General features: G+C 54.7%; 4 protein-coding genes across 11 annotated transcripts; 2 read left to right on the top strand and 2 right to left on the bottom strand.

Annotated features, from left to right (window-relative positions):
- Positions 1-7,905: 7,905 nt before the first annotated feature.
- Positions 7,906-31,841, bottom strand: ACBD4 (acyl-CoA binding domain containing 4). 5 transcript variants are annotated; one of them, XM_054014558.1, is made up of 10 exons: positions 31,731-31,841; positions 27,094-27,188; positions 25,356-25,476; positions 25,176-25,260; positions 24,038-24,158; positions 15,684-15,790; positions 14,162-14,348; positions 10,125-10,312; positions 9,500-9,544; positions 7,906-8,503 (listed from the first exon to the last, which is right to left on the bottom strand). In XM_054014558.1, the coding sequence occupies exons 2-10, from the start codon at positions 27,173-27,175 to the stop codon at positions 8,378-8,380; spliced, it is 1,062 nt and encodes a 353-aa protein (XP_053870533.1). In that variant the 5' UTR covers positions 27,176-27,188; positions 31,731-31,841; the 3' UTR covers positions 7,906-8,377. The 5 variants fall into 5 exon arrangements, with proteins under 5 accessions (XP_053870533.1, XP_053870535.1, XP_053870532.1 ...); XM_054014560.1 differs by lacking the exon at positions 31,731-31,841 and adding an exon at positions 27,842-27,851; XM_054014557.1 differs by lacking the exon at positions 31,731-31,841 and adding an exon at positions 27,326-27,660.
- A 109,986-nt stretch (positions 31,842-141,827) lies between these two features.
- Positions 141,828-194,541, top strand: PLCD3 (phospholipase C delta 3). Its single transcript, XM_054014468.1, has 16 exons — positions 141,828-142,051; positions 167,873-168,034; positions 172,174-172,402; positions 173,460-173,589; positions 180,537-180,762; positions 184,206-184,407; positions 185,980-186,124; positions 186,446-186,598; positions 186,857-187,003; positions 189,008-189,043; positions 189,638-189,797; positions 190,613-190,729; positions 191,518-191,693; positions 192,007-192,139; positions 193,438-193,587; positions 194,216-194,541. Exons 1-16 carry the CDS (start codon positions 141,955-141,957, stop codon positions 194,302-194,304), a joined length of 2,352 nt encoding a protein of 783 aa, XP_053870443.1. The 5' UTR covers positions 141,828-141,954; the 3' UTR covers positions 194,305-194,541.
- A 9,542-nt stretch (positions 194,542-204,083) lies between these two features.
- NMT1 (N-myristoyltransferase 1) lies at positions 204,084-238,757 on the bottom strand. 2 transcript variants are annotated; one of them, XM_054014530.1, is made up of 12 exons: positions 238,609-238,757; positions 225,310-225,418; positions 223,319-223,460; positions 218,868-218,986; positions 217,284-217,375; positions 212,667-212,783; positions 211,698-211,868; positions 210,720-210,828; positions 207,898-208,068; positions 207,388-207,555; positions 206,768-206,905; positions 204,084-204,417 (listed from the first exon to the last, which is right to left on the bottom strand). In XM_054014530.1, the coding sequence occupies exons 1-12, from the start codon at positions 238,734-238,736 to the stop codon at positions 204,397-204,399; spliced, it is 1,485 nt and encodes a 494-aa protein (XP_053870505.1). In that variant the 5' UTR covers positions 238,737-238,757; the 3' UTR covers positions 204,084-204,396. The 2 variants fall into 2 exon arrangements, with proteins under 2 accessions (XP_053870505.1, XP_053870506.1); XM_054014531.1 differs by having other exon boundaries at positions 225,310-225,409.
- Positions 238,758-240,833: 2,076 nt separating this feature from the next.
- DCAKD (dephospho-CoA kinase domain containing) lies at positions 240,834-265,880 on the top strand. Of its 3 annotated transcripts, XM_054014573.1 has the most exons (6): positions 240,882-240,918; positions 242,101-242,159; positions 251,286-251,403; positions 254,860-255,063; positions 260,845-260,932; positions 261,840-265,880. In XM_054014573.1, the coding sequence occupies exons 3-6, from the start codon at positions 251,292-251,294 to the stop codon at positions 262,123-262,125; spliced, it is 690 nt and encodes a 229-aa protein (XP_053870548.1). In that variant the 5' UTR covers positions 240,882-240,918; positions 242,101-242,159; positions 251,286-251,291; the 3' UTR covers positions 262,126-265,880. The 3 variants fall into 3 exon arrangements, with proteins under 3 accessions (XP_053870549.1, XP_053870548.1, XP_053870550.1); XM_054014574.1 differs by lacking the exon at positions 242,101-242,159 and having other exon boundaries at positions 240,834-240,918; XM_054014575.1 differs by lacking the exon at positions 242,101-242,159 and having other exon boundaries at positions 240,894-240,918; positions 251,291-251,403.
- Positions 265,881-282,177: the final 16,297 nt, after the last annotated feature.

The raw sequence follows: 282,177 nt of genomic DNA, 5'->3' as shown, positions 1-282,177 counted from the left end.
TAACCCAGACTTGGGGAGATGCAATCACGGCTTCGGCTGTCTGCAGCTGTCAGTCTCCCCAGCAGGACCGCGTGCCACAGCCAGGGGTCATCCTACTGCAACTGCATTGCAGCCAGGCCCCACGGCCAGGGCTGCTGGTCCCGCCGCTCTCCCCTGCCCCCTGCCACACCCTGCTTCCCCCAAAGTGCCCCTAAGATACGAGGCCTCCACTGGGCGCACAGGAGTCTAGGCCAGCCCTGCCCAGAGCTGCTGCAGTCAAGAGCTTTTCTAGCTCCCACTGCCGTTTGCTGGCCAGGGCTTGCGGTGAGTGGCCCCCCTCGCTGCTCTATGGGACGAGGGTTACCACCTGGCCGGGATTTGACCAGCCGGGCTGGTGTTTTTATGGCTTTACCAGCTGTCGGAAAAATAATTTTATCCGCTTATTTTTTTTTTTACGTGGATCTAAAGACTTGCATTATTCTCACACTGCACTGGGCTAGCTAATGGTAAAAGGGCTGTGGCCAGGTAAAGATGCTGCAGTGTTCTTGCTGCCGCAGTTTAAGTAAGAAAATGATGTTATCAAAGGTATCTACGTGTGGCCTCTCGCTAGATACTAGAAGTGGCTGTTGAAGGGGGGGGAGCAGCGTTACTTTGTGGTTGGGGAGTTGGATTTGCGGCGGGAGGGAGGGTTGCATTTCAAAGGTGGTAACCCTGAGTGCGGGGGTTACGATCCCAGCACGCAATGACTAGGCTGCAGGGGGAGGCGCTTGCTACACTTAGGAGCCTGGGGTTTATCGGAGATGTGCACTGGATTCCTAAGGGGAGCTCTCTGCGTCCCAGCCCCTCTCCAGGCACCTGCCGGAGCCTCTCTTGGCCCAGGGCTTCTCTCAGAGCCTCCCGTGTCTTTCCCGGACAAAGCAAGGGCTTGTGGGGACAGTGATTGCCACAGGCTGGCGGCCTGCTTGCTGGGCGAATCAGCCAATCCCAGCTTCCTCTGCAGCCTATATGAGGATACCCTGGTGGGCGGAGCCTCCGTGGAACCAATCAGAACTGCAGCTCTCCCACTTGCCACCTTTGGTGGGCGGAGCCTCCGTGGAACCAATCAGAACTGCGGCTCTCCCAGCTCCCAACTTTGCTCCCGCAGTGTTAATTACTCTCAGTGCATCACATCTGGTGCTGTGTCTTCTTGTTTTTTTCTCCTGTTTCCATGTGGCCTGTCAAGGCCCGTCCCTGCACTCGGCTCAGGCCACAGCTACACTGACACGTTTGCTGGTCCAGTCAGGTCACTTAGGGCTGTGATAATTTTATGACATTTTTATATTGGCAAAAGCCTTAGTGTAGACACAATTTCACTGCAGCAAAAAAGTGCTTTTGCCGGCACAATAACTACCACTCCCAGGCTCCAGTTTAGCTCACCTGGGGAATAAGCTAGGCCAGCAAAGCACTCTTTTTCCACCATAAGCAGCAGCTACAATAAGAGGGTTTGCATGTGGAGCTCTGCTGGCAAACTTCGTCCAGTGCAGACTAGGCCGCAGCACATGGAGCTCCCACTGACGCCCATGACAGCCCACGTCGGGGGCTTGCAGGAGCAGACTCCAAGGGCCAGATTTCCGTGAGCTCCGGCCCCAGTGCACCCGGCAGGCTGAGCTCTCCTGAAAATCTGGCCTTAATGGACTCCTAGACACAGTGGCGCCCAAGCCCCGGGGACAAGCCTCTTTCTGCCACCTGGCTACATTGTGTCTGGGCCCTGTTATACACTGGATTCGGGGGATTGAGAAAGTGTTGCTGGGTTTTCCACAACCAACTTTAATGGGTGTCACTCAGCCAAGGGCCTGGCACATTGCCTGGAAGTATTGGGGGGGGTGGGGTGGGAGTTACTGTTTTTCACTGTACCAGGCAGCCTGTGTCTCCAGCATGTTTGCCGTGCGACCGTGGAAGTCTGCTGCTCCAACAGCACCAACATCTGCTGGCATGGCCTGGACACTGGCACTATGTGGGAGTTGTGCCTGCCAGCCTCCTTGCTCTCTACCATCAGCTGGGGGTTAGACCCAGGCCCTGAAATCAGGGCATTTTGTACAGTTTACCTCCACCCCCCCTTATCCTCCAGAATCTCAGCTTTCATCCCAAAACCAACATTGTGTTCCCAGCTCTTCCTGGTGTAAACCCAGTGCAGCGCTGGCTGGCTGAGCCTGTGGCAAGACAGGCTGAAATAACAACCCTGAGAAATGTCTTCACAACAGGCTGTTCACTCTGAAACATAATGATTACGGTGGTGTAATGGGCAGCACTATTAATTGTTTCATGGTTACCATGTTAGCAAAAAGATTCCAAAAATGTCCTTTCTGGTCTTGGAGTCTATTTGGTACCTCGCTCATCACCCTTGTATCTGCCGTCCAGCGGTGCACTAAGCAATGTGAAGAACATCGGTCACCTGTTTGGTCTTTGCTCTTGCCAAGGAGGGACATCCTGGACAGCATCGTGTTTGGGATTTTTTTTATACTACAGCCGTCACACCCAAATGCTGCTCTGTTAGAGAAGGCAGGTCCGAGACATTTGGCTTGCACAAGGAGCAGAAGGTGGAGAGATTTGGTATGGGCCTTGGTTCTGGGGGCGGGGTGTCCATCCAGTGTCCTAGCCCCCTTTACAAACACGAGTGAAGCTAGCTGGCACCCTGGAAGATGGGCATTGTCCCACTTTACAGCGGGGGCTGGACAGACCAAGGACTCAGGAGGAACCTTTCCTTAGAGGCCGTGTGACTGAATCCAACTTTCCGTCGGGGACGGGGACGGGGGGGGGTTGTCTCAGTTTAACTCCTGATGCACCAGCGTCTCACCACAGCCATCAGCTAGGGCCAGGGCCGGCTCTAGCTTTTTTGCTGCCCCAGGCAGCAAAAAAAAGCGCCGCCCCCCCGAACCGAGCGCTGCGCCGCGGGAACCCCCCGCCGAGCGCCGCAGCCTACCCCCCCGCCGTGCCGAGCGCCGCTGGACCCCCCCCCCCCAGCGCTGAGCCCCGCGCTGCCCCCCCTGCTGAGCGCCGCCGGAACCCCCCCCAGAGCGCCGCCCCCCCGTGGAGCGCTGCGCGCAGGAGCCCGCCCCCCCGCCGTGCCGAGCGCCGCCGGCCCCCCCCCCAGCGCCGAGCCCCGCACTGCCCCCCCCCACCGGAGCCCACCCCCCGCCGAGCGCCGCCGGAAACCCCCCCGCAGAGCGCCGCGCGCCGGAGCCCGCCTCCCTGCTGTGCCAAGCGCCGCCGGACCCCCAGCGCCGAGCCCCGCGTTGCCCCCCCCCGAGCGCCGCCGGAACCCCCCCCAGAGCGCCGCCTGAGCGCCGGAGCGCCCACCCCCGCAGAATGCCGCGCCGCGCTCCCCCCGCTGCCCCTTACCAGGTGCCGCCCCAAGCATGTGCTTGGGTGCCTGGTGCCTGGAGCCGGCCCTGGCTAGGGCTGCAAACTTTCTGATTGCAGAAAACCGAACACCCTTGCCCTGCCCCTTCCCCAAGGCCCCGCCTCTTCCCTGAGGCCCCGCCTGCCCTTCCCCTCCTCCCGTTGCTCGCTCTCCCCCCCCTCGTTCACTTACTCCTTTTTACTGGGCTGGGGCAGGAGGTTGGGGTGTGTGTGGGGGGTGGGCTCTGGGGTAGGGCCAGGGGTTTGGGGTGCAGAGAAGGGGGCTCTGAGCTGAGGGGTTCTGAGTGTGGGAAGGGTTGCAGGGTCTGGGAGGGAGTTTGGGTGCAGGAGGGGGCTGAGGGTTGGGGCAGGGAGTTGGGGTGCAGGAGGGGTACCGGCTCCAGGAGGCGCTCACCTCATACAGCTCCCAGAAGCGGCTGGCATGTATGTCCCTGTGGCCCCTAGGTGCAGGGGTGGCCAGGGAGGGTCCACACGCTCCCTCACGTGCAGGTGCTGCTGCCCCTGCAACTCTCATTGGCCACAGTTCCTGGCCAATGGGATCTGCGGAGCCGGCACTCAGGGCAGGGGCAGCGTATGGAGCCTCCCTGGCCTCCCCTGTACCCCGCAGCCACAGGGACATACCAGCTGCTTCCGGAAGCCGTGCAGAGCCAGGGCAGGCAGGGAGCCTGCCTTAGCCCCGCTGGGCCGCTGGCTGGACTTTCAACGGCTCAGTGAGCGGTGCTGACCGAAGCTGGCAGGGTCCCTGTTCGACCGGGCGTTCCGGTCGAAAACTGGGCACCTGGCAACCCTAGCCACCAGCACCCTGTGCAGGAACTGGCCCTGGAATAGGGAGGAGACTAGGGCACAATCTGTCTCGTGGTGATCCCATGCCAGAGGGCAGAGCAGGCTGTGAGCTGCCGCCCATACTAGCCCCACCGGCCCTGGCCCAGACTTCACGAGACTAGAAGCCACCGCGGGCTCCAGGGCACGGTCTGGCCTGCACTGGGCTGGGAAATGGTATCAATGGGGCCGCAGACTCACTTCACTGTCCCACTGCCTGCCCCCCAGCCTGGGCTCACGCAGGGAGCTGGCATTGCAAATGCAAGCGGCTCTCCCAGGGAGATCCTGCCCACTGGGCTGGCAGGGGGCAAGCAGGTCTGCTGAGGTTTTGGAACAAGATGAGGACTAGCCCCCAATCCTGGGCCTCACCACCTCCTGCAAACCTAGCAGCAGGTGCAGGGAGCAGCCCTGATCCTGTGGCCAGCCGGGGTCACTGAGCCCCTGGCACTCCTGGCAGCCTCTGGGCCCGTCCCCGTCCCCCAGAGTGGAGGGCAGGCGCCAGCAGGGACCGGCCCAGAGGAAGCACTTTGCTGCGGGCAGCGCAGACCTTGCCGCTCCCTGGCCTCGCTGAGTCTTGCAGGGGCTTGTAGGCCGGGAGCAGGGACTCAGCCTTGCCGGAGAGGGAGGGAGACGGCCCCTGACTGACAGGCCCTGGCTGCGGGAGGCTGGGCAAGGCAGAGCCAGGGCCTGTGCCTGCATAGGGAGCAGAACTAGGCAACCCCCACAGCCGTTGGTCGCCCCCACCCGCCGCCTTACTCAAGCCACAGTGCGGGAAGCAGCTGCTGCCAGGTTCCGCTGCTCCTGGACATGGCCCAGAACCCAGTGGGGCTGGGAAACCCTCCTCCCCCGCCAGGAGTGGGGTGGAAAGGGGAAGCTTGTTTGCTTTTTGGAGCTGGCCAGCAGCCGGGGGGTTGGCTGCCCCACAGATCCAAACGGTGTAGGGTCCACCCCATTTTCCAGCGGGGGAAACTGAGGCGGGGGACTGACTCGCGTGTGGCCTTATAAGGATTTGACGGATTTGACACCAGGGGCTGCTCAGAGCACTGGAGTCCCCACAGCAGGTGCTTCCCCACCGTCCCACCTGGTGACTGCCTCCCCCCCCCCCCCGCCCCGCAATCCTCTGCAGCGCTTCCACAGCGAGGGGCCGGGGCTGCAGCGGCAGGCCAGAGCCAAGGGGGCAGGGGGCTCCCCATTGTCCAGGCAGTGGGGCTCTCATGCTACAGTGGTCCATCCTGGTTTCGGGTGGGGCGAGAAGGCGGGTAGGTGTGGGCGGGGACAGCTCTAACTTCTCTAACTTGGGGGAGGCTGAGGACGTAGCTCTTCCCCACGGGACCCCATGCAGACGCTGGGCTCCCTCCCCGCCTCGGCTCTGTCCTCCACTGGAAACGGGGGCTCAACGGCCCAAGCACCAGGCGCAGGTGGCGGCTTGCAGGGAGCCTGCCTGCCCGGCTGGCGCTGCCCCCTGCACTGTGGGGCCGAGGAGGGCACAGCAAGGGCATTGCCATTCCAGCCACCCACTCCCCAGACGGTGCCGCTCGGGTGCCAGGCCGCAGCGCTGCCAGCCATGACAGCTGTTTCCCTCCTCTGCCAGCCACCCCACCCCCTGCATCTGCTCCAGCCCTGGCTCAGGGTGGGGAGGGAGGAGCCTCCATGCCCCTTCCAGCCCTGAGCCTCTGCTGAGGCTGCCAGCCCTGGGCAGCTGTCGAACAGTTCGCCCAGAGGAACTGGGACCGAGCCCCCCCCGCACACTCAACAGTGCTGGACCTTCCCAGGCGGGGCCAGGACCGGGGCCAGCAGCCCAGCCCCCTCCCTGGCCAGCCCCCTGGCAGGGAAAGGCACCCAGGCATGGGCGTCAGGCTCCAGGGAGGGGCCGGGCTGCTCCCAGGAGGATACTGACTGAGCACAGGGAGCTGGGCAGGGCGCATGGTAAATGGCCCCGCACTAAAGGGGAGGAGGCCGAGGGGCCCTGCCCTGGCCCTGGGGGCCCAGAGACCGAGCTGCACTGAATGTGCTGGGGGGACTGGGGGTGTTACCTGTTCTATGGCACAGCTCTTACAATTCCACCCCCTCCTCGGACCATCCATGGCCAGTGTGACAGTGGGCGGGGGCTGTGAGCCAGCATCCAGCGCCCCTCGCAGACCCCAGCATCAAGGGCATATCCTCCCCGAGTCTACGTCCAGCCCTTCCCATGGGACAGCGGGCAGCGCAGCCACGAGCAAGGAGGTACCCCCCACCTCCCCTGCATGCTGTAGCCCTGGGTTCTCCTCAGAGGTCCCCGGGGCATTTCCGAAGGGCTGAGGGCTCTGCAGCCTCCACGGCCTTTTCACGGGGCCTGTGCACAAAACAAACATTTCACTCTCTGGAACCACAGTGACACCTCCCCCCACCACCTGGCCATCAGCGGGACCAGGATCTCACATGCCACGCACAGCCCTCTGCCTCTCCCGTGACCACAGGAACTGGCAGCTGTAGAAGGCTGTTATCTTCATGTGGAGAGACACAGCCAGCGGCTGGTACTCTCCCGTTCCAGGCTCCGGAGGGGAGTGTGTTCTAGGACCTGCAGCCCCCCTGCCCTGCTATCCCAACTTCTGCCACTGGCCCCTCCCCTTCTGTTATCCCCACCAGCTCCTGTCTGTCCCTCCTCCATCCTTCCCGCCAGCTCCTGCCCAGGTCTCCCCAATCCCATCGCAACCCACCCTGGCTCCTGCCCCCCGACTCTTATCCCCCTCCCCTGTCCCCTCTCCCTTTGAGTCAAGCTGCTTCTGCCTTCTCCTCCACGTTGCCTGGGCCCAGCAGGGGAGCTCTGAGCGCACAGGAGGGGCAAGCGCCCTGCTCTCAGGTCTGGGCCACAGCGATCCCCAGCAGCTGGGACCAGCAATTCCCAGGAAAGTCCAGTTCAGCCCCTGCTCAGTGCAGACAGAACCTGCGGAGACTTTAGCTGCCAAACTAACAAGTCTCTACTGAGCATGTGCGAAGTGCAACTTTTCAGAGGCTTCTAACTTGGCCGAACGGGTACATTTTCATGGGAGAAGCCAAGGTGCACATCTGGCACCAGGCGACTCCTGCCAAGTTCCAAGTCCCTGCTCCAAAGCACCGGGGCGCGAGAGCTTCTCAACCACAGCTATAAGAATTTGGTTTTTTAACATGGGCAAAACATATTGTCCCCTAATCTCATCCTCCCAAATGGCTGAACCATTTCAACAGAGACGGAGGCAGCCACAGCCAGGAAGGGAAACGTCGGTCACAGCCTGGCAAAGTGAAAAGCAATTGAGAACGAGGGCTTCTGCGAGAACGCATGAGGCAGCTGACACTGCAAGGGGTGCTTCCCGATGACCTGTGCCCACGGCCCTGAGCCAGATCCCACCACCTTTACATGTCTTTATCCTCACAACACGGCCGGGGGGGGGAGGGCAGTGCCATTACCCCACTGTACAGGGGAGGGAGGGACAGAGAGACCGGCGCTGAGAGGCCGTGCTCCCCCTGAACTCAACGGGAGTTAGGCACCTAAATACCTGTGAGGATCTGGGCCTAGATGACGTACCAGGTCACATGGGGAGTGCAGTGACTCGAACCCAGGTCTCCTAGGCTAGCCCCCGAACCACTGCCCCACCGGCTCTCTCTATGGTGAACAGCCTCTTGCAGGCTGGCTGTTGTGCTTCATGTTCGCTGCACCATCCGCCCTATGACTAACGACATGAGCAGACAGCGGAAAAGCTGTTTTTCTTTAATGGGGCGTTTCATCTGCTGCCACTGTCGTGGTGCAGGTCACCTGAGCGTGCGAGTGGGGAGAGACAGAGGAGCCTGCTGGCAGGTCTCACATGAGAGTCCCCCTGTCCTCCCGCAAGTGAAATGGCGTCTCAGAGGAGAACATGCTTGGGCCAGACCCAGGCTGGGGTCCCCCCGACCGAGCTGACGGCTCCGAGCTTGCTGAGTAAGGGCTGAATCCGATCTCTCCTTGCCACACTTCTGGACTGGTTTGACCTTCAGAGGAGCTGTCCCTGGCACCTGGGGGACAGCCCGTCGCTCCCACAGCGAGCGCTGCCTGGATTGTTCTCCTTCCCAGCTCCTGGGAGGAGAACCACTTTCGTTACCCATTGCGGGTCTGCTGGGTGCTGAGTCCCGATGGCTGAGCTGCAAGCCAGGCAGCGCGTTCCTGGGGTTCCCGCTCAGTGCTTCCTGTTCAGACAGAGAACAATCCCCTTTTCCTGCGCTGGAAACGCCGCAGCAGCCACTGGACGAGGAAGGGCCAGGCGAGGAGGAACAGCAGGGTGCGAGCAGAAACCTCCAGCGGCCAGCGGGACGGCTTCTGCAGAGAGGAACAAGCACAGGGCAGTGGGGAGGGGTTAGCGACCCTGAGGGCTCCTGGGTGCTGGGCCCAGGGGCTCGGAGAGGGGCCCCTGCTGCTGCTGCACTTTGGTTCTCGGCTCTATTAGCGTCTCTAGCCCAGTAGCCCCCAGACCCCCTCCCCAAGAGACAGCGTCACCATCTCCCTTTGGAGACGCAGCGTTAGGGCCCAAGTTTTCGGCGTATTGTTACCGTCGTTACTAGCGAGCGTCTCACACGACTCCCTCTGGAGGGGGGACGCATGGGGGGGAAATCACCCCATCTCACAGAGGCAAACCACGGCAGACACCAAGGGCAGGACTGAAGGCCCCTTGCTCACCCAGGGCTGTCACTCACTAGGAGGAAGGGGCCCACCCAGGGCTTGGACCCCAACAGAGAGTCACCCCAGACCACATGTGGAGCCTGTGGCCAAGCGGGGAAGAGACGCCTGGTTTCCTGAGTCCCGGACCGCTGCTTTGCCGCCCAGCTGGGGACCTGCCTTTAGACACCCGGGCCTGGTTTGCTGAAGTGGGCAGTGCCCTGGGCAGCAGCTGAATGCAGGAGAACCCCACTAGTCTGGGTCTGGGGTCAGAGCAGAGCGTGGCTGGGCTGAACCCGCGGTGGCTTTGGGCGGACGAGGGTCTGGCCCCCAGACTCTGCTCTGCCAGCTGCTGGGGCTGGTCGACTCGCCACTCCAGGCTGCACAAGCCCAGTAGACAGCTGCAGATGGAGGCTAAGCCTAAGTGTCTCTCCCCACTTCTTCCTCCTGGAGTCCTTGTCCTTCTCCCTGTCCAGGGACAGCACCTCCCAGGCCCTTCCTCCCCCGCTGCACCGCTCCCCCGAGCCAGCTGGGGCAGCTCCCCAGGATCCGGCTGTAATCCAGCCGTGGCGTGGGGGGCCCAGCCGCACTGCGCGTGTGACTGGGATCTGCCGGGAAACCGGGGCCTGCAGCGTAACACGTCTTGGAGCACAGCCGTACCTGCGGACCCAGCGGGTGCGGAGGGCCAGACCCAGACTCGTGCCCCTGAAAGACAGAAAGAGGCTCGGCTCAGCGCCACGTGGGCTGGCAGGTAACGGCGCAGGCTCCTTGGTAACGGGGCTGGTGCGAGAGGCTTGGAAGCTGGGCCCAGTGATGGGAGCCCAGCTTCACCCATTTACTGCTATGTAGAAACACCCCTGCCACGTTCACTGCACACACCCTCCATGGGCATAATGGCATCCACCCCCCCAACCCCCCCAGCCTAGGGCAACGTCTCCTTGCTCTGCACCCCGGGGCTCCCACACCAGCACAGCGCCCTTCCGCTGTCCCTTTCCCGACGCCCTGCCCCGTGGGAAGGGACTTGCTGGGGTCACCCTGTGAGTCAGCATCAGAGCGGCGCTAAACCCCCACCGGCAGCGCCACACGCATCCTAGGCTCCATCCAGCCACTGGCCAGAGCAAAGTCCACCTCCACCTGGAGCTCACCTTGGTGCTGTGAGGCCCTGCAGTCTGATAGCGACCATCTGCCCCCAGCCCCTGATTTTAACCAAGGGTGTGTGTGCGCGCATGGGGGTGTCCGGCCTGGAACGCCCCCTTGTGGCCTCGCCATGGTGAGGGGCACGTACCTGCGCGGTGCTCAGTGTTTCCAGGTGGCTCAGCCTCTTCAAGACGCTCCGCATGTTGTCCTGCAGGGCGCGGACGGTGCCAAGCAGCTGCACATCCAGCTCCGGCCGGAGCCCTGCGCTCGCTGCGTCCCCCTGGTCAGCATCAGGACAGCCCCTGGCTCCGCACGCTCCCGGGGCAGCCTGCAGCTCTGTGGGGCAGGAAGGACAGGCAAGGATGCCAGAGGGACAGATCAGGGAGGACGAGACGTCGGCCTAGACGGCTGCCCCAGAGTTTGTAATCGAGGGACGCTGCAGGCCCAGGCCAGTTACAGCCCAGGTGGGTGCGGCTCGGTGGTGCGCGGCTGGGCTAACCCCCTCAGGTACAAGCCTCTTCCCCTGGGGGATTCTGGGGCGGCCGGGCAGTGACCTTCGGCTGGGAGGACGTGCTCTGCTGGAACCCACTCAGATGGGGGACGGTGGCACAGCTCTGTCCAATCCCCAGCCCATCACTTCTCCAAAGCACTCCTGGTTCTGCTATTGGGGCCAGAGCACCCCTGCCCCCGGCAGACTGGCGAGACTCCCGGGCTGAGGGAAGCAGACGTTCCCCCAGGGCAGGAGGAGCCTCAGGAAGGGCTGGGTAAGCACCACCTCAGCGCTAACTCCAGCAGGGGGCAGCACATAGCAGGAGCCATCCGACAGGTTAGCGAGTGTAGCTGGCCGCCGGCCATGAGCAAAGTACGCCAGGGACCCAGCTCGCCCCCGGGCTGTTCCCTGGGGTGGCAGGCGGCTGCATGGGCGGGGATGGCCCTGCCTCTGCGGGGAAACACAGGACATCAGGCCCCCGGAGAGCTGGAAGGCTGGGCCCGCTACAGCCAAGCCCTGGCGCCCGCCAGCCCGTGCTCAGCGCACGAACTCAGGGCCTGTCTGACGGCAAACGCTGCGCACAGGCCACCCCTCCCAAGCTGCGCTAGCCCAGCAATGCAGGCTCAGCGCGGGCTCAGCCAAGCAGGGACCCAGAGCCCCAGGGCTCACGTCTTCAGAAGGGCTCAGCTCCCCTTCAGGCGCCCAAACAAACTGGCCAGGGCGTCAGCAGAGCCCGAGACAATAGAGCATTTCCCGCCCGCCCCGCCCCACCCCGCCCCGGAGAGCAATGGGAGCGGGTCGGTGCTTTGCTGTGTGTGAACAGGTGGGCAATGCTCATCCGGAGTCAGCGACACGTCTCTTGCTGCATGGACTCCAAGCTAAACTGGCGGCCGCCCAGGCCCCTCACCTGCTCCCAGCCGGGCCCAGGCCCAGCGTCTCAGGGCTAGGGGAGAAGAGATCTGGCTCGGCAGCCTGGCCGATGCCTGAACCCACTGCCCTGCAATCCCCGAGGAGAGGCAGCTGCACTGAGCCAACCGCCCCCGTCTGACCGAGCGCCGGCACGGAGCCCCCAGCGCCATGACCTAGTGTCGCTCTCTGGGCCCCAGGGTGTGCTGTGGGTGCACCTCCAATGGACACTGCTAGCTTGAGGCACAGCGTGGCTGCAACGAGGCTCAGAGAGATCACGTGGCTCGCCCGAGGTCACCCGGTGAATCTGAGAACCCAGGAGTCCTGACTCCCAGCCCTGTGGTCTGTCCTGCTCCTCGGGTTACACTGTATCCCCCTGTGCTGCAGGCCCCCCACGCCCGGAGCACTGGGGCGGGATGCAGAGAGGGCTTTGCAAAGAGTGCAGACCAGCGCCCCTGGTTCCGGCTGGCAGCCCCGGGCCCTACCAGCTAACGCAGACTGGAGCCGCACCTCACAGCAGCGCTCGGGAGCAGAGAGCAGCTCCTGCCACGGAGGCACCGGGCTGGGCAAGGAGCAGGCCAAGCCCAGGAGCCGCTCTGCACCCACTCAGGCCCAGGGTGGCCTTATGCCGAGAGCGGTTACAAATTAACCTGTCAAGGCCAAGCAGCCTGGGATGGGGCTGATGGAACGTGAACGGAGGAGATCAGCTGGATTCTGCTTCGAGAGGGCAGGATGCCAGCGCCCGCCTTCCACGTCTGCGGCACGGCGCTGGCAGGGACTCGCCCCCTCTAGAGGCGAGTGGGGCAGACGCGTGACAAAGCAAAGACGGCATCGCACGTGGCCTTGCCGTGGGGCGTCGCCTTCCTCCTCAGTCCGGTGCTGGGCTGCTTTACCCAGCCCTCGCTGGAGGGGGCGGCTCTGGGGGCACATGAGCAGCGAGGGTATGTAGCCATGGGAACAGCGCCCCAAGGGAGGCGGAGGATTCTCCCTGTCACGACTGGATGGGGAACCCCTGGGGAGCCTCAGGCTTGTGCCGTGGGGCACCCTGGAGCCTGGGGGGCTTGTTGAGATAGGACGGATTTGCCCACATGTCCATGGCCAACATTGGCCCAGTCCCACCACTGAGCCCAGGCTGTCCCCTGCCGCCCCGAGGAGCTGCGCCTTGGGGGTGCTTGGGGCGCGTCAGGCTGAGCGGCGAGGGGAGGGGAAGAAAGGTCCTGTGGGAAGGGCACATGGTTGTGTGCCGGCAGCCTGGGCACAAGTTCTCTTCTCTGTGCCTCAGTTTCCCCGGTGTAAGAGGGATGACGACACTGACCCAGCTCACAGAGGCGCTGCCAGCCGTAACCCATTAATGCCCAAGAGTGCTGGGCGAGTGCAGTAATTACGACATGGCATTGCCTGTGTGCAGACAGCCCCGGCCACTTGAGCTGCCCTGAACCAGACACCTCCTGCGGGGCTGGGCAGCCAGAAGACAAAGGCAGCAGCTTCCCACACTCAATGTGCTCAGAAGAGACCTGCCAAGATGCTCCTCAGGAACCGTTCCTCAGCGAGGAGAGTCACAGCCCACGGGCCCAGTCTGAGTCCTGGGCGCAGCTTACACACAGCCGGCCACCTGCCCGACAGGCCTCCTGAGAGCACTTGCAATATGTGCCCGTTGCACATGCTGCCCCACTGCCTGGGGGGTGCAAACCCCGAACTGCGTGTGCGGAGGGCAGAGGCATCAGACCTGCCCAGCTGGCGTTTCCACAGGACTGGGCTGGTCATGTGACAGCGGCCTCCTGAAACGTGACCCACAGAGTGCAGTGGGACTCACGCTCGTGGGCTGAGTCTAGTCAGGGCCTGCCTGAGGGGCAGCCACAAGCCGAATGCCTCGGGAAGAGGCGGTTGGGCACAGCCAGGGCACAGGCACCAGCCCCAGGTCTCAGGGAAGCGGGGGGATACTCAGCGCCTGGTGGGATTGGGCCATTAAAGAGACTGCACGTTGCCAGCATGTGCCTGAGCCCTGCCCTGGCAGGACCTCCCGGGGAGGTGGGGGGCTTCGGTCTCCGTGGCCCATTCGGTCCCTGGTGGCTCTGCCCACACGGCGCTAGTGTGTGCGACACACCCCGTCCCTCAGACCCACCAACTCCTTCAGCAGAGGACACGGCGCAGCCAGGGCTGGGCTGGATTCGACCTGGCGACCTGGGGAGAGGCTCCCTAGCTCCTCTGTTCCCAGGGGGCTGGGACAACATGCACGGCGGGGTGGGGGAGAGAAGGAGATACTGAGAGTCATTGAACCAAACTGCAAACCCTGCATATGGTGGAAACCACGTCAGGCCGGGGGGTGCAGCAGCCCCCCCAGTTCCAGCACCTGTGGCTGTTCCCCTCCTGCAGACCTGGCAGAGTCACCCGGCAGGCGCTCAGCCCAAGGGCTCCCTGGCCCCAGCATCTGCTTCCCTGACTCAGCGTCTTTCCCTTCCCTGCTGCGTATCAGCACTTCCAGAGCTCAGCCCCCCGCCCGCCACTGCGGCATGGAGCTGAACTACCAGCAAACCCAGAGACAGGCCTGCACACCCTGCCCCACCTCCACCCGGCTCCCAGGCCCCACCCAGCACCCCACTACCAGCAAACCCAGAGACAGGCCTGCACGCCCGGCCCCACCTCCACCCGTCTCCCAGGCCCCACCCAGCGCCCCACTACCAGCAAACCCAGAGACAGGCCTGCATGCCCGGCCCCACCTCCACCCAGTTCCCAGGCCCCTGCTCTGCCCCACCCCACCCTACCCAGCACAGGGCCGGTGCCACACCCACCTCTCTCTGTGCCGAGGGGCCTGGGGTCATCGCTGCTCCACTCGACTAGTTCTCCGCCTTTGCCCAGATCTCCCTCCCAGCAGGTTTCCGGCACTCGGGCCGGGGACTCATGTCCGACATCAGCTCGCAGGCTGGCTGTGTGAGGACTGCTTAGGGAAAGGCTCTGCCCGGCCACGCGCTGACCAGCCTGCGTGAGGGGAAAGGGCAGCAAGATTTGCAGTGAAGCCCGTAGGGTGCAGAGAGGACGAGGATACTGGGTGCAGGGAGAGGCCAGCTGGGGAGTCAGGGCTCCCGGGTTCCATGCCGAGCTCTGCCACTGACCCACTGCATAACCTGGGGTGAGCTGCTCCCCTGCTCTGTGCCCCTTCCCCACATCACACACAACAGCCACCTGCAAATAACAATTCACCTTTCCACCACCCTGCAAATGAGGGTCTCCAAGGGCTTTGATTAAACCCGGCAGGAGGCAGGTGTCATCACCCCCATTTCACAGACAAGAGATGTGACTTGACTGCAGCAAAGCTAGGAACAGACCCAGTACTCCCAGGCCAGGCTTCATCCCACCAAACGCAAGACTTTCAGTGGCATTTTATACCCCCCGCCCTGATCCTACACAGAACATCTCACAGCAGCACCTACAAAGCAGGATAGGGTTGGCTATACCTGACAGTCTGTGAGCTCCCTGCCCCAGCCCTGGGGTAACCCCTGAATTATCCTGCTGCCCGAGGACTGGGCTAGAAGCAACAAGCAAAAGCCTGAGCAAACATGGCATGGGGTGCAGTGGGTCCCTTGACCGATCCGCAGCACAGAGAACCACCCATGAACACCTGGGGTGAGAGACACTGAGTTTTGATTTGCATAATTCCCACAGCCACGCCTCCTCCTAATACAACTAACTGAAACCAGCCCAAGCTCCACCCACGGAGCCATTCCCCTCCCCTCTCCATGGAGCCAGCAGTGGCAGCTCTGGGGGTCCGAGAGCGATACCGATGAAGGAGCTTCTACTAGTTGCTGGGGGTGGGAGCACATGGGCTGGGGCTCTCCTCCCACTGCCCCCAAGCACGGTGCAGGGCCCCGAGGGGTCCTTCTCTCCCTGATCCCACACACGCAATGCTCTGCAGCGAGTGAGGCCCCCGCCCAGTGCACAAGGAGGGGGGCACAGCTGCGATCAGGGCTCTGACTGAGCAGTTTGGTGTCTCCTCAGGGTTGGGAGGTTCAGCATTGCGCAGGATTCCCTGGGGACGGCCGGAGAACAGGGTTCCAGTGCAGGTGCCCAGACGGCAGCAAGGGATACTGGGTTCACCAGGCAGGGGTAGGGGCCCGAAGGGAAGTCAGACCTTTGCTGAGCAGAGGCAGGTTAGGACAGGATGCTGCAGACCCAGGCCTGGCACAGGAAATCGGGGCACCGTGCTCAGTGGAGTGGGGGAATGGCTGTGCGGGAGGAGGGATGAGCTCTTGGCACAGGACCACGAAGGTATCTGGACCCAGTCCCCACGTCGGCTCGCTCCATGAGCGGCGTTACCTGACCAGGCTCTATCTGCTCCAGGGTGTCGCTGTAGACTTCGCTTTCCGAGTCACTGGTCACTTGGCTGCTCTCAAGGGCTTCTTCGGCCCAGCCCGGCCCGCCGCCTGGAACGGGAGATGCATGGCTCAGCGGAGTGGGGGAATGCCCGCGGCTCGGGTGGGGGGACACACATGACTCTGGGGGGACGCGGGTGGCTCGGGGGGGGACACATGCGGCTCGGGGGGACGTGGGCAGCTCGGCAGGGGTGGAGGGACACACTCTCTGGCCGGACACCAGGAGAGCAGGGGGTTCATCGCAGCAGTACAGGATGTTGAGCGGAAGGATTTTCAGTTTAATCAGTGTCCTTTGTGACCCAGAGCCACAGGCTGGGGCAGTCACTGGAAGGCCAAAGAGCCGTGCGCAGGAAGCAAAGCCCAGAACGTGCACCTGGGAGGTTTGATCCTTCCCCGAGTGCCGCTCATCTGGGATCTCACCGCCCCTGGCTCACACAAAGCCCTGGAGCTCACCTCATTGCACATCACTCTCACTGTACAGATGGGGAACTGGGAGGAGAAGGGACGTGCCCAAGGCCATGGAGTCAGTAGAAAGCCAGGAGTCCAGGCTCTCAATCATGGCCCTGCTGTTCCCACTACATTACACTCTCCCCAGGACACAGCGCAGGGCCCTGGCCACCTCAGACCCTGATGAGGAGGACAAAAGACAAGACTGCCATGGACCCGACATGGCACTCTGGTGGGGGTGAGCCCTCCTGTGAAGCTTCCTAGATGGGAGAAAGCGCCACTGAATGTGACTCGCAGCCAAGAGAAGCCCCATGTCCCTGGAGTTACAAAAGCCACACACGGTGTTTATCCAGCGCCACACACGGCCCACATGCCCCACCACGGACTAACCACACGCTGGAATCCTGCAGCCAAAATAATCATCCCAGCTGAGAATGCAGCCAGCCACCACTGACCCCTGCCCAATTCCACCCTGCCCTGGGGGTGCAGGCCCTGCGCCTGTGCCAGCCACCACCCGACCCTCCTGCCAACTCCCACCCCGCCCTGGGGTGCAGGCCCTGCGCCCCTGCCAGATAGGACACTGGGTTTGTTTTCCTCACAGTAAGGAGACCTAAGGAGTGATATAACCCATTCCCGCCCCCTTCGCCTTGGGGAGGGGATTGCTAAAGGGGCCCCTCCTGCCTGTGGCTGAGCATGCGCTGGGCCACCCACGTCCACACTGACACGGGAAGCCCTCTGAGCAGCCTCCCTCCATTTCCCTATGGGGGCGCTACTGAGAGCGCTTCCGCCATCCTGACTGCTTCCCACACTGCGCAGCTGGAGCCCGTGAGGGGAAGCGCCCAGCTGGGGGCGCAGGGTCCGGAGGCTGCCCGGCAAACCCGTGAAGCTGGTAGCGCTCGGGCTTCGGGCAGCCCCCGTGCCTCCGGACCCTGCGACCCCAGCCGGGCACTTCCCCTCCCGGGCTCCGGCGGCGCAGGGTCCGGAGGTATGGGGGCTGCCCGAAGCCCGTAGCGCTCGGCTCCTAAACAGAGCCGAAGAGTCAGGGGAGGAGCAGAGCCGCCACGGGAGGGGAAGTGCCCAGCCGGCATTTTCCCGGACATGTTCGGCTTTTTGGCAATTCCCCCCGGATGGGGGTTTGATTGCCGAAAAGCCGGACATGTCCGGGAAAAACCGGACGTATGGTAACCCTACATGAGTCCATCTCTGGGAGGGCTGGAGTGTGACAGGGCCACGCATGGGTGTGTGGGGAGGAGGTGAGTCTCTTTCCTCTGGGATCTCAGACATGGGGCAGATCCCAGCCTGGCATGGATGATTCCAGCTCTATGTGTGTGGCAGACAGGAGGCCTTGGCCAGGGCCGCCCAGAGGATTCAGGGGGCCTGGGGCAAAGCGGAGGAGTGGACATAAAAAAAGGTGCCACCCGGTGCGGCGCTTGTACTGACCGGGCGGCGCTCCGAGTCTGCGGCGGGTCCTTCACTCGCTCCATACCTTCGGTTACACTCAAGGACCTGCCGCCGAAGATCCGGAGCGACTGAAGGGCCCGCCGCCAAAGACCCGGACCGCCGCCGAGTGAGTAGCCAGGGAGGGGATTCTCGGCCAGGGCTCGCGGGGCCCCTGCGGGGCCCGGGGCAAATTGCCCCACTTCTCCCCCCCCGGGCAGCCCTGGCCCTGGCATGAGGGAGCCTGCGGCACTGGGCAAAGTGACCCCACAGTCTGGACTCTGGGCAGGAGCCAAGCAAACACCGGCTGGCTGCCCTGCTGTGCCCTAGATCCCCCACTTCCAGCAAGCCACGTGAGCCACGAGGGGCAGCGCCCGTGAGAGCTGCTTGAGCCAGGATGGCAGCTCTCCCGACAGGAGCGGTGTGCAGCGGGCCTGGCCCAGCAGACACCCTGTCTAGGCTGCCCGTAGTCCTGGAGGAGCTGCTTGGCCATGAGGGCCTTGGTTCCGGCTTTGGCCAGCGATTCGACCCTTCCTTGGTGAACGCCCGTGGTGGGATGCAGCATGCACGGGATTAACACTAGGGCCCTGGGCTCTGTGGAAGTGGCTCACAGAGGCTGCTAGTGGCACCAATGTGCTCACACTAGGAGTGCGGGCCCCGTTCCTCCAAGGGGTCCAGAGCCCCCGGGGCCCAGAAAGCGAGTGGCTTACGGGGCTCCCCTGGATCTGTCCTGCATCCCCTCCAGTTACGGCAAACAGAGCGACAGACCAGGCAGCGAACTCCCCCTGCACGGCTATTCTCTCCCCAGAGGAGCCCTGCTTTGCTCAGGAGGTCACACTGCTGTGCCGGGGGCTAGGAACTGAACACAGCAAACGCCCCCGAGACGTGAGCACAGGCTGGGACTTGCTGCCTAGTGACGGGTAATAACCGTCCTGCCCTCACAGTGCCAGAGCAGACTGCGAGGCGCTCTCCCCTAGCTGTGCCCGCTCCTGCAGGGCTCACCAGAGGGAAGCTTGTCTGTGCCTCCCGTCTGCTGGCACAGGGGTGGGGGCACTGATGCAGGGGGAGAGGCTGGTATCACATAGCTGCTTCCCTGACCAGAAGCTGCACTCTGCTGTCCATAGGGACATCTGTTCACAAAGTGCCTCTCTTCCACTCCTTAACGGGCGGGACGCTGTTGGCTGAAGAGTCCCGTGGTCAGACAGGCGTTGCTCTACTTCCGCTCCGCAGCTCAGGTGATTGACAGGGAGCGAGTCTACAAAGCCAGCTCACCTCACGCTGCATGGCCAAGGGCTTCAAACGGGGTTAGTGCTGGGGGTGGGGGAGGAAGGCCAGTTTGGGACACCAAGGAGAGGTCTGAGTTCAGCCAGCAGGTTCCCAGCACGGTCTGGAATCAGGCCTGTTTAACATGCCTTGAGTAGAGCACCTCACACTGAAACATCCTTGAGTCAGCAGCTGCTTACGACCCTGGAACCAGGCTCTTCCGTTGACTCCTTGCGTGGCTCCGTTTGGCCAAGGGAAATCACGGGAGGCAGTTTCGCCTTGTTTGTCATCAGACTGTGATCCCTCACTCTGACCTCCCATAGAGCACAGGTCAGAGCTCTGCCCCAGAACAAGCCCTGGAGCAGCGCTGTTGGAAAAACAGCCAACCTTGATTTAAAGAGTGCCACTGAGGGACCCGGGGTAAGTTGTACCAGTGCTTCATTGCCCTCACTGGTAAGAATTCACACCCTATTTCCAGATCTGAATTTGTCTGGCTTCCACTTCCAGCCACGGGATCATGTTACACCTGTCTCTGCTAAACTGCAGAGCCCATGATTAAATCATCTGCTCCCCATGTAGGTACTAGACTGCGATCAAGTCACCCCGTAACCTTCTCTTTGTTAAGATCAAGGAGCTTAATGTAGTTGATCACTGTCAGGCAGGTTTTCTAATCCTTTAATCACTCTTGTGGCTCTTCTCTGAACCCTCCTCAATTTGACTATAACATGGTTCAAAAAAGAACTAGATAAATGCATGGAACATCAGAATGGCCAGACTGGGTCAGACCAAAGGTCCATCTAGCCCAGTATCCTGTCTGCCGGCCAATGCCAGGTGCCCCAGAGGGAATGAACAGAAGAGATAATCATCCATTCCCTGTCGCCCCTTCCCAGCTTCTGGCAAACAGAGGCTAGGGACACCATCCCTGCCCACCCTGGCTAATAGCCATTGATGGTTCTGTCCTCCATGAACTTATCTAGTTCTTTCTTGAACCCTGTTATAGTCTTGGCCTTCACAAAATCCGCTGGCAAAGAGTTCCACGGGTTGACTGTGTGTTGTGTGAAGAAACCTGAACCTTTTCCAATTCCAATATATCTTTTTTGAGATGGGGCAACCAGATCTGCACACTGTATTCCAGATGTGGGCATACCATGAATTTATATAGAAGCAACATGATATTTTCTGTGCTATTATCTATCAATTTCTTAATGATTCCCAACATTCAACCTGTGGAACTCTTTTCCAGAGGATGTTGTGAAGGGCAAGACTATAACAGGGTTCAAGAAAGAACTAGATAAGTTCCTGGAGGATAGGTCCATCAATGGCTATTAGCTAGGATGGGCAGGGATGGTGTCTCTAGCTCAGGGGTCTCAAACTCAAATGACCACGAGGACCACATGAGGGCTAGTTCATTGGCCCGAGGGCCGAATCACTGACACACACCCCCTCGCTGCCCCCGGCCCTGCCCCCACTCCACCCCTTCCATGAGGCCCCGCCTCTTCCCACCCCTTCCCTGCCCCCATTCCAACCCCTTCCCTGAAGTCCCCACCCCAGAGGGGGCATGAGGGGTATGGCAGGGGCTCAGGACAGGGAGTTGAGGTGCAGCAGGGGGTTGGGGTGCAGGCAGGGGGCTCAGGGTGCAGAAGGGGTGTGGGATGCAGAAGGGGGCTCAGGGCAGGGAGTTGGGGTGCAACAGTGGGTTGGGGTTCAGGCAGGGGCTCAGAGCAGGGAGTTGGGGTACAGCAGGGGTGTGGGGTACAGCAGGTGGCTCAGGGCAGGGGGTTGGGGTGCAGGAGGGGTGTGGGATGCAGCAGGGGGCTCAGGGCAGGGAGTTGGGGTGCAACAGTGGGTTGGGGTTCAGGCAGGGGCTCAGCAGGGAGTTGGGGTACAGCAGGGGGCTCAGGGCAGGGAGTGCAGGAGGGGTGTGGGATGCAGCAGGGGGCTCAGGGTAGGGAGTTAGGGTGCAACAGTGGGTTGGGGTTCAGGCAGGGGCTCAGCAGGGAGTTGGGGTACAGCAGGGAGTTGGGGTACAGCAGGGGGCTCAGAGCAGGGGGTTGGGGTGCGGGATACAGCAGAGGGCTCAGGGCAGGGGGTTGGGGTTTGGGGTGCAGGCAGGGGGCTCAGGCCAGGGAGTTGGGGTACAGCAGGGGGCTCAGAGCAGGGGGTTGGGGTGCGGGATACAGCAGGGGGCTCAGGGCTGGGGGTTGGGGTGCAGGCAGGGGGCTCAGGGCAGGGGGTTGGGGTGCAGGCAGGTGGCTCAGGGCAGGGGGTTGGGGTGCAGGAGGGATGTGGGATGCAGCAGGGGGCTCAGGGCAGGGGGTTGGGGTGCAGGTAGGGGCTCAGGGCAGGGGGTTGGGGTGCAGGAGGGATGTGGGATACAGCAGAGGGCTCAGGGCAGGGGGTTGGGGTTTGGGGTGCAGGCAGGGGGCTCAGGACAGGGAGTTGGGGTGCAGGTAGGGGCTCAGGGCAGGGGGTTGGGGTGCAGGAGGGATATGGGATACAGCAGGGGGCTCAGAGCAGGGGGTTGGGGTTTGGGGTGCAGGCAGGGGGCTCAGGACAGGGAGTTGGGGTGCAGGCAGGGGGCTCAGGGCAGGGGGTTGGGGTGCAGGAGGGATGTGGGATGCAGCAGGGGGCTCAGAGCAGGGGGTTGGGGTGTGGGATACAGCAGGGGGCTCAGGCCAGGGAGTTGGGGTGCGAAGTGCAGGCAGGGGGCTCAGGCCAGGGAGTTGGGGTACAGCAGGGGGCTCAGGCCAGGGAGTTGGGGTACAGCAGGGGGCTCAGAGCAAGGGGTTGGGGTGCGGGATACAGCAGGGGGCTCAGGCCAGGGAGTTGGGGGGCAGGAGGGCTTCGGGCTCCGGGCTGGCAGCAGCGCACACCAGGGCCAAGGCCCCCGGCCCCGCCCCGCTTTGGGAAGTAGCTGGAACCATGTCCCTGCAGCCCCTGGGGGAGGGGGACGCAGGGCTCCGCATGCTGCTTGCCGCTCCTCCAGGTACCTCCCCTGAAGCTTCCATTGGCTGCAGTTCCCCGTTCCCGGCCAATGGGAGCTGCTGGGGGGGACGTGCCTGGAAGCCAGGGCAACACAGACTGAGCCCTCTGCTCCCCCCCCCCCCCCGCCCCCGCCCCCGGGGACATGATGCCAGCCGGCAGGAGGCTCAAGGGGGCAATCCCGCGGGTGTCGTTTGCCCATTCCTGGCCTGGAGGTAGGCCGGGGTGGGTGCCAGCCGCTCGGCGGGCCGCAGGAAATAGCCCCGCGGGCCGCGTGTTTGAGACCCTTGCTCTAACCTGTTTGCCAGAGGCTGGGAATGGGCGATAGGGGATGGATCACTGGATGATTCCCTGTTCTGTTCATTTCCTCTGGGGCACCTGGCACTGGCCGCTGTCGGCAGACAGGATACTGGGCTAGATGGACCATTAGTCTGACCCAGTCTGGCCGTTCTGATGTTCTTATAGCAGTTCTACAGAATTCAAACAGGAAACCCTACCAGTGGTGGCAACCCTACCAAACACCAGCATTTTGAACTGAGCTCATCCATTTTAAACCTAGAGCTGCAACAAACAAACTTTCAGATTAGTTTTTACAAATCTTCATCCTGATTTAAATCAATGACTAAAAACAAACCAAGTGATTTAAATCAGGAGTTAAGCGGCTGCCTCCTCTCACTCTGTATGAAGCCTGAGTCAACAGCTTCCCCCTAGGTCTCGAATGAACAACGTTGTCCCATCCATAGTCAGAGGCCACGTGTGCAGGTTTCCGGGGGCGGGGCGCGCCATGCTGTCGCGAATGGAGACCCCCCTCCCCCCCGAGATGGGCAATGGCTGGTAGCTTCGGCTCTGCGTTTCCGTTTTGGAGACAACAGAGCACGTTTCTATCACCCACAGGTTCCAACGAGGATCCAGCACGGACATGAAGCCAAGACCACGGAGTTCCCCTAGATACAGGCCCTCCTGCTGCAGGGTCTAAGCCAGTCACGCAATGCCACAGACGCCGACTCCGTGGGTGCTCCAGGACTGTTCTTCAGCGGGAACCCTCCACTGCCCCGCCAAGCCCGGCTCACAGTTCCCAGGCCAGCCCCATAGCAGGACTCATTTTCAACGCTGCTCTCCTGCTGCTCCCTGGGGAACCGACCCCTCACGATTTCACGGCTCAACCAGCAAGGCGAAGCACTGGCGGCAGCCAAACGAACACTTATCAGTGCTTCCAGGGCAGGGACATGCTCCAAGTGCAAGGGCAGATCTCTGCTCAGATACCTGCTCCACCTGCAGCTACGGCCAGAGCCACCATCTGCATGGCAGAGCAGGAGTTTGCCCTCAGACCAAAGCAGCTGGTGGCAGTTCGAGTGACCCTGATCTGAATGCTCCCGGCAAGGAAGCAAGCACAAGCTGCTGTTTTAAAGGTCAGAGGGGATGTCTCCACTAACACTGGGCTCCCAGATTTAACCACACAACCCCAGCTAGGCTGAAGCTCCCCGGCCAGGCCGTCAGTCAAGCTGTGGAGCTGGGCAGTCAGTGTCCTGCCCTGGGGGGCGGGGCATAGGAAGGAGGGCGGAGCCTAGTCAGAACACCATTGCATCCCTGCAGCCCAGCCTGGCCCTCCTCCCACTCTGTAGAGGAGGGTCTGAGGCTCTCACATACAATCACTCATCTCAGGAACACGGAGATAAACTGGGTGCAAGTTCTAGTCAGGAGCAAGCCCAGGGCCAGCCCCTCCAAGTCCCTGTAATCTCATTCCCCACTCCCCCCCTTCACAGCAGAGGGGTGGTGAGGGGCTCGGCCTCTGCCGCACAAACCCATGTCGGGCAATGCCAGCTTGCTGGATGCAGCTGGGCCGAGGCCGCACTGCCCTCGAGGGCATGCCATCTGGGAGTCCAGGTTGACAGGAAGAGGAAGGGCCAGATCAGTGCCTGCGATGGATGGCCACGGAGCCGGAAGGGACGGGTCGTTTCTCTTATGGGCTAGGGCATGTGGGAACCCGCAGAAGGAAGTATAATTTCATGGCTGGGGAAACTGAGGCAGACAGAGGTGAAGCCGCTTGTCCAAGACCTTGCGGCAAGGAATTGGCAGAGCCGAGATTAGAACCCAGGAGTCCTGACTCCCAGCCTGCTGCTCTGCCCATTTCAGCCCAGCCCAGCCCCCCTCCCAATGCCCCAGGCTTACCAGCCTTCTTCTTGAAGAAAGACTCGGGGGGCCGGGGCATGTCATGTATCACCTCATAGAGAGGTTCGAAGAACCCAAACACGTCCTCAGACATCTCGCCCGCCGGGATCGTGTCAATGACCTGGAGAGAACCCCAACAGCTCGTATGTAGCCAAGTCGGAAGATGGAGAATCCTGCGCTGAGGCAATGGTCATTAAAACCCTGGGCCAGAGCACAGTGTCTGGGAGAGGGAGGGACCGACATTGCTGCCTATGGCAAGTTGGCTGTGGCAAGCGGGCTCCGAAAGCTTCCCCGCACAGCTCTGCCAGGGCACCTCTGCTAGGGTTACCATACGTCCGGATTTTCCCGGACATGTCTGGCTTTTTGGGCTCCAAATCCCCGTCCGGGGGGAAAGCCCAAAAAGCCGGACATGTCCGGGAAAATCGGGGGGGGGGGGGGGGGGGGGGCCGGGCCGGGGGCCGGGCCGGCGGTGCGGGGCCTGGCCGGCGGCTCCAGGGCCGGGCCGGCGGGGCCGGGCCGGGGGCTCGGGCGGGGCCGGGCCGGGGGCTCGGGGGCTCCGGCGGGGCCGGCACCGGCGGCTTGGGGGCCGGGGGCTCGGGGGACAGGCCGGCGGTGCCGGGGGCCGGGCTGGGGACTGGCGGTGCGGTGCCGGGGGCCTGGGGGCCAGGCCGGGGACCGCAGTGCTGGGTGGGCCGGGGGTGGTCGGCGGGGGGCCGGGGCCGGCACCCCAGGGCCGCGCCTCCCCCCCCACACACTCCCCCTTACCTGCTTCAGGCTTCCCACGACTCAAATGTTCGCGGACTTTGGGGAGGGGGCGGAGTTGGGGCGGGGCTGGGGGCGGGGCCGTGGAGTGTCCTCCTTTGGGAGGCACAAAATATGGTAACCCTAATCTCTGCTCTTCCCAGCCTGGGGCCCTTCCTCAGCACTGCCAGCGCCCTTCCCTCCCCACCTTCTGACAACTCTGAATCCAGGCCCTCCTCAGCCAGAGCCCCTCAGCTGTGCCAGCGTGTGCCACGTGGCCTGCACTCCACCAGGGACGATGCTGAGGGCACTGCTTCCAGGGTGTCCCAAGGCACACCGGGAGCGAGTGGAGCAGCCCCAGGAGCTGCACGCAGCAGGGAAACAAGGAGCTCTGTACCTTCTGGGCTATCTTCTTCATCTCCGAGATATACGCTGCCATGGCCTCCTCTTTGGACATCTTCCCCAGCCTGTTCCATGCGTCCCTGCCAATCAGAAGGTCTCATGACTGATGCCCCATGAACAAGGCTGCACTGCAGGCCACAGCACTCATGCCAAGCAGTTACTGTTTCAGCCTTACCACTTATACCGGCCGATGGGATCCCAGAATCCCGGCCGGGGGATCTCACAGCTGCCCACCGTCGCCTGCTTGTAGTAGCTGTAGAACCGTAGCATCACCTCGTAGGGGGGCCGGTAGGACCCTAGAACACACGCAAAGCCATCAGAGCAGGAGCAGAGGGACTGCGGCCACTTCCCCACCATGGCCACTCAGGGCCTGTTACATGCATCCTGACGCTGTGAGCCAGTAAGTGGTGCTCTGCCCACTAGACCAGCACTCACCCCATACTGCTGGAGCTCTGCCCTTCAGAGAGGCATGGCGCTGAGGTGACCATTTGGTCATTCAAGGACCCATGAGTCAGGGCGTAAGCCACGATCCTGGCCCAATTCCCATTCAATTATACTCTGCCTCCCGAAAATACCCCTGCACTTTTAGCTGGAAAGTTCAGAGGATGCATAGTGTTGCTGTGCTCTGTTAAAAAGCGGCTGCGTTCCACCCCAGAGGTAGCTGTGTTTCAGTGGTGAGTGAAACTGCGTTTATGTTTTGGGGCGGGAAACCCCATATACCATAAGGTGCTATTAATACAGGGAGAGAAACAACGAGGGCAGATGCCAGGTACGCAAGGCTGCACAAAGCGGATCGGTCACGATGTCTTTCTCATCTCCTTTCTCCTCTTAAGTGTAAGCTGAAATGTCACACGGCCTAAAGCATCAGAGCCAAGATTTTCCAGCATGGCCCAAAGACAAGTACAGAAATGAATGCCTGGTCTTCACTGCTGCTAAGCACATGCAGCTCCTTACTGAAGTTTATGGGAAGTGCAAGTGCTCTGCACCTCTGGAGATCAGGCCCATAGGAACTGCCAGACGAGATTAAAGGCCCATCCACTCCGGTATTCTTTTCCTAGAGCACCCTGCATTGGCTGCTCCTGAAGACAGGAGTCCCTCTGCTCCATGTACGCACCTAATTGTACAATACCCTACAAAGGAGAGATTCCTTCCTGACCGCCCACTGGTGATGAGTGTGTGGCCTGAAGCATGAGAATTAACAACCTTTTGTTCTTATCCTCCCTGGTGTAATTGCCAGTGGAATTCTGATTTGCCAGGACAGGACACCAAAGCACGGCTACAGTCAGAAACCTGACTCTGAAGTGGCACCTTGTCAACGTCACACAGTTTAACTGATAGAAACCCATTTTTTCCACCCTTTTACTAGAGCCAGCGCTGCAGAACCAGGCTATTTGGGAATTAAGCTGTGTTCTCCAAGCGCTAGCTAGCATCCGCCCCAGCACCGCAGGGTCTGAGCACAGAAACGCTACAAGCTGAGCTTGCGTGTGTGCTTACAGCAAGTGGGAAGTGCTGGCTGAGAGTCCTGGGGACTGATACACATCGGGCAGCAGCAGCACAGTGCCCTTCACTCAGCCTGCCTCTGCCCTGCTCTGGGGAGCCAGCTCTAGTGGCACGAGATGGAGAGTTCAGTGGCCTTCCAGTCCTCGGCCTCTCTACTGAGACTGCCAACGAGAGGACCAGTCCATGCCATGGTGAGGGTGTTTTGTGATGTGACACATGGTGGAGGATGAGACAGTCCATTAGTTCCCATCTAGTCTGTCTCCTGGGGGCCGGAACAGGCCTGTCCATACTGGACACTTAGGCTTTGCCCAGTTCCAAGTGACCAAGCTTCAGCCTCACCTACATGGAAACTCATCCCAACATCCAGCCGGCAAAGCCCGCGCTAGGCCGTCTGCAGTGCATGCTGGACTCACCGTTCTTAGGCAGGCCCTGAATGACTCTGACAGCAGCCTGGAATTGTTTCTGGTAGTCCGTCTCCGTGGGCTCCATCCCCATCCACTCATGGGACCTGAGAGAGAAGCACAACCCCACCATGTTAGCTGGGGGGCCTGTCAGAGGCACTCCCAGCTGTGGCAAAGCCACTGGGCTGGATAGGGGCCTTCCCCAGGGCTCTGGGGCTCGGGCACATGGGCCAGGACTTCGTACTGGTCTGTGAGTTTGCCCTGGGGTCACAGCCCTGCCAGGCAGGAACCTCTCGATTCACCAATGCCCCGCCTGCCCTCAGCCCCATCCAGCAGGGACCCTCCGGGCCGACAGGGCAGCTGGGTCTCCTCCGCCCGCAGGAGCTGCTCTGTACCGGGCATACCAGGCTTGGGAGGCGCTGGCCCGGAGCAGGAGCTGCCGGGTGGATCCACAGCCCTGTCCTGAGTGCCCAGCTCCTACTCCGAGCGCTCCCGCACCAGACCGGACCCAGGGCCCAACCACCTCGACACGCAGTGTCCTACTCTAGGGTGCCCTCCCTAGTGCCCCCGGCATGGACCCTGCTGCCCCCTGCCCGGATCCCCCCATAGCCCATGGCCCCCAGCCCAGATTCCCCTCAGCCTAGCCCAGCCCGGGACCCCCTTAGCTCAGACCCCAGATCTCCCCCAGCCCAGCCCGGGACCCCCTTGGCTCGCACCCCGGATCCCCCCCAGCCCAGCCCTGGACCCCCTTAGCTCAGACCCCGGATCCCCCCCAGCCCAGCCCGGGACCCCCTTAGCTCAGACCCCGGATCCCCCCCAGCCCAGCCCGGGACCCCCTTAGCTCAGACCCCGGATCCCCCCCAGCCCAGCCCGGGACCCCCTTAGCTCAGACCCCGGATCCCCCCCAGCCCAGCCCGGGACCCCCTTAGCTCAGACCCCGGATCCCCCCCAGCCCAGCCCGGGACCCCCTTAGCTCGCACCCCGGATCCCCCCCAGCCCAGCCCGGGACCCCCTTAGCTCAGACCCCGGATCCCCCCCAGCCCAGCCCGGGACCCCCTTAGCTCGCACCCCGGATCCCCCCCAGCCCAGCCCGGGACCCCCTTAGCTCGCACCCCGGATCCCCCCCAGCCCAGCCCTGGACCCCCTTAGCTCAGACCCCAGATCTCCCCCAGCCCAGCCCGGGACCCCCTTGGCTCGCACCCCGGATCCCCCCCAGCCCAGCCCTGGACCCCCTTAGCTCAGACCCCGGATCCCCCCCAGCCCAGCCCTGGACCCCCTTAGCTCAGACCCCAGATCCCCCCCAGCCCAGCCCTGGACCCCCTTAGCTCAGACCCCGGATCCCCCCCAGCCCAGCCCGGGACCCCCTTAGCTCGCACCCCGGATCCCCCCCAGCCCGGCTCCCCCGCCGCTCCGAACAGCTGATCCACCCCGACCCCCCTTTCCGGGCCGGGGCCGGGGATGTGCATGGGGAGCGACCGTCCCACCCAATAGCGACATGCCTTTCATTCCCTCGTCACACTTCGCCCAATTAGCATCGAGCTTTAAAAATAATGCAAATAAGCGCCTCCGCGCCGCAGCGTGCTGTTACGCCCGCCACAGGGTTAAGACAGGCCAAATGAAGCCGCCAAGCTGATGTAACAGCGCCCCCTTCAGGGGGAGGGATGACCTGCGGGCGGCTAACCTTGGGCAGTAGTGCCCCCTGCAGGAGCGTGTTGATGGGTGAAGCTGGGAAGCGAGCTCTGGGCTGATTTATTACATGGGGTGGAGAGGAGAGAACTGAACCAAAAGAGTAGCGTCTCCCTGTGTGGCGTGAGTCCGGGCACTGTCTCCTGTGGGTCAGAGGCAGACCGAGCAGCTGGTTTGAAATCCCTTCCTTAGGGAGATAACCCCTTACCCAAGGAGGCCTCCTGTGACCAAGGCCTTAGCTGCATCATCAGAGTGACAATCCAAGAATTCACACCTGGGCAGAACTGTCACTTCCTCTGCCTGCACCACGCCACGGTTTGCATATCCATAGCACCTAGGGCTACCATATGTCCGGATTTCCCCGGACATGTTTGGCTTTTTGGTCTATAAATAGCCGTCCGGGGGGAATTTTAAAAAATCTAAAAATGTCCGGGATTTCCCCCCAGTCGGCTATTTATGGACAGAAAAGCGGTGGCCAAGCGCCGCTCGGCAGCCAAAGCCCCTTCCCGGCTCCCCCATCCCCTGCAGCCTTACCACGCCGTCCGGCCCCACAGCTGTCTTCCCCCTCCTCCCCTCCCCTGAACGCTCCGCCCCCTGCTCCTCCCCCTCCCCTGCTTCCCGCCAATCAGATCTTCACGGGAAGTCTGAAAAAAAGCAGGGGCAGGCGGGAGGCAGCAGCAGCTAAGCTGGGGCAGGGGGGCGCGAGGAGGAGAGCTCTGGGGAGCAGGGCTGGCTCCAGGCACCAGCTTCTCAAGCAGGTGCTTGGGGCGGCCGCTCCGGAGAGGGGCGGCACCAGGGCCGGCTTTAGGAAGGGCGGGGCCCAATTCGAACATTTTTGGCCGGGCCCCGGCAGGGATGACTAACAAAAAAAATAATGGAAAAAAAAGCCTTTAATTTCTTCCATGTATTATTTACTTTCCATAACTATATAAATAATACAATTATATATTATGTACATTGCATCATATATGCTGTTGATCGGTTATTAATGAGCTCCGTTTCACATGTGTGGGTCCCCACCACTCCCTGGGGGTGTGCTAGGGTGACCAGATGTCCTGATTTTATAGGGACAGTCCCGATTTTTGGGTCTTTTTCTTATAGGATCCTATTTATCCCCCACCCCCTGTCCCGATTTTTCACACTTGCTGTCTGGTCACCCTAGTGGTGTGCACATGTGTGGGTCCCAGCTGCTCCCTGCCCCCCTCATTGAAGCAGGTGTGCAGGGTTACTGCCCTGGGAACTGCAGGGCACCAGTGGACATGGGGCTGGCTGGAGGCAGGGCAGGGGGTCACTGGAGGTAGAGTCTGGCTGCAGGCCGGGCAAGGGGTGCAGGGCTGGCTGGAGACAGGGGTGTGTGGGGCTGGCTGGCTTTGGGCAGGGCCACAGGGGGGTGCGGCAGGGGTTGCCTGGAGACAGGGCAAGGGGTGCGGCAGAGGCTGGCTGTGGGCAGGGGGTGCAGGGCTGGCTGCAGGCAGGGCAGGGGGGCGGGGCTGGTGCGGGCAGAACAGGGGGTGCAGGGCTGGCTGGAGACGGGGCTGGCTGTGGGCAGGGCAGGGGGTGTGGGGCTGGTGCGGGGACGGGGTGCAGCAGAGGCAGCTGGAGCCCCGGCCCTTTAAATAGCCCCCAAGTCCCCCGCTATCCCAGGGCTCTGGGGGCTATTTAAAGGGCCCAGGGCTCCCCTGCTTCTACGGCCCCGGCCCTTTAATTAGCCGCGGGAGCCCTGGGGAAGCAGCGGGGCTCCAGTGGCTATTTAAGGGGCCGGGGCGGTAGAGGGAGCGGGAGTCCCGGACTTTTTAAATAGCCCCCAGAGCCCCGCAGCCCTACCCCAGGGCTCCAGCAGTGGGGGTCTGGTAGCAATTTAAAGGGCCTGGGGCTCCGGCCCCTGCTGGGAGCCCTAGGTCCTTTAAATTGCCCCCTGGGGAAGCCGGGCCACCCTGGTACAGCGCACCGGCTCTTGCCGGTACACCGTACCGGGGCTTGGGCCCGGGGCCCGATTCAGGGGAATTGGTTGAATTGGCCTAAAGCCGGCCCTGGTGGGGGTATGGCCACAGAGCCGCAGGGAGGGGAACCCTGAGGTGTGGGGGCTGGGTGGGTACTGGGAGTTCCTCCTGAAGGGACGGGGGTTGGTCAAGGTCACTCAGCCCCGGGGTGTGGGAGGGGGACAGGCTGAGGGCACTCAGAGCCCCAGGAAGTGGGGGGGGCTGAGGGGAGGGACTGGCCAGGGGCACTCAGAGCTCGGGGGGGGGCTGTTCGGGGGGGGACACTCACAGCCCCAGGAGGTGGGTGGGGGAGGGGCACACAGGATTTCAGGAATTCCCTGGCAGTGAAGAGCTGCTGGCGGCAGGGAGGAGCCAGCCGTGACAATCCCCACTTGGGATCCCTGGCTGGGCTAGTGGCTATGGGGGCCCGTGGCCAAGCTGCAGCGGAAGGTGATCTGAAGGAAATGCCTCGGCCTTGGCCTCCGGCTAGGAAGGGCCTGGGCCAGACAATGACCCACCACGCAGTGTCCCAGCTCCCTGCCCCACACCTGCGGGGCACGGCCCCTCCTCTGTAGGGAGGTTGGCATGTACCTTAGTGCTGCTTCCTCCATCCCCAAAGGGCTCTCCCAGCCAGTCTCTGGCAACCCCTGCCGTTCAATACGCACATTACCCTGCTGTGACATACCGTGGGGGGGACCCCTCGGGGATGGGGGGGCTGTCACACAGCTGGGCAATTTAACCCGGCTGGGCCGGGGTGACTGTCTCCCTGGAGCTGGGGTCTCAGCCCAGGTGTCTCTCTGCCCTTCCCCCAAGTCGCCCCCGGGCAAGGTGGGAGTGCCCCACATTGCGTTCCAGCCCCACATTCACACCCACAAGTGCTGGTGGGTTCCAATCCCAGCTGAACACGCCCACCCGGCCCTAGTGCGGAGCAGAAGGGCCCAGCGCTGCCCCACAGACCCTCTGGCTCTCCGAGCCCGCTCTTACCCATCACCGCAGCACGTCTGGCTCAGGCTGAACGCTGCTCCTCTGTGCAGAGAGGCTGGCACTTCTCGCTCCTGCCGTACGAGGGGCAGGTGCTGCTACCGACTGCTCCCCCTAACCCCCGCCCTGCTGCGCTCTGGGGATGCTGCCCTGCTGTGGAGCTCTCAGGTGTCTTGAACTGGAATTTGTTTGGAGAGAAACTGCTAAGGAGCCTTATCAGCCCCGAGCAGAGAGTACCTGGGAGCCTGCCTGGGTCAGGCGGGTCTGGTACAGCCTCTCCCCAGATAAGGCTCTTCCCTGGACCTGCCACTCATTGGAATCTGGAACGATTCCCTCCGAGGTAACACCTGGGGCAGCCAGGGCAGGGCAGGGCACGGCCTGCTCCCCTGGAGCGTTAGGGCTTTCAGGATTCAGAGGTGTCAGCGGAGCAGGTTGAACGTTAAAGGAGCGAAGGCAGTTGGGGGGCAGAGGAATTGGGTGCTTTGCCATTGCACTTGATCAGCTCAATTTGAAAATTCTTTCAAAGGAAATCCAGATGTCTACATCTGACTGGGGTACATGTACACACATACACACGCACACTCACATGTGCACACACTCATGTGCACATACACGTACACACATACATACGCACATGTACACATACATATATATACAGACGTACACATACACGCACACACGCTGTCCCTGGAGCGCCCCAGGATGCGACTGACGGGGAGGCTGGCTATTATGGAGGCACAAAGGGGTTGGGAGAAAATAATCAACAAGAACTTTTGCTGAAAATGCAAACCTAAGCTGGAAATCTGTGCAGGGCTGGGCTCAGCGAGAATGATCTTTTGAGCTGCTCTTATTAACCGTGGTCCTGTACTTCCTGGTTTGCGTCGGACCCAGGCAGGAGACTGGGCTGCTCTCAGCTGTAGAAGCCATTGGAATGAGCCAGGTCGGAATGAGCCAGGCCCTCAGAGCCTTCTGCCACCAATCGCCCCAGCAGTCACTGATCCACATCAAACCACGTCCTTCCAGTCAGGCAGTTTCATATGCACACGTCAAACCCTTGGTTTGCCACTCAGACACCACGGTGATGGGCACAGTAAGGACCGAGAGACGCTAAACAGGCAGACAGACAAGGAAATAGTGGCCCTGCCTACAGGTGTGTGTGTGGTGCAAACGGATGAACACCAGTTGCTGGCTGAAGGCACAACCTTAATTCCCGCATCTCCTGTCTGTCAGCTATCGTTCGCTTGGCAGCCTGAGCTCCGATTTCTAACACAGCATTTTGCTCTGGCCTATTGTGGTTCTCATGTCCGGGGGCGCCTTGGCCCCTGGTATCAGGAGCGGTGCTAAGGAGGCTGCTTTTCAAAGGTCCTTAAGTAGAGTTGTCAACTTTCTACTTGCACAAAACCAAACGCCCTTGACCCAACCCCTTTCATGCCCTTCCCCAAGGCCCCACCCCCACTCACTCCAGCCCAGCCCACCTCCCTCAGTCGCTCGCTCTCACACCCTCACTCACTTTCACTGGGCTGGGGCTGGGGGTTGGAGTGCAGGGAGGGGGTGAGGGCTCCGGTGGGGATGCGGGCTCTGGGATTGGGCTGGAGATTAGGGGTTTGGGGTGCCAGAGGGGGATCTGGGCTGAGGGTTGGGGTGCGGACTCTGGGAGGGAGTTTGGGTGCGGGAGGGGGCTCAGGGCTGGGGTAGGGGATTGGGGTGGGGTCTGGGAGGGATTAGGCTACAGGAGGGGGTTCCGACCTGGGGCAGGGGGTTGGGGTGCCGGGTGTGAGGTCTGGGAGGGAATTTGGGTGTGGGAGGGGGTTCCGACCTGGGTCAGGGTTTCTGGGTGCGAGCTCCGGCCAGGCGGCGCTTACCTCAGCCAGCTCCTGGTCAATGGCACACCGGTGCTAATGCAGGCTCCTGACCCCTGGTCTCCCTCCGCTGGCAGGCTCTGAGCAAGGCCTGCCCAGAGAACATGGATGACGAGCTCTCGATCCTGCTGACAGCACCCCCCAGCACAGACAAACTCCAGCACATCTTGGAGGTGAGCAGAATGGGGAGGGGCAGCAGGGGTTTTACCTTAGCCCTGGGGACTCCTAGAAAGAAGAGACTGAAAAATCCATGTTTCTATTGGATACTTCCGACTATGCATTTGTGATATAAACTCACTGGGTGACCTTGGGGTAACTCACTTCCCCCTTACGGCATCAGTCTTCTCCACTATCAAATCTACACTGGGGAAGAAGGACAGAAGCCCCGACAATCACCTTCACCTCTGGGTGTCTGGTCCTGGGAGCCAAAACCAACTGGACTATCTGCCCCACCTCCTAAACTGCCCTGTCTTTCCCTCCTAGAGCCTTGTCCTTAGTGCTCAGCCTGGCCCCTTCCCAGCTTGTCCCTGACCTTTAAAGGACTCTCCAAGCCCCTCCCATGCCTGCTTCCCTTGGGGTCTCTCTCCTGGCTGAGCACAGGCTGCCCTTCTATCTCTCAGCAGGCCTGGGTCCTAGTCACAGGCTGCGTCTTGTCACGTGACCCCCACACTTATTCCCATCCCCCTAGGGAGCTGCATCACCTGGGCCAGGTGCAGTTGAGCTCCAACCCCTTTCCTGGCCATCTCAACCAGGGACAGGTTGAAACTGGAAACCTGTGGGTAACAGTAACTGGTTGCTCGCAAAGGTGCTGAAGACACAATGGAAGAGGAAATCCTTTGGCCTGGATTGAAATTATTCCGACTGAAAGTGAATGAGAGAAAATAGGTCCAGAGTTCTCTTCCTAGCAGCAGAAAATGTAGCGATTGATAGAGGTTCAGGTCAGAAAGGACCATTATGTGCATCTAGTCGCCCCTCCTGTATAACTCAGGGCTAGAATGTGACCAAGTGGTTCCTTCAGCCAACCATAGCATGGGACTGAGCCAGAGCACGTCTTTTGGAACGACGTCCACATGCAGGAGAGCCAGCTGGCTACCAGAAAATCTCTCTTCTGCAGTGACGTGGGGTTAAGGGACACGGGGGAAAAGACATGGAGGCTATGACTAAACTTAGAGCAGCAAGGCCAGGAAAACCAGGGTTAGGCCTGGCTATCAGATCTGCTGTTTTCTATTCCTGGCTTTGGGACCATGAGCGAGTCTCTGCACCGCTGGGTGCCTCGGTTTCCCCAGCTATCAAATGGAGCTAATCAAGGTTTTGTTTGTTCTCCCCATTTTACAGGGTGGGAAACCGAGACACAGTTGGGACCTGTCTACACTACAGGTCTGTCGTGCGTTTGTAATCTGCTGACCCCCACATGTTGTTCAGAGCTCCTAAAGGTACATTTGTTCTGTGCTTATCCCCTATGTACCAGCAGGGCTGGACAGCATTTCTCACTGTGCTGTGGGGAGCAGGTCCTGGGTACAAAGGGTCTGAAGAAGCTCTCAAGGACTAATTTTTAAAAATAATTGTTATCAATGAATTGGGAGAGAACATACAATCACTGCGGATAAGATTGGGGGGGGTGACAAAATACAGGCAGAGTGGTAATTACTGATGTCGAGAGGGCAGTGATACAGAGCGATCTGGCTCATTCGGCCAGCTGGACCCATTCAAAGAAAACAAGTTTGAGCAGAGCCCAATGCAAGGTCCTATGCGTGGCAACAAGGCACGCCGGCCACACCTCCAGAATGGGGACGTGTATCCAGGAAAGCAGTGACTCTGAAATGGATTTAGGGGCTAGAGTGGAGAAGCCACTCAACATGAGCTCCCAGTGTGATGCTGTGGTGAACAGGGCTAAAGCCATCATTAGACGAAGGAGCAGAGCCATGAGTAGGATAGGGAGGTGACACAGCAGCAGTGAGACTGCTATTGGAATACTGCCTCCAGTGTTGATGTCCTCCTTTGAAAAAGATGGTCCTAGAAATTGGAGCTGGGCAGCAAAGAGCCACCAAATGTTCTGAGGGCTGGAGAAAAATGCCTTCTAGTGAGCTATTGAAAGAGCTCAACCTGTTTAGCTTATCAAAAGAAGATTGAAAGGTGACTTCAGTGTTGAAGTGCCTTATGTTGCGGAGTATTGGGGGACTCAGGGCCCTGCACCCCCGGCTTCCTGCGATTCACCATGACTCTCAGCCAGCCAGTAAAGCAGAAGGTTTATTTGGATGACAGGAATACAGTCCAAGACAGGTCTTGCAGGCACAGACAACAGGGCCCCCCTCAGTTAGGTCCAGCTTGGGGTCCCAGGGCATGCCAGCCCACCCCCCTTTGGGGGGTCAGAGCCATCTCTGCCTCCCAGCCATCTCTCCAGCCTCCTTCTAGCCTGCTTCCAGCACTCTCCTTTTGCGACCCCTCCCACAGCCTTTGTTCAGTTTCCCGGGCTAAGGAGTCACCTCACCTTCAACCCCTTCCTGGGTTCTCATGTTACACACTCAGGTATGCGCCCTCGGGCGCCCTCGGGCAGATCCCATCCTGCAATGCAGACTATCCCAGCACACTCCCCTGTCAGCATTCACAGACCACCGTGAGAACAGGCCCAGTTCGTCACATCTCTCCCCCCTTCGAGACCGAACTGAGCAGGGTCACTTTAGCCAGTGACCCGGGGAAGTTCGAACCTACCCGCGTTCCCATGGATGCCCCCGCATCCCTCCCATTCCTTGGTGAGAATTACACCAGGCCCCTCCAGTTTCACGCTCCCCCTTAGGTTGGGGTTGCTTGATGGCACTCGCAGTTCGCATGTGGGAAGGTTTATGCGGCCTGCGCCCTTTTCCCACCCCCATACCTCTGGGGCTCCAACTGGGCTGTGGTCTTCTCCCAGCGCTCCAGTCTGGAGGTCTGTGCTTTGGGCTCTCTTGGTTTAGAGCCGCCCTTTTTACCTTGGCCACCCTCCGAAAAGGCTCCTCTATGCTGGGCAAGGGTCCTAAAGCTGTTTTCCCCTTGTCCCAGGCCTTCCTCCCCCTCTGACAGGGGTCACAGGATCCGCAGTACTGTCGGACAGTAACAAAGACCCCAGGCCAGTAAAAGCTCCGTAGCAGCCTCTGCTGGGTACGCCAGGTTCCCTGGTGCCCTGAGAGGGGAATGTCATGGGCCCGGCACAGCAGCTGGCGGCGATACTTCTGGGGTACCACCAGCTGCCTCCTGATCCCCCCTGACTCCATTTTCCCTGGGGGAGCCCATTCTCGGTACAGGAACCCCTTCTCCCACAGGAACCTTTTCCGGCCACCTCGTCCCATGGTCTGTACCGCATTGAGGTCGGCCAGGTCCCTTATCTTCCGCAAGGAGGGATCTCTCTGCAACTCGGCCTGGAACTCAGCAGCTGGGACGGGGATGGCCACCTGCTCTTTCTCGCCCGCTGGGTCCGAAGCTGCAGCCTCCCTGAGCCGCGTCCCTGGGCGTTCCCTCCCCACCAGGTTAGAGTCCCGCGCCTCAAGCAAGGCACCCCCCCCAAGGCCAGGGCGCAGTGCCCCTCGCCGGCTCTGACCGCGGGTCACAACTAAGGCGGTCTGGGGGCTGCTGGGCCAGTCCTCTAGGTCCCCCCCCATCAACACCTCAGTGGGCAAATGGTGGTGCACTCTCACGTCCTTGGGGCCCTCCTTGGCCCCCCATTTCAGGTGTACCCTCGCTACGGGAACCTTGAATGGGGTCCCGCCCACCCCGGTCAGGGTCAGGAAGGTGTTGGGCACCACCCGATCTGGGGCCACCACCTCGGGCCGGGCCAGTGTCACCTCTGCGCCCGTGTCCCAGTAACCATAAACTTCCTTCCCATCCACCTCCAGGGGAACAAGGCACTCGCTCCGCAGGGACAGCCCCGCGCCAACCCTGTAAACGGAGAACTTTGAATCCGGAGCATCTGGCCCCCCAGAGAAGCTGGCCTGGGGCTCTCCTCCCTCCTTAGCAGGTGGTACTCTGCCAGCCCCCCTTCCCTGGGAATGCTGCCTCTCGCCGGGCTGGGCCTCTACCCAGTCAACCCTCTGTGGGTTCGGCCTGCTCAGTCTGTCCCTGAGCCTGGGGCACTGGGCCCGTATGTGGCCCTTTTGGCCACAGTGGTAGCAGCCCATGTCCCATGGGTCCCCTTGAGTGGGTCGGATGGTCCTGATGCCGGATGTTCCCCTCTGATGGGGTTTTTCTGTATTTTCCCACGGGGAGGTCCCATGGTGACTCTCTCTCTGCGTTGTGGTGGGATTGCTCCTTTGGGACTCCTCCCTGCCACCCCCTGACCGGCTCTTTACAAACTCATCAGCCAGCTGCCCGGCGTGTCGCGGGTTCTCTGGCTTTCTGTCCACCAACCACAGCCTCAGGTCGGATGGGCACCGCTCATACAGTTGCTCCAGTACCAGCAGTTTAATCAGGTCCTCCTTCGTCTGGGCCCCACCAGCCCACTTGCTGGCGTATCTTTCCATGCGGGCGGCTAGTTGCAGATATGAGATCTCAGGGGTTTTATCTTGACTCCGGAACCTTTCCCGGTACATCTCAGGAGTCAGCCCAAACTCTCGTAGCAGGGCCTTTTTGAATAGTTCGTAGTCCCCTTTCTCTGCCTCTCCCAGTTGGCGGTACAATGCCACGGATTTGGGGTCCAGTAAGGGGGTAAGGACCCGGAGTCTGTCCGCGGGATCCACCCGGTGCAGCTCGCAGGCCGTCTCAAAGGCCTCCAGGAAGTCATCCATGTCCTCCCCCTCCTTGTATGGGGCCATGATGCACTTATCAAAGCTCCGTGCAGTCCTGGGTCCCCCCTCACTCACCGCAGCCGGGGGTTCGCTGCCCTTCAATCTCGCCAGTTCCAGGTCATGCTGACGCTGTCTCTCATTCTCCTGTCTCTGTCTCTCATTCTCCTCCCGTTCCTGCTGACGCTGTCTCTCTTCACGCTGATGCTGTCTCTCTTTCTCCTCCCGTTCACGCTGATGCTGTCTCTCTTTCTCCTCCCGTTCATGCTGACGCTGTCTCTCTTCATGCTGTCTCTGTTGTTCACGATCCTCCAGCTCTCTCAGTTTTAGCTCTTTCTCCCATTCCAGCCAATTCCGCTCCCCGGATGCCGAACGTCGCCGGGAGGATCCTCTGCTGGCCGGCGAGCTTCGCCGGGGGGACCCCCTGCTGGCCGGGGGGGCCACGGCGCCTTCGGTATTTGCTGGGCTCCTCCCCACCCTTCCCCTAGGCATAGGAAGGAGGGGTCTCGGGACGCCCTCAGCAGCCGGCTGACCACTCCCAGCTGGGACAGACACTGGTGCCTGCGCTGCATTTGCCAGGCTGCTTCCCTGAGACACAGGGATCAGTTCATTCGCGCGATCTTCTGCCTCCAGCTGGGCAATGAGCTGTTCTTTGGTGAGCCTCCCAATGCGCAGCCGCCTCTGCTTGCACAGCTCCACCAGGTCGCTCTTAAGCCGCTTGGCATACATCTTCCTGCTGGCCACTCACCGGCCTGTGTGCTCACAGCTCCCCACAGTTCCCAGGGGGCCCCCTAGTGTGCCAGCCCTTCTCGAGGTCACCACCTCTCTGCCAGGGTCGAGCTGCAGACTCCTCCACCCCTGGGACCACTCGCTGCGATCCCCTCGGGGGACCCTGTTACTGCAAAAGTCCTTCTCGCTGGTCACACACTCCCAGGGGTAATAACCGTCTCTCTCTCACTCTTCAGCGCGCCTGGTCCCCGTCAATCCCCCTTCGTTTTACTGCTCCCCAGTCACTTACTGCAGGAAGCGCCGTCCACGGGGTACAGTAGATCCCGCCGCTGCCACCAGTTGTTGCGGAGTATTGGGGGACTCAGGGCCCTGCACCCCCGGCTTCCTGCGATTCACCATGACTCTCAGCCAGCCAGTAAAGCAGAAGGTTTATTTGGATGACAGGAATACAGTCCAAGACAGGTCTTGCAGGCACAGACAACAGGGCCCCCCTCAGTTAGGTCCAGCTTGGGGTCCCAGGGCATGCCAGCCCACCCCCCTTTGGGGGGTCAGAGCCATCTCTGCCTCCCAGCCATCTCTCCAGCCTCCTTCTAGCCTGCTTCCAGCACTCTCCTTTTGCGACCCCTCCCACAGCCTTTGTTCAGTTTCCCGGGCTAAGGAGTCACCTCACCTTCAACCCCTTCCTGGGTTCTCATGTTACACACTCAGGTATGCGCCCTCGGGCGCCCTCGGGCAGATCCCATCCTGCAATGCAGACTATCCCAGCACACTCCCCTGTCAGCATTCACAGACCACCGTGAGAACAGGCCCAGTTCGTCACACCTTAATGGAGAGAAAATATTGGGTATTAAAGGGCTCTTTAATTGAGCAGAGAAAGGCAGGACAAGACCCAATGGCTGGAAGGTGAAAAGAGACAAATTCCTATGACAAATAAGGCACAAATATTCAACAGCGAGGATGATTGAACACAGGAAGAAGCTACCAAGGAAAGTGGTGGATTCTCCATCTCTTGATGTCATTAATAAAGACTAGATGCCTTTCCGGAATGTGTTTGCCCCAAAAGTAGCTATTGTGGTAGACAGGAGGCCTGTGATATGCAGGGGGTCAGATTAGATGCTCTAACTGTCTCTTCTGCCCATAAAGTCTACTCATTTCTGAGAAACCGAGTGTAGCATTGGGAGCAGCTTGTGATGTTTTACTGTCTAGCCGGCTTGCTTCCTAGAATGAACACTCATTGAGCGGGGTGATCCACAGGGAGTAGCTCAAACCTCCAAAGGGTCTGCCCTGTGGCAGGACATTAGCACTGCAGGGGAGGGGTGGGTGTGGCAGTGACATCACAAAGGCCTTTTGCAGGACCTCAGACTATTGGTCAAAGGTGTAGGGGAGGTGGTGACCTCACAGAGGGATGCTGACATCAGCCAGGCAGGACAGGGGCTCAGGGCCAGGGAAACCTCAGAGACCCCTGTGGCTTTGCTTCAGCAAGTCTCCTTCTCGAGGTCTCTCTCTTTGAGGGGTCACGTACGTGAGCACCAGGAGGAACCTCTTTTGAGTTTTCTCCTTTCTTTTTCCTGATTTCACTAGAAAACTGACGTCCCTGTTTAGAAGGTAAGAGCCTCTGAGAGGTTTGGAACCCGTTCAGTCTTATGCATCTGGCGCCATCTGAATTTTAGGCATGGAAAACACTAGCTTAAGGTGGCCAAATTTTATTCCCCACCTGGGATTTTGTCCCTTAGAATCTCTGGGGACATTAAGGTTTGTCCTTTTTCTTTTACCTTTTCCTCCATCCCTCCCTCCTTTCTCTTCATCTCTTACTTCTTTTGTCTGTTCCCCTGTTCCCCTCCCACCACCAGGAGGGGTGTGTGTGTGTCGTGGGGGTTGCTCTACAACTCCCATTGTGGGAGGTCCACCGAAAAATGTGGGGCTGAAATAGTGCTCAGACAGTGATCCCCAGCGGTGACCTGGGCCATCCTTTGGGCTCTCTGGTGAGAACCCTCATCCTCCCGCCCCTCGGTCTCTACCCTGATTGGCTGATTGGCTGAGCAGGGCGTTATTGACAGGGAGGAGACTCAGGTCCCAAGTAAATAGACCAAGTAAATAAGACCAAGTAAATAGTCATAACCAGTCATATGTTCGACAAATTTTCTGCTTCTCTGCAGTTCATTATTTTCTCTACCATTCCAGTTCTCCTAAAATACTTGCTGAATAATTACTATGAACCCTTGCTGGTCTGGAACTCACTTGAGAGCACTTTATTCAGGTCATTCAATGTCTGAAATTCAAGATCCGATGGTTAGTTTGAAAATCAGGGCTCTTGGGTCCTATTCCCAACTCTGCCACGGACTGGCTGTGTGACCTAAGACAAGTCAATTCTCCTTTCTCAGCCTTAGCTTCTCCCTCTTTCAAGTAGGGATAACAATCCGCTCCTACCTACCTCCCGACAGGTGGAGGATGGGGATCTATTGGAGAGTGTCACTAGGAGCAGTGCATAAGATGAGGTGTCCTATCATGTTTACTCAGATCAGATTATGACACAATAGAATGGCTGAAATAGTCTATTTTATTTGTATTTTATTATGTTGCAATTGTTAAGAGCAGCAACTACTTAGCTCAGACTGAAACATCTTGTCTAATTTTTGAGATCTAAGTGTCTCCTCTTTGTGTGCGACGAGACAAACACGTACTCCTGTTCTTTTTGTGACACAGAAGATGCTTTTGTTTTGCAACAAAATATTTTTGCGAAGAATTTTCATGCCACTTGATATGATTTCAAGAAAGAAACTGGTTTAGTTTGAATGGGATTTTTGGACAGAAACGGTTTCAATGAAATTTCCCCACCATCTCGATTCCTGGGCTCTATCCCTGTCTTTGGGGGGTTTGCTGTCTGTTAGAACAGGAGTCTGATTTGGATAGGATAGAGACCTCTTTAATGTTTTTAATGAAGTAAATACTAATGGGAATTGTGTGATCATGGGAGACTTTAACTTCCCAGATATAGACTGGAGGACAAGTGCTAGTAATATAATAGGGCTCAGATTTTCCTAGATGTGATAGCTGATGGATTCCTTCACCAAGTAGTTGAAGAACCAACAAGAGGGGATGCCATTTTAGATTTGGTGTGGGTAGTGAGGATCTCTTAGAAGAAATGGCTGTAGGGGACAGCCTTGGTTTGAGCGATCATGAGCTAATTCAGTTTAAACTAAATGGAAGGGTAAACAAAAATAGATCTGTGACTAGGGTTTTTGATTTCAAAAGGGCTAACTTTAAAAAATTAAGGAAATTAGATAGGGAAGTGGATTGGACTGAAGGACTTTTGGATCTAAAAGCGGAGAAGGCCTGGAATTACTTCAAGTCAAAGTTGCAGAAACTATCAGAAGCCTGCATCCCAAGAAAGGGGGAAAATTCATAGGCAGGAGTTGTAGACCAAGTTGGATGAGTAAGCATTTTGGAGAGATGATTAAGAAAAAGCAGAAAGCCTACAAGGAGTGGAAGATGGGAGTGATCAGCAAGGAAAGCTACCTTACTGAGGTCAGAACATGTAGGGACAAAGTGAGAAAGGCCGAAAGCCATGTAGAGTTGGACCTTGCAAAGGGAATTCAAACCAATAGTAAAAGGTTTTATAGCCATATAAATCAGAAGAAAATAAAGAAAGAAGAAGTGGGACCACTAAACACTGAGGATGGAGTGGAGGTTAAGGATAATCTAGGCATGGCCCAATGTCTAAACAAATACTTTGCCTCAGTCTTTCAGAGGCTAATGAGGAGCTTAGGGATAATGGTAGGATGACAAATGGGAATGAGGATATGGAGGTAGATATTACCACATCTGAGTTAGAAGCCAAACTCGAACAGTTTAATGGGACTAAATCGGGGGGCCCAGATAATCTTCATCCAAGAATATTAAAAGAACTGGCACACGAAATTGCAAACCCATTAGCAAGAATTTTTAATGAATCTGTAAACTCAGGGGTTGTACCGTATGACTGGAGAATTGCTAACATAGTTCCTAGCTTTAAGAAAGAGAAAAAACGTGATCCGGGTAACTACAGGCCTGTTAGTTTGACATCTGTAGTATGCAAGGTCTCAGAAAATGTTTTGAAGGAGAAAGTAGTTAAGGACATTGAGGTCAATGGTAATTGGGACAAAATACAACATGGCTTTACAAAAGGTAGATCGTGCCAAACCAACCTGATCTCCTTCTTTGAGAAGGTAACAGATTTTTTAGACAAAGGAAACGCAGTGGATCTAATTTACCTTGATTTCAGTAAGGCATTTGATACGGTTCCACATGGGGAATTATTAGCTAAATTGGAAAAGATGAGGATCAATATGAAAATTGAAAGGTGGATAAGGAACTGGTTAAAGGGGAGACTACAACGGGTCGTACTGAAAGGTGAACTGTCAGGCTGGAGGGAGGTTACTAGTGGAGTTCTTATATTATGGGAACAAGTAAATAACTTTTCCTTATTCACTTTCTCCACATCACTCATGATTTCATATACCTCTATCATATCCCCCCATAGTCTCCTCTTTTCCAAGCTGAAAAGTCCTAGCCTCTTTAATCTCTCCTCGTATGGGACCCCTTCCAAACCTCTAATCATTTTAATTGCCCTTCTCTGAACCTTTTCTAATGCCAGTATATCTTTTTTGAGATGAGGAGACCACATCTGTACACAGTATTCAAGATGTGGGTGTACCATGGATTTATTTAAGGGCAATAAGATATTCTCCGTCTCATTCTCTATCCCCTTTTTAATGATTCCTAACATCCTGTTTGCTTTTTTGACTGCCGCTGCACACTGCGTGGAAGTCTTCAGAGAACTATCCACGATGACTCCAAGATCTTTTTCCTGATTCGTTGTAGCTAAATTAGCCCCCATCATATTGTATGTATAGTTGGGGTTATTTTTCCCAATGTGCATTACTTTACGTTGTCCACATTAAATTTCATTTGCCATTTTGTTGCCCAATCACTTAGTTTTGTGAGATCTTTTTGAAGTTCTTCACAGTCTGCTTTGGTCTTAACTATCTTGAGCACTTTAGTATCATCTGCAAACTTTGCCACCTCACTTTTTACCCCTTTCTCCAGATCGTTTATGAATAAGTTGAATAGCATTGGTCCTAGGACTGACCCTTGGGGAACACCACTAGTTACCCCTCTCCATTCTGAAAATTTACCATTTATTCCTACCCTTTGTTCCCTGTCTTTTAACCAGTTCTCAATCCATGAAAGGATCTTCCCTCTTATCCCATGACAACTTAATTTACATAAGACCCTTTGGTGAGGGACCTTGTCAAATGCTTTCTGGAAATCTAAGTACACTATGTCCACTGGATCCCCCTTGTCCACATGTTTGTTGACCCCTTCAAAGAACTCTAATAGATTAGTAAGACACGATTTCCCTTTACCTAAACTATGTTGACTTTTGCCCAACAATTTATGTTCTTCTATGTGTCTGACAATTTTATTCTTTACAATTGTTTCAACTAATTTGCCCGGTATTGACATTAGACTTACTGGTCCGTAATTGCCGGGATCACCAATAGTGCCCTTTTTAAATATTGGCGTTACATTAGCTATCTTCCAGTCATGGATATAGAAGCTGATTTAAAGGACAAGTTACAAACCATAATTAATAGTTCCGCAATTTCATATCTGAGTTCTTTCAGAACTCTTGGGTGAATGCCATCTGGTCCCAGTGACTTATCAGTTAATTCCAAAACCTCCTCTAGTAACACCGCAATCTGTGACAATTCATGAGATTTGTCACCTACAAATACTGGCGGAGGTTTGGGAATGGCTGGAAGGTGAAAAGAGACAAATTCCTATGACAAATAAGGCACAAATATTCAACAGCGAGGATGATTGAACACAGGAAGAAGCTACCAAGGAAAGTGGTGGATTCTCCGTCTCTTGATGTCATTTAATAAAGACTAGATGCCTTTCTGGAATGTGTTTACCCCAACAGTAGCTATTGTGGTAGACAGGAGGCCTGTGATATGCAGGGGGTCAGATTAGATGCTCTAACTGTCTCTTCTGCCCATAAAGTCTACTCATTTCTGAGAAACCGAGTGTAGTATTGGGAGCAGCTTGTGATGTTTTACTGTCTAGCCGGCTTGCTTCCTAGAATGAACACTCATTGAGCGGGGTGATCCACAGGGAGTAGCTCAAAGCTCCAAAGGGTCTGGCCTGCGGCAGGACATTAGCACTGCAGGGGAGGGGTGGGTGTGGCAGTGACATCACAAAGGCCTTTTGCAGGACTTCAGCCTATTGGTCAAAGGTGTAGGGGAGGTGGTGACCTCACAGAGGGATGCTGACATCAGCCAGGCAGGACAGGGGCGCAGGGCCAGGGAAACCTCAGAGTCCCCTGTGGCTTTGCTTCAGCAAGTCTCCTTCTCGAGATCTCTGTCTTTGAGGACTGAGAGAGTATTAGGGTTCACGTACGTGAGCGCCAGGAGGAACCTCTTCTGAGTTTTCTCTTTTGTTTTTCCTGATTTTACTAGAAAACAGACGTCCCTGTTTAGAAGGTAAGAGCCTCCGAGAGGTTTGGAACCTGTTCAGTCTTATGCATCTGGCGCCAGCTGAATTCTAGGCATGGAAAACACTAGCTTAAGGTGGTCGAATTTTATTCCCCACCTGGGATTTTGTCCCTTAGAATCACTGGGGACATTAGGGTTTGTCCTTTTTGTTTTACCTTTTCCTCCATCCCTCCCTCCTTTCTCTTCATCTCTTACATCTTCTGTCCTTTCCTCTGTTCCCCTCCCACCACCAGGAGGACTCTGTGTGTGTGTCGTGGGGGGTGCTCTGCAATGGGAACAGGGACAATTCTCCAACTTTGGGCAGTCGATACCCTGGGTGAGATAAGGGGCGTTAAAGCCCTTTGTGAAGGAGAAAGGGGAGTTTCACGGTGTTGAGCACCAAGGAATTCTAAACTTTGCTAAAACATCTAGTCTGCAGAAACCAGAAATGGTCGGGGCCACATTGTAACCATTGTCTTTTTTAAAGCCCATTGAGGGATGTGAGTCCCACCTTTTTAGGTATCTGGGGTGCTGGGAGGAGAGAAGAGGTGCCTGTCTCCATTTTATGGCCTCAACAAACTAAGTGCTGTGCCCCAGTTCTCGTCAGAGATCCCTGAAAAAGAACGCCTTCCCATCCATTAACATACCTGGAAAGATACTGGAACTCCTTATTAAACAATCAGTTTGTCAGCACCTACAGGACAATTTGGTTCTTAGGACTAGTGAGCATGGACTTGTCAAGAACAAATCATTCCAAACCAATCCTAGCTCCTTCTTTGGCAGGGTTACGGGCCTAGTGGAGGTGGGTAAACAGTAGATGTGATCCATCTTGGTGTTAATAAGGACATTCTCACAAACAATCTAGGGAGATGTGGTCTAGATGCAATTAGTATAATATGTGTGCACAGATGGTTGCAAGCCCGTACTCCAACAGCCCAGAACCAAACAGCAGGAAGCAGATCATGCAATGAACTCCTGCCAGTGCGTGTAGATTGCATTACATGCACCCCTGTGCGGGAGGAGGAGCTGCTCTGGGTGGGGCAGGGATGGGGAGGGACCAAACAGGCTGGTTAGTGAGAGGCTGCCTTGACCCCAGACTCACGCCCGCTCCCCGCTCGGTTCCAGGGTGGCCAGGCTCCTGAGGATGTTCAGGAAGAAGGCTCTGCAGGTGGCCCCAGAGCCTGAGGGAAGCAGCTGCCATCTTCCCCAGGAGCAGAGCGGCTCCTCCGTCCCCACTGGCGGGGAAGGAGCTCCCGGCCAGGCCAGGAGGTGGAAGTGCCCAGCCTTCTGGCGGAGAAAACCCGCTCCCAGCGCAGGCGCCGAGGTGGGAGAGGCCAGGTCGAAATGGAGCTGGGCCAGGATGTGGCTGGGCAGGCAGGACCCAGCGCAGGAGGGGAGCCGGGCAGGGTGACTCTGGGGCATGTTGTGTGGGCAGCAGCGGCCCCAGGAGCCCAGTCCTGATTCCCAGCAGGAGGCATCGCCCTGCCCGGTCACTGAGGACCTTCCAGCCTCCCCAGGGCAGGAGGTGGAGGATCCCTGTCCCACCACCAGCAGCTCGGCCCGCTCCCCATGGGACAGCAGCAGTGCCTGGGACTCGGGCAGCAACGAGGCCGATGGACACCGCTGCTTTGTTCCAGGTGAGGAGTCAGGCTGGGCTCAGAGAGAGGTGAGGGCGGGGCTGTGAACACCCTGGGCCCAGGCCCTCGATCAGTGCTATGGGGGCGGGTCCCCAGCCCAGGGGTCTGGCTTGAGCCACATGAACCATCCGAAGAAGTGAGGTTTTTACTCACGAAAGCTTATGCCCAAATAAATCTGTTAGTCTTTAAGGTGCCACCAGACTCTTTGTTGTTTCTGTAGATACAGACTAACACGGCTACCCCCTGATCCATGAACCCCACTGACACTAGATGCTGCCACTTTGGTCCTTGGTGCTCCAGTTGGGGGGAGGCACCTCCCAGGGAGTCCAGGACAGCGTGGGGGGGTCTCTTTGCTATGGGCTCCTGAAGGAGTTGGGGGCTGAAGGCATCACTGAGAGGGGGGAGTGTGGGGCCCGATATGACCTGGGTCCCGGAGGTGGGAAGGGGACACATTGCCCCACCGTGCCCCTGTCCTTCCCCCAAGTGGCAGCAGGCGTCACCCTGTCCCCTTCTCTCCCTGATGCAGGGACTGCCAGGGACTCAGGGGATGAGGAGGAGGAATGGGTGGACATGGCCACAGAGGAGGCTGCTCTCAATAACAGCCGAGAGCAGCTCCAAGACGGAGAAAAGGTACAAACGTACCCCAGCTGTGCTGCAACCGAGACTGTCCTGCCCCTTCCCAGCACCTGACCCCCTGCAGAGGGTCTTGTCCCTGATGATCCACCAGCCCTAATGGGGACCTTTCTCCTCCATGATCTGGGACCCCAGAGGTGGGGGTGTCTGTCACACCCCAGCCGGGTCTCCTCCCCCCACAGGCACTGTCCTAGTTCCTGACCCTGCTTGTGGTGGAGTGGTGGGTGATTTGGACAATGGGCGGGTCCCCACTATCCCCCATTCAGGCCTGAGTCCTGCAGCTGCTGTGTGGGGGCAGGGAGGTCCCTGGCTAACTGGCTCTCTCTCCCCTAACCCCACTCCTGGTGGGTGCAGGAGGAGGCCCAGCAGCTCGTGTTCCTGCACGCCATCCACCCCGCGTCTCGCTGCACAGCAGAGAGGGCAGGACACACTGGAGCCGCACTGCTGCAAGGCGGCTGTGGCGGAGAGGATTGTGGTGAGCGAGACACGGCGCCCAGCAGCTGGAGGAAAGACAGAGACATGGGAGGGGCAGGGGTCTCCCCAGGCCAATGGATGGGGGATGGTTGGTGCTGGAGGGGCAGCAGAGGGCAGGGATTGCTGGGGCTGAAGACTGGGGAGAAGAGACGGGAGAAATTCGGAGAGTGGTCACTATTGGGCAGGAATCGGAGGAGCGGGAGGCAGGTGGGGGATCCTGCTGGCTGTGTGGGGCCCTGGCTGTGTAATCTCCTCACTGAGAAGTGTCAGTGAGGGCCATATCTCACACGCTCCTTTGTCTCCTTTGGGTCTCACAGGAGCTCATTGAGGAGCTGCCTGATAACTCTCCACCCGGCGCCGTCCTCGCTAACTCCCTGATTGCTGTGGGCAACCTCAGGTACCGAGACCCTCCGGCCCGGTTCCCCTAACCCCAGTGCTGCTCAGGCCCAGGGCTGGGAGTCACTGCCCCTCCCACTCCCTGGTCACCGCCCAAGGGTGGCTCCTCTGGCAGAGGTGGGGGGAAGGTTCACTCTCTCCTGGCTGGGCTGTTCTTTTCATTCCAGTAACATTGCAACGGCTTTGGGGAGAGGCTCACACCCAGGATCAGATACAGGAGGGGCAGCAGGGTCCAGGGAACAGGGGCTATTCCTGCCCTGCCACTGTCTGTCTGAGAAACCTTGGCCTTGTCATTCCCTGGCTCGGTGCCTCAGTTTCCATTCTCGCCAGCCTGTGCCTATTTCCCTGCAGTTTCACCTGCATGTTGGTGCCAGTCCCATCCCCGCACTGCACAGTCTAATGCCGGCTCCTCTCTCTTGCCAGCACCATGACACCTGCCCTGGAGCCAGAGCTGGAGACCCACCTCCTCCGAGCTGCCCTGCACGCCGTCTTCACCCTGGGCATGGAGAAGGACACCACCCAAGTGCAGGTAGATCAGCTAAAGTCATGGATTGAAGAGCCAGCTGTCATCCTGCCATGAATCCTTGCTAATTGCCTGCAGTGGGATGTGAATGAGAGAGGCCAGGATATGTGTTTGGGGGTCTCACCAGTGCTTCCCAGAGACCCCATTTCCCATCCTGTGGCAGGTGTAGCCCCAGTTTCCCTAACTCTGACCCATGGCTCTCCCTTGCTTTCAGGATCTGCCTAGGGTCTTGCCAGACCTCCTGGACGCCATGCTGGGGAACCTGCTGGCAGAGTCCCCAGACACCGACAGGCTCCAGTACATCTTGGAGGTGAGCCCGATGAGAGGGGTGGGGGCAATTTTACCTTCACTCTTAGATCCATTTTCCAGTCTGTCCTCCTAGCTGAGCCCCCAGTGGGCATCCTTGGTCAGGGCAGTCAGTGCAATGCAGTGTCAGGCCCTTCCTCCTTAAAGGACAGAGGAAGGAGCTGGGACTTCAAGCCAGAGCTCTGCCTGGTTGTGTTGAGCACTAACCACAGGGCCCCTGGCTGGCTTGGGGAGTGAGAGTCTGAACCCCTCCTGGGAGATCCAGAAGAGGGTCCTCAGAGAAGAGTCACAGGCTCCTTCCTAGAGAAACAGGAGGGCCCCAGAGAATCAGCCCGTCTCTCCGACGGGCCCTGAGATTTCTGAGGGGATTGTTCAGGAATCAGGAGTGCAGGGAGGATGGGACCAGCCCCGACACTGAACATTGTTCCAGTCTAGAGACACAATGACAAGTTGTGACCTGCAGGATTCAAGAATCGTCCTGCGGGCAACAATCCCCTTCCAAAGCTCTGCAATCAATGAATCAGATATTCCACCCTGCGCACAATGTCTCCGCCCCCTGGGGATGGGTGTGTGTCTGTGTCTCATTTCCACAATACGTGCACCTGCCCATTGATCCTGATCTGCCTCCTTTCCCCACAGCACATTAACTACTGGATCGTGTCCAGGGTGCCGCGAGAGAGAGCCAGGGCTGTTAAGAGCAGCACGGCCCTGCTCAGATTCACCATCACCCTCCCTGAGTTTGACATAAGTGACGTCTGACCCCAGCTTCCTGACTCCAGGCGTAGGTGATCTGGCTCCGACGGGCTGTAGGATCTGCTGCTGCGGGGGCTGTGGGTTAGGAGTGTTCCTCTTGGGGAGGCAGAGTCAGAGCAGAGAGTGAGCCTGGCTTGAGTCAAGTTCTTCTTGTCCTAGTTAAGTGGTGACTCTGGGCTTTTAAGGGGACTGTGCTCCAGGTTCATGCCTCCCTGTCATCCTGGAGCAGATGGGGAAGCAAGTCCTCATGGAGGGCCCTGCCCACAGCCCTGTGCTCCAGGCTTCCTTGGGGGCAGAGGAAATTAAGGGTCTGGCTCTAGCATCTCCTGCAGAGGGGCTGAGGGGAAGGAGAGTCCTGGCCCGGGGGGGACTGGGAGCTGACAGGAAAATGCTGATGGAGTCCCCTCTCCCTCTCCCGTCCATTAGAACTCAGCGGAATTCCCCAGGATGGGTCACCACATGGCACAGCTGGCTCTGTCCATCAGTGACCCAGCCAAGGACATCAGCCGGCAGGCCAGGGAGGGGGTTTACCGGCTCTACCAGCTGCTGCTGCACCAGAGGGGCAAGGAACCCAGCTGGGAAATGGCACCCGCTAGAAGAGTGAGACTGGGACCCCAGCCAATTTCTCTCAGACTGACCCCGGCTGGAGGATGAGTCTCTCTATCTCTTTCTGTGTTCCACACCACGCCCTGCAATTCTGTTGGGCCGGGCACGCAGCGAGGACTCTGCCCACTGTGCAGCCACCAATGGGATTGGAAGGACACAAGCCCTGCAACCAGAAGGACAAATGTGTGTGTGTCTCTCTCCCTGTCACCTACTCCCTCCTGGGGGAAACCCAGCAGCTGATGGGGGACAAGATGAGCAGCTGCATTAGACTCAGGAGATTGGGGCGGGGCCCAGGCCTCATTCCCATCCTGTGGCCATTCGCTGGCCTGGCACAAGGAGCCTGGTGGGGAATGAAAGGGAGAGCAGGTGCTCCTGGGAAGGGAGATGAATTCACCTCCATGAGCAGGAGCGAGCCAGCTTGTCCCCGGAGCAGCTCCACCCAGCTCTTTAGCCAGGCTAATTAATGACAAGCTTTGCCTCATCCCAGACTTATGTTCTTAGGACAGGGTGCTATGGCTCTTGGGAAGGGCAGGAGAGTCCCCCAAGTGCCCTCTGCGAGACTCTCCTGTCCCACGGGGCCGCACCCAATTCCTAGTGGTCTGGTGTCTGTGTCACCCGAGCCACCACCCAGAGTTGCTCCCATCACTGGCAGCCTGGGAGGCCAAGGACTGACGGGTGATGGCGTCTGACCAGGCAGGGCTGAGGCACATGGGAAGGGGACGCTTGTCCTGCTGCTGGCAAGGCTGGACCCGTTCTGGAGAGAACAGGAGGATTCAGTCAGCAGTAGGGTTACCATGTCTAATAAATAAAAAAAGAGGACCCTCCACGGGCCCTGGCACCGCCCATTTCCCCTCCCCTAGCCCCGCCCAACTCCACCCCTTCCCCCGCCCTAACTCCGCCCCCTCCTCCCCACTCCCAGCTATGGGGAAAGGGCTGCCCCAGCGGCTACCGGCTTCACGGTTTGCCGGGCAGCCCCCAGACCCTGTGCCCCCGACCGGCGCTTCCCCCGAGCCGCCGGAGCAGAGCAGCTGGAACGGGGAAGGGAAGTTCCTGGCCAGCGGCTTGAGGTCCGGAGGCAGCGGGGGCTGCCCGAAGCCGGTAGCGCTGGCTCGGGCAGCTCGGCTCTTAAAGTCTGAGAGGGAAGGAGCGGAACAGCTCAGCTGGAGCCCGGGAAGGGAAGTGCCTGGCCCGTGGCTCGGGGTCCGGAGGCAGGGGGCCCTGCCCGAAGCCGGTAGCGCTGGCTCGGGCAGCTCGGCTCTTAAAGTCTGAGAGGGGAGGAGCGGAGCAGCTCAGCTGGAGCCCGGGAAGGGAAGTGCCTGGCTGGCGGCTCGGGGTCCGGAGGCAGGGGGGGGCTGCCCGAAGCCGGTAGCGCTGGCTCGGGCAGCTCGGCTCTTAAAGTCTGAGAGGGGAGGAGCGGAGCAGAGCAGCCGCGGGAGGGGAAGTGCCCGGCCGGCATTTTCCCGGACATGTTTGGCTTTTCGGCAATTCCCCCCGGACGGGGGTTTGATTGCCGAAAAGCAGGACATGTCCGGGAAAAACGGGACGTATGGTAACCCTAGTCAGCAGGGGCTGCCGATCTGTCCCATTCACCAGGGCTGCCATCCTGCGGCTTCAGCATTAGTGGCTGGGGTGACTTGGGGAAAGGTCTCAACCTCCCCACATCCCACTTTACTGCTGCCAGAATCCCTCCTGCCCCCCCCGCTACAGTCCCCTCCCTACCCAACCTGGGTGGGGCTGGAGAAGAGGGGTCTGAGAACTTGAGCTGTGGATTGGAGGTGGAACAGCTGTCAGGGGCACTGAGGGGGACGTGGCAGGAGCTCCCCGTACAAGGAGGGGGGTTGCCACTGGAGGTCACTAGGAAGGACAACAAGACTCCATCCAGGGGGTCAGGAGGGGGAATCCATCCCTCAGAGGTGGGCTGGGGCTGGGTGGAAATGCTGCTGGTTCCAGGGGCCGTTAATCCCCCCTGATTCCTCGGAGGCGTCTGAGTCTCAGACAGGTTCTCGTTCCCTTGCAGCAGGAGGACGTCACAGCCAATGTGATGCGCCAGCTCCGTATCATGCGGCACTTGCGCCAGGTGCCCGAGGCGCTGCAGGGCCTGTGCCTCTGAGGCCACCAGCAACTCCCACTCTCTGCTGCAGGTACTGCTCTGGCTCTCTGTAAATGGGGCGCTAGTGGAAGGGGAAATGGAGCCCCCTGGCACTCACAGAAACCCTCTCCCCTCTCTGTGGAGCAGGGTCCTTTCCTCTGCCCCCAAATTCCTTCATCTGGGACAGGAGCTCTTTCCCTCACACCCATTCTCCTCCCCCCTTTCCTTGATCTACCCCCATCCCATTCCCCCTGTGCCCAGGCAGAGCTCTGCCTGCCCCATATGGTGCAGAAAGGCCTGTGATATGCAGGGGGTCAGATTAGATGCTCTAACGGTCTCTTCTGCCCATAAAGTCTACTCATTTCTGAGAAACCGACTGTAGCATTGGGAGCAGCCTCTGATGTTTTACTGTCTATCCGGCTTGCTTCCTAGAATGAACACTCATTGAGCGGGGTGATCCACAGGGAGTAGCTCAAACCTCCAAAGGGTCTGGCCTTCGGCAGGACATTAGCACTGCAGGGGAGGGGTGGGTGTGGCAGTGACATCACAAAGGCCTTTTGCAGGACCTCAGACTATTGGTCAAAGGTGCTGGGGAGGTGGTGACCTCACAGAGGGATGCTGACATCAGCCAGGCAGGACAGGGGTTCAGGGCCAGGGAAACCTCAGAGACCCCTGTAGCTTTGCTTCAGCAAGTCTCCTTCTCGAGGTCTCTCTTTGAGGCCTGAGAGAGTATTAGGGTTCACGTACGTGAGCGCCAGGAGGAACCTCTTTTGAGTTTTCTCCTTTCTTTTTCCTGATTTTACTAGAAAACAGACATCCCTGTTTAGAAGGTAAGAGCCTCCGAGAGGTTTGGAACCTGTTCAGTCTGATCCATCTGTTCCACAAGTCCTTCAGTCCAATCCACTTCCCTAACTAATTTCCTTAATTTTTTAAAGTTAGCCCTTTTGAAAAAAAAACCCCTAGTCACAGATCTATTTTTGTTTACCCTTCCATTTAGTTTAAACTGAATTAGCTCATGATCGCTCAAACCAAGGCTGTCCCCTACAACCATTTCTTCTAAGAGATCCTCACTACTCACCAAAACCAAATCTAAAATGGCATCCCCTCTTGTTGGTTCAGCAACTACTTGGTGAAGGAATCCATCAGCTATCACATCTAGGAAAATCTGAGCCCTATTATATTAATAGCACTTGTCCTCCAGTCTATATCTGTTAAAGTCTCCCATGATAACACAATTCCCATTAGTATTTACTTCATTAAAAACATTGAAGAGGTCTCTATCCCTATCCAAATCAGACTCCTGTTCTAACAGACAGCAACCCGCCCCCCGCCCCTCGCCCCGAAAGGCAGAGATAGAGCCCAGGAATCGAGATGGTGGGGAAATTTCATTGAAACCGTTTCTGACCTAAAATACCATTCAAACTAAACCAGTTTGTTTCTTGAAATCATATCAAGTGGCAATGAAAATTCTTTGTCACAATGTGTTAAATTGTCTCGTCGCACTCAAAGAGGAGACACTTAGATCTCAAAAATTAGATAAGATGCTTCAGTCTGAGCTAAGTAGTTGCTGCTCTTAACAATTGCAAAATAATACAATACAAATAAAATAAACTATTTCAGCCATTCTATTATGTCCTAATCTGATCTGAGTAAACATGATAGGACACCTCATCTTATGCACTGCTCCTAGTGACACTCTCCAATAGATCCAGCAGTCCTTATTTCCAGGCCCTTTCACTAACCACTGCTGCACACTCCCTCCCACAGCTGGCAATTACAACCAGGCCCTCATGTCCGGTCCCCCTGCTTTGAGAGGGAGTGTGCTCCACTGGAGTGATTGGAGCAGGGAACTGGGAGTCAGGACTCCAGGGTTCCATTGCTGGTTTCCTATTGACCTGTGGGACTTGGGGTAAGTTGCTGCCCCCTCTAGGCTCTGTCCCCAGCAGTCAAATGGGGATTTCATACTTTCCCACTATTGGAAAGTGCTGGGAGAATCCCCCAGCAAAAGCTGCTCTGACAGTGCTAAGCAGCATCTGTTTGCTTGTGAGAATGTCCTATGGGACTGTGTCAAAAGCCTTATTAACACCAAGATAGATCACATCTACTGTTTACCCACCTCCACTAGGCCCCTAACCCTGCCAAAGAAGGAGCTAGGATTGGTCTGGAATGATTTGTTCTTGACAAGTCCATGCTCACTAGTCCTAAGAACCAAATTGTCCTGCAGGTGCTGACAAACTGATTGTTTAATAAGCAGAGGCTGCTCCCAATGCTACACTCGGTTGCTCAGAAATGAGTAGACTTTATGGGCAGCAGAGACCGTTAGAGCATCTAATCTGACCCCCTGCATATCACAGGCCTCCTGTCTACCACAATAGCTATTTCTGGGGCAAACACATTCCGGAAAGGCATCTAGTTTTTATTAAATGACATCAAGAGATGGAGAATCCACCACTTTCCATGGTAGCTTCTTCCTGTGGTCAATCATCCTCGCTGTTGAATATTTGTGCCTTATTTGTCATAGGAATTTGTCTCTTTTCACCTTCCAGCCATTGGGTCTTGTTCTGCCTTTCTCTGCTCAATTAAAGAGCCCTTTAATACCCAATATTTTCTCTCCATTAAGGCATTTCAACACTTCAGTGAAGTCACCTTTCAATCTTCTTTTGATAAGCTAAACAGGTTGAGCTCTTTCAATAGCTCACTAGAAGGCATTTTTCTCCAGCCCTCAGAACATTTGGTGGCTCTTTGCTGCCCCAGCTCCAATTTCTAGGACCATCTTTTTCAAAGGAGGACACCAACACTGGAGGCAGTATTCCAATATCAGTCTCACTGCTGCTGTGTCACCTCCCTATCCTACTCATGGCTCTGCTCCTACGTCTAATGATGGCTTTAGCCCTGTTCACCACAGCATCACACTGGGAGCTCATGTTGAGTGGCTTCTCCACTATGGCCCCTAAATCCATTTCAGAGTCACTGCTTTCCTGGATACACGTCCCCATTCTGGAGGTGTGGCCGGCGTGCCTTGTGGCTACGTAATGGACCTTGCATTGGGCTCTGCTCAAACTTGTTTTCTTTGAATGGGTCCAGCTGGCCGAATGAGCCAGATCGCTGTATATCACTGCCCTCTCGCCATCAGGAATTACCACTCTGCCTGTATTTTGTCACCCCCCCAATCTTATCCGCAGTGATTGTATGTTTTCTCCCAATTCATTGATAACAATTATTTTTAAAAATTAGTCCTTGAGACCTTCTTCAGACCCTTAGTACCCAGGACCTGCTCCCCACATCACAGTGAGAAAGGCTGTCCAGCCCTGCTGGTACATAGGGGATAAGCACAGAACAAACACACTTTAGGAGCTGTGTTGTCCATAGGCTCTGAATGACATGTGGGGGTCAGCAGATTACAAACGCACGACAGACCTGTAGTGTAGACAGGTCCCAACTGTGTCTCGGTTTCCCACCCTGCTCTAAGTTTAGTCACAGCCACCATGTCTTTTCCGCCATGTCCCTTAACCCCACGTCACTGCAGAAGAGAGATTTTCTGGTAGCCAGCTGGCTCTCCTGCATGTGGATGTCGTTCCAAAAGACGTGCTCTGGCTCAGTCCCATGCTATGGTTGGCTGAAGGAACCACTTGGTCACATTCTAGCCCTGAGTTATACAGGAGGGGCGACTAGATGCACATAATGGTCCTTTCTGACCTGAACCTCTATCAATCGCTGCATTTTCTGCTGCTAGGAAGAGAACTCTGAACCTATTTTCTCTCATTCACTTTCAGTCGGAATAATTTCAATCCAGGCCAAAGGATTTCCTCTTCCATTGTGTCTTCAGCACCTTTGCGAGCAACCAGTTACTGTTCCCCACAGGTTTCCAGTTTCAACCTGTCCCTGGTTGAGATGGCCAGGAAAGGGGTTGGAGCTCAACTGCACCTGGCCCAGGTGATGCAGCTCCCTAGGGGGATGGGAATAAGTGTGGGGGTCACGTGACAAGACGCAGCCTGTGACTAGGACCCAGGCCTGCTGAGAGATAGAAGGGCAGCCTGTGCTCAGCCAGGAGAGAGACCCCAAGGGAAGTAGGCATGGGAGGGGCTTGGAGAGTCCTTTAAAGGTCAGGGACAAGCTGGGAAGGGGCCAGGCTGAGCACTAAGGACAAGGCCCTAGGAGGGAAAGACAGGGCAGTTTAGGAGATGGGGCAGATAGTCTAGTTGGTTTCGGCGTCCAGGACCAGACACCCAGAGGTGAAGGTGATTGTCGGGGCTTCTGTCCTTCTTCCCCAGTGTTGATTTGATAGTGGAGAAGACTGATGCCGTAAGGGGGAAGTGAGTTACTCCAAGGTCACCCTGTGAGTTTATATCACGAATGCATACTCGGAAGGATCCAATAGAAACATGGATTTTCCAGTCTCTTCTTTCTAGGAGTCCCCAGGGCTAAGGTAAAACCCCTGCGGCCCCTCCCCATTCTGCTCACCTCCAAGATGTGCTGGAGTTTGTCTGTGCTGGGGGGTGCTGTCAGCAGGATCGAGAGCTCGTCATCCATGTTCTCTGGGCAGGCCTTGCTCAGAGCCTGCCAGCGGAGGGAGACCAGGGGTCAGGATTATGGAACCTGTTGTGACACCTGCCAGGATGACAGCAGGCCCTGTAGTCCTTGCCCAGAGCAGCTCTCTGCAGAGGGCCTGGTGCACAGCAGTGTAGGGAACAGCCAAGCTGCTAGGGATGGGAGCTGGGCTTCCTGGCAGAGTCCAGCACCCAAAGCGCAGCATCTGCAAGGAAGGGATTCCCCATAGAGGGGCAACATCATCTCCCACACACAGGGAGTCTCCCCCTGACACTTGATTCATCCTATGGCCTGTTCCCATCTCTGCCCACCACACTCCCAACTCAGCAGCTCCAGCTACCGAAGGGAGCACGAACCAGAGGCCTTCCTGCTCCTGGGACAGAGGAGTAGGTTGATGATCTACCTGGATGTGAGCGTTGGCCTTCCCCATGCCCAGGGTCTAGACTCCATTCAGGGCAGCGCACAGGAACTGCGATTCCTATTCTGGATCTAGTGGCAGCTTCAGTTTGCTGGCAGGAGACTGTACATGAGACCTTGCAGTTGCGGGGGTGACACAGGCACTAACATGTGAGTGGGAGTTTGAGCAACAGGGCAGAGGCCTGTGTGGGGCAAGGAGGGCAGGGATTTGGGAAGCAAGAGCAGAGGATCAAACCCTTTCTTAATGTGGGTCGGGATGATCCCCATTTCAAAGATAGAGAAAGTGAGGCACCAGGTGGGAGAGTGACCTGGCCAGGATCACGTTACCGCTCAGTGGCAGGACTGCAAACAACCCGTTCCCTGATCTCCTCACTGGACGCTGCTGCCCCTCCTGTATGACCCCTCCAGCCATCCTCGCCCACAGGCCATCCACACCACTCTCCAATACCAGGCTGTTTCCACAATGGAAGCAGGCTTGTAACAGAGTTCACTCACCGATAGGTGCCCCTTCCTTCAAGGCCTGGGGTCACAGATTTCTCGGGCTAGCACGCCCGCCAGCAGGTTTTTGGCTGGGAACTCAGCCCTTCGGCCAGGCGACCATCTTTTAGTCCACTCCTTCCTGGGTCGCGCTCATCCCAAACGAAAAGTCAAAAAATGTCTTTAACTGAAACAAGATCCTCTGTCCCTTGGGGGCTTTTCCTCAGCCTGACTTTGGCTCGGCTTGCCCTTGCTGGCCTTGGTAGCCCTTTCTATGGCCCTGTACATCCCCTTCCTTAGAGACCGTGGGAGAACCAGTCCTACCCTGGATTCTAGGTTCTGCCCCAAGGCCCTGTACCGAACAGCTAGGCCTGCTCCTGTATCTTTGTTGCGGTTTCCCCGGTTTCCCCTCAGCTGGAGCTCACTCTGTAATCCATTTGGCCTAGCTCCAGGCTTTATAGCCCACAGGCCAAGCCCCCCGTTATATACCCTCCTCCTTAGAACCTGGCCCACGCGGGGGCAAGTTCTATTCTTCTCCAAGCTTCATCCCTCCTCATCTCATCGCTGTCACCGGCTGCGCGCTTGTACAGCCTGTGCGCAGTGTCTGCAGCTCCACTGCCAGCTCGCTCGGGGCAAACCTTCTCTTCTGCAGTATCCCGACGCTCTTCCTGCAGCCACTCAGTCTCATGAACAGCTGCTTGCAGAGCCTCTTCTGAAGCCTTTAGCGTCTTCTGTTGCCTTTTTGCTACTGCCGCTGCATCTGCCAAAACCTTTTCGGTCAGGGTCTGAGAACCCACCATGGACTGCTCCACCCTTGTGTTTGTCCCTCCTCCAGTCTGCTTCATCTCTGGGCCAATCCTTTCGTCCTTCATCTCCCTGCAGCACCCGACAGGGTGTGTTGGTGGAGGGTCTGCAAGGTCCATGGCCACCCCAGCCACCTCCACCTTGCCTGCCTCATGGGGGTTTGTGTCAGAGGACACCTTCTCCTTTCTTTCTAACTTCTTAGGGCCCTGGCCCCTCGTTCAGCCACTCAGCAATTTCCTAAGCAGGCCGTGTCTTTTGATATGGCCTGCTTCTCTGCCCCCAAAACAAAGAACTCTTGCTCCCATCTTGGCATTAGGCCACGCTTGGACACTTTCTCATGCCCTTCTCCCTGGGCTAACCTTCTCAGCACAGCCCAGGCATGCTCTCCTTCTCTGCTCTTTTTGTCCATGGGCATCGCAGAGCCTGGGTTGATTTCCCTTTGCAGGATCTCTCACAGGTATTGCTGCTGCTGCGTCTGTAGCTCCACCTGCACTTCCTTCTGCGTCTGTTGGTTTTCTAGGAGCTGCTGGAGAAACCCCTAGATCTGCTTTGGCTGCTTAGCCCGTCCCTGGAACTGAAGTGGGAAATCCAGCGACCAGCTTGGTCCCTTGATACACCTGCTTGGGGGAGGGATAGCTCAGTGGTTTGAGCATTGGCCTGCTAAACCCGGGGTTGTGAGCTCAATCCTTGAGGGGGCCATTTAGGGATCAGGGCAAAAAACTGTCTGGGGATTGGTCCTGCTTTGAGCAGGGGGTTGGACTAGATGACCTCCGGAGGTCCCTTCCAACCCTGATATTCTATGATTCCTTCAGCAACCAAGACTTCCCTCACGGATCACAGGGGGAACTCAATCCTGCCAACTATGCCAATCATAAATGAATCTACTCATCGTTAGGTGCCCCCCGGCGGCCAGGCATGGCATCACAGCCCTCTCGCTGGGCTAGCGTCCCCCATCCATGGTCGCTCCAGCACCACGGCAGTTTCTCTGCCTGGTAACTCCGGCCAGGTCACCACCTTTAGTCCACCCTTCTGGGGCCCAGCTTGCCTCACACTAAAAGTCCAAAGAGGTCTTTCCACAGACAGAAGTCCTTCTGCCATCGCTGGGGCACTTGCTCAGCCTGTAGCCCCCTTGCTGGGCTTGGGAACCCTCTCCAGGTGCGTGTACGCCACCTCCTCTGGGGCCGGTAGGGGAACCGAGTCCCACCCTGACATTGAGAGCAGCTCAGGGCCCTGGACCCAACAGCTAGGTCTGCACCTTTCTCTTTGCTGCACTTTTCCAACCTCTCTTCTCAAGTTCCCCTCCAGGCTTTCCTTGCTGCTTCGAACTTCCTACCTCGTTCTCAATCCTGTTGCTACCCCAGCTGGGCTGTATCACCACTGAAGTCTGGCTCTTTAGGGGGGCGGATATGGTGCCTCTCAGTTCAGGCTCATTCTGTAATCAGCTTTCTGTGAGTGCCAGGGGGCTCCATTTCTCCTTCCACTAGCTCCCCATTTACAGAGAGCCAGAGCAGTACCTGCAGCAGGGAGCGGGAGTTGCTGGTGGCCTCAGAGGCACAGGCCCTGCAGCGCCTCGGGCACCTGGCGCAAGTGCCGCATGATACGGAGCTGGCGCATCACATTGGCCGTGACGTCCTCCTGCTGCAAGGGAACGAGAACCTGTCTGAGACTCAGACGCCTCCGAGGAATCACGGGGGATTAACGGCCCCTGGAACCAGCAGCATTTCCACCCAGCCCCTGCCCACCTCTGAGGGATGGATTCCCCCTCCTGACCCCCAGGATGGAGTCTTGTTGTCCTTCCTAGTGACCTCCAGTGGCAACCCCCCTCCTTGTACGGGGAGCTCCTGCCACCTCCCCCTCAGTGCCCCTGACAGCTGTTCCACCTCCAATCCACCGCTCAAATTCTCAGACCCCTCACCTCCAGCCCCACCCAGGTTGGGTAGGGAGGGGACTGTAGCGGGGGGGCAGGAGGGATTCTGGCAGCAGTGAAGTGGGATGTGGGGAGGTTGAGACCTTTCCCCAAGTCACCCCAGCTACTAATGCTGAAGCCGCAGGATGGCAGCCCTGGTGAATGGGACGGATCGGCAGCCCCTGCTGACTGAATCCTCCTGTTCTCTCCAGCAGGGCCGGCTTTAGGAAGGGCGGGGCCCAATTCGAACATTTTTGGCGGGGCCCCGGCAGGGATGACTAACAAAAAAAATAATGGAAAAAAAAGCCTTTAATTTCTTCCATGTATTATTTACTTTCCATAACTATATAAATAATAAAATTATATATTATGTACATTGCATCATATATGCTGTTGATCGGTTATTAATGAGCTCCGTTTCACGTGTGTGGGCCCCGCCACTCCCTGGGGGTGTGCTAGGGTGACCAGATGTCCTGATTTTATAGGGACAGTCCCGATTTTTGGGTCTTTTTCTTATAGGATCCTATTTATCCCCCACCCCCTGTCCCGATTTTTCACACTTGCTGTCTGGTCACCCTAGTGGTGTGCACATGTGTGGGTCCCAGCTGCTCCCTGCCCCCCTCATTGAAGCAGGTGTGCAGGGTTACTGCCCTGGGAACTGCAGGGCACCAGTGGACATGGGGCTGGCTGGAGGCAGGGCAGGGGCTCACTGGAGGTAGGGTCTGGCTGCAGGCCGGGCAAGGGGTGCGGGGCTGGCTGGAGACAGGGGTGTGTGGGGCTGGCTGGCTTTGGGCAGGGCCGCAGGGGGGTGCGGCAGGGGTTGCCTGGAGACAGGGCAGGGGGTGCGGCAGAGGCTGGCTGTGGGCAGGGGGTGCAGGGCTGGCTGCAGGCAGGGCAGGGGGGCGGGGCTGGTGCGGGCAGAACAGGGGGGGCGGGGCTGGAGGTAGGGCAGGGGTGCAGCAGGGGCTGGCTGCGGACAGGGGGTGCAGGGTTGGCTGGAGACGGGGCTGGCTGCGGGCAGGGGGTGTGGGGCTGGTGCGGGGACGGGGTGCAGCAGAGGCAGCTGGAGCCCTGGCCCTTTAAATAGCCCCCGAGTCCCCCGCTATCCCAGGGCTCTGGGGGCTATTTAAAGGGCCCAGGGCTCCCCTGCTTCTACGGCCCTGGCCCTTTAAATAGCCGCGGGAGCTCTGGGGAAGCAGCGGGGCTCCAGCGGCTATTTAAAGGGCCGGGGCGGTAGAGGCAGCGGGAGCCCCGGACTTTTTAAATAGCCCCCAGAGCCCCGCAGCCCTACCCCAGGGCTCCAGCAGTGGGGGTCTGGTAGCAATTTAAAGGGCCTGGGGCTCCGGCCCCTGCTGGGAGCCCTAGGTCCTTTAAATTGCCCCTTGGGGAAGCCGGGCCACCCTAGTACAGCGCACCGGCTCTTGCCGGTACACCGTACCGGGGCTTGGGCCCGGGGCCCGATTCAGGGGAATTGGTTGAATTGGCCTAAAGCCGGCCCTGGTGGGGGTATGGCCACAGAACCGCCGGGAGGGGAACCCTGAGGTGTGGGGGCTGGGTGGGTACTGGGAGTTCCTCCTGAAGGGACGGGGGTTGGCCAAGGTCACTCAGCCCCGGGGTGTGGGAGGGGGACAGGCTGAGGGCACTCAGAGCCCCAGGAAGTGGGGGGGGCTGAGGGGAGGGACTGGCCAGGGGCACTCAGAGCTCGGGGGGGGGCTGTGCAGGGGGGCACTCACAGCTCCAGGAGGTGGGGGGGGAGGGGCACACAGGATTTCAGGAATTCCCTGGCAGTGAAGAGCTGCTGGCGGCAGGGAGGAGCCAGCCGTGACAATCCCCACTTGGGATCCCTGGCTGGACTAGTGGCTATGGGGGCCCGTGGCCAAGCTGCAGCGGAAGGTGACCTGAAGGAAATGCCTCGGCCTCGGCCTCCGGCTAGGAAGGGCCTGGGCCAGACAATGACCCACCGCGCAGTGTCCCAGCTCCCTGCCCCACACCTGTGGGGCACGGCCCCTCCTCTGTAGGGAGGTTGGCATGTACCTTAGTGCTGCTTCCTCCATCCCCAAAGGGCTCTCCCAGCCAGTCTCTGGCAACCCCTGCCGTTCAATACGCACATTACCCTGCTGTGACATACCGTGGGGGGGACCCCTCGGGGATGGGGGGGCTGTCACACAGCTGGGCAATTTAACCCGGCTGGGCCGGGATGACTGTCTCCCTGGAGCTGGGGTCTCAGCCCAGGTGTCTCTCTGCCCTTCCCCCCCAGTCGCCCCCGGGCGAGGTGGCAGCGCCCCACATTGCGTTCCAGCCCCACATTCACACCCACAAGTGCTGGTGGGTTCCAATCCCAGCTGAACACGCCCACCCGGCCCTAGTGCGGAGCAGAAGGGCCCAGCGCTGCCCCACAGACCCTCTGGCTCTCCGAGCCCGCTCTTACCCATCACCGCAGCACGTCTGGCTCAGGCTGAACGCTGCTCCTCTGTGCAGAGAGGCTGGCACTTCTCGCTCCTGCCGTACGAGGGGCAGGTGCTGCTACCGACTGCTCCCCCTAACCCCCGCCCTGCTGCGCTCTGGGGATGCTGCCCTGCTGTGGAGCTCTCAGGTGTCTTGAACTGGAATTTGTTTGGAGAGAAACTGCTAAGGAGCCTTATCAGCCCCGAGCAGAGAGTACCTGGGAGCCTGCCTGGGTCGGGCGGGTCTGGTACAGCCTCCCCCAGATAAGGCTCTTCCCTGGACCTGCCACTCATTGGAATCTGGAACGATTCCCTCCGAGGTAACACCCGGGGCAGCCAGGGCAGGGCAGGGCACGGCCTGCTCCCCTGGAGCGTTAGGGCTTTCAGGATTCAGAGGTGTCAGCGGAGCAGGTTGAACGTTAAAGGAGCGAAGGCAGTTGGGGGGCAGAGGAATTGGGTGCTTTGCCATTGCACTTGATCAGCTCAATTTGAAAATTCTTTCAAAGGAAATCCAGATGTATACATCTGACTGGGGTACATGTACACACGTACACACGCACACTCACATGTGCACACACTCATGTGCACATACATGTACACACATACATACGCACATGTACACATACATATATATACAGACGTACACATACACGCACACACGCTGTCCCTGGAGCGCCCCAGGATGCTGGCTATTATGGAGGCACAAAGGGGTTGGGAGAAAATAATCAACAAGAACTTTTGCTGAAAATGCAAACCTAAGCTGGAAATCTGTGCAGGGCTGGGCTCAGCGAAAATGATCTTTTGAGCTGCTCTTATTAACCGTGGTCCTGTACTTCCTGGTTTGCGTCGGACCCAGGCAGGAGACTGGGCTGCTCTCAGCTGTAGAAGCCATTGGAATGAGCCAGGTCGGAATGACTCATAGACTCAGACTCATAGACTTTAAGGTCAGAAGGGACCATTATGATCATCTGGTCTGACCCCCTGCATGCTGCAGGCCGCAAGACCCTTCCCTGGACTCTGCCGTTGAAGTCCCCAATCCTGTGTTTTAGTGACTTCAATCGGCTGAGACCCTCCTGCTAGTGATCCCTGCCCCATGCTGCGGAGGAAGGCGAAAAACCTCCAGAGGCTCAGCCAATCTACCCTGGAGGAAAATTCCTTCCCGACCCCAAATATGGCGATCAGTAATACCCCGAGCATGTAGGCAAGAGTCTCTAGCCTGACCCTTGTTGGCCATTATGCTATTCATGTACCATTGCTTGGTCTTCCTTGGCTACTATGTTTTACCATTAAAGCATTCCCTCCATAAACTTATCCAACTTAATCTTAAAACCAGACAGGTCCGTCGCCCCCACCGTTTCCCTCGGAAGGCCGTTCCAATATTTCACCCCTCTGACGGTCAGAAACCTTCGTCTAATTTCAAGCCTGAACTTCCCCACGGCCAGTTTATATCCATTCGTTCTCGTGTCCACATTAGTACTAAGCTGGAATAATTCCTCTCCCTCCCTTGTATTAACCCCTCTGATATATTTGAAGATAGCAATCATATCCCCCCTCAGCCTTCGCTTTGTCAGACTAAACAACCCAAGCTCCTCTAGTCTCTTTTCATACGACAGGTTTTCCATTCCTCTGATCATCTTAGTTGCCCTTCTCTGCACCCGTTCCAGTTTGAGTTCATCTTTTTTAAACATGGGAGACCAGAACTGCACACAGTACTCCAAATGAGGTCTCACCAGCGCCTTATACAACGGAAGCAGGACCTCCCTATCCCTACTAGATATACCTCGCCTAATACATCCCAAGACCGCATTGGCTTTTTTCACCGCCACGTCACATTGCCGACTCATAGTCATCCTGCGGTCCACAAGGACCCCTAGGTCCTTCTCCTCTTCCGTTACTTCTAACCAATGCGTCCCCATCTTGTAACTAAAATTGTTATTATTCATCCCCAAGTGCATCACCTTACACTTTTTACTATTAAATTTCATCCTATTTCTGATACTCCAATTCACAAGCTCATTCAAGTCTCCCTGCAGAATATCCCTGTCCTCCTCCGAGTTTGCAACTCCTCCCACCTTCGTATCATCCACAAACTTTATCAGCCCACTCTTGCAATCGGTCCCGAGGTCAGTTATAAATAGATTAAATAAAATGGGTCCCAAAACTGAACCTTGAGGCACTCCACTAGTAACCTCCCTCCAGCCCGACAATTCACCCTTTAATACGACCCGCTGCATTCTCCCCATTAACCAATTCCTTATCCACCTCTGGATTTTCATTTCGATCCCCATGTTTTTCATTTTAACCAATAATTCCTCATGGGGTACTGTATCAAACGCTTTACTGAAATCCAGGTATATTAGGTCCACCGCATTTCCCTTATCTAATAAGTCCGTTACTTTCTCAAAGAAGGAGATCAGATTCGTTTGGCACGATCTGCCCTTCGTAAAACCATGCTGTAATTTATCGCATTTGCCATTAACCTCAAGGTCCTCAACTAGTTTCTCTTTCAGAATCTTCTCCAGCACCTTGCACACTACTGATGTTAAACTAACAGGCCTATAGTTACCCGGGTCACTTTTTTCCCCTTTCTTGAAAATAGGAACCACATTGGCTATTCTCCAGTCTAACGGGACCACCCCCGAGATTACAGATTCATTAAATATAATTGCTAATGGGCCTGCTATTTCCCGCGCCAATTCCTTCAATATTCTCGGATGAAGATCGTCCGGTCCACCCGACTTAGCCCCATTAAGGCGTTCTAGTTTTGTTTCTACCTCGGATGCGGTAATCCCCCATCCTGTATGCCCCTCTGTAACGGTGCTAGTATCCCTAATACCTTCATTGGCCTCATTAAACACCAATGCAAAATATTCATTGAGATATTGCGCCATGCCTAGATTATCTTTAATCTCCTCTCCGGCTATAGTCTTCAGCGGTCCCACTTCTTCTTCCTTTGCTTTCTTCCTATTTATATGGCTGTAAAACCTCTTGCTATTGCTTTTAATTCCCCTTGCTAAGTCCAACTCTACATGGCCTTTGGCCTTTCTCACTCTATCTCTACATTCTCTGACTTCACTAAGGTAAGTTTCCTTACTGATCCCTCCCCTCTTCCACTCTTTGTACGCTTTCTGTTTTTTCCTAATCGCCCCTTTCAGTCGGTCGCTCATCCAGCTCGGTCTAAATCTCTTGCTTAGTAATCTTTTTCCCTTTTTGGGGATACAGGCCTCTGACAGCTCATGCATCTTTAACTTAAAGTAATCCCAGGCTTCTTCTGCCTTTAGATCCCTTAATACGTTTGCCCAATCCACTTCCCTTACCAGTCCCCTTAATTTGTTAAAATTAGCCTTTTTAAAATTATAAACCCTAGTCTTTGACTTAATTCTGGTACTCCTTCCATTTAGTTTAAACCGAATTAGCTCATGATCACTGGAGCCCAAGTTGTCCCCCACTACCACTTCCTCAACAAGGTCCTCACTACTCACCAAAATCAAATCTAAAATGGCCTCCCCCCTCGTCGGCTCAGCTACCACTTGATAAAGGAATTGATCCGCAAGCACATCTAGGAACATCTGAGCCCTATTATTGCTACTAGCGTTTGTTCCCCAATCTATATCCGGGAAGTTAAAGTCCCCCATAATTATACAGTTCCTATTAGTATTTACTTCTCTAAACACATTAAATAGTTCTTTATCCATATCCTGGGTCGATCCCGGCGGTCTATAGCACACCCCAAGCACTATCCCCGGAGAGGCTCTAGTAGTCCTTTTGCCCAGCTTGAGTATCGCCCAGACGGACTCCGTGTTTTCTATTCCATCCACTATTATTTCTTTACAGCTTATCTCACTATTGACATACAATGCCACCCCCCCACCTTTACCTTTGTTCCGGTCTTTCCTAAACAGCGCATACCCCTCCATACCTGCGTTCCAGTCGTGACCGCCATTCCACCATGTTTCAGTTATTCCTACCATATCCGGTTTCAATTCTCGAACGAAGAGCTCCAATTCCTCCATTTTATTACCTAGGCTTCTTGCATTGGTGTACAAACAGCCTAATGTATGTCGTTTAGCCTGTCTCCCATTACTAGCACTGTATGTTGCGGGCCTCTTTGTGTCCGTCCCCCCTGTCCCTCCTATGTCCAATCTCATCTCCCCGGCTATGTCTCCTCTTATTACACTCAGCTTTTCAATACTGGAAACTGGCGTGGAGATTAACTGTGCATCTCCCAACCATGTCCCCAAACTTCCTAGTTTAAAGCTCTTTTGATAAGATGAGCCAGCCTCCCTCCCAGAAGTCTATTCCCTTCCCTACTCAGGTGAAGCCCATCCCGCGAGAACAGGTGTCTGTCCCCGAAAGCCTCCCAGTGGCCATACATCCCAAAGCCCTTCTTATAGCACCACTCCCTTAGCCAACTATTTATCCTCACAATCCTGTCAGCCCTTTGCTGCCCTTCCCTAGGAACAGGCAGAATCCCACTAAAGATAACCTGAGCCTCTATCTCCTTGAGAGTCTTTCCCAGCCTGGCATAATCTCCCTTGATTCTCTCTAACGAGAACCTAGCCGTGTCATTTGTTCCTACATGAAGGATTATCAAGGGGTTCTTACCTGCTCCTTTTAGGATCCTTTTCAACCGCAGGTCCACATCACGTATCTTTGCGCCCGGTAGACAGCACACCCTTCTGTTCTCCGGGTCTGCCCTGGTCACAGGCCTGTCCAATCTCCTCAGTAAAGAGTCTCCAATTACATACACCTGCCGTCGCCCGGCAACAGTGCGATCTAGTAATCTAGTCTCTGATCCCTCTAGTCCTGATCTGTGTCTGTTCCTATCTTCCCTTATGGTCCCCCTTATGCCTTCCTCTATCCTCTGGGGGCCCAGGTTTTGTGCTGTCTCCATCAACACCTCCCCTCTCTCTATTGGACTAGCTGCTCTTCTCTTCTTCCTCACCCTCCCACCTTCAGTCACCACCTGCTGCCCCTCCACCTCGTTATCCAAACACCCAAACCTGTTCCTGAGTTCTATTCCCCCCTCACTGGCCCTCCTTTTCCTTGGCCTGCTTCTCACAGTCACATGCTTCCACTTCCCTTGTTCTCCCCCTTCCATTCCCCTCTCGCTGTCATCTACTAGTGCCTCCTTCTGCACCCTAGAGCCTTCCCCTTCAGCCCCGCCTTGCCCATCCTCCATCAGCTGCTCAAACCCCCGTCTGAACTCCACCAGGGTATCTACCTGCATCTCCAGCCCCTTAATCTTTTCCTCCAGTAACACTATAAGGCGACACTTCATACACACATACCTTTGTTCCAGCTCCCCCGCTAGGACTATATACATACCACAGCTTCCACATGCAGCCATCTGCATTCTGTCTGCTGCTGCTTGGCTCATGGCTGCTGCAGTCTCTGCCCACAGCACCTGGGGACACAGAGCACACACCACACCGCGCCCTCCTGCCTCCCCCTTGCCCTCCCCCTTTACCTCCCTCTCAAACTCCCCTGTTAGCCGCCCTGTTTGCTGCCTCTGTGCCAGGCCCTCAGAGCCTTCTGCCACCAATCACCCCAGCAGTCACTGATCCACACCAAACCACGTCCTTCCAGTCAGGCAGTTTCATATGCACACGTCAAACCCTTGGTTTGACACTCAGACACCACGGTGATGGGCACAGTAAGGACCGAGAGACGCTAAACAGGCAGACAGACAAGGAAATAGTGGCCCTGCCTACAGGTGTGTGTGTGGTGCAAACGGATGAACACCAGTTGCTGGCTGAAGGCACAACCTTAATTCCCGCATCTCCTGTCTGTCAGCTATCGTTCGCTTGGCAGCCTGAGCTCCGATTTCTAACGCAGCGTTTTGCTCTGGCCTATTGTGGTTCTCATGTCCGGGGGCGCCTTGGCCCCTGGTATCAGGAGCGGTGCTAAGGAGGCTGCTTTTCAAAGGTCCTTAAGTAGGGTTGTCAACTTTCTACTTGCACAAAACCAAACGCACTTGAGCCAACCCCTTTCATGCCCTTCCCCAAGGCCCCACCCCCACTCACTCCAGCCCAGCCCACCTCCCTCAGTCGCTCGCTCTCACACCCTCACTCACTTTCACTGGGCTGGGGCTGGGGGTTGGAGTGCAGGGAGGGGTGAGGGCTCCGGTGGGGATGCGGGCTCTGGGATTGGGCTGGAGATTAGGGGTTTGGGGTGCCAGAGGGGGATCTGCGCTGGGGCAGAGGGTTGGGGTGCGGACTCTAGGAGGGAGTTTGGGTGCGGGAGGGGGCTCAGGGCTGGGGTAGGGGATTGGGGTGCGGGTGGGGGTGTGGGATCTGGGAGGGATTAGGGTACAGGAGGGGGTTCCGACCTGGGGCAGAGGGTTGGGGTGCGGACTCTGGGAGGGAGTTTGGGTGCGGGAGGGGGCTCAGGGCTGGGGTAGGGGATTGGGGTGCGGGTGGGGGTGTGGGGTCTGGGAGGGATTAGGGTACAGGAGGGGGTTCCGACCTGGGGCAGGGGGTTGGGGTGCCGGGTGTGAGGTCTGGGAGGGAATTTGGGTGTGGGAGGGGGTTCCGACCTGGGGCAGTGTTTCTGGGTGCGAGCTCCGGCCAGGCGGCGCTTACCTCAGCCAGCTCCTGGTCAATGGCACACCGGTGCTAATGCAGGCTCCTGACCCCTGGTCTCCCTCCGCTGGCAGGCTCTGAGCAAGGTCTGCCCAGAGAACATGGATGACGAGCTCTCGATCCTGCTGACAGCACCCCCCAGCACAGACAAACTCCAGCACATCTTGGAGGTGAGCAGAATGGGGAGGGGCCGCAGGGGTTTTACCTTAGCCCTGGGGTCTCCTAGAAAGAAGAGACTGGAAAATCCATGTTTCTATTGGATCCTTCCGACTATGCATTTGTGATATAAACTCACTGGGTGACCTTGGGGTAACTCACTTCCCCCTTACGGCATCAGTCTTCTCCACTATCAAATCTACACTGGGGAAGAAGGACAGAAGCCCCGACAATCACCTTCACCTCTGGGTGTCTGGTCCTGGGAGCCGAAACCAACTGGACTATCTGCCCCATCTCCTAAACTGCCCTGTCTTTCCCTCCTAGGGCCTTGTCCTTAGTGCTCAGCCTGGCCCCTTCCCAGCTTGTCCCTGACCTTTAAAGGACTCTCCAAGCCCCTCCCATGCCTGCTTCCCTTGGGGTCTCTCTCCTGGCTGAGCACAGGCTGCCCTTCTATCTCTCAGCAGGCCTGGGTCCTAGTCACAGGCTGCGTCTTGTCACGTGACCCCCACACTTAGGGTACATCTACACTACAGGGGGGAGTCGATTTAAGATACGCAAATTCAGCGACGTGAATAGCGTAGCTGAATTCGACGTATTGCAGCCGACTTACCCCGTTGTGAAGATGGCGGCAAAATCGACTTCTGCGGCTTTTTGTCGGCGGCGCTTACTACCACCTCCGCTGGTGGAGTTAGAGCGCCGATTTGGGGATCGATTGTCGCGTCCCAACGGGACGTGATAAATCGATCCCCGAGAGGTCGATTTCTACCCGCCGATTCAGGCGGGTAGTATAGACCAGACCTCATTCCCTTCACCCTAGGGAGCTGCATCACCTGGGCCAGGTGCAGTTGAGCTCCAACCCCTTTCCTGGCCATCTCAACCAGGGACAGGTTGAAACTGGAAACCTGTGGGGAACAGTAACTGGTTGCTCGCAAAGGTGCTGAAGACACAATGGAAGAGGAAATCCTTTGACCTGGATTGAAATTATTCCGACTGAAAGTGAATGAGAGAAAATAGGTTCAGAGTTCTCTTCCTAGCAGCAGAAAATGTAGCGATTGACAGAGGTTCTGGTCAGAAAGGACCATTATGTGCATCTAGTCGCCCCTCCTGTATAACTCAGGGCTAGAATGTGACCAAGTGGTTCCTTCAGCCAACCATAGCATGGGACTGAGCCAGAGCATGTCTTTTGGAACGACGTCCACATGCAGGAGAGCCAGCTGGCTACCAGAAAATCTCTCTTCTGCAGTGACGTGGGGTTAAGGGACACGGGGGAAAAGACATGGAGGCTATGACTAAACTTAGAGCAGCAAGGCCAGGAAAACCAGGGTTAGGTCCCAGGCCTGGCTATCAGATCTGCTGTTTTCTATTCCTGGCTTTGGGACCATGAGCGAGTCTCTGCACCGCTGGGTGCCTCGGTTTCCCCAGCTATCAAATGGAGCTAATCAAGGTTTTGTTTGTTCTCCCCATTTTACAGGGTGGGAAACCGAGACACAGTTGGGACCTGTCTACACTACAGGTCTGTCGTGCGTTTGTAATCTGCTGACCCCCACATGTTGTTCAGAGCCTATGGACAACACAGCTCCTAAAGGTACGTTTGTTCTGTGCTTATCCCCTATGTACCAGCAGGGCTGGACAGCATTTCTCACTGTGATATGGGGAGCAGGTCCTGGGTACAAAGGGTCTGAAGAAGCTCTCAAGGACTAATTTTTAAAAATAATTGTTATCAATGAATTGGGAGAAAACATACAATCACTGCGGATAAGATTGGGGGGGTGACAAAATACAGGCAGAGTGGTAATTACTGATGGGGAGAGGGCAGTGATACAGAGCGATCTGGCTCATTCAGCCAGCTGGACCCATTCAAAGAAAACAAGTTTGAGCAGAGCCCAATGCAAGGTCCTATGCGTGGCAACAAGGCACGCCGGCCACACCTCCAGAATGGGGACGTGTATCCAGGAAAGCAGTGACTCTGAAATGGATTTAGGGGCCAGAGTGGAAAAGCCACTCAACATGAGCTCCCAGTGTGATGCTGTGGTGAACAGGGCTAAAGCCATCATTAGACGAAGGAGCAGAGCCATGAGTAGGATAGGGAGGTGACACAGCAGCAGTGAGACTGCTATTGGAATACTGCCTCCAGTATTGATGTCCTCCTTTGAAAAAGATGGTCCTAGAAATTGGAGCTGGGCAGCAAAGAGACACCAAATGTTCTGAGGGCTGGAGAAAAATGCCTTCTAGTGAGCTATTGAAAGAGCTCAACCTGTTTAGCTTATCAAAAGAAGATTGAAAGGTGACTTCACTGAAGTGTTGAAGTGCCTTAATGGAGAGAAAATATTGGCTATCCCAGCACACTCCCCTGTCAGCATTCACAGACCACCGTGAGAACAGGCCCAGTTCGTCACACCTTAATGGAGAGAAAATATTGGGTATTAAAGGGCTCTTTAATTGAGCAGAGAAAGGCAGGACAAGACCCAATGGCTGGAAGGTGAAAAGAGACAAATTCCTATGACAAATAAGGCACAAATATTCAACAGCGAGGATGATTGAACACAGGAAGAAGCTACCAAGGAAAGTGGTGGATTCTCCATCTCTTGATGTCATTAATAAAGACTAGATGCCTTTCTGGAATGTGTTTGCCCCAAAAGTAGCTATTGTGGTAGACAGGAGGCCTGTGATATGCAGGGGGTCAGATTAGATGCTCTAACTGTCTCTTCTGCCCATAAAGTCTACTCATTTCTGAGAAACCGAGTGTAGCATTGGGAGCAGCTTGTGATGTTTTACTGTCTAGCCGGCTTGCTTCCTAGAATGAACACTCATTGAGCGGGGTGATCCACAGGGAGTAGCTCAAACCTCCAAAGGGTCTGGCCTGCGGCAGAACATTAGCACTGCAGGGGAGGGGTGGGTGTGGCAGTGACATCACAAAGGCCTTTTGCGGGACCTCAGCCTATTGGTCAAAGGTGTAGGGGAGGTGGTGACCTCACAGAGAGATGGTGACATCAGCCAGGCAGGACAGGGGCTCAGGGCCAGGGAAACCTCAGAGACCCCTGTGGCTTTGCTTCAGCAAGTCTCCTTCTCGAGATCTCTCTTTGAGGTCTGAGAGAGTATTAGGGGTCACGTACGTGAGCACCAGGAGGAACCTCTTTTGAGTTTTCTCCTTTCTTTTTCCTGATTTCACTAGAAAACTGACGTCCCTGTTTAGAAGGTAAGAGCCTCTGAGAGGTTTGGTACCTGTTCAGTCTGATGCATCTGGCGCCATCTGAATTTTAGACATGGAAAACACTAGCTTAAGGTGGCCAAATTTTATTCCCCACCTGGGATTTTGTCCCTTAGAATCTCTGGGGACATTAAGGTTTGTCCTTTTTCTTTTACCTTTTCCTCCATCCCTCCCTCCTTTCTCTTCATCTCTTACTTCTTTTGTCTGTTCCCCTGTTCCCCTCCCACCACCAGGAGGGGTGTGTGTGTGTCGTGGGGGTTGCTCTACAACTCCCATTGTGGGAGGTCCACCGAAAAATGTGGGGCTGAAATAGTGCTCAGACAGTGATCCCCAGTGGTGACCTGGGCCATCCTTTGGGCTCTCTGGTGAGAACCCTCATGCTCCCGCCCCTCGGTCTCTACCCTGATTGGCTGAGCAGGGCGTTATTGACAGGGAGGAGACTCAGGTCCCTGTTGTTTTCTTTTAAGACCAAGTAAATAGTCATAACCAGTCATATGTTCGACAAATTTTGCTGCTTCTCTGCAGTTCATTATTTTCTCTACCATTCCAGTTCTCCTAAAATACTTGCTGAATAATTACTATGAACCCTTGCTGGTCTGGAACTCACTTGAGAGCACTTTATTCAGGTCATTCAATGTCTGAAATTCAAGATCCGATGGTTAGTTTGAAAATCAGGGCTCTTGGGTCCTATTCCCAACTCTGCCACGGACTGGCTGTGTGACCTAAGACAAGTCAATTCTCCTTTCTCAGCCTTAGCTTCTCCCTCTTTCAAGTAGGGATAACAATCCGCTCCTACCTACCTCCCGACAGGTGGAGGATGGGGATCTATTGGAGAGTGTCACTAGGAGCAGTGCATAAGATGAGGTGTCCTATCATGTTTACTCAGATCAGATTATGACATAATAGAATGGCTGAAATAGTCTATTTTATTTGTATTTTATTATGTTGCAATTGTTAAGAGCAGCAACTACTTAGCTCAGACTGAAACATCTTATCTAATTTTTGAGATCTAAGTGTCTCCTCTTTGTGTGCGACGAGACAAACACGTACTCCTGTTCTTTTTGTGACACAGAAGATGCTTTTGTTTTGCAACAAAATATTTTTGCGAAGAATTTTCATGCCACTTGATATGATTTCAAGAAAGAAACTGGTTTAGTTTGAATGGGATTTTTGGACAGAAACGGTTTCAATGAAATTTCCCCACCATCTCGATTCCTGGGCTCTATCCCTGTCTTTGGGGGGTTTGCTGTCTGTTAGAACAGGAGTCTGATTTGGATAGGATAGAGACCTCTTTAATGTTTTTAATGAAGTAAATACTAATGGGAATTGTGTGATCATGGGAGACTTTAACTTCCCAGATATAGACTGGAGGACAAGTGCTAGTAATATAATAGGGCTCAGATTTTCCTAGATGTGATAGCTGATGGATTCCTTCACCAAGTAGTTGAAGAACCAACAAGAGGGGATGCCATTTTAGATTTGGTGCGGGTAGTGAGGATCTCTTAGAAGAAATGGTTGTAGGGGACAGCCTTGGTTTGAGCGATCATGAGCTAATTCAGTTTAAACTAAATGGAAGGGTAAACAAAATAGATCTGTGACTAGGGTTTTTGATTTCAAAAAGGGGTAACTTTAAAAAATTAAGGAAATTAGATAGGGAAGTGGATTGGACTGAAGGACTTGTGGATCTAAAGGCGGAGAAGGCCTGGAATTACTTCAAGTCAAAGTTGCAGAAACTATCAGAAGTCTGCATCCCAAGAAAGGGGGAAAATTCATAGGCAGGAGTTGTAGACCAAGTTGGATGAGCAAGCATTTCAGAGAGATGATTAAGAAAAAGCAGAAAGCCTACAAGGAGTGGAAGATGGGAGTGATCAGCAAGGAAAGCTACCTTACTGAGGTCAGAACATGTAGGGATAAAGTGAGAAAGGCTGAAAGCCATGTAGAGTTGGACCTTGCAAAGGGAATTCAAACCAATAGTAAAAGGTTTTATAGCCATATAAATCAGAAGAAAATAAAGAAAGAAGAAGTGGGACCACTAAACACTGAGGATGGAGTGGAGGTTCAGGATAATCTAGGCATGGCCCAATGTCTAAACAAATACTTTGCCTCAGTCTTTCAGAGTACACAGTATTCAAGATGTGGGTGTACCATGCATTTATATAAGGGCAATAAGATATTCTCCGTCTCATTCTCTATCCCCTTTTTAATGATTCCTAACATCCTGTTTGCTTTTTTGACTGCCGCTGCACACTGCGTGGAAGTCTTCAGAGAACTATCCACGATGACTCCAAGATCTTTTTCCTGATTCGTTGTAGCTAAATTAGCCCCCATCATATTGTATGTATAGTTGGGGTTATTTTTCCCAATGTGCATTACTTTACGTTGTCCACATTAAATTTCATTTGCCATTTTGTTGCCCAATCACTTAGTTTTGTGAGATCTTTTTGAAGTTCTTCACAGTCTGCTTTGGTCTTAACTATCTTGAGCACTTTAGTATCATCTGCAAACTTTGCCACCTCACTTTTTACCCCTTTCTCCAGATCATTTATGAATAAGTTGAATAGCATTGGTCCTAGGACTGACCCTTGGGGAACACCACTAGTTACCCCTCTCCATTCTGAAAATTTACCATTTATTCCTACCCTTTGTTCCCTGTCTTTTAACCAGTTCTCAATCCATGAAAGGATCTTCCCTCTTATCCCATGACAACTTAATTTACATAAGACCCTTTGGTGAGGGACCTTGTCAAATGCTTTCTGGAAATCTAAGTACACTATGTCCACTGGATCCCCCTTGTCCACATGTTTGTTGACCCCTTCAAAGAACTCTAATAGATTAGTAAGACACGATTTCCCTTTACCTAAACTATGTTGACTTTTGCCCAACAATTTATGTTCTTCTATGTGTCTGACAATTTTATTCTTTACAATTGTTTCAACTAATTTGCCCGGTACTGACATTAGACTTACTGGTCCGTAATTGCCGGGATCACCAATAGTGCCCTTTTTAAATATTGGCGTTACATTAGCTATCTTCCAGTCATGGATATAGAAGCTGATTTAAAGGACAAGTTACAAACCATAATTAATAGTTCCGCAATTTCACATCTGAGTTCTTTCAGAACTTTTGGGTGAATGCCATCTGGTCCCAGTGACTTATCAGTTAATTCCAAAACCTCCTCTAGTAACACCGCAATCTGTGACAATTCATGAGATTTGTCACCTACAAATACTGGCGGAGGTTTGGGAATGGCTGGAAGGTGAAAAGAGACAAATTCCTATGACAAATAAGGCACAAATATTCAACAGCGAGGATGATTGACCACAGGAAGAAGCTACCAAGGAAAGTGGTGGATTCTCCGTCTCTTGATGTCATTTAATAAAGACTAGATGCCTTTCTGGAATGTGTTTACCCCAACAGTAGCTATTGTGGTAGACAGGAGGCCTGTGCTATGCAGGGGGTCAGATTAGATGCTCTAACTGTCTCTTCTGCCCATAAAGTCTACTCATTTCTGAGAAACCGAGTGTAGTATTGGGAGCAGCTTGTGATGTTTTACTGTCTAGCCGGCTTGCTTCCTAGAATGAACACTCATTGAGTGGGGTGATCCACAGGGAGTAGCTCAAACCTCCAAAGTGTCAGGCCAGCAGCAGGACATTAGCACTGCAGGGGAGGGGTGGGTGTGGCAGTGACATCACAAAGGCCTTTTGCAGGACCTCAGCCTATTGGTCAAAGGTGCTGGGGAGGTGGTGACCTCACAGAGAGATGCTGACATCAGCCAGGCAGGACAGGGGCGCAGGGCCAGGGAAACCTCAGAGTCCCCTGTAGCTTTGCTTCAGCAAGTCTCCTTCTCGAGGTCTCTCTCTTTGAGGACTGAGAGAGTATTTAGGTTCACGTATATGAGCGCCAGGAGGAACCTCTTCTGAGTTTTCTCTTTTGTTTTTCCTGATTTTACTAGAAAACAGACGTCCCTGTTTAGAAGGTAAGAGCCTCCGAGAGGTTTGGAACCTGTTCAGTCTTATGCATCTGGCGCCAGCTGAATTGCAGGCATGGAAAACACTAGCTTAAGGTGGTCGAATTTTATTCCCCACCTGGGATTTTGTCCCTTAGAATCACTGGGGACATTAGGGTTTGTCCTTTTTGTTTTACCTTTTCCTCCATCCCTCCCTCCTTTCTCTTCATCTCTTACATCTTCTGTCCTTTCCTCTGTTCCCCTCCCACCACCAGGAGGACTCTGTGTGTGTGTCGTGGGGGGTGCTCTGCAATGGGAACAGGGACAATTCTCCAACTTTGGGCAGTCGATACCCTGGGTGAGATAAGGGGCGTTAAAGCCCTTTGTGAAGGAGAAAGGGGAGTTTCACGGTGTTGAGCACCAAGGAATTCTAAACTTTGCTAAAACATCTAGTCTGCAGAAACCAGAAATGGTCGGGGCCACATTGTAATCGTTGTCTTTTTTAAAGCCCATTGAGGGATGTGAGTCCCACCTTTTTAGGTATCTGGGGTGCTGGGAGGAGAGAAGAGGTGCCTGTCTCCATTTTATGGCCTCAACAAACTAAGTGCTGTGCCCCAGTTCTCGTCAGAGATCCCTGAAAAAGAACGCCTTCCCATCCATTAACATACCTGGAAAGATACTGGAACTCCTTATTAAACAATCAGTTTGTCAGCACCTACAGGACAATTTGGTTCTTAGGACTAGTGAGCATGGACTTGTCAAGAACAAATCATTCCAAACCAATCCTAGCTCCTTCTTTGGCAGGGTTACGGGCCTAGTGGAGGTGGGTAAACAGTAGATGTGATCCATCTTGGTGTTAATAAGGACATTCTCACAAACAATCTAGGGAGATGTGGTCTAGATGCAATTAGTATAATATGTGTGCACAGATGGTTGCAAGCCCGTACTCCAACAGCCCAGAACCAAACAGCAGGAAGCAGATCATGCAATGAACTCCTGCCAGTGCGTGTAGATTGCATTACATGCACCCCTGTGCAGGAGGAGGAGCTGCTCGGGCTGGGGCAGGGATGGGGAGGGACCAAACAGGCTGGTTAGTGAGAGGCTGCCTTGACCCCAGACTCACGCCCGCTCCCCGCTCGGTTCCAGGGTGGCCAGGCTCCTGAGGAGGTTCAGGAAGAAGGCTCTGCAGGTGGCCCCAGAGCCTGAGGGAAGCAGCTGCCATCTTCCCCAGGAGCAGAGCGGCCCCTCCGTCCCCACTGGCGGGGAAGGAGCTCCCGGCCAGGCCAGGAGGTGGAAGTGCCCAGCCTTCTGGCGGAGAAAACCCGCTCCCAGCGCAGGCGCCGAGGTGGGAGAGGCCAGGTCGAAATGGAGCTGGGCCAGGCTGCGGCTGGGCAGGCAGGACCCAGTGCAGGAGGGGAGCCGGGCAGGGTGACTCTGGGGCATGTTGTGTGGGCAGCAGCGGCCCCAGGAGCCCAGTCCTGATTCCCAGCAGGAGGCATCGCCCTGCCCGGTCAGTGAGGACCTTCCAGCCTCCCCAGGGCAGGAGGTGGAGGATCCCTGTCCCACCACCAGCAGCTCGGCCCGCTCCCCATGGGACAGCAGCACTGCCTGGGACGGGCAGCAGCGAGGCCGATGGGCGCCGCAGCTTTGTTCCAGGTGAGGAGTCAGGCTGGGCTCAGGGAGAGGTGAGGGCGGGGCTGTGAACACCCTGGGCCCAGGCCCTCGATCAGTGCTATGGGGGCGGGTCCCCAGCCCAGGGGTCTGTCTTGAGCCACATGAACCCCACTGACACTAGATGCTGCCACTTTGGTCCTTGGTGCTCCAGTTGGGGGGAGGCACCTCCCAGGGAGTCCAGGACAGCGTGGGGGGGTCTCTTTGCTATGGGCTCCTGAAGGAGTTGGGGGCTGAAGGCATCATTGAGAGGGGGGAGTGTGGGGCCCGATCTGCCCTGGGTCCCGGAGGTGGGAAGGGGACACATTGCCCCACCGTGCCCCTGTCCTTCCCCCAAGTGGCAGCAGGCGTCACCCTGTCCCCTTCTCTCCCTGGTGCAAGGACTGCCAGGGACTCAGGGGATGAGGAGGAGGAATGGGTGGACGTGGCCACAGAGGAGGCTGCTCTCAATAACAGCCGAGAGCAGCTCCAAGGCGGAGAAAAGGTACAAACGTACCCCAGCTGTGCTGCAACCGAGACTGTCCTGCCCCTTCCCAGCACCTGACCCCCTGCAGAGGGTCTTGTCCCTGATGATCCACCAGCCCTAATGGGGACCTTTCTCCTCCATGATCTGGGACCCCAGAGGTGGGGGTGTCTGTCACACACCAGCCGGGTCTCCTCCCCCCACAGGCACTGTCCCAGTTCCTGACCCTGCTTATGGTGGAGTGGTGGGTGATTTGGACAATGGGCGGGTCCCCACTATCCCCCATTCAGGCCTGAGTCCTGCAGCTGCTGTGTGGGGGCAGGGAGGTCCCTGGCTAACTGGCTCTCTCTCCCCTAACCCCACTCCTGGTGGGTGCAGGAGGAGGCCCAGCAGCTCGTGTTCCTGCACGCCATCCACCCCGCGTCTCGCTGCACAGCAGAGAGGGCAGGACACACTGGAGCCGCACTGCTGCAAGGCGGCTGTGGCGGAGAGGATTGTGGTGAGTGAGACACGGTGCCCAGCAGCTGGAGGAAAGACAGAGACATGGGAGGGGCAGGGGTCTCCCCAGGCCAATGGAGGGGGATTGTTGGTGCTGGAGGGGCAGCAGAGGGCAGGGATTGCTGGGGCTGAAGACTGGGGAGAAGAGACGGGAGAAATTCGGAGAGTGGTCACTATTGGGCAGGAATCGGAGGAGCGGGAGGCAGGTGGGGGATCCTGCTGGCTGTGTGGGGCCCTGGCTGTGTAATCTCCTCACTGAGAAGTGTCAGCGTGGCCCGAATCTCACACGCTCCTTTGTCTCCTTTGGGTCTCACAGGAGCTCATTGAGGAGCTGCCTGATAACTCTCCACCCGGCGCCGTCCTCGCTAACTCCCTGATTGCTGTGGGCAACCTCAGGTACCGAGACCCTCCGGCCCGGTTCCCCTAACCCCAGTGCTGCTCAGGCCCAGGGCTGGGAGTCACTGCCCCTCCCACTCCCTGGTCACCGCTCAAGGGTGGCTCCTCTGGCAGAGGTGGGGGGAAGGTTCACTCTCTCCTGGCTGGGCTGTTCTTTTCACTCCAGTAACATTGCAACGGCTTTGGGGAGAGGATCACTCCCAGGATCAGATACAGGAGGGACAGCAGGGTGCAGGGAACAGGGGCTATTCCTGCCCTGCCACTGTCTGTCTGAGAAACCTTGGCCTTGTCATTCCCTGGCTCGGTGCCTCAGTTTCCATTCTCGCCAGCCTGTGCCTATTTCCCTGCAGTTTCACCTGCATGTTGGTGCCAGTCCCATCCCCGCACTGCACAGTCTAATGCCGGCTCCTCTCTCTTGCCAGCACCATGACACCTGCCCTGGAGCCAGAGCTGGAGACCCACCTCCTCCGAGCTGCCCTGCACGCCGTCTTCACCCTGGGCATGGAGAAGGACACCACCCAAGTGCAGGTAGATCAGCTAAAGTCATGGATTGAAGAGCCAGCTGTCATCCTGCCATGAATCCTGGCTAATTGCCTGCAGTGGGATGTGAATGAGAGAGGCCAGGATATGTGTTTGGGGGTCTCACCAGTGCTTCCCAGAGACCCCATTTCCCATCCTGTGGCAGGTGTAGCCCCAGTTTCCCTAACTCTGACCCATGGCTCTCCCTTGCTTTCAGGATCTGCCTAGGGTCTTGCCAGACCTCCTGGATGCCATGCTGGGGAACCTGCTGGCAGAGTCCCCAGACACCGACAGGCTCCAGTACATCTTGGAGGTGAGCCCGATGAGAGGGGTGGGGGCAATTTTACCTTCACTCTTAGATCCATTTTCCAGTCTGTCCTCCTAGCTGAGCCCCCAGTGGGCATCCTTGGTCAGGGCAGTCAGTGCAATGCAGTGTCAGGCCCTTCCTCCTTAAAGGACAGAGGAAGGAGCTGGGACTTCAAGCCAGAGCTCTGCCTGGTTGTGTTGAGCACTAACCACAGGGCCCCTGGCTGGCTTGGGGAGTGAGAGTCTGAACCCCTCCTGGGAGATCCAGAAGAGGGTCCTCAGAGAAGAGTCACAGGCTCCTTCCTATAGAAACAGGAGGGCCCCAGAGAATCAGCCCGTCTCTCCGACGGGCCCTGAGATTTCTGAGGGGATTGTTCAGGAATCAGGAGTGCAGGGAGGATGGGACCAGCCCCGACACTGAACATTGTTCCAGTCTAGAGAGACAATGACAAGTTGTGACCTGCAGGATTCAAGAATCGTCCTGCGGGCAACAATCCCCTTCCAAAGCTCTGCAATCAATGAATCAGATATTCCACCCTGCGCACAATGTCTCCGCCCCCTGGGGATGGGTGTGTGTCTGTGTCTCATTTCCACAATACGTGCACCTGCCCATTGATCCTGATCTGCCGCCTTTCCCCACAGCACATTAACTACTGGATCGTGTCCAGGGTGCCGCGAGAGAGAGCCATGGCCGTTAAGAGCAGCACGGCCCTGCTCAGATTCACCATCACCCTCCCTGAGTTTGACGTAAGTGACCTCTGACCCCAGCTTCCTGACTCCAGGCGTAGGTGATCTGGCTCCGACGGGCTGTAGGATCTGCTGCTGCGGGGGCTGTGGGTTAGGAGTGTTCCTCTTGGGGAGGCAGAGTCAGAGCAGAGAGTGAGCCTGGCTTGAGTCAAGTTCTTCTTGTCCTAGTTAAGTGGTGACTCTGGGCTTTTAAGGGGACTGTGCTCCAGGTTCATGCCTCCCTGTCATCCTGGAGCAGATGGGGAAGCAAGTCCTCATGGAGGGCCCTGCCCACAGCCCTGTGCTCCAGGCTTCCTTGGGGGCAGAGGAAATTAAGGGTCTGGCTCTAGCATCTCCTGCAGAGGGGCTGAGGGGAAGGAGAGTCCTGGCCCGGGGGGGACTGGGAGCTGACAGGAAAATGCTGATGGAGTCCCCTCTCCCTCTCCCGTCCATTAGAACTCAGCGGAATTCCCCAGGATGGGTCACCACATGGCACAGCTGGCTCTGTCCGTCAGTGACCCAGCCAAGGACATCAGCCGGCAGGCCAGGGAGGGGGTTTACCGGCTCTACCAGCTGCTGCTGCACCAGAGGAGTAAGGAACCCAGCTGGGAAATGGCACCCGCTAGAAGAGTGAGACTGGGACCCCAGCCAAGTTCTCTCAGACTGACCCCGGCTGGAGGATGAGTCTCTCTATCTCTTTCTGTGTTCCACACCACGCCCTGCAATTCTGTTGGGCCGGGCACGCAGCGAGGACTCTGCCCACTGTGCAGCCACCAATGGGATTGGAAGGACACAAGCCCTGCAACCAGAAGGACAAATGTGTGTGTGTCTCTCTCCCTGTCACCTACTCCCTCCTGGGGGAAACCCAGCAGCTGATGGGGGACAAGATGAGCAGCTGCATTAGACTCAGGAGATTGGGGCGGGGCCCAGGCCTCATTCCCATCCTGTGGCCATTCGCTGGCCTGGCACAAGGAGCCTGGTGGGGAATGAAAGGGAGAGCAGGTGCTCCTGGGAAGGGAGATGAATTCACCTCCATGAGCAGGAGCGAGCCAGCTTGTCCCCGGAGCAGCTCCACCCAGCTCTTTAGCCAGGCTAATTAATGACAAGCTTTGCCTCATCCCAGACTTATGTTCTTAGGACAGGGTGCTATCGCTCTTGGGAAGGGCAGGAGAGTCCCCCAAGTGCCCTCTGCGAGACTCTCCTGTCCCACAGGGCCGCACCCAATTCCTAGTGGTCTGGTGTCTGTGTCACCCGAGCCACCACCCAGAGTTGCTCCCATCACTGGCAGCCTGGGAGGCCAAGGACTGACGGGTGATGGCGTCTGACCAGGCAGGGCTGAGGCACATGGGAAGGGGACGCTTGTCCTGCTGCTGGCAAGGCTGGACCCGGTCTGGAGAGAACAGGAGGATTCAGTCAGCAGTAGGGTTACCATGTCTAATAAATAAAAAAAGAGGACCCTCCACGGGCCCTGGCACCGCCCATTTCCCCTCCCCTAGCCCCGCCCAACTCCACCCCTTCCCCCGCCCTAACTCCGCCCCCTTCTCCCCACTCCCAGCTATGGGGAAAGGGCTGCCCCAGCGCTACCGGCTTCATGGTTTGCCGGGCAGCCCCCAGACCCTGCGCCCCCGGCCGGCGCTTCCCCAGCGCAGCTGGAGCAGAGCAGCTGGAACCGGGAAGGGAAGTTCCTGGCCAGCGGCTTGAGGTCCGGAGGCAGCGGGGGCTGCCCGAAGCCGGTAGCGCTGGCTCGGGCAGCTCGGCTCTTAAAGTCTGAGAGGGAAGGAGCGGAGCAGCTCAGCTGGAGCCCGGGAAGGGAAGTACCTGGCCCGTGGCTCGGGGTCCGGAGGCAGGGGCGGGCTGCCCGAAGCCGGTAGCGCTGGCTCGGGCAGCTCGGCTCTTAAAGTCTGAGAGGGGAGGAGCGGAGCAGAGCAGCCGCGGGAGGGGAAGTGCCCGGCCGGCATTTTCCCGGACATGTTTGGCTTTTCGGCAATTCACCCCCCCGAGGGGTTTGATTGCCGAAAAGCAGGACATGTCCGGGAAAAACCCGACGTATGGTAACCCTAGTCAGCAGGGGCTGCCGATCCGTCCCATTCACCAGGGCTGCCATCCTGCGGCTTCAGCATTAGTGGCTGGGGTGACTTGGGGAAAGGTCTCAACCTCCCCACATCCCACTTCACTGCTGCCAGAATCCCTCCTGCCCCCCCGCTACAGTCCCCTCCCTACCCAACCTGGGTGGGGCTGGAGAAGAGGGGTCTGAGAACTTGAGCTGTGGATCGGAGGTGGAACACCTGTCAGGGGCACTGAGGGGGACGTGGCAGGAGCTCCCCGTACAAGGAGGGGGCTTGCCACTGGAGGTCACTAGGAAGGACAACAAGATTCCATCCTGGGGGTCAGGAGGGGGAATCCATCCCTCAGAGGTGGGCAGGGGCTGGGTGGAAATGCTGCTGGTTCCAGGGGCCGTTAATCCCCCCTGATTCCTCGGAGGCATCTGAGTCTCAGACAGGTTCTCGTTCCCTTGCAGCAGGAGGACGTCACGGCCAATGTGATGCGTCAGCTCCGTATCATGCGGCACTTGCGCCATGTGCCCGAGGCGCTGCAGGGCCTGTGCCACCTGAGGCCACCAGCAACTCCCGCTCCCTGCTGCAGGTACTGCTCTGGCTCTCTGTAAATGGGGAGCTAGTGGAAGGGGAAATGGAGCCCCCTGGCACTCACAGAAACCCTCTCCCTTCTCTGTGGAGCAGGGTCCTTTCCTCTGCCCCCGAATTCCTTCATCTGGGACAGGAGCTCTTTCCCTCACACCCATTCCCCTCCCCTCTTTCCTTGATCTACCCCCATCCCATTCCCCCTGCGCCCAGGCAGAGCTCTGCCTGCCCCATATGGTGCAGAAAGGCCTGTGATATGCAGGGGGTCAGATTAGATGCTCTAACTGTATCTTCTGCCCATAAAGTCTACTCATTTCTGAGAAACCGAGTGTAGCATTGGGAGCAGCTTGTGATGTTTTACTGTCTAGCCGGCTTGCTTCCTAGAATGAACACTCATTGAGCAGGTGATCCACAGGGAGTAGCTCAAACCTCCAAAGGGTCTGGCCTGCGGCAGGACATTAGCACTGCAGGGGAGGGGTGAGTGTGGCAGTGACATCACAAAGGCCTTTTGCAGGACCTCAGCCTATTGGTCAAAGGTGCTGGGGAGGTGGTGACCTCACAGAGAGATGCTGACATCAGCCAGGCAGGACAGGGGCGCAGGGCCAGGGAAACCTCAGAGTCCCCTGTGGCTTTGCTTCAGCAAGTCTCCTTCTCGAGGTCTCTCTCTTTGAGGACTGAGAGAGTATTAGGGTTCACGTACGTGAGCGCCAGGAGGAACCTCTTTTGAGTTTTCTCCTTTCTTTTTCCTGATTTTACTAGAAAACAGACATCCCTGTTTAGTAGGTAAGAGCCTCCGAGAGGTTTGGAACCTGTTCAGTCTGATCCATCTGTTCCACAAGTCCTTCAGTCCAATCCACTTCCCTAACTAATTTCCTTAATTTTTTAAAGTTAGCCCTTTTGAAAAAAAAACCCTTGTCACAGATCTATTTTTGTTTACCCTTCCATTTAGTTTAAACTGAATTAGCTCATGATCGCTCAAACCAAGGCTGTCCCCTACAACCATTTCTTCTAAGAGATCCTCACTACTCACCAAAACCAAATCTAAAATGGCATCCCCTCTTGTTGGTTCAGCAACTACTTGGTGAAGGAATCCATCAGCTATCACATCTAGGAAAATCTGAGCCCTATTATATTAATAGCACTTGTCCTCCAGTCTATATCTGTTAAAGTCTCCCATGATCACACAATTCCCATTAGTATTTACTTCATTAAAAACATTGAAGAGGTCTCTATCCCTATCCAAATCAGACTCCTGTTCTAACAGACAGCAACCCGCTCCCCCCCCCCCCAAAAGGCAGAGATAGAGCCCAGGAATCGAGATGGTGGGCAAATTTCATTGAAACCGTTTCTGACCTAAAATCCCATTCAAACTAAACCAGTTTGTTTCTTGAAATCATATCAAGTGGCAATGAAAATTCTTTGTCACAATGTGTTAAATTGTCTCGTGGCACTCAAAGAGGAGACACTTAGATCTCAAAAATTAGATAAGATGCTTCAGTCTGAGCTAAGTAGTTGCTGCTCTTAACAATTGCAAAATAATACAATACAAATAAAATAAACTATTTCAGCCATTCTATTATGTCCTAATCTGATCTGAGTAAACATGATAGGACACCTCATCTTATGCACTGCTCCTAGTGACACTCTCCAATAGACCCAGCAGTCCTTATTTCCAGGCCCTTTCACTAACCACTGCCGCACACTCCATCCCACAGCTGGCAATTACAACCAGGCCCTCATGTCCGGTCCCCCTGCTTTGAGAGGGAGTGTGCTCCACTGGAGTGATTGGAGCAGGGAACTGGGAGTCAGGACTCCTGGGTTCCATTGCTGGTTTCCTATTGACCTGTGGGACTTGGGGTAAGTTGCTGCCCCCTCTAGGCTCTGTCCCCAGCAGTCAAATGGGGATTTCATACTTTCCCACTATTGGAAAGTGCTGGGAGAATCCCCCAGCAAAAGCTGCTCTGACAGTGCTAAGCAGCATCTGTTTGCTTGTGAGAATGTCCTATGGGACTGTGTCAAAAGCCTTATTAACACCAAGATAGATCACATCTACTGTTTACCCACCTCCACTAGGCCCCTAACCCTGCCAAAGAAGGAGCTAGGATTGGTCTGGAATGATTTGTTCTTGACAAGTCCATGCTCACTAGTCCTAAGAACCAAATTGTCCTGCAGGTGCTGACAAACTGATTGTTTAATAAGCAGAGGCTGCTCCCAATGCTACACTCGGTTGCTCAGAAATGAGTAGACTTTATGGGCAGCAGAGACCGTTAGAGCATCTAATCTGACCCCCTGCATATCACAGGCCTCCTGTCTACCACAATAGCTATTTCTGGGGCAAACACATTCCGGAAAGGCATCTAGTTTTTATTAAATGACATCAAGAGATGGAGAATCCACCACTTTCCATGGTAGCTTCTTCCTGTGGTCAATCATCCTCGCTGTTGAATATTTGTGCCTTATTTGTCATAGGAATTTGTCTCTTTTCACCTTCCAGCCATTGGGTCTTGTTCTGCCTTTCTCTGCTCAATTAAAGAGCCCTTTAATACCCAATATTTTCTCTCCATTAAGGCATTTCAACACTTCAGTGAAGTCACCTTTCAATCTTCTTTTGATAAGCTAAACAGGTTGAGCTCTTTCAATAGCTCACTAGAAGGCATTTTTCTCCAGCCCTCAGAACATTTGGTGGCTCTTTGCTGCCCCAGCTCCAATTTCTAGGACCATCTTTTTCAAAGGAGGACACCAACACTGGAGGCAGTATTCCAATAGCAGTCTCACTGCTGCTGTGTCACCTCCCTATCCTACTCACGGCTCTGCTCCTTCGTCTAATGATGGCTTTAGCCCTGTTCACCACAGCATCACACTGGGAGCTCATGTTGAGTGGCTTCTCCACTATGGCCCCTAAATCCATTTCAGAGTCACTGCTTTCCTGGATACACATCCCCATTCTGGAGGTGTGGCCGGCGTGCCTTGTGGCTACGTAATGGACCTTGCATTGGGCTCTGCTCAAACTTGTTTTCTTTGAATGGGTCCAGCTGGCCAAATGAGCCAGATCGCTGTATATCACTGCCCTCTCACCATCAGGAATTACCACTCTGCCTGTATTTTGTCACCCCCCAATCTTATCCGCAGTGATTGTATGTTTTCTCCCAATTCATTGATAACAATTATTTTTAAAACTTAGTCCTTGAGAGCTTCTTCAGACCCTTAGTACCAGGACCTGCTCCCCACAGCACAGTGAGAAAGGCTGTCCAGCCCTGCTGGTACATACCGGATAAGCACAGAACAAACACACTTTAGGAGCTGTGTCGTCCATAGGCTCTGAACAACATGTGGGGGTCAGCAGCTTACAAATGCACGACAGACCTGAAGTGTAGACAGGTCCCAACTGTGTCTCGGTTTCCCACCCTGCTCTAAGTTTAGTCACAGCCACCATGTCTTTTCCGCCATGTCCCTTAACCCCACGTCGCTGCAGAAGAGAGATTTTCTGGTAGCCAGCTGGCTCTCCTGCATGTGGATGTCGTTCCAAAAGACGTGCTCTGGCTCAGTCCCATGCTATGGTTGGCTGAAGGAACCACTTGGTCACATTCTAGGCCCTGAGTTATACAGTAGGGGCGACTAGATGCACATAATGGTCCTTTCTGACCGGAACCTCTATCAATCGCTACATTTTCTGCTGCTAGGAAGAGAACTCTGAACCTATTTTCTCTCATTCACTGTCAGTCGGAATAATTTCAATCCAGGCCAAAGGATTTCCTCTTCCATTGTGTCTTCAGCACCTTTGCGAGCAACCAGTTACTGTTACCCACAGGTTTCCAGTTTCAACCTGTCCCAGGGTGAGATAGCCAGGAAAGGGGTTGGAGCTCAACTGCACCTGGCCCAGGTGATGCAGCTCCCTAGGGGGATGGGAATAAGTGTGGGGGTCACATGACAAGACGCAGCCTGTGACTAGGACCCAGGCCTGCTGAGAGATAGAAGGGCAGCCTGTGCTCAGCCAGTAGAGAGACCCCAAGGGAAGCAGGCATGGGAGGGGCTTGGAGAGTCCTTTAAAGGTCAGGGACAAGCTGGGAAGGGGCCAGGCTGAGCACTAAGGACAAGGCCCTAGGAGGGAAAGACAGGGCAGTTTAGGAGATGGGGCAGATAGTCCAGTTGGTTTCGGCTCCCAGGACCAGACACCCAGAGGTGAAGGTGATTGTCGGGGCTTCTGTCCTTCTTCCCCAGTGTAGATTTGATAGTGGAGAAGACTGATGCCGTAAGGGGGAAGTGAGTTACCCCAAGGTCACCCTGTGAGTTTATATCACGAATGCATACTCGGAAGGATCCAATAGAAACATGGATTTTCCAGTCTCTTCTTTCTAGGAGTCCCCAGGGCTAAGGTAAAACCCCTGTGGCCCCTCCCCATTCTGCTCACCTCCAAGATGTGCTGGAGTTTGTCTGTGCTGGGGGGTGCTGTCAGCAGGATCGAGAGCTCGTCATCCATGTTCTCTGGGCAGGCCTTGCTCAGAGCCTGCCAGCGGAGGGAGACCAGGGGTCAGGATTATGGAACCTGTTGTGACACCTGCCAGGATGAAGCAGGCCCTGTAGTCCTTGCCCAAAGCAGCTCTCTGCAGAGGGCCTGGTGCACAGCAGTGTAGGGAACAGCCAAGCTGCTAGGGATGGGAGCTGGGCTTCCTGGCAGAGTCCAGCACCCAAAGCCCAGCATCTGCAAGGAAGGGATTCCCCACAGAGGGGCAACATCATCTCCCACCCACAGGGAGTCTCCCCCTGACACTTGATTCATCCTATGGCCTGTTCCCATCTCTGCCCACCACACTCCCAACTCAGCAGCTCCAGCTACCGAAGGGAGCACGAACCAGAGGCCTTCCTGCTCCTGGGACAGAGGAGTAGGTTGATGATCTACCTGGATGTGAGCGTTGGCCTTCCCCAGGCCCAGGGTCTAGACTCCATTCAGGGCAGCGCACAGGAACTGCGATTCCTATTCTGGATCTAGTGGCAGCTTCAGTTTGCTGGCAGGAGACTGTACATGAGACCTTGCAGTTGCGGGGGTGACACAGGCACTAACATGTGCATGGGAGTTTGAGCAACAGGGCAGAGGCCTGTGTGGGGCAAGGAGGGCAGGGATTTGGGAAGCAAGAGCAGAGGATCAAACCCTTTCTTAATGTGGGTCGGGATGATCCCCATTTCAAAGATAGAGAAAGTGAGGCACCAGGTGGGAGAGTGACCTGGCCAGGGTCACGTTACCGCTCAGTGGCAGGACTGCAGACAACCCGTTCCCTGATCTCCTCACTGGACGCTGCTGCCCCTCCTGTATGACCCCTCCAGCCATCCTCGCCCACAGGCCATCCCCACCACTCTCCAATACCAGGCTGTTTCCACAATGGAAGCAGGCTTGTAACAGAATTCACTCACCGATAGGTGCCCCTTCCTTCAAGGCCTGGGGTGACAGATTTCTCGGGCTAGCATGCCCGCCAGCAGGTTTTTGGCTGGGAACTCAGCCCTTCGGCCAGGCGACCATCTTTTAGTCCCACTCCTTCCTGGGTCGCGCTCATCCCAAACGAAAAGTCAAAAAATGTCTTTAACTGAAACAAGATCCTCTGTCCCTTGGGGGCTTTTCCTCAGCCTGACTTTGGCTCGGCCTGCCCTTGCTGGCCTTGGTAGCCCTTTCTATGGCCCTGTACATCCCCTTCCTTAGAGACCGTGGGAGAACCTGTCCTACCCTGGATTCTAGGTTCTGCCCCAAGGCCCTGTACCGAACAGCTAGGCCTGCTCCTGTACCTTTGTTGCGGTTTCCCCTGGTTTCCCCTCAGCTGGAGCTCACTCTGTAATCCATTTGGCCTAGCTCCAGGCTTTATAGCCCACAGGCCAAGCCCCCCGTTATATACCCTCCTCCTTAGAACCTGGCCCACGCGGGGGCAAGTTCTATTCTTCTCCAAGCTTCATCCCTCCTCATCTCATCGCTGTCACCGGCTGCGCGCTTGTACAGCCTGTGCGCAGTGTCTGCAGCTCCACTGCCAGCTCGCTCGGGCCAAACCTTCTCTTCTGCAGTATCCCGACGCTCTTCCTGCAGCCACTCCGTCTCATGAACAGCTGCTTGCAGAGCCTCTTCTGAAGCCTTTAGCGTCTTCTGTTGCCTTTTTGCTACTGCCGCTGCATCTGCCAAAACCTTTTCGGTCAGGGTCTGAGAATCCACCATGGACTGCTCCACCCTTGTGTTTGTCCCTCCTCCAGTCTGCTTCATCTCTGGGCCAATCATTTCGTCCTTCATCTCCCTGCAGCACCCGACAGGGTGTGTTGGTGGAGGGTCTGCAAGGTCCATGGCCACCCCAGCCACCTCCACCTTGCCTGCCTCATGGGGGTTTGTGTCAGAGGACACCTTCTCCTTTCTTTCTAACTTCTTAGGGCCCTGGTCCCTCGTTCAGCCACTCAGCAATTTCCTAAGCAGGCCGTGTCTTTTGATATGGCCTGCTTCTCTGCCCCCAAAACAAAGAACTCTTGCTCCCATCTTGGCATTAGGCCACGCTTGGACACTTTCTCATGCCCTTCTCCCTGGGCTAACCTTCTCAGCACAGCCCAGGCATGCTCTCCTTCTCTGCTCTTTTTGTCCATGGGCATAGCAGAGCCTGGGTTGATTTCCCTTTGCAGGATCTCTCACAGGTATTGCTGCTGCTGCGTCTGTAGCTCCACCTGCACTTCCTTCTGCATCTGTTGGTTTTCTAGGAGCTGCTGGAGAAACCCCTAGATCTGCTTTGGCTGCTTAGCCAGTCCCTGGAACTGAAGTGGGAAATCCAGCGACCAGCTTGGTCCCTTGATACACCTGCTTGGGGGAGGGATAGCTCAGTGGTTTGAGCATTGGCCTGCTACACCCGGGGTTGTGAGCTCAATCCTTGAGGGGGCCATTTAGGGATCAGGGCAAAAAACTGTCTGGGGATTGGTCCTGCTTTGAGCAGGGGGTTGGACTAGATGACCTCCGGAGGTCCCTTCCAACCCTGATATTCTATGATTCCTTCAGCAACCAAGACTTCCCTCACGGATCACAGGGGGAACTCAATCCTGCCAACTATGCCAATCATAAATGAATCTACTCATTGTTAGGTGCCCCCCGGCGGCCAGGCATGGCATCACAGCCCTCTCGCTGGGCTAGCGTCCCCCATCCATGGTCGCTCCAGCACCACGGCAGTTTCTCTGCCTGGTAACTCCGGCCAGGTCACCACCTTTAGTCCACCCTTCTGGGGCCCAGCTTGCCTCACACTAAAAGTCCAAAGAGGTCTTTCCACAGACAGAAGTCCTTCTGCCATCGCTGGGGCACTTGCTCAGCCTGTAGCCCCCTTGCTGGGCTTGGGAACCCTCTCCAGGTGCGTGTACGCTGCCTCCTCTGGGGCCGGTAGGGGAACCGAGTCCCACCCTGACATTGAGAGCAGCTCAGGGCCCTGGACCCAACAGCTAGGTCTGCACCTTTCTCTTTGCTGCACTTTTCCAACCTCTCTTCTCAAGTTCCCCTCCAGGCTTTCCTTGCTGCTCTGAACTTCCTACCTCGTTCTCAATCCTGTTGCTACCCCAGCTGGGCTGTATCACCACTGAAGTCTGGCTCTTTAGGGGGGCGGATATGGTGCCTCTCAGTTCGGGCTCATTCTGTAATCAGCTTTCTGTGAGTGCCAGGGGGCTCCATTTCCCCTTCCACTAGCTCCCCATTTACAGAGAGCCAGAGCAGTACCTGCAGCAGAGAGCGGGAGTTGCTGGTGGCCTCAGAGGCACAGGCCCTGCAGCGCCTCGGGCACCTGGCGCAAGTGCCGCATGATACGGAGCTGGCGCATCACATTGGCCGTGACGTCCTCCTGCTGCAAGGGAACGAGAACCTGTCTGAGACTCAGACGCCTCCGAGGAATCAGGGGGGATTAACGGCCCCTGGAACCAGCAGCATTTCCACCCAGCCCCTGCCCACCTCTGAGGGATGGATTCCCCCTCCTGACCCCCAGGATGGAGTCTTGTTGTCCTTCCTAGTGACCTCCAGTGGCAACCCCCCTCCTTGTACGGGGAGCTCCTGCCACGTCCCCCTCAGTGCCCCTGACAGCTGTTCCACCTCCAATCCACAGCTCAAGTTCTCAGACCCCTCTCCTCCAGCCCCACCCAGGTTGGGTAGGGAGGGGACTGTAGCGGGGGGGCAGGAGGGATTCTGGCAGCAGTGAAGTGGGATGTGGGGAGGTTGAGACCTTTCCCCAAGTCACCCCAGCCACTAATGCTGAAGCCGCAGGATGGCAGCCCTGGTGAATGGGACAGATCGGCAGCCCCTGCTGACTGAATCCTCCTGTTCTCTCCAGCAGGGCCGGCTTTAGGAAGGGCGGGGCCCAATTCGAACATTTTTGGCCGGGCCCCGGCAGGGATGACTAACAAAAAAAATAATGTAAAAAAAAGCCTTTCATTTCTTCCATGTATTATTTACTTTCCATAACTATATAAATAATAAAATTATATATTATGTACATTGCATCATATATGCTGTTGATCGGTTATTAATGAGCTCCGTTTCACGTGTGTGGGCCCCGCCACTCCCTGGGGGTGTGCTAGGGTGACCAGATGTCCTGATTTTATAGGGACAGTCCCGATTTTTGGGTCTTTTTCTTATAGGATCCTATTTATCCCCCACCCCCTGTCCCGAGTTTTCACACTTGCTGTCTGGTCACCCTAGTGGTGTGCACATGTGTGGGTCCCAGCTGCTCCCTGCCCCCCTCATTGAAGCAGGTGTGCAGGGTTACTGCCCTGGGAACTGCAGGGCACCAGTGGACATGGGGCTGGCTGGAGGCAGGGCAGGGGGTCACTGGAGGTAGGGTCTGGCTGCAGGCAGGGCAAGGGGTGCGGGGCTGGCTGGAGACAGGGGTGTGTGGGGCTGGCTGGCTTTGGGCAGGGCCGCAGGGGGGTGCGGCAGGGGTTGCCTGGAGACAGGGCAGGGGGTGCGGCAGAGGCTGGCTGTGGGCAGGGGGTGCAGGGCTGGCTGCAGGCAGGGCAGGGGGGCGGGGCTGGTGCGGGCAGAACAGGGGAGGCGGGGCTGGAGGTAGGGCAGGGGTGCAGCAGGGGCTGGCTGCGGACAGGGGGTACAGGGCTGGCTGGAGATGGGGCTGGCTGCGGGCAAGAGGTGCGGGGCTGGTGCGGGGACGGGGTGCAGCAGAGGCAGCTGGAGCCCCGGCCCTTTAAATAGCCCCCGAGTCCCCCGCTATCCCAGGGCTCTGGGGGCTATTTAAAGGGCCCAGGGCTCCCCTGTTTCTACCGCCCCGGCCCTTTAATTAGCCGCGGGAGCCCTGGGGAAGCAGCAGGGCTCCAGCGGCTATTTAAAGGGCCGGGGCGGTAGAGGGAGCGGGAGTCCCGGACTTTTTAAATTGCCCCCAGAGCCCCGCAGCCCTACCCCAGGGCTCCAGCAGTGGGGGTCTGGTAGCAATTTAAAGGGCCTGGGGCTCCGGCCCCTGCTGGGAGCCCTAGGTCCTTTAAATTGCCCCCTGGGGAAGCCGGGCCACCCTGGTACAGCGCACCGGCTCTTGCCGGTACACCGTATCAGGGCTCGGCCCGGGGCCCGATTCAGGGGAATTGGTTGAATTGGCCTAAAGCCGGCCCTGGTGGGGGTATGGCCACAGAGCCGCAGGGAGGGGAACCCTGAGGTGTGGGGGCTGGGTGGGTACTGGGAGTTCCTCCTGAAGGGACGGGGGTTGGCCAAGGTCACTCAGCCCCGGGGTGTGGGAGGGGGACTGGCTGAGGGCACTCAGAGCCCCAGGAAGTGGGGGGGGGGCTGAGGGGAGGGACTGGCCAGGGGCACTCAGAGCTCGGGGGGGGGCTGTCCGGGGGGGGCACTCACAGCCCCAGGAGGTGGGTGGGGGAGGGGCACACAGGATTTCAGGAATTCCCTGGCAGTGAAGAGCTGCTGGCGGCAGGGAGGAGCCAGCCGTGACAATCCCCACTTGGGATCCCTGGCTGGACTAGTGGCTATGGGGGCCCGTGGCCAAGCTGCAGCGGAAGGTGACCTGAAGGAAATGCCTCGGCCTCGGCCTCCGGCTAGGAAGGGCCTGGGCCAGACAATGACCCACCGCGCAGTGTCCCAGCTCCCTTCCCCACACGGCACGTCCAGGTATTTGGCGGCAATTTGGCAGACAGTCCCTCACTCCGCCTGGGAGTGAAGGACCTCCTGCCGAATTGCCACCGCAGATCACGATCGCGTTTTTTTTTGTTTTGTTTTTTGTTTTGGCTGTTTGGGGCGGTCAAAACCCTGGAGCCGGCCCTGCTGGGGAGGCGCAGCCCTGGCTGAGCGGCTCCCTCCGGCCCGGGCCGAGCGGTGCCCGGCAACCCCAGTGGCTCCAGCGGCTCTGGCCCGGCTCGGACCCCAGGGCACCGGCCCCGGTTCCGGCCGAGCGCGCCAGCCCGGCCCCGGCCGAGCACCTCCGGCCCAACCCCAAGGCCCGCAATCCCGGCCGGAGCGCAGCCTGATTCCTGGGCTCTTTAAAGCCGGCCCTGGTCAGGGGACAGGGAGGGGGAGTTGGATGGGTCGGGAGTTTGGGGGGGGGGCTGTCAGGGGGGCAGGGGTGTGGAGAGGGGTTGGGACAGTCAGGGACAGGGAGCAGGGGGGGTTAGACAGGTCAGGGGCTCTTGGGGGGCTGTTAGGGGGGCAGGGGTGTGGAGAGGGGTCAAGGCAGGCAGGGAGCAGAGGGGGTTGGATGGGTCGGGAGTTCTGGGGGTCCTGTCAGGGGGCGGGGAGCAGTTGGATAGAGCATGGGAGTCCCGGGGGTCTGTCTGGGGGTGGGGGTGTGAATATGGGGTGGGGGTGTGGATAAGGGTCAGGGCAGTCAGGGGACTGGTAGGGTCCTAGGGGGGCAGTTAGGGTGGGGGGTTCTCAGGAGGGGGCAGTCAGGGGACAAGAAGCAGGGCAGCTTAGATAGAGGGTGGGGTCCTAGGGTGCAGTTAGTGGCAGTCAGGAGGGGGCAGTCAGGGAACAAGGAGTGGGGGGGGTTGGGGGTTCTGAGGGGGGCAGTCAGGGGGTTGGAAGTGGGAGGGAGTGGATGGGGCGGGGCAGGGCAGGGGCGGGGCTCCCGCCCCCTCCCCCCCCCCGTGTCCTCTTTTTTGCTTGTGGAAATATGGTAACCCTTACAGCACCTGCTAAAACAGCATCTAGGTGCATTGTCAGGTCAAATGCTAGCCCATCACAATGCACCATCACCAAACAGGGCCACCATGTCGCCCCTCCAAAAGTCACAGCAGTCCTAGAAATATCAGGATGGGTGGTGCAAACCCTGCACGGGTCTCTTAGGGTGCTGCCTGGGGCCTTCTGCTGCAGCCCAGGGGCGCCTGGGGGTGCTGGATGCTGGCTTTGAGATGAGATGTAACATGCAGATCCCAGGGCCCATTGTGAAGAAGGGGGCAGTGACCCAGGCTTCCGAGCAATTGTCAGAGCATATTAAATGATCTTGCAGTTAAAGCACAGGGCTGGGCACCAGGCCGGACTCTCCATCGTCTTGCGCCTCGCACAGTCATTCACACCAGTGCACAGTGCAGGCAAACTGTTCCCATTTCTGACTCGGGTGGTGGTTGATACCCACTTTACACTGGCATAAATGACTGCAAAAAGTGCAGGGCAGCAATGGATTGGGCTCCTGGACTCCTGGGTTCCATTCCCGGCTCTGTCACAGTCCGGCTGGGTGGCTGAGGGCGAGTGTCTTCCACTCATTGTGCCTCACTTGCCCCTTCTGTGGAATGGGGAGTGATACTGACGTGCCCCAACCCGTGTCCCGAAGGCTAATGGCCTGCGGCATAGGTGCCAACTTTTCCCAGCGCTGGTGGGTGCTCGAGCCCCCCGGCCCCGCCCCGACTCCATCTCTGCCCCGCCCCCTCCTGCCCCATTCCAAGCCCTTCCCCAAAGTCCCGGACCCAACTCTGCCCCCTCCTTACCCCTATTGGACTCCTTCCCCAAATCCCTGTCCCAGCCCCGCCTCTTCCCCAGCTCCTCCCCTGAGTGCGCCGCTTTCCCGCTCCTCCCCTCTCCCTCCCAGCGCTTGCCGCCGTGAAACAGCTGTTTCGCGGCGGCAAGCGCTGGGAGGGAGAGGGGAGAAAGGGATGCGGCGTGCTCAGGGGAGAAGGTGGAGGCGTAGTGGAGGCGGAGGTGAGCTGGGGTGGGGGGGTGGGGCAGGGAGCTGCTGGTGGGTGCAGAGCACCCACCAATTTTTCCCCATGGGTGCTCCAGCCCTGGAGCACCCATGGAGTCGGCGCTTATGCCCTGGGGGAGAGTGCGGCAGGTTACCCACTCCGGGGTCCTACCTGATGTACTGGGGTACCACTGGGCCCACCTGTTCCACCAGCCTGGGCTCCCTTACACTATCTTACTGAGCCAGGCTCTCAAGCCTCCTCCAGCACACACAGGTAGGGAGACACCCAGATGCAGAAAGACACAGACACTGAAATCAGCTCTGCCTGGGAAGACTCAGCTCGGGAATTGCCCAGCACTCAAGTGTTGGGAGTGTAAACCCAACATTGTATCGTCTTGTGCTGCACAGAGAACTGTACAGTGTAAGCTCAGGAAATTCGCCCCCTCCCTCAATGTGGAGAGAGATATCCACACCTTCCCCCCCCCATTATGAATTCCACAAACTGGGTTTAGAGAAAACAAAAACAAGTTTATTAACTACAAAAGATAGATTTGAAGTTATTATAAGGGATGATGATGATGGTGGGCGATCACTCGTTACCGAGTATGATCGTCTTCCATGGGAGTAATGTTATTTTCCCAAAAACTGGAAGATGCCTGTGCAGGACTTCTTTTAAAGTGGGGAGACTGGTGCACAACAGTCACCACACTGTCCTTGACAGATAGAGGACTTGAAACCAGTGACATGGACACCATGACGATTGGAGAACCTCTGTCTGCTGCAGACCTTCATCCACCTTCACAGCCGTTGTAACATTACACAACAGTTTCACCTCCATTGGGCAGTTATCCTCCATCTGCTCTGCTGTTAGGGACTTTTTGGATCACACTTTGTCTGGAACCTCGCCCTTGACCGTTCTGCCATGGGTGGCCCTAAGGGAGTACATGAGCCCAGGCAGCGTCGCTCTCGGGGTCATTGAGACACGCAAGCCTCTCCGCCACTACAAATGCCTAATGTTAGCACTGACCTGCCACTTGGTAAGGCAACGCCCAACTTTTCATGTGCTGTATTTATATACTGCTTACTGTATTTTTCACTCCATGCATCTGATGAAGTGGGTTCTAGCCCATGAAAGCTTATGCCCAAATAAATGTGTTAGTCTCTAAGGTGCCACAAGTACTCCTCGTTGTTTTTGCTGATACAGACTAACACAGCTATCACTCTGAAACCTTTCCAATTATATCTCACAAGACCAATCTTGCATAAAACATGTCTTAGGGCTGGTCCACACTAACCCCCCAGTTTGAATTAAGATACGCAACTTCAGCTATGTGAATAATGTAGCTGAAGTCGAAGTATCTTAGTTCGAGCTACAAGGTACTTACCGCGGGTCCAGACGCGGCAGGCAGGCTCCCCCATCGACTCCACATACTCCTCTCGCAGAGCAGGAGTACCGGTGTCGACGGCGAGCACTTCCGGGATCGATTTATCACATCTAGACAAGACGCGATAAATCGATCCCAGAAGATCGATTGCTTACCGCCGAACCCGGAGGTAAGTATAGACGTACCCTTAGTTATGCCATATTCATATCATAACAACATCTTCATAAAGAATATGGGGTGTAATGTCACAGGTTAATTTCCTTAGCTTACACTGTACAGTTCTCTGTGCAGACAAGACAATACATAAGAACGGCCACACTGGGTCAGACCAAAGGTCCATCCAACCCAATATCCTGTCTACCAACAGTGGCCAATGCCAGGTGCCCCAGAGGGAGTGAACCTAACAGGTAATGATCAAGTGATCTCTCTTCTGCCATCCATCTCCATCCTCTGACAAACAGAGGCTAGGGACACCATTCCTTACCCGTCCTGGCTAATAGCCATTAATGGACTTAACCTCCATGAATTTATCTAGTTCTCTTTTAAATTCTGTTATAGTCCTAGCCTTCACAACCTCCTCAGGCAAGGAGTTCCACAGGTTGACTGTGCACTGTGTGAAGGAGAACTTCCCTTTATTTCATAGAATAGAATATCAGGGTTGGAAGGGATCTCAGGAGGTCATCTAGTCCAACCCCCTGCTCAAAGCAGGACCAATCCCCAGACAGATTTTTGCCCTAGATCCCTAAGTGGTCCCCTCAAGGATTGAACTCACAACCCTGGGTTTAGCAGGCCAATGCTCAAACCACTGAGCTATCCGTCCCCGCCAGGATTGTTTTAAACCTGCTGCCCATTCATTTCATTTGGTGGCCCATAGTTCTTATATTATGTGAACAAGTAAATAACTTTTCCATATTCACTTTCTCCACACCACTCATGATTTTATAGACGTCTATCATATCCCCCCTTAGTCTCCTCTTTTCCAAGCTGAAAAGTCCTAGCCTCTTTAATCTCTCCTCATACGGGACCCGTTCCAAACCCCTAATCATTTTAGTTGCTCTTCTCTGAACCTTTTCTAATGCCAGTATATATCTTTTTTGAGATGAGGAGACCACATCTGTATGCAGTATTCAAGATGTGGGTGTAACATGGATTTATATAAGGGCAGTAAGATATTCTCCATCTCTTTTATAATGATCCCTAACATCCTGTTTGCTTTTTTGACCGCCGCTACACACTGCATGGACTTCTTCAGAGAACTATCCACAATGACTCCAAGATCTCTTTCCTGATTAGTTGTAGCTAAATTAGCCCCCATCATATTGAATGTATAGTTGGGGTTATTTTTTCTACTGTGTATTACTTTACATTTATCCACATTAAATTTAATTTGCCATTTTGTTGCCCAATCACTTAGTTTTGTGAGATCTTTTTGAAGTTCTTCACAGTCTGCTTTGGTCTTAACTATCTTGAGCAGTTTAGTATCATCTGCAAGCTTTGCCACCTCACTGTTTACCCCTTTCTCCAGATCATTTATGAATAAGTTGAATAGGATCGGTCCTAGGACTAACCCTTGGGGAACACCACTAGTTACCCCTCTCCATTCTGAAAATTTACCATTTATTCCTACCCTTTGTTCCCTGTCTTTTAACCAGTTCTCAATCCATGAACGGGTCTTCCTTCTTATCCCATGACAACTTAATTTCCGTAAGAGTCTTTGGTGAGGGACCTTGTCAAAGGCTTTCTGAAAATCTAAGTACACTACGTCCAGTGGATCCCCCTTGTCCACGTTTGTTGACCTCTTCATTGAACTCTAATAGATTAGTAAGACATGATTTCCCTTTACAGAAACCATGTTGACTTTTGCCCAACAATTTATGTTCTTCTAGGTGTCTGACAATTTTATTCTTTACTATTATTTCAACTAATTTGCCCGGTACTGATGTTAGTCTTACTGGTCTGTAATTGCCGGGATCAGCTCTAGAGCCCTTTTTAAATATTGGCGTTACATTAGCTATCTTCCAATCATTGGGTACAGAAGCTGATTTAAAGGACAGGTTACAAACCATAGTTAATAGTTCCGCAATTTCACATTTTAGTTCTTTCAGAACTCTTGGGTTGAATGCCATTTGGTCCCGGTGACACGTTACTGTTAAGTTTATCAATTAATTCCAAAACCTCCTCTAATGACACTTCAATCTGTGACAATTCCTCAGATTTGTCACCTACAAAGGACGGCTGAGGTTTGGGAATCTCCCTAACATCCTCAGCCGTGAAGACTGAAGCAAAGAATTCATTTAGTTTCTCCGCAATGACTTTATTGTCTTTAAGTGCTCCTCAATCGTCAGGGGCCCCACTGGTTGTTTAGCAGGCTTCCTGCTTCTAATATACTTAAACATTTTGTTATTACCTTTTGAGTTTTTGGCTAAATGTTCTTCAAACTCCTTTTTGGCTTTTCTTATTACATTTTTACACTTAATTTGGCAGTGTTTATGCGCCTTTCTATTTACCTCACTAGGATTTGACTTCCACTTTTTAAAAGATGCCTTTTTATCTCTCGCTGCTTCTTTTACATGGTTGTTAAGCCACGGTGGCTCTTTTTTAGTTCTTTTACTGTGTTTTTTAATTTGGGGTATACACTTAAGTTGGGCCTCTATTATGGTGTCTTTGAAAAGGATTTCACTCTAGTCACTGTACCTTTTAATTTCTGTTTAACTAACCTCCTCATTTTTACATAGTTCCCCTTTCTGAAATTACATGCCACAGTGTTGGGCTGTTGAGGTGTTCTTCCCACCACAGGACTGTTAAATGTTATTATATTATGGTCACTATTTCCAAGTTACCTCTTGGACCAGATCCTGCGCTCCACTCAGGACTAAATCGAGAATTGCCTCTCCCCTTGTGGGTTCCCGTACCAGCTGCTCCAAGAAGCAGTCATTTAAAGTATCAAGAAATTTTGTCTCAGCATTTCGTCCTGAGGTGACATGTTCCCAGTCAATATGGGGATAATTGAAATCCCCCACTATTATTGAGTTCTTTATTTATAGCCTCTCTAATCTCCCTTAGCATTTCATCGTCACTATCACTGTCCTGGTCAGGTGGTTGATAATAGATCACTACTGTTATATTCTTATTAGAACATGGAATTACTATCCATGGAGATTCTATGGAACATGTGGATTCATTTAAGATTTTTACTTAATTTGATTCTACATTTTCTTTCACATATAGTGCCACTCCTCCCCCTCCCCCGCTGCACGACCTGTTCTGTCCTTCCGATATATTTTGTACCCTGGAATGATTGTGTCCCATTGATTGTCCCCACTCTACCAGGTTTCTGTGATGCCTATTATATCGATATCCTCCTTTATCACAAGGCACTCTCGTTCACCCATCTTATTATTTAGACTTCTAGCATTTGTGTTCAAGCACTTTAAAAACTTGTCACTGTTTATTTGTCTGCCCTTTTCTGATGTGTCAGATTCTTTTTTATGTGAATGTTTCTCGTCTGATCTGGCCCTTACATTATCCTCTTCCGTCCTCTCCTCCTGACTAGAACCTAGAGAATCTCTATCAATAGACTCCCCTCTAAGAGAAGTCTCTGTCGGATCCACTTTCTCCTCTGCAGCAATTGGCTTTCCCCCATCTCTTAGTTTAAAAACTTCTCTGCAACCTTTTTAATGTTAAGTGCCAGCAGTCTGGTTCCACTTTGGTTTAGGTGGAGCCCATCCTTCCTGTATAGGCTCCCTCCATCCCAAAAGTTTCCCTAGTTTCTAATGAATCTAAACCCCTCCTCTCTACACCATCGTCTCAATCCATGCATTGAGACTCTGAAGCTCTGCCTGCCTACCTGGCCCTACGTGTGGAACTGGGAGTATTTCTGAGAATGCCGCCATAGAGGTCTTAGATTTCAGTCTCTTCCCTAGCAGCCTAAATTTGGCCTCCAGGACATCTCTCCTACCCTTCCCTATGTCATTGGTACCTACACGTACCACAACCACCGGCTCCTCCCCAGCACTACACATAAGTTTGTCTAGATGCCTCGAGAGATCCGCAACCTTTGCACCAGGCAGGCAAGTCACCATATGGTTCTCCTGGTCATCACAAACCCAGTTATCTACGTTTCCAATGATCGAATCTCCCATTACTAACACCTACCTTTTCCTAGTGACTGGAGTTCCCTCCCCCGGAGAGGTAACCTCAGTGCGAGGGGATACCCCAGCACCATCTGGAAGGAGGGTCCCAACTATGGGAAGGTTTCCCTCTGCTCCCGTTGACTGCTCTGCTTCCCTGGGCCTTTCATCCTCCTCAACAGCGCAGGGGCTGTCTGAACAGAGGTGGGACAATTCTACAGTGTACCGGAAAGCCCCATCAACATACCTCTCTGCCTCCCTTAGCTCCTCCAAGGAGCCCAGGCTGGTGGAACAGGTGGGCTCAGTGGTACCCCAGTATCTCAGGTGGCACCCTGGAGTGGGGGGTAACCTATCACAGAGCGGTGCCGGGCAGGGGCAGAGTGTCAGTAGCAATAACGATCATTCGCTGTGTGCTGCGGGGATTGGGTCCCAGGAGATCCACCCAGGTGCCTTCCTCTGAAGCATCAGGAACTGGCCAGAGGCAGGAGGCTGAAGGAGCTGGGCTAGCGCTGTGATCCAGCGCAGCAGGAGGCAGAGAAACCACCCAGCTGGAGCAAGAGCCGGATCTGGCCCGACAGCCCCAGTGCAGTATGGACAACAGAGGGTGCTTCCCTGCGCTGTGATTTGAGACCATTCTCCCCAGCCCGGGGCAGCTAATTCACCCTCTATCCAACTCAGCCTGCCAACAGGAAGTGTGCGGAACTGCCACCAGCAAGAGGACGCCCGCGAAGAGGAGACTGGGGAGTGGGAAGTGGAGTCCAGGCCAGAGGCACGACAGAAAGGCGATGCTGGAGAGTCTAATGGAGCACGCAGGCCCCCAGGGCCAGGCGATTCTTCACCCACAATGTGCCACTGCAGCTCCCCCACTGGTCACACTTTGCAAAATCCAAACGTAGGGCCCAATCTGAGCCACGTTTTCCCGTGCTCAGCACCCACCGTTGGGAAGGAGGGTCCAGACATGGAGGCCTGGTTTAATCCCCTGCTCTGCCATGGACGTGCTGTGTGACTTCCTTGGGGGAGTCACTGAGCCGCTCTCTGCCTCAGTTCCCGTCTGTGCAATGGGGGTAATGCTGCTTCCCTCGCTCCCTCCCCGGGGGAGCTGTGAGGGTAAATACAGCAAAGAGCCTGAGAGCGACGACGCGTCACAAGAACGAAGCTCCTCCAGGCCAGCTGGCAGATGCACCAGAACGGCCCCCACGCTCTAGCCCTTCTCCAAGGCATCTTCCAGGTCTTGTGTGAGGTGCATGAGTTGGTCTTGGGCACCCCGCCCTCATCTGGAGCCAGCCTGGCCACCAGGTCCTTGCAGACTATTCAGGGCGCAGTTTATCGTGAAAAAGATAACAAATCAAAGCTTCACTTGCACGCTGGAGACGTCAGCCGGCTAAAGCATCTCCATCCCAGCCTCCCCCCAGGATCCACCCTCGCTCGCTCCTTTTCAGCAGCGCGTATATGCGGATGATGACGTGGGTAACGATCTAATGATACCAAAGGGGCGCTCAGCCAGAACATGAAAGCTCGGGCTATGTCACTTCATCAGTGGAGACTTACATTCAGTGAGTCTCAGACGCTGGCCACAACCTTCCCTCTGAGCAATTGCCTGGCCAATCAACCCCTTACGGTTTGTGTTATCCCCTTCCAGTCAGCTGTCCCGTCTTTAGGAGTCAGACTGGCCCACGCCTACCATGCTGGACCCATGGAGAACACTTAAAGATCACCTCCTGCACTGCCTGGACCCAACAGGATGCTCCCGGGCAGCAGAGGCAGATGTTCTGTGAGCTCAGTCTCTGTGCTGGTATTTGCACCTGTGGAATATTGTACAGCGGTTTGGGGCAGAAGTTGGCACACACCCCTCCTGGATTGGGAGCTGGACACAGCCGCTCATAGCGTTGTCGGTTGCCTTAGCCACACACTAACATTGAGTTTACCTGTGTTGGTGCATAGAGTTCTCCCAAAACTTCAATGAGATACCCGCACCCCTAAAAGTGCCTGGAGGGCTATGGGGGGTGCACCGGGCTGACAATGGTTCCTATAGGTGCAATGAGCAGAGCACACTTCTTGCGAGATGATCTGACCGTCCCCGGAGGAGAACATCTACACCAGCAGCTCCGGCTGACTTGCCATGGGCTGACTTTTGTGGCAGCTGTCCATGTGCAGTGCTCCCGGCCCAGTGCCAGTCTCGGATGAACTCCAGCGTCTCAGGGCCGACAGCTGTGTCCTCTCTGGGACTGAGAGACAGGCAGGCTGAGACTTTCCGAAGCCCTAACTTACATGCACCTCCTTGCAGCCGGGGATGCAGATCCTGGACTGGGCTTACCAGGCGCCCTCGGGAATGGCCAGAGGGACTGCCACGTGCAGACGTTGGACTTAGCCCAAATCTTCACAGTGCGGCTGCGGGGCGGTGATGCAGCCCGTCAGACGTAGTGGAGGAGGGGAGGGTGGACTGCAACATCTTGCTACCATTGATGATGCAGCTGCTAGGTGGCCGACCAATCTAGATAATGACTTGTTGTGAGCCCCGTGGAAGAAGAACATTTCTTATTATTACGTGCAGCCTTGCAGAGCTGCTGCTGCTGCTCCCCGGGATGTGACCAGCCGTAATCCTGACCCTTTGGCTCTTTGGAAAATCTGGTCCTAACCCCCAATGTCCAACCAATGGTGTTGCCAGCTCTCACAGTTTTAACGCGACTCTCCCAATATTTGGTGTTTGACTTTAAGCCCCAGCTCTGGGAATTTTGTTAGTGAGACTCTCTGCTTTAATTAAAAAAACCCGTGAAATCAGCACGTTTCAAGCCAATGGCTGCAGAGAGAAATTTGAATCTGTGTCCCCAGTGTGACAAAATGTTCAAAAACCAGAAGGCAGATGCAAAACCCCCAGCACTGGTTAATTTTTAAAACTCTGATGACTATTTTGGGGCCTAACTTATGAGTTTTGAATGCTTGGGTCAGTGTCAATGCAGCATTCTCTAGAAATCTGTCCTACAGCGCTTAACTGGAAAATGAGCACAAATTCCAGCCAAATGCCCCACATCTTGATATTCCTCCTGCAAGCATCTGTCCAGCTTCCTCGGAAATGATTCACATCGACACGCGTTGCCATGATCTAACCAGCACGGAATGTGAGCTGCTGTCAATGGACTTATTCCAAACCATGTTGTTTGACTGTGGGAAATAGGAATGGGCCAGGGACTTATTTCATCCAGGATTTTATTTTTGGTGGTATTTGAGGAAGAACTGGTTTTAGGAAGAATATTTGCTGTCTATCCTGATTCTGCCTTTTGGACATTTCTCATCAGTATCCCATTTGTGCTTTTTGTAGCGAAAGACTATCAATGTAGTGAGTGTTTATCTGTAGTCTCCAGCATTCCTCTCACGCAACGAGCAAAGCTCTGTCAGATTTCAATCCACTTCCTTAATTCTTGTTATTAGCAGTGCCCAGGCGCCCAGTCACGCACCGGGACCCCAGTGTGCTAGGCACTGTACAATCGCAGAACACAAAGACAGGCCCTGCCCCAGGAAGTGTGCAGTCTAAGTCTTGTGTGTCCATACACAGTTGTGGCAAAGGGCCAGATCTCCAGAGATCCTGCTGCTGAGCATTGGAAAAGCTGGCCTGAATCGGGCCCTCCATTTTGGCTCTGTAAATCCAAGCCTGCAGAGTAGGAACGAGTATTACATCACTAGCTACAGGAGAGCAGTGTGTGCCCAGGCCCCGCCATCCCTAGCCTGAAATGTAGATGATGGAAGCCCCAGGCTGGGAAGGCTTAAAGGCCTGGGTAGGAGCACTATGTCTCTGCTCTCCACCAGCATAGGACTATGAGGAGACCCCAGGGACACAGCTGGGTTTGCTAACTACATACAGACACACAAGGCCTGGCTACAGAGATGCACTGCTGCTCCTTGGGATCTGGTGGCTTCTGCAAGAGAAGATTATTTAAAGTGATACTACGCTATTCCGATACACTACACCATCTTTCCCCTAAAGGGACACTGTAAGGGGATATGTGTCCCTTTAAGAGTAGAGGGGGCCAGAAGACCCAGTTCCAGGGAGCTGGAGCTCCAGCTAGAAGGCTAGGAGTGTTGCCCCTGGGGAGAAGAGATGCTGGCAAGAGCAGAGCTCCACAAGGGCAGTACAAGGAGCCAGAGATGAGTGTGACACTGCCTGGGGCTGCAATGGTGAATGTCACTTTTGAGCCATTAAGGACTACGTAGAACAGTCTGTGGTCGTTAAACCAGCCTCAAGTGGAGTGTCGAAGCTCCCCGAGCCAGTGGCTCATTGCACGGCCCAGTGAGACACCTCCGGTTCATAGCCAGTGGTGCACCAGGGCCAGCATCACAGCCAACTGCATTTCATAGAATCATAAAATATCAGCGTTGGAAGGGACCTCAGGAGGTATCTAGTCCAACCCCCTTCTCAAAGCAGGACCAATCCGCAACTAAATCATCCCAGACAGGGCTTTGTCAAGCCAGGCCTTAAAAACCTTTAAGGAAGGAGATTCCACCACCTCCCTAGGTAACCCATTCCAGTGCTTCACCACCCACCTAGTGAAAAAGTTTTTCCTAATATCCAACCTAAACCTCCCCCACTGCAGTTGACACCATTGCTCCTTGTTCTGTCATCTGGTACCACTGAGAACAGTCTAGATCCATCCTCTTTGCAACCCCCTTCAGATAGTTGAAAGCAGCTATCAAATCCCCCCTCATTCTAAACAATCCCAGTTCCCTCAGCCTCTCCTCATAAGTCAGGCTTGACAAAGTCCTGGCTGGGATGATTTAGGTGGGGTTGGTCCTGCTTTGAGCGGGGGGTTGGACTAGATGACCTCCTGAGGTGCCTTCCAACCCTGATGTTCTATGATAAGTCATGTGCTCCAGCCCCCTAATCATTTTTGTTGCCCTCCGGTGGACTCTTTCCAATGGAGAATGAGAGGTGCTCACCTAACTCCCAAGGGGTGGCAGGTTGTGCCCCAGGCTGGGTTGTACAGCAATGGCTGTGTGCAGTTTTACTTTTTTATCTGAAATCCATTTTGTTCAGTCATTTTTTGGTTCTGAGTTGAGAAGAGGAAGGAATGAGAAAGTGTCATATAAGTATCCGATGTGTTTATGCCTCAAATTCTTAGGGCTGCAGCTGTATCCAAGCCAGTTCCAGAACAAAGAACAGAAACTGCATTCACAGAGTCTATAAAGTCGACGATTATTGTCATGATTTGCATTATTCACTGGGCACCCTCTGTGTGCTCAGCACTGCTCAGAATATGCAAGAAAATCCAGTCCCTGCGCCAATGCCTCTAAGCTGTGTGACTCTGGGTAAGATGGCTCAGATATTTAAGTATGAAGTGTATAGTTACTGGCCACACATGGTATCACATGGTCACTGTGATGCATAGATTCTAGGGCTGGAAGGGACCTCGAGAGGTCATCGAGTCCAGTCCCCTGCCCGCATGGCAGGACCAAATACTGTCTAGACCATCCCTGATAGACATTTATCTAACCTACTCTTAAATATCTCCAGAGACGGAGATTCCACAACCTCCCTAGGCAGTTTGTTCCAGTGTTTAACCACCCTGACAGTTAGGAACTTTTTCCTAATGTCTAACCTAAACCTCCCTTGCTGCAGTTTAAGCCCATTGCTTCTTGTTCTATCCTTAGAGGCTAAGGTGAACAAGTTTTCTCCCTCCTCCTTATGACACCCTTTTAGATACCTGAAAACTGCTATCATGTCCCCTCTCAGTCTTCTCTTTTCCAAACTAAACAAACCCAATTCTTTCAGCCTTCCTTCATAGGTCATGTTCTCAAGACCTTTAATCATTCTTGTTGCTCTTCTCTGGACCCTCTCCAATTTCTCCACATCTGTCTTGAAATGCGGTGCCCAGAACTGGACACAATACTCCAGTTGAGGCCTAACCAGCGCAGAGTAGAGCGGAAGAATGACTTCTCGTGTCTTGCTCACAACACACCTGTTAATACATCCCAGGATCATGTTTGCTTTTTTTGCAACAGCATCACACTGTTGACTCATATTTAGCTTGTGGTCCACTATAACCCCTAGATCCCTTTCTGCCGTACTCCTTCCTAGACAGTCTCTTCCCATTCTGTATGTGTGAAACTGATTGTTCCTTCCTAAGTGGAGCACTTTGCATTTGTCTTTGTTAAACTTCATCTTGTTTACCTCAGACCATTTCTCCAATTTGTCCAGATCATTTTGAATTATGACCCTATCCTCCAAAACAGTTGCAATCTCTCCCAGTTTGGTATCATCTGCAAACTTAATAAGCGTATTTTCTATGCCAACATCTAAGTCGTTAATGAAGATATTGAACAGAGCCGGTCCCAAAACAGACCCCTGCGGAACCCCAATCATTATACCTTTCCAGCAGGATTGGGAACCATTAATAACTACTCTCTGAGTATGGTTATCCAGCCAGTTATGCACCCACCTTATAGTAGCCCCATCTAAATTGTATTTGCCTAGTTTGTTGATAAGAATATCATGCGAGACCGTATCAAATGCCTTACTAAAGTCTAGGTATACCACATCCACCGCTTCTCCCTTATCCACAAGACTCGTTATCCTATCAAAGAAAGCTATCAGATTGGTTTGACATGATTTGTTCTTCACAAATCCATGCTGGCTATTCCCTATCACCTTACCACCTTCCAAGTGTTTGCAGATGATTTCCTTAATTACTTGTTCCATTATCTTCCCTGGCACAGAAATAAAACCAACTGGTCTGTAGTTTCCTGGGATGTTTTTATTTCCCTTATTAGGGCACTATGTTTGCCCTTTTCCAGTCTTCTGGAATCTCTCCTGTCTCCCATGATTTTCCAAAGATAATAGCTGGAGGCTCAGATACCTCCTCTATTAGCTCCTTGAGTATTCTAGGATGCATTTCATCAGGCCCTGGTGACTTGCAGGCATCTAACTTTTCTAAGTGATTTTTAACTTGTTCTTTTTTTATTTTATCTTCTAAACCTACCATCTTCCCATTAGCATTCACTATGTTAGTGATTCCTTCAGACTTCTCGCTGAAGACCAAAACAAAGAAGTCAATAAGCATCTCTGCCATTTCCAAGTTTCCTGTTACTGTTTCTCCCTCCTCACTGAGCAGTGGGCCTACTCTGTCCTTGGTCTTCCTCTTGCTTCTAATGTATTGATAAAAAGTCTTCTTGTTTCCCTTTATTTCTGTAGCTAGTTTGAGCTCATTTTGTGCCTTTGCCTTTCTAATCTTGCCCCTGCATTCCTGTGTTGTTTGCCTATATTCATCCTTTGTAATCTGTCCTAGTTTCCATTTTTTATATGACTCCTTTTTATTTTTTAGATCATGCAAGATCTCATGGTTAAGCCAAGGTGGTCTTTTGCCACATTTTCTATCTTTCCTACCCAGCAGAATAGCTTGTTTTTTGGGCCCTTAATAATGTCCCTTTGAAAAACTGCCAACTCTCCTCAGTTGCTTTTCCCCTCAGTCTTGATTCCCATGGGACTTTAACTATCAGCTCTCTGAGCTTACCAAAATCTGCCTTCCTGAAATCCATTGTCTCTATTTTGCTGTACTCCCTTCTACCCTTCCTTAGAATTGTGAACTCTATGATTTCATGATCACTTTTACCCAGGCTGCCTTCTACTTTCAAATTCTCAGCGAGTTCCTCCCTATTTGTTAAAATCAAGTCTAGTACAGCTTCCCCCCAGTAGTTTTTTCAACCTTCTGAAATAAAAAGTTGTCTGCAATGCAGTCCAAGAACTTATTGGATAGTCTGTGCCCCGCTGTGTTATTTTCCCAACATATATCCGGATAGCTGAAATCCCCCATCACCACCAAATCTTGGGCTTTGGATGATATTGTTAGTGGTTTAAAAAAAGCCTCATCCACCTCTTCCCCCTGGTTAGGTGGCCTGCAGAAGACGCCTAGCATGACATCTCCCTTGTTTTTTACCCCTTTTAGCCTAACCCAGAGACTCTCAACACTTCCGTCTCCTATGTCCATCTCCACCTCAGTCCAAGTGTGTACATTTTTAATATATAAGGCAACACCTCCTCCTTTTTTCCCTTTCTATCCTTCCTGAGCAAGCTGTACCCATCCACACCAACATTCCAATCATGTGTATTATCCCACCAAGTTTCAGTGATACCAACAATGTCATAGTTGTATTTATTTATTAGCACTTCCAGTTCTTCCTGCTTATTACCCATACTTCTCGCATTTGTATATAGGCATCAAATCCCCCCTCATTCTTCTCTTCTGCAGACCAAACAATCCCAGTTCCCTCAGCCTCTCCTCATAAGTCATGTGCTCCAGCCCCCTAATCATTTTTGTTGCCCTCTGCTGGACTTTCTCCAATTTGTCCACATCCTTCTTGTAGTCTGGGGCCCAAAACTGGACACAGTACTCCAGATGAGGCCTCACCAATGTCAAATAGAGGGGAACGATCACGTCCCTCGATCTGCTGGCAATGCCCCTACTTATACAGCCCAAAATGCCGTTGGCCTTCTTGGCAACAAGGGCACACTGTTGACTCATATCCAGCTTCCCATCCACTGTAACTCCTAGGTCCTTTTCTGCAGAACTGCTGCCTAGCCATTCGGTCCCTAGTCTGTAGCAGTCCATGGGATTCTTCCATCCTAAGTGCAGGACTCTGCACTTGTCCTTGTTGAACCTCATCAGGTTTCTTTTGGCCCAATCCTCTAATTTGTCTAGGTCCCTCTGTATCCTATCCCTACCCTCCAGTGTATCTACCACTCCTCCCAGTTTAGTGTTATCTGCAAACTTGCTGAGGGTGCAATCCACACCATCCTCCAGATCATTAATGAAGATATTGAACAAAACCGGCCCCAGGACAGACCCTTGGGGCACTCCGCTTGATACCGGCTGCCAACTAGACATGGAGCCATTGATCACTACCTGTTGAGACCGACGATCTAGCCAGCTTTCTATACACCTTATAGTCCATTCATCCAGCCCATACTTCTTTAACTTGCTGGCAAGAATACTGTGGGAGACCGTATCAAAAGCTTTGCTTGGTGAATTCATGCTGACTGTTCCTGATCATTTTCCTCTCCTCTAAGTGCTTCAGAATTGATTCCTTGAGGACCTGCTCCATGATTTTTCCAGGGACTGAGGTGAGGCTGACTGGCCTGTAGTTCCCCGGATCCTCCTTCTTCCCTTTTTTAAAGATGGGCACTACATTAGCCTTTCTCCAGTCATCCGGGACCTCCCTCGATTGCCATGAGTTTTCTAAGATAATGGCCAATGGCTCTGCAATCACATCCGCCAACTCCTTTAGCCCCCTCAGATGCAGCGCATCCGGTCCCATGGACTTGTGCTCGTCCAGTTTTTCTAAATAGTCCCGAACCACTTCTTTCTCCACAGAGGGCTGGTCAGCTCCTCCCCAGGCTGTGCTGCCCAGTGCAGCAGTCTGGGAGCTGACCTTGTTCATGAAGACAGAGGCAAAAAAAGCATTGAGTACATCAGCTTTTTCCACATCCTCTGTCACTAGCTTGCCTCCCTGTAGCGGGGTGGTCCCCCGCTCCTGCCGGAAAGGGTTTAAAACAGCCCTGGCAGAGGGCTGGGGCAAAGGGAAAAGCTACTGGGCTGACTGGGGAAGTAACCACAGCTGGGCCATGCCCTAATCAGGCCCCAGCTGGCCTGTATAAGAAGGCTGGGAGCCAGGAGCCCAAATAGTTCTCTCTCTGCTCTTAGAGAGAGAAGGGCCTGGCTGCAGGGAGCTAGACACAGGGTACCTGAGTGGAGCAGGGCTGGGGAAAGGCTGAGGAGCTGGGGAGCTCCAGCCTGGAAAGCCCCAGGCTGCGGCCTAGTAGAAGGCCAAGGGGTACTGGGGGTTGCAGAGGGCAACCCAGGGCTAGGCAAAGGCAGCAGGTCCAAACCCAGCCTTGCCTGTGATGAGTGGCTTATACTGCAGTCTGCCCCAGGGCGCAGGGGCTAGTTGGTGACTGGCAATGGCCTTATTCTGAGGTGAGGTAGGGATAGTGGGTGGGGGTTCCCCGGGGAGGGGAGACCCTAGTACTGAGGGGTTACTGCCAGGGGGCAGCACCCCAGATACAAGGGCACCGGGGTCCGGGAGGGACTCGGAGGCCAGAGGACAGGCGGATCACCGGCCTGCAGGGGGCGCTCCAATGCTGAAATGAGCTAATTCCCAGAGACAACCAGCAGGAGGCGCCGCAGGGGTGAGTCCGCTCCTCTACTCTCCCTCATTCAGTAAGGGGCCCACACTCTCCTTGACCTTCTTCTTGTTGCTAACATACCTGAAGAAACCCTTCTTGTTACTCTTAACATCTCTTGCTAGCTGCAACTCCAAGTGTGATTTGGCCTTCCTGATTTCACTCCTGCATGCTTGAGCAATATTTTTATACTCTTCCCTGCTCATTTGTCCAATCTTCCACTTCTTGTAAGCATCTTTTTTGCATTTAAGATCAGCAAGGATTTCACTGTTAAGCCAGGCTGGTCGCCTGCCATATTTACTATTCTTTCTATACATCGGGATGGTTTGTTCCTGCAACCTCAATAACGATTCTTTAAAATACAGCCAGCTCTCCTGGACTCCTTTCCCCCTCATGTTATTCTCCCCAGGCACGGGGGATCCTGCCCATCAGTTCCCTGAGGGAGTCAAAGTCTGCTTTTCTGAAGTCCAGGATCCATATTCTGCTGCTCTCCCTTCTTCCTTGTGTCGGGATCCTGAACTCACGCCGTTGTGGGGGGGGTAACCTGTGTGCACCTCCCACCTACTTCCCGCAGCCCCTCGTTCCAGGGACCTTCCCATGCTCCGCTGTGCCAGGATTTCCCCTCCCTAGCCCCTCGCTCCAGGGAGCCCCCTTCATCCCACTGTGCCCTGATTTCCCCACCCCAGCGTCTGCTCTGGGGACTGATCCCTGCTGTGCCGCACTGTGCCCCAACTGGGCAGGCTCTGCATCAGCTCCTCCCAGCCCGGCTCTGTGAATCCTGGAAAAGGGGGAGTGAGCAATGGGGGTGGAAGTGGAGAGCGAGTGCCGGGGGTTGGGGGGGACGGGACAGGTGGGGCAGGGAGTGGGGCCTCGGAGGACGAGGCGGAGCAGGGGCAGGGCCTCGGAGGAAGGGGTGGGGTAGGGGGTGTTCAGTTTTCAGGGATTACAAAGTTGGCAACCCACGTCCAATGGCAGACGTTACTAGCAATCAGCATTCGTAGGTCAGCTGGTACTTTCAGTCTCGTGAATGGTCAGCGCACAGGGCATCACCCAGCTCTGAGCCGTGCTGCAGCCATTGCCATTCTTTGGGTTAAAAAGTGAACCTAGCGGTTGAGCTGTGAGCAGATTAAATTATTTCTAGACAAAGACTGGTGAAAATTGAAGTCTGCAGACTAAATGTATAGCTTGTCGATCCATTTGTGCATAGCTCCATCCTGCAGAGCGAGAGATGTTGAAGCAAAGGCAATGGGCCTGTCAGTGTGATCTTCCATCACCTGTGAAATTACTGCCTCTGTTCCACGGGAGGAGGTGCCTCAAGCTAAACCTGCCGGGGAAGATGCACTGTAGTGCATAAAGACTCTCAGTTGCAAAGAGCTTCTTGGTCTCAGCACAAGCCTCGGTGCAGGGTGGGGACTAACCCCATGTTCACTCAGGGGATGACACAGTGTTGCCACGGGAGCTGGGTGAATAACTGCGTTTTCGGCTTGTTGGCAATTCTGAAACATCGGAAACAATTAGTTTCAGGTCGAACAAAACGTTTTGTTTTGATTTTGAGCCTTTTTAATTTTTTGTAGTTAAAATAATTCTGATAGTGGATCACAAGCTAAATATGAGTCAACAGTGTGATGCTGTTGCAAAAAAAGCAAACATCATTCTGGGCTGTATTGGCAGGAATGTTGTAAGCAAGACACAAGAAGTAATTCTTCTGCTCTACTCTGCGCTGATTAGGCCTCAACTGGAATATTGCGTCCAGTTCTGGGCATCACATTTCAGGAAGGATGTGGACAAATTGGAGAGAGTCCAGAGAAGAGCAACAAGAATGATTAAAGGTCTAGAAAGCATGACCTATGAGGGAAGATTGGAAAAATTGGGTTTGTTTAGTCTGGAGAAGAGAAGACTGAGGGGGACATGATAACAATTTTCAAGTACATAAAAGATTGTTACAAGGAGGAGGAAGGAAAACTGTTTTTCTTAACCGCTGAGGATAGGACAAGAAGCAATGGACTTAAATTGCAGCAGGGGTGGTTTAGGTTGGACATTAGGAAAAACTTCCTAACTGTCAGGGTGGTTAAGCACTGGAATAAATTGCCTAGGGAGGTTGTGGAGTCGCCATCATTGGAGATTTTTAAGAGCAGGTTGGACAGACACCTGTCAGGGGTGGTCTAGATCAGTGGTTCTCAAACTTTTTTTTTTTTTTTTTTTTTTGCAGACCACTTGAAACTTGCTGAGGGTCTTGGCGGACCACTTAATAATCTTTCCAAATGTTGTTTGTACCATTAGCTAACTATTGTAAAGTGCTTTGGATAAAAGCGCTCTCTCTCTCTCTCTCTCTCTCTCTCTCTCTCTCTCTCTCTCTCTCTCTCTCTCTCTCTCTATATATATATATATATATATAAACTATTAACGTTTTTTTGTTCTACAAATAAAAGCACACAACTCATATTTTAATATCAGTAGTCTTACCTTTCTAATGTGATGGATGTGCCCTCTCTCCCGCGCTGTGGCAGCCCCCGAGCTGGGGTTGGGAAGGAGGGAGGTCTCTCCCCTGCCACAGTAGCCACTGAGCTGAGGCTAGGAAGGAGGGGGGGTCTCTCCCCGGCAGCTGCAGCCCTGGTGCTGGGGAAAGTCATCTCTTTCTCTGGCCACCACAGCCCTGCACATCCCAAATTCCTCCCACCCCCTTTTCTCACCCCACTACCTCCTACCTCTAACCCTTATTCCCCCCAAGGCCACCACTTCACCTTACATGTGCATCTTCTCCAGGGTCCAGGCACCTAATTAGTGGAGCCAGGTCTGCATGCTCCACTAATTAGGTGGGTGGCCCTTCATTCTCTCATGTGTGTCCGCCCAGGCACTCACCTTAGAGGGAACTATCCACAGACCACCTGAATGGAGCTCACGGACCACTGGTAGTCTGCAGACCACAGTCTGAGATCCTCTGGTCTAGATAATACTTAGTCCTGCCATGAGTGCAGGCGACTGGACTAGGTGACCTCTCGAGGCCCTTCCAGTCCTATGATTCTATGATTCTCTTTGTTAAGCTAAAGAAAGTGAACTTGTTAAGTCTGTCGCTATAAAGCAGGTTTTCTAATCCTTTAATTATTCTCGTAACTCTTCTCTGAACCCTCTCCAATTTATCAACATCCTTCTTGAATTGTGCAGACCAGAATTGGGCACAATATTCCAGCAGTGGTCACACCAGTGTATGAGCCAATACATATACGTTAGGCAGAGTACACACCATATTAGTAGGTATTATGCACATGGTATTAATATAATATATATATGGGTGTTAGGAAGTTATGTTAACTGAGTGTTTTGTTCTTGTCCCACAATTGGGGCATCCCACAGCACTTTGCAGAGCTGATGTTAGCTTTGGCATTAGAAAACAGGAAACTTGTCGAAGCAAAGATGTATGAAGACTTTGTACCAAGTCACTTACAGGAATACTACATGGCTCTTCGGCACTTGGAATGTAATATTCAAAACAAGATGTGGAAAGTACAAGGAGGTACCAAGGACAAAGCTGGCACAAACTGTGGGGTAAAACTTTAAGTGACATGTAAAGAGTTTTGTATCTTGTAAAACCGTCCTATAAATTCCACTAGCTGAAATACAGATTTCTGAAGCACACTGTGACAGGGTTGGGGGAGACCCCGTCCAGTGTGGGGCGAGTGTGCCCCATCTCTTAGGATATAGGGGTTGGGGCATACATAGCCTATGCCTTAAGTCGGCAAGGGGGCTGCCACACACAAAAAAGGAGGGTGGTGGCCCAGGTAGGGGGGTCCGGGCCCTCCCTCTCCACCAGACCCCAACTCAGGGCCCTGGTAGTGACAGGGGCGTGTGCCACTGAGTCAGAAGGGGGTGGGGTCTGACCAAAAGACGCCGACTCAAAATTCTGGTTCACTAACCAGGCCACTATCTAATTCCCCTGGGCTGCTTCCCAGCATAGTTCCCACTGCTGCGGTCTGGGTTTCTCTGCTCTCTCGGGGTTCCCTGGTCTGCACTTCCCCAACAGCTCCAGACTCAGCAGGGTCTCTGTGGGTACCTCGGCATCTGCCTGGGTTATGGAGTCTCCGGCTCCCACAGCCTCAGGCTTTGGGTTTAGGCTGATCCTTGGCTGGAGCCAGCGACGTACATCCTTCCTCCCCAGCGTCAGCCGCAACTGACAAGTATCAACCCTGCATTGCATAAGGGAAAATGAAGATTTCCTGGACAGACGTCAGGATGTGCTTCTACAGGCACAACGTTCTGAAGAATCAGAGCAGGTTCCGCAGCGGGGATAGAAGGACAGTGAAGAAATTTGGCAGCATGTGACCTCCAGAAGAAGAAAGAGGAGTGTCCATGTACCAGCAATGCAGATACAGGTGAACAACCGTTTTCATGTTCTCTCCACAGGTACTAATGCGGAGGGTGGACTAGATCATACATCTGAGGGAAGGGAGCAGAAGGAGACTCCACCAATTGGAAGGCATGAGATGCGCTGTCCTAGGGATGGGGGTTCCACAACCACTGCTCCCAAGAGAAGGAGGTGGATAGTGGTGGTTGGGGACTCCTTCCTCAGGGGGACTGAATCATCTATCTGCCGCCCCGACCAGGAAAACCGAGAGGTCTGCTGCTTGCCAGGAGCTAGGATACACGATGTGACGGAGAGACTGCCGAGACTCATCAAGCCCTCGGATCGCTACCCCTTCCTGCTTCTCCACGTGGGCACCAATGATACTGCCAAGAATGACCTTGAGCAGATCACTGCAGACTACGTGGCTCTGGGAAGAAGGATAAAGGAGTTTGAGGCGCAAGTGGTGTTTTCATCCATCCTCCCTGTGCAAGGAAAAGGCCTGGGTAGAGACCATCGAATCATGGAAGTCAACGAATGGCTACGCAGGTGGTGTCGGAGAGAAGGCTTTGGATTCTTTGACCATGGGATGGTGTTCCAAGAAGGAGGAGTGCTAAGCAGAGACGGGCTCCACCTAACGAAGAGAGGGAAGAGCATCTTCGCAAGCAGGCTGGCTAACCTAGTGAGGAGGGATTTACCCTAGGTTCACCAGGGGAAGGAGACCAAAGCACTGAGGTAAGTGGGGAAATGGGATACCAGGAGGAAGCACGAGCAAGAGAGTGCAAGGGGGAGGACTCCTGCCTCAAACTGAGAAAGCAGGACGATCAGCGAGTTATCATAAGTGCCTATACACAAAGGCAAAAAGCCTGGGAAACAAGCAGGGAGAACTGGAAGTCCTGGCACAGTCAAGGAACTATGATGTGATTGGAATAACAGAGACTTGGTGGGATAACTCACATGACTGGAGTACTGTCATGGATGGATATAAACTGTTCAGGAAGGACAGGCAGGGCAGAAAAGGTGGGGGAGTTGCGTTGTATGTAAGAGAGGAGTATGACTGCTCAGAGCTCCGGTATGAAACTGCAGAAAAACCTGAGAGTCTCTGGATTAAGTTTAGAAGTGTGAGCAACAAGGGTGATGTTGTGGTGGGAGTCTGCTATAGACCACCAGACCAGGGGGATGAGGTGGACGAGGCTTTCTTCTGGCAACTAGCAGATCACAGGCCCTGGTTTTCATGGGAGCCTTTAATCACCCTGATATCTGCTGGGAGAGCAATACAGCGGTGCACAGACAATCCAGGAAGTTTTTGGAAAGTGTAGGAGACAATTTCCTGGTGCAAGTGCTGGAGGAACCAACTAGGGGCAGAGCTTTTCTTGACCTGCTGTTCACAAACTGGGAAGAATTAGTAGGGGAAGCAAAAGTGGATGGGAACCTGGGAGGCAGTGACCATGAGATGGTCGAGTTCAGGATCCTGACACAAGGAAGAAAGGAGAGCAGCAGAATACGGACTCTGGACTTCAGAAAAGCAGACTTTGACTCCCTCAGGGAACTGATGGGCAGGATCCCCTGGGAGAATAACATGAGGGGCAAAGGAGTCCAGGAGAGCTGGCTGTATTTTAAAGAATCCTTATTGAGGTTGCAGGAACAAACCATCCCAATGTGTAGAAAGAATAGTAAATATGGCAGGCGACCAGCTTGGCTAAACAGTGAAATCCTTGCTGATCTTAAACACAAAAAAGAAGCTTACAAGAAGTGGAAGACTGGACAAATAACCAGGGAGGAGTATAAAAATATTGCTCAGGCATGCAGGAGTGAAATCAGGAAGGCCAAATCACACTTGGAGTTGCAGCTAGCAAGAGATGTTAAGAGTAACAAGAAGGGTTTCTTCAGGTATGTTAGCAACAAGAAGAAAGTCAAGGAAAGTGTGGGCCCCTCACTGAATGTGGGAGGCAACCTAGTGACCGAGGATGTGGAAAAAGCTAATGTGCTCAATGCTTTTTTTTTTTTTTTTGCCTCTGTCTTCACGAACAAGGTCAGCTCCCAGACTGCTGCACTGGTCAGCACAGCATGGGGAGGAGGTTACCAGCCCTCTGTGGAGAAAGAAGTGGCTCGGGACTATTTAGAAAAGCTGGACGAGCACAAGTCCATGGTGCCGGATGCGCTGCATCCGAGGGGGCTAAAGGAGTTGGTGGATGTGATTGCAGAGCCATTGGCCATTATCTTTGAAAACTCATGGCGATTGAGGGAGGTCCCGGATGACTGGAAAAAGGCTAATGTAGTGCCCATTTTTAAAAAAGGAAGAAGGAGGATCCGGGGAACTACAGGCCAATCAGCCTCACCTCAGTCCCTGGAAAAATCATGGAGCAGGTCCTCAAGGAATCAATCCTGAAGCACTTGGAGGAGAGGAAAGTGATCAGGAACAGTCAGCATGGATTCACCAAGGGCAAGTCATGCCTGACTAACCTAATTGCTTTCTGTGATGAGATAACTGGCTCTGTGGATGAGGGGAAAGCAGAGGACATGTTATTCCTTGACTTTAAACAAAGCTTTTGATATGGTCTCCCACAGTATTCTTGCCAGCTAGTTAAAGAAGTATGGGCTGGATGAATGAACTACAAGGTGGATAGAAAGCTGGCTAGATTGTCGGGCTCAACGGGTAGTGATCAGTGGCTCCATGTCTAGTTGGCAGCCGGTATCAAGCAGAGTGCCCCAAGGGTCTGTCCTGGGGCTGGTTTTGTTCAATATCTTCATTAATGATCTGGAGGATGGCGTGGACTGCACTCTCAGCAAGTTTGCAGATGACACTAAACTGGGAGGAGTGGTAGATATGCTAGAGGGTAGGGATAGGATACAGAGGGACCTAGACAAATTAGAGGATTGAGCCAAAAGAAATCTGAGGTTCAACAAGGACAAAGTGCAGAGTCCTGCACTTGAGATGGAACAATCCCATGCACTGCTACAGAACGAATGGCCAGGAAGCAGTTCTGCAGAAAAGGACCTAGGGGTTACAGTGGACGAGAAGCTGGATATGAGTCGACAGTGTGCCCTTGTTGCCAAGAAGGCTAACGGCATTTTGGGCTGTATAAGTAGGGGCATTGCCAGCAGATCGAGGGACGTGATCATTCCCCTCTATTCGACATTGGTGAGGCCTCATCTGGAGTACTGTGTCCAGTTTTGGGCCCCAGACTACAAGAAGGATGTAGAAAAATTGGAGAGAGTCCAGCAGAGGGCAACAAAAATGATTAGGGGGCTGGAGCACATGACTTATGAGAGAGGCTGAGGGAACTGGGATTGTTTGTCCTGCGGAAGAGAAGAATGAGGGGGGATTTGACAGCTGCTTTCAACTACCTGAAAGGGGGTTCCAAGGAGGATGGATCTAGACTGTTCTCAGTGGTAGCAGATGACAGAACAAGGAGTAATGGTCTCAAGTTGCAGTGGGGGAGGTTTATGTTGGCTATTAAGAAAAACTTTTTCACTAGGAGGGTGGTGAAGCACTGGAAAGGGTTCCCTAGGGAGGTGGTGGCATCTCCTTCCTTAGAGGTTTTTAAGGTCAGGATGATTTAGTTGGGGTTGTTCCTGCTTTGAGCAGGGGGGTTGGACTAGACGACCTCCTGAGGTCCCTTCCAACCCTGATATTCTATGAACTGCGCTGAGCTGCTCCCTTTTATACTGGTGGACTTGGAGCATGCCCAGTAGAGTGGAAGGGGCGTGGTTTCCTCAGCCCACAATGTAGGGTTAACCCTTCGCCGTCCACTGTGGGGCGAGTGCATCCCGTCACACACGCCTTCTGCGTAAGGAGAACATGCTGCCAGAATTTGCCTCCCAGAAGGATGGTCTGTATCTCTCCTTTTCCTCGTTCACTGTTTGTCTTTAGACAATAAATTTAACTAAGTGCAGTTATTTGCTCTCTTGAACATTTTTAAGAGCAAACCACGAATGTAGTCAAACAATTGGCAACACCTCTTCGTCAACAAGTGCCAAATACAGAGGTAACATCACCTCTCTACTCCTCCTCAAGATTCCCTTGTTTATGGAGCCAAAGATTGTGCTAACACTTTTGGCCACAGCGTCGCACTGTTCAAAATCCCACAATCCCCAAATCTTTTTCAGAGTCACTGCTTCCCAGGGCAGAGGCCCCCGTCCTGTAAGTATGGTCTGCATTCTTTGCTAGACATTTACATAGCCCTATGACCGCATATACTGTTTGCTTGCGCCCAGCTTACCAAGCGATCCAGATCACTGCGTACAAGTGCCCTGTCCTTTTCCTTATTCACCTCTTCCCCAATTCTTGTGTCAGCTGCAAATTTATCAGAGATGATTTTATGTTCTCTTCTAGGTCATTCATTAAAATGCTAAACAGCATAGGGGCAAGACCTGATCCCTGCCAAACCCCCGTAGAAACACGCCCATTTGCTGATGTTACATTTTGAGACCTGTCAGTTAGCTAACTTTTAATCCATTAAATGGGGGCCAGGTTAATTTTATATCATTCTAGTTTTTAATCAAAATGTCATGCAGTACCAAGTCAAATCACTTAGACTTGTGTAAGTATATTACATCAACACTATTACTTCTATCAGCCAAACTGGTAATCTCATCAACCAAAGTATCAGAGGGGGAGCCATGTTAGTCTGAATCTGTAAAAAGCAACAGAGGGTCCTGTGGCACCTTTAAGACTAACAGAATTCTGTTAGTCTTAAAGGTGCCACAGGACCCTCTGTTGCTTTTCATCAAAAAAAGTTAGTTTGGTAGGATCTTTTTTCCATAAACCCATGTTGATTGGCACCAATTACATCACCCTCCTTTAATTCTTTATTAATTGAGTCTCATATCAACTACTCCATTGTCTTTCCTGGGATTGATGTCAGACTAACAGGCCTAGGGCTGTTAATTACCCAGGGCTTCTCATTTACCCTTTTTAAATACTGACACAACATTAGCTTTCTTACCATTTTCTGGAACTTTCCCAGTGTTCAGGATTTATAGAAATGCAACATTAACAATACAGCCAACTTCTCAGCCAGCTCTTTTAAAACTCTTGGATACAAGTTATCTGCGCCTGCTGATTTAAAAATGTTTAACTTTAGTAGCCACTGTTTAACATCCTCCTTAGATACTGATGGAACGGAGAGAGTGTTATCATATGATATAACTACATCATCTGTTTTTTCCAAAATACAGAACACAGAAAATATATATATATATATGCCTTTTCTGCATTATGAGTGCTAATTCTACCCTTTCCATCTAGTAATGGATCGATATCTTTGTCAGGATTCATTTAGTTCTAATATACTTAAAAAACTCCTCATAGTTTCCTTAACTCTGCTGGCCATAGATTTCTCCTTGTGGCCCTGTCAGGGATCAGACCAGTTGCTGGCCTGTTCCCTGACTGACTAAGCTGCAAGGCAACTAAGGAGCCCAGCTGCCCTGCCTTAGCACTCTGAGCGGCCACAGCCCCTGGCAGGCTGCTGGTTCAGCAGTCCTGCTCATAAGCCTGTCCCCCACCGCAGATCCGTGGCTGCTCAAAGCATGCCGTGCCTGCAGCTGCATTTGCCCTTGTTCCAGTCTCTGCTCCAGCCCCCCACTTCCCTCTGGCTCCAGACTTCTGGTTTCACTTCCCAGCTCTGCCTCTGGCTTACGACTCTGGTTGACCCTCCGGTTCTGACATTTGGCGTCAGTCCTGATTCCTGGCTCCACCTCTGGCTTATGACTCTGGTTTACTCACCCCAGCTCTGGTGCTTGGCTTCTGCTCTTCCAGTACTGACCCTTTTCTCATTTCCTGGACTCCACCCATCCTGGACCCAACTCTTACCAGTAGGCCAAACTCTTGCCTTCACCACTAGACCTGACCACCCACAGCCCGGTTGGCAATAGTCCCTTTGCTTCCCTTATCAATTTTCTCCAATTCCTAGCTTCTGAGTTATATTCATTACTGTCAACTTCACTTCACCTTCACTTCCCCTCTAAGCCAGGTTGGTTTTTTAACCCCTACGGCCTTCTTTCTCAATGGTAGGGTTGTGCCTTTTTGGGCATCTAATGTAACCCTTCTGCCTATCTGAGTTGGCAGCAACAAGGGCCGGGTTCAGTATCTAGGGGTTCTGTTTCAATAACGCAATGCAAAACCAGCTTGAGTCCCCACCCAGTGACCTGGGACAATTACAGACCACCCCCTGGGCGCCTCTAAGAGGCAATACTTCCCCTCTCGCAAGCACGGAGTCTGAGGGTACGTCTTCACTTACCGGAGGGTCCGGCGGCAGGCAATCGATGTTCTGGGATCGATCCCGGAAGTGCTCGTCGTCGACACCGGTACTCCAGCTCGCCGAGAGGAGTATGCGGCATCGACGGGGGAGCCTTCCTGCCGCGTCTGGACCCGCGGTAAGTTCGGACTAAGGTACTTCGAATTCAGCTACGTTATTAACGTAGCTGAATTTGCGTACCTTAGTCCGAAGTGGGGGGTTAGTGTGGACCAGGCCTTAGTGTAGCAGAAAATGTTTAATAACATGAGGTAAAGGACATCAGCAGTAAATTGGAAAAATACCACAAACAGGATTCATAACACAAACCCTGAGCAAAAGACCCACCCCAGCAAATTGGGCCGTGTCCTTTCCCTTTGGGTGATTTTTGGGTTGCTGGATTCAAGAACCAAAGTCCCCAAAGTCTCTGCCCCTGGTCAGTGCAGCCCCAGAGTTCAAAAGTTTATCTGCAGGGTTTTACCCCCCCCCTCCCCCAGCCTGGGTGGAAATGGGGGGGGGAGAGAAAGGGGGCACGCAGGGTGTTAAGGGGCACCTTACGTGGTCTGAGGCCAACTGCCCGCCTCTCTGTAGGGTTCTGCTGCAGCCTTCACCACGAGCTGAGCCACTCCACCAGCTGTCCCGTGAGCTGTTCCTGCTGCCCCACGAACTGCTCCGCTCTACCAGCTCCTCCAGCCATCCCCGCAAACTGCTCAGCTCCGCTCCGCTCACCGCTCCACCAGCCGTCCCACAAACTGCTCCACTCTGCCAGCCAGTCCACCAGCTATCCCACAACCTGCTCCACCAGCTGCTTAGCAATATAGCTTCAGGCTCCCCCACTAGTTAACACAGCACTCAGCTCTTAGTAACTTTAGCTCTTTAGTGACTTCAGCTTGTAGTAGGGGAGCCCTAGTGCTGGTGCACCATTGGCCCAAAGTGAAAACTGCATAGTAGCCTGTAACTAGACTCTCAATAGAATCAAAATTCTCTCTGCTATTCAACAGTGGAGAGAGGAATTGGTGTTTCAGGCCCTCAAAGGGTGCCTATACCATTAGGTACAAACCCTGGGTGCCTGGGACCCATGTAACGAACGCGTGCTGAGGACCTGTGGGGTGGGCCGTCATTACGCGCGGCTCATGAGACGCCTAATGGTCTCGGACACTATTCGTTGGTCTCGGGACATCTATACAGAGCACATCACCGGCCACCGCCAATACCGGGAGTGAACTGGGGAGACCTCATGCACCCACAAGGGGGAAGAGACCTATAAACCCCCCCTGCTGGACTTTATCCCCTGAGCCCTGAACCCACCGAACCTAACTGAATCCCACCACGTGAGGGTCACCCCATCCCCATTACCCAGCCCACTTACTTATACCCATGAGTGTCTCTACTTTCTGTATGAGTGATGGACCCTCACCGCTTGTTGGCTGTATCTTGGTCCCGCCCACCATTTACCCCCCCCCATTGGGGACATTGCAGTCTGTATATATTATGTGTACTGCCCAACACCAAAATACTAACATCCCCCTATACGCTGTATGTTACCCCCAATGACCAATAACTGACACTTCAAATTTTCTGTATCATTTATTTTTCAAATATTATCTAATAAACTTTTAAATCTGTCCCCATCCTCTCTCAATTCACTGAGTTTTGGAACCCATGTCCCTTGTCTAGCGAGTGCTACTTAGTTGATGGTGAGACCCTCTGTCATAAAACAGTTTCACTGTCCTTGATTCACATAATCAGGGTAACAACACTTTATTCCTCCTGCCCCGATAACAGAGAAACTGGGGATCACACAGCAGCCAACGTGACCATTTTGGGCTGCCCTGGGCTCATGCTAGGCGGGGTGGGTGTGCCTATGCAAACAAGATCAGCCCCTGAAGTTCTTTTCCACACTCGCCACAATTCACCACCAGATGTCGGGGTAGAACTCATCCTGACTCTGCTTACATAGTAAAGTGTTCTTAAACAGTTCCCAATTGTCATTCACATTTTTCTGATTAAACTCTTCATCCCCAAAATGTCAAAATGAAATGTTTCGATTTATTTGGAATTTTTTGTCTGTTTTTTACTAAATGAACAATGTGGTGAAACCAACACAAATTCGTGAAATGTCACTGTTGCCAAATCTGCATTTTTTGCTGGAAAAGTTGTGTTTGCCATGTTCAATAAAAGCCTGTGACCCTGAGTGAGCAGGAAGGAATGGAATTGGTACACAGCTTGGCCTTGGGGCCTTAAGGACAGCTTCAGCTTTCTCTTGTGATTTATGGAAACTGCCTTTGTCAATGGTCTGGTCACAACACCCGAGTCTCTGAAAAATTCCCCTTTCTCCTTGTTGCTCTGAGCCCACACTCAGCCAGGCTCCCACGTACCTTTAGCAAGTGTTCACGCGCTCTCTCTAGTTCCCATAACTAGTCACTGTCCGGTTAACACGGAGAGCCAGGAATGCCCCGTGATACCCAGTCCATGGCTCATTGCCAAATAGCAGGTGTGGCCCCTGCTCCAAACAATGGCCTGTTATGGTGAAGAAAGTGTGTGTGTGTGTGTGTGTGTCCGTGTCCCATTTGCAGATAGTCCTGGGTGAGGTCAGCCTGGCAGAAGAGCTTCCCACCAGCCAATGAGGCAAATACAGCCTCTATTCTAGGCAAAGGCCACTGATCTGCAGACAACACTGGACCGTTAATGGTAACCTTGGAATCACCTCAGATCCAGCCCCAGCCCCAGCCCCAGCCTCAGCCCCATTCCCTTCCCTGACTGGCCGGCTGCGCTGCGTGCTCGATTCACTCCAGTTAACCTTGGGTTTAATTCCAGTGTTGTCGAAGTGCTGCCCTTCTGCCTCTGCCTTTGGCTGCATCCCAAACGGCACTGGGTGAGGTTTGCAGAATGTGGGACTCGTTCCCCCTTCAGGCACAATTTTGGCTTTCCTTTTTCCTTTCCTTTTGCTTTCAAGTTCCAGTCCCCTGCTGACAGACGCCAGCTGCATTGGCCAAGAGTGCAGGGAATTTCTGTCTTGGGCTGGAGTTCAGATTGTATTTTATGTTTGAAGTCTGCAGGTGTTTTAGGCTTTCCCGGACCAGCTGAATTCTCTCAGGCATCATCTGTACCAAAAAATGCAAGACCCCTCCCCCTTCACATGGGCTATAGTTATATTAACTTTTCTGTAGTAAAGGGAGCCAGGATTTCCCCCGGTGTTTTTTAGAAGCATTGAGGTTTTCTGCAACTTCACCTCTCTATGCCACTGCAGTCTCTGATAATCCTGCTGTGAAATTACAGGCACAGCAGATCCCGAATCAGGCTCGTTTTAAGTCTTGCTCCTTCTACTTGTAAAGAAATAAATATAAAACTTCATTTACTGTCTTCTCGCCTCAACAGATGTCGAGATGCTACCGTCAGGAGAAAGGAAACCACGCTAATTCTGGCAGGCTTAGTTTACAGGAATGACCGCTCTGCCGGAGTGCAGCTCCGCTTGATGTTCGGCTGGAGTCCGTGACGTGCTCTGATGCAGTGCCTGGAAGAGAACGGAGAGACGCTGGGGAAGGTACAGCCTGGCTGTCCTAAGCCATGGACCTCGGATCCAAGCCATGCTCCTCCACCTGGCAGCCTGCTGGCAGTAGCCTACCTGGGACTCTCAAAGCCCAGCCGCAGGTTGAGGCTGTGTTGGCGGATCGGCCCGCTGGCCCTACCGAAGCCAGCAGCAGGGACAGGAAGACTCTCCCCAGCTTGATTTCCTGGCATCCTGACTCGGCTTCACCCCGGCATCTGACTTGTGATTCCCGACGTCCAGTTTGTCTTCTGCCTCTGCAGGTATCCTCACCCAGCTGCCTCTTGACGCCTGTCTTGTGACTGGACTCTGGCTCTGGCTGTGGGGAAAGTGGGTCACCCTGGGCTCTGCTTGGCTAGGGAATTCAGCTGCAACAAGCAGGACTAGTGAGGTCCGTGGAGCACGTGAGGTCTCTGTTTGGGACTCCTGCCTTGCTCTGGGTTTTCCGCCCTGCATGGGGCTGGCACACGCACACACCTGCCTGGCACCTGGCAGTGGCAGTTGCAAGGCTACCTGTGTGATTTGAATGGCTGCGGGTCAGAGCAGCCACAGGTCTGCTTGGCTGAGGAAGCCTCCGTCCTGGGGCGCATTTCAGTCCCACTGAGCCTGAGTGGGTTTGTGGGAGGGGAGTGTAGCCGGTGGATGCAATGACCAGGATCAAGAGGTTGCTACCTCTCTGTCGCTTTCTGGTTTGATCATTTTATTTCCCTTACACCACCGCCCCCCCCGTGCCCTGTAGGGGGAGGCAAGGGGGCCCGTGTGCCTGGGAGGAGGGAAGGAATTCCCTGGACAGTGCGCAGGGGCTTTAGATGTGAAGTTCCTAAAGCCTGGGGGTGGACAAGGGTCTAGGTGCAGGCTAGGAAGGGCCCCTGAGAGACTGAATCTGGCCTGCGTTGCTGCTGCCTGGCCGATAGCTACAGCCGGAAACTAGCACAAAGCAGATTGCTTCAATTTTCACCTCCGAGATGGTGGTGTGAAAAACAACTGCCAGCCAAGCCCCCTGTGCAAAGGGTAAGAAAGGGACTTCGGCAGCGTGGAGACGCGGTAGGTCAGACCGTCCCGAGGGATTCATGGTGATTCGATACAAGTTTAATCCGTTCATCCCGTTGGGCCCATCTTTCTTCCAATAGGTCAGTTCATCAGACACTGGCCCACTCTACTTCCCTTCAGTCTGTTGTTCTGGCTCTTTAAAGGGCAAGTCTTTTTGCAAGCCAAGGGATGAGATACACTTGTTGGGTGCAGCGGTAACTCTGGGGTCTGTCGGCGGGCGGGATCGAATCTGAAGCTCAGTGTATGAGCCTCTGCATGAGCTAAAAGCCGCGTGAGTCTTAGCCAGGCCCATTAATCTGTGGCTGGGCGAGGTGTCACTAGAGGGGGACAGAGCGCCGCACTGAGCAGGCCTGGGTTACACAACCATAAAAGTTCTAACCACATCTATCTATATTGAACTTCAGACCCAGCCGAATGTTCCTAGCCGTGGGGACCTGCGGGAGGTGGGACCTGAGATAACTGGGGCATCCATTGGCTAACTTCAGAGCAGCATTTATACCTGAGCTTTTTAAAGGGAAAAACAAACAAGTTTGTATTGTCAGAACACATACGCTTCTAGTTAATACTTTTCAGTACCCCTTAGAATAATGAAAGGAGAAAACACTGGTGATATAATTACATCAGTTATTAACATTAAAACCCATCCCCTCCTCCCCCCGTGAAAACCTTTGGGCATCTCCCACGCTTTCCGTGATCAACGTCCGTGGACATGGCGTGTCTGGATGAGGAGCTGGTTTTCAGACAGCCTGGTTGGCTTTTGTATTGTCTTGCTGGCTCCCAGTGGAAAGATTTAACACGTTGGGACCAACGTTCCCTATTAGCTGCGTGGCTGTGCAGCCATCCGGTAACCCCCGCACGTCTCACACGGGAGAGTTGCCAGCACCCAGGTCCCACTCTGTGCACCTGAACCCCTGGTAGCTCCTCTGGGTGCTGGGGGCTGAGGTGGACGTGAGGTTTGACGTCAGGGAGGGGTAAAAAGCAGGGTGAGGGTGGCAGGGGCTTCTGGGAGGTGCTAGGGGGCTGAGGTGGGGGGTGGGTCTCCGAGGTGGTGACCGTGGAGGAGGCCTCCCTGTCTCTATGGCCATGAGATCCCCCGTGGGTTAACTGGCACCTTTGGTTCTCCCAGTGCCAGTCTTCATGGGGAGCAGCCCTGGTGGGGGAACAAAGGCACACACTGTGCTGGGCAGGGGAGCCCTGCCCCGCTGAGCTGCCCCTGGGAGCTGGGTCTAGTTACAGCGCTGAGGCGAGGGTATGAAGGGTCTCTCCCACCTGCCTGTCCTAGGACAGAGTCCTTCCGCATGAGCCATGCCTGGGACAACAGTGCATAGGGCCAAGCCGTTAGCCCCTGTGTCCAGGCCACGGTGCACCCAACGTGCTACCAGGTAGTATGGGAATGCTGGGGTCCACGGGGGTAGCTGCACCCTCCTCCACCTGAGCCTTGTCCTCTGTGTCTCCCATCTGTTCTTGGGGGGCACACAGTGACACGGGGCTGCGGTCGCACGTGGGCACGCAGTGACACGGGGCTGCGGTCGCACGTGGGCACGCAGTGACACGGGGCTGCGGTCGCACGTGGGCACGCAGTGACACGGGGCTGCGGTCGCACGTGGGCACGCAGTGACACGGGGCTGCGGTCACACATGGGCACGCAGCAACATGTGACAAAGGCACTGACCGCTAGGGAGCCCATCGCCTACCAGCTGTTCACTCACGCGCGTGCACTCTCCTGCCCCCCCCCACCCCCGATTGGCGGCAGAGCGAGCCGTGGTGGCTCCCAGCAGGACCTGCGCCCCTGCCCGCCCCACGGAGAGGCACTCGGGCTCAGCTGCAGCGCACAGGCCCAGCCCTCACCTCTCGCACTCACAGCAATGCTGCTGTTTCGCAGGTGTCTCCGTTTGTCTCCTCCCAGCAACGCCGTCACCAGCCCCAAGGGTTCAACAGTCACGGGTCAGACCCTAGAAAATCAGGAGATTTTTTTAAAAAGATGCTGTTGTGGTTTTGGTTTGTCTTGATTGTTGGACACGTCCCTCCCCCACACCCACCCGCCCTGCTGGGCACTCCCAGAGCTATACAGCAGGTGCTCTGGGCCCACAGCAGGAGCTCCCTGGCTGCCTGATGGTGCCTTTCTGCTCCCAGGTGCTGCTTCCTGTGACGGCTGTGATTGGCTGCTCTTCCTCAGGAGGGGGGTGCTGAGGAGAAGGCAGCCAATCAGAGGGGGCTCCCCCCACCCTGACAGGGGTGGAATTCCAGAGGGCTGGAGGTTCCCCAGTCCAGCTCCAGTCCTGAGCTCACCGGCTGGGGAGGGGATGGTCACGGTTGGCAGCAGCACTGTTTTATGAGTGACCTTTGACCTCTAGGCTGTCTAAGGGGGGATCAAGTCTGCAGTAATCAGGACCCTCTCCAAATGCCCCTCCAGGTGCTGGCTCTGAACCCCTGCCCCGATGCAGGGTCAGGAACTCCAGCATTCCTCATTTTGGCCCCGGTGTCTGCTAGGGCTGGAAGCAGACGATAATAAGGATTCAGGCAGGCTCAGAGCAGCCAAAGTCCTGCGATCGCGTGGGAGTCTCAAAGGGGTTCAGAGAGTCCCGCAGGCGCAGACCCCAGCAGGCAGATCAGCAGAGCCCCGCAGTGCCTGTGTTTGAATTCTCTGGATTTTTAATCCAGTCTTGTGATGGTGCGGCCTGGCTCCTGCTGTTTGAGCGAGAGGGGTTGGTACCGCAGCAGCTCCACGCAGAGCAGCCGTTGGCTCTGCAGCTGAGCTCCCCTCTGTTTGGGCCGCTAAGCTGCTAGTCACCCCATCTCGAAACAATGAAATTAAAGGGCAGGTGCATTTAAAACGGCGAGGGAGGTGCCAGCAAAGCGGGTGATTGGGGCTGGCCTGTGCCTTGGGAAGGTGGCTCCCTTGTGCTGGTTCCTGTGTGTCGTGGGATTCCCGTGTGCTCCTCAGCCGTTGGCTGTGTTCCTGGACACAAGCCTTCCGCCAGCTGCCCGGGATTGCTCAGCCCGCGCCATTCCCCATGGGGCAGAGTCAGGCCCCCCTGGCATGGATGGGGAAGCTGTGTTAGCTCCAGCCACTGTCCTTGCCAAGGCAGATCTGTTCCACAGTGACCGTCTAGTGATTTGCTCAAATGTCCCAGGAGCTGGGGGTCCTGCCTGCCTCAGCCCCGTGCACCACAGCAGTGTCTGGCAAAGGCCAGGAATTGCAACAGCCAGCCAGGAGCTGGGGAGCAGGAGCCCGTCGGGGCAGAAGGTGCGTGTGTGTGCGGGGGGAGGGGGGGCACAGCACATGCCACTGTGGCCATTCTGGCTCATGCTGCAGGCCGTAGGCAACCCAGGGGAGGCTGCAGTAACTCAGAGCCCCAGGGCTGCTCTGGATTACACATGGGGCAGCTCTGGCCCCTGGAGCAGCCCTTCCCCTGGGCTCCAGGAGGCACCGCACAAGGGTCCAGCCAGGGGTCTAACAGCTTCCCCTGGAAGGCTGCACAATCTAACCCACCTCTGCAGCCTGCATTTCCCATGCCAGGGTGCAGGGGCAGCTCCAGGCACCAGCGCACCAAGCACGTGCCTGGGGCGGCAAGCCGCGGGGGGCGGCCTACCGGTCGCCGTGAGGGCGGCAGTCAGGCAGCCTTCGGCGGCATGCCTGCGGGAGGTCCGCTGGTCCCGCGGTTTCGGCGGCAATTCGGCGGCGGGTACGCCGAAGGCGCGGGACCGGCGGACCTCCCGCAGGCATGCCGCCGAAGGCTGCCTGACTGCTGTGCTTGGGGCAGCAAAATACATAGAGCCGCCCCTGCCAGGGCGCCTTGTTACAGCCCCTCCCCAGTTCCTCTCACTGTAGGGTGTCCTGGGCCTGGTCTAAGGGCTGCTGTTAACGTCACTCAGGCTAACCCTGTCTAGCTGTACGCTAGCATCAGGCCCATCGGGGGTGCAGACACGGAGCTGGCAGCAACCCGCTTTTCAGGTTGCAACACTTTCCATTGCAGTCTTTTATGAAGACACTCTAATGCCTCTGTGGGTTGCAATGGGCGCTTGGCATTGGGCTGGGCGGATGCCTGGGGGGCGAAGTGCCTCCTGCTGGTTCCATGGGGCTGAGGGCTGAACTGTTGAAAATCACCATTTCTCCTGCATTGCTTAGCATCACTCTAGCGCCCATCCGGGGTCCCACTGCGCTGGACGCTGCCCAGACCCAGGGCGGGACAGGCCGGGCTGCCCCACAGGCTCACAGTGTTCATGGCCGAGGCAGGCACCGTGGGGGAAGAGACACAGAGGTGCAGTGACTTGCCCACAGTCACACAGCGGGACAGGAGTAGAACCCACGTCTCTGGAGTCTCGTGCCAGTGCCCTGCTGTGACATTTCTCAGCATTAACTGAGGTGTCTGTGGGGACGCACTCCCACCTGCTCACAGCCAGAGGAGCCTTGCCTGTGCCCACTGGGGGGGGACGGACGTTCTCCCAAAGGCACTGACTGCAGGCCCCACTCGGCCCCTCCACAGGCCAGCAAGGCACACACAGCCCACTTTGTTCCACTGAATGCCCAGGCCCGTCTTCTGGACCCCCGCAGTGCACACCGATCCGTGGAAGCAGGACTCCCCAGGGGCTTGGCTTCCCCTCTCCGTAGCACAAGGTACCTGGACGTCTTGGCGGTAAAACTAAAGTGAAGTTTATTTCACAAAGCTTGAATTGAAGGTTCAGATAAACGCAAGTCAAAGGATTTGGAAACGGGTTATAGGGAAAAGAGGAACATGCGATCTAGAGCCTGTCCTTGGTATTCTAACCCCTGGGCTGTCCCTATGGCACGTGTCCAGGCCAGGCAGCTGGGATTCACCCGGCAGAGTATCTGCCCCTTAATGGAGCCCATCTTGTGCCCCTTTTAATTCTCAGATACGGTCCCAGGCTTGTGCCTCTTTTCCAAGTTAGGGCATTTCATTAACTTCAGCTCCTGCGCAGCGACCTTTCCTTGGAGGTCTCGGTCGGTGCTCGTACCTGTGGCTGGTCCAGGCTGTACACCCATGGCTGGATTGGGGCGGAGGACGCAGATGTCACTTGTTCTCAGTGTGGACTGAGTCAGCTCTGAGACCCACCCCACCGCAGGTGATGTGTTTCACCTCCAATAGTTTTGGACCCGATATTGCATAACTCTAAAAATGCTTCTCATGCAAACATCTCCCAGTTCTCCTGCTAACCGGCTAGTGCTCCGAGACCCCACGCCATCAGACACAGGTGTGACATACCTGCCTGGACATGTCTGGTCACACCTAGCTGCACGGCCAGACGGCCTCCCTTGTGTCCGTGGGCATTCAGCCCTTCCCAGTTACCAGGGCCTCTCCTTGCCTTGCTTTTCACTCCCTGTGCCAACAATTAACAAAGCTATCAGCCCGAGCACTGACTGTATGCTCGCTGGGAACACGGGGATTTCTGGCCCAGATCAGACCGGCATCACACCCAGCTGATCTGGGGCAGGAATCCCTGTGTTCCCAGCCCCACGTGGAAATGAGCAGAGTCAGGGATGTTGTTTCTGAGCCTGGAGCAGAGGCTGTAGCCAAGGAGATTGAGATAAAGGCTTCTTGTAGCAGGCAGGCAAAGATCTGAATACACTGCTCTACAGCCAAAATGCTTCTGAAATAAATGTAGTCAAACTTTACTAATTCTGGGTCACTGAGAACGAAAATGATGCTTAAAATTGTTGATTGGCTCTAGTTTTCAAGATATGCTATTGGATCAGTATATACGACCCTTGACTTAGGAATGGCGGAGGATAAGTGAGTTATAAAGAAGAACAGGAGTACTTGTGGCACCTTAGAGACTAACAAATTTATTAGAGCATAAGCTTTCGTGGACTACAGCCCACTTCTTCGGATGCATATGCATTTGTTAGAGACTAGCATATGCATCCGAAGAAGTGGGCTGTAGTCCACGAAAGCTTATGCTCTAATAAATTTGTTAGTCTCTAAGGTGCCACAAGTACTCCTGTTCTTCTTTTTGCGGATACAGACTAACACGGCTGTTACTCTGAAACTTGAGTTATAAAGGGAAGGGATCTCAATTTAAACCAGAAATGACTAAAATACATCTTTGACTGGATCTATGAATAAATCTATGACTGGGTTTGGACAGTACTTGCTTTTTAGGCAAAACAATGAATGATGCAATCTGAAGCTGGTATTGCATCATACATGATATGAATTGCATCATGTTATTCCTAGAAGTCATGGATGATGCAATCATAACGAAGCTTACATCACTCTGCTGAACAAATTGCCCTATATCAGCTCTAGAAATCATAGAGTGTCGTGCTCTCTTATTTGTCAGTGTTTGATTTTGCAAAGGGACACACTTCTGTTTAGCCAAAGTGAGCAGAGATGCCTCGTACTTGTGTGAACAGTGCAGATAACTTCTGCTATGTTTGTGGTGAAGTGACTTTTGCATCACAAAAGCGCAGTATAACCACCATGGTTAAGAAAGCCTATCACCTTTATTTTGGCTGCAAAATTGGAGATCAGGACAAGAGGTGGGCCCCACACATATGCTGCAACACTTGTGCAACAAATCTTTGCCAGTGGTTGAACAGGAAAAGGAAATCTATGCCTTTTGCAGTGCCAATGATTTGGAGAGAGCCAACAGATCATACCAGCATGGTGCCTCCAGTTGGGAAAGGTGTGTCAAAGAAGAAAAAGTGGACTGTGCATTATCCAAACATTCCATCAGCTATACGCCCAGTACCCCACGGAGAAGGACTGCTGGTTCCTGATGCACAAGAATCATTCTTACTTGAGTCAGACGAGGAAGAGGAAGAGGATGAAACTTCTGGTCCTGAACCATCAATGTCACAGGACCCACATTTTCTCCCATCCTCCTCCTCTGAACCACACCTCATAACACAAGGTGAACTGAATGACCTTGTCAGGGATTTGGAACTACCCAAGAGTAAGGCAGAGCTGTTGGGCTCCAGACTACAGCAGTGGAATCTCCTGGCAGGTGGTGATAGGGTTTCCATGTTCCGTGACCGTCAAAAGGATCTTGTCCCATTCTTCTGCATGGAAGGTGATCTTGTAGCCTGCAACAACATCGATGGTGTGATGGCAGCCCTCAACATCGTTCACGATCCAGATGAGTGGAGACTGTTCATTGCTTCATCGAAGACGAGTCTTAAAGCTGTTTTACTGCATAATGGCAATGTTTTGCCATCAATTCCAGTTGGTCATGCAGTCCATATGAAGGAAACCTATGACAACATGAAACAACTTTTGAGGTGCATAAACTATGACCAACATCAGTGGCAGCTTTGTGGCGATTTGAAGGTTGTTGCTCTCTTGCTTGGTCTGCAGACTGGATACACAAAGTACTGCTGTTTTCTCTGCGAATGGGATAGTCGTGCAAGAGATTCCCACTACATCAAGAAAGACTGGCCACTCCGACAGTCATTGGAGCCTGTGAGGAAAAGTGTTCGGCATCCACCACTTGTTGAATCAAGGAAGATTTTGTTACCATCCTTACACATCAAGCTGGGTCTGATGAAGAACTTTGTCAAGGCCATTGACAAAACACAAGCAGCTTTCAAGTACCTCCATGGAAAATTTCCAAGGTTAAGTGAAGCTAAGATAAAGGAAGGTGTCTTTGTTGGTCCTCAGATTCTTGAACTTCTTTGAGATGATGCATTTGACCATGCACTGCGTGGCGAGGAAAAGACGGCATGGAAAGCCTTCCAGTTAGTGGCAATAAATTTTCTCGGAAACAACAAGGCAGACAACTACAGGTTGTTGGTGGAAAATCTTCTCAAGGCATACAAAAGCCTTGGTTGCAACATGTCACTAAAGATACATTTTTTGCACTCTCATCTAGATTTTTTTCCACCGACCTGCGGAGCAGTGAGCGACGAGCACGGCGAGCGATTTCACCAGGACATTGCAACAATGGAGAAACGCTATCCGGGCAAATGGAGCCCATCAATGCTTGCAGACTATTGCTGGACCGTGACAAGAGATGCTCCATTTAATGAATACAAGAGACAAGCCAAGAAGCGCCGAGTAGACACTGAATAGGACTAAACTATGTACATAATAGTTTTTTGCCTTTTGTTTCATAATAAATTTTATTTATATGACCCTTTTGCTGATTTTTAAAGTGTTACATAAACAGGACAGGTGAAATATTATCATGTAAAGCAACCATAAACACATGAAAAGACCTAGGTTTACAATTTATGATTAAAACTCTACCATCTACACAATATACATAGACATAAAATGTAAAAACTTAGATATCTTAGAAACAGTAGCCAATCAGTTGTTTTAATTGTCATATTTGAATTCAGCACATCAAAATACATAATAAATAGCACATTTTATCTCTGAAGCAGACGATTTCTCAAAAATTGTAGACCAGTGATATCTGGGGAATAAATGAGACTAGGTCAGTGAGCAGTAGGGTGACCAGATGTCCCGATTTTATAGGGACAGTCCTGATGTTTGGGTCTTTTTCTTATATAGGCTCCTATTACCCTCCACCCCCCTGTCCTGATTTTTCACACTTGCTGTCTGGTCACTCTAGTGAGCAGCCTCTGGGAGCCAGAGACTTAGAGTCATAGACTCATAGACTCGTAGACTTTAAGGTCAGAAGGGACCATTATGATAATCTAGTCTGACCTCCTGCACAACGCAGGCCACAGAATCTCACCCATCCACTCCTGCAACAAACCCCTAACCTATGTCTGAGCCACTAAAGTCCTCAAATCATGGTTTAAAGACTTCAAGGTGCCGAGAATCCTCCAGCAAGTGACCCGTGCCCAGGGCCGGTGCAAGGAAGTTTTGCACCCTAGGCAAACTTTCACCTTGCGCCCCCCCCCAGCCCTGCGGCACCTCCCCGCCCCCCCACCCTGAGGCGCCCCCCCGCGGCAGCTTTCCCCCCCCCCCAGGGAGCAGTGCGGCAGCTTCCCACCCCAGCTTACCTTTGCTCCGCCTCCTCCCCGAGCACACTGCCCCCGCTCTAATTCTCCTCCCCTCCCAGGCTTGCGGCGCCAAACAGCTGATTGGCGCCGCAAGCCTGGGAGGCGGGAGAAGTGGAGCGGTGACCGTGTGCTCGGGGAGGGGGCATAGCAGAGATGAGCTGGGGTGGGGAGGTGCCGCACGGCTCCCTAGGCCGCGGGGGTGGGGAGCTGCCGCGGGGTGGGGGAGCTGCCGCAGGGCTCCCCACCCCAGCTCACCTCTGCTACGCCCCTTCCCCGAGCACGCAGCCCCCGCCAGCAATGACAATAATTGCATACAGCGGCTGCTGCGCTGGGAGGGGGAGTCTGAGCCGCACGTGTCAGCGCGCCGCTGGCAGCCCAGCCCAGGAACGCTGTAAAAAAAAAATTGGGGGCACTGCTTTTTGGTGCCCCCAAATCTTGGCGCCCTAGGCAACCACCTAGTTTGCCTTAATGGTAGCACCGGCCCTGCCCATGCCCCACGCTGCAGAGGAAGGTGAAAAACCCCCAGGGCCTCTGCCAATCTGCCCTGGAGGAAAATTCCTTCCCGACCCCAAATATGGCAATCAGCTAAACCCTGAGCATTTGGGCAAGACTCACCAGCCAGACACCCAGGAAAGAATTCTCTGTAGTAACTCAGATCCCACTCCATCTAACATCTCATCACAGGCCATTGGGCATATTTACCGCTAATAGTCAAAGATCAATTAATTGCCAAAATTAGGCTATCCCATCATACCATCCCCTCCATAAACTTATCAAGCTCAGTCTTGAAGCCAGATATGTCTTTTGCCCCCACTGCTCCCCTTGGGAGGCTGTTCCAGAACTTCACTCCTCTAATGGTTACAAACCTTCGTCTAATTTCAAGTCTAAACTTCCTGATGGCCAGTTTATATCCATTTGTTCTTGTGTCCACATTGGTACTGAGCTTAAATAATTCCTCTCCCTCCCTGGTATTTATCCCTCTGATATATTTACAGAGAGCGATCAGATCTCTCCTCAGCCTTTGTTTGGTTAGGCTGAACAAGCCAAGCTCTTTGAGTCTCCTTTCATAAGACAGGTTTTCCGTTCCTCGATTCACCCTAGTAGCCCTTCGCTGTACCTGTTCCAGTTTGACTTGTGACTGTGTTTGCACTGAGTTAACGGAATTATACCATGCCGTTAAATCTTTGTTTTGTTCAGTCTTGCAGCACAGTGCTTAGCACAGGGCCTAGGCATCAGGACTCCAGGGTTCAGTTCTGGACACTCCCCCCCCTCGGTGTGATTCCTGGGGAGGTTTAAACGGGGCCCTGTGAACTCTGTGGGCACAGCAGTGGGGTGTGCCCTGGCTTGGTCTTTAAGAACATTCACTTTCTAGCTATCACTGTTCTGATGATCACTTTGAAAATCGGAGCCCAGCGTAAGTGGTGCATGTAGGGTGACCAGACAGCAAGTGTGAAAAATCGGGACGGGGGTGGGGGGTAATTGGCACCTATATAAGAAAAAGCCCCAAATATCAGGACTGTCCCTATAAAATCGGGACATCTGGTCACCCTAGGTGCATGTGAGTGTGCAGCAAGCCGCAGCCACTGGTTTGGCGAAGAGAGAACGGCCCCGTCATCTCCCCCCGAGGCCTGTGCGATTTGGCATTTTTCCAAGTTACCATAGAATTCTGTGGGTTTGTTGCATCCAAATGGAGAGAGTTTTATTTCCTGCCTCCCAGCGCCCCCCCCACCCCCGCCGCCGCCAGGCACTCCTCCTGCTCTCCCCACAAGGTTACGGTGCATGCGCCCTGCGCTGTTCGTCCCGGGCAGCAGGGAGGCAGGGCCGGAGGCTGGGCTCAGTCCAGCTAAGCTGCCTAGAGACTAGAGCAGCCGCCGAAGCCCAGGGAGCTAAGATCAGCCCTTCATCGTTTCAGAGCTTCCAAGGCCAGAAGGGACCATTGCGACTATCTGCTCTGACCCCCTGTAGAGCACGGGCCAGAGACCTGCCCCCAACAACCCCTCGAGCAGAGCGTCTAGAAAAACAGCCAGCCTGGATTCAAAAATTGCCAGTGACGGAGACTCCACCACAACCCTTGGGAAATGGCTCCAGTGGTGAATTACCCTCCCTGTCAAACATTGACTCCTTATTTCCCCTCTGAATTTGGCTAGTTTCCACTTCCGGCCACTGGATCCTGTTATACTTTCTCTGCTAGACTGAAGAGCCCATTATTCAATATTTGTTCCCCTGTAGATACCTCTAGACTGTGACCAAGTCTCCCCTTAACCAGAGTCTGTCACCGTAAGGCATTTTTACTAATCCTTTAATCATTCTCATGGTTCTTCTCTGAGCCCTCTCCAATGTAGCAGCATCCTTCTGGAGTTGTGGGCACCAGAACTGGACACAGGATTCCAGCAGCAGTCGCCCCACTGCCAAATCGAGAGGTCAAATAATTTTTCTCCCCCAACTTGAGATCCCCTGTTTATGCATCCCAGGATCGCATTAGCTCTTTTGGCCACAGCATTGCCCTGGGAGCTCACGTTCAGCTGATTACCCACCACCAACCCCAAATCTTTTTCAGAGTCCCTGCTTCCCAAGATAGAGACGCCCATCCTGTAAGTATGGCCTACAGCAGTGGTTCTCAACCAGGGATACACGTACCCATGGGCAGGGCCGGCACAACCCATTAGGCGACCTAGGCGGTCACCTAGGGCGCTAACATTTAGGGGGCGGCAACCGCAGTGGCCGGATCTTCAGCCGCCCTGGTCATCATCGGTATTTCGGGGGCGGGACCTTCCGCTGCCTCTGTTGGGGGCGGCATTTTGGGGGCGGGACCTAGGGTGCCAAAAAAGCTGGCGGCGCTCCTGCCCATGGGGGTAGCAGAGGTCTGCCAAGGGGTGCATCAACTCATCTAGGTATTTGCCTAATTTAAAAACAGGCTCCATAAAAAGCACTAGCAAAGTCAGTACAGTAAAAGCAAGTGTGAGCCATGCTGCACAGAGGACACTGGCCAATTGAGGCCTGGAGAATACGGGGTGGGGGGAAACCCTAGTCATTGCTGGGAACAATTCCTGTTGCAGTACTTTCAGATCCCAGGCCCTGTGGTGGGTGTGTGTCCAGGGCACATCTCCACTGCAAACCCCCCAGGGCAGTGAGTCTCAGAGCCAGGTCAACTGACTTGGGCTCACCGGGCTAAAAACAGCAGCGGAGATATTCCTGCTTGGACTGGAGCCGGGGCTCTGACACCTGATGAGGGGGGTGGGTCTCCGAGCCTGGCTCCAGCCCCACTGGGAACACTCAGCCTGCCAGCCTGTGCTTGTCCTGGGGTCTGGGGTCCGTGGAAAGTTCCAGCACCTGAAGCAGATTGGCAGGGGAGGGCGCTGGCGCTGGCTCTGGTAGGACAGGGCCAGCCGGAGGGGCAGGCGATCAGAGTGGTTGCCCTGAATGACAACTACTGGGTTGTGGTTTTGTTTTGTGGTGTTGTTTTTGCTCAGCTGTTTGGTGGACACCTAAAATGTCCCCTACCCTGGGCAAGAAAACTCCTCAGGCCCACCCTGGGAGGGGTGGGAGACGCCCCCAGGCCCAGCCTGTTGCTGGGCGTTCCCTGGGAGGGGAGAACGTGGGCACCGCTGCCAGAGGTCCCAGAGGCAGGAGGTGATTGGCCAGTGATCCCTGGGCCCTTCACGCTGATGGGCCAGGCCTAGAATGGGGCTGCTAGGGCCAGGCGCTGACCAGACTGGGCAGGGCCACCTCAGTGCCTCTCATGCTGGACCGCGCCCGTCTCCTGCCCTCGGGCAGTGCCCGTCTCCTGCCACTACAGGCTCACAGAGCCCATCTCCTGCCCTCAGGCAGTGCCCGTCTCCTGCCACTACAGGCTCACAGAGCCCATCTCCTGCCCTGGGGCAGTGCCCGTCTCCTGCCATTACAGGCTCACAGAGCCCATCTCCTGCCCTGGGGCAGTGCCCATCTCCTGCCCTCGGGCAGTGCCCGTCTCCTGCCGCTCCAGGCTCACAGAGCCCATCTCCTGCCCTGGGGCAGTGCCCGTCTCCTGCCACTACAGGCTCACAGAGCCCATCTCCTGCCCTGGGGCAGTGCCCATCTCCTGCCCTGGGGCAGTGCCCGTCTCCTGCCACTACAGGCTCACAGAGCCCATCTCCTGCCCTGGGGCAGTGCCCATCTCCTGCCCTGGGGCAGTGCCCGTCTCCTGCCACTACAGGCTCACAGAGCCCATCTCCTGCCCTGGGGCAGTGCCCGTCTCCTGCCATTACAGGCTCACAGAGCCCATCTCCTGCCCTGGGGCAGTGCCCATCTCCTGCCCTCGGGCAGTGCCCGTCTCCTGCCGCTCCAGGCTCACAGAGCCCATCTCCTGCCCTGGGGCAGTGCCCGTCTCCTGCCACTACAGGCTCACAGAGCCCATCTCCTGCCCTGGGGCAGTGCCCATCTCCTGCCCTGGGGCAGTGCCCATCTCCTGCCACTACAGGCTCACAGAGCCCATCTCCTGCCCTGGGGCAGTGCCCATCTCCTGCCCTGGGGCAGTGCCCGTCTCCTGCCACTACAGGCTCACAGAGCCCATCTCCTGCCCTGGGGCAGTGCCCGTCTCCTGCCATTACAGGCTCACAGAGCCCATCTCCTGCCCTGGGGCAGTGCCCATCTCCTGCCCTCGGGCAGTGCCCGTCTCCTGCCGCTCCAGGCTCACAGAGCCCATCTCCTGCCCTGGGGCAGTGCCCGTCTCCTGCCACTACAGGCTCACAGAGCCCATCTCCTGCCCTGGGGCAGTGCCCATCTCCTGCCACTGCAGGCTCACAGACCCAGTTTGGGAGGTGTTGCCTCAGGGGTGCTGGGCTGCAGGGCCGCCCAGAGGATTCGGGGGCCTGGGGTCTTCGGCGGCGGGTCCCGGGGCGGAAGGACCCCCCCCGCCGCCGAAGACCCGGAGCAAAAGAAGCTCCGGGGGCCCGGTCCCCGCGAGAGTTTTCCGGGGTCCCCGGAGCGAATGAAGGACTCCGCTCCAGGGGCCCCGAAAAACTCTCGTGGGGGCCCCTGCGGGGCCCGGGGCAAATCGCCCCACTTGACCCCCCCCCCCGGGCGGCCCTGCTAGGCTGTGCCCCTCTGCCCCCCCCACCCCCGCGCAGCAAACAGGCGCTGGCCGCTGGTGCGGTGGCCCGGGGCGGCGCAGCCCGTGGGAGGAGCTCTCCAGCCCCACGCGGTTCATAATCGCTCTCCGTGCCCTGAAATGTGACTCCTTCCCTGCGCCTCCCCGGCCGGCTGGGACGGGCGCTGGCTCCGGCGGCTCGGAGACCCGCGCGCAGGCGGCTCGCTCCGCGCAGGGAGCCCGCGGCGGGCGGGGTGGCCCCGGGGCTCGGCCTGGCCCGGACACCATGATCTGCGGCTGGAGGAAGAAATCCCGGCCGGAGCAGCCCCCGCAGGACGGCGGCGGCGGCACCAGGCGCCCGGACAGAGCCTTAAAGAAAATGGGTGAGTGCCCGGGGCCCCCCGCCCCGTCCGCCCGGCCCGGGCCCGATCCTGCCCAGACACCCCGCAGCCCGGCAGCCCCCCGGACCCCGGGCAAGGCGCACGCTTGGGGGCGGGGGTGTCTCGGATACAGCTCGGGCCAGGCTCGCGCCAAGGCATCCGGATCGGAACTTCCCCGAAGTGCGGGACGGGAGTGTTCGGCCCGCGGGCCCGAAGCCGCGAGGATGGGCGCTGGGGCTCGCCCGGGGATGCGCCCCACGCTGTGCCCCCGAGCCGGGCCCGACTCCTGCCCCAGCCGGGCAGGTCACAGCCCCTGGGGTCCGGGGCGGGAGTTCGCTGCTGGGCGCGGCTCCTGCTCGTCTCCCCCCGCCCGGCTGGCTCGGCGAGGGCTGCGCGCTGCTGTTGGGGGTCCGGTTACAGAACTGGCCTCTGGCCCTGTGCTGCTGCCGGGAGCCTTCCCCGGGCCAAGGCACCGACCTGGGGGTGGGGTGGAAGCAGCCCCCAGGGCTCCGGGCCAAGGCGCAGACAGGTGGGGGGCAGCCCCCAGGGCTCCGGGCCAAGGCGCAGACAGGTGGGGGGCAGCCCCCAGGGCTCCGGGCCAAGGCGCAGACAGGTGGGGGGCAGCCCCCAGGGCTCCGGGCCAAGGCGCAGACAGGTGGGGGGCAGCCCCCAGGGCTCCGGGCCAAGGCGCAGACAGGTGGGGGGCAGCCCCCAGGGCTCCGGGCCAAGGCGCAGATAGGTGGGGGGCAGCCCCCAGGGCTCAGGGCCAAGGCGCAGATGGGGGGGGGCAGCCCCCAGGGCTCAGGGCCAAGGCGCAGACGGGGGGGAGCCCCCAGGGCTCCGGGCCAAGGCGCAGACAGGTGGGGGGCAGCCCCCAGGGCTCCGGGCCAAGGCGCAGACAGGTGGGGGGAGCCCCCAGGGCTCCGGGCCAAGGCGCAGACAGGTCGGGGGCAGCCCCCAGGGCTCCAGCAAAGGTGCAGATGAGTGGCTGCCCCCCAGGAACCTGGGCCAAGACACAGAGGGCAGGGCTTCCCTCCAGGGTAGGACTGGGGTGAGGGGTTAATAGCTGCCTGTGGGCTGGACACTTGGCTTTATTGTAATCCCCCCTCCCATGTCTGTGGAACATCCCCCCCATGGCCCTCAGCCGGAGCTGAGCCCCCCTCCAGAACTGGCCAGGAGGGCAGGTTAAGGATGAAACAGACCCTGCTCCCAGCTGGATTCATGGGCTGGGGGGCAAGCTGCAGAGGGGGCAGTGGGTGCTAAGAGCACTTTGGGTGGGCAAGGGCTGCCCCAGGATGGGGGCTCTGGCACGGCTGGAGCTGGGCTCTGGTGGGGGCCTGTGGTGCCTGGCAGATGCAGGCCGGGTCCACACTCCCAGCTGGGCAGCGTTCCCTTCCATAGAGCTGCCCCGTCTTCGCTTCCAACCCGCACTGAGGACCTGACTGTGGGGACCTGCCTGGGCTGTGGCCAGGGGCTCCCTTCCTCCAGGGCAAAAGACCTGCTGGAGTCTCCCATTGCCATCCATGGGTGCTGCTGATTCCCACTGAATCCACTTGACAACAGGCCCCATGTCCAGCCCTGCCCCAGGTCTTGGGTACGTGGCCACTGTTCGTTGGGGATGCCCCAGAAACATGGGGGAGCAAAGAGGCTGTAGCAACTAAGGGGTTAATGCCCATTTTGTTGCAGTAAATTTTTTGTGCAATAAAATCCACAGTTGTTCGCGATCCAAAAGTCAAGTGTCCGGGGGACTGGCTGGCCCAGGGGTGGTGGTGCAATACGAGGCCTCTAGGCTGCTTTCACAACTAACCCAGCATAATAGTGACCACTGCTCAGTGGCCAGTAGACAATGAGTTTGGTGGGTCTCAGTCCTGTTCCCGCGTCGCAGCTGGTCGTGAAGGAGCCCCGTGCCGGCAGCCAGGGCTGAGACACCAAGGCCTGCGTGGGTCCTGCAGCCTCTGTGCTGGATTTCCAAGTACTCAGCAGCCCCCCACGGTGCCTGGTTCTCACAGCTCAGCACCCACAGTGCCCCCAGCATGTAGGGCTGTTTGGAAATCTGCCGTCTCCCTGTTACCCCTGAAGGCATCACTCGAGGTGAGTGTGGCACTCGCCAGGGCGGGCAGCCTGGTCCACCTGGCCCTTCTCACCAGTGCTAAATTAATAACTAAACCCCAAAGCCTGAATGCGGCATTTCTGCTGGGGCAACTTCTTTTAAACTCAAGATTTGACTCTGGGAACAGGAGTTTGGAATGCAAGTGAGATGGCCAGAGACCCCGAGCTGGCGTGAATGTGGCCAGGAACTCGTACTGAACCATACGGCGCAAGCCTTGGAGCAAAGGGGCATATCATAGATTCAGAGAGCTTAAGGCCAGAAGGGGTGATTAGATCACTCAGTCCGACCTCCTGTAGACCACGGGCCAGAGAGTTTCCCCCAGTCACTCTTCCCCCACTGAGCCCAATGTTTGATTAAAACCTCTTCCAGGCAGGCCCCCAGTCTGCAGCTGATTTGTGATGGCATCAGTTGTAGCACAAGGCTCCAGTCGGGCGGCCTAGAGAGGCCATAGGGCCACGTGCTGTACACACGGAGCTGACTGTCCAGTATCATTCCACCCCATCCCCTGGGGATAGCAAGTGCTTTCGTGACGTGAACTGGTGCCGGTATCCGCAGCTCTTTGTTCCGGGGGGTCACTCTATAGCTTTACCTCTGGCCTTGAGGTTGGGTTTTGACTTTGTGATTGATGTGGCTGGGCTAGTGTTAGAGCAGAAGACACTCAGTCCTGGGCTCTGTTCCTGCGCTGACACCTTGGGAAAGTTGCTTCCTCTCCCTGGGACTCCATTTCCTCATCTGAAAAGTGAGGATAGTGATTCTTTCCCTGGATTGTTTGCAGTGTGGGGAGATGTGTAAGAGCTAAGTAGTAGAACTTATTACGCCCAGCTCCTGGGTTCTGGTTACAACCAAGTGTGACCCTGGGCAAGTCACTAACCGCTCTGTGCCTCAGTTTACCCAGCTGTAAAATAATCCTCAGTGCTATGGCTGCCGTAATCTGAGATCTCAAAGCATTTCACAAGCGTGAGTGCGTTAAGCATCACAACCCCCTTGAGAGGCAGGAGAGTACTATTATTCCCATTTTTCAGGTGGGGAAAGTGAGGCACAGAGAGGGGAAATGACTTGCCTAAGGAGCCAGTGGCAGAGCCAGAACTAAAACCCACGTCTCCTGACTCCCAGTCCTGTGCATCAGCCACAAGACTCCTGTAGGTGAGGATAATACCGTACTTACGTGCCTCGAGGGCAAGGGCTTGTCTACATGGGGGCATAACGTTTCACTAACTTTGCCAGTGCCCACTCAAATAACCTGCGTAAACACATCCCAGTTCTTCAGAGCGTATGCGCCGGCTCGATAATATGTACTCTGTAATCCAGTTTGCAAGTGTATTAAAGCTTCTTGAGATAGGTTCTCACACGCTAGCATTGCATTCACCGTGGCTGGCGTGGTGGAACTGCAGCTGACTCAAGTGCAACAGTGAAGGGGTTAAGGTGCTAGTTGCCATGGGGGAAATGTTAGGCAACATGACGCTTTCCTCCAGGGAAAAGCACAACCGCTGACCAAGGCCTGGCACTGCGGGGGGGTGTGTACGCCAGGCAGGACCAGAGCACACAGGGAGTTAGACACCTCAGGGCCCCACTGACATTCTCAAAACTGCCCCTCGGCTGCCAGCGAACCCCACAGGCACCCAAGTATCTGCTGGCCCCACAGCTAATGAGCAGCCCGGGTTCTCAAGCCAGGCGTTGGCCACCGGGCCCGAGCCCATCCGTGCTCTCGGGGCGCCTGACAAAGGACAACGGCGGGCGAGCAGGCTGGGAATTTGTGTGTGTCCTGCTGGCTGGGTGGGACACCCAGATTCAAGTCGTGGCTCTGCCTGATCAGCAGCAGGGATGTGAACCCGGGTCTCCCCCAGCCTAGCGGAGAGCCCCAGCCACCAGGCTGGTCTGGGCGGGGCTGGCTCTCTCCTGTTGGAGCCTTTTCCCTTTGTTCCTGGGCCAGGGAGACTGACTCGGTCAGCTGGGGGTCAGGGCACTGCTCCAAGGACTAGCTGGTCAGTTACAGGCTTGTCTGTGCTGCAGCGACATAGCCGGGCTGACCTAGCAGGGACCTGCCACCTCCGGGTGAGTGCGTTGACCCCTGGGTGACGGGCTCACTTCCCAAGCCAGGCCTGGGCTATCTCAGCTGCTGACCTGGCCCAGAAGAGGGCTCACACTTCAGGCTCCCAAGTGGAGGGATTCCAGCCTGTCAGTCGAGGCCCCCAGACCTTCGGGGAGCTGGGCACTGAGCCCTGCCCCTTTGCTCTGCATTTCACTCCTGCTTTGGAGACAGCGGGCTGGCTCCTGCGGATCCGGGACTCTCCCCATGCATCGAATGGGGAGCCTGGGCACCCAGCTCGGGGCTGGGGACTCCATGAGGCAGGGCACCTATGGTGGCTGTTACAGTGCCCAGCGCTGCAGCGCCCAGGTACCTCGGTGGGTCTGGCCCTCAGATTGAGAGAGCTCAGGGGCCCTTTTCAATTTGATGAGACTCCTGGAAGCCTTCAGGCCCAGACACCTGTAAGTTACACATCCCTGGGCTAGCTTCCTTTCTGGCTGAGTGCCTCTGAGGCCATCAGAGAGCGATTTGTCCTGCTACAGTGCGCTCAGCGCATGTGTGCTGGCCGGGGGCCTGAGCTGGCTTTGGGTCCTGAGCTATCGGTGCTGGGCTGGAGCTGTTCCTGGGGGACAAGGGGATCCCAGTGACCAGTTTGTGGAACCGTGAGTGAGGGAGCCCAGGGGCTCTGTGCTGGAGCCCAGACATTGTTACCCCTGGGGCAGGGAAAGGGTTATCCCTGGGGGGAAGGCAGCATCTGATGGAGTCAGGTCAGGTGAAAACCCTCCTGTCTCCTGGGGAACCGGAGCTTCCGCCAGCCCAGCAAGGAGCATTCAGTTCAGTTTCCCGTGGCATGCAGGGCACACCTCACCTGACAGCAGGAATGGAGCAAGGGTGAGGGGAGGGCCAGAAAGAATCCCCCAGTGGCTCATCTGAATGAGTTTGCTGTGTGTCCCCTGGAGCTGTACAGCAAAAGGGACGTAACCCCCTGCCCCACAAAGGGGCCTGGGCTGGATAAATCTGCCTTTGGATGTGCACGGTTTGCCCGGTTTTTCTCCCACCATCCTCTGCTTTCCCCCAGCCCGGCAGTGGGGCAGGGACTCCACAAGGGCTGCCCTGGGGGTCTTCGAGGGATGGGAAGCAGAAATGCTCTTACACGTGTGTGAGAGAGAATTTCGCTCCGGTGACTGGTGCTGGATTGACACTTCCAGGGGCACAGAGCAGACACAGCCAGGGCGAGCGCCCCTGCCCACTCCAAGCTAAGGGACCCCCTCAGGCATCCGACAGCAAGTGATGTGTGGGGGGAGGTGGAAACAGAGATAGATGGACCGTGGCCCATTCCTGCTCAGGCTGCCCCCAGAACTGTCTCCTTGTTGGGGATTTGCAATGCAGCCACCTAACCACTTGGCATAAAGCTAAGACTTGGCAAATTGCTTCTATTTTCTCTCCTCCCTGCCCCCCCCTTTGCCCCCCCAGCTGCTTGTGTCCCAGCCCCAGAGATCTCAGGCAGGAACCAGTTTGCCATTTTCACCGTTGCCCTCCAAGCTGAGGTTTCATAGAGAAAAGTTCCTTTTTCATGTTCCTTGGATGAGGCCCCTGGTCACGCCCAGGGGGCCCTTGCCAGGTTGCTGTTGGGAGGGGGATGCTGGGTGGGTCTGGGCTGCACAGGCAGGGGTGTGGAAGGCGAAAGGCGGAGGACCCTGCACGTGGGGAAGGGGAGAGGACAGTGCAGATCTAGTGAGCCTGAAACAAGGACACTAACAGTGAGTGAAGGGAGTCCAGGTCTTTAGCTTGCAGGGCCTGCCTGGCCATCGCCCTGCACCTCCTGCAGTCATTCACACTAGTGCAAAGGGTGCAAATCGCTCCCTTTCCTGCTTAGCAGCATTTCACGATTACTTTGCACTGGTGTAAATGGTGACACACGGTGCCGGGCAGTGGAGAACCTGGCCCCAAATCTATGTAATCTCGTGGACTGTCTGGCCTGCACCAGGCCAAGCGGAGCGCTCTGATGTGAAGCAGGAGACTTCTCTGTAGTTCCTGTGGCGTGTGTGTGGCTGTGCCGGGGGCACAGGGAGTGGAGACGGAGCAGGAAGGGGCCATTGCAACAGCGGCTGCTTTCTGGCCACTGGCTGGAGTCTGATGCGCTTTAACTGGGGTCAGTCTGGGGTCACTGCACTTACTCCGAAGTCACTGCAATCTGACTCTGGATCTGCAGTTAAATGCCGTGAGCTGCCACCCTCTGATAGGCCAGGGCTAGTGTGCGCACGTGGCGGCCAGGGCTGCGAGGGGCCGGGTGGGCAGAGGGCTGCGTGGCAGGCGGTAGGCCCAGCACAGCTGTGTGGGTGCGGCGGGGTCGGTAAGGGGCCAGGCATTAGTGTCTGAGCTCCCCTCTTGCCATGAGCTGCTGACCGGGCTGCTCCTGGACTCCGAGTCCCATTGCCTCTGCCTGCGGACCGACGAGCTCATCAGAGCAAGGCTCAACAGATAGGGCTGCTGCATGTCAGCACGTGGGGCCCGACCTGCCAACAGGCTCCCTGCAGCAGCACCCTGCCCTGCCCAGGGAGCCAGACCGAGCCAGGGAGGGCTCCCCGGCCTGCTGCACGGGCCAGGCTCGCTGGGACACATCAGGGCGTCCCAGGGACTCAGTGGAACAGGATTTTGTCTGCAATCCTGGATACAGGGTTCCCCTTCTGCCCATCCCCCATTCCCCTTGGCACCTGGGCTATCGGTGCTAGCAAAGAAGCAGTGATACGGGATGGCCGGTGTGTCTGCGCCCCTGCAAGGTGAGTGCTTGCCTGAACGGGCTGGGTACCAGCTCTCCGTGAGGACAGGGGCTGCTGAGGGCTTTGTGTCCCCTCCGAGCCAGCCGCAATCTGGATTGAGATCACTGCTGGACGTGCCAGTCCTGTATCAGCATCACCCGAAGCAATGCCAGGAGTAGGGCTTGGGGTGGGCTGGAGGTCATCCTCTCAGGGGCTAAGCAGGGTCAGGCTAGTACTTGGGTGGGACAGCTGTGGTGCTGCAGGGTGTGGAGGGGCGAGTGCGTGGGTGGCATTGCCCTAGCTGGCACCATGCCCCCAATCTGTGCTGCACGGCTGGGAGAGCGCTTTGTCAAATGGGACATACCACTGAGCTTGCCCCAACTTACCCTTTGGCTCCGTGTGCCAGTAGCCCCCGCAGGCCCGCCTGCTGCAGTGCGTGTACCTGATCACATCTCCTTCCAGCCAACTGCAAAGCCCATGCATTTTCACTCCCGATTCCCCCAGACGGGCGTCTCTGGGAACCTAATGTCCTAGCCAAATCCCGACCTGGGTAACTGCCTTCACCCTCTTTAAGTTCCCTCTGCAGTCTCAGCTGGGTATTACTTTCTATTTCTTCCTTGCTGCTGCAAACTGTTATGCTGTGCCATTCAACATCTGCTGCTTTCCACCCCAGAGGTGGCTGCATTTTAGTGAAGTGAGAGTGCTTTGCGGTAAATTCTCTGGTATGTATTCAGGCGAGATGCTGATTTCAAAGGGGCCGTGCTTCCTCCCAGTGGTCTCATTCAAAGTCTCCATGGCCCAAGTTTCAGAGTAACAGCCGTGTTAGTCTGTATCCGCAAAAAGAAGAACAGGAGTACTTGTGGCACCTTAGAGACTACCAAATTTATTAGAGCATAAGCTTTCGTGGACTACAGCCCACTTCAAGTGGTGGGCTGTAGTCCACGAAAGCTTATGCTCTAATAAATTTGTTAGTCTCTAAGGTGCCACAAGTACTCCTGTTCTTCTTTTTTCATGGCCCAAGTGCTGCCCTGGAACCAGTGCGTCTGGCTGGCATTCCCGTAGGTACCCAGTTGTATCTAAGGGGTCATGGGATGTCCTTTCTTTTCAAAATGAAATAATCAGTGATCCTTGTGATCAACAACCTCAGATGGAGGCAGGTGGGTCAGGCCAGACTGTGGGTTACTGGTTCTCCAAAGCCAAGATGTGCTTCTAGCTCCTATCCCTGCCGGGGCTGAGAACTGGAGCAGGTTGGGAGATTTTCTAGGATACGTTTATTTGTCGGAAAATGAAACCAAACCTTTTTGCAGAAAGGAGAGAGTGAGCGAAAGCCAGAGCGTGCCCCGGAGCAGCCACTCGCCTGGTGGTTGGGCCCTCCCCTGCGCCGGGGGAGACCGAGTGCGAGTCCTTGCCCTGAACAGGCAGAGCAGAGCGGTGAGGCGTGGCTACGCCGGGGTGGGCTCGCTCGGCTTTCTGCAAGGTCTCGATTTCAGTGCAATGCAGAATGAAAACAAATGTTGGAACCGCAACGGCTTTTGTGAGCTGGGATTCTTGTGCCTCGCCCAGCCCTCGGAGACCCTCTCTCCGAAGTCTGGAGGAGGGGAGGGTGCTGGGAGGCTCTGCAGCATCCCTCTCACAGGATTAGACCCCCACCCCCGCTGCATGTTTGTTCCCCAGAGAAGCCAAAGGCAGCCCTGGCTTGCACCCGGGGTGACCTCTGTGAGGCGTGTCTGGGAACAGCAACGGGGCGTGCGGCAGGCCAGCCTTCGGCTCAGGCCCCGGGAAGTCATTTGGCAAGAGAAATATTGTTCTGGGCAGGATGCAGTCAGCACCCAGCCGCGACTGTTTGGAAGGGTGAATGTTCTGCACATTAGCACACAGGCAGCTCGCATTGGGAATGCTTCGCCCTGGAGCCTGAACTTGTGTTAATGCGCTCACGTGTGTGTATGTGTGAGTCTGTCTGTGCATATAGACGTGCATCTATGAGTCTGTGTGTCCATGAGTCTGTGTATGTTAATATGCATGTGCATATAGACGTGTGTGTGTCCGTACATGTGCGTCCATGAGTCTGTGTGTGTGTGTGTCCACGAGTCTGTGTTTGTGTGCATATATACGTATGTGTGTGTGTGTCCATCTGTGCATGTGTCCATGTGGTCCGTGCATGTGTGTGTCCATGTGTCTGTGCATATATACGTGTGTCCATCAGAGGTGCTGGACCTAGGGGTGCTGGGGGCTGCCGCACCCCCCAGCCTGATTTGGTTTCCATCATATGCAGGGTTTACAGTTTGGTTCAGTGGCTCTCAGCCCCCCGGTGTCCGGGTGTGGGGTGGTGTGCTGCTGTGCTTGCTGGAGCTCTAACATCTGTTGACAGCTGTGAGCAAGTCTCCGTGGGAGGGCTGAAGCAGGCACAGGGGATGCAGCCTGCTGTGTGCTGGAGGAGTGAGGGGCAGACATGGAGGGCGCTTTGGGCTGAAGTCTGTGGTGAGTGCCCAGGGGCTGTGCCAGGGAAGGGTCCAGCCCAGCGCACTACCCCAGGCGTGGATGGAAACACTGAGCGGAGCAGTGCCGTGGTGAGGGAGGAATTCCTCCCCTTGGGAGGGTCAGGGATGGTTGGGGAGGAATGTCACAGCTCCGGGGTTAATCGCAGTCTTTCCTAACCTGCCTAACCCGCCTGGCATGGACTGCCTGGCAGGACGGGCTCTGCCCTGGCATACTAGGGAGTTTGCTTCTGTGCCTGTGTCCACTAACGCAGTGGTTCTCACATGGTGTTAAGTATCAGGGGGTAGCCGTGTTAGTCTGTATCTACAAAAACAACAAGGAGTCTGGTGGCACCTTAAAGACTAACAGATTTATTTGGGCATAAGCTTTCGTGAGTAAAAACCTCACTTCTTTGGATGCATCTGAAGAAGTGAGGTTTTTACCCACAAAAGCTTATGCCCAAATAAATCTGTTAGTCTTTAAGGTGCCACCAGACTCCTTGTTGTTTTAGTGGTTCTCACAGCCGGTCCGCCGCTTGGTCAGGGAAAGCCCCTGGTGGGCCGGGCCGGGCCAGTTTGTTTACCTGCCGCGTCCGCAAGTTCGGCCGATTGTGGCTCCCACTGGCCGCAGTTCGCCGCTCCAGGCCAATGGGGGCTGTAGGAAGTGGCGCGGACCCAGGGATGTGCTGGAGCGGCAAACCAAGGCCAGTGGGAGCCACGATCTGCCGAACCTGTGGACGTGGCAGGTAAACAAACCGGCCCGGCCCGCCAGGGGCTTTCCCTGAACAAGCGGCGGCCCGGCTTTGAGAACCACCGTGCTAACGGATCTGGGCACTGGGCTCATTCAGCTCGAACAGTCGAAACAAGGGCAGATCAAACCAATCCCCATGGCAGCATGGCACGGTCATTGCCCTGACAGGAACCCTCGACCAGCTCCAAGCACCCTTCCTCAGCCGCTCGACCACACCAGCCCTGTGGGGAGCTTGGCTCAGCGTCCCTGGGGGCACCAGAGGGGCTGGGGAGCTGTTCACACGAGAGGGATGCACTAGCTGGAACACTTTGCCTCTTTGTAGCGCTTCTCGGCTGAGAGCCTCGTAGCGTTTTACACCCGTCCGGGCATTCAGCTCCCAGTCCCCAGGGGGATGCAGGGAACACGACCCCTGCTTAGGGATGTGGGCGACAGCCAGGATCAGAACCACTCCTGTGCTAAGCAGCTGCTGCACCTACCAGGGTGCCAGGTCCGAGGGGGCTAAACACTCCCGCTGCTGAGCTCTGTGTAGCTGGTCTGCAGAGATGGGAGACTGGCACATGCTGCCATGGGGTGCCCGCGGAGGAATGCACAACACCAGTCAGGAAGGGGTTAATAGACATTCCCTCCAACAGGAGACACTGGCAAAGCACAGACCAGCCCCCAAATCCTTCCCACCCGGCCTGTGGGGAGGAGAACTCCCCATGGCGTGACGAGCCCGGAGTGCCAGGCCAGCTTGGGCACATACCAACAATGCCGATCATGCCTGAGCTGAGCAGAGATCCTGGTGTCATTACCCCTCGAGGGCCCGGCCTCTCCAGAATGCCCAGGGCCAAAGATGTGCTGTAACACGGGGCTAAAAACAGCCTCTTACGTAACTCGCATACGCCCGGGCAGGGGCATTGGGCACGTGCCCATCACATCACACCCAAAGAGCTAATTGAAAGAGGCACTCTACAGGATGCAGCAGGGTTCATTAAAGCCTAACGAGGCCTATTTATGAGATGATCCTAATGACTGAGTTATTATAATAGAGCCGTCACTTCCCGTTATGTGGAGGAGAATGTGCAGTGTCATGTTAACCCTGAGTCCAGGGGCTGCAGGCTTGGCTGGGGGTAAGGTGACCAGACAGCAAATGTGAAAAATCAGGACAGGGAGTGGGGGGTAATAGGATCCTATATAAGAAAAAGACCCAAAAATCGGGACCGTCCCTATAAAATCGGGACCTCTGGTCACCCTAGCTGGGGGCAGTTCTGAGGAGGGAATTTGAGGGGTGCGCGGCAGTCTGTACATGGGGGGCGGGAGGGGGGCAGGACAGGCCCGTGCTGGGTTGGAGCAGGTGATGCGAACACCCAAAGCTTTGGGCTGTATGGCAAGGGCCAGTGGAGTCTAAGGAGCGCTGTGAAGATTTTTAGGCGCTGCAGGAAGTGACGCCCAGAGGTTCCGATTGGCCCATGCTCAGTATTTAATCCTGGAGGGTGGCCCAGGCTGTTGGCTGATTGCCAGACTTCCACCCAAGCCCGACTTCGAGCCTGAGTCCAACCTGGAGACTACCTCTGATCTCTGCCTCTGCCCCCCGCCTGACCCTGGCTCTTGGTGCTTGCTGACTGTCTTGCCTTGTGGGTGCCAGCCCAGCTGGGACCGCTAGGCCTGACTGCCAAGACACCGTCCCTTACGAGGGGCACTGTCACAATCAGGGCGAGGGTGGGCAGGCCAGTGCCTAGGTCAGGGCTTAGAGCTGGGGCTGGCGTCTCAGAGTGGTAGGTCAGGATCCCAGGACCTATGCCAGGGGGCAGGAATGGAGCTGGGGCTCGGGGCAAAGCCAGTGTCCGTGTCGAGAGTGAGAGTTCACGTGCTGAAGTCCAAGCCAGCTGAGATGCAGGTCCCTCACTGCGGCTGGCTGGGGGCGAGTCCTCGCTGCACCGACACTCCTGGGCTTAACTCGGGCGCCAGGAGCAAGCGGGGCCCGGGGAAGCTGTCAGGCCAGCCTTTGGAAGTGCTCCAGCCTGTGGAGTGCCTCTCCGTGGGTCGAGGTAGCCATGCAGACAGCCCGACCATGGCTGCCGGGTGGTGGCACAGAGCCGGGGTCGAGTCCAACCCCGCAGAGCCTCCTAGGCACTGCCTGCTGAGATGGCTCTGGGGCAGGCTCGCGAGGGGCCCTTGCGCAAGCCACCAAGTCCTGCCCTCTCGTAAGCAGCTGCTGGCTTTTGGTGCCGGTTTGAGCTGCCCAGCATGAGACCCAGAGGGATGGATCCCCCAGAGCGCTCAGCATGGGCCCCTGTGGGAACTGACCCTGACTGTGGGGGCCGAGCCCTTTCTGCCTGGTGGTGCCAGTGCTGCAGAGACACCGAGTGAGAGCCAGGCTGAGGCCCGGACAGACTGAATAGACAAGACAGGCAGAAGGCAACAGGCCACGAGACTCGCCCAGGGGATTCCTGTGATTTATAATTGTTTTTACTTTCCATGGTAAGACATTTTAAAGAAAGAAATCCACCTTTGCCTGCAGGTGTGGTACCTCATGGCCCTCTGAGCCAGTTCGGTATCGCAGGCACCTCTCTGGCCCCATCACTGCACTATCCTAGCACGTCACGGTTTTTAATGTCTTCCCCACAGCCCCCGGGGGGCAGCACAGTGCTCTTATCCCTGTTGTGCAGGAGGGAAACTGAGGCACAGGGAGGTGAGGAGACTTGTCCAAGGTCACACAGGAAGCCTGTGGCAGAGTGGGAAATTGAAGTCTGGTTTCCAACATGCCCCCGAGTGCCATAACCACTTGGCCATGCTTCCGCTGTGCAGCTGAGACTTGCTATCTGTATACTGATCTGGCACTCATCAGCAGCGTGTCTGAGCCTCACGGCTATTTGTGGGGTTAGCCGCACAACCCCTCTATGAGCTAGGGAAATCTTATCCCCATTGTACAGAAGAGGAACTAAGGCACAGGGTAGATTAAGTGACTCAGCCGGGGTGACACAGCACGTCAGTGACTGAGCCAGGTTTCCCGAGGCCCAGGACCATCCATTTTACATGATAAGCAGTAACGGACCATAAACAAAATGGAAATTGACGTTGTGGATTTCCATTGTCTCAGATCAGGGGAGTGCAAGGCGGCAGGGGAGGGGCAAACACACGTCTAAACCAGCAAAAAGTTAACTAGATCTTTTAAAAAAAGATTAATCTCTGATGTTAGGAACAGAATGTCGCAGGAATCTAGTTTCACAGAAAACGCAAGAATGAAGGGTCAATAATCGACTTCGTTTTTGGAGAACAGCTGGAAAAGTCTTCGTGCGGCTGAGCCCAGGGTGTGCTTGCGCTGCGCCTGCCAGCAAGCAGGAGAGTTGTGTGTCTAGAGGGGCCCACGGTGACCAAGGCCCCAGGGTCCCGAGCAAAGACCTGAACTGGCTTTGTGCATTTCACAGTCTTAACCCTGGTGTTACCTTCCGATGCCCTGTGACCTCACGTAACCTCTGCAGAGGTTTCTCTGCTCCCATCTGCCTGGCTTCGTTCCCCTTCCCCACCTGGAATATAGAACAATTTATGGCCAGGGACAGACCAGCCAACACAATTTTTCTGCCTAATCTAAACTGCCATTCTCAGCAAGAGAAACAGTTTGGACAGCAGGCCCAGTGACTCACCTCCATTTCCTGCATTACTCAGAGGCTCCCAGCGATGCCTCCAACTCACACGAGGCCCGGGCCCAGGGAAGAGAAGGAAAGACTGACCTGATGGGCTGGTTGTGGACAATTCCATTTGGGATCTTTTTCCTGGGCAGCTCCTCGTGGCAGAGAGCTTGAAAACGAGGAGTGAGTTTATGGCTTGGGTTGTGATGTGAGATCAGAAGCCACCTGCCTCCCTGCCTGAGCCACTCTGGCCTGACACCGTATTGTTACTGCAGTAACGCCCAGCATGGCCCCGCCAGGCAGCACCCATGCACATCCAGAAAGATGGGCCCTACTCCACTGACAACACAGATAGAGTGGGGGAGAAGGCGAAGTGTCATGACAGAGGTCACACGGCAGGTCAGTGGCAAGGCTGGGAATGGAGCCCAGGTGTCCCAACTTGCAGGCCAGCAGGCTGGTTGCTGGATTGTTTTATGGCTGTGCGAGGCCTTTGAGTAAGGAATTGCTAGCTGAGAATTCTCTGCTTGGCCCTGCCAGGGCAGCACCTCGCCTACAAGGTGCCAGGCCAAGGGGAATGGGCTGCCACCTCTGAGGTACAAAACCCAAGACCTCTGGGATGATCTGGAGCCCATAAAACTGGACAGGTGGCAGCACGCACGGAGCACCCTTCTGGGTTTCCTGGGACAGCTCCCTCAAAAAAGGGACGAGTCTGGGAGAACCCGGAGGGGAACCTGGCCTGTGTGTGAGCTAGTGGGTGACTCTGAGTCTGCGTGTGGTGTAAAACGGGAGGGAGGGATGATGTTAAAAGGAGTCACAGAGTTGAGCAATTCCTCTCTGGTGTGATGCTTGTGCCGCTTTCTTACAGTATCTTAAATCCCTTGTTTACAACTCCCCTGCTGATTAATGGTCATTTCACACCCTCCTTTGTTGTCACTGGGGAACTGACAGTGGAGGACTGTCAAAGTACCACAGATTTCTGTAACAACCATACGGCACAATCTCATAACTTCATACGCACCAAGGATATACATATTTGGACAGAACAATGGGTTTCAACTGATCATGACCTTTCCTAGGATAGCTTACAGGGCATGCTGTGTATGAAATATATCGTAATTATATGACAGGGGTGACTATGGGGGTTCCAGGGTGCCGCTTTGAGTACAGAGTGCTATGGGGAAACCGAGGCACAGAGCAGAGAAATGATTTGCCCAAGGAAAGCTGATGGCAGTCTGAATTAACACTCAGGAGTGCCAGCTCCCAGGCCCATAGTCTACCCACAGCCTCTTCACTGGGCTGGTGTTAGATACTTGCTTTGCACAGTATTACAGTTCAGTCCAGGAGTGAAAGGGTTAACGGTCACACACTGGGCTGCTAAGGGGAGTCCTTGTCAGTTGCTTTCTGATTGGCTAGAAGGGCTTGGGCACAGCCTGTGCTCCACGTTAAGAGCCAGGGTTACACAGGGGCGAGGAACTGCCTGGTGGGGGCTGCAAAAGTTAGTCACCGAACTCGCCTTTAAACCCCCTGTCGGCGCCTCCGTGTGTCTGGGGTGCTCAGTGTTTTGCTGCCCTGGCCCTTGCTGTCTGAAGCCGGCGAGTCCGTCTCTGTCCTAGGGTTTGATGCTCCCACGCAGCTCCACCAGCACCGTGCCAGGCCTGTTACGCAGGGTGCGTCTGTACCTGGCACGCTGCACCGTTACAGCGCTGCCAAGCTCCCCAGCTGCACAACACCTGTTACCAGGCGGCCCGCATCGCTGGCCCCTGTGGGGCTCTCCAGTGCGCCCCTCTGGGTCTCAGGTCCCTGGCCATCGCCTCTGTCTGGGACGGATCCCGTGTTCCTCCTGCTCTCAGGCCAGGTGCTGGCCGCATCCCGTGTGTGATCACCTCAGCGGGTCCGACCCTGCAGCTCCGTTTCCTCCAGGGGAGTGAGGGTGGGAATCCGCAACCAAGCAGCCTGCTCATAGCAAAGTATCTCTTATTTCAGAGAAAACGCCTTAAAAACACTAACCCAGGCTGTGCGCCTGCCTGCTTCCCCTGACACTTACTATTGGCTGGTTCTGGGAAGGCCAGTTCCTTTAGACTCCTCCACAGACCCTGTCTCTCTCTCTGTCCTAGGGTGACCAGACAGCAAGTGGGAAAAATCGGGACGGGGCTGGGGGGTAATAGGAGCCTATATAAGAAAAAGACCTAAAAATCGGGACTGTCCCTATAAAATTGGGACATCTGGTCACCCTACTCAGTCCTCCTGTCTCAAGTGTCCCCAGGTTTGCAGGACGCGTTTGCAGACTCAGCATTGCAAAACAAGGTTGCAGAGACAAGATACAGGGTCACCCTGAAGCTAACAGCTGCTCCATTGTGTTTCAGGGTATACCCAGATGCCCTTATCTGGGGAGCCGTTTATAGCGAGCTGGGACACAGCAGTATTCTCACATAGCAGCTCTGGCAGTGTTCAGAACAGCAGCTCCACTTCTGTCACCACCTGAATCCTGGGGAGCCTGGAGCCAGAGCGGCTGGAGAAATGGGCTGGCTTCCAGTCCCTGTGGCCTGCTGGACCCATCACTAAACTCTCCAAAATGCTCTGTATCTAAGCCCCGCCCGGGGAAATGCTGAGATTTCTTGCAGAGGAAGGAGAGCAGGGCTTGGGGATGGGGCAGTGGATCCCCCCGCATGGTGCAAGTGGGGGAGCAGCAGCGGCAGCCACAGAGGGACGTGGAGCCTTTTCCATTGCACAGGCTGGAGGCAGGAAGCTCTGGGCTGGAATCAGGTGCAGGCACTTGCCGTAGATGTTGCCATCCTTCACTGGGCGCGGGAGGGCCCTGGCCGTGTTGCTATTTGTCCCTCACTGAACTTTTTTGCATCTGTTCCCAAGGGGATAAAACTGCCCTTGAGAATACTGAGCAGGGCTGAGCCAGAGCTGCCAGGAACAATCTGGATCAGAGGGGGGCCCTTACGTAAGCTCCCCCCCCCCCACGCTGACCCAGTAACATCCCCTTGAAGGCAGAGAGCAAACGGGCTGCTGGCGGGGCGGGGGAGAGCAGAGCTGGACGCTGGGAAGGAAGGAGGGAGCCGGAGGAATGTGCAGGATCAACACGGGCCAGTGTTTAGACAGGAGGTGCTGAGTGTTTTTAGCCAGTGAGAGTGACGGTGTCAGGGGAGGAGAGGACAGCGAAAGCAGGGAGCTCAGAGCCCATGTGTCCAGAGGCACAAACCCGGCCAGTCCCCTGCAGCAGGCCTAGCCGCATGGACCGGCCTCCCTGCCCCCTCTGGGGCAGTGCCCTGGGAGAGCCAGTGGCCAAACCCTGCTGCTCTTGGTTTGCCAGGCAGCACGGGCAGGACAGAGCCCGCTCTGTGCGTGAGCGCCAACTGCTCAGCGCGGGAGGAACACGGGGGGGATGGCCTGGACGTGCCATGGGTGGTGAGTCTGTCCCAGAAGCAGGGACAGGGATAGCCATGGGGGCTCTCACAGCACGGGAGTGTCTGAGTGCTGGGCGGGAGCTGGCCTCCTAAATTAACCCTTCAAAGACTGTAGGCCTTGCCCTTGGCTAGCCCCTTTCCACGGAGGGTTTCAGGCACTGCAGACAGGCGAGTCACACAGGAGTGAAGGCTCAGGCGTGGCCGGGAGCTGGAGATTGTTCCTGTTTTGCAGATGGGCAAAGGGGGGCCAAAAGAGTAAAGTGATCTGCCCCATGTCACTGGGTGTGAGGGGCTGTGGCGCTGCCTGGGCCCTGTGGGCATGGCTGGGATGGCGTTTGCAGCCTCTGGCAGTTCTAGACCCGGGATTGCACATTAGTGCCGAATGCGGCAGCCCCTGTCTGTGCTAGCGCCACAAGCCACGCCCACTCGCGGGGGAAGGAGCTGGCATGAAAGTTCTTTCATAAGTGTCCATGAGGTCTGGAGCTTTCCACATTTGCAGCGAAGGGGAGAGAGCGACGTAGTGAAGCACAAGCCTGAATATCGCTCAGGACGCCTGGGTTCTATTCCTGGCTCTGCTCCTGCCTCTCTGCGGGACCTTGTGCAAGTCACTGCACCACTCTTTGCCTCAATTTCCCCATCTAGGAACTGGGGATAATAATGACCTGCCTCCCAGTTAACTTGTGTTTGTAAAGTGCTTTGGAGTCCCTGTGACAGAGCTATCTCCGTGCCGAGTATGGGGGTCAGGCTGGGCCTGGCTGGGAAGCAAAGCTGGGAATTACGCCTGGCCGGTGAGTTTCCAACCTGATTCTTGCAATGGTTTAAAACCTTGTCAAGCTCCTTAGCGTGCTCTGAAAGCACGGGGTGGAGCCCTGCTTCAGTGCACGGCTCTGCAAAGTGCAACCGAGGAGGAGGGCCTGAAGGTAACACGGGAGAGACACAAACAGGAGCTGGTGCTGCGCTGTTGGCCAGATGCGAATCAAGGTGGAACACACAATACTGGCCGGGGACGGAAGGCAGACTCAGCGCTCTAGTCAGCCAGAGGCAAAGAGAGCTCAAACCTCCAGGGCTGAATCTAGGAACTGCGATCACGGAGTAAACTCCAAAAGGTGCTTTCCCTGCTCTGGAAATAGAGAGCGGAGGGGTTTTCGTGGGCTGGGAGGGGAGCAGGGACTGCCCCCCAAAGCCACTGTAAGAGACCAAGGATAGAAGACAGGGGTGTGGGGCATGCGGTGGAGCTCACAGAGCCTGACCCAGTTCCCACTGAAATCAACAGGAGACTTTCCCCTGGCTTCCAGGGGAGCTGGATCAGGCCCTTACGCTCCTGACCTCCGTTCTGCCACCACTGGACGGCACCGGGGGTCTTCAAGCTGCCTCCGGTGGATGTGTCCAGTGGGCTGCTTGAAGCAGGACTCTACGGGGTCAGGAACGGAAGGCGTTTGCGCTGCGTCTTCCCTGTTTCTTCTCTGTTCCTGCCGTCAGTCAGCCCAAGCATTTGCCGAGGCCGGTAATCTGGACTCTGACCTTTCCCCACTGGGAGCCTGAGCCCTTCGAGTGAATGGAAGAGTTTCCACTGGAGTGGGAGCAGGGTCAGAGTGAGTCAGTCTCACTCTTGCTTTCATTCTGGTGTCCAGCAGCGTGGGCCTTGCGGCATGCGCTGGGCGAGGCAGGGAGTCCCGGGGGCGGGGCTGGGGGTAGCCGTGTGCCTGGGCCTTTCTGAGCAGTGCACTCGTTCAGCAAAAGGCTTCGGAACCTTGGCACGGGAAAAGTGCCTCTGTAATCTGGGCCCGAGGGGAGATTTCTTCATGTTTCCATTCCATGAGGGAGAAATCACGTACAAGAGGCGATGGAAAGTGAGTTTACACCCCATTTCTGGCTATTTCCCTGACAAGCCAGTGGATGGATTTTCCATGGCCCTTGAATTTCCACGTCGTTTGAGGAGTTTGAAACACTGGGCCTGGTACTCCTCTCCCTTCCCCCCATTTTACCCCCGGGTAACTCCATTGGCTCAGTGCAGCAACTCCCCCTCTAGGCCTGCGTCAAAAGAGAATCAAACCCACAGGCCAGAGAAAAATCATCTGTTCCAAAGCACTTCCTGGCCCAGTGCTGCTTGCAGCACCAGGCGACCGCAGCTGGGAGGAACTGCAGAACCTGGCTTACTTCTCACCATGAATGTGGCTTGTTCATGTCTTGCCTTTCACCCAGCATAGACAGGGAAACTAGGCTGGCCAGGCTGGCAGTGTTTCTAGTCAGAATCACTTCCTTCTTCCCCTGCTGGCAGAGAGCTGGGTCGCATTCCACGGGGAAGGTTTAAGACTGGGAATCTCATAGGAGCCTGAGGGAGTTTGGTGCCCAAATTCCAGTGAAATTCTCTGCCCAACTTGGATACTTTGCCGATCCCAGACAAAACTCTCCCTCCCCCCAAATAAAATCTTTTAACCCTTTAAAAATGTATCCGAGAATGAAACGTGGGGCTGAAAACTAGCCCCTCTCTAGCTCCATGCCTGTGTGCCTGGAACATTTAGTAGGTCAGAATAAATCCCTGGCTGAGTTTAGGTCCTAAAACAGGCCATTGCCTGGTGATGAGTTTCAGATCAGATTATAGCTGGATGATTTTGCATCCCCTGCTGCTCTGGGGGGCTTCGATACAGCCTGTAATTTGATTTACTTATTGTGATTTCGTGTCATTTACTGTACAACACCCTCCTTTGGAAAATCCACTCAGAGCCAGCGGTTGTCTCGCTTGCTGTGTGCGTGGTAGACAAGAGCAGCCTGGCGCATCAGATACACTCATCTCGGAGTCTTTGGCCTCAATGTCAGTATCGCACAGAGGCTAAGGCCCTGCCCTTTTCCACTGGGCAGGACCTAGGCCTTGTATTGGGATGGAGGATGTTCTGCAAGTTCATAGCAATGACGTGCTCCACAGTGACAGCGCGTTGAACGTCACTGGCATCCTGCAGCAGTGGGTGTCCAAGTGCTTCTCAAACAGCCTTGCCGCCCCCTAGGGAAGCCACGGTCATCTGCCCATAGCATGGATGTCCTGGGGGTAACTGAAAAGCGCTGGGTGAAAATCTGGCCCTCAACTGTGGGTGCGGAGCCCTGGGAGACGTGCCCGAGCGCCCTCGGTGACAGACACAGGAATAGAACCCAGGCGTCCTAGCCCCACTCCCCCAGCCTGCTAACGTACCATGTTGCTTCCGTAGTTCTATGTTATTAGCTCCCATTTGAACCTTCCCTGAGATAGTGCTGAGAACATGTGACCCTTTTATGGAGACCCCTCCCAGGCAGATTGCAGGTTGGCATTGGACTGTCAAGGAGAGGGAAAGGTTCAAGGCAAAGTGCCCAGAAGTGCGCATCCCTCGCTGTGGTTTGCGGGAGGCTGATGGTTTGTTGGCTGTAGTTGAGTAGTGGCTGCTCTCCAGGGAGTGGATTGGTCGTCAGGCAGGATAGATACAGCCGAAGCCCAGCCCGCATTGTATTTACAGCTGTCAGTTCACCCCGTGCTTTGCTTGCAAAATTGATATTTGCACAAGACGGGCTTGAGTTGAATGGCACTGTGATTGTAAACTGCATGATGCCAAGGAGACCGAGGGGTGCGGCATGAGCTCTTACCCTGGGCTCTTTGTGTCCAGAGAGCGCCCAGCACGTAGGAAGGGGGGGTGGGGAACAGAAGTGGTTAAGGCTGCAATTTTCAAAGGTCTCTGCTTTCAAGTGTCTCCGTTTTTGGGATCCCATCTGGGGGGGCTTTACGGTGTCCGACAGGACACGTGGCCTAGGTGATCAGACAAGCCATTGCCAGAGCCGAGAGTGGAACCCGCGTCTCCTGACGGCCAGGTTGGAGCACTGGCCCCTGGGTCATGCAGCCAACGCCCCACCTGTGTTGCCCAGTGACCTGTGTCCTGGGAACTGTCCGAGTCTGGCACGGTGCAGCAAGGTCCATGCAGCAACATTTTTCTTGACTCAGCCCTTTCAGCCTTGGGATGTGGTGGGATCTCAGCCACTTGCAGTCAAGATGGGGCGTCTCTTTCTAAATGATGTGCATCCGCTCCCCCAGAAGTTCTGGGCTGGGGGCAGGAACGCCTGGGGCAGGCAGGAGCTCAGGCGGGAAGATTGCAATGCTCCCTTGTGGCGTTACATCTAGGAATCCCTGAACAGTCGGGCCCAGTGGGGCCGGTCATCGCTTCCACCCTGCACAGGTGTATTTGAAGCCGGGAGAATCTGGGCTGCTGGAGCTGAAGATAGAGGACTCTGGGTGTTTTCCTCACACGGTGCAATGCACATTGGGAATTTCCTCCCGGAGACCTGGGAAGGTCTAAGAGGGGGATGTGGGCTGTAGGCTGCGCAGGAGACAAACTCTCTCAGGGTGTGGCTGTGGCCTGACATCTGCCCACACACAGGGCCAAAACAAATGTACAGGGTTCCCCTCCCCCTCCCAAGCTCTTCCCGCGAGCGCCCGCCCAGACGGCCTCTCAGGCTGCACTTGGCACACCGTGATCTCGGATAATCTCCCCCGGCAATGCAGTGTGGCATGCTCCATGCTGATCGCCAGCTGGGGTCCGAAATCAATCCACCCTCCTCCCATTGGATAGTTGTTTGGATTAGTTGAATTGGCCCCTTTGGTCATTCTTCAGAGGCCTTTACATAACGTCACAACCCAGAGCATCCTGGCCAATGCCCGTGCTTGGCTTAACTGCGGCCTCCCTGCACTCCTGGGCTGCCTGGCAGGGCACAAAGCTCTGTTGGAGACGGGTTCGGACACAATCCAATTAACACTGACTGAGGGACACACTTCCACACCACAGTTCATTAGCCCGTGGAACTCACTGCCACCGAAACCCCTGACGCCAGGAACCTTGCGAGATTCAAAAAAGGGTTGGACATTTCCGTGGATATCAGAAAATCCCGAGTTATCCTAATTCGTGCTAGCAGGAATATTAACCCTCCTGCGTCAGAGTTTAAGCCAGTCTCTATTAGAGACCAGGATGAGACCTACGGGGGGGGGGGGGGGGGGAGGGCAGATTATCCGACAGCTGCTACTATGTGGCTCTTGCACCTTCCTCTGAAGCATCTGGTGCTGGCCACTGGGATCCACTCTGGTGATGCTGCTCTTGGCTGGTTCCGTATAGAAAGGTTCCCCCCTCGGGCTGAAGCCGAGCTGGGCCCATGTCAAAGCTGTGGGGGCTGGAATCCAGCCAGTGCCATGGGTGGCCGGTGAACTGGCCGTTGGGGGGAGGCTAACCCTTGGCCCCTCCCCTTCTTCCCAAGACCCTGCCCCTCCCCCTCCTGTTCTACCACCCCTCCCCCACAGGAGCCCAGAGCACCCTCACCACGGCCCCGGTGTGCCAGGTGGTGTGGCCACAGGGCCGGGTGGGCAGTGCGGCCCGAGCATCACCCACCCTGAGTCCCCACAGAAGGCCAGACAGCCACAGCCCTGCCCGCCTGGACCAAGGCAGAATGCCAGGAGTGGCAGGAGGGACCTGGGGGCAGAGCATGGGCCGGGCCATGCCAGGCACAGCCTCCCTCAGCCTATGATACCCACCACTAGGGTTGCCAGCCCTCTTGGTTTCGCCAAGAGTCTCCCAGAATCGGGTTCTATCTCCCAGAGGCTACTGAAGCCAGTCCGGGAGATTTTAGGCGCTAAAAGTCCGGTGGCACAGCAGGGCTAAGGCAGGCTCCCTGTGCCGCTCTGGGAAGCGGCTGGCACATCCCTGTGGCCCCTGGGGGGGGTAGTTGCGGCCAATGGGAGCTGCAGGGGCAGTGCCTGCAGGCAGGGCCAGTGCGCAGAGTCCCCTGGCCCCTCACCAGGTAAGTGCTGCAACGCTGGAGCCTGCACTCCTCACCCCCCCACACAACCCAACCCCCTGCCCCAGTCCTGAGCCCTCTCCTGGAGCCACCAACCCAAACCCCCTTCCACACCCCAACCCCCTGCCCCAGTCCTGAGCCCCCTCCTGCACCCTAACTCCCTCCCAGAGCCAGCACCCCTCACCCCTTCCCAGACCCCAATCCCCTGCCCCAGCCCGGAGCCTGCACCCCAACACCCTGCCCCAGGCTCAGCCCAGAGCCCCCTCTCACACTCCAAACTCCCCAGCCCGGAGCCCGCACCCCAACACCCTGCCCCAGCCCACTGAAAGTGGGGGGGGGGATGGAGTGAGTGAGGCGGGGCCTCAGGGAAGGGGTGGGGCAGGAGGCATGGCAAGGGTGTTTGGGTTTGTGTGATTAGACAGTTGGCATCCCTGCCCGCCCACTTCCTGGATCCCAACAGGATGACCAGCGCTCCCCGGCCGCAGGCCAGTGGTGCAGAACAACCAGCCTTTTATGGAAGGGCAGGCTGCGAAGTTCCCTGTCACTCATCGGCTCCACCAATGGCTGGTCACCAACCCAGTGTGGGTGGGGCCCAAGATCACCCTCACAAGGCCCTTTGCCATAAAAGCCAGATGAAGGATCCTGTTGTCTGCTGGGAATTGCAGGGGAGGGTGCATGTAACGTCCCCCAGAGCTCTGTGTGATTCCTGGGTGGGCTCCCTGGGGACCCTGCAAAGAAGGAGCCCGCGCTGCAGAGCGGGGCAGGGCTGCTTGCAAGCCAGCGCTGAGGGAATCATGCCTGCCCCACGGCCCAGCAGAGGATTCACCCCGGCCCCCTTCTCTCTAGAGCCAGTGGGGAACTGAAATACTCCTGTAAGGAGCGGGCGGGGGAGGAACATGCCTGGACTAACCTTTGCAGGCAAAGATATTGTAGAGCGGCGGTTCTCAAACTGGGGGTCCTGACTCCGTTTTAATGGGGTCGCCAAGGGCTGGCACTAGCCTTGCTGGGGCCTAGGGCTGAAGCCTGAGCTCCACTGCCCGGGGCCAAAGCTCAAGGGCTTCAGCCCTGAGTGGGGGGGACGGGACTCAAGTTACAGGCCTGGGGATGAAGCCCTTGGGATTCAGCTTTGCCCCCCCCACCCCTTTGAGACTCTGGCTTTGGCCCTGGCCCCCCTGCCTGTGGTGGCAGGGCTCAGGCTTTGGTTCCCCCGTCCTGGGGTTGTGTAGCAATTACTGTTGTCAGAAGGGGGTTGTGGTGCAAAGACGTTTGAGACCCCTGTAGAGAAAGGAAGTGGACCTGGCCACAGGTGTAAGTGGTGAAATTCCACTGATTTCAGTTGCGATGCAGCCCCTTCGGCATTGGCTGCATGGGAAAGTAACAGCAGCTTAGGTGAGAGGAAGGATGGCCCTGTGGCTGGGCCATTAGCCGGGGACTCAATTCCCAGCTCTGCCACAGACTGACTGTGTAACCTTGGGCAAGTTCCTTAACCTCTCTGTGTCTCCCTTCCCCATCTGTGCAATGGGGGTCCTAGCACTGCCTGACCTCACTGGGGTGTGTGAAGATAAATACCTTAAAGCTCTGAGGGGCTCAGACCCTGTGGTGATGGAGGCCAGGCAAGTCCTTCAGTCTAGCAGATAGCTCCTGGGCAGCTCACCTGTGTGTGGACCCGCTTATTTCAGTTTAAGAGACGCTTGTGTCGGTTTAACTTAAACCTCTTCCCAGCTGACTCCCGCTGCACTGGAAGAGGCTCTTTCATACTGAAGTGAGTGTGCACCCTGAGCTCTGCACTGGTTTCAATCCACCCCTGAGGCCCTGCTTCTGCTGCAACACGCTCATGTTCACAAGGCCTCAGTCGTCAGTGAATTTGGCCCAAGGTATTTAAGGGAGGGAGTGTGGTCTAAGGTTAGAGCAGGGTCCTAGGAATCAGGACATCTGGGTTCCATTTCCAGCTCTGGGAGGGGAGTGAGGGTTAGAGCCGAAGGACTGGGGATCTGGACTCCCAGGCTCCATTCTTGGTTCTGGGAGGGGAGCAGGGTCTAGTAGTTGTAGCAATGGGGGCTGGAAGTCAGGATGCCTGGGTTCTGTTTCTGGCTCTGCCACTGACTTGCTGGCTGCCTTGGGTAAGTCACCACCCCTCTAGGCCTCAGTTTCCCCATGGATAACATGGGGACCTACCTCACAGGGGTGGTGTGAGACTAAAATCCTTACTGTTTATGAAGTGCAGCGAGGCCCTGGTCTGAAAGGCGCTATCGAAGGGCAAAGAGCTGTTACAGCCACTTCTCCTTGACTTGCCTGCCACGGCCCAGCCTCCGATTCATGTTTCTCCTGCAAGAATGTTACCAGGACCCTTACAGTGAACAACACGTGGAGCTTCCTGGGCTGGTGCCCGCACACTCAGCGGGTCAGGGAGACACACCAAGGGTTGCTATCTCGGTAGCAAACCCTGCCAGAAACCATTGTGAGACCTTCTAGGCTGTGTGTGTGTGTGTGTGTGTGTGTGTACACACGAGCGAGTGCAGCTGTGAGTGTACAACCTCTACTGCAGTGAGAGGAGAATTTCCAGGAACTCAAGCTGTAGGAACCTGGGTTGGATGGAACGGGAGGCCCCACGTTCTAGAGTGGATGCTGCCCATGCCTTTCAGCTGGTGTTTGTTGTGTTCGTTGGTTTGGGGCAGAGGTTCCCTGCAAGGCAGGACAGAACGCTGACTGTGCAGTGGACAGATGCCCCTCACACTCCTTTCTCGCAGGGCCCGGGTCAGCTGGCAAACCTCAGGCACTGGGCGGGCAGAGTGACGTGGCACTGGCAGCCGAGTTACTAGACTTACTGCAGAAGTGGTGGCTTTGGGGGGCTTGATGGGTTCTTCCCCTTTGCTCCTTGCAGGCCTGACAGATGATGAGGACATCAAGGTGATGCTGAAGGGCTCCTTTCTCTGGAAGATCAAGTCACGCAGACGGAAGAAGGAGCGGTTCTACCGCTTGCAGGAGGACGGCTTGACCATCTTGTCTGAGCGCTGCTTTAAACGGGCTCGCTCCAAGCAGATCTGTAAGTCCCAGTGGCCGAGACTCAAATGCTCCTGGAAACAAGAAACCCAGATCCCAGTTCAGAACCTAGAACCCAACCCATGTCCAACACAGAACCGAGAACCCCTCCCACCCACTGACCTAGAACCCAACCCCCAACCAATGCAAATTCTACAACACAACGCTCTGCCCAATACATAATGTAGAGCACATAACCTAGAACACGAGGCCAGAAACTAGAACATAAACTCCAGCCAACACAGCCTAGAACCCCAGCACAGAACCTGGGATCTAGATTCACCCACCCAAGCACAGAACTCAGCTGGCCCAAGCCTGGAACCCTGTACAATACAGCTGCATGAGCCGAGCAGGTTCTCAGCTCCATGCTCCTGTTTCTGTGCCCGGGCAGGACAGCAGACACAGTTAACAGGTTTGCCAAGGTGCATTTTCATCCTTTACCTCCCAGCCACAAAGTCCCATCGCTTTGCTCAGAAACCCCTCCCGCTCCCCCATCGACAGCATTGGGTTTGATTTCTGGGTGAACAGAGACACCCCGTCCTCGATCCTGGACATGGCAACCCTAGACACTGCTCTGATGCTTCACTACAGCAACTGCTGTCAGTGTCGCCGTTGGAGACAGCAAATCCTACGCTCACATGGGCTCTGTCTGGTCTGGGATTAGAACGACAGAAATTAGAGATTAAAATATACCCCTGTCATAGAATCATAGAAGATCAGGGTTGGAGGAGACCTCAGGAGGTCATCTAGTCCAACCTCCTGCTCAAAGCAGGACCAACACCAGCTAAATCATCCCAGCCAGGGCTTTGTCAAGCCTGACCTTAAAAACCTCTAAGGAAGGAGATTCCACCACCTCCCTAGGTAACCCATTCCAGTGCTTCACCACCCTCCTAGTGAAATAGTGTTTCCTAATATCCAACCCAGAGCCTTCCCACTGCAACTTGAGGCCATTACTCCTCGTTCTGTCGTTTGCCACCAAGAACAGCTGATCTCCAATCTCTTTGAAACCCCCCTTCAGGTAGTTGAAGGCTGCTATCAAATCCCCCCTCACTCTTCTCTTCTGCAGACTAAATAACCCCAGTTCCCTCAGCCTCTCCTCGTAAGTCATGTGCCCCAGCCCCCTAATCATTTTCATTGCCCTCCACTGGACTCTCTCCAATTTGTCTACATCCTTTCTCTGGGGGGGACAAAACTGGATGCAATACTCCAGATGTGGCCTTACCAGTGCCGAATAGAGGGGAATAATCACTTCCCTCGAGCTGCTGGCAATACTCCTACTAATGTAGCCCAATATGCCGTTAGCCTTCTTGGCAACAAGGGCACACTGCTGACTCATATCCAGCTTCTCGTCCACTGTAATCCCCAGGTCCTTTTCTGCAGAACTGCCGCTTAGCCAGTTCCCTGCTCCCAGGGCCAGGCCCGTCCCTGCAGAACTTCCCATGCTGTTTTGTTCACCTGGGGCTCCATTTTCCAAAGAACTCAGTGCGCGGGGGTCGTATTGGGTGCTGAGTCCTTGCAAACCTGACCTTCTAGCTCAGCGTCACAAACAACTGGGCTCCCTCCCTTCCCCAGCCTGCGATCTCACTGCTAGAAGCTGCTTTCTCTGGAGGTGGATTCAATCTCCTCTGCTCACTTGCAGCAGGTGATGGCCACAGGTCTGTTATTCCCAGGGCCACTCTAAATAACCCCTCTCTCCCCCATACCCTTCACATACATGCAGGTGGCTCTGACGCGTCTTTCCATCCTTGCTTGGTCATGCGGGGGGCCCAGTCCTGCAGCATGACTGTGGGTGCTTCACTCACAGCACTGGTCCCAGGGGTCCCGTGGGCCTGTCCCAGGTGCCCAAAGTGAAACGGCCAGAGACGCGTTTGCAGGCTGATTTGGGTCTGTTAAGTGTCTCTCTAGCTCCTCAGATCTTTGTTTTGCGGAATTCCCCCGATGTTACCTACGCCCTTCTGGTATTAAAACAGCCAGAACAAACACAGCCAATAGGCCAGATCCATTACTGATTAAATAAAATGCTAACGAGAGCCAGGAATAGGATCCAGACCTTGGCTCAGCTGCCCATCGCACTCTGCCTGCAGCTGCTCCTCCCATCTCTGCACATGAGCAGTGGGTGAAGTCAGACACTCCTGACCGAGCTCCTGAGGTCAGATTGTCGTGTGTCAGCACCCACTAGCCAGGCCAAAACTTCACAAGAGCTCAGCACCCAGCAGGCCGAGGACTTGTGAAAATCTGGCTGCCTGATCCTGCAAAGTCCTGGGGAGCGGAGGGCGCTCAGCACCTCACAGCATCATCTCTAGAGAGTCCGCCGAGAGCAGGTGGGAGGAGGAGAGTTTGCAAGATCCCCATAAGATGGCATCCCAGCAGATAGGGTTACGTCCTTGGTCTCAGCTGTCTCTGGAGAAGGGCAGCCTGGCGGATGGCTCTTAAGGCCCCTGGTCCTGAAGACGGGCCCTGGCAGAGCAAGGAGGGCTGGGGCCATGTTCTCCAAAGAGCTCCGCTCCCAGCGTGCGCCCTGCTCTCCTGAGAGCCCTGGTCATGGCCCCGAGCCCTTGGGAACGCGCTGCCCGTGGCTCTGAGTTTGCTGCGTAGGTAAAGGTGGGTCTGCCCTGGAGCGTGGGGGGAGTCCCCACGCCAGGAGACAGCGGTGCTAGGTCCGAGCGAGCCAGCACGCTGACCACGCTGTGCAGCGTGGTGATGTAACCGGCAGGAGGGGCTAGTGCCTGGTCCGAGCCTGTACAAGGCCCTAGGGATGTACTCGGGATGGCTAACGCCTCCTGCCGCTCGCGCCACCTCAGTGCCACCGTGTAGCGCTAGCTCAGGGCCAGCCAGCAGGGCTCCGTCCCAGCTCCAGTTCCCAAGTGCCCTGAGAGGGCAGGGGAACACGCCGCTGCAGATGCTGCAGATCAGGGGCAAGACTGGCCGAGCTGGCTGGTGCTGCTGCGGGTGAGTTTCCCCAGGTCTCGGAGCTGACCTGCTGGGGCGTGCTGCGGGTGAGGTTCCCCAGGTCTCGGAGCTGACCTGCTGGGGCGTGCTGCGGGTGAGGTTCCCCAGGTCTCGGAGCTGACCTGCTGGGGCGTGCTGCGGGTGAGGTTCCCCAGGTCTCGGAGCTGACCTGCTGGGGCGTGCTGCGGGTGAGGTTCCCCAGGTCTCGGAGCTGACCTGCTGGGGCGTGCTGCGGGTGAGGTTCCCCAGGTCTCGGAGCTGACCTGCTGGGGCGTGCTGCGGAAGCCCACGTTGGCCCAGGGTTGCCCTTTCCAAGGGCTCGGCATGCTGGGAGCTGCGCTGCTTTGACCGTCTGCCCCTGGGATGGGGGCTGGACCCTTGGAAACCTGAGCTCTGCTGCAATCCTGGCTCTGGTTTTACCAGCCTTTGGGCAGTGCCAGGCTGCGGTTCAGATTTCCCCTGGCTCCAGAGGCAGGCGCCTGCGCAGAGCTGCCCTGAAGGACGAGCTGGAGACACAGATCAGGGTCAGGAGTGTGCTGGCTCTCTGAACTCTCCCGCGCTTGGTGCTGGCAGCCCTACAGGAACAAGTCCCCCTGGCCAGGCCCAGTTGGGGGTAATGAAAACGGTGGAGCCAAGCTTTCCCCAGGGCCTGCAGGGCTGGATGGGGGTTGTTGGTTTGGGCCCAGGAGGCCTAAGCTGGCAGAGATGGAAAATCTCCATCGACGTAGCTGAGCATTTCAGACCCTCAAGCAGGAGTTGGTTTGAGTTCCCTGCTAGGGACCAGGGAACGGGGCAGAGTTGCTGGGCAGGGGAGGAATGGGGGAAGGGACATTCTTGGCTGCGGTTTAGGGAGGGAGCAGAACATATGGGACAAGCCCAAGATAATGGGGCAAGGGATGTCAGGGCAGGCTAGTCATTGGTGCATATGTTGGGGGATCCCTTCCCCTCCCTTCCAGCCCTCTGAGCATAGTCACGGAGTGGGGGCTGGTGGGTTCCCTAGCAGCACATTTCATTGATCGCCTGAAATGTGCTGCTCTCTTGGGCCCGGTCGGTGGCTGGGCCCCGCTGGCCATAGGCCGGCTCTCACAGGCTAGAGGGAGGTGGGGAAGAGAGACCAAAGCCCAGACGCGAGTGGCCCAGGGCACAGCACAGGACTCTGACCGCGTCTCCGTTGCTGTGCCTTGTCTCCTGCAGTCTCCATCACGCACATGGAAGCCGTGCGGGAGGGCTGCCAGTCCGAGGGCCTCCGCAAGCACGGCCGCTGCTTCCCGGAGACGTGGTGCCTCACCATCGTCTTCAAGGGCCGGCGGACGAACCTGGACCTGGCTGCCCAGAGTGAGGAGGAGGCGAAGAGGTGGGCACGGGGGCTGAAAAAGCTGATGGCCAAGGTGGAAGCCATGAGCCAGCGAGAGAAGCTTGATCAATATCCTTTCCCTTGACCGGCAGGGTCTCCGCCCCCCTGTCCCCGCGCATGGGGCTGGGCACAGTCGCGATGGATGATGGGGAGGGGTGGCTGAGGTCTGGGGTTCCAGCCTGCTGTTAGGAGAAGGGTCCGCTGCCCGGGGTCTGTCTCCTTGCACGTACCCCACGCAAACCAGGCCTGACCCAGGCCAGCAGGGTTACACCGCTGTCAATGGCCCTGAGTGCCTGGGCTCCCAGACCGTAACTGACCCTACAATGGGGCCCAGCCCTGCCCTGGCCACATTTCCTGGAGTGCAAACATGGCTGGGCTAAGCACACAGGGCAGGGCGCATGGTGACCCTCCAGCCCTGCCCCACACACCTTGCTGGGCCAAGCACGCAGCGGGACTCTCATTCATCTGCCAGGTGGGCTGGAGAGGCGGCCTGGCAGAGCTGGGACTAGACCTCCTGTCCCCCAGCCTCAGGCTGATGCTTTCTCCCCACATCGCCCTGCCCACCTGGGGCTCTCAAAGCCCTAGTGATGCACCAGGAAGCAGCCGGGTGAGGCAGGGGCTGGAATCTGTTCCTGGCTGTGCCATGCCCTGGTGTAGGGCACATCCCCTCTCTGCCCCTCATGCATCAATGGAGTGAGGACAGGGCCCCTTGTGCAAACCCTGAGGGCTCCTGCCGATAGCCAGGAAAACCCCCCACCGCCTAGCGGCTGTAGGTTTTGTACAAGTTGCACTGGGGCAACAGCTGTGTGTGAAATGACTAGATGATCTAGCACCACCATCAGGCAGCTGCGCGGGGGCTGGGACTGCCCGGGGGCGCTGGGAGTGGGACAGCTGCTGGGGGCACAGCAGGAAGCCAGGTCTCTGCTCAAAGCCCTTGTCATTTTCACTGGCTGCAGGGTCTTTGGGTCAGGCCCTTAGAGCCGACCTCAGCTCCACTGCGTGCAAAGACTGGAGTGAATTCATCACACCTCCCAGTTCATTACAGCCCCAGGCAGGCCTAGCCTAGAGGGGGAGGGGGCACCGGGAGTCTGTCCCCCCCCCCGTTCTTTCCTTACATCTCCTGCATCTGGATCCATGACATCCTGCACCGAGCCGACAAGAACAAGGACAACAAGATGTCCTTCAAGGAGATCAAGGACATGCTGAAGATGATCAATATTGACATGAACGACATCTACGCCTACCAGCTCTTCCAGGTACCACCCCACCCCCCGCCGCTATGCCCCTGGTGCTCTACCCGCTACCGTGCCCCCAGGGAGCCGTGTCTCCGGTGGGAGGGGCAGGGCCGGCCTCAGGGGAAATGGGTCCCTGGCGAACTTGTTATTTGGCATCCTGGCCCCCTACCCTCCCTCCATTGGCCTGGCCCCCTCGTCTCCCCCGGCCCCACCCATCCCTCCATCGCCCCTGGCCCCCACTGCCTCCCCTGCCCCCTCCATCATCCCTGGCCCCCACTGCCTCCCCCGTCCCCACTCATCCCTCCATCGCCCCTGGCCCCCACTGCCTGCCCTGGCCCACCACCCATCATAGAATCATAGAATATCAGGGTTGGAAGGGTCCTCAGGAGGTATCTAGTCCAACCCCCTGCTCAAAGCAGGACCAATTCCCAACTAAATCACCCCAGCCAGGGCTTTGTCAAGCCTGATCTTAAAAACCTCTAAGGATGGAGATTCCACCACCTCCCTAGGTAACCCATTCCAGTGCTTCACCACCCTCCTAGAGAAAAAGCTTTTCCTAATATACAATCTAAACCTCCCCCACTGCAACTTGAGACCATTACTCCTTGTTCTGTCATCTGCCACCACTGAGAACAGTCTAGATCCAGCCTCGTTGGAACCCCCTTCAGGTAGTTGAAGGCTGCTATCAAATCCCCCTTCACTCTTCTCTTCTGCAGACTAAACAATCCCAGTTCCCTCAGCCTCTCCTCATAAGTCATGTGTCCCAGCCCCCTAATCATTTTCTGTGCCCTCTGCTGGACTCTCCAATTTTTCCACATCCCTTCTGTAGTGTGGGGTCCAAAACTGGACGCGATACTCCAGATGTGGCCTCACCAGTGCCGAATAGAGGGGAATGATCACTTGATCTCCTGACAATGCTCCTACTAATGCAGCCCAACATGCCGTTAGCCTTCTTGGCAACAAGGGCACACTGCTGACTCATATCCAGCTTCTCATCCACTGTAATCCCCGGGTCCTTTTCTGCAGAACTGCTGCTTAGCCAGTCGGTCCCCAGCCTGTAACAGTGCATGGGATTCTTCCGTCCTAAGTGCGGGACTCTGCACTTGTCTTTGAACCTCATCAGATTTCTTTTGGCCCAATCCTCCAATTAGTCTAGGTCCCTCTGGACCCTATCCCTACCCTCTAGCATATCTACTTCTCTCCCCAGCTTAGTGTCTGCGAACTTGCTGAGGGTGCAACCCATCCCACCATCCAGATCATTAATGAAAATGTTGAACAAAACCGGCCCCAGGACCGACCCTTGGGGCACTCCGCTTGATACCGGCTGCCAACTAGACATGGAGCCGTTGATCACTACCCGTTGAGCCCAACAATCTAGCCCGCAATCTAGTCCATTCATCCAATCCCTCCATCGCCCTGGCCCCGCCCCCTACCTATCCCTCCACTGTCCCTGGCCCCAGCTGCTTCCTCCAACCCCCATCCCTCCATCACCCCTGGCCTTCACTGCCTCCCCGGGCTCCGCATCTGTCCTCCCTGGTCCCCACTGCCTCTCCCCCCATCACCCCTGGGTCCTGCTGCCTCCCCGCAATTGCCCTGAGTTCCCTTCCATGGCCTCACACCCCAGGCCCACCCTGCTCCTTGCCTCTTGACCACGGTGCCCCCCTGTAAGGTTGGCCCTGGGGAGGGCATCACAGAGGCGATGGCACCAGCCTGTGCCTCTCACCCATAGGACCCTATGTGACAAGGGCTGCATGGGCCGAGGCTGCAGAGTTCTGACCCGGCTGGGGGAGGGGCCGCTGCTGATCTAGTGTCAGTGTCTGGGATCGAGGTCTCTGGGTCGGACACGGGGACGCTTGCCCAGCACCACAGCAAGGTCTGAGTCCAGCCAAGCCAAGTGAGGCAGAGCTTCCAATCCCACTGGCAGAGAACGGTCAGACTTGGTGCACCCACGAGCGTCTTCATCACAGGCTGCAGGGCCAGGGCCCTCCCCTGCTTCCCCCTACCCCAGCCAGCCTGTGGGCCCTACAGGCCTGGATGGAATAGAGCAGCTTGTTCCAACGGTTACATTCCCAGCCCCACCTTCAGCTGCAGCGCCAGGAACAGCTGGGTCCCATTAGGAGCTCAGGAGCAACCAGAAGTCAAGAGAGAGGGATCGGGGCGTGGGCAGGGCAGCGTCCAGGAACGGAGCCTGTTCCTTGGAATCGCAAACAAAGCCAAGGAGGAGGGAGGGGCCTCAAGGCCTAGACCTGCCGCCGGGGCCACCACTCACCCCGACACCCGCTCCTGAGATTCAGGCCGGGAAGCTCCAGCCTGCAGCTGTGTGTGTGTGTGGCCAGGGCTGGGATCTACAGTCCAGTTGGCTGATTATTACCCAGGGGAGGTGGCAGCGCAGTCCATGTACTGACAAACGGGGCCAGGAGCCCTCCTTTTACCTGTCACAAGCTGCACCAGGGCCAGGTTTGATCCTGCAATACATGTGGGAGAGAACTAAGTCCGACCACCACAGTGCAGCCACCTCTGGGGTGGAACATGGCAACAATCTGCATACACGGCCCAAGTTTAGGACAGCAAGTGAAGGAAAATCCTGTCTCCAACAGAGCGTTGGGGGACTTTGGAATTCCCCAGTCTGGCATCTGGCCAGGGCATCAGAGCTGTGAGGTCAGCAGTGGCCACAGATGGCCTACAGTCGCCCCTCGTCGGGTCCCAGAGCCTGGGCTCCAACCCAAGCCCAAATGTCTACACTGTAGTTAAACAGCCCCATAGCTTGAGTCGCGGTGTTTCATTGCAGTGGAGACGTACCCTGGATGAGTCTCGCAGGACGAGGTCACTTAATTTCGTGGCCTGCTGGCTGGGCACTGGTCACACAGTCAGCGAGATGCTGTTTGTGAAGTGAATCACAGCTTGCTCTGCGGAGCTTGTCGCAGCTTGGGAGAAGGTCGGGGGTCTGAATCCAGAGTCACCCCCAGCAGTTCTCAGGCACCCACCCACAGCAGCCACTTGCTTTCATCAGCACTGATCTCCGTTAGAAATAACATTCCCAGCAGTGCTGGAGATCAGCATCACTGGGGGCACAGGCCTAGCGGCACCCCCGCCCTGACCAGCTGGTGCTCCGCAGGGGGCACGCCCCTCTCTATGGCACAGTCAGTCCCTGGCCTCTGCTGAGAGTTTGCCAAGCTGTGATATTCCGCACACTTGTCCACTAGGGACCCACCAACCTCGTCTCTCACAGAGGCCAGAAGACAGCCTGCACATGGGAACCACTGAGCTGATGCAGATTTGAACCCAGGACCTAGATGTGCTGTGGCATTGAAGATCAGGCCTTGTTGTGTCAGGTGCTGCACGGACCCAGAGAGAGACAGACCCTGCTCCAAAGGGGAGCTCACAGTCTGGGGCCTGGTTGGAAAAATCCCCCCCCAGTGACGCAGTTGAACTGAGCTAGGCCCTGGGGTAGAGGCGCTATGTTGCTGGGAGAAGCCTCTCGGGAGACGGGTCCCTCCGCTGACGGGAGAACCCCCCGGTCGGTCCCTGAAGGAGTGTTCAGCATAGACCAGGTGCGGGGAGGAGTCTCCCTCTCCACTGTACGGCTGGGGAAAGGCCCAGGCTGATGGGGGTGGGGGGGGGAGGGCGGCAGAGTTACAAGGGCTCAGAACCTGCCAAGCTCATGGGAAACTTCAGGCCTGTGTGACTTGGCCAAGGTCATGCCACTGAGTCCGTGGCAGAGCCAGGAACTGAGCGCCAGTCTCCTGAGTCCTCGTCCAGCACCGTGGCCACACATCCACCCTTCTCCTCCAGGCCAGAGCCTGCCCTGAGCCCCCAGCCCAGCCCCACCACGTTCCTGCTGGCGAAGGCAGCCTGAGCACAGCGGGGCCTGGACACCAGGGGGGCAATGGCAAGAAGCGTCTTAAGACCTGGGTCAGAGGGCTGGAGCGTGCCCCCCCCATCTCCATGTTCTCGCTCAGCACCCCCCTGCTTCTCATGGAGCCACCTGTTCATCAGCTGAGAGCAGCTGCTTTAGCGCGGCGGGGCCTGTGGAAACAAGTGGCAGGAGCAGGGAATTTCCACCACTGGCCGCAGCACCCTGGGGTGGTCTGTCCTTGGGCCGATGGCCAGGGCCCCTTGCTTTGCACTTGCAGAGCCCCTTCCATCTGGAGCTCTCCGGGGGATTTACCAAGGGAGGGTCAGTATCACGTCCCCACTTTGCAGAGGGTCCCTCCTGGGTCCCCTTGCTGCACCCCCGCACTGTGTTTGGGGCCTGCCGTCCCGCTGGGCGGGCGGGCTGCTGCCGCCTGCAGGGGGGTGTGCATGATGCCAAAGCCTGTCTGGCAGGCCGGCTAAAATTAGCGCCTCACCTGGTGTTGGCCCCGAGCGCAGCAGCCTGGGCTGGGGGTGCAGCTGGCTCTGGGCCGCTCTGCACGGACTAGCAGGGCAGGTTCCCCAGGGTGACTTGTGCAGCCTCCAGGCTTCAGTGCTGCTCTTGGGAGAGGTGCGGCAGCTCCCCTTCCCCGCAGGGCTTGCCTGGGCACAGCATGGTGGGTTAGGCACTAGAGCAGAGAGGAACTTCCACCCATGCACTTGGGTGCCCCGAAATCCGAGCCCGGCTCCAAACGCAGCAGCTGGAGCCCAGCCCCAGTGGGTGAGGGCCAGGAGAGCTGCGAGGACTGAGCGCTCTGCCCAAAGGTCGCCGAGTGCCAGGCTGTAAATCCGCCTGCTTGGTACGAGCGCCAGCACGGACGGAGCCGACTTTGCAGGGCTGGTGGACGGGGTGTACAAGGGGCTCCGTGCAGATACAGCCCTGGGCTCTGTTCCCTGCTCTGCCACTGACTCACTGCATGACCTTGGGTCAGTCACTTCCTCCAAGTTCCCGCAGCTGTAGGACATCGTAATACCCCTGCTTTGAGCATGGAGCTTCTCTCCTCCTGGGCAGGAGGAGAACCCAGGCATCCTGGCTCCCCAGCTCTGACCATCAGATCAGGCTTCTTCCTAGGAAACTCCTGAGGCTGTCCTAGGATGTGGCACCTGGTGTCAGGCCAGTTCCGACAGCCAGCAGGCAGGTTAGACTGGGCCGCGGACTCGCCCGCATTTCTGGGGTGGCGGGAGTTCCTGGTGAGTTCTCATCCACCACCACCTGTGAGGTTATTGATACACCCCCCAGCCCGGCCCTCTGTGCAGCTGCACAGAACTCGCTCCAGAACTGAACACCCAGGCAGAGAAGACCCCGCCTGCCCCCACCCAGCTCCGGCACTCCTAGCTGCTGTGGAAATGCCAGTCCCAGGAGCTAAACAGGGCACGGCTGGCAGGCTGCTCTGTGCTGTGCCCCTCCCCAGATTAGGCCCTTGTGTGGTGTATGTACAGGCAGACGGGTAGCTCTGGTTACAGAGGCGTGGGCAGGGTGTGGGCAACATCCTCATACAGCTCTGCTGCTGCACTTCACTGCAGCCCCCTGGCTCTTCCAGCCCTGAGACCCTGCCCGGCTCTGCCAGTACCCCTCAGCGGGGCCTTGCAGCCCCCCGGCTCTTCCGGCCCTGAGACCCTGCCCGGCTCTGCCAGTGCCCCTCAGCGGGGCCTTGCAGCCCCCCGGCTCTTCCGGCCCTGAGACCCTGCCCGGCTCTGCCAGTGCCCCTCAGCGGGGCCTTGCAGCCCCCCGGCTCTTCCGGCCCTGAGACCCTGCCCGGCTCTGCCAGTGCCCCTCAGCGGGGCCTTGCAGCCCCCCGGCTCTTCCGGCCCTGAGACCCTGCCCGGCTCTGCCAGTGCCCCTCAGCGGGGCCTTGCAGCCCCCCGGCTCTTCCAGGCCTGAGACCCTGCCCGGCTCTGCCAGTGCCCCTCAGCGGGGCCTTGCAGCCCCCCGGCTCTTCCAGGCCTGAGACCCTGCCCGGCTCTGCCAGTGCCCCTCAGCGGGGCCTTGCAGCCCCCCGGCTCTTCCGGCCCTGAGACCCTGCCCGGCTCTGCCAGTGCCCCTCAGCGGGGCCTTGCAGCCCCCCGGCTCTTCCGGCCCTGAGACCCTGCCCGGCTCTGCCAGTGCCCCTCAGCGGGGCCTTGCAGCCCCCCGGCTCTTCCGGCCCTGAGACCCTGCCCGGCTCTCCCAGTGCCCCTCAGACCTGCCTGACCCCAGCATCCTCTGCTGCTCCAGTCCGGGGCTCTGCCGGTGCCGCTCGGTCCTGACCTGCAGCTCCCATGGTCCTAGCAGGGCCTGTTGTGCTGCTACCCTGGGCACGTCGCTGTCAATAGGATCTTGGGCCCCTTCCCTCTCTAGTACCCAGCGGCCTGACAGACCCCCTCCCTGCTGCGGGCGCTGGGCTGCTTCCCTGGGGGGGGGAACTGGGGCTTGGGCCAGTGCCGGCTGAGTCAGTAGAAGAGCTGGGGGGCATCGGATCAGCCCCCGGGGGGGGGGGAAGGGGAAGGTACCTGAGTGGCTGTCCAGGGGCCCGAAGGCCTGTGGATCTGCACAGCAGGGATGCCCTGGCAGCAGGAGGGCAGATGCCCCCACCCCAGCCCTGCTCCAGCCTGTGAGGTGCCCCGAGGGTGGAGGGCAGTTCAGACTCTGGCCCTGGCTGCCTCTCTAGCGATGTGGGCACCTGGCAACCAGGCGGCGGAAGGATGGGCTGGTGATTAGGGCACTGGCCTAGGGCACCTGGGTTCGAGGCCCTGCTCTGCCACAGACTCCCTGTGTGCCTTGCGCAGGCATGTAGCCTCTCGGTGCCTCAGTTCCCCCTCTGAGCCGGGGGGAAGAGGGGGCGCTGCCCTGCCTCCCAGGGCTGCGTGGCTGTAAGGACATCAGGCTGCAAGTGCCCTAGACCCCCCAGGCTCCTCTCCCAGCACCCAGCGGTGTGGTTGTGTCCGGTCCAGCCCCCAGCCCCTTTCCCTCGGGCAGGGCACGTGGGGCTCCAGCGGCCCCGCTCTGAGCCCCGGTCACAGCACAAGGGCTGCAGGGGCTGTTCGCTGCGTCTGAGCCTGGGCTTCCCGTCCCCCAGGAGTGCGACAAGTCCAGCAACGACCGGCTGGAGGAGCACGAGATCGAGGAGTTCTGCACCCTGCTGATGAAGCGGCCCGAGCTGGAGGAGCTGTTCCACCGCTACTCGGGGCAGGACCTCGTGCTGTCGGCCAAGGAGCTGGGGGCCTTCCTGCAGGACCAGGGCGAGGCGGCCGACCTGGCGCACGCCCACCGGATCATCCAGACCTATGAGCTCAGCGAGAAAGGTAGGTCCCCCCGCGAGCCCCAGCGGTCAGAGCTTGGTGCTCTAGCCCCTGTTCCGCTGCAGGGCTCCCTCGGGGGCCGTTGTGCCTCGTCCAACCCTGCAAAGAGCCATCCAGGAAGGAGAGGCGGATACAGTCTCTGTGGCCCTTCAGTCCTTGGGCCTGGTACCACTGCGCCGTGGCGGTTGGTTCTGCACAGCCCAGTAGAAGCTGAGCTGAGAATTGACAAACTCAGCTCACAGAGGGAAGAGCCTTGGCAGGGCGGGTTTGCATGGGGATTCCCAGCTGTGCGACACGGGGACTCCTGATGGCGCACGGTGGAGCCGCTCCCGGGTCTCAGGGCGAGTCCAAACCCCATTGCTGCTCCTGATTAACAAACGTCGGTTTTCTGTGCACACCCGAATGTTAGTGTCTGCAGGTTCTTCTGCCTCCGGGGGCAGCTGCTTAGCTCCGTTCTGCAGCCCCGACAGACGGAGCCGTGGTCTAGTGGTTATAGCAGCGGGCTGGGCATCAGGACACCTGGTTCTTTCCCGTGTCCTGGGGGGAAGCTCTGGTGGTTACAACAGGGGAATGGGCAGTTGGACTTCTGGGTTCTGTCCCTGGCTCTGCCACTGACTCGCTGCAAGACCTTGGACGAGTCAGGGCCTCGCTCTGTGCCTCAGTTTCCCCACCTGTCAGGGGGGTGGTGAGGGTTAATCCCATCAAAGGTGCTATACAACCTGGCTGGCCTGCCCCGTGGGTGTGATGGGCTAACCCGAGCTGGGGCAAGTGGGTGCAGAAATCAGGCCTGGATTGAAGGGGAACGGTGAGGGATGGAGCACCAGGGTCAGAAGCAGAGGCCGGTGCAATGGGCAGAAAGCCAGTGCGATGGCGGGGAGCAGGGCCTGCCCCAGAAGGCAGTTGGCATCCCCAGAGCCCAGCCTGGCAGCCTCTCCCTGAGCTGGCTGGAACTGGCCGGAGATGGTTGTGGGGTCTAACTGGTCTAGCAGATGTGGGGCCGCAGGGGAGCCCCCTCCTAGGTGCAGCGGGTCGTAGGCTGCAGCACCGGCGCCAGGATCACCCAGCAGCATCAGAACACCCCTGGTCCCTGCTTCGCAGCCTCGGGCGTGAGTTCTTCTCTCTCTGGTACTGAGTGGCCCAAAGCAGCCCTGCCTTGGCCCAGGACACCCCGAACCTCAGGGCTGGGTCGGCTCCGCCTGGCCCCTCTGTCTGGAACAGCTGGTTCAGCTAGACAGGGCCAGGCGCCAGCCCCGTGCGAACACCCCTGAACTCCGCCAGGCCTCCTCCTGGGAGCCCGTCTGGGTCCAGTGCGGCTCAGAGAGCCTGGAGGGCTGTGCTGTGCGATCACAGTGAGGAAGTGTAAGTGGGGTCCTGGTGGGGGTTCGCTTGCCCCTGCAGCATGGGGGGGTCACTGGCAGGATTATCCGGGTGTGTCTCACTTCATCATTCCCCTGCCATTGCACCATTGCCTGGTGCCCTCAGCTCCCGGTCTCTGTCTGTGGCACACACTAGTTCATTGACTTTGGTCTCGTTTCAGTGTGTGGGGGCTGGGAGGGCTTGGTGGCCCCTGCCCTGGTGGCCCCTCTGGCTTTACCTCTGTGCCTCTGTGACTGTGAGGAGCTGTCGCGGGCTGGGCGGGCAGGAGCGCCCATGGACGATCCAGACTGCCGGGGCTGAGATCGGGCCCGGAGGCAGCTGGACTTTCCGGGCTGGGAGCCGTTCTATGCTGCCAGGCAGAGGCTGGGAACCCTTGGGGTAACACTGCCCCTTCTCGGCCTTGTCTGCGCGGTCTCAGCCATGCGCATTGCAGCCAGCTTTACCCGACTACTAGCTAACTTGCCCAAACTCTGTGGCTGTGTAAACAGGCTGCAGCAATACACATCCCTGGTCTCCGAGGAGGTTCGGATCCGAACCTCCATATTTTGCATCCCAGCCCCTGCAAAAGCGCTCATAGAACCGGAGAGCCGGAGAAAAGATCTTTGTTGTGGGACAAGCTCCAGCATATCTGAGGCCTTGAGATTCCAGTCCCTCTGCACCAGTGCACACTGCGCCCTAGCCTGCCCTTGCCCTCTCCGCTGTTGGTTTGCCATGGTGCGGCGCTCAGGGACTGACTGCGCTGGGATTTTCTCTGCATTTCCCATGTTATGAGCACGGTTGCACTGGGGCTGTAGACCCACATCTGAACCTCCTCTGAGCCCAGGGGAGTTTAGACCCAGGGTTTTGCTGCAGCCCATGACACAGCTGGGGCCAGTCACGCAATAGGGCTAGAACTGAGGGAGATTCCAGTGGCCCAACTGTGCTGTAGTTTACCGGGGGGGGGGGGGGGGGGGGGGGAGGAGGGGGGCAAATCAGGGGTAATTCCACTGTAGTCAGCGGAGCCACATCCGCGGGTAAGGGAACTCTGCTGAGGTTTTGCATGTGGTTTGGCAGCGCTTCGTTATGCTAATCGTAGCTGAAGCAATCCCAGAAGCCCCACTCCAGCATTCCCTGATTGTGTCTCTCGCATCTTTCCTGTTCCTCTCAGACCGAGTGTGCTCCCCGCTGGCACAGGGTGCCTCACTTCCTGTCCTGACCCCTGAATGCCCCCGGACTCCACCCTCGCCAGCTGGGCTAACTCAGGCTGCGTCTGACCCTGCCCAGGGCGATTGGTAAACAATTGTGTCTAGGACGGCTGATGAGCAATAAGGAAAAGGAAACCAAGTGGCCTGAGGCGGGGGTGGTGAAGGGCCTGGGGGCTGCCTCGGGGAGCTGGCACGACAGCAGCGTTAGACAATCTCAGCCTAGATTTGTAAAACTCTCCAGTGGCTCCATTGCTGCTAACTCGAGATCCAGACACCAGCCATGGCTGGGGCAGAGGACTCTGGGGCTGAGCCTCCTTGGGGGAGATGCTGATCCGGACACTAGAAACGCATAGACAGCTGGACAAATTGAGGCCCCATGACAGAGCTCTCAGCGAATGCACGGCTGACAGAAATCACCCCCCAGCCAGTGCCTGATCTCAACCCCAGCACTTTTCACTGCTTCCTAGTCTACTCCCCATGGGAGGGACATGGTGCCAGACCGTGTGCGAGAGGGGAATGCGATACAGCTGGGCAAACTGAGGCACAGAGTGGGCGAGGGGACATGTCCAAGGCCGCACAGTGAGACTGCAGCAGAGCCAGAGAGAACCCAGGTCCTAGTGCCAAGCTCTGGCTGGTACAGACACACCCCCTCATGGAGCTGGGCACAGGGCCTGGGATTCCTGCCACCCCACCCCCTACTTTAATCCCTGTCCCAGCCAGGGTCGAATCAGGACTCCCAGGCTCTAACCCCTGAGGGTTCCAAATTGGGGTGAGAGGCTTCGACAGCCTGAAATTCCCGGCATGGACACGTTGCCCTGTGCGGACACTAGGCCCAAAATCTGGGGCGGAGCCTTTAAAGAGCCCCTGGAAATGTGGTCCCTGCAGCCAAGCAGCATGACCGCATGATGCTGGATGGGTTCATGATGTACCTGCTGTCTGCGGCTGGTGACATCCTGAACCAGGAGCACACCAACGTCTACCAGGACATGAGCCAGCCCCTCTGCCATTACTTCATCTCCACCTCCCACAACACCTACCTGACCGACAATCAGATCGGGGGGGCCAGCAGCACAGAAGCCTACATCAGGTAAGGGGGCCGGGCAGAACATGGGGAACTGGCAGGGTCGGGGGTATCGAGACCCATCTGGAGGGAGGTGTGCCAGCATGGGGGTCATCTTTGCCATGGCAGAGAGGTGGCCTAGACTAGAGCAAAGGCCTGGTCCTGCTGAAGCAGAGCAGCACTGGTGGCCAACAGCCATGCTGGGCGCTTCCCCAGAAGGGATAAGTCTCTGACTGTCTGACAATATTCATCTGCAGGAATTCCTGCCTGACCCCAGCCAGGGATCAGCCTGTGCCCTGAAGCATGAGGGCTAAGAGGTCTTGTCACTTTTATCCCAGCAAGTGCTGCTTGCTGCAGATTCTTTTTTTCCATTGATTTTGGTGTCTATGGGGCCTGTGTCCTGAATGCAGCATAATAGGAGGCTTGTCAGAGAGCACAGCTCTGTGGGGCTCCCCCTGCAGGTGACTCCGGGGTGGATATCCCCCTGTCAAACCCCCAGTGGAGGGGAGCAGTGCATCAGGGGCAGAGGGAAATGTAACCCTGAGGCTGCAGGAGCAGCTGCTGGTTGATTTTGGGCACAATGGGGAGGGCTCCCTGTGTCCCTCCTGCACCAGCCCTGGTATTGGGAGATGAGGGTTTGGCACAAAGTGATTTACTCCACTAACATCCTGCAGCAGTGAGTTCCACAGGGTAACTGTCTCTCTCTTTCTCTCTCCACCTGCACCTCATAGAATATCAGGGTTGGAAGGGACCTCAGGAGGTCATCTAGTCCAACCCCCTGCTCAAAGCAGGACCAATCCCCAGACAGATTTTTACCCCAGTTCCCTAAGTGGCCCCCTCAAGGATTGAACTCACAACCCTGGGTTTAGCAGGCCAATGCTCAAACCACTGAGCTATCCCATCCCCCTGACATGCTCCAGTGAGACCCCACTCTCACTTTCTGGCAATGGCCAAGCCCCACACTGTGCTACAAGTTCTACCCTCCCCGTGCCAGGGTTTGCCTTTGTTCTTACCCCTAAGACAAATCCCTGAAGCAGGGCTGTGCTCCCTCCTGAGCTAGCTCTTTTTCCTGGCAGGCCCTTCCTCTAGCTGTCCCGTGCTGAACTGGAGCTAAATGAGACCCACCTGATCTGGCAGGCAGGGTGAGTCAGCAGAATAGCTCTGTACCTCCCATAGGCTTCTAAAACTCCTTGCCCAGTTCCATCTCCCCTTAGCCTTAAGCAAGCCAAGCCCACCCTCCCAGTGCTTTGCCTTTCCGCTGCACACTTGGAGCCTGTCATACAGGACCTGTTTGCAAAGCACCTCGCCATATCCAGGCCCTACTCAGACTGCTCCGAGCTGTGTCCTACACCAGGCTCCCGGCAGGGTAAAGCAGGATGTCGATGGAGGATCAGGCCCCTCACTAGCTCAGCGTTAACAGCCAAACTCGGGGGGGAGCCATTCTCCGGGAGAGCATCATGACCACAGGGCAGGGGCCAGGCCAGGGCTGCCTGGGGAGGCTCAGGGCCCAGCTGCGCTGGAGTCTCTGGACTCGTCCTAAGGACACGAGGTGGCAGTTTGCTGTGCCAGCCCCTGGCTGAACTGTGCCATCCCCGTCAGGGCGTTCATGGAGGGCTGCCGCTGCGTGGAGCTGGACTGCTGGGAGGGCTCCAACGGGGAGCCCATCATCTACCATGGCCACACCCTGACCTCCAAGATCCTCTTCAGGGACGTCATCGAGATCATCCGGGACTATGCCTTCAAGGTGAGTACCGTGGCGGGCTGGCGGAGGGCACAGGGCCCAGCTCTGCCACAGCAGGAGGGGACTGGAGTTTGCACCAATGTGCTTCTTGCCCCTCCATCCGCAGCTGCCTGGTTACCACCAGCCGTGGAGCTGAACCCTGCTCCCACCACACGAGTGGGTGTTTTGCCTCTGACATCAGTAGGGCCAGAGCTCGGCCTGTGGGATCCCACGCTCAGCCCATAGCAGGGGGCTGGTGTCAGTCTGTGGACCCTGCCTAGGCTGGTCTGCCTGGAAGGGGGCGGGGCCCAGTCCCTGTCCCTAACCCCCACTCCATCTCCCCAGCACTCCTCGTACCCCGTGATCCTGTCCCTGGAGAATCACTGCGGGCCGGAGCAGCAGGTGACCATGGTTCGGCACATGAAGGCCATCTTGGGGGACATGCTGCTGACCCAGACGCTGGATGGGCAGGTCCCCAAGGAGCTCCCGTCACCAGAGGTAACACCTCTGGTAATTCCCGTGGGAGGGGGAGGGATCCCCGGGCAGCACTCCCATGGACTCCTGCAGGGGGGATGCTCAGAGCAGGGACCCAGAGCCCCAAGCTCCATGCTTTCATTACATGGACATCCCTGGGCGCTGCCTTCCTCCATCCCCTGCCCCCTGGGCTCCTTGGACCGCACGGTGGGGCAGCCAGCCCTTGGAAGGGAAGGCATTGGGCAGGGGGCAGAGCTCTGACATGGGCTGTCTTCTCCTCAGCAACTGAAAGGGAAGATCCTGGTGAAAGGGAAGAAGCTGCCAGACCTGGTGTGTGACCCCGAAAACATGAGCTTCCTCTCCGACAACCCCGAGGAGGAGGAGGAGGAGGAGGAAGAGGAGAGGGTGCTGCGGAGAGAGCGCAGGAGGGTAAGGGGGTAACGTGGACCAGCCCCTCGTGGGACTGCGGGGTCCCAGAACTCGGGGCTGGCCCCCAAGTGTTGCGGATTGTGCTGCTGCACCAGGCAGGCACCCGCCATCCGTCCCTAGGGCACAGAGAGATCGGGTGTGGCACTGAAGCCAAAGCTTTGGTGCGTGACCCCAGCTCAGCTGGAACCTGGGGGGCGACAGCCCCCTGGGACGGGCTGGCAGCACCCTTGAGATCTCAAAGCCACCATGAAAAGGGTACAGGGGGGCTTGCAGCCAGTTCGCTGCCTTCTCCCTGGCCTCAGTGTTGAGACAGACACTACATTCGCTGCCTCTCGGTGGGGATCTCTCTCCCTCTCCCTCACCCACCTACTCCCAAGAAAGCTGCCCTGTGTGTAGCTGCCCCTGCCCCATGGCCGGATTTCCAGAAAATTCCCTTTCAGGAGAACCGCAGGAAGGTTTCAGCTGTGTGCCTGCCTGGCTGGCTCTTGTCAATTGCGCTGGTGCCCTGCTGGCAGAAAGTGAAATTGACAGGAGCTGACCAGGGGCTGCCCCGTTCTCAGACCACATCTCCACTACAGAGTCTGGGCAGGCCTAGCCCCCTCGTGCAGACAGAGGGAGGGAGGAGTTCTGCCCGGGCAGTAACACCACCTCCATGGATGACGCTCGCTGTGCAGACCAGGGCTGCGTCTCCACTGCGGGTTTTGCAGGCATAGCGATGTCAGTTGTGGGGTGGTTTTCTCACACTTCTAGCCGACACAGCTGTGCCAGCATGAGTGAGGAGTGTAATGTAGTGTAGACCAGACCTCGGCTTCCCCACCTTCCCCCCCCCCCGGCTGCTGGACAGGCAGAGAGCTGGGCGCCCAGCCTCTGCCAGCTCGCCTGGATGGCTCTTGGCAATTTCGTTTTCTGCAGGGAGAAGGTGAAATGGAGACGCGCCATGTGGCGGGCAGTGCAGAGCCGCATTGCTATTTTGCTGATGGGGGCGGATTCGGCGGGGGGTGGGCAAAATGGACATTTTTCCTGTGGAAAATTTCCGTTTTGTGGAAAGGGGATTTTCTGTTGGAAATTCATTCTGGTGGAAACTCCCCGACTGGCTCTCCTCAGGACAGACGAGCCGGAGTGGCTGTGAACTGTTCTGAGCCTCGGGGGCTGCCCGGCTGCCCTGTCCCAGATCAGTCCCTTCCGGCCAGCTCTGTGCATGAACAACTGCTCTGGAATAGCCTCCTGTCCCAGTCTTACTCCCCGACCTGTCGCAGGGCGTCAATCACCTGGGCTGGCGCAGGATCCAACTTCCTGGTCTTTGGAAAGCCCTCATAGGCGCGAAGGAATAAGCTCCCGCTCCCTGCAGGGAGAGGCGGCTGCTTTCCCTACTGATTGTAGGATCTGCTGTCTGCAGGAAGCAATGCCGGTTGCTCACCTTTGTTCCTGTGGCTTTGGGCTGAATCTACATTCCCAGGAAGTGGTGGTAGATGGGGCTTTTCCCGCAGAGCCCCCGCTGGCACAATGCCTTGGGCGAGTGCCAGGGGGCGCTGTGCTGCTGTCTTCGGCTCAGACAGAAACCCCAGGTGCTAGCACGTAGGGCCATGAAAGGTGCCATGGGGTTTTCCAGTTCGGGGGGTTAATGGCCTGGCCAGGCCACACCCTCCTGTTGGTTCATCTGGAGTCTGTAGCTCCCTGTCCCACTGCTGGGCCGGGTTGCTGAGCGCTGTGCACCGCAGGGGTGGGTGGCCTGGCTGCTGTCTGGGGAGGGTCTGTAAAGGTGGGGGCTGTGGTGCAGGCTGGCTGGGGAGAAGGGAGCTCATGGAGCCGGGGCAGTTGTTGGCCGGGGGCTGTGGACTCGGCCGGGCCAGGAGCTGGTGGAGGAAATCCCAGGGCCGGCGACCAGTGGCTGTGAGGGCAGCGGCAAAGCGTGCAGTATTCCCATCCCACTGCCTCGGGCAGGGCCTGAGACCGCTGCTTTCTGCTCCCCCCACTCCTGAAACGACACTTTCTGTTCTCTTCCAGTCGTCCCATTCGCTGCAGGAGATCAGGCCGCTCCAGGTGAGTGCTCCCGGCAGGTCTCTGGGTGGGACAGTAGGACTGACCCCGTCCCCTCTTGCACCGCACTGCATGTCTGAACGGGGCTGCCCCCTGGGCCCAGGTTGGGGTGGGGTTGGTGCGTCTTAGGGCCGGTGCTCTGTTGCTGTCCTGGCCGGGTGGCTGGCCCCATGGCCAGGCCTGAGCTGGCGTCTCTCAGGACTGAGGGCTGCCGACTCCTAGCTGAGCCCCTCCTGCCTCCGCCTCCCCCAGGAGACTCACCCCTAGCGGGCCCCAGTCCTCTGCCCGCTGCTGCCATGGGTCCCTGGGCCCCGTCGCCTGGCACGAGGGCCACTCTCGGTGCTCACTGGGGTTTCTCTCGGAGGGCCCTGGCCTGGGAGGTGCTCAGCTCCCTGCGCTCACGTGGACGCCGATGGGAATTGGGTGCCCAGCACCTGCAGCGGGATGTTGGGTGGGGGGCGTAGCACCAGCAGGACACAGTCGGGGGCTCAGCTAAGCCCCCGAGGTGCTGAAAGGTCCCAGCTGAGGGCTGCTGGCGGGACGTCCCGGGGAGAGCGGCTGCAGCAGCGACCCCATCGCTGTGTGTGCTCCCGGCAGGCGAAGGACGCCGCGCAGCTCTCCCAGGAGCTCTCCGACCTGGTGGTGTACTGCCAGGCCGTCCCCTTCCAGAGCCTGGAGCAGGCCCTCAGGAGCCAGCAGCCCGGGCAGATGTCCTCCTTCAGCGAGAGGAAGGCCAGGAAGCTCACCAAGGAGTCAGGTAAGGTTGGGGGAGGGGCAGACAGGCTGGGCTGCACTGGGTCGCACTGGGTTGGCCTGGATCCTCTTGGTGTTCTGCCCTGGGCCAGGCTGGGCTCCGTGGGGCAGGGCTGGCCTGGGTCAGACTGGGCTCCGTGGGGCAGGGCTGCCCTGGGCCAGGCTGGGCTCCGTGGGGCAGGGCTGCCCTGGGTCAGACTGGGATCCAGTGCATTAGATGGGGTGGATTGCACTGAGCTGAAACAGGAGCTCAGACACTAGATCGGAGGGAGCTGGGTTAGACCGGCTCTGGTTGCGGTGAGCTGGGGTCAGGCAGGCCTGGGACCCATGGACCCAGCAGGCTTCCTGCGGTCTGAGCTCGGAGCCGACCTGCTGCAGTAGTGGGGAGCTCTCCTCTTCCCTGGATGCTTTTCATCCCTCTGCTCTGAGCTGTGCTGGGGAACAGGAGGGGACCCTGCAGAGACCCGTCCGGGGCACTGGCCTGGCCCAGCACTGCAGCTAGCAGCCGAGATGTTCCAAAAGGGCCGGAGGGCTCGGGCTCAGCATTTCCTGAAAACTGGCCGCCTGATTGTTAAGGGCATCTGTGTCAGGTGCTGTACAGACACAGGGCCCAGACGATCCCTGCCCCAAGGAGCTCCTGCTCGCAGCTGCACAATCTCAGGTGTCTTCTGTTGGGCTCCCAAGATCACTGGTCTCTTGACCTGGCCAGCAGCCCCAGCTGGGCGATACGGGCTCACTCTGTCTGGCTCTGGTAGTCCAGGGAGGAGCTGACCCGCACTCCCAGCCCCGCTAACAGGCAGCTGCTTTCCCCTGCTGCAGGGAACGGCCTGGTCCGGTACAATGCCCGGCACCTGAGCCGCATCTACCCCTTGGGGCTGAAGATGAACTCTTCAAACTACAACCCCCAGGAGATGTGGAACGCCGGCTGCCAGCTAGGTGAGAAGCCCCCCCCCATGCCTCAGTTTCCCCATCTGTAGCACAGGAATAATGATACTGGCCTCCTTTGTGCTGTGCAGAGAGGGGAGGGGCCCAAAAAGGCCATAGTGAGGGTTACTGGGGAGGGGGCTGAATGGGGCACCAGGCACAGCCCCTCACGGGAAGGAGTTGGGATGGGTGTTAAGGGAAGGGTGCCACCTGCTGGTTCTCATGGATCCTTCCTGGCCAGTGTCCCTGAGGGCCTAGCCAGGGCATGGCCCAGTGACTGTCTGCAATCCAGGACAAGGGCCCTGCTCCATGTCACCCTCCCGTCCTGTGGGCACAGATCCAGCCCTCCAGCCCAGGGGGACTCACGGGAAAGCTGCTAGGCCTGGGGCACCGACATGGGGCCTGCCGTGAGCCGCAGCAGCCGCCCCCCAAAGGCCACGCGGCGACAGGCTGTGCTCGTCCCACGCGGGGAGACTGGAGCTCTCGCACGGGGCGGGTCACACAGCCCCTGTGAGCAGTGATGGGCGGGCAGGGGGCCCCGAGGGAAACCTCTGGGCCCAGAATGGCCTCCTGGCTCCAGGCCAGTATGTCGGCTCCCCTTCCCCTCCCCCTCCCCAGCACCTCCAGCCCCCACCCGTGTACGTGGCTTCCCTGTACCCTGCCCTGGCACCACCAGCCCCCACCCGTGTACGCGGCTCCCCCGGACCCTGCCCTGGCACCACCAGCCCCCTGCCCGTGTTCACGGCTCCCCCGGACCCTGCCTGTATAAACCCGCCTGCTCTCTGTGTTTCCTTTCGAAGTGGCTCTCAACTTCCAGACCCCCGGCTGGGAGATGGATCTGAACCACGGGCGGTTCCTGGTGAACGGGCGCTGCGGCTACGTGCTGAAGCCCACCTTCCTGCGGAGCCGCCAGGCCTCCTTCGACCCCGAGAGTGGGCGAGGGCCCGGCCCCAGAGCCACCCTGCTGCTGGTCAAGGTGCAGGGGTGGGGCATGCGTGGGCGGGCGTCTGCAGGGGCTGTGCCGGGTGCGTGTGCAGCAGGGGTGTGTAAGTACCCGTGTCACATGGCTGGTGGGTGTGCGAGGAGCGTGTGCCGGGGGAGAGGCTGTGGTCCCTGCAGGCTCAGAGCTGCCAGTGTCGGAGGCCCGGGCACTGCTCAGCCTGTTCCCATCCCCCACGCCTAGGCCAGCTTTGCTGTGGCCCCTGTTCCAGCTTCCCCAGGGAGGGTGATGGTGCGTCAAGTGAGGGGCCCATCCCCCCACCCCGCTCTAAACCCACCTCCCCCGGCAGGTGATCACGGCCCAGCAGCTCCCCAAGCTGAACAACAAGAAGAGCTCCATCGTGGACCCCTTCGTGCGCGTGGAGATCCATGGCGTGCGAGCCGACTGCAGCAGTAAACAGACCGAGTACAAGCTCAACAACGGTGAGTGGGCCCCAGCCCGTGGGACCATGTGATCCTGGTGGGGTCCGGCCAAGCTAAGCAGAGGAGACCTGGTCCGCTCCGGCTGGGAGACCTGCAGGGACAGCCGGAGAGCGGCAGGCAGCAGTGCCACTGGCTCAGCAGGGGGCGCTGTTCTCTGCTCGTCAGTACCCCGAGGAGCTGGGCAGGAGGGGAGTCGGGGCCCTTGGCCTCTCCTGGGTCAGCCCAGCTGGCAGAACGACTCCCTGAAGCAGAATGGGTGAGCGCTAGAGCGTGCTAACGACCCCGGGCCCCCCTCCCCTGATAGTGCTGGAGTCCACAGCGCCCCCTGCAGGGTGAGCAAGAGAAAACCCCTCCCCTCCTGCCCTGCCCTGCCCTGCTGGGGAGGAGGCCTGCTAGTCAGCTGCTGTGTTTCTCCCCAGAGGTGGCTGTTTCTTAGTGCTGGGGCCTTCCCCTATTGCCTGGGGGGCATCTCTAGGTCAAGGCAGAGGCAGTGGGTGGGTGAAGCGCTACCTGCCCTGAGGACAGCAAGGATTTCAGGCTGTTAAATCAATGATTGAGCAGGGGGATGGGAGCAGAAATTATTTGGGGCCACAGCTACAGGGCAGGACCCCACACCAGCCACATCACCCTGAGCCCAGCACACACGGGGTTAATGCAGCAATCCCATTGCGATATTTGGTCTGTCCCTGGGAGCCCAGCAATCATTTAAAGCCTGGGCCAGGGGGCCAGCGACCGCCCACTTCCCCGAGGTAGGAACTTGTCCCATTGAAGGGATCCCCCTGTAACAGGCAGGTTAATGAGCTGCAGATCATGCCCCTGAGAAATGACAATCATTCCAGGTTAGCCTGTGGGACTCCCTGCCACAGGACAGGCAGGATTCCAGAGAGGCCTGGACCTTTATCTGAGAAGAGCAGCCAGAAGGGCTGGAAATCCTCCTGCTTTGGGCGTGAATCACCCTCCAAACCCTTCACAGGGTTATTTTATTTATTGTAATTATTAATGGGGGGGGGGGTGTCCCTGCAGCTCTCTCGGAAGCAGCTGGTGGGCAGGGAGACTCCAGGAGCTGGAGCCTGGCCTGGCCGCTCCCCTGGAAGGCGCCTGCAGCGACCGAACCTGAGGCCCCCGGAGCACGAAGTGGGGCCCCGCTGCTGCTGGAGCCCAGGGAGCAGCCTGTTAGCACGGGGCATGTGACCGCGCCACTCGAGGGGCCAGAGAAGCTTGTGTCAGCGTGTGAGCGACACCTGCCTGCCCCATGGGGCAGCTGGCCCCAGTCCGTGACCCCGTCCCTTCCCCTGCAGGCTTCAATCCACGCTGGGAGGAGACTCTGAGCTTCCAGCTGCAGGTGCCGGAGCTGGCCCTGGTGCGCTTCGTGGTGGAAGATTACGACACCACCTCCTGCAATGACTTCGTGGGGCAGTTCACCCTGCCCTTCACCAGCCTGAGGGAAGGTGGGTGCCTGACAGGGGCTGCCCGGCCCCCCGGGGCAGAGAGTGCAGTGGTGCCCGTTCTGCCAACCCAGCGGCAGCACTGGCAAGAGGCCCGTGCACTGGGGTGTGGGAGCTGCAGCGAGGGGCCATGAAAGCAGGTTCAGGGGATGCCTAGAGCAATGGGGGGGACCCCGCAGCTCAGCAGGACTCTCCCTTTGGCATCAGTCCTGCCGACCCAGAGCCTGAGCAACTCCTGCTGCAGGCCTGGCGCCATGGCCCACACAGTCCCCTCTCCAGAGCAGAGGGTGCTGGCTGGCTTCCTGTGGGGCTAGCCACCCTCCTTCAGCCCAAGGAGGGGGACCTGACCTGCCTTTCCCCAGCCCGTGCTGGCTGGCACTCTGCTCTTCTTTGCATCACTGGGAGGGGAGCCCGCCCACACCCCTGCCCTCCACTGCCAGCCTGGGCACCAGCCCTGCTTCACCCCAGAGGTGGCTGCATTTCAGCAGCAGATAACCAGATTCCTTAGCGGACTGCAAAGAGCGTTTGGGGAAAGATGCTGCACAAAGCTTTGCTCCAACTGATGGCTGTGGGTCCAAAGGGCCAGGGGCTGTTTGCTTCCCTGCCTCACCTGCTCCCTCCCTGTTCCCAGGGTATCGTCACATCCACCTGCTCTCCAGGGACGGGGCATCCCTGGCGCCAGCCACTCTCTTCGTGCACATTAAATCCAAGAAGATGTGAGAGTCCGAGGATGAGGATCAGCAAGCGAGCGGGGAGATCAGCACCTGGGCGGCTGTGGCAGAACCCTCGAGGAACCGGTTCAACGTTAACCTCCTCAGCTGGGTGTGTGGAGGCCCGGCCCGGCCTACGCCTGGGGGCTGGGCTGCAGCGGAAGGTGGGGCCTCAGCGGTCCTGCCCAGGGCTTAGCTGCTGCAGAGACTGGTTTGGTTCCCATCCCCCTAGAGTAGGGCTAAATCCCTCCAGCCTCTGCACCCACCTCCTCGCCGGGGCCGCGGGCTGCACCCGTTACCCAGGGCGCTGTCGGAACCAGGCCTGAGGAAGGGACTTGTACTGGCCGGGACCGCGTTAGCGCAGCCCCACGGCCGGGGCAGTTGGAAAGCAGGCGGGTAGGTGCGGGGCATAGCTGTTCTAGCTAGTGCTGGTGTTGAGCTGCACAGGGCCTGCTTCCCCCTGCATCACCCAGGCACACGCCTACCCACACTGATGGGGGGGGGGAAGGTGTCGGGCCAGACACTTTCCAGTTAACCCTTCAGTGGCCTCTCCATGCTGTGAGCTGAGCCGGCTGCGGGGCCTGAGGCGTGAGCACAGCCGCGGGGGGGAGTTTGTAAGGTGGGGCCCAGAGCCAAGGGCCTGTTCCAAGCTGTAGAATATATTGTAAAGCGATTAATAAAGTTTATTTTACCAGACCCCTCCTGTGGCGCCTGCTGTCTCTGCCTCCCTGCCCCCGCCAGCCGCTGAGCCTGTGTTCGGCAAAGCCCCTCCTCCACCTACGGCCGTACCTGAGCAACAGCTACCAGGGGCTGGGAGTCGGAGCCCGACCCGGGGGCTGGAGCTCACAGCGGTTTAGAAAACGGTGGAGCCTGCTCCGTTTAACGGTTAAAACTCATTATACAAGCAAAGGTCACAGCAGCAATTGCGTAGCAGCAAGAGGCTGCCGTCCACTTGCCAGGAGCTGGGAGCACAGTAGGAACAGAGCAACTGGTTTGCAATAGCCAGGGCCTGAGCAGAGCCCCTGACCCGTCCCCTCGTGGGGCTCGTTATGCCTCTGTCCACAGGGTAACAGCTGTCGGGGGGGGGCCATGCAGGGGAGATGATGGGGGGAAATCTGCGAGCTGCACGACCGGGACTGGCCGTCGAGGGTAGAGACGGACACTGAAACTGGCAGGAAGGGGGGTTTTGCCTAAACTCAATTTTTCATGAAAAGTACCTGCCTCTTCCAGCTTCTGTTTAAAAAAAAAAAAAAAAGAAAGAAAAAGAAAAAGTCATTCAACCCCTCGTTCTATTGTTAGGTCTCTACAGTGCCTCGGGGATGGGGTAGTTCAGCTGCCTCGTGCCTCCCGTCTCCTCTATGGGCTTCCTTCACCAGCTGCACTACATCTCCCAGAACGCACCACAGCTCTAGGACACTGGAGCACCCTGGGGGATGTAGTCTGACCAGGGAGCTATCGAGGCACCGAACTACCAGTCCCAGGTGGTGCTGCAGCGGCAGGTCTGAGTCTAAATAGTTCAGATTTTTATTTGTTGCTGAAAAGTCAAATTTTTCTGTGGAAAAATCCTCCATCCTCCCCCCAGCTCTAGGGCTGCCCCGGCCAGAGGGGGCGGGTTTACACTCACCCTTGCCCCCGGGACCCCTCCCCTGTTTGCTGTCAGTAATCGTCCTGGGCTGTAGCTAGGATCTAGACCTCCCTCTTATGCTTGGGAAGTGCTGACAGTTGGGTGACAATAGCACTTTGCGGCCTGCGCGCTGCGTAGCACAGACAGATGGACAATCTGTGCCCTGGAGCTGCAGCTGCTGTAGGTGAATGATGAGGTGCAGCAGGTGGATTACCAGGGCAGGGGAGGTATCCAGACCAGAGCATGCTCAGTACAGACTAGAGTGTGCATGAGCTGGTGTGTCAGCGCCTGCAGAAAGCAATGGTTACCTACCTTCTCATAACTGTCCGAGATGTGTTGCTCACATCCATTCCAATTAGGGGTGTGTGCCATGTGCAGTTGCTGGAAGGTTTTTCCCCTAGCAGCACCCATCGGGGCGGCTATGGAGCCCCCTGTAGTCGTGCCTTCATGGTGCTGTATATAGGGCCCTGCCGACCCGCCGCCTCTCCAGTTCCTTCTTACCGGATTACTCTGATGGAGGGGAAGTGACCGTTTCTTCTTCTTCGAGTGCTTGCTCATGTCTATTCCAATTAGGTGACCTAGCAAGCAGAGTCAGAGTTCATGGACTTGCTGATTGAAGCACAGCTCTGCTGAATGCTGCAGCGTCCTTGGTGTGCTGGGTGATGGAGTAATGGGAAGTGAACGTGTGCACGGAGGACCACGTTGCCACTCCACAGCTCTCCTGAATCGGGACCTGGACCTGAAGGGCTCGTAGAGTGCGCTGTCAGAGCAGGGGCAGGAACCTTGGCAAGGTCATAGCATACCCGGATACAGGATGTGATCCAAGAGGATAGTCTTCTGGGAGGACACCTGTCATCCTGTCCCCCACAAACAGCTGGTTCGACTTGCAGAACTGTTTTGTCCATTCAATATAAAAAGCCAAGGCCTGGCGAACGTCCAGGGAGTGGAGCCTCTGCTCACAGCTGTTGGCATGAAGCTTTGGGAAAAAGACCGGAAGGAACATGTCTTGGTTGGCATGGAAGTTGGAGACCACCTTGGGGAGGAACGCTGGGTGTGGTCGGAGCTGCACCTTGTCCTTGTAAAAGGTGGTATAAGGAGGGTCAGATGTGAGGGCCTTTAGCTCAGACATCCTCCTGATTGAGGTTATTGTGACCAGGAAAGCCACTTTATATGATAGAGTAGGGAGCATGTTGCTAAGGGCTCGAATGGAGGTCCCATCAGCCTTGAGAGCACCAGGTTAAGGTTTCAGGCCAGGGTTGGCCATTGGATCTGTCTAGTCCTTTAAGAAAATGCCGTACCATTGGTTTAGCGAAGATGGAGTGGTCAGCCTCTCCTGGATGAAAAGCCGAGATGAAAGCCAGGTGAACCTTTACAGATGAATGCGAGACCCTGCTGTTTCAGCTTAAGCAGGTATTCCAAGATAAAGGGAATTGAAGACTGAGCCAGAGGGATATGGCTCTGCGAACACCAAAATGAGAATCGCTTCCACTTGGCGAAATAAATAGCCCTGATTGAAGGCTTTTTACTACCAAGAAGGAGTTCTCTAATGGGGTCTGAATATGTGAGTTCTAGAGGATTTAGTCACACAGCTTCCAAGCCATGAGGTGGAGAGATTTGAGATTGGGGTGCTGGAGCCGCCCGTGATGTTGAGTGATGAGATCTGGAACTAACGGAAGGGTGACTGGCATTTCCACTGCAACATGATGTACCAATGTTGGCGGGGCCAAGCTGGCACCACCAGGATAACTGAGGCCCTGTTGCTCCAGATCTTGAGGACCTTGTAGATGAGTGGGGTGGGAGGGAACGAGTAGAAGAGCTGGTCCCTCCATGGAAGAAGAAACATCTGCCAGAGAGCCCGGGCTGTGGCTCAGGAAGGAGCAGAATTGAAGGCACTTCTGGTTGCTCCTTATGGTAAACAAGTCGACTTGGGGAAATCCCCACCATTGGAAGATGTTGTTTATTATGTCCGGGCGAATGGACTATTGGTGGCTGTGAAAAGATGTGCTGAGATGGTCCGCTAGCATGTTCGGATATCTGGGCAGGTAGGAAGCACCCAGAAGGATCGAGTGTGTTATACAGAACTCCCAGAGCTGGAGGGCTTCCTGACATAGGGGAGAGGAGCGCGCTCCACCTTGTTTGTTGATGTAAAACGTTGTCGTCGTGTTGCCAATTAGGACCGATATGCATTTGCCCTCCAGATGAGGCTGAAAAGTCTGACGCCAGATGAACTGCCCTTAGCTCCCTTGACGATGTGCAGCAACAGCTCCCCTGGTGACCAGAGGCCTTGAGTTCTGTGCTCTCCGCGGTGAGCCCCCCACCCCATTTCAATGCGTCGGTGACCAACATAATGAGGGGCGCGCTTTGGAGAATGCGACCCCTATACACACCGTGCGAGGGTCAAACCACCACTGAAGAGACTCAAGAACCCTCAGTGGAAGTATGACTACCTTGTCTAGGCTGTGTTTGCTCGGCTGGTACACAGATCCCAGCCAAGCCTGGAGAGATCTGACTCTGAGCCTCACGTGTTGGGACCACGTACGTGCACAACGCCATGCGTCCGAGGAGTTTCAAGCAACTCCTTACCATCTGTCTGAGGTCATGTATGGACTGAAAGCGGGACTGAGGTAGAAATGCTCTGGCCTGTCTCGTGTCTAGCACCGCCCCCGTGAACTCTATTCTCTGATTAGGGGGGGCTGTTGACTTTTGAGTGTTTAGGAGAAGGCCCGAAGAGTCAAAGGTGGATCTTATCCAGTGACCTGTTGACCCACTTGTGTCCTGAACCAGCCGTTCACTAGCCAGTCGTCGAGGTAAGGGAATACCTGGACATGTCTTTTCCGCAGGAAGGCGGCCACGACTGATATACATTTGTTGAGCACCCGAGGTGCTGATGATAGGCCGAACGGGAGGACTGCAAATTGGTAGTGAGTACCCCCGACTACAAACCTTAAGAAGTGGGCACTGGTGAATGCAGGTCCGTCAGGGTTATAAGGTCCTGGCCCGGCTCGAAAGTCTCTGGGGTAGAAGGAAGGTCCAGGTCCTCCTCCTGTCCCTCTTCCACCGGCGCCAGACTTGACAGGCCCGCTTGTGGGCCCATAGTAGACGGTGCTGCTTGTCGCACCGCTGGAGAGGAGTGACCCGGCACGGGTCGCACTCCTTTAGCTGCCTCACGCTCCGGCGCTCGAGAGGGGGAGCGCCCCCTGTCAGTCTTTCTGTGCTTCTTACTGTGCCTCCCTAATTGAAGCCGCTGAGCTGCAGACTGCCATGGAGGAGCCCGGTGCCGGATCCCCGGGGCTTGACTCTGATTGCGGTCGCAGGGCTGCCTCCATGAACGGGAGCTTTCATCTATGGCCCCTTTCGTACTTAGGGACAAAAACTCCTGCAGATCTTGCACCTGTCTGTTTGGTGGGACTCACCCGGCACTTAAGACAGACTGTGTGTGGGTGGCCTTTGGGCATCCATTTTTGGCAGACCCCCACACATGGCCCGGCCCCAGGGAAGGGAAAGGGAAAAAATGGGGAGAAGCCCAATAACCACTAAAACTTTTCTGTCTAAACTATTTACAAGAAATTTTAAGCGAAAGCTACTAGGGGATCACTCGACAAGCGAGAGAGGAGCGTTCCAACGACCGTCACTGGCGGTAAGAAGGAACTGGAGAGGCAGCAGGTCGGCAGGGCCCTAGATGCGGTGCCATGAAAGCGCGACTCCAGGGGGCTCCACCGCCGACCCGACGGGTACTGCTAGGGAAAAACCTTCCGGCGACTGTGCACACGGCGCGCACACCTCGTGGGAATCGATATGAGCAAGCTCTCGAAGAAGAACACGTGTATGCTGACTGCCTGTGGCTTTGACTGCCCTCTGCTGGAGAGCTGGGTTGTTCCGTGGAGGCAGCTTTGGTTAGGAAATCCCATGACTCGTTCCTACAGCAGTGCTTTTCAGATGTTACGAGGCAGCTGCACCCCCTACTGCAAGCAGCTGGCATTGCATTCTGAGACGGCTGTCCTACGGCCTCCCCAGCAGGTTCTGGTAGCAGAGACTCTGGGCCCACGCCCGAGACCCCCTGTTCTCATTGCAGGAGCAGCAGGGAAACTGCAGAAGCCACAGCCCCTCCCCGGGAAACAGCAGGGCTGGGGGGTGGGGAAGCGCCATGCAATGGGGGGGTGTCACTTCTGTCCATCAAGATGTGCCAGGCAGCTATTATGTCAGGAGCAGAGCCGGGGCAGAGCCTGACGACGCCCTGCCAGAGAGCCAGCCATACAGGGTGCTTTGGAAACGTCTTTGGGGGAGAAGTTTAAATCTCCTTCTGGCCAAGGCAGCCGCAAACCATCTCAGCAGGCAGCAGGAGTGACCAGAACCCACAGGCCCAGGCCACTTGACAGGAGCTGGCCACAGCTGGATTTCAAACCAATGCTGAGGACGTCCTGCACTGGCCCTATCTAAAGGGGTTTTCAACTGTCAGCCACACTGGGGCCCCACCCTCAATGCGAGTGACAACAGTCAAGCCCTGGAGGGGTCAATAAAAGAAGAGTCTAAGGAATTATTAAACCCAGGGCCCAGTGAGAGACATGGTGAGTGGTTCCCTCCCTGCTCCCAGGTCGCAAAGCCAGGCCCCTCCCAGACACACCAGTTTCTCTCTTTGGCTAGATGGGACTTGTCAAGTGATGGGAAGATCCAACCACTGTGTCTCCTGGCTCTTCCCTAGGACGCTCTCAGCGCGGTGCACGCTGCGGGGCCGGCCATGAGATGCCGTTCTAGGAAGTGAGGTTTCCAATGGGACGCAGAAGGCACAGACAAAGCGAGCGGTGGCTGAGACTGAAGGAGTCCTTGGCACGTGCTGGTAATGCTCTAATGCAATTCCCCACGGAAATCCAGCCAGCAAGCCCCACCCGATCTTCCTGCCCTCCAGTGGAGGATCATTTCCTGCTCCAGCCCACCAGCCACGCGCTGGCTGTTTTCCTGCCAGCCGACGTTCGATGCGAAACACCCGTCAGCGTCTCATCGGGCAGCGCTGCGTTGGAGGCTGTTTAGGCAGAACATTGTCCCCAGTGGCAGAGTGTGGCTGGATACTCGTAGTCCAGCCCAATGGGGTTCTAGTGAGCACGAACCGCACTGCCCTCGGCTCTGCACAGCAGGAATCCAGCCGTCTCCACAGAAACCTTCCGGATGGTCTGCACTGGGCTACGCATGATCTTCAACCCCATCCAGTCTGTCCAGTAGCAGACTCGGTGGGATAGCTCAAACTCAGGGTCCTTCTGCATCGGGTGCTCCGGCTCCTAGCTATGCCGACGCGGGGTTAAGATACGTGCATGTAACACAGGACGATCGGCCGTTCTGCTCTGATCAGGTTGGCACAATTCCCGCACTCGCTCCCCGGGATCAGATGCAGAAATATCGCAGACCACAAAGTTCTGGGCGCAGCCATTGGTTGGGTGGAGCTGATGTTGCAGCCCCACGGCCCGGTGACATCCAGGCCAACCAAAGCAAACACTCCCCGCCCTGCCTGGAGCAGGATGCAGGGAGAAGGCTCACTGCCGCTGGGTTTTCCTGCTTGAAATGGGGACATGCCCTTCCGTATCCTGTCGCACCGACTCAGCAGTGCAGGCCTTATGAATAGGAATATGCCCACTACAGAGACCGGAGCAGGACCTTCCCATCAGAGCACATTGCTGGTGGTTCCTCTGGCTTGGTGAGCAGTACGGGGCTCTCTCCCTGCCTTGCAGACTGGCCCGTGGGTGCCTTGGCTTGCGGGTTTTCATGCACGCATTGGCCTGTACATCAGGAACCTGCTGAGGCCTTTGCTCCTGTCAGTTTGTTTCTGTGGTAGTCCCATGGCACCGGCTGGGCATTGTACTGCAACAAGGATGTGAAAAACCAATGGGTCACTAAGCCTCAAGACTTGCCCACTATGGGGTCTCTTCCACCAACTGCTGGACAGTGCGCCAAGCTGGGCCAGAGACTTCCAAGCAGCCTTGGGCTGGTTCCCTGTAGGAAGCGCCCTCCGAGGTCTGTGTAGATTTCCTTGTGGGAGCTTACACACGTCTCTCATTGTACAGGCAGAAACACTTCCCCCACCGAGGCTCGTCACACAATTAGAAACGGCTTTTGCCAACAGCAGCAGAGAAGGGGTGGCCTGGTCTGGGATTATAATTACAAGGCCCTAAGGGACCACTGTGATCATCTAATCTGACCCCTGTATACACCGGCCACAGGACTTCCCTGAACTGGCTGAACTAGAGCAAAACGTCCACTCTCAAGCTTCAAAAAGTCCAGTGACGGCAAATCCCCTCCCCACACCCTTCACAGATTGTTCTCATGGTCCATTCCCCTGCCGGGGCAGTGAGAGTGCCATTAAACGAAGACAAGGCGAGCCTGGTGAAGGAGGGGCTGTGGGGTGGTTTCCCAGGATAAAAATCTACGAGAAGGGATGCTCTTCCACAGACAACGGGGGAAACAGTCATTTGGGATGTTCCGATCATTGCACGGGCCACCTTAGAAACCAGAACATAAGAACGGCCAGACTGGGTCAGACCAAAGCCCATCTAGCCCAGTATCCTGTCTTCCGACAGTGGCCAGTGCCAGGTGCCCCAGAGGGAATGAACAGAACAGGGAATCATCAAGTGATCCATCCCCTGTCGCCCATTCCCAGACTCTGGCAAACAGAGGCTAGGGAACCATCCCTGCCCATCCTGGCTAATAGCCACTGATGGACTTATCCTCCATGAATTTATCTAGTTCTTTTTTGAACCCTGTTATAGTCTTGGCCTTAACAACATCCTCTAGCAAGGAGTTCCACAGTTTGACTGTGTGTTGTGTGAAAAAATACTTCTTTTTGTTTATTTTAAATCTGCTGCCTGTTAATTTCATTTGGTGACCCTGGTTCTTGTGTTATGAGGAGTAAATAACACTTCCTTATTTGCTTTCTCCACACCAATCATGATTTTATAGACCTCTTTCATATCCCCCCTTAGTCGTCTCTTTTCCAAGCTGAAAAGTCCCAGTCTTATTAATCTTTCCTCATACGGAAGCCGTTTCATACCACTAATCATTTTTGTTGCCCTTTTCTGAACCTATTCCAATTTCAATATATCTTTTTTTGAGATGGGGCGAGCACATCTGCACGCAGGATTCAAGATGTGGGTGTACCATGGATTTAGAGAGAGACATGAATCAAAAGGCATGGAGAAAAAGGAGCATGGATGGGACTGTCATGGTTCAGAGGCCCCGAAAGGTGTAACAATGGGTAACCCCAGAACCGCCAAGATAGCCAAGCCAAGGTGCACTAAACCCCTGCTTCCCAGAGCGATGGGGTTGGAGAACGGATTCTGGCCTGGCTGGCGTGGTTACTGCCGCTACGTGGCCATGGACTGCCGGGGACAGAGAGGCGTTTGGGTGACTGCATCCAGTTTACTTAGTGCTATGGTTACGGATTTGTACCAACGCGAGTCCGAAAGCCGGGTTCCCTGGGGCACTTCATGAACAGCTGCTTCTCCAGAGCATAGCGAGGGTCGGTTCAGCTCATTGAACCCAGCAGGGAGGGGCCATGTCTCAAAGGTGCGAGGGAGGCTGAAGCCCAGGTCTGCCTTGATCAGACACAGATAGCCCTTAGCTGTGAATAGCGATTACTTCCTGGCAGGCCGGCAGGGCAATCCAGGCATGGGCTAGGCTGGGAAGAAGCAAGCACCGTTGGGGCTAGCCGGTAAAGCAGTCTCATGGCAGCTCCTCTCAATGGTTGGGCCTTCCAGCAGGAAGTGACTTCTCCAGCCCTTGGCTTTCGCCACCCGCAGGGTCCAGGACGCAGATGGACGCCCATCCTGCCGCATCACATTGTTAATGAATCTGGAGCTCAGGAAAATGAGGGGAGAACCCTGGAGACAGCCAGGCAACTCCTCCATCAAGCCTCAGTCCGGGGCCCTCCAGACATCCCAGAGCAGCGCCCTCCACCCTGCCCCACTGTTCTTGGCCCAGTCTCTAGCATGCATGTGCTGATCAGCAGTTTCCTTGGTGGTGGTGAAGCCACCAAACTCATCCACGCTTGTGACCCATGATGGGATTTGAACCCAGCCCTGCAGAGGCCAGGGCAGCAAGCAGCTTCTTGCTGAGAAAAGGCAACATGCCGAGCTGGGGAAGTGGTCAGCTGGGTCAGGCTGCAAGAGGAAAGCTATTTAAAATGTATATAATATAGACTTTTATTATTCACCCGTTAACTCCAGTATTTGCCAATCACGAGCTAGTTTGCAGCAGTTACATTCCCTTGATCACGTCTGTACGAGGATGCAATTAATTGAAACAAAGGAGACCGATGCCGCTGCCCAGGGTGTAGCAGCTGGCATCCTGTGACACAATCGTTAAAATCAGGGGATGGTTCAGTCCCAGCTCCTCTGCAGGAGGGTCTTGCTTCCACGGAAACCCCAACAGCCAATGGCAACTTTCGGTTCCTGGCCCAACTTCTCAGAGACGTCGCCGCTCCTCTCTGGGGATTGGTTACTGCAACACCAGTCCAACCTGAGAGAGCCAATGGGAAACAGGTTAGGAAGTGTTAACGTGACAGATCTTCTCTGTTTCAGACCCCAGCTCTGGACACCTGGCACATGTTCTCCAGCGCTCCCCAGGGCTGCCGGAACGCAGCAGCAATCTGAGTAATGTCAGAGTCCGGCCGCGGCCTCTAACAGACCAACAACGCGTCACAGCCCCAAGGGAGCCCGTGGCAAAGGCCGGAAGGTGTTGGAGAAAGAGCCCCCTCTGTCCACAGCAGTGGTCCGGGGGTAAGAGTATAGGGATAGGAGTCAAAACCCGTGGGGACTAGCCCCTGCTCTGCCACTTGTTCTTGCGTGTCTTGGGGCAGATACTTACCCCTGTGCCTTGGGAGACTCAGTTGTAAGACGGGGGTGATACGGACTTCCCCAGTGCGCACTGGAGAGGTCCCTGCCAGTGCAGGATTCGGGCATTTGGGGGTGATTTGTATTTATGTTCAGGTTTTCCCCTGGCTAAGTTAGTGCCTTTTAGTTTAGAAGCCAGTTTTGTGCATGGGGATCCCCTTTCGAAGGAGCCAGCCACTCTTGGGGGTTCCCTGGTGCCAGCTGTTGTGTGATGGGTCATTTCTGGTTTGGGAAGTGCTCAGATTCGCTGACGGGAGGTGCTGGGGAAGGGCCAGCGCTGCCCAGGAGCTCAGGCCCCGGGGGTTTGTACTCAGCGCCTTCCTGGGTAATAGCAGCAGCACAGCTCCCCGCAGTGACCGATTAGTGACCGACTGGCTGCTTTGGAACGGCTAATTCTCAGCAAGCGAGAAAAGCCCGATCTGGTTCTGTGTGCCAGGGCGCGGCACCCAGGTAACTGCTGTGGAATTCATGGCTGCAAAGGGCGTCAAGCCGAATACCACGGCCGGATTAGGTTAGAATCCCAACTGCCATAGGCATTCCCCCCCCTGCCACAAGCAGCAATGCAAACCCACAACAGAGACTGGCCACTGCCAAAGACCGGCAGCAGACACTCCAGTGCTTTGGACCAGCCAGCCTGGCTCCCGTATCTCCTGCCCAGCCCAGAGCACACATGCAGCGCTATGTAACAGGAATATTTTATCATTTTAGTGCAACTTGCATCCCAAGGCAATTTACAAGCTAGGTGTATGCACTGAAATGCTGCCACCTCTGGGGTGCGGAAGTGGTGGACAAATGGGCAAGCCAGCACGAAGGGAAGGGAAGCTATGGTCAAGGCCTCCAGGACAAAACACCTGCTCGTACAGAGGCAAAGACTCCCGGGTCCCATTGCCCAAGCTGTAGGGGGCTCGAATACTCCTAGCTGGGAGAGGGGAAGCCCAAGCAGTCCGGGTGATTCGAACCTGCGGGGCAGGCGTGAATCAGCGGCTGGCCTCACTGCAGAAGCTACCGCGGGCACAGTCCTGCGACACAGACACGGACAGGACACGTGCTGGATTCTCTCAAACAAGCGTGTTCCTTACATGGGCCCTGTCCAGTGGACACCACGAGATCAGTCATTTGTCTGTTTCGCCACTTGACTTGTTTTAAAGACCCGAGAAAAGGCTGACATGTGGCACTCACAGGTCCAGTGTGTCTGTGGATCCCGCCCATTCCCACACGCAGCCCTGCACAGGACAAACCTTCTGCCAGACGCTGCCTCGTTCCTAAGGCTCCCGACGGCTAGGCAGGGGCTCAGCCCTCACGCTCATGGAGCGCTCTGCATCTGCAAAGCGCTTTCCAACACCAACTCTCCCCAACCTTGTGTCCTAGCTCCATTTTACAGATGGGCAGGGCACCACTGCCCTGCCTCGGTTTCCCTATAGTGACAGGGGAGTCAGTACCCAAACCATTAAGGCCCAGGGGCTCCTACCTCAGTCTGTGCTCCAAGGGGATAGAAAGGTGGCTTTGCTAAGACACAGGTGTTGTAGCCGGCCGCTGCCAGGGCTTGGTGGAGGCTGCCAGACGGATGGCTTTTAAAGAGCTTTTGGGATAGTGCTTCTAGTTGCCTGGCCCATGGAGCAGGGCAGCGACTCAGCCCAAGGAAACCCTCCCCACACAGGCAAACAGCGAAGCCTGTGGTATGTCCAGGCGCTAATTCCCAGCGGTACAAAGGCTGCAGGAGCCGACCGGGCTGGGCTCAGGAAGGCGTCCCCGGCATTCCCCGTGACAAGCGCATTACCGCTGTTCTGCTGACGCTTCGCACGTTGGCTGTTGCCAGGAGCTCAGTGGCTGGTGATCTGACTCAGTACCGCACTGACCTGTGTCCCGCGAGAGATCTTTGAAGAAACCATTTCAGCGGCCAAACGAGATAACCTACCCGCATAGCCCCTCCGGCCAGCCCCCACCAGGGCGACCCCTGTGCTGAGCGAGGCACTTACCTTCTCTGCCCCCATGCTGGGGCATTTCCAATTGTAAAGATAATACTGCAGATTCCCGTCCCCAATCCCAAACTTCAGCTTCTCCAGGAAGGTTTTGTTTTCCATGAGATCCAGTGCATTGAACACATCAAACCCCTTCTGCACGGGCGACAGGAGAGAGGTCATCAGGGCCAGTCTCTCCAGCTGTGCTGCCCTCCTCCGCCCCCAGGCACTGCCCCCCCGAAAGCCTCCCACAACCTGCCACGTGGCCTTTAGCCGATCGCCCCAGTGGAGAGACCCTGGATTGACTCCCCCCCTCTAGGGGATGGGGGCCATTGAGAGAAACCTGCTCCCCCTGCTATAGCTGTTCTCTGGATAAATACAGGGGTTCGGGCTCCGTGGCTGTCAGGCCAGGGCTGCTCTGGGAGACCAGGATGGGCAAAGCACACGCTCCTCACAGCCATAAAACAACAAGGGTTCATCATTCACGCTTTCTTTTAAAGGTGGGTGGGGCCCACGTCTGGGGCCCCCCAGATCTCAAGGGCCACCATGCAGCTGGTGAGGAGGTGGCTACAGTCACAGTCTCAAGCCTCTGCCGAGCCCTGGTGCTCCCGGGGCAAAGGGGCTCCACGCCTGCTTACCGACTTTGCGAGGATGAGGGCGTCGCTCATGAGGTCGAGGAGGGGAGTCTTGGTATGAACGTTGTAGAAGGAGTACGCGGCTTTCAGGCTCTTGTGAGTGGGGTGGTTCATGATGGTGGAGGGCAGCGTGTAGAAGCTCAGGAAGTCCGTCACCTCGCCGGTGGGGCTCTGAAAGCAAATGGCAGCAGCGTGGGTACGGCCTGAGCCAGGACAGAGCCATAAGCAAGAACCATCTGAGGCCGTTCGGGGCCACACCACAAGCTGGCTGCCTTGCCCGCAGGCTCGGCACAGGGCAAGGGCAGTGCCAAGGCGGCACAGCGACACTTGCAATAACCCAGCCTCTACTGCCCCTTGAGGCCTGTCCCGTGGAGCCCAACGCAGGCACTGGGTCAGCGACCCCCGTCTGAGCCAGGGAGGAGGTGACTGACGCTCAGCAGGCGGAGAACCAGCTGTGCCTTCCAAAGTGACTGGGGCCCAGGGGACATTAGTCTCTCGGCCCTGCCGGCTCACCTCCACCACGAAGGTGTCAATGATATTCTCCTGAGGGAAGAACCAGTGCTCCACCTCCTCACGACTCATGACTGGGGTCAGGTGGAACTGCTTCAGGTACTCGGTCAGAAGCTTGTGCACGACAGCGATGTCTTTGTGCTCCATTGCCCGCAGGCTGGACGTCTTCGGAGTCTGGAGAGAGGGAGAGAAATTGTCCAGGCCGGCTCGAGAGCATCTTGGCTCGAGCAAATTTTTTCAGTACCCAAAGGGCCAGGATTGCTAATGCTTATTAACAGAGGGACCCACCCACAGCAGCTGGCTACAGGGCATCCCCACACTGCTCTTTTCTGCTCAGGCCCCCCACACCTCGGCCCATCCTCAGACCCCTGCCCACCTGACTTCCTTTAACCGATGCCCTGCAGAAAGCTGCCACGACCACCTGCCCAGGGGTCCCAGAATCCCACGCTTTGGGGTCTGTCACATGCAAAGAGGCTTCCAGCCACCTACAATAACGCATGGTGTGGCCAGAGCTCCAGATTCATGCCAGGCTTACAGCCATGGTGCCCCTGCTCTGGTCCTATTCCCGTACACATGCTAAGTGGACCAGGCTGGGCAAGAGACTGCTAAGAAATACGTAGGTGCTGCAGGAAATGGGGCTGGTGACCCAGTAAGTGGCAGCTTCCCTGGCTTGGTACTGAGCCCACACCTACCATGGTGCCAAAGTGTACCAGAGGTGCCAGCTTTTGGATAAGAGGCAAAATCAGGGCCCTGCCCCCGCTCGTCACAGTGGCACAATTGAGCCCAGGGGTCAAGGAGGGAGATGCCAGGCTACAGCTCATTTAGGAGTTCACCAAGTGCTCTGGGATCCCCCCAAGGAAGCAGCAGCTCCTTGCGCTGGCCTGAGTGACTTCCAGAGCACCGTGCTCCGTTTATACGTCCAAAAGGGGGGTTCTCTGAACTGTGGGGGCCACACGCTCAGCCTGCATCCCTTGGGCCTCCCGCCCCTCCAGCGCACAATGGAATTCGCTGCGCCTGGCCTGGCCAGCCCAGAGCAGGGGGCCTGGGTTGTTTCCAGTCTGAGCCGATTCCTGCCCCATGGAGCAGCAGTGTCTAGCCAGACCCAGGGCTGGTTTTCAGTGTCTGTGGCAAATAAGTGATTGGTTGCTATGGTGACCGGCATCCTAAATACTCCTTAAAGAAGGATGAACATTCTTTAGTCAGCAGCTGCTTAGGAGTGCGGCCGGCCGGCTGCTGGCTCCCCCGCGAGCTGGGCTGGCTCTGGAGTAGGAAGCAGCGACTCAGGCCTTGGCTACGCTGGCAATTCACAGCGCTGCACTCAGGGGTGTGAAAAAACACCCCCGAACGCAGCGCTGTAAAGCACCAGTGTCATCAGTGCCTGCAGCGCTGCACACTCGTGTGACGAACTGGGCCTGTTCTCACGGTGGTCTGGGAATGCTGACAGGGGAGTGTGACTAGGCTGGTCTGCATTGGGGGATGGGATCTGCCCGAGGGCGCATACCTGAGCATGTAACACGAGAACCCAGGAGGGGGTTGGAGGCCAGGTGACTCCTTAGCCCAGGAAACTGAACAAAGGCTGTGGGAGGGGTCGCAAAAGCAGAGTGCTGGAAGCAGGCTAGAAGGAGGCTGGAGAGATGGCTGGGAGGCAGAGATGGCTCTGACCCCCCAAAGGGGGGTGGGCTGGCATGCCCTGGGACCCCAAGCTGGACCTAACTGAGGGGGGCCCTGTTGTCTGTGCCTGCAAGACCTGTCTTGGACTGTATTCCTGTCATCCAAATAAACCTTCTGCTTTACTGGCTGGCTGAGAGTCATGGTGAATTGCAGGAGGCCGGGGGTGCAGGGCCCTGAGTCCCCCAATACTCCGTGACAGCTCGCTCGCAGCACTGCACGCTACTCCCCTCGGAGAGGTGCTGTCATCAGCGCCTACAGCACTGCACGCTCGCTCGCAGCACTGCACGCTACTCCCCTCGGAGAGGTGCTGTCATCAGCGCCTACAGCACTGCACGCTCGCTCGCAGCACTGCAAGCTACTCCCCTCGGAGAGGTGCTGTCATCAGTGCCTGCAGCACTGCACACTCGCTCACAGCACTGCACGCTACTCCCCTCGGAGAGGTGCTGTCATCAGCGCCTACAGCACTGCACGCTCGCTCGCAGCACTGCAAGCTACTCCCCTCGGAGAGGTGCTGTAATCAGTGCCTGCAGCACTGCACACTCGCTCACAGCACTGCACGCTACTCCCCTCGGAGAGGTGCTGTCATCAGCGCCTACAGCACTGCACACTCGCTCGCAGCACTGCACGCTACTCCCCTCGGAGAGGTGCTGTAATCAGTGCCTACAGCGCTGCCGCGAGTGTAGCCAAGGCCCCAGACTCGCCGGAGGGAGCAGCAAAGCCAGGCAGGCACTGCCATTTTCCCAGGTGTCACTGCACTCGGGCAGCGGCCACCCCAGCACACTGCAGGGGATTACAACACAGGTTGGCTCGGCCTCTTATTGTTAAACCAAATCCCTCTGCAATTGCTGCCAAGCCCGGGCGCTCAGCTTCCCCGACAGGCAGGGGTCTGCGTTCGCGAGAACTCATGGCCCACAGCTGCACATGTGCAAAGACAAGCGCAGGGACACAGGCAGCATGAGCTCCGTGCTAGGCAGCTAGCGGTGGCTCTCCGGGACCTGGCTGCTACACTGACCACAACAGGGAGGAACTCAGAACCAGCTTGGATGTCTGAGCCTCAGCAATTCACCTCCCTCCACGGCCAGCTCAGGAGCAAGCGGTTTGCGCTCGGCAGGTAACCGAGAGAGGCAGCAGCTACCACAGACACAAGCACACACCTCCGGCAGCCGGTAGAGCTTCATGGTGCGTTGCATTGTCATGTTCCTGCTCAGGTGGGAAAACTTGACTTCAATCAGTTTCCGAGGATTCAGGGACCGATGCCAGTATCTGCAGAAACACAAGTCTAGGTCACAGGTGCAGGACGCTCGCGATGGAGGAGAAGGCTGGAAAGAGCATGCGAGTCTTTTAAGTGCCAGAAGGTGGCACAAGACATCAGGCTAATTAGCAAGGCAGAAACCTCTCCATCACATCAATCAAGCCCTCCGCGTCCCGGCCCCACCCCACCTATTGTCCCATTTGCTGCTGTCAACACTTGCCTCTGATTGGCCCAGCACGTCAGCCTCCATTGCCCGCTTGCTAAATTTTCAAACAAGTCCCTTTGCAATTCTCCCATGCTGCCTGTCATGCTTGGGAGGAGCTCCCTGTAAACATCCCCAAACTAACTTATCATCCACCTTCAAAGCCCTCCTTTGCTGTGATGCCTACAGAAACCTGACTACAGCTAGGGTGCGGAGACCACTGCCCATCACGTGGGCCAATCCTGTCGCATTGTTTCCTTGGGCTCCCCTCTGTCTCTATCCACCTGCTGTCTCCTGTTTTAAACTTGGATTATAAAGTCTTTGGGGGCAGGGACTGTCTGTTGTTGTGCGTCGGTGAAGCGCCTAGACCCTGGAGCCGTGGTCCATGCCTGGGGCTATGGTAAACTCACACCCAACGGCTCCCAGGGAGAAAAGCCAGGGCAACGTGGGGTGCACCTGCTGGAGGAGTCCTCGATACGGTGTTGCTTCATGGCTTCCAAGAGCCAGTAGCTCACCCTGAGGAGACACAGAGCTGTCCAGCCGACTCCCTGAAGGACACTGCTAGGAGGAACCGCTCGGCCCAGTGGGATCGTGGGTAAATCCGAGTGCTCTGCTAACAAGCCATGGGAAGAGAGGTCTGTTAAGGGCCAAGTCTGCACTCCTTGGAGCGTCACTTACCTACAAGTGCCGACGGGTTTCGGCAACACTACCCCTGCAGTGTAAACAGCCTGAAAAATCCCCTCCAGGTGAACCCGCCGGGTGATCTCCCGGATCAGAACTGGGGCCACCCGTTTAGAGCGCAGCTTCTTGTGGACGCACAGGAAGTTTATCTCCACCATCTTCTTCTCTCTTGAGAGGACAGAGAACAAGCCCAGGGGAGAGTCAGAGTTGTCTTGGCAGGGTTACTCCAATTCCCCAGACTCAGAACATGGCCTCACCTGGGGAGGGAGGGGGCAGATGCTCTGCAGAAGGGAGATGGGACATCCCTAGCATAAGAAGCCAGGCCAGGGGAGCGGGAGCTTTCCCCACTTGCCCATTCCAGGTCACTGCCTGTCACCAGTTAATCCCCCAACCCATTCCGTGCCTCACTCATCTATCTACACAGCGAAGCAATTCGACAGCATTGCTGCCTGGCCTCTCGGACGGGAGCCCTCCGCTACCAGTGTTCGGTAAGTCACACCAGTTGGGTGGCCCATCCACATCAGCGTAGGGAAGTCAGAGGGTCTCATTATCCATGGCGCCTGCCCACAGACGGGGACGCAAGATCCCAAGTTGCTTAGGCGCTTTTGAGAACTTTACTCTGAGCACAACAGGGACAACACAACAGTTGTCCAAGGAACAACGCGCTCTGGAGAATTTCCACACGATGTCCCTTTCCTACAGCCAGAGCTGTACGCTGGCCTCATTAAGCACTAACAAAGCTAGTGTCTGAGGTTCTCGTATGCGAGACTTCCTCTTACAAGAGCTGCCCACCTTAACTAACCCCCTTTCCCTGCGAATCACAGGGCACTCCTAGAGCCAGAGTGGTGCACACCAGGCTGGCCCCCGCAAGGATCAATGCAGCCGAGACGCCTCGGACCCAGCCCAGGAGCATCCGACCCCACAGTGGGGAAGAGTTGAGATCGAGCCGAACAGAAAGGCACTTACGAATCGTAGATGTGGATCGTGGCTGGAATCGCACTGATGAATCCAACCAACTTCTTGCTAGAGATGACTCGGACCCCGCAGTGCCACTGGGGCAGCCAGCCGGGGGGACGCAAAGCCCTGGAGAATGGACAAGCCTTGGTTAGTCCTGGCACATTCCTGCACCAGAGGCCCCAAGCACCCGCTTTTCTCTTCAACTGGCCCTGCCTCCCCACAGCGTCCTGGCAGACTCTAGTGCGGGCACCAGGGACCAGTGTGGAGTGTGCAGCCCTGTCCTTGGGCAGCATGGGCCCAAGGGCTGTGCTTCAGCCTTGGCCCAGAGGGAGCCCAGCGAGTTCAGCCTCCGTGGGCCAGGCAATCCTGGGACTTCCCACAGAACCATCCAGCCCTGGGGACAAAGCCCAGGTGCATTTCTGGGACGGGGATACGTTTCACCCAGGGCCCTCATGGAGATGTGGGTTTGCTTCACATGGGCCACCAAAGAGAAGTCTGAGAGGTGGAGAGCAGAGAGCATGACTAGCTGGGCTCCGTTTGAACCAGAGATTCCCTCCGTGCCATGGGCAACCCACGCTCACCCTAGGAGAGCTGAGAGTCAGGGTCTCGCCAGTGCTCAGTGCTGGCCTAGCACCATGCTCACTGAGGGCCTGTTCTCAAGGAGAGCAGCGAGGCCGAACAGGAGCCCAGCAGAGACCCCAGCGCAGAGTTCTCGGCCCGACTCACTTGTGAAGAGAATTCATATTTTACGGCTGTTTGTGCGAAGGGTGAGCCCCCGCCCCCAGACACCCCCACCACAGCACCCAGCAGCACATCAGAGCCCCTGCCATGACACTGAGCCCCTCGGGCTGGGAGAGACAGACACGCTGGGGGGAACCAACTGCCGTCTCACAGCTGACTAGACGTGAACTCGAGGAGAGCAGTGTCCCGATCCAGGGCAGGGAGACAACACAGGCATAGCAGCCAGGAGGCAGAGCTATTACTGTGCACGGCTGTACGGGATATCACACTGTACTGTGCACGGCTGTACGGGATATCACACTGTACTGTGCACATCTGTATGGGATATCGCTGTGCACGGCTGTACGGGATATCACACTGTACTGTGCACAGCTGTATGGGATATCGCTGTGCACGGCTGTAGGATTATCACACTATACCGTGCCCAGCTGCAGGGTTACAGTTGTACGAGTTATCAATCACACTGTACTGTGCACAGCTGTACGGGATATCGCTGTGCACGGCTGTAGGATTATCACACTATACCGTGCCCAGCTGCAGGGTTACAGTTGTACGAGTTATCAATCACACTGTACTGTGCACGGCTGTACGGGATATCACACTGTACTGTGCACATCTGTATGGGATATCGCTGTGCACGGCTGTACGGGATATCACACTGTACTGTGCACATCTGTATGGGATATCGCTGTGCACGGCTGTACGGGATATCACACTGTACTGTGCACAGCTGTACGGGATATCGCTGTGCACGGCTGTAGGATTATCACACTATACCGTGCACAGCTGCAGGGTTACAGTTGTACGAGTTATCAATCACACTGTACTGTGCACAGCTGTACGGGATATCGCTGTGCACGGCTGTAGGATTATCACACTATACCGTGCCCAGCTGCAGGGTTACAGTTGTACGAGTTATCAATCACACTGTACTGTGCACAGCTGTACGGGATATCGCTGTGCACAGCTACTGTGATACACCACTTGTAAAACACTAGGGGTTCTTCACAACCATGGGAATGGTATACAGGTTAATTAGCAATAATTAACTAATTAATCAATTGAACATATAGAGCGCCTTTCACCCCAGGATTTCCAACTACTTCACAACCTGGCAGCCCTCTGATGTGGAGTTCATTAGTGTTATTGCTGCTTTCTGGAGTGGAACAAGAGCTTAGCACAAAGACTCCGGTTTAAAGCCGTATTAGCTATGGCCCAAGAGACCCCACCGTGCCACCAGCCTACAGTAACAAGCAGGCTGTGGGCTGGCTGCAGGAATCCCCGGTGAGGTTCTCTGGCCTGTGCTACACAGGGGGTTAGACTGAACGATCATGACAGTCCCTTATGGCCTTGAAATCTAAGAATCACTAACAAGTGGCTTCCTTCCAGGGCTACTCAGTGAGCAAGAGCTTATGAATGCTGGGTGGCTTCCATGGGTTATTTATATCACACTGACACAGTCCCAGGTGCTTTAACTGCCTCTTAGCAAGAGCTGGTCCCTGGCCTGAGGAGCACAGACACCAGGCAACTGTTCAGGTGAAGGAGGTGTGCCACCTACAAGGAGCAGGAGGCCAAGGCAGGGACATCTGCAGGAGGAGGGGGGCCCATTCCAAGCATTCCCATGAAAAAGGGATACAGATTCTAGAAAGAGTAGCAGAGATACAGGGCTCTGTGCAAGCGGTCTGCAGGACCGGCAAGGGGACATCAACAGTCTGAAGTAGATGCAATAAGTGACTGGAAGAGGGGGAAGGAACTGGGGCCCTGGACGAGGTGGATAACGTGCCTGCAGTGCTGAACAAGGAGATATCACATGGCAAACACCACCACAGCAAACGACAGAGATGGCCAGCCCCAGCCCAGCAGGAAGGGCCTGTGATTTCAGCTGCTGTGGCCAGGGTGGACAATATAGTTCTGTCTAATCACCCTTCGTTAATTCACAGCAAGGCCTTTCCTTCACCTGGCTGTGCCACACAGCATGCAAGCGTTATCGGGTAGGGAATGGGTTAGAATAACCATCATTCACAGGTGACCAAGACGTACAACGCTGAAGGCACCACTGGTATCTTGCCAGGCCAGAACGTGACCGTGCATACCGTTCCCTATCAGAAGAGATTGCACAGAGCCTGAGGATTTGTTGGAACTCCTGAGAAGAGGATCCTGGTGTGGCATGACACTCATATTCTTCATAGAAATATTGTTATGATAGGAATATGGCCTAAGATACATTTTATGCAGATGGGTCTTGTAAGAGATCATTGGAAAGGCTATAATTTACAGAATGTGATTATCTACATTGTATCCAGACATTATTTCTGTATCTGAAGTTAGAAATACTGACTATGTAACAATTAGAACTGTTTACACACTTGGGGAACGCCCAGCGGACAGTAAGCAATCAGCCTGGATAAGCCATTAAGGAGAACACTAGAACTTTGAAAATGCTAATCTCTCCCCTGCCCGAGAAGTTTACTGGAATGCTGCATTGACACTGCAAGGTCAGGTGATATCATCACCTGGTGCAAGATACCACATGGTACTTTCCCACTGGAAACAAAGGCTTCCGGCCTTATGTACATTCTATTTATGGCTGGGAGGCAAGGCCATCAGCACTCTCCCTTCCCACCCAAGAAGTGAGACTGCTAAAAGCACCTTACAAGACAGAAGAACTAAGCTGAGGGAAAGGCAAGGGCTGAGGCCAGACTGAGACAGAGGAGTCTAGTCTGTAAAGAGAAATAACTGGAAATCTAAGCTACAGAAACTCTGCATCCTGCCCAAGTCAACATTTGGGGGAGAATTACATTTTGTAACCCGTTTCTTTAGAGAATCAAACTTAGTTGGCGTGTTTTGTTTTATTTGCTTAGTAATCTGCTTTGTTCTGTTTGCTAACTCTTATAACCACTTCAAATTTACTTTTTATAGTTAATAACTTTTTTCTTGTTAATAACACAACCCAGTTTCTGCAATTTATAACGGGGGGGGAGAGAAGTTGTGTCTCTCTCTTCACACTGAGGGAGACGGCGAATTGTTATGAGCTCACACTGTGCAGATCTTTCTCTACAGCGCAAGACATTAGCAGCTTGGGTGTACTTTCCAGAGGGAAGCTGCACTTGAGCGCTGGGCAATTTCCTGGCTGAGCCTTCCCACAGAGAGCTGTTTGCAGCCTCTGCGTGATTCTACAGCTGGTGCGTCCATACCTGTGGGTGTGCTGCCGGACAGCCTGACTCAGCAAAACAGGAGCTAGTGGAGCAGGCGGGCTGAGTGAAATCCCAATACATCAGGTGGCATCCCAGAACGGGGGTCCAGCAGGGGATCAGGCATGCGACAACCTGCCCTCCTCTGTGACCATGGCTAACATTTACCCATGGCACGGGGATGAGGCTACATTCACTGGCATTGTAAAAGCCCTCTGAAGCCCAAGACAGGAGATGCCATCTACAGAAATGCCATCTTGGCCTTATCAGCCAATTAACAGCAAGTTTATATTGTTGGTACAATCTGGTCATCTGTCTTCATACTGCAGTTCCAGGGCAGCGGGGGACAGGCCCAGTCGGGGAGCTACTGAGGTAATGGTGCTCCAGCCCCCTTCCAAGGGAACAGCACAGTCAGGGTCGGGGACAAGCTCAGAGCTGGGGTGCTCTGCCCTCCCAAGCTCAGAGGAGTTGAGGGCAGGAAGAGCCATGTGTCCGAATCTCTCCTGCAGGATACCTGGGGTTGCACACCAGAGATATCAACCTTCCCCGACCACTGTGCACGTGGAGGGATGGGGATGGCAGTGGGGAAGGAGGCAAGAGAATTGATAGACAGCTGCAGCACCAGCCCAGGAGAGCCAGGTTTGCTGGGCCCCCAGCCCCATGCTCACGAGGTTGGGAAGAGCCTGCTACTCACCACAGAAGGAACTCAGGTGAGTAATCAAACCGGAACATGTTGTCATCGTCTTCCACGTAGTTCTCGTTCAGGAGCGTGTACAGCTCTTTTAGCTAAGAGAGAGATCAGTCGGCTGAGGAGGCAAAGCCAGCTAGTCAGTAACAGCCCCCCTCAGCCGGGCCCCCTGACTGGACAGCAGCAGCGACAAGAGAAATCCCATTTGCTGTGGGGAAAGGACACCTTTAAAAAGGCCAAGCTAATGCTGGTGCTCCGCTGGACCAGCTGCTGCCGGACTACCATGGAGCATGTCCCTCAAACTCCCCCTTTCCTCTGCCTAAGCAGCCATTCCTGCGGATGCGCCAAGAGCAGAAGTTCATAACCTGCCCGCGGAGCCAGGCTAGGACAGAGTGGTGCACACAGGCCTGCTGGGGGTCACAGACTGGGGTTCAGAATGGCTAGTGGGGGGGACTCAGGAGCTAGTAGGGTGACAGCACTGAGCCTGGGGATGGGGGCTGCAGGGACACATGGGGATGAGGGTGCAGGGAAGGGGCGGATGTGCCTGACTGAATGGGAGAGGCTTGGGGCCAGCCAGGGTCTGCATGAGGGAGGCTCCCCAACTCCCTTACAACCCCCCCCCCCCCCCCAGAAAAACACCTGTTCCATACTTCTCCCACCCGATCCCAACAACCCTCCAGATTCACTCTAGGCTTCTTCCCTCTCCCTCAGCTCCTCCGTTACCCCTGACTCCCCCAAGCCTTCGCACTGCTTCTGACAGGTGCAGGAAATACAGTTCTGTGTCGTAATTTAAATGAATTACTCAAAGTTCTGTATTCATATGCCTAGTAAGAAATCTATTTATTAAAAAAATTACCAGCATTTTTTTTGGTCTGTATTATCACAGACATACCTGCTGACAGCTATTTTGAAATAAATTACCAAAATAATTGACACTGGCCTGATTATATTGTGTTATTTTGACAAATAAAATATGCAGAATTTTGCGGAATTTTAAAGTATGGTGTGCAGAATTTTTAATTTTTTTGGTGCAAAATTTTTTATGTTTTGGCGCAGAATTCCCCCAGGAGTAACTCAGTGCAACAGTGACTGGACCAGTCATCGCTGCTGCGGGAACGGTCCTTGGCCACATGTGCCCATTGCTGCCACGTGCCCTCTTCTCGATACAGGAGAAACCTCTTAGCTCAGCTGTGGGTGCAACCTTGGCCCTGGAGTGGGGGGAACAGACACTCCTGCTATGTTCCTCTATCAGGCTCACTCCAGGAGGCAGGGTTAGATTCCTAGGAAGAGGCCTGCTGGGTTGCCCACCCCTGAGCTCCAGAGACGTGTGGGAATTTCCATCTCCCGCCGGGAGCTTGGTCTGGTAGGGGCACTGATGACACTGAAGCTAAAAAAGGGCAGAGGCCTGTCTCACCTTAAGGAGAGAGCAGCCCAATTGCTAGCCCGAGCCGGGGAGCTGGGGAAACGGGACAGAGGACGAATTCTACAGCTCCATGAATAACTCCAGCAGCTCGGTGCTCGGGGCCCACAGCAGGGGCTCTACATTAGAGACCCCTCCCAACCAGTTTGTCCTGCCTTGGCCCTTCTTACCACGCCTCGGTCCCCCAAGTCCAGGGCATCCCAGGTGAAGCCTGGGGGCAAGGTGTAAGGCTCCTGCCGGATATTGTCTTTGTCTGGTTCCACCGGCCCATGAGTGTTCACCACTTCTCCTGGGAAAGAGACAGGAACAATCAAACGGTCCCTCGGCCTCTGGGAGCCACCTGCGTTTTAATAACATGCTCTGACATTCTGAGAGCACCTTGCACCCCAAGGGGTCCCAACACGTTTCACAGCTGTATATACAGGGATCATTCCCCCATTACTGGGGCAGCCAGCTCCCAGGTGGAGCACAACAGCTGTTTAATAGTACACAGCAACACTATGCCATGGATCTGAGGAACTGAATAGCTCATTCCATTGAAACTGCAGGGCAGGTTTGGGGGAGCAGAGTTGGACTCTGACTGGGCCCAGGGCTAAGAAGTGGACAGGCACTGGCTTTACGCCTCACTTAGAAGGTGACACTTCCTCACCAGCCGCCTGCTGGTCTCTGGTACTGGTTTATTTCATACTCTGAGGGAAGGGTGCCTCTATGGAATCATTAACTGCTCCCTGCAGATGCTGGTTCTTCCTCAGTTTCCCATTTCATTACTGACAAAACCCAACCTCCTTAGTGGGTCACATCTCAAAGTCACAGCCCGAGATGGTATTAGCTGGAGGCCACAAACAGCAGATCTTTCTCTTCATGGATTTGCACCATCATAGTCCTTGGCCTACCAGCCAGCCCTTTCCCGAAACTCCCCCGTTGTCTGCAATACCCTCCTGGAAGCTTCCAAAGGAGCGTTTCTCCCTGCCAGCTCCAGCCTTTGCCATTTGGCAAACGTCAGCATTTCCCATCCACTGTGCTTTAAATGCAGTTGAAATTAACAAGGCTACTTTTGTTTAACTACTGTGACTCCTAAAGCACTTTATCAAGCCAAGAGATCTCGATTTGGGCACCAGCCATACTGGGAGGTTAGCAAAGCCCAGGAAGTGCTAATTAAGTGCCACTGAAAAGAAAGTACAACACTTTTTTTTTTTATGGGAGGCATGAAGACAAAGATTAAAACAAATCTAGGCAATGGAGAGGTGAATTTAAGATCCAAACAAGAACACAGAGCATTAATTACCCCAGCACCTGGAGCAACTCCCATCGCTCTCAATGGATGCGGAGCACGAGAAAATCTGGCCCCTCAAACCCAGACTACTTTTGTTTACCAGATTCGAAGCAGCATCGGACAGGTCATGCTGCGTGCTTGATACTGTCCTTTCACCAAACACCAGGGGAGACAGCATGGTGTAGCATTGAGAGCCGGGAGTGGGGGTGTTTCAGTCAGTCCTGAGCTCTGGTGCCAACCCTACCACTGATCTGGTCTCTGGACAAGCCCCTGATCATTCTATGTCTCGTTTCCCATCCGTGAAATGGAGACAACACCTTCTGCTTTACAGGGGTTTGTGATGCTTAACTGACGGTTACAAAGCCCTTTGGGATCCTCACACGCTATAGGTTCTGATTCCCACCCCCATGACACCTACAGCACACTGGTATGTTACAGTAACCATCCAGACAACAGAACAAGGACCGAGTCTGGTGCCAGACTACCTGGGAGCTCATGCCCTTCCACAGAACAGCCCTTCCAGGAAGCCAGATACACTGGTACGGTGCCAGTGCTGACAAATGGATACAGAGCTAGCCAGACAGGACATGGTCGGCAAGGGGAATCAGACAGAGGCTTCTTCAAAGGAGTTGCTGAAAAGAGCCAATTTCCCAGTCACCACAAGGAGGAACAAACCCCGGGTTACTTAAGAAAACGAACAGTTTGGCCATTGTGATTTAAAGCTCTTCTCAGCTCCGTTTGGACTAGGCTGGGAGTTGCCAGACGCAGAAAGAAGAAGCAATGCAATCACACAGACACCAGGGGAGTTTCTGCAGAGATCTGCTCCGATTCCTCTAGGACGCAAAGTCCTTCCAGAGACACGGCGCTCTACATCAAAGAGCTTCTCTTCCTTTCAAAACCATTCATCAGCTGAGCTTTCTGGCCAGGACAGAGGAACGGCTTATTACTGGACAGCATCACTTCAGTGCCCACTCCCCAAGTGTCAGACAGTTATTAGTGCGCAAGTGACCCAGAAATCCCCCTCCGAACAGGGTCAGCACAAGTCTTACCAGGGGAAGCTGATGCTTTTCCAAAGAACAACTCCAGAGATAATGGCAGGCCAGCTTGGCCAGCTGAACTATGAGCAGATCAGACTTCTTGTCACGATCCCGCCCCTGCTGAGGAGATTTACCGCTTTTCCCTTACGTCGAGAGATTGAGAGCAGACTAGTGGGCGTCAGGATTCCTGGATTTGATTACCAGCTCTGCCAGCATTGCTGTGACGCTGGTGCAAAGTCTGGGTCTCAGTGTCCCCGCTGTCGAACAGGGAAGCCGATTAACGAGTACGTACAAAGCGCTTGGAGATCCCGGCACTTTCATAGGCCCAAAGTGCTGCTATATTCGTACATTTCTAGCAAGACTCCTTAACCCGGCCAGCAAAACTTGTAGCGCCTGCAAACACTGCAGCTGGACACCCAGCTAGTCCCAGTGATCAGCACAGAGGCCAGGAAGCACGACTCCGGGAGGTGCAGACACTCGCTCATCCAGAGTACTGGCAGGGGGATGCGGCATGTGGTGACTAGCCCCACTACAGCTCATCTTCTAAACGACAGGGGCCACAGTCCTGGACCTACCCAGGCTCTCCAAGAGCAGCACTGCAGACCTGTCGCTCAGCAGCGTGAGCTGGCTCAGGCTCAGCAGAGCCCCTTTCCGGGCAAGGGATTTACAGACACACACGGGAAGAAGTTGAACAATGTGCCCCGAGTCCTGCTCCCATCACTGACTCCCCCCAGTTGTAATGGCACCATAAGAACGGCCAGACTGGGTCAGACCAATGGTCCTTCTAGCCCAGTGTCCTGTCTGTGACAGTGGCTGGTGCCAGAAGCTTCACGGGAGTGAACAGAACAGGGGAGTTTACTGAGTGATCCATCCCCCGTCGTCCTCTCCCAGCCTCCGGCAGCCAGAGGTCTAGGGACACCCAGAGCAGGGGGTTGTGTCCCTGACCATCTTGGCTAACAGCCAATGATAGGCCTGTCCTCCATGAACTTGTCTAATTCTTTTTTGAACCCAGTTATACTTTTGGCCTTTACAACATCCCCTGGCAATGAGTTCCACAGGTTGACTGTCTGTTATAGGAAAAGATTCTTCCTTTTGTTTGTTTTAAACCTGCTGACTATTAATTTTGTTGGGTGACCCCTGGTTCATTGTGATACGAAGGGGTAAATAATACTTCCTTATTCAAGTACTTGAATAGGAGAAGAGGGGATTTGAAATAAGTTAAATTAAGAGAGACTTGAATATGACCTGTGGAGATCTCAGCAATCTTCCTTGGAACTTGGCAAAACTGCTCAAAGTCAGGGTTGGTTTAACTGCTAAAGGAACTCGGAACCAGCAGTTTCCACTGACAAAACAAATATGAGCAAATGTTATGGCTCTGACTTTAAAAATATTATTTTCAACTGCAAACTTATACCAACTTAAGTGGGGCCTTTGGGATCTTGGCAATTTATGTTTCAAATATTGGATATCCCTGTGGAGATCTCAGCAATCTTCCTTGGAACTTGGCAAAACTGCTCAAAGTCAGGGTTGGTTTAACTGCTAAAGGAACTCGGAACCAGCAGTTTCCACTGACAAAACAAATATGAGCAAATGTTATGGCTCTGACTTTAAAAATATTATTTTCAACTGCAAACTTATACCAACTTAAGTGGGGCCTTTGGGATCTTGGCAATTTATGTTTCAAATATTGGATATCCCCTGTGCTTGGGATGTGCTGGGTGGTGGTATTATTATGGAAGAATAACAAAATGAAGGAAACCCATCTAGGCCAGCCCAAATATTAAGGCGATGGGTCCAAAAAGAGAATCTTGACAGAGAGCCTTACAAGTCAGTTATGATAATGGACTGGCCCTGGCACAAGTCTTAGTCACCTATTTGCACCATGACAATAGTGGAAAAACAATGGAAGGAAACAGTCTAGTGGATCAGGCACTAGAATGGGACTCAGAACACGTGGGTTCAATTCCTGACTCTGCCATGGACTCCCAGTGTGACCTTGGGCCAGTCCTTTAGTCTCCCCGCGTCTCAGTTTCTCCCATCTGTAAGACACGGATAAGGTTTCTCTCTCTCACCTGGGTGCTGGGAGGATGGAATCCATTTATAGTGATGAGGGACAGACGAGTATCAAGATACAAAGAGAATGATAAATATTGACCAACCAAAAACCTGCTTCAGGCAAGGCTGGGCTAGGCAGACTCCGGATGCAGAAGTTTGGGGTTTACCACCACCCAGGACACAGTGACACAGCCACAGTCGGGGTGAAGGGATCCAGGACACACAAGCATAGGAAGGATGCCCATAAGGTACATACCTAGTTTGGGTACTGGCTGTGTGTCCCAGAACTGGTAGCTGCGCTTGCTGGCCTCCTCCATGGTCTTGGCAGGTCCCTGACCTACAGAGAACAATTCAATGGCTTTCTGAATCTCCTGGATCCTCTCGGCTGGCAGTTTCACCTGAGTAGCAGAGAAAGGGACACAAGAAGACAGACCAGTGAGTCACGCTACCAGACTCTGTCAGCTCCTGGAGCTTGAGTCTAAAACAGACAAGGCAGGTCCTGCCACCTGTGCCTGGACTTGCTCCGGGCATTTGAATGAGGGCGGAGCTTGTGGGTGGGGAGGTGCAGGGAGCACAAAGGATATCATTGCCAGTCCTGCTCGTGGCTCTCCCACAATGCTCTGTGGAATGACATCACCATGCACCCCCAGCTCCAGGACGTTAGCGGCGTCCAAGGCACGCCTGTATTAAGAAACTGTAAAGTGCAAGCAGGGGAGCCCAGGGGCCAGCAGGACAAGGGAAGTGAGCCATCCTCCAGGCCTCCCTTTGGGCTAGAAGAGGGGCCAGCAGACACTCACCAACACTCGGCTGCCATGGGGAGAGCCGCTTTGGCCCCATCTTTCACCTCATATTAAGCCAGGGAATCGCAGCCGCCAGCCGAGCTGCTAGGTGATGCAAACAGCAGCAAAACACCCTGGCCATTAGAGCCAAGGGAAATGAGCGCAGCAGCATGGTCCTCTCTCCCCGCATCCTGCCCTGCCCAGCCCCCCACCTCCTCCTCTCTAGTGATGCAGCATTTGTATTCGGATAGTGCCCAGAGGCTCCCACTGCGCTCAGAGCTGGCCACACACCATCCAAAGCCCAAAGGACCCCCAGAGGGGCTGTCAGTGACAGAGCCGGGAACAGAGTCCCCGGCCAGTGCCCTACACACTGGGCCAGTGTCTCTTAGGGCAGTTTCTCCCCCTTCCCCGCCACCTACCCCCCATCCAGTGCTGCTGCTGAGCAGCGCTGCTTAAAGGTGGCGAGGAGTCAGCTGCCTTAAGCACACAGCCCCTGCTGCTTCTCCAGTAGCTGGGGCAGAGCACAGTGCAGACCCAGGGGAGGGAGAGAGCAGCCCAGCCAGCAGTAGCCACTCCTACTGCCCCAGCCAGCAGCACCCTCGTCACCCGCACCCCCCCGCCACACGCCACGCACCCAGGGTTACCCACAGTCCCTGGGGGAGCCCATGGATTAGAATAATAGAATCACAGAACTGGAAGGGACCTCGAGAGGTCTCTAGGCCAGTCCCCTGCACTCAAGGCAGGACTAAGGATTATCTAGACCCTCCCTGACAGGTGTTTGTCCAACCTGCTCTTCAACCTCCCCAAGGATGGAGATTCCACCACCTCCCTAGGCAATTTATTCCAGTGCTTCACCACCCTGACAGTCAGGAACTTTTTCCTAATGTCCAACCTAGACCTCCCTTGCTGCAATTTAATTTGATTGTGGGACTGGAGTTCACTGCTTTGGGGTGCAGACAGTTTGAAGCCCCCAGAATTGAGCAAATCAGGATCAGATGTTCTCCAAAAAGCAGAAAATACTGGCCCTGTCTCCAGTGCAGGCAAGGGAGGGACACTGGCAGGCGGTGGAAGGGTCTAGCTGGCGCAGAGAGCAGCGAGCTTCTCCTGGCCACCTCACAGCAAGGCGGCAGCTGACTTGCCACAAGCGCCAGTCTGGGCATGCTTACTACAGCACCGGCGCTAGTTTGGATTTCCTAGCAAAGGGTCGTGTCCAGGCCTAGATCTGTCCACAAACATCTGCTAGCATCAGTGGGAGTTCTGGCACATGGATCCAGGCTCGGAGAGGGCCCTAAATCTTAGAGCTCTGAGTAACAGAATGCCAAGGGGAAGTCTCAGCATCTGTAGCCTCTTTCCCCACCCATGAGTCACGCTGGCGAGACACACACACGCGGGATATATTCTCTCTCCAAAGGGCAGGCTCTCATCTGGGGGAGCGAGCCACCAGCCCGATGGTCAGGGGACAGTTTACCTTTACGGGCTGATCCTGAGCCGGATCAAGTTGTTCTCCTTTCTCTTTCTTCCGTTTCTGTTTCTTTTTCTTCTTTTTGGCTCCACTGTCATCCACTGGACTTAAGCCACTAGGGAACAAAGGAAACATCATTGGAGCCTTTCCTGAGGACATTTATGCAGTCTGTGCAGCTCTAGAGAGAAAATAAAGGGCTCCCTGTTCTAAGTCAGACCCGAAGATGCATCACACCTGTTCCGGGAGCCTGAATAATCCGCAAACAAGGAATGCAGCCAAGAGAGCATTTCATGGGCTAGTTTCAAGCCCATTTCTTAGAGACAGCACCTCTCGGATAAAGCCTCCAATAAAGGAAGGTTAAAAATATTCATCCTTCTTCAGGCTAGTACCGCTGCCCAGCGCTGCAGGATCTGAGCACCTTCTGCCTAACCCAGACTGGGGGGCCAGAGGCTGGGGCGCCCCTCCCTCTCTGGGAAAGGGAAGTGCTCCGTGGGGTATGGGGGTGGGAATGGCTGACGCTGGGAACATTGTTCCAGTTACGAGGGGAAAGCTTCAGCAAAGAGGACGGTATGACGGCGTTTCCTGAGGACGTTCTGCCCGTGGCTCTGCCATGCTCGCTCCTGGGCCGTACAATCGACGTGAACCCCGAGGAGCACCGCTGTATTGGCGGGGGTTGGGGTTCAGAGCCCGAAACGTACGCTAACTTAGCGGAGACAATCTGTGAACTGCCCCACCACATAGGGAATTTTCTGTTCTTCTTGCTTTAGCTTACCAATTTGGGGAAGTTAATGGACCCGGCTCAAACTCTGTATTGGTACATCCACACCAGCGGCACAGCTTCTGAGGAGGGTTCACAGACATCCCCACCCAGGCACAGAGCAACCAGTAGGTGCTCGGGAGACAAGTGGCACAGGGAATGCTGGTAACTAAGAACCCTGAGACACAAGCCAATCACCACACCCCTCCTTAAACCTCAGAGCTCACCAAGCCAATGGCTCATCGGGCTGATGTGGCTAAAGCACCTCAGTTTCATAGCCAACAGTACCCAAGGGAGTGGCCAGCATCACGTCCGAGGGCCTTTGAGTGCCCTGACCTGAAGGATCAGGTGCCCATTTTACAGCTGGGTAAACTGGAGCTGGCCTTTCAGCGAGATTGCGCGAGACTCGAACCCACGACCTTCAGCAACTGCACCTGAAAATCACATTAACCCTCAGCTGCTCCTCAAAACCACAGGGACTAACCTGCAGGATCTGAACAAAACACAAAGGGCAAAATGTAGACGAGAAGGAAAGACGTCCCGCCCTGTGCAGAGCACGTGTAACACTGACTAGGCAGGGTCGGAGGTAAGGGGCAGTGAATGGAGTAGCCGATTCGAGAGTCAGACCTTTCTGCAGTAACTAGCCCTTCCCCAAAACATCCCAACGCCCCAGGAGCTGAGCAGCGGGCAGGTCAGTCAGGGAGGCCAGACAGGAGGTTAGCACTCCTGGGACGGGAGGACATTCTACCAAAGGGACCTTGAACACGAGGGCTACAGGTGGGCCCTACCAAATTCATGGCCATGAAAAATGTGGCACGAACCATGAAATCTGTTCTTTTGCGTGCTTTTACCCTGTACTATACAGATTTCACAGGGCAGACCAGCGTTTCTCAAAGTGGGGGTCCTGACCCAAAAGGAGGTCACAGGGAGGGTCGCAAGGATATTGTGTGTGTGTGTGTGTGTGGGGGGGGGGGGTATTGCCACCCTTACTTCTGCGCTGCCTTGAGAACTGGGTGGCCAGAGAGCGGCGGCTGCTAACTGGGTGCCCAGTTCTGAAGGCAGTGCCCTGCCAGCAGCAGCGCAGAAATAAGGGTGGCAATACCATCCCATACCACCCTTACTTCTGCGGCTGGTGGCGGCTCTGCCTTCAGAGCTGGGCTCCCGGCCAGCAGCCGCCGCTCGCAGCACAGAAATAAGGGTGGCAATACCATGACCCTCTTACAGTAACCTTGTGACCCCCAACCCCTTTTGGGTCAGGACTCCTACAGTTACAACACTCTCAAAATTCAGATTTAAATATCTGAAATCATGACATTAATGATTTTCAAAATCCGAGGACCGTGAAGTTGATCATAATGACCGTGAATTTGGTAGGGCCCTTCACATCAGGCGAGGGGAGAACAAGAAGTCTTTTGCTCCTCACAAGTCAGGTGACACATGTCGAATGGCTCTTCTTGAAAGGCTTTACTGTCCCTGTGGAACCAGCCGGCCCAGCCCCTGGCAATTGACCTGCCTTTGGAAGCTAAGACACAATATAACCAATCACATAGCACTGCTAGGCGGGCCAGGTGCCAGAATTCGAGCAGCACAGGCCCAGAGCGAGCAGCAGGAGCCCCTGGAGGAAGCCAGAAGGGGGATGTTTTGCAGCAAATGGGGAGAAGAGGCACCTTGGCCGCACACTCAGTCAGCAGCCCTCCACCCTCCAGCCCCAGAACCGCACCCAGACCAGAAAGGCCCCTGCCGAGCTCACTGGCCAGTTGGTTTGCAGACCCCAGACCACAGAGCATTTCTTCGGGTGTCAGACTCACAAACTGGCTATTATCTGCACTGGGCAAGACCTGCACAAAGAGAGATTTTGTTACAAGTCACAGTCCTGTCTGAGGTCCTGAGGGGCCACATCTTCAGGGCCTAGTTCTGTGAACTACGAGCTGCCCTCAGCTCCCCCGTCTGCCACAGGAGCCCCAGACACTCAGCACCTCGCAGAGTCGACACCAGGGTTACGCTGCCCATCACGGGAATGCAGAATTAACAAAGAAAAACCAGCAACATAACATAAGGGCCTGGAAAACGTACCGGCACTTTCTAGCTGAAGAACTAAGCTCACCAGCCAGGATAAAAACTAGAATTTAAACACTTCCCAGCTGCTGTAGCCAAACTCACTGCCCTCACCAGGGCTCCTGGCATCCCTCCACACGCCCCTTGCATGCCACCAGGGACTCCCTGCACCTCCGCCCGACCGCCACAGCAGGGGCTCTGTGTTCCCCCCCATCTCAGAGGCTCCGGGTACCTCCCATCCCTCCTCCCCACCCCATAGCAGGATCCTCTGTTCTCCCCGCATGCCAGGGGCTGTGCGTCACCCGTTTTCCCAATGCCAGGGGGTCTGTGTGCCAGGCCATTCTCCCCTCCCATTCCAGGGGCACTCTGCAGGGTTAAACTAACCAGGTTAGAGTGTCCACCACAGGAAGTTGGTCAGGAATAGCGGTTCCTGAATAACTCCATATGGAGATAAGCCCAGAGTCATTCAGGGTGTCAATATTTTAACTCTACTGGGAGGCAAGGCAGAGCGGAGATGGGGGTGGTGTTACACTGGAAGGTGTTAATGGCTGCCATCAACCAGTCTTTGATTTACAGTTTCAGAGTAACAGCCGTGTTAGTCTGTATCCGCAAAAAGAAGAACAGGAGTACTTGTGGCACCTTAGAGACTAACAATTTTATTAGAGCATAAGCTTTCGTGGACTACAGCCCACTTCTTCGGATGCATTTACAGTGAAGCTGCTTGGTCTACTAATCAGACGCCAGGGGCTTCACGGGTCCCCCATTTTTGGATATGCATCAAAATCAATAGGGTTTTGCCCCCTGGTGCCTAGAACATTCCCGACACTTTGGAATTGATCAGATACAGCGTTCACCATCAGACACCATCGGAGCGTCGCACCTGGCTTTGCTCAGCCGGGAAGCGAAACAGCGGCAGGCGGCGCTGGAGCTAGTCACTGGGCCAGCGGAACGAAAATCGGGAACAGAGGGAAACGATGATCAGCAGAGGCCCCCACCACCCTCCCAGCAATCAGGGGGCTCTGGGGCCAAGGAGTGGGCTCCTTTTCCTGTCCTCCTCTTCCCTGCCTGTAGGGAGAGAGGGCAGGTGGGCTACCAGCCAGCAGCTACCAAGGATGGCACAGCATCCTCACAGCCGCTGGGCTGCCACACGCAGCTATCTAAGATACTTCTCCTGCTCCCACTGCCATAGACTTGGGAGCTAGTGCAGTGCTACTGTCCCTATTGTAAGGCAGAGAGACTGGCTGTCTGCCCAAGGTCACGCAGGGAGTCTGTGGCAGAGCAAAAACTGAACCCAGGTCTTTTGAGACCCAGGCTAGTGCCGAACCACGCAGCCATCCTTCCTTTCAAGAGCCTGGCTTCTGCCCTGAGCTCCCTTCAGGCCTCTGGCTATTAGTTCTGTGCATGGGGCAAAGAGCTGAGTGGTGGCTGGGGTGGGAAAGATGGAGAAACTGACTCCACCATTTGATAGCACCCTTGGGGATGCTCACTGAGTCCCTGAACTTAGACTGATCACTGCTGTCAGGCTAAGACTGTGATTCCGCACCAGACAGATAGACACCTGCCCCCCCACAGGCCCACTGACAACACCAGGGCTGTGCAGGCACGTAGCTCTACCTGTACACAGCTCAGCGCAGGACTAGAGTTAACCGAGGAGCGGAGACAAGTGGACGGAGCAGGGCAGAGCCCGGAGGGAAAGGAACGCAAGACTGGCTGAGACCCACTGGAAGCCATGCAGGAGAAGGGTTAACGAAAGCTGGAGAGATGCAGTAAGTTACATTTTAAAAGAGGAGAGTGGGTTGAAAGTACACAAGTAAATACAGCACCCAGCTGTATTCAGATTCTCTCCCGAGTGAAACTGACCCAACTCTTCTTGGTTTCACTGCTGCCCACAGGGCTTCCAATAGCAGCAGTGAAACCGGACCAGACTAATCAGCTGTCACTACTGCAGCTGGGCAAGTCTCTGGAGTAGCAGCAGCAGCTGCACTGGAGAAGACAGTGCTGCATCAGTGCGCGGCTGGGCCGTGTCTTCACAGCCAAAAAGCAACTCCCTAATAAAAGCCTGGAGTCTGCAGACGTTGGCATTTGCCTGGGAAAGATTCCTACTCAGTTACACTAACTTGGCCTGATGGGCTCTCAAAGCCCAGGCTGGAGGCTCTTTGTAACTTCTTTTCTGAACATCTCGGCAGGTTTGAAAGCAGGTTGCTAGGCCAAGAGTGGTGGTGGTGGGGCGGGGGGGACATCGTTTCCTTTGCAAACGGCACATTTTATGCAGAAATCATTCAGACAAAAAGTGGGTCCCACCCAGACCATTTGTACGGTCACTTCGCAAAGTGGAACCACACTTAACAGCTTAAAACCATCCAGGCAACACGGCAGCATTTAGAGGAGACAGAACGAGAGCACTGTGAGTTTGCCAAGACATAGGGGGAACATGCCCAATTCCTGAAAAATTATTCATTGGTACCTTTAATAACGACCAGTGAGAGGAGCCCAGGTTCAGGGGTGTTTTGAACTGGAGGTTTAAAGAGGGGACTGAAAAGCCGAAGTCCTGAGCTCTGCCAGTGCTTGCTGGGTGACCTTGGGCAAGTCACTTCACCTCCACGTGCCTCCGTTTCGCCATCGGTACAATGGGAATGTAGTTCACCTGCCTCACTGGCGAGACACTTTGGACCTATAAATGCTGTGTAGTATAGGTCTCATCTGCAAGATGGCACCTCCAGAAACACAGGACCCGCACGGCGTTCTGGGGCAGTGCCGCGGTGCTGACTAAGAGGAAAGTAATCAACGCCACTTCCTACAGCAGTTGAAATATTCCTTGGAGTTCTCCTACCCAGTCAGCACATCTCTGCTTACTGTGCAAGCCGAGATCCCAGCCAGAGAGGGGCACGGCTGCAGGTTATGCCCGATGAAAAAAGTTCTTTTAAAATGTACACAGTGAATTTCCCCCCAACCGGCCCACAGAGAATTCAAATGACAGATCTGGTCACAGGCCTCGGTGTATTGCCCCAAAGGACGTTTGAACGCACCTTCTAACAGAGCAGTAAGGAGTCACCTTTCTGCTATATAGTGCAGGACCAGTAAAGTTCACTTGATTCACCCACAGTTACTATGGATGTCTTGGACCGTGTCTGTGCTATGGGGACTCCAGGCGCACGGCTGACGCGCTGTATTACGCAGATGTAACCCCGTACAGCGACAAAGGGCTTTTTTTGTTTGTGTAGGAACATCACCTCCTCAAGTGACAGGGACATTCTTCCATTCACTTCGCTGCGTCTATGCCGGGGGTGAGGCCGGCGTAGCTACTGTGCTCAGGGGTTGGATTCTTCACACCACTGAGGGTCGATACTATGTCGATCCAGCCTTAGAGTGATCTTCTACCCCAGTGCCTCTAAAGCAGCGCCGTGCTCCTGCCCAGCCCTACACGCTCTGCTGGTTTCCCGTCAGCGCCTGCGCGGAAAAGCCGGCTGAGCGCCAATCTGTCTCATGAATCAAACTCCCGGGTGAGTGCGGACGCTGCAGTGCCTATGGCTGGTGGGGGCGTATGAAGCAGAAACAAACCAGATGGATTTTCCGGCTGCCAGGCTGGGTTTTTGAGGGGAAGCAGTTAAAAGAATCTTGTCCTGATCTGCAAATGGAGCAGCTGCGATATGGAAGATACCGAGGGAGACTAACTAGAGACCTGCCATTTCTAGGTGGCTACTTCCTGTGGCCCAGGGAGGCTACCTGCACTACGGAGCAATGCACGCTCCTGGACGACAGAAATGTCTGCACTGGTGTTCAAAGGGGTAATCGCCCTACGTGGCACATGGGACCTTCGAGACCTTCACACTGCAGCCTCGGTAATTAAGGGCAAAACTGACCAAGAGACACAGGGCTCGTAGGCCAAGGAGAAGCAGGACTATCACACAGGAATCCTGATCTGTCTCAGAATTTACTCTCTTTGCCTTGCTATGTAAAACCTCAAGGCTCTTCTTTCTCCACTTGGGTGATGGGGAACAAACTTCGGCCTTGTCTACACGAGCGACATTCAACATCTTCAGACCCATGTGCTCGCCACGCACACGGACAAGGCCCTTCATGCCCACACTCAGACGGGCTCCAGGCAGCAAACTGGTGCCAAAGGCCATTTCAGTGCCAATGCAGCTGGCGGTCGCTGGTGTAACAGCGCAAAGAGTGCCTGCTTTCCTATGGTTCCACAGTACACCTGCAGCTTCTCGAGAGCTCCCTGAACCCACTCCAATGGGCTAGAATAGTGCCGGCTTGGCCACGGCGCAAATCTGCCCTTATCGAGTTTCTGTCTGAAGCAATGGGATCTTCCCAACAGTGCTAACAGGGTTCCATTTCCTCGAATCATCCTTGAAACCCTGAGACTCTGCCAGACGGGGTGGGTGGGAAGCACATTGTTATCATGTTCCTGCAGGACATTTCTCGTAACTTTCCAAATTGCCCAGAGGCTCTAAGCAGAAGCCACCGCTCCTCCCAATGAATTGAATTCACTCCCATCCAGGCTTTTAAGCTCTCTGCCGGGAAATGAATCTGGTTACTGCATGTTGTAGGCAACGGGAAGTGCAGCAAAGGTTGTATGGTGAAAGAGCTGGCTCACCCCTTCCTCCCTCCCGCCGTTTGCGATGGATAGCATCTCGGGCGCATCGCAGGGACGGGGAAAGGAGCTGAAATCTCCACCTTGGAACGGACATTCAAACAAAGCAGGGTAGAATATTTAAGCGAACTATCCAGGCAGGTCCCAGGCTAGATTTTACCTGGATGTGGAGGCATTCACTGCAAAGAGCATAATCAACCTTAACTGAAAACTGACTGAAATGTCAAACGTAGCCAAAAATCTAGAAACACACAAGCACCGAAATCCCTGGTTATACAGTCAGGACAGTAACATCATGAGAGGTTTTTAAGGTCAGGCTTGACAAAGCCCTGGCTGGGACGATTTAGTTGGGAATTGGTCCTGCTTTGAGCAGGGGGTTGGACTAGATACCTCCTGAGGTCCCTTCCAACTCTGATATTCTATGATTCTATTCCCTGTGTGACTTCAGATCTTCGTTTTCAAGAGCGTGTGGTGGGGACAGAATCTTTCAAACTGCCAGCACTGCCAACTCAACCTGGGTTCGCGGAGTCCTGGCTGCCTCAGAGTCAGTCAGAGCTTAGCTGACACTTCTGATGAAGCAAAGCAGACTCCAGCTTGTTCTCCCTTGATTTTATCAGCTCCTACCAGGAGAAACACTTTGCATCAGTTAAGGCATCAGGTGTGACCCAGACACAGATGGAAGAGATACACTGGGTAACAAAGAGCTATTTTTTATAGTCACTTTTCTGACCATAACCTGAAATGCAAACCGAAAGTCGCAGGAGTTTTGTTACTCAAAAAGGGAGAGAGAAAAAATTCAGAGACTAAAGGAAAGAAAATGGCACCAAATCCTTTCAGTTCTCCTCCAACGCCCCCCAGCCCCCCGAAAGCTTGAAATGTAGTTGTAGATGCTCACATACCAGACTGAAGGACCTACATAAACTCCCCCCTGCAGAGCTGAGCTCCCTGGTCAAAAAGATCCCAAACGTCAGTCAGTGAGATCATTTTCTGTCCCATATTTAGATGCCTGAAAATCTTTCTGGCAAACCCACTGCTAATCAGGCCCGATACTTACACAGGTAATCTCATTAGAATCCAGAAGCCTGGGAGAAGGAAGGCTGAATGATATTTTTAAGAGGCTGTCCAGATGGCGAATTACATGTTGTGGGGCAGAAAGCACAAGAACGTAAATACAGCATTAAGTGCTATTGTGCTCTATACCAGGCCGGGCCCTGAGATCTCCCTGACACTGTTTAGGAAGGCAGCAAGCCCGTCTCTGGTATCGAAAAGGTTGAGATACACTGCTCTATACCATTTAGAAACTAAACTCCATGGAGTTCCTCTGATGGGGGATTTACAGAACATGTCCCTTCATGGTGCAGTTGTGGTCCTGCCTGTACAGACAGCACAAGGGAGTAGTGTAAAGCTTCCCCTTCCCCACAGCCAGCACAGCAACGTCCCTGCTTTTCACACCCACAAAGGCGGCCCATTGTGCTGCCGCCTGCAGTGATTCTACATTGTGCACTGATGCCCACTCGGGAGGGCACCATGTGACCCATGTCAAGTGTGAACCCAAGGTCTCTAGAAGGGAACATCACCATTGTGTTTCCTGCTACAATCTCCACTTCTGGACCACGCTACACCCAATGTCCAAATACTTCTTGATCTATACTGATAGAAGACACCACCGAAATGCAGCCATCTCAGGTGTGGAGAGTGGCAGTCAACTGGCACACAGCACAACAGTGGTGGGGGAGGACGCTGTGCCACGGACCAACGCTACAACGGTTTACAGGCTTCCTACAGATGAGAGCACAATCAAGAATAGGACTTGTTTTCTTTCTATGAACACATTTTGTTTTAAAACGAACAGTGATCAGAGGAAAGATTAAATTAGACTCACTCTCTAGAAAAGGAAACTGTTCAACCTTATCACAGACTCTTTGAAACAGGCTCAGTTGATATTTTACAGCACTGATATACCAGCAAATCAGAGATGCCTCAGTTCCTCTCCTTCCTACCCTTAAAAAACCAAACAGTCAGCACTATTGCTAATAATAAAGTTAGACCTGGATTTTTTCAGTCGTGTAACAAAAACACAAAGGCCCTTTGACAGGGAATAGGGCACTGAGGGGAGAGAGAACTCCCCGAATCGTTTTGCAAGTCCATTTAGCAAACAGTTGCGTAACAGGTGGCATATTAAGGCTGAATTTCAAAATGCTTCTCCCCACCCCAATTTGTTGTTTGATCACATGAACTGTGGGCAGCTCGAGTAACTAGATAAATGAATTGTGTGCATGTTAGTCTAATACGAGCATGAGAAATCACCAAAAAGGAAACCGCTCAGATGGGGTTCCAGAATTGTTCATTTTCTTCCTCTTTGGTCTTTTCTCTTTCAGAGTCCTTTGATTGTGGGGGAAAAGTGTTTGGGTGAGTCTTCAAGGCACGTATTCAATATCAGTACATCTATTGTGGAAGCAGAATTAAAGCAGGATAAATGTCTTAGTCAATTTAAGGATTGAATGAAAGGTAGCCCTAACCCTAACAACGCGAGAGTTGTAAAAGATGCTGTTTTTCGCCTCGCTTTTCGTTGATAAGGATGGAATGCTGATTTACGCAGAAACCTTGAGATAAGGTAGTGTCTGGAGGGAGTTTGTGTAACGGGAAGGTATAAATACTTGTCTTATACTGCTTGTAGGGGGAAGATCTGCCTAAGGTCAGGGGGACCCTTTATCTGACTGCAGCCTTCCCTTGCCATTGTTCATAATAAACTGTCTCTGACTTGTTGCTAACAAACGCAGAGTGAGGACTTGTTTTCTTCCACACTATGGACTCCGCTTTCTAACTTCATTGCCACTCAAAAAGGAGTTTTAAACTTTCCAAACACCTTTGCGACATCTAGCCTGGACACCCCGATATCTATTCCACACGGCAAACGTTTGACATTTGTTAGGCTATGCCCACACCACTGCTGTAACGTAGACACGTTTTACATTGATGGATGGGTTTGGCCATCAATATCGTTAATCCACTGCTCCGAGAGCCGATAGCTACATCAACCGAAGAATCCTTCTGTCCACCTAGCGACGTCTACCTCAGGGGTCAGGCTGAGCTAACTATGGAATCGGGGTGCAAAATTTTTCACAGCCCTGAGCGATGTAGCTAGGTTGACTTGAGTTTTTGGTGAAGACCAGGACTTCATCTGTTAATTGTCATGTGCTAATTCTAGCGAAGACAAGGTAATTGTAGCTTCCCCATGTTAGGGTTTAAACTGTAACTTGGCTTGTCCACACTAGGATGCTAAAATAGGTTAAAAATAGACTTTCTTCCTTAATGAATACATGGCCTGGGAGTTTAAAACTCCGTTTGACTGGGCAATATCGTCAGAAAGCACAAAGCTGAGTCAGCAGTCGTGATCAAGCCCTGCTTCTCATCTCTGCTTGGATCTGGTCTTACAAACCAAATCAGGTCAGAGAAGGAAATTACAGCTTCCAAGCCCACAGCAAAGCTAACCCTATTCAATTAAGATGCAGTGCCCCACCCATGAGGCAAATGAAATATTACAGCAAGGCTGTGTTGACACAAGAAAGCTTCTTCGATATTTCCAGTCTGGTCTTTTATTAACTTTGGTTTCTTCACAAGTGATATTGCCTAATAAAAGCTGCTGACAAAGAGAGACTGCTCTTCAGCTGATGGTCTCTAAATCTCAGAGTACACCGACTGGGATCAAGGATATAAAAAACATAGAAAGTCGCTCAACTGAAGCACAGATTTGCACAGCACAAGCCAGGAACCTCTGGAAAAATGTGATCATACATGTGACTATCGGCTCCAGTGTGTAAACGAAAATGCACGCACAGTGGGTTTAATAGGGGTGTGTGTGTGGGGGGGTGTCTCTTCTTTAAGCTACCCACATCACAGAAGTATTACCCATATCCTACTGTAGGCAGCAATAAGAAGATGGTGGAGAACAGAGCCCTAACATGGGTGCCATAAGCAGCCTTATACCTGGGACACTACAATTGCATTTCACACTAGAACTGTCAAAACCAGATCCACTATGTGAAACAGCAAAACAGAATGATTCTATTCATGAACCAGCTTCCTCAAGCTGTTATTTAGGTACCAAACTAGCAAAGATAGGTTGGGTAGGATAAAATCTCCAGCATAAATATTCCATAAAAAACCAGGTCATTACAAAACCCCCAATAGATTAGACAAGAATAGCAAAATGAGGCCCTCACATCTGGAATCAGAAGCATGCTATCTACAACTGTGTTTAGACACAGCTGGTGTAGCACAAGTCTGGCCTTGTTTCCCTGATCTATGTGACTAAACAAGGCCCAAGGAGTTAGTCAGCATCATACTCCACAGGGGAAAAAAATCCTGGCTCACACTAATCAGGAAAACCACGCTAAAATCCTGTTTAATCCTTGACCATAGGTACTACAATTCCTCTCACAGTGTGCACAGGGCCTAAAAAAATAAAGTTTCAAATACAGATCCCAAAGACACTGCCTTTCTTACACTGAGGTTAATCAACAGCCCAAGTATGAGAATAAAACCTCAGAATGAAACTTTGATGAAGTATTCCTACTCTATCTACAGAGCCCAGGGGTGTGCTACATGCTTGCTAACATGGAGAGCGGAGGAGCCGGTATGTCAGGAAAGGGACACCGAGGAGTCAGTCTCTGTGAGGATAATAAGTACCCTCGCCAGTTTGGGGCAGTAGGAAGGAACGCCTCTGAAGATTGCTGCCAGGTAAGCAATATAGAGTTACTCAGTTTGGGAACATCCTGCTCTACTGCAAAGACAGGATCCATCTACAACAAGAGTCTTGTCCGGAACATAGATCCCTCACCTCTTTTCTTGCTGTAGGTGCCCTATGTTCTTACAGCACTGACAGTTTTGCTGCCCCTAGACACATACATATTTTGCAAAACCCCTGATCCTTTTGATTTCTCGCTGTTTACAAAACTTCTGTTTTACACTGTAACCACTTTACAGTAAAAAGCAACAGAGGGTCCTGTGGCACCTTTAAGACTAACAGAAGTATTGGAGCATAAGCTTTCATGGGTGAACGCAAGGGCATCTGATGAAGTGGGCATTCACCCATGAAAGCTTATGCTCCAAAACTTCTGTTAGTCTTAAAGGTGCCACAGGACCCTCTGTTGCTTTTTACAGATTCAGACTAACACGGCTACTCCTCTGATACTTGACACTTTACAGTAATACATCATATTTGAATTTGGTCTTTAACACCTTCCAGCATGCAGAATGCAAAGCACCTGGCGAGTTATATTAGATGCAAGCCATATTTATGTGGAATCTTTCACTATATTTACATGATATGCTAGCTGGGCACAGGAGTTACTTCACCCACCAGTGAGATGCAGCCACCACTGAAGCGACAACAGTACACAGCAAACATGGCAGCAGTTTGAGAGTTAAAATCTCAGCTAGAAACTGCAGGTGGATTCGGGGATGAACTTACCCCAGCTGAAACCTGGCCAAGCCCTAGTGCAAAGCACCACAGGATCATCAATGACCCTGACCGTGCAGCCTCCCAGGCACCACAGCTAATGGTGGCAGTACCCAGGCATCACCAGCAGCTCCCTACCACAGATGACTCCCACTCCGGGTCCACACGGCACTACCCCTTGGAGGCTGCCCGGGGAAGTCTCCCATCCACGCCCTGCTAAGGCCTGACCCTGCTTAGCTTGCGAGACATGCTGCTGCAGCCCATGGGCCCCGCCCCTTTTGACTGGCAAAGGAGTTGGCCATTCACCGAGCGGAATGCCATCCTGCAGCCAATCAGGAGGCGCGAGTGGCGGAGCTAGGCGCACTTCCCGGCCGCAGCCTCTCTCAATGGGACGGGCCGGCTCCGCTCTGTGGGGCCCGGGGCCCCTCTTACCCCCGGTTGTAGCTGTGCTCTTCCTCGTTCTCGCAATCGCTGCAGTGCTCGTGATCATTCTCCTCCCCGGACGATCGCTGGGGCCTCGACGGCGGCCGCTTCACTGCTGTCTCACTGTCGTCCGCCATCTTGAAACAGGGCCTCGCCGGCTGCCGCGCCCCCACAGCTAGGCGAGCCGCGATTGGGCGGCGCCGCGTGGAGCATGCTGGAATTTGTAGTCGGCAATGAGATGAACGCGGAAGAGCCTGTTAAAGCGAAAGGGACTACAATTCCCATAATCCTTTGGGAGGAGGCTGCCGTGGTAGATAAGCTTGTTCATGACCGGGGCATGTTGGGATGTGTAGTATTCTTTTTAGTAGTCCCTTATTGAATCGAGGGGCTAGGAATTGTGACCTTATATTGGCCTTGGCTGCTCTGTGCAGAAGCTATCAATTTTTGATCAATAATGAGCCTTAGAACTATGAAGGCTTCGACACAGGTGCCTTGGTCTCAGAGTCTCGGAGGGGAACAGAAGTTAATGTTTAAAATCAAATTTACACAAGTTAAAAGGGAAGGTACTGCACATCTGGGGTTGGGTTTGGGTTATGGGGGATTGCAAGTATCGGTTACAAGGATCACGAGGTACATACATATCACATAACCAGCACAGATCCAGATTGGGGTGTGGAAGTTTTTAAAGCGTCAGTGAATAAGTGAAAAGAACAGGAGTACTTGCGGCACCTTAGAGACTAACAAATTTATTAGAGCATAAGCTTTCGTGGACTACAGCCCACTTCTTCGGATGCATCCGAAAAAGTGGGCTGTAGTCCACGAAAGCTTATGCTCTAATAAATTTGTTAGTCTCCAAGGTGCCGCAAGTACTCCTGTTCTTCTTTTTGCGGATACAGACTAACACGGCTGCTACTCTGAAACCAGTGAATAAGTGGGCTCAGATACGCCACCCATGGAATGTATTAAGAGTCCAAGTCAGCAGTGGTGTAGAGAATAAGTACATGGGTGGAGTATGTCCCTCGGTTCATCAGGGAAGGAAGTGGGTTATTTCCCTGGTCAGCGTTCTTGGTTACTCAACCTGGTACTGGCGGTGTCCCGTGATGTGTTCCATGTAGATGTCTCTGGACCACCTGATGGTGTCAGACACCATGGGCTGTCTCATGAGCTGGGCATAGCTCATGTGCAGTAGGCCAGGTGGATTATGGGAGATCTCAATGGTCAAAAAGGAAACCAGTCCCACCACCATGTACTGCATTGCACGGGGCCTTCTTAAACTTTTCAGACAGGATCCTGTTTTTCATGAGTTCTATAAAGAACCTCAGGATGCTGTGCAATGAATGGGGAAGTACGTTACGGTTGGGGAGATGGTTCACCTTTCTCAAAAGCATCAGGAATTGCCAACTGGACACTAGACTAGTTGGACAAATTATTTAAACAGGCGTAGTAAAAGATGGACTATCAGACTAAGACTGCTTGCTGCAGTTAACAGGAGGTGAGGTATTGGATTAGTATCAAAACTATCTCACCCTCAACCCATCTGAGAAGGTTTTTAATCTCCTACTTCAGGTTTTCAGTTGTTGAGGGGACCTATTCAGAGGCAGAAGGAGAAATCTGTTTAGGAATTATTTGTGGCATCACTTCTGACATGCCCTGAATATGGAAAACCTTCTATCATGTATGGTATAAAGATATCTACTTTGGTTGTATCGTTTATGTAAACTGCATGCTTTCTTTGTCCCCAAACAGAGGTACAAAGGCCACACAGTCTTGTGCCTGTCCGCATCCGATATTGCATTTTTCTTCTTTCAGGGCAGCTCTGGCCAATTGCAGCGTGCGTAGATGGCCACAGCACACTTGTGCACTGAGCAGAGCGCCAGCAGTCATCCTGCCTGCCCTGTGTTCTTTATGCTGGCTAAGTGTAAAGTAACAGACCTCTCTCTTGCAGTCAGATCCAGGTAGACAGACCCCTGCATCTCTGTGCAGCCTCCTGGGCCACGAAGCTGGGCAGAGATACAGGTCCCTGTGGATCCAGACACAGACCCAGGGCCGGCTTGTTTTAAAACCTCAACACTGTAGGCCCCGGCTATACCCAGAACCCCCCGCTTTGAGCCTCGTTCTGACCCCCATCCTCCCCCCCGCTACTCACACCCATACTCCACAGACCCGCGGCCCCGCCCCTCCCTGGGCGCCGGCGGGCGGGACGAGCCGAGTAAGAGTGGCCATGATTGGCTGAGCGGGGAGGGCCGGGTTCCTCTCCGCCAATGAAAGGTCGGGACAGTGGCGGGGCGGAAGCCGGGCCCAGGGAGCGCGAGCGGACGGGTGAGGGGCGCGGGAAGCGGGGGCCTGGGCCGCATCTGCCGGTGATCACCGCTCGGCGGGGGCTGGGCCGGGGCAGCCGCTTTGCCCCCCGGGCGAGATCTCGGTTATGGTCCCCGCAGTGCCTGGGAGAGGCGCGAGCAGGCCCTGGCGCAGGGGCGGGAATGGCCGGAGCGGTGCACCCCATTGGGCCGGCTCCCGGGGAGTGGCCTCGCCTACTGCCTCCTTCTGGCCACCCGGGGGGGGGCTGCAGCATGTGCACCCCCGCTGCCAGGAGCGGGGTGGTGACTGCATGGGGTGAAAGCCACCAGGCTGGGGGAGGGGACAGGGGCCGGGCCACCACCTGCCAAGGAACTACCAGCGGGATGGAAGTAGAAACTACTGGGCTGTTCCTTCCCACGCTGCTGCCAGCTGCCCCTGCTCACTTTGAAACTCCCCCTCCTGTTCATCCATCTCCATTCACTGGTGCTTCTGCACCCCCCCTCCCCCCAGTTCAGAGTCCAGGTACCCAATCCCATCAGAATCAGGATATTCCCTTTTAAAAAATAAAATGGGATGAGCGATATGGAGATGGGCTGGCCTTTCAGAGTTTGACTATTGAACTGCTCACCCGTTAAGATCCAACATTTTGGTTTGGGCCCATCCCTAGAGCGGACCGTGCGTTGTGTGATAAGGGACCATGGAATCAATAGTCACCAATTCGTGTGTGTATATATAAAATAAAAAATTTTAGATCAAAAGGGATTATGATTATCCCGTTCTGTGATTATGATCCTCTAAACCAGTGGTCCCCAACCTTTTTTGTCTGGCAAGCGCCAGACGATGAGCTACCGCAGACCATGGCCGGCAGACGAGCATCCGCCGAAATGCCCCCGAGAAGCGGCAACGTCAATAGGCGTCGCCGTTGACAAGTAGCGTCATCCAGAGGCGTTGCCGCCAAATTTAGGCGGCGACGCCTCTGGATGATACTGCTTGTTGGCGGCATTTCGGCGGATGCTCGTCCGCTGGCCAGTGCACGGGTGCACATAGATGCCTCGGCAGGCGCCATGGCACCCACGGGCACGGCGTTGGGGACCACTGCTCTAAGCTGTCATGGCCTGTGTTAATTCAGGTCATCTCACCTTGAAAGTTCTGCATGAAGCCCATAACTTCTGTTTGAGCTATAGCATATATATATATTTTTAGAAATATATCAAGTCTACAGGTCAAGACTTCAAGTGATAGAGAATCCACTGCATCCCTAGGTAAGTGGCACCAATGACTAACTACCTTCACTGTGCCTTATTTATAGTCTGACTTGCCTAGCTTCAACTTCCATCCACAGGATCTTGTTATGCTTTTTTTCTGGTAGATTAAAGAGTCATTTATGTTCAGAAATCTCTTCCCCAGTGGTATACTCCTAGACCATGGTCAAGTCATCTCTTGGCTATGTTAAATAGATCAAGCTTCTTTAGTCTCTCGCTATAAGGCAGGCTTTCCAGACCTCACATCATTCTAGGAGCTCTCTTCTGACCCTTTTCCTGTTTTCAACATCCTCTTTAAAGTGTGGACACAAGAAATGGATACAGCCTTTCAATAAAGTCCTTCGCAATGCTGTACAGGGCTGATAACCATGCTTTACCTCCAGCCTTTATAATAGTGTTAAATATTTTAAGTGTCTTTACTTCATAAGGGAGGTTGCACTCAGAGGCTTGCTGTGTGAAGGGGGTCAGCGATACAGAAGTTTGAGAACCATTGGCCTACATTGTTTTTGTATGGTGGTAAATTTTTAATCCGAACACCAAGCAGGACTAAATCAAGCACCTTATGGAAGTCTAAAAGGTTGACGCTCTTACCTTCTTCCCCTTGAGGTAACGCTTCAAAGGAAATACTAGAGAGATGGTAGAGGGAAGATATAACAGGGAAAGCCCCTTTTCTCAGAAGCTGCAGACTCGGCTCCCTTCTGTGTCTGTCACTGGTGGATTTAGCTACCCATAAAATATAATAAAATAAAGAAAAGACAAGATAATATGGTGCAAATAAAGGTAAGTGTATTAGGGATAAAAGGTACAGAAAAACTAGGGTGAATGGAGGGGGAGAAATACAAGAATAACACAGTGAAACAGCAAAACCATAAATCAGTAAAATAGTGGATCAGTGACTGACTCGGAGAGCTTGGAGCTCAGGCCCATAAACCCTCCCGTGGGATTCTACAAAACAATAAACAATACCCCAACACGGAAACCTTTCTCTGATTGCTCTGATGCAGCAGATGTCACGTACAGGTGTGATGCCCAGGACCTACAACTCTTGGACTGATTTAGAGTCCTTGAGGAGGAACACTGGGGAGTCCAGACGACTGATGGTTCTCGTCGCTGGTGAGGAGACCCTCTGGGATGATGGACACCAGGAAATGCAGGATATAGGAATGACGACAGGACTCCTCTTCCTCAAACACACTACGGGATAGATGATGTTCTTTGATCTCAGCTCTGGAGCTCTGCGAAGACCCGACCGTGTATGAACTGTCGTTGGAATAGACAGCCCCGCGCAGGCGCTGAACAAGACCTTAAAAAGCCTTTTTGGCGGGGGGAGTTCTGAGGTGATGGAACACTGAGGGTTGGACTTGGCGGGAAAAAACTGTTCTGACTGATTTAAGCTAAAGTCTGTGTAGTAAATAAGTCCCCTCTCAAAGATGGAGTTCAAAGTTAGATTTCAGAGTAGCAGCCGTGTTGGTCTGTATCCGCAAAAAGAACAGGAGTACTTGTGGCACCTTAGAGACTAATAAATTTGTTAGTCTCTAAGGTGCCACAAGTACTCCTGTTCTTTTTTCAAAGTTAGAGTTCATGTACTCCATTTTGAATTTCAGTTCAAAGTCAGTGATTCACGTCGGTATTTTAAAAACATCTTATTAATAGCTAATTGAAACAGTACATTGCATCTAACAACACAGTCCATTATCAGCCAAACTTGAAATTAATTTGAAAAAGTGATGTGGCAATTAAGGTGAAAGTCCTGGCACTATAGGAGCAAAGGATATTTCATTTTAGATAAATGAAAACTTGTAGTAATACCCATGTCTATTAAAACCCATCTGCAATTATCACCCAGTGCTTATTCAACTGCACACCAAGGGTAAGGCCAGTAGTACTGTGCTCTTCATGTCATGATTTTCCTCTCATCCCCAGCCCTATGATTCTTCTAAGACCAAGTGGCCAGTCCAACACACACTGCCTGAACTTTGTCTTAGGACATCTCCATTAATTAGATTTTTTTTTTTATCTCCTAGAGCTGGAAGGGACCTTGAAAGGTCATTGAGTCCAGCCCCCTGCCTTCACTAGCAGGACCAAGTACTGATTTTGCCCCAGATCCCTAAATGGCCCCCTTAAGGGTTGAACTCACAACCCTGGGTTTAGCAGGCCTATGCTCATACCACTGAGCTATCCCTCCTCCCTTCCTTGGTGTCCCAGGTTACATATACAGGTTAGATTTGGCATTCACTAAAACAGTTATAGCTGTGATAGAAATGGATTGTTACATTTTTTGTGTGTCAATTGACTGCATAAGATAAAAGGTGGGTGCGGTAAATATCTTTTAATGGACCAACTTCTGTTGATGAGAGGCATAAGCTGTCACCAACAGAAGTTGTTCTAAGATATTACCTCACTCACCTTGTCTCTCTATCTTGGAACCGACACGGCTACAGCTGCACTATATGAATAAGATAGAAGCTGTTGTTTTCTGAGATTTCTTAGATGCTAGTTTGTTTAAATTTGTTCTTGGGGGAAACTTGTTTGTGTATCTAGTATGTGATGGTGGGGATTACTCTCTGGTATCCAGGTTATGTGCTCATCCCTAACTCATTTGCATAAAATATTTTATACCGTACCATCATGAGAGCAACCAAAATACCACCTGGTTACACTTTCAACACCAATCCTTCAGTCTCTTTCCACTGCAGTAACCCAAATAGCACAGGCTAGGGCAGGGGTGGGCAAACTACAGCTCAGGAGCTGCATCTGGCCCTCCAGTCGTTTTAATCCGGCCCTCAAGCTCCCGCTGGGGAGGGGTCCTGGGGTTCCAGTTGGGAAGCGGGGTCCCGTGCTTGCTCCACTCTGCGCGACTCCCGGAAGCAGTGGCATGTACCTCATAGATTCATAGATTATAGGACTGGAAGGGACCTCGAGAGGTCATCGAGTCCAGTCCCCTGCCTGCATGGCAGGACCAAATACTGCTTAGACCATCCCTGATAGACATTTATCTAACCTACTCTTAAATATCTCCAGAGACGGAGATTCCACAACCTCCCTAGGCAGTTTGTTCCAGTGTTTAACCACCCTGACAGTTAGGAACTTTTCCTAATGTCCAACCTAGACCTCCCTTGCTGCAGTTTAAACCCATTGTTTCTGGTTCTATCCTTAGAGGCTAAGGTGAACAAGTTCTCTCCCTCCTCCTTATGACACCCTTTTAGATACCTGAAAACTGCTATCATGTCCCCTCTCAGTCTTCTCTTTTCCAAACTAAACAAACCCAGTTCTTTCAGCCTTCCTTCATAGGTCATGTTCTCAAGACCTTTAATCATTCTTGTTGCTCTTCTTTGGACCCTTTCCAATTTCTCCACATCTTTTTTAAAATGCGGCGCCCAGAACTGGACACAATACTCCAGCTGAGGCCTAACCAGAGCAGAGTAGAGCGGAAGAATGACTTCTCGTGTCTTGCTCACAACACACCTGTTAATGCATCCCAGAATCATGTTTGCTTTTTTTGCAACAGCATCACACTGACTCATATTTAGCTTGTGGTCCACTATAACCCCTAGATCCCTTTCTGCCGTACTCCTTCCTAGACAGTCTTTTCCCATTCTGTATGTGTGAAATTGATTTTTCCTTCCTAAGTGGAGCACTTTGCATTTGTCTTTGTTAAACTTCATCCTGTTTAACTCAGACCATTTCTCCAATTTGTCCAGATCATTTTGAATTATGACCCTGTCCTCCAAAGTAGTTGCAATCCCTCCCAGTTTGGTATCATCCGCAAACTTAATAAGCGTACTTTCTATGCCAATATCTAAGTCGTTGATGAAGATATTGAACAGAGCCGGTCCCAAAACAGACCCCTGCGGTACCCCACTCGTTACGCCTTTCCAGCAGGATTGGGAACCATTAATAACAACTCTCTGAGTACGGTTATCCAGCCAGTTATGCACCCACCTTATAGTAGCCCCATCTAATTTGTATTTGCCTAGTTTATCGATAAGAATATCATGCGAGACCGTATCAAATGCCTTACTAAAGTCTAGGTATACCACATCCACCGCTTCACCCTTATCCACAAGGCTAGTTATCCTATCAAAGAAAGCTATCAGATTGGTTTGACATGATTTGTTCTTCACAAATCCATGCTGGCTATTCCCTATCACCTTACCACCTTCCAAGTGTTGGCAGATGATTTCCTTAATTACTTGCTCCATTATCTATGTAAGTGATGGCCTAGGGTTCAAGGGCATGGAGAATTAGGCCCTAATGTCCTGATCCAAAGCCCCCTGAAGTAGGAGTGCATGGTTCAGTCTTCCTCAACTGGCGACAAGGTGACTTGTCAGAGTCTTGTGAAAAACTGACTTCACTATTCATCTTTCTGTCTCTGACTTCCTTATTACTCCATGGCCTGCCTGACCCAGTCTGCTTTCCTAGGCTTTTGGGAAGAACAAGTAGCAACGTGCACTTGCCTCTCGTTCCAAGCAGTATCGGGATGCATGAGTACTGTCTTGGGTACTAACAGCAGTAGAACTAGTGAGTTTCAGGGCAGTAGTTATGCAGGGCATCTGGTATGGGCTTCCTTCATGTCACAGCCTGGCAGTTTCTCCCTTCGATGAGTTGCCTCCAACTGCCACAGAATCTTCTGGAACCCACCCATCAGGCCTCTGACATCACTAGCTCACAACCTGCCTCTCTACGTCCCATTTGCAGGACTATGAAATTTTATCTATATGAGAGATACACATACAGATCACCAGCAAAAAGGGAAAAAGGCACATCCAGTGACACCCTTTAATAGGTAAGTAGCCAAGATTTGCAGAGGAGATGAACCACTTATGGTTATTAAGGACTCTGTAGTTCTTTTTTGCACAACTAAATTAATACCAATGTGTTGATCAAACTCTCTTGGATAATTATATTCTGCCTCCTTAAATTCCTTCTGTAGGTTTCATTTGGATCTGTTAATTTTCATTGTGTTTGTACTGCTGATCAGTGGTAACTTGTGCTGGTACATGATGGACACGTCCCTCTTGAGAGGTGGCTGCGTGTGTGTGTACGTACGTACGTACACAATGTTTGGAGATGGCTAGTAAAGTTTGAAAACAATCTTAGTGAGCCCTCTGAATGAAAGGTGCTATATAAATGTAAGCTTAGTAGGTTTATAGCAGTGGTTCTCAAACTTTTGTACTGGTGACCCCTTTCACATAGCAAGCCTCTGAGTGTGACCCCCCTCCACCCCTTTATAAATTAAAAACACTTTTTTATATATTTAACACCATTATAAGTTCTGCAGGCAAAGCTGGGTTTGCGGCGGAGGCTGATAGCTCACGACCCCGCTCCCTCCCGGAATTACCTCATGATCCCCTGAGGGGTCCTGACCCCAGTTTGAGAACCCCTGGTTTATAGGCATAGCTTCACTTGCTTTTTAATGGAGGGAAGAGTGACATCTAGTGGACAATCAACCCCACTTCAAGCAGCATCCTTATACAGCAGGGGTTCTCAAACTTCATTGCATCATGACCCCCTTCTGACAACAAAAATTACTTCACAACTCCAGGAGAGGGGACCCAAGCCCCACTGCCCTGGTTGGGGAGGCCAAAGCCCAAGCCCCACTGGTCCGGGCATCAAGAGCTTCAGCCCCAGGCAGGGGGCCTGCAACCTGAGTCTTGTTGTCCAGGGCTGAAGCCCCCAGGCTTTGGCTTTGGCCCTGGGCAGTGGGGCTTGGGCTTCAGCCCCGGGGCCCCAGCAAGTCTAAGCCAGCCCTGGCAACCACATCCAAAGAGGGCAGGACCCACTTTGGGGTCCCGACCCACAGTTTGAGAACCACTGTTATACAGTAATTGGAAGTTACTGGGCATTAACTATGTCTTTGTTGTTTAATGGAGAGTTATTTGAGGTAGAGTTGAGGTTCCTTCTAGTCGAAATAGCTGCTTCTCTGTAATAATTCCAAAGAATAACCACAGTACACAGCACAAAGAATGCTTATAATTTACTAGAAATATATTTGTATTCCTTCTGCTGCCTGTATTGTTTTTTTGGGGGGGTGGTTTCCAGTGTGGTGATGAGTTATGGTACACATCAAACTTAGTATATTTTACTATTTCTGCACTGGAAGGAATTTAAAAGTCCTTTGAACAAAGAAGTGCAGAGGAGCTAAACATGAGCAGATTGCAAAACTCTGTTGGACTGAAATTCACTTACTCTTCCTCCTACAAAAAGAACAGGAGTACTTGTGGCACCTTAGAGACTAACAAATTTATTAGAGCATAAGCTTTCGTGGACTACAGCCCACTTCTTCGGATGCATATAGAATGGAACATATATTGAGGAGATATATATACACACATACAGAGAGCATAAACAGGTGGGAGTTGTCTTACCAACTCTGAGAGGCCAATTAATTAAGAGAAAAAAAACTTTTGAAGTGATAATCAAGCTAGCCCAGTACAGACAGTTTGACAATAAGTGTGAGAATACTTACAAGGGGAGATAGAGTCAATGTTTGTAATGGCTCAGCCATTCCCAGTCCTTATTCAAACCGGAGTTGATTGTGTCTAGTTTGCATATCAATTCTAGCTCAGCAGTCTCTCGTTGGAGTCTGTTTTTGAAGTTTTTCTGTTGTAATATAGCCACCCGCAGGTCTGTCACTGAATGACCAGACAGGTTAAAGTGTTCTCCCACTGGTTTTTGAGTATTTTGATTCCTGATGTCAGATTTGTGTCCATTAATTCTTTTGCGTAGAGACTGTCCGGTTTGGCCAATGTACATGGCAGAGGGGCATTGCTGGCACATGATGGCATATATCACATTGGTAGATGTGCAGGGGAACGAGCCCCTGATGGTATGGCTGATGTGATTAGGTCCTATGATGATGTCACTTGAATAGATATGTGGACAAAGTTGGCATCGGGGTTTGTTACAAGGATAGGTTCCTGGGTTAGTGGTTTTGTTCAGTGATGTGTGGTTGCTGGTGAGTATTTGCTTTAGGTTGGGGGGTTGTCTGTAAGCGAGGACAGGTCTGTCTCCCAAGATCTGTGAGATTAAAGGATCATCTTTCAGGATAGGTTGTAGATCTCTGATGATGCGCTGGAGAGGTTTTAGTTGGGGGCTGAAGGTGACAGCTAGTGGTGTTCTGTTATTTTCTTTGTTGGGCCTGTCTTGTAGGAGGTGACTTCTGGGTACTCGTCTGGCTCTGTCAATCTGTTTTTTCACTTCAGCAGGTGGGTATTGTAGTTTTAAGAATGCTTGATAGAGATCTTGTAGGTGCTTGTCTCTATCCGAGGGATTGGAGCAAATGCGGTTATATCTTAGAGCTTGGCTGTAGACAATGGATCGTGTGGTGTGTCCTGGATGGAAGCTGGAGGCATGTAGGTAAGTGTAGCGATCAGTAGGTTTCCGGTATAGGGTGGTATTTATGTGACCATCGTTTATTAGCACAGTAGTGTCCAGGAAATGGACCGCTTGTGTGGATTGATCTAGGCTGAGGTTGATGGTGGGATGGAAATTATTGAAATCCTGGTGAAATTCCTCAAGGGCTTCTTTTCCATGGGTCCAGATGATGAAGATGTCATCAATGTAGCGCAAGTAGAGTAGGGGCGTTAGGGGACGAGAGCTAAGGAAGCGTTGTTCTAAGTCAGCCATGCTATGGGTACCTGCATGGCCCCACAATATGCCAACATTTTTACCATCAACCTCAGCCTAGATCAATCCATAGATTCAATGGCTTGAATCGTAATCCATAGAGACCTAAAGGGAAGGATATTTCTGATAGTAGGTGGTTCTTTTATCTGGAAGACAAAGGCATAAGAAGATTGAGTGGAAGCTGAAGCTAGACAAACTCAGACTAAAAATAAGACACACATTCTTAACAGTGAGTGTAATTATTCATTAGTGTTTAGGGGTATGGTGGAATCTCCATCCCTTAAAATCAAGACTGGATTTTTTTTTTTTTTAAATAAAAATGCTCTAGTTCAACTAAAATAAATGGGCTTGATGCATGAATCAGTGGGTGAAATTCTCTGGCCTGTGCTAGATAGGCAGCTGGACGAGGTGATCAGAATGGAGTTGTGTATTAAGCTTAACTCGCAACAAACAAACTACATCTTTGAATGTTTAATGTGTTAGCAAAGTAACGTGGGTGCCAGTGAGATTCGTAGTCCTGAGCAGATAGGTTGGATTACTACAATAAACTCTCCATAGTTGCCCTGAGACATATGGAACCTTCAGTTAGTGTAGAAGGTGACAGCCAGCTGCCTTGCTATTGCCTCTTGCAGAGAGCACACTGCACATCTGCCATAGATAGCACTGACTCGACGTTAGTTTGCTGGTGCAGTTTCATATGTTAAGGCTCAACGTGGTGTGGGTACTTGTTATGTTAGAGGCAGCCTCTCTGCTGGTGCATCCCACCTGAGATGCTCTCCCTGACCATCCACAAAGTTCATCATCTGGGGGTTGGATGTTGAGTGGGGACGGGCTAAATCCTCTTCCCATTTCTGTCACTGCTTTTTGTTATAATCCTGGACAAGTCACTTAGGCTGAAATTTTCAGAAGTGTTGACTAATTTGGTAGTCCTCCTTTGAGACTTAGGGCCTAGCTTCTGGAAGTGCTGAGCATCTACAATTCCAGTGAGCCAACTGGCTCTGCAGATACTCAGCTCTTCTGAAAATGTAGATGCTGCTTGACTCAGATTGTGCATACAGAATTAGCGGATGTTAAAAGATCTTGGCCTTAATTTTTGTCTCAGTTCCCCCGTGTGTAAAATGAGGTTATGTAGTTCAAAGAGAGGGTAATAATAATAAATGGAGATATCCCATCTTCTAGAACTGGAAGGGTCCTTGAAAGGTCATAGAGTCCAGCCTCCACTAGCAGGACCAAGTGGTGATTTTGCCCCAGATCCCCAAGTGGCCCCCTCAAGGATTGAACTCACAACCCTGGGTTTAGCAGGCCAATGCTCAAACCACTGAGCTATCCCTCCCTCCCAGGATAGTGAGGATTAATTTAATGTTCATAAAGTGCTTTGAGATCTCTAATGAAAACATGCCATAGAAATACAAGTCTGATCCTCTTTGAATTAGGACAGAGATGTGCATGTACAGAATTAATGAAACCCAGTCTTACTTTGTTTTCTTTCTTTTCCAGAGCAGGATGTTCCTGGTCGGACTGTCAGGTGGAATTGCTTCAGGAAAAAGCACAGTAGTGGCAGTATTCCGGGAACTGGGCTGTGCAGTGATTGATGCCGATGTTATTGCCAGACAGGGTTAGTTTTGCGTAGTTGATCTTTTCTTGTATTTCCCTGACAATCTGGAGTCAATTGCTGATGCTGCTTTGGAGTTTAGACAGCAGAGGGTGCTCTGTGTTCAGTCAAGAACTGTTACCTTTTGCTTCCCCTATTTAAGACTAGATGTGTGGACTGGCTGTCTCGGGGATTGGAAACAGGATACATTTTTCATCAAAAGTCACATCTTAATGACACACACTGCTAAGAGATTTCACGCTGGGTGTTGTACTTCTAGAACATAGTGCAGTGACCACTGCTTTATAGAGACACTCCGTAGAGGTCCGGACTCACCCCTGCGGCACCTCCTGCTGGTCGTCCAGGGAATTAGCTCACCAGCCTCTGGAGCGCCCTCTGCAGGCCAGTGATCCAACTCGTTCTCTCCTCCTCAGCTCCTGTGTCCCTCCCAGGACCCTGGTGCCCCTTGCTCTGGGTGCTGGCAGCCACACACTAGGTCTCCTCTCCCTGGGGAACCCCCACCCACTAACCCCACCTCACGATAAGGCCACTGCCAGTCACCAACTAGCCCCCACTCTCTGGGGCAGACTGCAGTATAGGCCACTCATCATCAGCAAGGTTGGGTTTGGACCTGCTGCCTTGGCCTAGCCCTGGGCTGCCCTCTGCATCCCCCAGTACCACTTAGGCCGCAGCCTGGGCCTTTCCAGGCTGGAGCTCCCCAGCTCCTCCGACTTTCCCCAGCCCCGCTCCACTACAGACACCCTGTCTAACTCCCTGCAGCCAGGCTCTTCTCTCTCTGAAGGCAGAGAGAGACTCTGAGTGCCAGGCTCCCAGCCTCTTATATAGGGCCTGATTGGGGCTTGGCCCAGCTGTGGCTACTTCCCCAATCAGCCCAGTAGCTTTTCCCTTTGCCCTAGCTCTCTGCTAGGGCTGTTTTAAACCCCTCAGGCAGGAGCGGGGTAAGCACCTCGCTACACACTCCTTTACAGACAGTTGAACAAAGTTCTCTTTGCAAATCTGTGACTCTCCCTCCCTCCAGCCACCACCAAATTTACCATGACCCAACTCTATATCTGTCAGGGGCTGCTGGTGGCGCTTCAGTGACTGGTGAATGTTACCAATACTCTCAGAAGAGAATTTCAGCCTTCATTCATATATGTTTGGTGGGTGCTTTTTTGTTAAGATCCCGAATAGTTCGACCCCCCAAATGTAATTCTCACCTTAAAAATGCACCCTAATAAGAGACCAGAATCAGCCTTCAGTGAAGGCTGTAGTTCTACTCAAACCACAGTTTTATTTTGTACTGCACCAAAATGTACGTGCCTGGGAATCTGTAACACTTTCCGGGTGTTTCTGCTGTTGATATGGAAACAACCTACAAAACAAGGCCAGTGCATCAGAGCTGGGAACTAGGATTCAGGGGATCTGATGGCCTGGGTGAAACCCTTTTTTCCATTCCCTCTGTAAAATGGGGATAATAGGACTTACCTCATCAGGTCACGTGGGATTTAATTTTTGTACATCCCTTTTTAGGCCTGCCGATGGCTAGCACGGCAGATGTACAAAGGATTATTAATTAGAAATCAATGTCGCTTGGGTGGTTTCCTTTTTAAGTACCTCAATTTTTCTGGTCATTGAAGAACTTATTCAGTAGCCATCTTAAAGCTGCGCTATTTTGACGTTTTGTTGCAATGTAGTGCCTCTCGAGGGGCAGAGAGCCTGCTAGAGCTGCTATCAGTCCTCTGACAGGCCAGGATACTACTTCGAACCACTGTACAAGTTCAATGCCAATTTTCCACCAAGCAATTTATTTTTCTTCAATTGCTTTTTTTGTTGTTCTATTTACTACTTGGATTTCCTTTTTAAGTGAAACTCCCTGAATTAGAAATTACAATTCCCCAAGTAAGAAATTCATTTTAGTAAAAATGTCTCTTTCTAACTTGCTCTGAGCCTCAATCAAGTGGAAAGGTCTGCATCATTAGAGGAAAATAGAATATACACTGATTTTTTTTTTTTCACTTCAGTTTATCCCCAGCCTTCTCCCAATTCCTTTTTTTTATTATTATATCCTCTGGGTGGCAATTTCGATGACTTTTTAAAATGACATCCTTTCCTTACATCACACTAGTCTATAATAAGCTGCAAACAGCTCTTGAGAATTGGCCTCCTACAGGCTTTCATGTGCAATTCATCATAAAGAATCTCACGTTGTATTCTATAGAAGCCCTTATGGCTTGATTCTGATGACATTGGAAACCTTAAGCCTATTAATATTCAGCCCTTTTTGATATTTAGTAACCCACTACTCCCTTGTGGGAGCCCAGCTACGCTGTTCATCCAGCGCAGGAGTTTTCAGTTAAAACAAGATGAATCTCCCCACTCAACACCTAATTGGAAATGAACAAAATCTATGGCCATCGCACGTCCTGTCTTAAGGCAGCAGTGCGCAAACTTTTCCAGTCGCGCGCGCCCTCCCCCACCCCCTCAGCAGCAGGCAGCTTCTATCTTGCAGCCAGGCTGCACCACTGGGGCAGGGCCAATACATGCCCCTCTGCCCCTCCTCCCTCAGGTTTTCAGGGTGGGGGAAGGCACATGCAGGCGTCTCTGGGGTGGAATCTGCGCTGGGCACGGAGGCAGAAATCGGTGTGGTAGTGCACTGACCTACAGGCTGGGTGGCCTGCTGAGGTGAGTCAGGGAGGAGGTGGCGCTCCCTCCCTGCCCCCCATTGGGGCTGGCCTGAGCCACCTGGCATTGCCCCCCCCCCCAATGTTCTTCCATGCCCCTCTAGGGGCATGTGTGTAGAAAGCTCCACCATCTTAAGGCATGCGTGTAGAAAGGTCCTTCAAAATGTAAACTGTGGCCCTTGATAACTATACATTATAAACTGTGCTCACTGCAGTGTTTTCCCTTTTCAAAAGAAACAAACAGAAATAACATTTATTATTACTGTGCGTTCCAAACACGGCCTCTGTCCTTAGAACCTTCCAATCGAGAATCCTCTGAGACCTACTTGTTGGAGAAAGGAGTGAGGAATCAGGATGATTCTGCATGTTTTTTCCCAGCTCTGCTACTGACTTGCTGTGTAACCTGGGGCAAGTCCTTTCTCCCACTTTACTGATCTATAAAATTGGGGTAATGCTTTCTCTTAGGAGAATGATGAGGCTAATTAATGTTTGCAAAGTAATTTGATCTCTTGGGTACCTGGTACTGAAGAAATGTAAGTGTTATTGGAACAAAAGTTTAGCAAATGTGTTTCTGCAGCACGAGATTCAAAGTTGGTTCTCATGTAGCTTTTAGACCCCTAGGATGAGATGTTCCACAGCCTTGCTTCAGCATATGCCGGTCAACAGATGTGTTCTCCCTTGAAAGGAATAGACCTCAGTCGTTCAATGAATGAGATTCATTTTAGACCCTTCACTGATGTAAGCACTTCCTGTTATGCAGAATTGGCACTAACCTCCAGCTGTTTATTTTTATCAGTGGTTCAGCCCCGCTTCTTAGCCTATCAGCAGATAGTGCATAACTTTGGAAGTGAAATCCTCTTGGAGAGTGGAGAGATAAACCGGGAGGCTCTGGGAAACATTATCTTCTCCCACCCGGAAAAACGGCAGCTGCTGAACGCCATCACTCATCCTAAGATCCAGAAAGAGATGCTGAAACAGATCTTTAAATACTTTGTGCTAGGTAAGAAACTAAGCAATTGTTATGGACTCCTAGGACATCAGGGTTTCTGGTCACACTGGTGACCAGCAATCTGTATTTGGTTGTTTTTTCCTTTAGCAGGGAAAGGGACTAGAGGAGAAAGGGAGCTAAAATGTTGAGTGACTGCCTTTGTGCTGTGTCACTAGTGGCCTTTAGCGATGTGGCATCCTTCCATTGTTCCTGTTCAGAGAATCCTGCCTTTTAGTTTTGCCCTTCACATTTTCTCCCATATATGGTTTAAAGTACATCTGTAGGGTCTGAAGGAAGCATTGTATGGCTTCTTCAGAGATTCCTCCTGAGATAATGTCACCCCTTCTGAAATGTTCTAATATTATTCCCCTCCACCCCCTGCTTCACTAAAAGCCATAAAGCTCTCTTAAACTCGATAAGGTGAAAAATGGGTTGACAGCTGTGGTTTCCGGAGTTCTGCTTTTCCTTCTGATAAATATAACAAATACAGCTGTCAGACTTGGTCTAGTCAAATGCCAGATAAGATCACCAGCTGTTTCGGAGGTCTCCGTGTAGACAGAGGGATGTCTTAATAGAATCAGCCTAGTTTGCAGAGCTTATCAAGGGTGAGCTATGTGACAGCTGAATAGCCTTTTGCTAGGGAGCTGAAGAAGCCAAGCTCTCCTGAGAGAGATGCAGGGGGAGAAAGTAAGCCAATGAAGGAAGGTGACAAGAAAGGAAACTGGAGAAATAGACAAAGGAAATAAAAGAGGAGCATCTAAATGAGCTCATGACGCCACTGGGGGGAGCCTTACCCACTGCTCCAGCTATCATTTTGCAAATGATTTTGTCTTAATTAGTTAGCAGTAACTGACTCGGGATATTTATTTTTGGTGTCTTAGGCCAAAGGGCTTTAGCTAAGGTTTTGGGTTTGTGCACATATGGAATCACTTCCTTGCCCCCAGGTTCCACTGGTCTGAAACCCAGTGAATTTAAAGCTTTATAAGTTGCAGTCTTGCAGAGCTGGAAAAAGGAGCATTTACACAATTGGAGAGGGTTTCCCAAGGGAATACACAGGCCTCACTTCTGCCCTCCAAGAGACCAGAGTTTAAAGCCATGACTTTTCTATGCAAAAAAAAAAAGCTATTTTAGATCATTTTTAGACTGTTAATTTTCTCTCGCTTGCTCGCTCCCACCGCCCCCACCCCCCGGTAACAAAACCACCTTGCTCTATAGGTAGAGGGGATATAAAACAGCATCTAGGTGGAGAAATACATAAAATAGATTTCTCCATTTAGATGCTATTTTATAACAAAAATTACCAAACATCTTCTTGAGGTTTTCTGTACCATGCAGTAGCATCTACAGATGAGCGAGCCTGTTATGGCATGAAGGGTTTATAGACGCTCGCATGGAATGACACACATGACCCATACAGGGCTAATAACCCTTTCGTCCATTCCACACTGGCACGGGGCTTCTCTCTCTTTTTAAGACCACTGGTGTGTGGGTTTTTTTAATTTTTATTAAATGTTTCCTCCTGTAAAGCCAGGTGGCTTAGTACCATGGGGCCCACTGTACAGGCCTTAGAAGGAGAAAAAATTATAACTCACTGTGATGGGAACTGGCACCGTGGGGTTAAGGACGTTCCTGTGGACCCAGGTGACCCTGCAGCCAACGTCCAGGATTGGAGAGAGGAATTAACAGGCCCAGTTGAGGGTGGCCAGGAAGGAGAGCAGAGCTCTGCTACTTCTTCGCTCACAGAAGCCTGGTTTCAGCCCATAGCCTGAGGCAGCTTGCTACCTGAACAAGCCATTTGATGGGTGGACCCAGGAAGATTGGCAAAAGGGACTAGCCACGTAGAGACAAGGCCAGAGCAGAAGGGTCTGCCGATGAATCTGCAGTCCATCTGTTTTCCTTTTTGTTTGGACTCTACCCCACCTCGGGTATTAGACTCCTGTGTGCCATAGACAGAGGGCTAAGGCACCATGGTACTGGATCTGTGAGGGGTGACAGCTGACCACAGGGGACCTGCGGCAGGTTGAGTCGTGTTTAATAGGCCACAAGGGGGCACTGGCTAGACAACCAGGTGGCAACACTCATTAATTTGAGAAGCATCTAAAACTGTTCTAAAATAGCTGTTCTGTAAGTTAAAGTTGCAAGACAGCAGACCTTAGTGCAGCAACCAGGCCTGGCTAGAAATCCTGCCTCTTGGCAGGGGGTTAGACTAGATCAGTGGTCTTCAACCTCTCTATGTACAAGATCACTTTTTGAATTTAAGATCAACCCAGGATCTATTCCGCCCATTCCCTGCAGTCCCACTCTGCTCACTCCATTCCCCCCACCCTCACTCACTTTCACGGGCAGGGGATTGGGGTGTGGGAGGGGGTGCAGGCTCTGGGAGGGAGTTTGGGTACACGAGGGGGCTCCAGGCTGGTGCAGAGAATTGGGATGCAGGAGGGGGTGAGGGGTGCAGGCTCTGGGAGGGAGTTTGGGTGCAAGGTGCAGGCTCTGGCCGGGAGGCGCTTACCACTGGTGGCTCTCGGTTGGCGGAACAGCTGGGCTCAGGCAGGCTGCCTGCCTGCCCTGGCCCCACACCGCTCCCAGAAGCGGCTGGCTGCTGGCACGTCTCTGCAGCCCCTGGCGGGGAGGGGGGCAGCGGGTCTCTGGGCGGTGCCCGTGCTGCGAGCACCACCCCCACAGCTCCTATTGAGCCGCCTCACACACCCCTTCCCCCCCCCGAGGTGTTGCAGAGACATGCCAGCAGCCAGCCACTTCCGGGAGCGGCATGGGGCCAGGACAGGCAGGCAGCCTGCCTGAGCCCCCCTGCGCCGCTGGCCGGAGATCATGATTGACTGGCAGAGGCACTAGGATCAACCAGTTGATCACGATCGACCAGTTGGTGACCACTGGCCTAGATGATCCTTGCAGTCCCTTCTAACCCTGGGGTTCTAGAAGTCCCGTCTCCCACTGGGCAAAGGGGATTCCCTGCTCGTCAAGGGGTCAAGTTCTCAGCTGCTGATTCCAGAGGACCTTAAACCTGTCACTAGGCCGGGATTGAGTATAGCCCCTGCTGCTCCTCAGACCAGTGTATTTTTCAGGGTAGCGGGGTAATGGTGGGGGGCATCTGGAGGGAAATAAGGAAATACGTTTGTGGCAGGTTGTTTCTTCTAAGCAATAGAAAAGGTGGCTCTTGGAAACTGCTCTGAGGTTCGGAGACAGGTGAGTGGCAGAGTACAGGAGAAGTGTTCTAAGGTATAAAATAAATACAGTTGGTCATGTGGAAATTGCCACCATGAGTTTGTCTCTATTTAAGGTGGAACTGGCAGGGATACGTATTATAATGGGACATGTTAACTGACCATAAGTCTCTATGGTTGGTTGCTTATAACTTTGCCAACTTTAATCGTTTGGGATGCAGTTTTCCATGCTGACTTCTGAATCGGGCTGGAATTTATTTTTAAAGTTTCAGCAAAAATGGTTCAGAACTTCCAACAGTAAGGTTAAGGAAAAATACACCGTGGTACTCATGTTAAATTCTTACAAATGCTTTAAGGAGCTCCAGCACCCTCCATGTTTTGAAGCAGAGACTTTAAATTTGGCAGGGGTCAGAGAGGTGCCTTTTGTTATCTATGAAAATCCGTCCAAGTTTGGCTGAGTTATAAACCTCTGAAAATTGCCAGTTGCAGATTCTCAGCAGAGCTTTGTTAGAGGCTGGCAGCAAAATTCTCTAAACATTCCCTCCTTACTGAGCGTACGCCGTCCCCACAGAGTTCACTGAGCATGCTCCAGCTGGTGACTGAGCTAGATTTGTCCTGAACGTGCTCTTTCCAGATGCTGGGGGTCACTGTGGTGCTGGGCACCAGAACTCTCTCCCCTGTGCTTTCATTCCCTCCCTGCTGGCATCCAGGCAACCTGGAGGAGAAAGACAAAGCCACTGATTTGAATGTGGGTCAAGGGCAAGGCGGGGGCATGGGCAGGCTAGGGAGGGAATAACAGGAGGAGGGACAGGCTTGGGGAGGGGGCAGAGGGAGAATGGGCTGGCTGTGGTGGGGACAGACAGACAGAGGCAGGGAGGACGGAAACACAAGAGGAATAATGCACAGCTAATCTTAAATTCTGCCATTTCTTAACTTTTAAGGACTTGACTTTGCAACATTAATATTTGTCTGTATGTAACTTTCTAAGTTGAAGAAAAAAAACAAACCCTCTGAAATATCATGTGCATTATCAGCAGGGTTGGAACCGTCAGATCCTTAGCATAGGCCTCTGCCCCTTGAGTTAATGTCACTGGTAGCAGTAGTAAGTTGGTATCCTCCACGTGAACCAGCCATTAGAGGGGGATGAGCGAGACAGTCTGCTGGTGGGTTTCACAGCTATTGGCTGACAGCAAAGGAATGCTGGGACTGAGACATCCTGGGTTCAGTTTCAGGTTGTAACAGGCCGTGTCCCTGTCCTTGCTCCTATCAGCCCTGCCTTGTAGCAGGCCCCTTTCCATTCCAGCTTGTCCATGTGCTCTTCCTCCCCACTCTTCACCCCACTGCTTTAAACCAAGTTAGGATATTTCTTCCTTCTCCTCCATGCTGCCTTGGTGCCAATGTAACCCACACGCCTCCTGGGGGTGTGGCACCGAGCCCACGTAGAGAGAGATGGAGTCTGCTCTACAGCCTTAGCTAAGAGCTAGTTGGCTTTTAGCTCGTGCTGTGGAGCCTCGTGCACTAAGCTCCAGGTCCCGGTTCGATCCTGCCTGCCGATGACCAGGGTCTGTCAGTGTTACTCCAGCAGGGGGGTTCTGAGAGCCTGAGAGAGACTGGGTCTGTCTAAATGGCAGCTGGCAGGGTGCAGCTCTTCCCTGCAGAGGTGGACAGATGTGCTAACTCCGCTCAAGGTAGTGCACTAAAAACAGTAGTGTGACCATGGCGGTCGGGTGGGATTGCACTCTGGCTAGCCTGGGCTGCCATGGCCATGCTGCCAGCTGGAGTAGAGCTAGCACAGCTATATGCCCATGCTAGGAAGCTGCTGTGTAGACATGTGCAGTCTCCCTGCTCTGAGTTCTCATCCATAACCCTGCACCTGCAGTAGCCAAGATAGAGCAATTTCAGTGCAGACCGAACGTTGGGAGACTAGGGGTGTTTAGTAAAGCTCCACTGAGCATGTGTAAACTGCCCAAATTGGTCAGGCTGCAAGTCTGAAAATGCCAGATTTTCATGAGGACAGGAAAGGGCACATCCCTGACCCCAGGGTGACCTCACCCAATCTTCAGTCCCTGTGCCAAAGCATGGCAGCACTGCAGCTTCTCAGCAAAACAGCTGTGAATGTTTTTGAAAAATATCCCCTGACCTTTATTCTCCGAAACAGCTGAACCATTTTTGCTAAAACTTTCCAAAAAACTGGAGGCAGACACCCAGCATGGGAAATTCCAGCCCATTTGGGAAGTGTTGGGCAACACAACACAGCCAGCTCCACCTCTAATAATGTAGCAAAATGGCAGTGCCTGCTCTAGTCAGAAGGTGCATTAGGTTTTCCATTCTAACCTCCCGTTTCCAGCCACTCAACTTTCTGAAGCTTTCACCTTCTGGTCTGAAAGTTTGAACAAAAACACTTTCGCTTTCCTCTTCCTCAAAAAGAGCCGAAGTGCTGCAGCTGCCACCCTGGGGAAAGTGTAACTGTGCAGCTAGACAATTCTCTGCCCACATTTTTAATGGCGGGGGAGAGAGTGTGTGGTAAGGGGTTCGGTAAGAAAACCTTATAAGTAGTAGTATTTCCATTTTATATACATATTGTTTTTGGGGGGGGCTTGGTTCGTTCATCCAGGCTACCGCTATGTGATTCTGGACATTCCTCTGCTGTTTGAGACCAACACACTAACCAAGTTCATGAAACACACAGTCCTGGTTTACAGGTAAGTGCCACAGAGGGCCAAGGAAACTGGAGAACAAGTGTCATTTTGGCAGCCCTTGTTAATGCAGCCTTCTAGTTAACTGCAAATAGCAGGAATATGTTAAAACTCAGCAAATCAATCCTCGTGGATACTGACTGACTAGATACAGAGCCAGCGTTAAGAATTAAAGGGATACTAACAGGGAGTGTGACCATAGTCTGTTGGGAGGAAATCCTTGAGTCTCTGTCTCCATTTCCTCTTACTTTTTGTTTGTCTTGCCTAATCAGACTGAGCTGTTCAGGGCAGGGACTGTCTTGCTAGGTGTCTTTGCAGCCCCCAGCACAATGGGGCCTTGATCTCCAGTAGGGCCTTGGTGCTAGTAGGCTGTGGGGTGTAGCACACACATACTAAATAATAGTGCTAATTAATAATGGACAAAAATCACTTTCTGTGGGACTCTAGAAACCTCTGTCATCTGGGCTAGGGGATCTGATGCACTCCCCCCAAGCTAGCTGGGGGTGGCGCTGATGCCATGTTGTCTGGTTGCCCCTTGTGTTGGGGGCGGTGCTGTATAATCTCCCCCTCTAGCAGTGGTGACCCCACCATGCAACAAGAGCTGGCTCAACTGGCCTTTAAGAAAAACCTGGTCAGTTCCTTGGATCCTGCTGGTTTTGCAGGTTCCGTATGAAAGGAGATGTTTAACCAGGGAGGTTCTGGCTCACGTGTGCTGAGCTGAAGTAGTCTGATTGGAGAGTGGGACGGGATCACTCCCCACCAGGTGTGTTGGCTGGGATAGGGCTGAGGGGATCCTGTTCTCTGGAGCACTGACCATGCTCGGTGTCCTGTAATTGCAGTGTGGAGGCATTAGGGGCCTCACTCCTTTCCAGACATCTCTCTGACGCTGAGTCTCTCATTCCCATCCCGGTAGTGATCCGCAGACACAGCTGTCACGACTGATGAAGAGGAATGGCCTGGCCCAGGCAGAGGCAGAAGCGCGCATCGCCTCCCAGCTGCCGCTTGATGAGAAGTGCAAATTAGCTGACCACGTGATTGACAACTCCGGGGACTGGGAGAGCACGCGGAGGGAGGTCCTGAGACTGCACTCCCAGCTGGAGGACTCTCTGGATTTCCTCTTGGTGCGCTTAGTGGCGGTCACAGCAGTTGCTGGAATTGGTGGGCTGGTGTGCTTTCTCCTCAGGCATTTTCTCTCATAATTCACTTTTTTTAAGGGACCAAAACGCTGCCTGGAATTTCAAGTTTGCAAAGGGCAGTGAAAGGTCATGAGCCTTAATGGCTTTGCCGTCTGAATACAGACGACAAGATGAGCAGAGTCTCCTTGTAAACTTCTCAAGGTGAAGCATGGATTCCTTGCCAATGCACTGACTCTGCGTCTTTCTTTTACCTTTTTAGTCCTGTTATTAATGATCAGCAACTGCTGCAGGGGAGGGGGAGGGGGAGCTGTAATGGATGGAGGCCCCCAGACATTCGGGTATGAAGTAATTGCACAGTTAGGATGGACATATTAAAACCACGTTTTAGGCCAACTCATTGAAGTGCTAGTCTACAGGGTGAAAGGAATCTTGCCTTCAATTTAACCCTGGGTGGAATATGATTACTTAACATGTCTGACGGCAGTCTGGTCCAGGCGTGGGGATCTGGACTATGGGGTTCTCTTCCCCCACTTCTCAGCATCCTCAGCTCCCAAGAGCTGGCCCTAGATGGTTCACTTGGACTCTAGACAAGTAATTTCACTTCTGTTTCCTGGTTGTGAGATTTAATGAATGTTTGCAAAGTGCCTTAAACCCCACCAATGCAGGGCATTGCAAAATTGCAAGAGTTACTATAAAACGTCGATCTCATGCCGTCATTGTACAAGGTGCTTTGTTTTACCTGTGGTTGCAATTTCCAGGCGTCAGAGTCTAAGAAATATTGTAATGTTACCTGTGAGTCAAGTGAGCAAAGCCACATGTCAGGCTGAGGGTGCTGCAAGGGTGTGTGTGGGTGTGTGTGGGGGTGTGTGTGTGTGGTCTAACCGCACTCTTCAATGGTGTGTTCAGCTTGGCCATTGCACTTGGTGGTGGTGGTGGGAGAGACCACAGCAGCAGGAGCACCTGCAGCTTCAGGGTTATAATAGTCTGCAGAGGGGCTTCCCTGTAGTTTTATGGCCTGAGCAGGGACTTTCTCCCTGCCCCAAATCTGTCTGTCCAGGTCTAGTGCAGGGTGCATGAGGGGAGGATTTGGTCCCTAACTCCACAAGAATTCATAATCCTCCAGCTTGAGACAGGCCTGGCAAATCAGCAGGGCACGGTGTACAAGCCCAGAGGATGTATTGAACCAGGTTGGACCTTTGGACTGTGTCCTACCTTGGGGGAGTGGCCAGTAGCTGACCCCTCAGAAAATCTCTGGGCACCCACACACTTGTGCAGTTCTGATTTATTCTGGGGTCTCCCTACCTCACTCCCACAGTGATCCCCAAGGCAAAAGGCTCCTTACCCCTGTTTTAACATTGCCTCCTCAGTATTGCAATCCCATGCTAGCTTCAGAGCATTTCCAGGAGCTAGACACCTCTTCAGCAGGATTTTCAGAGGAGAGACCCTCCAAGAGTGACTGCAAACTCCCTCCCTGCAGCCCGCTTCTGTGTCTGTTTGTTGGCACAGCCGCCTCATCCGGTGCCATTATCACTGCCACTTCCCTCGTTCCTTTTTAACCTTTTTTTAAAATATCCTTTCACTCAGTCAAGTCTCCTTTGTACTACTCCATTTTCCTGACTTTCTTACTAGTCCCGTTAGGGGAAAATCTTTGAGCCCAAATGTGACTGGGGTCCGAGTGGGGAACCAGCTGTGGTCACTCAATTCGGGTGAACTGCAAAGAATGGGGCAGACAATCCCCATAAAGCTAGTGGCTATTCCAATACCCAGCCAGCATAAAACAGCTTCTTTATTACCTTACTGGTTACGCAGAAGTCCCAATAACACAGTTCCCTTAAAGTGATCCAGCCTCAGGCCTCCATCCAGGTACCCACATCAAATATGATGGAGAATATCTTATTGCCCTTATATAAATCCATGGTACGCCCACATCTTGAATACTGCATACAGATGTGGTCTCCTCATCTCAAAAAAGATATATACTGGCATTAGAAAAGGTTCAGAGAAGGGCAACTAAAATGATTAGGGGTTTGGAACAGGTCCCATATGAGGAGAGATTAAAGAGGCTAGGACTTTTCAGCCTGGAAAAGAGGACACTAAGGGCAGGGGGGTATGATAGAGGTATATAAAATCATGAGTGGTGTGGAGAAAGTGAATAAGGGAAAGTTATTTACTTGTTCCCATAATATAAGAACTAGGGATCACCAAATGAAATGAATGGGCAGCAGGTTTAAAACAAATAAAAGGAAATTCTTCTTCACACAGCGCACAGTAAACTTGTGGAACTCCTTGCCTGAAGAGGTTGTGAAGGCTAGGACTATAACAGGATTTAAAAGAGAACTAGATAAATTCATGGAGGTTAAGTCCATTAATGGCTATTAGCCAGGATGGGTAAGGAATGGTGTCCCTAGCCTCTGTCAAAGGGTGGAAATGGATGGCTGGAGAGGGATCACTTGATTACCTGTTAGGTGCCCCAGAGGGAGTGAACGTGGCATTGGCCACTGTTGGCAGACAGGATACTGGGCTGGATGGACCTTTGGTCTGACCCGGTATGGCCATTCTTATGATGAAAATTTCTGTAAATCTTATTTCATCATATAAAAGAAGAAGTTCTGCCAATCCCAAAGGATCGGACACATCACCTCCCACGTTAATGAATGTTTTAGGTCTTGCCCAAATACACGCTACAGCCAATTCTTATTAACAAAACTAAAATTTATTAAAAAATGAAAGAGAGAGTATGGTTAAAAGCTCAGTATACATACAGACATGAGTTCAATCCATTGAGGTTCAGATTCATAGCAGAGATGGTGAGCTTTGTAGTTGCAAAGAGTTTCTTTAGAATTCAGTTCATAGGTTATAGTTCAATGGCCAAATCTCATATTTAGGGCAGACCAGCATAACTGGGACCTCAGTCTTGTGACTCAAACTTCCCTTGAAGCCTCAGGCAGATCTGAGATGACAGAATCAGGACCCAACGATCTTTTATCCAATTTCATGTCCTTTTTGACAAGTTGGAGTTCAAAATGTAATTAGGATGACTTTGGAGGAGGTCCATCACTGGTACTTAGCTAAAGAATTAACATAAGGCAATTTGCTTGTTCCTCCACCATTCACAGATTATTTGCTCTACATTTCAAACAGAGATGAATACCGAGAGATCCTGTGTTTACAATTCATTTAAATGCTAGGATGTCCTTTTGACCTCTGAATTATCAGAATACAGCATAGGCAGGGACTGTTGGTTACATTGTCCACCCTACTCATACGTATGTAAATACACAAAAACACAAACATTCTCTCCCCGCATGTCTTTTGATGGTTATTTATTTTGCAGGATGTTTAACCCTTTCTAGTAACACCAGGCTGGCTCAATTCTTCATAAAGAAACTTTCTTTCAATATAATATTACCCACAATGCCAGAGAATATGAGTGTGACGAACTGGGACTGTTCTTGCTGGGGTGTGTGAATGCTGACAGAGGAGTGTGACTAGGATGGTCTGCATCGGGGGATGGGAGTCTGCCCGAGGGAACATACCTGAGCTTGTAACATGAGAACCCAGGAAGGGGTTGGAGGCCAGGTGACTCCGGGGCCCGGGAAACTGAACAAAGGCTGTGGGAGGGGTCGCTGAAGGCAGAGTGCTGGAAGCAGGCTGGAGAGATGGCTGGGAGGCAGAGATGGCTCTGACCTCCCAAGGGGGGCTGGGCTGGGATGCCCTGGGACCCCAAGCTGGACCTAACCGAGGGGGGCCCTGTTGTCTGTGCCTGCAAGACCTGTCTTGGACTGTATTCCTGTCATCCAAATAAACCTTCTGCTTTACTGGCTGGCTGAGAGTCATGGTGAATCGCAGAAAGCCGGGGGTGCAGGGCCCTGAGTCCCCCAATACTCCGTGACAACGAGCAACTGTTTCTTTGGTTTTGCACACATTACACTGCCCATCTTTGTCTTTTTAATAAGTTTTACATCTCATGTAAGGCACAATGACCTGTTAACACTCTTAAGAATGACTACATCACTTTTTCTGTCATTACTGGAGAGTATATATTATCTTCAATTTTGGAGCATATATCATAAAACCGTCATCCTTTTGTTCCCTTGGTGTGTAGTTCTTGCCATTCCTTTGCAAGCTCCACTTTGCAAGTGGCCACACTTTTAAATTCTTGTCCACATAAGGATAGCATAATATCCACCTCATTTATTAGCGCTTCTTTTGCTGCTTTGTCAGCCATCTCACGTCCAGGTGTTCTGATGTGCACCAGACTCCATCTTACTGTTACACAGATACCTGCTTGCATTATTTCTGTAAGTAGTCACATTATTTCACTTATGTCATTTCTGCTTTCCAGAGTCCCTATTCTGATTGCAGTAATGCCTCACAAGTATATAGATCAAATTACTGCTCTGGCCGGTCACGCATCTCTTACCCAGGTTAGTACTGACGTTAGCCCCATTAGTTCAGCTATCAGAATGGTCACCCAATTCGACAGCCTTTTAGATTTCTGCATTCCAAGACTAGGAACACAGGCGGCTGTTCCCACTCTCCCTTTCTGCCAGCTTTTGATCTATCTTTGTAGACTTGACAAAGCTGGTCCCATTTGTCATCAATCAATTCAGATATTTCTTTAGTCATAATGTGCGGTTTTATCCTTCCCGCAGCTTTTTCATACAATTCCAAATCCACAAATGGGGGAATAACTGTCCATCTGTAACTTTTACTGTTCTCAAGTTTTCTTTTCTACATATCTCCTTTATGCATTTTTTTGACCCTGCTAGTATGAGGAAGTGTGTGGCAATCCATATAGTTTTGTCTACTAAGCTCCTGGCAGTCCTCATAAGTCTCTTGTTTACTTCTGTTTTCATGATTCCCTTCTACGTTTGCCCAAAAGGTTAGATCTCATAGTTTCATCCTTAGATTTATCGGTGCTTCTCCAGTGGCTACTCACAGCACACACACTGCTGGTGCTGTTATTGCACTAATGCCAATTGCAGAGCTTGGGGCTGGAGCAGTTCCAGGTTTCTAAGAGTTGTTGTTGAGGCTGGATAAAAAACTTGGCCTCCATAGTCTAACGCTGATCTTCTCAGTGCTCTACACGTTATCGTCAATACCTTCGTATCTGCACCTCATTTGTTTTCAGCTACACTTTTAAGTAAGTTTACCCTGCTTTTATGCTTTTGTATGATATTATGTGTGTAACCTTTCCAAGCTAATTTATTATCAAACACTACTCCTAGTAACAAACTTTGGAACTATCTGAATTTTTTCATCATGAAGAAATAAGTTCCAGTCTTCCCTAATTTTCCTTCTTCCTTCCTTCCCTTAGTTTTAGCAAGTGAGAATTTAAATACCCAATCATTTCCCCACTTGGAAATTCTCTGGAGTGCCTCATTTGTTGTTTTCTATGGCTACTTTGTCATTTCTCCTTAGTCCATATAGCCTACTTGTCTGTAAAAAAGGAAATGCCTATTTCTGCCTGAACGCTTTCTGGGAGGTCATTTATCATAATGGAAAACAAAGTAGGGCTGATAATACTCGCTTGCGGAATTCCATTTGTAAGCTCGTAGATTTCTGATAAAGCCATTCCCACATTGACTGATAGAATTCTGTCATTTAAAAAATGCCTTATCTACCCAGTGTAGTTGTAGCCACGTCGGTTCCAGGATATTAGAGTGACAAGGTGGGTGAAGTAACATCTTTTATTGGACCAGCTTCTATTGGTGAGAGAGACAAGCTTGGCTCAAAAGTTGGTCTAATAAAAGATATTACCTCACCTTCCTCATCTCCCTTCTCTACCCAAAGGTGCCACTGTGGATAAACAACAAAATAAAAGAAGCAGTTAGAGGAAAAAAGGCACTCTGCAAAAAGTAGAACTTAAATCCTAGTGAGGAAAATAGAAAGGAGCATAAACTGCCAAGTGAAGTGTAAAAATATAATTAGGGAGGCCAAAACAGAATTTGAAGAGTAGCTAGCCAAAGACTCAAAAAATAACAGCAAACCTTTTGTTTAAGTACATCAGAAGCAGGAAGCCTTTTAAACAACCAGTGGGGCCACTAGATGATCAAGATGCTAAAGGAGCACTCAAGGGAGATACGGCCATTGCGGAGAAACTAAATGAATTCTTTGCATCATTCTTCACAGCTGAGGATGTGAGGGAGATTCCCCAACCTGAGCCTTTTGTCATCTTAAAAAAAAATCTGAGAAACTGTCCCAGACTGAGGTGGTGTTAGAGGAGATTTTGGAACAACTTGATCAATTAAACATTAATAAGTCACCAGGACCAGCTGGTATTCACCCGAGAGTTCTAAAGGAACGCAAATGTGAAATTGCACAACTACTAACTGGTATGTAACCTATCATTAAATCAGCTTATGTACCAGATGACTGAACGGCAATTTTTAAAAAGGGCTCCAGACGTAGCCCCAGCAATGACAGGCTGGTAAGCCTCACTTCAGTACTGGGCAAATTGGTTGAAACTATAGTAAAGAGCAGAATTACCAGACACATAGATGAACGTGATTTGTTGGGGAAAAGTCAGCATGGTTTTTGTAAGGGGAAATCATGCCTCACCAATCTACTAGAATTCTTTGAGGGGGTCAACAATCATGTGGACAAGGGGGATCCAGTGGATATAGCGTACTTAGATTTTCAGAAAGCCTTTGACAAGGTCCCTCACTAAAGGCTCTTAAGCAAAGTAAGCTGTTGGGGATAAGAGGGAAGGTTCTTTCATGGATTGGTAAATGGTTAAAAGATAGGAAACAAAGGGTAGGAATAAATGGTCAGTTTTCAGAATGGAGAGAGGTAAATAGTGGTGTCTCCCAGGGATCTGTAGTGGGCCCAGTCCTATTCAATGTATTCATAAATGATCTGGAAAAAGGGGTGAACAGTGAGGTGGCAACATTTGTTGCTGATGGGGGGCAGGGAAGGATAGCTCAGTGGTTTGAGCATTGGCTTGCTAAAGCCAGCATTGTGAGTTCAATCCCTGAGGGGGCCACTTAGGGATCTGGGGCAAAAATCAGTACGTGGTCCTGCTAGTGAAGGCAAGGGGCTGGACTCAATGTTCTTCCAGTTCTAGGAGATAGGATACCTCCATATATTATTTTTTTATTTAAAAACTACTCAAGATAGTTAAGTCCAAAGCAGACTGCGAAGAGCTACAAAAGGATCTCACAAAACTGGGTGACTGGGCAACAAAATGGCAGATGAAATTCAATGTTATAAATGCAAAGTAATGCACATTGGAAAACATAATCCTAACTGTACATACAAATGATGGGGGCTAAATTAGCTGTTACTATTCAAGAAAGAGATCTTGGAGTCATTGTGGATCATTCTCTGAATATATCTACTCAATATGTAGCAGCAGTCAAAAAAGCGAACAGTGTTGGGAATCATTAAGACAGAAAATCCATGGTACACCCCCATCTTGAATACTGCGTGCAGATATGGTTGCCCCATCTCAAAAAAGATATATTGGAATTGAAAAAGGTACAGAAAAGGGCAACAAAAGGAACAGCTTCCATATGAGGAGAGATTAGCAGATTGGTACTTTCCAGCTTGGAAAAGAGATGACTAAGGAGAGAGATGATAGAGGTCTATAAAATCATGACTAGTGTGGAGAAAGTAAATAAGGAAGTGTTATTTATGCCATCATATAACACAAGAACTAGGGGTCACCAAATGAAATTAATAGGCACCAGGTTTAAAATGGGGTTCAAAAAAGAACTGGATAGTTCATGGAGGCCATGTCCATCGATGGCTATTTGCCAGGATGGGCAGAGATGCAAAACCATGCTCTGAAGTGTCCCTAGCCTCTGTTTGCCAGAAGTTGGGAATGAGTAACAGGATGGATCAGTTGATGATTACCTGTTCTGTTCACTCCCTCTGAAGCACCTGGCATTGGTCACTGTCAGAAGACAGGATACTTAGCTAGATGGACCTTTGAGCTGACCCAGTATGGCCGTTCTTACGTTCTTCCTTTTATTCCAATTTTGGCTAGTTTATATAGAAGGCCTTCCCGCCATAGTACGTCATGCTTTTTCTGTGTTCAGGATGACCGTTATCATAAAGTTCTTGGTCTTTATGCTTTTGTGCACCTGTGACGGAGCAGGGAGCAGGGCAGATTTGACCTGGGAATGTTGCAGGGGGGTTGCAGTGGGGATGTGGGACTTCCCTTGAAGGAAGCTACCTGAGCTGTAACCTGAGCCAGGAACGGGGGTGGGGAGAATTAACACCTTCTGCCCGGGAGACTGAACAAAGGAGAGGAGCAGCGGGAGGGGCTTGGAGTTTATTTTTCCTCACGGGGATGAGGACCATCACCTGATCCCCAGTGGCGAAGGTGCGGGCCCGTGCTGTGCGGTCATACCAGACCTTCTGCTTCCTCTGGGCTCTGGCCAGATTCTCCCTGGCCAGGCCCATGAGCTCGGCAAGTCGTTCCCGGAAGGTCAGGACATACTCCACCACCGACTCTCCGTCAGGAGTGGCCTTCCCCTCCCATTCGTCTCTCATCAGGTCCAGGGGCCCCCTTACCCGCCTTCCATATAGCAGTTCGAAAGGCGAAAACCCGGTAGACTCCTGGGGTACCTCCCTGTACGCAAACAGCAGGTGAGGTAAGTACTTGTCCCAGTCCTGCGGGTGCTGATTCATAAATGTTTTCAGCATCATTTTTAGCGTCCCATTGAACCTTTCCACCAGCCCGTTGGATTGGGGGTGATATGCTGAGGCCCAGTTGTGCCGGACCCCACATCTCTCCCACAAGCACCGGAGTAGGGCCGACATGAAGTTGGACCCTTGGTCCGTCAAGACTTCCTTGGGGAACCCCACTCGGCTGAAAATGGTCAGCAGCGCATCCGCCACAGTGTCTGCTTCAATGGACGATAAGGGCACTGCCTCGGGGTAGCGGGTGGCGAAATCTACCACCACCAGGATGTATTTCTTCCCAGACCGGGTCGTCTTGCTGAGAGGTCCCACTATGTCCATGGCCACCTTCTGGAAAGGCTCCTCTATGATGGGCAAAGGTCTCAATGCTGCCTTCCCCTTGTCCCGGGCCTTCCCCACCCTCTGGCAGGGGTCACAGGATCGGCAGTACTGCCGGACGTTGGTGAAGACCCCGGGCCAGTAAAAGTTCTGTAGCAGCCTCTGCCTGGTGCGCCGGATCCCCTGGTGCCCTGCGAGAGGGATGTCATGGGCCAGGTACAGTAGCTTGTGGCGAAACTTCTGGGGAACCACCAGCTGCCTCCTGATCCCCCACGACTCCACTTCCCCCGGGGGAGCCCACTCTCGGTACAGGAACCCCTTCTCCCACAGGAACCTCTCCTTGCATCCTCTCCTCATGGTCTGTACCACACTGAGGTCAGCCAGGCCCCTTAGCTTCCGCAGGGAGGGGTCCTTCTGCAACTCGGCCTGGAACTCGGCGGCTGGGGAAGGGATGGGGACCTGCTCCCTCTCGTCGGCTGGGTCGGAAGCCCCAGCCACCCCGTGGCCTGTCCTTGGGTGTTCCCTCCCCACCCGGGAAGGGTTCGGTGCCTCCGGTGGGACATCCTTCCCAAGGTCAGGGCGTAGTGCCCCTCGCCGGCTCTGGCTACGGGTCACGACTAAGGCGGTCTGGGGGCTGCTTGGCCAGTCCTCTAGGTCCCCCCCCATCAACACCTCAGTGGGCAAATGGTGGTGCACTCCCACGTCCTTGGGGCCCTCCTTGGCCCCCCATTTCAGGTGTACCCTCGCTACGGGAACCTTGAATGGGGTCCCGCCCACCCCGGTCAGGGTCAGGAAGGTGTTGGGCACCACCCGATCTGGGGCCACCACCTCGGGCCGGGCCAGTGTCACCTCTGCGCCCGTGTCCCAGTATCCATAAACTTTCTTCCCATCCACCTCCAGGGGAACAAGGCACTCGCTCCGCAGGGACAGCCCCGCGCCAACCCTGTAAACGGAGAACTTTGAATCCGGAGCATCTGGCCCCCCAGAGAAGCTGGCCGGGGGCCCTTCTCTCTCTTGAGCAGTTGATAAGCTGCCAGCCCCTCTTGCGTGGGAAGCCGGCCCCTCGTCCGTCTGGGCCTCTACCAAGTTAACCCGGTGCGGGTTCGGTCTGCTCAGTCTGTCCTTGAGCTTGGGGCACTGGGCCCGAACGTGGCCTCTTCGGCCGCAGTAATAGCAGCTCAGGTCCCGTGGGTCCCCTCGAGCCGGTCGGTTGTCCCTGATGCTGGGCCTTCCCCGTGGGAGGGGATTCCCCATATTCCCCCTTTGGGAGGTCCCAGGGTGACTCTCTCTCTGCATCGCGGCGGGCCTGTTCCTTTGGGGCTCCTCCCTGCCACCCCCTGACCGGCTCTTTACAAACTCATCAGCCAGCTGCCCGGCGTGTCGCGGGTTCTCTGGCTTTCTGTCCACCAACCACAGCCTCAGGTCGGATGGGCACCGCTCATACAGTTGCTCCAGTACCAGCAGTTTAATCAGGTCCTCCTTCGTCTGGGCCCCACCAGCCCACTTGCTGGCGTATCTTTCCATGCGGACGGCTAGTTGCAGATATGAGATCTCAGGGGTTTTATCTTGACTCCGGAACCTTTCCCGGTACATCTCAGGAGTCAGCCCAAACTCTCGTAGCAGGGCCTTTTTGAATAGTTCGTAGTCCCCTTTCTCTGCCTCTCCCAGTTGGCGGTACAATGCCACGGATTTGGGGTCCAGTAAGGGGGTAAGGACCCGGAGTCTGTCCGCGGGATCCACCCGGTGCAGCTCGCAGGCCGTCTCAAAGGCCTCCAGGAAGTCATCCATGTCCTCCCCCTCCTTGTATGGGGCCATGATGCACTTATCAAAGCTCCGTGCAGTCCTGGGTCCTCCCTCACTCACCGCAGCCGGGGGTTCGCTGCCCTTCAATCTCGCCAGTTCCAGGTCATGCTGACGCTGCCTCTCATTCTCCTGTCTCTGTCTCTCTTTCTCCTCCCGTTCATGCTGTCTCTGTCTCTCTTTCTCCTCCCGTTCATGCTGTCTCTGTTGTTCACGATCCTCCAGCTCTCTCAGTTTTAGCTCTTTCTCCCATTCCAGCCAATTCCGCTCCCCGGATGCCGAACGTCGCCGGGAGGATCCTCTGCTGGCCGGCGAGCTTCGCCGGGGGGACCCCCTGCTGGCCGGGGGGGCCACGGCGCCTTCGGTATTTGCTGGGCTCCTCCCCACCCTTCCCCTAGGCATAGGAAGGAGGGGTCTCGGGACGCCCTCAGCAGCCGGCTGACCACTCCCGGCTGGGACAGACACTGGGGCCTGCGCTGCATTTGCCAGGCTGCTTCCCTGAGACACAGGGATCAGTTCATTCGCGCGATCTTCTGCCTCCAGCTGGGCAATGAGCTGTTCTTTGGTGAGCCTCCCAATGCGCAGCTGCCTCTGCTTGCACAGCTCCACCAGGTCGCTCTTAAGCCGCTTGGCATACATCTTCCTGCTGGCCACTCACCGGCCTGTGTGCTCACAGCTCCCCACAGTTCCCAGGGGGCCCCCTAGTGTGCCAGCCCTTCTCGAGGTCACCACCTCTCTGCCAGGGTCGAGCTGCAGACTCCTCCGCCCCTGGGACCACTCGCTGCGATCCCCTCGGGGGACCCTGTTACTGCAAAAGTCCTTCTCGCTGGTCACACACTCCCAGGGGTAATAACCGTCTCTCTCTCACTCTTCAGCGCGCCTGGTCCCCGTCAATCCAAGAAGTTGCTACCCCGGGAGCAGAACTACGCGGCCATCGAGAAGGAATGCCTGGCCATGGTGTGGGCCCTCAAGAAACTAGAGCCATATCTCTTTGGGCGTCACTTCACCGTGCACACCGACCACTCTCCCCTGACCTGGCTGCACCAGATGAAAGGAGCCAACGCCAAGCTCCTGAGGTGGAGCCTGCTCCTGCAGGATTATGACATGGACGTGGTCCATGTGAAGGGACGTGACAACGTGATAGCGGACGCGTTGTCCCGGAGAGGGAGCCCTGAACTTCCCCAGGTCACTGGTCAGAGTGACCCCGCTCAGTTCAGTCTCGAAGGGGGGAGAGATGTGACGGAGCAGGGAGCAGGGCAGATTTGACCTGGGAATGTTGCAGGGGGGTTGCAGTGGGGATGTGGGACTTCCCTTGAAGGAAGCTACCTGAGCTGTAACCTGAGCCAGGAACGGGGGTGGGGAGAATTAACACCTTCTGCCCGGGAGACTGAACAAAGGAGAGGAGCAGCGGGAGGGGCTTGGAGTTTAGTTTCGGTTGGGGCTGGGTGGTGCAACGCAGGGAACCCCAAGCTGGGGTCCAAGCTCCCTGAACCTCCCCGAGGGACCTAATTGAGGGGGTCTGGTCGTACCTACACGCTCTGCTTGAGACTGTGTTCCTGTCCTTAAATAAACCTTCTGCTTTACTGGCTGGCTGAGAGTCACAGTGAATCTCGGGAAGAGGGGTGCAGGGCCCTAACTCCCCCACAATCCGCAACAGCACCTCTATTTCTAGTCTCCCTATATGGTCAACTGTGCATCTTCCTTTTCTGAATCCACTTGGTACCTGAGTTGTAATATCATTTTTCTCCAAGTATTCTTCTAGTCTTACATTTATCATTTTTTCCATGATTTTCCCCACACATGATGTGAAGGCAATACCTATAAGCAGCAGTTCTTGTATATGCCTTGTCTGGTTTCCTACATGGTATCACCAGTGCTTGTTGCCATTCTGTTGACAGCAGTCCTTCTTCTCATATGTCATTATATAACCACAACAGACTCTTTAGACCCACTTCTGACAAGCATTAAAGCATTTCATTACTTATATTATTTTTACCTGGAGCTATAGTTTTCCTAATGGCTGTGATAAGCTCCTGCGTAACTAACATTTTTGTTAACACATCATCGGTATGTTCTCTCCAGCCATTTAAAAGCTCAGTTTTCAATAAACCCTTTTCCCCCCCTCATGAACCTCATTGCTTTAATTCATATCACGAATGACCTTGTGGGATTCTTCTGCTACGTCTGCCTTTCCTAAGTTGGAGACCTCAGTTTCATTGTTTACAATAAGACCAGGTATACATTTATTTCTACCTTGAATTCCATTCATTCTTTTAATTTGCTTACAGAGTTTTGAAAGCTTTGAATCTTTTGTTCGGTTTCCCCCAGAAATTTCTCCAACTTTTTTTCATCTTTTTGATAATTCTTTGTGCCACCCCCTTACATTGTTGATAATTCATTAAGCCTTTACTGGCCAGTGTGGGTTTCACTTGCTTGCCTTATTGCTTTCCGTGATTGCTGATTTGCAATCCTCATTCCACCAGGAAACCAGATTTCTAAGCAGGGGGCACTTTGACGTTTTGTAATGGCCAGATGGGCTGCTGCTGTAATTACTCTTATTAGTTGTTAGAATTGCTACGTCGTTGTTCTCTTATGTTGTCACTTGTGGTTACTAAATAAATATTGACCACATTTAATTTTGAAAAGGCCCCGATCAGCTTTTTGAAAATTCCAGCTTTTAGTGGGTTTTGACATTTCTTCAGTCTTCGTGCTCAGTAAGTGTAGGGCAGTGATCACTTTCCATTCAGGTGTCTTTATGAACGTCCGAGCTGCATTTACTAGCTATATCATTTGTTGCAGTTCCCAAATCCAAAACAGAAAAGGATCTAAATCCAAAGGATCTAAATCTAGTAGTTGCTCCTCTATTCAATATTACCAGGTTTTGCATATCAATAAATTGTTCTCAGTATTTACCATTTAGGTCAGCTTTCGTTCTTCCCCATAGCTCATTATGACTATTAAAGACTCCGCAAATTATGAATTGGTTTTGGGCATTATTAACTAGTTTTTTCTAATTCTAAAATAACTAATTTTTGCGTGGTTTATAAATATTATAAATCCATATGTAAGTGGTTTTATTTTTTCTGCATTGGTAGCATTATATTCAAAACTTAGTTTCTACACATCCATTTCAAAGTAACTAAGTTCCTCTTTTATAAATATATAGACAACTCCCCCTCCCCCCTCGAGCCTCTCAATCCCTCTGAAGTACCCCGATATAACACGAATTTGGATAGAACGCAGTGAAGCAGCGCTGCGGGGGGGCTGATCAAAGCAAGTTCGATATAACGCGGTTTCACCTATAATGCAGTAAGATTTTTTTGGCTCCCGAGGACCGCGTTATATAGGGGTAGAGGTGTATATCATACCCCAGTAGATCGAATGTCAGTTTATTTATTAGCCAGGTTTCTTGTGCACGTTACATCAGGCTTTTTTTCCCCACTTCAGTTTTTTCCGTTTCAAAGATGTCTGTCTTAAATTCTTGTCCATGCATTACTAAACTGCGCACATTCCAGCTAGGGCTTGTCAAGACCATGTTATTTAAGCTGTATTATTGCCTTCATTTAAAATTGTGTGAATGCAGTCTATCAAAGTTGTCTAGCTTCAGATATTTTCCTGCTGCGTTTGCTATGATTTTAATCCTTTCAGTTTTTCCCCCATCTGCAAGGTGCAATTAATTAATTCTATAATGAACACTGTACATTTCTCTTTACCTATAAGCAATACATCCTCTCTCATATTTTCCTCCCCGTTCTGCTGCCCCGGTACATCTTTCCTCTTCTATTTTCTGCAGCAGGCACCTTTTGGTAGCCTCTGCGTATGATACTTTTTGAAGGATTTTGATTGTTTTGTATTTCTCTAGTTTGTTCTGCTACTGCACGTCCTTTATATGCTCCACTGTGCATTCCCTCACAATTGCTGCATGTAGGTTCTGTTCCTGCTACACAGCTCTCAGATGAGTGATTTCCTCCATAGTTACTGCACCTGTGTTCCCTTACAAATGGCTACCGCATGTCCAAACCTCTGACAATTCTAGCAGCTCCCAGGAGAGAGAATAGATCCAGTTTAATCCAGTAATAGGATCTAAATGGGGTATCGATAGCTGGAAGTGCCCCACCTTTAAGTGTTATGCATACCGCTGCCGAGGGCAGATTTTTCTCCCTCTCCCCTAGCTAGCCATTTAACAAACAGTACTTTATCTTCACCTCTGCTCTTCTGATATTCTCCTCAGCCAGTCCTCGTGCCACTCCAGCTATTACCCTCTTGCTCCTGTCAGGAATGGAGGCAGTCGACAAGTAATTTTCATTTTCCCTATGGTTACAGTTTTAAGAAGTTTTTCAGCCTTCTCCTTATGTGTACATGCTATCAATAGATCTGCCCCCTGCATTCGCTTAGCTCTTTGTACGTCACCAACACTTCGCTTTCTCCGTTCTGCCATTTTCAGGGGTTAACATCTCCTATTTTCACATCTTCTGTCAGGGACTTGACAATTATGAAGTGTTGACTTTTATCCTGTGTTTGTTTTTCATTTCTGTGCATTCCTCCCCTCCCCCCTTCACGTGTTAGTTTGTGTTCAGCCTTGTTGCAGCTGGGAGCTGGGTCCGGATGCAGTCCTCCACCCAGCCTCTTCCTGCAGCTCTATCAGCCAGCCCCCCTTCCTCTCCTTATCCTAACCGCCCTGCTCCTGCCCAGCTGGGCTCTCCTGCCGGGGCAGCCAGGTAACAATTGGCCTCCACCCCATCCTGGCTCCCTGAGAGTCTGTGGGGTACACACCCCATCATGCAGTGTGACCTGGTTTCCACAATCGCAGGTACCAGTCCTGGCTGTTCCGCTGGTGCAGCAGCGAGAGCCTTGCCTGGCTCGCTGACAGGGATTGGACCCTGAGCCCCCATCACTTGAGCCGAAGGAACAGGAGCAGGCTGTGCATGGACCAAGCGCTGCAATGAAAAACTCAGGCCTGGCTCATGCCAGCTGCCCTGGGCTTGCAAGGCTCTGGCTAGGGGCTGTCTAATTGCAGCGTAGATGTTCGGGCTCGCGTTGGCGCCTGGGCCCTAGGCCCCTGCGAGGCGGGAGGGTCCCAGAGTTGGGGCTGCCCAAACGTCTACACCACAATTAACCAGCCCGTTGGCCTGAGTCAGGTGGCAGCGGCGTGCTGTAAGTGTCTAGTGGTAGGGTTGGGGGAGGGAGCCCTGATTTGACACTTACCCTTCCAGGTGCGAGGGAACACTGGCTATGTCAGTTGCACACAGGTAGACCTGTAGATACAGCAAGGGAGGGGTCATGGTTTATGATTTGTGCCTATAGATCCTGACCAAAATCAGGGCCCCCTGCCCCAACCAACTATTGCACCAGCCTTGCCAGGCGAAGAGGGGGAGGGGAACCAGGGACTTACCCAAGGGCATTCAGCCGGGCTGTGGCGGAGCCAGGTCCAGAACCAGGGCTTCTGCCTCCCCGGCCAAAGCCCTGCCACTGGACCATGCTGTCTCCACCTTGCCACTGCTTTGTGGGGACACCATTAAAGCTGTGTTTTTTCTTGGGGGTGGTCAGGGGCCTAGAGCAGATTTTTGGGAATCAGGACTCCTGGGTTCTTTGCCTGATTCTCCCATTGACTTGCTGCGTGACGTCGGGAGAATCTTAGACTCCCTGGGCACCAGTTTAACCCACCCATAACAGTGTGGCTTTGAGAGTGACTGATGCTAATGCAGGCAGAGCCTGGAGAAGGCCAAGCACCTGGCATTCTTACTGGGACTAAACCTGTGAGAGATGGAGCAGACGGAGATTGTTCTAAGAACTGAGTGGATGGATGGATGTGCCAAATACCTCGTGCAATGGGCCAGGCCAGCCCTGACCGGGGAGAAAGGGTGCCCAGAACCAGGAGTACCCAGCTTGAAAGAAGAGTCACATGCCACTTGCTGTGTAATGTCCCTTCCTGGCCACCAGAGGGCAATGCTGGCCCAGTTTTCCCCGGGCCACGTGCTGGAGCGAGCAGGAGCTGCTGGCAGTGCAGAGCTGGGGGTCCCTGTGGCTAGCTTTGAAATCTGCCTGGCCGCTTGCTCTCTCCCTCAGCCGCGCTAAGCACTGCGACCCCTGTACAAGCCGCCCCAGTTACGAGCCGTACGTGGCCCAGGGCTGGGTGTTTGCTCCAGGGCAGCGCCAGAGCAGGGGCTGTGCACCCAGCTCCAGCGGCTCTGGCTACTCCCAGGCAGGAAGGCAGCACCTGTACCCAGCGTGGCCCACCCAACCACCAGACCAGGCAAAGCCTACCGCGGCGGTTCTCCAACGTCTGTACGGGCGCCCCCTTTCACCTAGCCAGCCTCTGAGTGCGGCCACCCTCCCCAAATTAAATTTAACACCATTGTAAATGCTGGAGGCGACACGGGGTTTGGGGTGGAGCTCGTGACTCCCCATGTAATAACCTTGTGACCCCCAGTTTGAGAACTGTCTGTCTGACTGACTCCTGCACTCCTGGGCTCGTGGGCACTAGTTGCTTGCTTCTCATCGCCTCCTCCCCACTATGATTCAGCCTTTCCTGCTCTGGTCTCCCTCCGCTCCTCCCTCTGCCCTTTCACTGTATCAGCCCGAGGTGTGGGACGTGCCCCTGTGCTGCTTCCCGCCCCAGCAGCCCTCCAGCGGTGCCAGGCTACGCCCGCTGCCCTGGCCACCTTGCACGCCCCTGGCCTAGTTCTGTGCCATTCACCCAGCGCCCGTTCCGGGGGGGAGCTGGAGGGACCCCTCCTGTGCAGCACCGGTGGGCGGGGGGCTAAGTAAATGTCTCACCAGTCTGCCTCCCTGCCCCTGGGACCCGTGAGCAAATAGCAACTGCTTCTGCCTCCTGGCTCTGAAAGGACAAAGAGGAGACTGGAGCGAGGGAGGGGAAGGTGCCTGGAGGGAGCAGGGCTAGTACCAGCCGCCCTCCCCCCCTGCACCCAGCATGCGGTGCCTGGCTTTGCTTGGGTGGCTCTTTACGCCTGGTGGATCTCCCAGCTTCTCCTGCAGCAGCTCCCCTCTCCCGCCGTGCTCATGAATGGCCATGCCAGCTCTCCACCCAACCCAGACCTCCCTCTTGTGCACGTCTCTGGGAGCTGGCCATGGCCCGTGGGCTTGGGGTGGGTTTCTGATCCCTGACTATCTCCCTGGTCCTGTGGTGCTGGCTGGAGCAGCCAGGGGAGTCTCGCTCCAGCTGAGCTCCAGGAGGCCGTCTCTGTTTGCAGCAGAGCACGGGGGAGTGGGGTCCATGCAGGCTCCCTCTGCTGAAGGTCACGGGCCCAGGGGGTTAGAGGCAATGGCCGGGGCAGCAGTGCCCTGACCCAGCTCAAAATTCATGAGATGGGTGTCTCTCTGAGCCTGGAGGGGGAGCCAGCCCCTGGTTCGCTGCAGCCAGCCGGGCTAGAAAGTTACCTTTTGAAAGCTGAGATTTTCAGTAATCCCAGGACTCCAGGAGCTGAGGCTTTAAGAACACCAGTAGCACGAGCCTCGTTCTGAAACCAGGAGTGTCGGCGATGCTGCAGGTGGGGAGAACTGGGCTGGAAATGAGAGCGTGGTGTGTGCAGCGGGAGCATACGTGCTGGAGGGGACACAGCCGGGGCAGCCTGAGGCTCTCCCAGGGCTATTTTGCGGGGAGGAGAGGTGGGACTGGACACCTCCCCTCTGGGAGCTGAGTGGAGATCCCCCAAATTGCACCAAATGAGTGAGCCCTGCTGTGAGGTCACCTCTCCATCGGGGGCTCATGGGGCAGCTGCACTCAGGGACCGTGGAAGCCCAGGGTAATGGGGGCAGCGTGATCCCAGCCCAGGGGCCTCTGCCAGGGTGAGCAGAGTGAGTGAATGGCTGGAGAGCAGGATGCCAGCCCCCCTCGCCCCCCCCGTCACATAGTCCCTCCCCCCAAGGCCGAGTGCAGGAGCCAGCGTTGAAAGGAGAAGGAGGGGGACGAACTCAAAGTGACAGACGGGGACATGGACGCCCCCTGGTTTCCTCTCTGGCTCTCTGACAAGTGGCGCCACTTTTCCCTTTATCTCCCAGGTTGGGGGGCTGGGCTGCTTTCCCCTCCCCCTGGACAGCCATCCATACACAAGTGCTCAGGTCCCGCGACCCGCTCACCCCGGCCGAGCTCGCACAGTTCCTGTCGTTTGAAATCTGCTTTTCATTGAAATTAGAGCGCCTGGCACTGAAAGTCCCTCCAGCAAGTCATACATCGGCCCTGGGAGCAGGCAGGCCTGATAGGAGCGCCCCACGCCCGGCTCCACCCACGTAGAAGAGAAATATTTAATTCAGCCCTTCCTGCCAGCAAAGCTGCCCCCAGTGGTCCTGGGGCCCGGGGCCATGGCAGCCACCAGCCTCTGGGCCTTGCTCAGGAAGCTCCAGCATTGCACGAACACCAATGTGTTTGGCTGTGCACGGAAAGCGCAGTGCCCGCCCTTGGAGAGGTGAAACTGAGTCAGAGACCTTCAGCTGTTCTAGGGAAGGAAGCCAGGAGTCCCGGCTCCAACCAGCTCACACTGGGAGCTCGGCAGAACCTGCGATTGGAAAAGGAGCTGCTCTCTCAGGGCGCACCCTGCGCAGTGCGGCCTGATCTCCAAAGGGCTCAGCTCCGCAGGGAGGTGCCTGCGGAAGGGCTGGGTTTTCCCGGGCTCAGCGCCCAGCAGCTCCCCCAGGGAGACCGAGGGCCAGACGGCCAAAGGTGCTCTGCACCCCCGGCTGAGTGCGCAGCCCTTGGCACAGTCTCAGCAGCCGTCACGGGCAGAGCAATTCCCCCCGGAACTGTGAACTTTCCCATCCTGTGTATCCAGCCTCACTAACCTGCCTGGCACCCTGGGGCAGACCCCGCACGACAGGGCCCTGATCCTTGGCTGGGATCAGGCGTCTGAACAACGACACTCACAAACCAGCGAGCAGCAAACACTGATCTCTGCTGGTCGGGGCCAGCTCTGCCCGCAGAGCGCAGGGGGGTTCCAACTTCCACAGGCCCGCCCAGATCTGGGCTGTGCAGCCCCACTGACTGCAGCGAATGTGGCCTGGGGTTTTATCCCACCCTTGTCGCAATGGTAGCTGAGCCCCTGGCCGGAGCGAAGCAGCGTTCTTTGGCTAAGCCCCTCTGCCGCCTTCCAGCCACGAAGCGTTCCCAGGCAGCTGCTGCTCCCACCTCAGAGGTGGCTGCATCTCCGTGCTTGCTGTACTCCGGTCACCTACCCAACAGTGCTGTTGGCTCCCATGTGGAGCTGTTTGCCTGAGGGAGGCAAGTCAGATCTGCCCCCCAGTGAAAGCAAATTAGAGCTGTTGTGATAAAAGGCGGTGCAGAGGGAGAGCTCCCATCGAAGGAGACGAGCAGCTGAGGGGCCGTGGCAGCCT

The sequence above is a fragment of the Malaclemys terrapin genome, chromosome 25 (genome assembly GCF_027887155.1).
Source record: "Malaclemys terrapin pileata isolate rMalTer1 chromosome 25, rMalTer1.hap1, whole genome shotgun sequence".
Lineage (NCBI taxonomy): Eukaryota > Metazoa > Chordata > Testudines > Emydidae > Malaclemys > Malaclemys terrapin.
This window is presented reverse-complemented; position numbering and strand designations above follow the sequence as displayed.

Excerpts from the sequence above, each read along its gene's own strand:
- ACBD4 (XM_054014556.1), bottom strand. The coding sequence starts at position 27,214 with ATGGTGGGGTTGTGCTTCTCTCTCAGGTCCCATGAGTGGATGGGGATG. Across the intron at positions 24,159-25,175 it reads TGAAGAAGATAGCCCAGAAG|GTCATTGACACGATCCCGGC; the intron begins GTACAGAGCTCC and ends GGTTCTCTCCAG. Across the intron at positions 10,313-14,161 it reads GCCCCTCGGCACAGAGAGAG|AGCTGCAGGCTGCCCCGGGA; the intron begins GTGGGTGTGGCA and ends CCTGCCCCACAG.
- PLCD3 (XM_054014468.1), top strand. The coding sequence starts at position 141,955 with ATGATCTGCGGCTGGAGGAAGAAATCCCGGCCGGAGCAGCCCCCGCAG. Across the intron at positions 186,599-186,856 it reads AGGAGCTCCCGTCACCAGAG|CAACTGAAAGGGAAGATCCT; the intron begins GTAACACCTCTG and ends TCTTCTCCTCAG. Across the intron at positions 187,004-189,007 it reads TGCGGAGAGAGCGCAGGAGG|TCGTCCCATTCGCTGCAGGA; the intron begins GTAAGGGGGTAA and ends GTTCTCTTCCAG.
- NMT1 (XM_054014530.1), bottom strand. The coding sequence starts at position 238,736 with ATGGCGGACGACAGTGAGACAGCAGTGAAGCGGCCGCCGTCGAGGCCC. Across the intron at positions 218,987-223,318 it reads ACAGCCAGTACCCAAACTAG|GAGAAGTGGTGAACACTCAT; the intron begins GTATGTACCTTA and ends TCTCTTTCCCAG. Across the intron at positions 217,376-218,867 it reads ACTTGGGGGACCGAGGCGTG|CTAAAAGAGCTGTACACGCT; the intron begins GTAAGAAGGGCC and ends TCTCTCTCTTAG.
- DCAKD (XM_054014574.1), top strand. The coding sequence starts at position 251,292 with ATGTTCCTGGTCGGACTGTCAGGTGGAATTGCTTCAGGAAAAAGCACA. Across the intron at positions 255,064-260,844 it reads CTTTAAATACTTTGTGCTAG|GCTACCGCTATGTGATTCTG; the intron begins GTAAGAAACTAA and ends TCGTTCATCCAG. Across the intron at positions 260,933-261,839 it reads CACACAGTCCTGGTTTACAG|TGATCCGCAGACACAGCTGT; the intron begins GTAAGTGCCACA and ends CCATCCCGGTAG.